We start from the raw sequence: 288,358 nt of genomic DNA on the forward strand, positions 1-288,358 counted from the left end.
GTGTATTATGTCTACAGGACTTTTGGTATTGAAAATGGGTCATGTAGGTCCACGTTTTGGTATAACCACGGTACCTCCCATTTTTCGGCATTTTGATGATTTTAGCGACATTATTCATTTGGTATTTAAAGTTCGTAATGGACACTACAGCCTATGATAGAAAATTGTCTGTGCAGTTCCACGTCTTCGTATAGCCTCCATATAACGCTACCTCCCGATATTCGGTACTTTAATGATTTTAGCGACATTATTCACCGGAATTGTTTCAAATTTGGTATTTGAAGTTCGAAATGAATACTACAACCTTAGACATAAAATTCTTTCTGTGCAGGTCCACGTCTTCGTGTAGCCCCAATATAACGGTACCTTCATATATTCGGTATTTTGATGGTTTTAGCTGATTTTTCGATCGATTTTTTTTAAGTTTCGCATTTGAATATTGTAATGGCTTATGACAAAAGTTGCCTATGCAGGTCCACGTCGTCGTATAGACCGTAACCGACTCCATTCGGTATTTTTAAGAGTTTAAAATAATTCTTAACGGATTTTATTTTTTTGAAAATTACCAAAATTTTTTCAAATTGTGGAGGGTATTCAAAGATCGGCCCGGCCGAAATTGCAGCTTTTTTACTTGTTGTACTTATAGTGTAGAGAATACATAGATTAGTTTACGTAGCAATTACAGATAAAAACATCAAGTTTTGTAGAATAATGTATAAGTACTGTTATATAATAATTTCTTGCCCTCGATTTGCCAACAAGATAGCATATCATGCCGCCGCTTATACCATTTATGTGTGTATAAGTGAGTGTTTTTCAATAAAATGATATTGGGGTGATGATGAAAAATCTGAAATTATGAGAACAGTAAATGATTGTAAACGTTTCCAGATGCTTTACAATATAAAACTGGGGAAAATTGGTTATTGACGAAAAATGAAGGACTTCTGACGTCCTAATGCTGTATTGACAGGTAAATGTTGTACGTGTTTTCGTTATTTAGAAATTTGGCGTCAAATGATAAACACACGTTGTGTGGCTGCTTGCCTTAGATTGCCTTGAACTTTTTGTTGGATTGATGTACTTGACTTGTTGTTGGCGCAGTCATAGCATCTCTGGCGGGGGTTTCTTCCAATGCTTGTATTAAGAAACATGTGGATTGTGCCGAGGTTAAGTTTATATCATCCATGTGATGAGGGAAGCTACAAAAGGATGTATTCAAGGATGCAACAACTTATTTAAAATTTAATCGAAGTAATCATGGCTTCCATAAAATATCGATTAACATAAATTTTATTTCGTAAAACTCATTATTTATTCTGTTTTTATATTTAAAGTAGTTTATAAATATTTATCAACGCATTAATAGAGACCAAAGTAATTCGATACAAAAGTTCAAACCTGACCCTACCACAAAAATTTCATTTTATTTCTCTAAAATTCATTGAACCTTAAATTTAATATTTCAAAAGCAACAGAGTTTGCTGGAGGCAAATGTTTTCTCTTTTATCCCTTGTTTATGCCATTGAAGGACCATCCTCAGTCTGAGTTGGGGTAAACTATACTTTTATGTTACCACAAAAAAAAAAAATGCTTTTGGTTGGATGAGGGTGGTTGGGTGTTGTAGGACATGTATGAATGAGCATTTAAAAAATATTCAAATATGTGTGTGTGTTTTTCTTTGCATGAACAACTTTTGCACATTTCGGCAACTTCAATAATTTGATTTTGTTGTTGTTGGTTTTTATTTTGTGTTTGTTTTAAAATTCTTGTGTCGTTGGCACATTTTGTTTTTTTTTTGTTTAATGTAAAAGTGAAATTGTTAAACTGGGAGAACTTTTGCCATTTGGAAAAAACATACCCAGCGAAAGCAACATTAACCTGTTGTTCATAAAAATTCTCTTTGAGAAAATTCAATTCGTTCGATTTGGCGGAGAATAGAAAAAGATTTGTGTAAAGATTTTATGACATTATTGAGTTTATAAGAAAAACATATGAATTCATTTCGATAATATCCGTCACTAATATGGATAGAAGAAGGGGAATGTCTAACCTATATATGTATATATATCTATGGTAATAAGTTACAAAGTATTGGTCGGTTTTGCCGACAGATGTATACTCTCAGCCAATGTTCGATTATTTAAATCTATTTCGACTTCTGTTATGATTATTCAAATTGCTGACTCTCTGCGGAGTAGGTTCCGAAGAAATGGTCCAATATTGTCCATTTTGTATCGCACCTAAATAAATATATAAATAAAACCAGTAAGGAAAGCTCAAAAGTCGGGCGGGGCCGACTATATGATACCCTACACCACTATGCATATTTAGTAGAGCTCTCGTAAAAAGGTTTATACAGGGCATTTCAGAGCTCTATGAGATATTTGGTACAAAATCAAAATCTATCTAATTCTATCGTGCATTTTACGAACTATAGCTATCTCTGAACCGGGTTTCTCCAAATTTTACGTATTAGCTTATAGACTGAATTCGGTCTTATGTACGAAAATTCAGGTGATTTGGGCTGATATTGACCATTTAGTGCACATTTAACCCGAAATCGGATGAAGATATATATGGGAGCTATATCCAAATCTGAACCGATTTCGATAAAATTTAAAACAGCTATTCCTGTGCTCCATCTAATACCTGGTACCAAATATCACGGTTGTGGAGTGAATATTACGAATGTATGGGACTAAAACACTAAATCGGATGAAACATATATATGGTTGCTATATCTATATCTGAACCGATTTTCACTAAATTTGATATACTTGCTTCTAGGCTGAATTTGGTCCGATATACTAAAATTCAGTCCATTTGGACTTATATTGGCCATTTGGTGCACAATTAACCCGAAATCGGATGAAGATATATATGGGAGCTATATCCAAATCTGAACCGATTTCGATAAAATTACAAACAGCTATTTCTGGGCTGTATCTTATATCTGGTACCAAATATAATTCTTGTGGAGTGCATATTACGAATGTGAAAGGCTTAAACACCAAATCGGATAAAACATATATATGGGAGCTATAGCTATATCTGAACCGATTTTCTCCAAATTTGTTGTGTTTGCTTTAAGGCTAATCTCGGTCACATGTGCCAAAATTCGGGCCATTTGGGCTGATATTGACCATTTGGTGGTCAATTAACCCGAAATCGAATGAAGATATATATGGGAGCTATATCCAAATCTGAACCGATTTCGATAAAATTAAAAACAGCTATTTCTGTGCTCCATCTAATACCTGGTACCAAATATCACGGTTGTGGAGTGCATAGTAGGAATGTGAGGGACTTAAAGATCAAATCGGATGAAAGATATATATGGGAGCTATAGCTATATCTGAACCGATTTTCTCCAAATTTGATATACTTGCTTCTAGGCCGAACTCGGTTGGGTGTGCCAAAATTCAGGTAATTTGGACTCATAGTGGATATTTGGTGCACATTTAACCCGAAATCGGATGAAGATATATGTGGGAGCTATATCTAAATTTGATCCAATTTTCACCAATTTCAATAGGGTTCGTCCTTGGGCCAAAAAAATATTGTTTGGAAAATTTCATCTCAATCGGATAATAAATGCGACCTGCATTTTGTTCACAAGAATACATGGACAGACGGACGGACGAACGGACGGACGGACAGACGGACTTACATGCATAAATCGACTCAGAAAGTGATTCTATGAAGGTTCTCAAAAGTAACTATGGGTCTATCTCGTTTCCTTCTCCATGTTACAAACAAATGCACAAAGACATAATACCCTTACCACTATGTGGTGTAGGGTATAAAAATATGGACAATTGTGACCCTTTGTGGGTGAGTTACCAGAAGGGGTTCGCAGATATATATATGTTTGTATGTGTGAAATTTTGAAGAGAGTTGGATGCTTATTTCGCTTTTTTTGAGCGTTTTGTTTTTCAAAACCTTGAAGCCTATGTAGCGGATGTACCACAAGAAACGGTCCGATCTCTACTTTTTTTTACAGGTCTAGGGTTGATGGCAAAATTGAGATGTACCAAGTCTGAATAGAATCGGATGTTAATTTTGCGGCTTATGGGTTTTATGGATATTCAAAATGTTGACCCTTTGAGGGAAAAGTACAGGATGGAGTGGACCGATTATCCCATCTTTACACCAGACTTTGGATTAATAAAAATATTGTGATGTGTGAAATATGAAGAGAAACGGGTGCTTTTTCGGATTTTAAAGTCGTTTTGGTTATTCAAAACTTTGACCCTTTGTGGGGGAAGTCCCAGAAGGAGTTCACCAATATATTCCATCTTCCCCCCACACCCTGGGTTAATAAAAATATTGTGATGTGTGTATTTTGAAGACAATCGGACTCTTACATCACATTTCATAAGAGTTATATTCATAATTTTGATCCTTGGTGGGGGAGGTACTTGATGGAGTGAATCGATATTGTCCATTTTCTCACCTGATCTAGCACTGATGCAAATATTAAGATTTGCATTTTCTGGCAGTAAAATATTTTTTTTCCATAATTTCGCCTTTCGTGTGGGAGGTATCAGTAGGATGTAATGTCCACGAATTACTTCGATATGCTATGTTTATTAAAAGTGCATCATAAAATTTACGAGAGTTAGGACTGCGGGAGCCTTCATTCGCTAGCACTAGTCGGGTGGGGGAGTTCGGGTCCTTCCCTCTATAAATCTCTTTTTACATTACTGGAATTAATATTGTTGCAGACTCCCTATTTTTTATATTGACAAAAAAAATTAATATATGAAAACAGGTGCTAGTGATTTGGGTATTTTCCTACATATGCTAAATAAAATTCTCCCTGCTGATGTTGGGAGAGGTGCTTCATAACCCACGCCTTCCTATGTTCTCTTAAGCACTATATATTTAGGAGAACCCCAAAATAAATTAAACTCCTCCCATTTTTAATATCTCATCTCTTTAAATGAAAACATCGCCAGGAATTTAACAATGCATTATAGATTTTATAACAAATTTATTGTAGACAGAGGGGAGATTCATTTTTGGCTTTAAAAACCATTTTAACTTATTTAAAAAAATAATAATAATCTTATTAGCTTTCTTATACCTATTGTTCCTTAAATTATTAATATATTTTTAATTCATGGGGTTATCAGAAGTTATTTTCAAAATTACATAAAGATGGTACTGTACCAACAAATCCAATTTGGAGAAAGAAGAGTTCGATGAACTCTGAGTAAATAAGGAAAGAAATGGTGAGTTGCTTTAGCAAAACAAAGAACACAAAAAAAAAAATCCAATGTCTATTCAAATTCTTTGTCTCTGCTTAACCCATAGGTAATGAAAGAGATCAACTAGACAAAAAGAACAAGGGGAAAATCATCATCATCATATTGTTTGTAATTATACTTCTCTTTACTCTGTAAATGATGATCATCTCGTTGCTCTTTTTCGCTCACTACAAACAAACTTACAATCTATGTAAAAGTCTATCAATGCAAATGATTGGACAAAAAAAACAGTTTTTTTTTTGGTTTACTTACATACTTATTTAATTTGTCTTTTATTCAGACTCACCAACAAATATCACGAACAATATGAAGGCCTCCACGTTGTGTAATGTTGTTGCTGCTGTCGTTTTGCTGTATAGGGGGTTATAATTGATGTGATGATTATTTGTTGTCCCTTTTTGCATTGATCAACTTTGAATTTTAAACATCGAAAAAATACAAAAATTTAGTTGGAAATAACACTTGATGAAATAAAAAAAATATCATGTTTTGTAGTTATATAACGGAAGATTAAGGAGATAAAATTGTTGACTTTCAATAAATTATTGCCGCCAAATGTGACATAGTTAAATTTCGGTGCGGTCTTTTAACAAAATGGTGGCGGCTTACGAAGTGTGTGTTCTTTTTAGATGCTTAATCCCTTAGTTTTTACTTCATCATCCTTGTAGGAAAGTTACGGGTTTAAAGCTAGTAAAATTTAGTTAACCAGCCGAATTCAGAACGATTTCCGCAAAATAATGGATTTTTAGGTATTGACTGATGGCAGATTTTTCGAAGACCGAATGCTTATTTCAGTGCATTGTGCCTATCATCATGGGACAGCTATTTAGACGCATCCAAATATCGATTGGTCTGGAAGTTATGGCAATATCATACGGAAATAGCCTGGTGTATGTTAGTTTTTAGGCATCATTACTGTTCATGCTGATGCGTTATGAAATCGAAGCAAGTCTTTTTTTTTGCTGTTATCTCTATTATGTAGTAAATGCCGAGTTTGAAGGTGGTATAGAAAGATATTCCTCCCAAGCCGCCACTGCCCTGTGGGTAGTCACGACCTGGGCTTAATAGATCCAACGCCACTTCCACGTGACTAAGGAAGATAGGATCTATGTGTGGGAGGTGTCTGTTTAAAAAAAAATAAATATGCTTATGTGGCAATTTTGAACAATTTTTACTTTAAAACTTTCTATTACCTTTCAAAAGAAATATTGCTCGTTTTGATTAGTAAGGCTATTGTTATCCCTTAATTGACTTTAAGGTTAGGAATTTCCTTTAGGATCACAATAATAAACGGAGGTGTTTTTTTTGGTTTAAGTAACTAATGTTAATTTTCACGTTAACTTTCTATTTTATGGGTGCAAGTTACCAAAACTGATGTGTTCGACTTAAAGGTCCAAGAAAGAAGGAAGTTGGTTTACCTGAATTTTAACAAGAAGACCAATGACACTGTACTTTTTGACCTTCGATAAATTCTCCACAAGAAACCAAGTTTAGTAATATCGACAGTGATGATCTCGGTACGTTCAACGAAATTCTGATGAAAGAAAAAATTTCCAGTGGTTTTCAAACTTTTCAAGATTTATACACTTCGAAAACATTATAATAATTAGATGTTGTTTCATTTCAATAACACTTTTGGGGCTTCACTTATTTTTTTGTACTTCAATTAATTTTCGAATGTTTTGTCTTTGCCGAAAGTTGATAATTCATCTGTTAATATATTTTGATATTTTTGACCGAAACGCGAGTTTTATGGAAGTCGTTGTTTAATTACGTGCATCATGACTTTATTGAACAAACTGATCTGCTAACCATGAGTTACGGTCAGGAAGGAAGGGAGTCGAAATTCAAGTCAAAAACAAGATATGTAACACAAATTAATAAACTAGAGAGAAAAAAAAAAGAAAACAACAATGAATGGAATGTAGGTTTGTCGCTGAACTATTGTTTTCATGAATACCTTGTAACGCTTGTTTTCGGTCTTCTCATTCTGTGCCAGTAAATTTGTCCCCCACACCTACAGTGAAGTGTAAAAGTCAGCATCAGTTACCACCTTGACAAATATAATTTAAACCTGGATGCTATTTTTTTTTGTGGGTTTGAAAAGACGACATTACAAAACCAGGTTATTTTCAAGGTTTCCGAAGAAATAACCAGGAGAAAGGCGTCTACTACTGCTTGAGGTCTTTGGCATGGAATGTGCCAATCACTTTGCCATCAACGTCTTCTAGTAGGTAATAGTGACTGCCAAGTTTTTCGCGTATTCTGGCCTTAACAAAAAGAGGTGCAAGTTTAGCATTGTAATTTTTTTCGAAATTACTTTGGGAGAAATTCCTCCTGTACACCTCTTGTCCTATATTGTATGTCTGGTGCCGAGTTCGTAAATTATATTGTTGTTGATTGATTTTAAAGGCCTCTTTTATTCTGTCTTGCAGACTATTTCGAATATGTTGTAATTGGTCGTCTCGACCTAGGGATGTGGTAGGTTCATTGAGCAAATTCAGTTTTCTAAGTAAATCATATGTCGAACCGTGAGTAACCATATCGAAACCAAAAATTGCATGGTATGGTGTACACTTTATGGACTGGTGTATAGAATTGCGTAAAGCACAGCTAATATAACTTAGGTGTTGATCCCATTCCTTATGGTCATTTTTAAGAAAGGTTCGAATTCCAGCGATTATCGACCTGTTCACTCTCTCCGAGGCGTTTGCCTGCGGAGAATAGAGTGCAGTATATATATGATTAATGCCGTAGCTCGTAAAAAACGCATTGAGATCATTTGCCTTAAACTGGCTACCATTGTCAGACACTATGGTCTCTGGGACGCCGAATATATGGAAGATATTGGTCAACAAAAATTCCTTTATAACGGATGATGTAAACTTTCGCAGGGGACAAAGCCACTGAAATTTACTAAGGTGGTCGAGTACGATTAGTATTCCTATATAACCCGACTTACTCCTTGGATAAGGGCCTAAAAGATCTATATAGAGGCGCTGGAATGGACGAACTGAAACTATTTGATTAACCATAGGCGGTTTCATGATCATATTTGGCGGTTTTGTGGTTTTACAAACCTCACAATTCTTCACATATTCTCTTATGTCCCGAACCATTCCAGGCCAATAAAAATTCCTTTTGACTAAGTCAAGAGTTTTGGCCATTCCACCATGTGCCGTGATAGCAGAATCGTGAGCTCTAGATATAACGTCTTTTCTTAACCGGATTGGAATCCAAAGTTTCCACGCCAGCTGCTCTTGTTTTTCGAGACCAGAGTAGTGCTCCGATCTATAGTACACGTAATTGTCGACAACTTTTACATCTGGAAATTGCGATGAATTTTGCTTAACCCTTTCTTGTAATTCTAGATATTCGGGATCTTTGAAATAAGGAGATTTCAAATCGATTTCAGGAAGTATCATATCAAGGCTTGAAACTTCATCGCAAGGAATCCTGGACAGAGCATCTGGAACCACATGATCCTTACCCTTCCTATGACTAATAGTAAATTGATAGGGCTGGAGCTTGAAAACCCAGCGAGCCAGTCGTCCACTTAGATCAGGTTGGCGCATTAGCCACAGCAGGCTTGAATGATCAGTTACTACCTCGAAATCTTGGAGTTCGAGATAGCATCTGAACTTCTTAATTGCTTCGACGGCGGCCAGACATTCGCGTTCAGTAACACTATAGTTACGCTGGGCCGTTGTGAGCTTCTTGCTCATGAAGGCTATTGGTTTTTCCTGACCGTTTTCGTCCAACTGCACAAGGACAGCACCAATGCCGAAGTCGCTTGCGTCGCAGTGGAGATAGAATTTTTTTGTAAAGTCCGGGTTCGATAGTATAGGAGCTGTTGTCAAAATATTCTTAAGTCTTTCGAAGGCAAGCTGGGCTTCCGGAGACCATTGAAACTTCTTTTTACACTTAAGAACTTCCGTAATTGGAAACGTTTCTGAGGAAAAATCCTTGACAAATCGACGGTACCACCCGGTAATTCCTAAGAATCCACGGACTTGCCGAAGGTTCTTTGGAACTGGCCAGTTGGTTATTGCAATGACTTTTTCCGGATCTGTGGCAATACCACCATTCCCAATTACGTAACCCAGATAATTAACTCTGGTTACACAAAACTTGGATTTCGATACATTAAGTGTGAGGTTAGCTTTTCGGAACTGAGAAGCTATCCTTACCAAAACATCTAAATGTGAGGGGAGATCTTCCGACACAATGACGAGATCATCCAAATAACCAAAAACGCAGTGACGCAAATCTGGTGGGATGATCTCGTCCATCAGCCTACACATCGTCTGCGGGGCATTACAGAGCCCGAAAGGCATAACCACAAATTGGTATAATGGCCTTCCGTTAGATGTTTTGATCTTTCATCTAGACTGATTTGCCAGAAAGCATCCTTCAAATCTAATTTGGAAATAAGATTCGCTTTCGGCAATCGTGCAAAGATTCCTTCAATGTTTGGTAAGGGATAGGCATCTTTTTTGGTAACCGAGTTTAGTCTTCTAGCATCCAAGCAGAGCCGGACCTTATTGGGTTTAATGACCAGTCGCATAGGAGAGCTCCAGGCTGAATTGGAAGGTTCGATAACTCCTAGCTTAAGCATCCTATCGACCTCACCAAACATTAATTTTTCGACCGCAGGGGATACAGGATAGAACCTCTGTTTAATTGGAGAAGCATCTCCAACGTCTATTGTATGTCGTATTAATGATGTTCTACCTAAACCCTGGGTTTCGAAATTAGGAAACAAGCCAATGACTGAGTTGAGTTGTTTCTTTTCCATAGAAGATAAGGGATATATATCCTGGTCTTCTGTGGATGTTTTGGTTGATAATTTGTCATTTTCCTGGCACGAACTCAGTTCTAACAAGGTTTTTGAAATATTTTCAGATGCCAGAAAATCGACCGAACCAACAATATCAGGAATTAAGTCAAATGCCTTGCAGAAATCAATTCCGAGAATAAGTCTCTGTGAGATTGATGGGATAATGAAGAGTTTAATTTGACTAAATTTTGTTTTAAACCCGATTTCCACATCTATCCACCCTAATACCGGTTGGAGTTTCCCGTCTGCTGTCTTTATATGCGACTTACAACGAGAAAATGATGAATATTTAGAAAAATCTAAAGTTGCTAAGTCTGACCCAACACAACTTATACTGGCTCCAGTATCCAAAAGTCCGTATTCGTCGAAATCGAGAAACGAAACTTTTGCATAATATCGCATATCCTTGGAGTTAGATATAATAGCTGAAACTAAGAACTTCTGACATAGTTTTTTCTTCCGATAGAACTCTTTTAAACGAAGTGTCGATCGTTTAGGTAATTTTACTTTCGTTTGGCAATTGTCCGATAATTGAAAAATTTCATTTCGTCGTTGCATATATTGGGCATAGCGTTGGTGGTATGGAAGTATTGGGTGTAATATTTTGTGGTCAGTCTCAAGAAAATATCGGTTTTCAATTGTTGGTCTCTTTAAAATTGTGATATTATCCGGCACAACATGAACGTCACATTTGGGTGTATTTGTATTTAAACTATTAGATTGTAACGAAACATTAGGATCCACTCTGTGGGTTAATCCATTTGTGGATCCATTTTGTTCGGGTTTTTTGAATGATTCGACTTTCTAGTTTTACATTCTATGCAATTCGGTTTGTAGACGTTTTTGGCCCCACAACCATAACAGAAAATAGATCTGTCATGTAGGCAATCTTGCCAGTGGTGGCCAACTACGTCGCAATTCCAGCATTTCGAAGAAGACATGGTTTTGTGAATAGCATCCACATTCTGCATTAAGTCTTCTGTGGATTCATTGGCGTCCTCGCCCTGTATGTCGGCAATATATTTCCTTGCAACGTTATTAGTGTTGATTGCACGGGAGGGTAAATTTTTTCTAACATACTCGTCACTGAGAAAATGCTCTCTTGTTTGCACTAACTGTCGCAAATGAGAAATAGAATTAATTTTAATATACAGTAAGTCCTGACGTACTTCCGGTCTAAGGTTTCTCGCCAAAATTTCAATTAGTTCGTTATCAGTCATAGGACATGGCAACCTATCCATTATAGCCGAAACAGCCTCAAAAAATGCATCGAATGATTCATTAGTACGTTGCTTGCGATTACGAAGCTCTTCCCTTATGTCATAGGAGGTTTTGAAGTCGCGGTACTGGGCTCCAATAGCTTGACAGAAATCTTCCCAATTCAGGCTAGGAGTCTGCTTGTGGTAGCGCCAGTACCAGTCTTTCGCTTTTCCAACTAATAATGTGTTTAAATGTCTCAAAATTATGGTAAAATCTCCATTAAAATGATCATGAGTTAAGGACCGAATACGATATAAAAATTCTTCGATATTAATTCCGTTAGGCGACCCATCAAATCGTAGTCCCCAACTCTGAATTATAGAGGTAGCTTTATCTATACTAACTTGGCTTGCTTGGGGATTATTCACCATGCTAGGCGATAAATGACTGAATCTAGGATTCCCTTGAGTAGTTTCTGCAGGAGCATTTTCTCTATTTGCATGATTATCAATGTGTGTGTTTGGCAATGTATTGGGGTTTTGAGATTGATTCTGAAGTGTGTTTGTACTGCCAGTGTTTGGCATCAAGTTAATATTTTGCAGAAGTCTAGACAAATTTAATTCAATCATGCGGTTAATCACATTATAATCAATAGCAACCTCTTGAGTTGATGTAAAAGGTGAATTCAAACGATTTGTTTGTAAAGGATCCGGATTATGAATAGGAGTGCCGGGGTTTGGAACGCTAGTATTAAGGCTAAATGAGCCCTCCTGTAATAAATTACGATTCGCATGACGGGTGTTATACCGTTTAGACATCGCCCCTCTTCCTTTTCCTCTAGGTGCGGGCTTGCCGTTATTCACAACTCTTTGTAAATTATCAGAAGACCTCAGCTCGCTAAGTTGGCAGGGTCTCTTACAAATAGGACAATTAGAAGTTGTGGATAAATACTCTTCGATACATGATCGGTGAAAATTATGTGAACATTCACTAATAATAAGACAATCTTGTCCTTCACCCATCAAAAGACTGCAAATTGTACAAATATTTTCCACTTCTTCGGAAAGTGCAGATGCCACAGGGGCAATCGATGGTGGAGGAGTACGTTCCAGAGACATATTAAATAATTAATAGTCGTTATATAGTCAGTAAGTCTATTCAATTGACCTAGGAAGATTATTTCCAAAGCAGAGTATAAAGTTTAAGTTGTAGACACACTAATGTCTTAGATAAAACAATGTAAAGATAGATCAGATCAATAAATGTGACGTTTTCATTGTAGAGATGAGATATAATGTAGGAGTATGAATACTAAAGAAAAATATGAGAAAATATAAAAAATACTGGTTGATTGAGCAGCTGTAAATCTAAAATCTTAACTATAATGAACACACCAACTAATATCATTTTAAATACTATCTCCATAGAAAAGCGGTCAAAAAAAATGCTCTATATCTGGCAAATAAAATGAATCCAGTCTTTTCTACAGATGTTGATTCCTCAGTTATTTATAGTTAAGAAAATAAATCTATAGAAATGCTACAACTTGATGAATTATCTTACCCATTGAGTTTGGAACAGTTAAAAGGGTTATTTCAACTAAACGGTTGGCTAATCCGAGCACTTCAGATTCCCAAAGATCCAGAATAACTTTAATAACTATTTACCGAAACAAAATCAACAGTTTATATAATTCCAACAACTATTTCGAATTGAATTTTATAAGTACAACAAATTTAAAATAGAGCCATGAAGATACTGTCATCTTATCGGCCCCACGTTGGGCGCCAAATTCTGTAATGTCCACGAATTACTTCGATATGCTATGTTTATTAAAAGTGCATCATAAAATTTACGAGAGTTAGGACTGCGGGAGCCTTCATTCGCTAGCACTAGTCGGGTGGGGGAGTTCGGGTCCTTCCCTCTATAAATCTCTTTTTACATTACTGGAATTAATATTGTTGCAGACTCCCTATTTTTTATATTGACAAAAAAAATTAATATATGAAAACAGGTGCTAGTGATTTGGGTATTTTCCTACATATGCTAAATAAAATTCTCCCTGCTGATGTTGGGAGAGGTGCTTCATAACCCACGCCTTCCTATGTTCTCTTAAGCACTATATATTTAGGAGAACCCCAAAATAAATTAAACTCCTCCCATTTTTAATATCTCATCTCTTTAAATGAAAACATCGCCAGGAATTTAACAATGCATTATAGATTTTATAACAAATTTATTGTAGACAGAGGGGAGATTCATTTTTGGCTTTAAAAACCATTTTAACTTATTTAAAAAAATAATAATAATCTTATTAGCTTTCTTATACCTATTGTTCCTTAAATTATTAATATATTTTTAATTCATGGGGTTATCAGAAGTTATTTTCAAAATTACATAAAGATGGTACTGTACCAACAAATCCAATTTGGAGAAAGAAGAGTTCGATGAACTCTGAGTAAATAAGGAAAGAAATGGTGAGTTGCTTTAGCAAAACAAAGAACACAAAAAAAAAAATCCAATGTCTATTCAAATTCTTTGTCTCTGCTTAACCCATAGGTAATGAAAGAGATCAACTAGACAAAAAGAACAAGGGGAAAATCATCATCATCATATTGTTTGTAATTATACTTCTCTTTACTCTGTAAATGATGATCATCTCGTTGCTCTTTTTCGCTCACTACAAACAAACTTACAATCTATGTAAAAGTCTATCAATGCAAATGATTGGACAAAAAAAACAGTTTTTTTTTTGGTTTACTTACATACTTATTTAATTTGTCTTTTATTCAGACTCACCAACAAATATCACGAACAATATGAAGGCCTCCACGTTGTGTAATGTTGTTGCTGCTGTCGTTTTGCTGTATAGGGGGTTATAATTGATGTGATGATTATTTGTTGTCCCTTTTTGCATTGATCAACTTTGAATTTTAAACATCGAAAAAATACAAAAATTTAGTTGGAAATAACACTTGATGAAATAAAAAAAATATCATGTTTTGTAGTTATATAACGGAAGATTAAGGAGATAAAATTGTTGACTTTCAATAAATTATTGCCGCCAAATGTGACATAGTTAAATTTCGGTGCGGTCTTTTAACAAAATGGTGGCGGCTTACGAAGTGTGTGTTCTTTTTAGATGCTTAATCCCTTAGTTTTTACTTCATCATCCTTGTAGGAAAGTTACGGGTTTAAAGCTAGTAAAATTTAGTTAACCAGCCGAATTCAGAACGATTTCCGCAAAATAATGGATTTTTAGGTATTGACTGATGGCAGATTTTTCGAAGACCGAATGCTTATTTCAGTGCATTGTGCCTATCATCATGGGACAGCTATTTAGACGCATCCAAATATCGATTGGTCTGGAAGTTATGGCAATATCATACGGAAATAGCCTGGTGTATGTTAGTTTTTAGGCATCATTACTGTTCATGCTGATGCGTTATGAAATCGAAGCAAGTCTTTTTTTTTGCTGTTATCTCTATTATGTAGTAAATGCCGAGTTTGAAGGTGGTATAGAAAGATATTCCTCCCAAGCCGCCACTGCCCTGTGGGTAGTCACGACCTGGGCTTAATAGATCCAACGCCACTTCCACGTGACTAAGGAAGATAGGATCTATGTGTGGGAGGTGTCTGTTTAAAAAAAAATAAATATGCTTATGTGGCAATTTTGAACAATTTTTACTTTAAAACTTTCTATTACCTTTCAAAAGAAATATTGCTCGTTTTGATTAGTAAGGCTATTGTTATCCCTTAATTGACTTTAAGGTTAGGAATTTCCTTTAGGATCACAATAATAAACGGAGGTGTTTTTTTTGGTTTAAGTAACTAATGTTAATTTTCACGTTAACTTTCTATTTTATGGGTGCAAGTTACCAAAACTGATGTGTTCGACTTAAAGGTCCAAGAAAGAAGGAAGTTGGTTTACCTGAATTTTAACAAGAAGACCAATGACACTGTACTTTTTGACCTTCGATAAATTCTCCACAAGAAACCAAGTTTAGTAATATCGACAGTGATGATCTCGGTACGTTCAACGAAATTCTGATGAAAGAAAAAATTTCCAGTGGTTTTCAAACTTTTCAAGATTTATACACTTCGAAAACATTATAATAATTAGATGTTGTTTCATTTCAATAACACTTTTGGGGCTTCACTTATTTTTTTGTACTTCAATTAATTTTCGAATGTTTTGTCTTTGCCGAAAGTTGATAATTCATCTGTTAATATATTTTGATATTTTTGACCGAAACGCGAGTTTTATGGAAGTCGTTGTTTAATTACGTGCATCATGACTTTATTGAACAAACTGATCTGCTAACCATGAGTTACGGTCAGGAAGGAAGGGAGTCGAAATTCAAGTCAAAAACAAGATATGTAACACAAATTAATAAACTAGAGAGAAAAAAAAAAGAAAACAACAATGAATGGAATGTAGGTTTGTCGCTGAACTATTGTTTTCATGAATACCTTGTAACGCTTGTTTTCGGTCTTCTCATTCTGTGCCAGTAAATTTGTCCCCCACACCTACAGTGAAGTGTAAAAGTCAGCATCAGTTACCACCTTGACAAATATAATTTAAACCTGGATGCTATTTTTTTTTGTGGGTTTGAAAAGACGACATTACAAGGAGTGGACCGATATTACCTATCTCCGAATTTGATCTAAGTTTTACAGTAATATTACGATGTACCCAGTTTGGACAAAATCGGATACTCCCTTCGAGTGTTATCGTGCGCAACAGCAAGACAGACGGGCGGATGGGCAAACGGACGGACGTCCCTAAATCGACTCCATAAGCCATACAACGGCTTAATAGCATTATCTAAACGGTCTTACTGGAATTTGTATTTTAAACTGTAACACGTTTGAATCCAGATACTTTTTTCTTTATCCAAAGGTGAAGGGTATTAAAAATTCGGCCCGACTGAACTTAATATGGTTTTACTTGTTTATAAACATATCAACTTTGTACTACTTTCGACATTTTATTAATAACGCTACATTCATGAAAATTCATAAAAATCAGTAATTGCAAAAATATCGGAAAACACACTTCTCATTACATTTTATAAAATCCTTTGGAAATAGTTTTTGGTAGATGTTGCTATTTTTGCATCTGTTGTCTGGATTTTATCATAATGATGCGAGGATAAAGGTGGGTTCAAAAACTAATTAGTTTGCTCTTCGTTTTTATTTATAACGCAAAATATGTCAAAAATAGTATCGCTTACAATGCTTAGTTGACGAACTTTAAGGCAGGGCGATACTACTCTCTTTATTTATTTATTTATTTATTTTTTTTTTTTGATAACAGCCATTCAAAAGTCTTGCATAAAATGTTTAAAAATGCGTTTTGTGCACATACTTTGGCATATTGTAAATATACATCTCTCCGAAGAAGCAAATTGCTGTGGTTAGTTGTGATAAAGTTAGTTGGGGGGTAAATTACACTTAACTGAAAATACTTGAGAAAACTTAGACAAGACAAACTTGTTGCCTTTTAGCGAAACTTTTTCTTTGGCACATTGAACTTTGATTGTGAACTTTGACCTAGTTTTGTGTTTTAATAAGAAATCCATAAATAGATTTAACACTTCTGAATTGCATGAAGGAAGGTGTGAATGTTCGCTTAGAAGATACGTTTAACATATAATCTCAAAAACGACCACATGTCAATTTTTCTTGATAAAATATGAGTATTAAATTTCATTGAAAATTCACATATCAAATGTGAAGGATAAAGAAATTCATATTACAAAACTATTTTGATCGTTTAAATGCGACTTTACTCCTAGAATGCTTTCGAGGAACATTTTTTACGCCTAGGACCTATTGCTTAATAATGCGAGTTTTAGAAATTTATCTTCCGATCTGTAATTGGACTGGTTACTTACAATTCAATAACAGCTTGTACCGATTTTGACATTTCGCTGCACTTCGGAATGCTTTCTTGGTAGAAAAGTATAACGGGGGTCGACCATGTGATACCCTAAACACAACAATATATTGGAAAAGCTTCTTGGATCCAAGTCCACTTTAGTCGATTTTTTTGAGATAATGCTATACAGTCCTTCACAAATGTTACCTCTGGGTTTTGACCGGGCTATCATACCGGTAGATCATACCACCTATCAACATTTGCCTTTAGAGCTGTTATAGTTTGGTTTCAGAGGTAACTAATATATGGGAGGTAACTAATATATGGGATTTTCGAATGAATATATATCGGAGCCGAGTTCAACAAAATGGAAACGTACGTCCCGAAATTCACTCCATTTGGGCTGATATTAGCCGTTTGGTGCACAATTAACCCGAAATCGGATGAAGATATATATGGAAGCTATATCCAAATCTGATCCGATCTCAATGAAACTTGACAGAAATATTTGTGGACTATATCTGATATCTGGTACCAAATATCATTGTTGTCGGATGCATATTAGGAATGTGAGGGACTTAAACACCAAATCGGACGAAACTTATATAGCTATATCAGAACCGACTTTCTGCAAATGATATGTACTTGCTTCTAGACTGAAATCGGTCGGATGTAAAAAAATTAGGACTTTTGGACAGATATTAGCCATTTGGCGCACAATTAACCCGAAATCGGTTGAAGAAATATTTGGGTGCTATATTCAAATCTGATCCGATCTCGATAAAACTTGACAGAGGTATTTCTGGGCTATATCTGATATGTGGTAGCAAATATCATTATTGTCGAATACATATTACAAATGTGAGGTATTTAGAAACCAAACATATATATGGGAGCTATAACTATATCTGAACAAAATTTGATGTACTTGCTTCTAGACTGAATTCCTTCGGAACTGGTCATTTGGACTTATATTGGTCATTTGGTGCACAATTAACCCGAAATCGGTTGAAGATATATTGGAGCTATATCTAAATCTGATCCGATTACCACATAATTCAATATGGTTCGTCCGGTTCAACTTCCAAAATGCTAGACTTCTGCCCTGTTCTTAACTCTATCCTTATGCAATATTCTATGTTGATGATTTTTCAATAGTGACCCGTAGGGCGACGGCAAAATCAATAGAATTTAAATTTTTTGGTCCATTTGAACCTCTAAATATGCGTTGTGAAAACAATAAGCTTTTTTCCGACCCTAACCCTACAATCATGCAAAATATCGTGAGAATCGGACTATAATTGCGACCTGAATATTTAGAATTGTAAGTCAAATTGAAAAAACCGCATGCGATAAAGAAAATTTGACAAAAAATATTAAATTTTTTATTGGCACTTTTTTGCGATTTTATCCTTTTCTGGCAAGAGGTCATTCCGAAAAATAATGTTGTAGTTTATTATTATTGTTGTTTATTGGTATATTTTTGCTATTCTATCCTTTTTAATTTCTTGTACATGTACATTGTACCAATTTTGTATCACTGTAACGGTCAGAAGTGACTTCTCCGTGTGTTTCTGGTTTCACCAGTTTCGCTTAATATTGTCCGATGACCAAACAAAATGTTAGGCTTCTGGCAAGCCCTAAAATCCAGCCCCATGCTAAATTCCGATTGCTCTATAATTACGACCTGTAGAGCAGCTGCAAAATAAGGACATTTTTCTGTTTTTGGTCCACTTCAACCCCTAAATATTTGCGGTCATCTCCAAAAACAATAGGGTTCCATTCTGACAACAGATTTAGATTTCGTGGAAAAAATAGTTGAATTTGAGATGACTGTCATTAATGTTGATTGCTTCTAAATGGAATTCCTTCGAATCCCACGCTAATCATGAGATTAATTTTTATAGCCTTCACCGTACTATGGAGGGTATATTAACTTTCTCATTTGTCCGTAACTCCTCGAAATACTCATATCAGACCCAAAAAAGTGTATATTTTATTGATCAGCGTACAATTCTAAAGCAATTTAGCGTCGTTCGCCTGTCTGTCTGTGTGCTGTCTGCGGTAATCACGCTCTCTTTGAAATGAATTGAGATAGAACACACATATGTATTTTGCCAGGAGGCAGGATAAGTTCGTAAATATGCCATTTCGATCCACGTTTTCGTCTAGCTCCCATATAACGTTACCTCCAAATATTCGGTATTTTGATGGTTTTAGTGACATTATAGACCGGAATTGTTTCAAATTTCGTACTGGAAGATCGTAGGTGGTACTACAATCTACGACGGAAAATTGTCTTTGCAAGTCCAAGTCTTCGTATACCTCACCTGAATCGTCTTAAATTGTTTTTTTTTTAGTTCGAAAAAGATACTATAACCTAAGACAGAAATTTGTCTATCTCCCCCACAAAAAGTCGAAATTTTCAAAACAAATATTTTACTGCACAGAGAGAGAGAGGATTATTTGATTTTGCTCCAACTTTGCAAATCTTAATATTTGCATCAGTTCTAAGTCAGGTTCGAAAAATGGAAAATGTCGGTCCACTCCATCAAGTACATTCCCCACAAAGGGTGAACATTTTGAATAATTATAACTCTTATAAAATGTGATATAAGTCCGATTGTCTTCAAATTACACATCACAATATATATTTATTAACCCAAGGTCTGGTGTGAAGATGGTACCTCACCACAAAGGGTCACAATATCGAATATCCATGAAGCCCAAAAGACGCGAAATTAACATTCGATTCTATTCAGACTTGACACACATCAATATTTCTATCAACACAAGATCTGGTATAAATATAGTATAGACCGGACCATTCCTTGTGGTAATTTCCCCACAAAGGTTCAATGTTTTGAATAACCAAAACGATTATAAAATCCGAAATAAGCATCCGGTTCTCTTCATATTTCACACATCCCATCAATTACACTTACACAAGATTTGCTGTAAAGATGGGATATATCGGTCCACTCTTTCTGGTACCTCTACCACAAAGCGAAATTAATATCCGATTCCATTCAGATTTGGTACATCACAATATTTCCATTAAAACAAGATCTATTATAAAGATGGTAAAGATCGGACCATTTCTTCTGATACCTCCACCACATAGGGTTTAAGATTTTGAAAAACAGAACGATCAAGGAGAGCGAAATATGCATCCAGCTCTCTTCAAACTTCACACATACAGACATGTTTGCTAACACAAGATCTGTTGTAAAGATGATATATGATGATGCGAACCCCTTTTGGTAACTCACCCAAAAAGGGTCACAATTTTCAATACCTTAATCTTTATTAAAACTTGCAAAACAAGTCAGCAATTCCTGACAAATAAATATTTCTATTGAGATGAATATGAAATTTATGATTTCGCTTAAAATTTCGCATAAATAAATGTTCAATTTTCTTGTAATTTTGCCCATATCAATATTTTTATCTGTATTAGATGAAGTATGAAAATTGAATACTTCGGTCAGTAACTCACGCACATTTTAATATTTTCCAAAAATTATCACATATCTCATATAAAGTGAAGGAAGTAGTCGATATAGTCCAAACCTGACACGCCGCAATATTTATATCGTATATATTTAGGTGCAATACGAAATGGACAATATTGGCCCATTCTTTCCGTACATACTCCATGGAGGGTCACCAATTTGAATAATCATAAGAAGAAGTCAAAATACATTAAAATAATATGGCTGAGGGCATACATCTGTCGGCATAATCGGCTGATACTTTTTAACTCGTTTCTAAAATTTTTAAAATTTTTTTTTTTCGAAATTGTGGAGGGTATTAATAGTTCGGCTCTACCGAACTTATGCGCTTTTTACTGGTTTTTACTTTAATACTTTCATGCATTTTCTCTAATTTTTTTCTGTATTCCACGTATTATATTATAATTCATAGAAACTTCGTGTTGTGGAAGAACTTTATAAAAATGTCCCCATTTCAGTGACACAGGTTGATGATGAAAGCCATTTATATGATGTACGCACTATGTATGTTTGTTTTATTGAACAAACTTTGATTGGATTCATAAAAAAGAGATTGTTACTAATTTTGCAAGTTTTTTTCTACGTCAATAAATGGCCTCTTACCCATGAGCTTTAACCTAGTTAATATTAGCATTGAATTAATATGATTTGCTTGAGTTTGAGTAGTTAAGTAAAGAGTATTCTGAGAGAATATCTAATTTGTTGACAAAAAGAGATAGAGAGTGCAGTTTATACGAAGAGGTGATGGGAATACAACAAATGCAAATTCTTCAAAACCTACAAATGAACTCATCGGTATATTAGGTGAAATCGTAAAAACCTATAGTTTTTCGTCTAAACTACGAAGGATAAATATGAAAAACAAATCTTTGCTAATTTTACATATTCCGTCCGTCTGGTTAATACACACGACAACTCTCGAAGGGAGTAGTCGATTTCGGCCAGACTTGGTACATTGTAATATTATTATCAAACTTATATCAAGTTCGGAGACTGGCAATTTCGGTCTACTCCTCCTGGTATATCCCAACCAAATGCTTAATTACCTTACCTCTCTTTTTATGAGGTAAGAAAAAATAGTGAATGGGATGGAAAAATACAGAGTGGACAATATAGGACGTCTTTTTCTGGTACCTACCCTACAAAGGGGTAACATTCTGAATAACCAAAATGCTTATAAAATGCACAACAAATACCCGATTTTTATACCCCCCACCTTGCAAAGGAGGGTATATTAACTTTTTAATTCCGTTTGTAACATCCCTAAATATTCGTCGTAGACCCCATAATGTATATATATTCATAATCAGCATAAAATTCTATGTCGATTTAACGATGCTCGTCTGCCTGTCTCTCCGTCTGTCTGTTGAAATCACTATACAGGCCACATTATTTGACGTAGAGCGTCAACATTTAGCAGTATAATTTGTATTGTGTCTAGAATGGTTGGTATTGAAAATGAGATATATCGGTCCACGTTTTGGTATAATCCCCATATAACGATGCCTCCCGATATTCGGTATTTTGATGATTTTTGCCATATTTTTTTCACGGATTTGTCTGAAAATTAATATTTGTAGGTCATAATGGGTCCTAGTTCGTGTGGCGAAACATTGTATGTATAGGTCCACGCTTTGTATATAACGGTACCTCCGAGATTCGGTAAAAATTGTTATTGTTGATCATAGTGGGTTCTAGCTCTGGTGACGAAACATTGCATGTATAGGTCCACCTAGTGGTATAGCCCCCATATAACGGTACCTCCCGATATTCGGTATTTTGATGATTTTTGCCACATTTTTTCACGGATTTGTCATATATTTGGTATTTGTAGGTCATAGTGGGTCCTAGTTCGTGTGGCGAAACATTGCAAGTATAGGTCCACGCTTTGGTATTTCCCCCATATAACGGTATCTCACGATATTCGGTATTTTGATGATTTTTGCCACATTTTTTCATGGATTTGTCCAAAAATTGGTATTTGTTGAGCATAATGGGTTCTAGCTCCGTTGGTGAAAGGTGGAAGGTATTAAAAGTTCGTCCCGGCCGAACTTAATGTTTTTTACTTGTTTATATTTTCTACCGTTCTATGGATAGTATACTAACTTTGTCATTCCGTTTGCAACTCCTCAAAACACACAGTTAGTCCCTAAAAAAGTATATATATTCTGGATCAGCGGAAAAGTCCAATATAACGATACCTGCCTTTATTCGGCATTTTTTGTATGATTTTAGCGACATTATCCACCGGAATCGCTTCAAATTTCGTATTTGAAGGTCATAATGAGCACTACAGCCTATGACAATGAATGCGAATGCAGGTCCACGTATTGTTATAGCTCCCATATAACGACACCTCCCGATATTCGGTATTTTGATGACTTTAGCAACATTATTAACCGGAATTGTGTCAAATATCATATTTGAGTTTTGAATCGGTACTACAGCCTGTGACAAAAAAGTACTTATGCAAGACAACGTCTTCGTATAGCCCCCATATAACGGTTTCGGCCGAACTTAGCTGCTTTTTTACTGGTTCTTCTTCATCATATCATACATCCAAACATCATACATCCAAATAATTCTACTAACACAAGATCTGGCGTGAAGATTATAGATATAGGCCCACCCCTTCTAGTACCTCCCCTAAAAAGGGTCAAAATTTTGAATTACGATGACGATCATAAATTTCGAAATTAACATTCGATTTGTTTTTGTACTTGACACATTCTCTATCGGTTAACACCTTCTGGTACCCCTTGCACAAAGGGTCAAAATTTTGAATAATTATAACTCTCATAACATAACGATAGTCAAGTCAACGATTTTCTTCAAACTTCGTACATCTCAATATTTTTTGCAATATAGACATAATGTGATAATGAGGTATATCGTTCTACTCCTGCTAGCTGGTGCCCACGATAACTCTCGGCACATCCCAATATTACTATCAACACAAGATCTGTTGTGAACTCCTTCTGGTACCTCCCCTACAAGGGTCAACATTTTGAATAACCAAAAGGAGTTGAGCATTAAAATCTCTTTAAATTGCACACATCCCAAAATTTCTACTTAAACAATATTTGGTCTGAAGATTGAATATATACAACCACTCCTTCTGGTACCCCCCCCCCCCCCCCCCCTCAACGGGTCAAAATTTGTAATAATCCAAACTCTCATATTATGCGAAATAAGCAACCAATTCATTCTAAGCTTCACACATTGCAATATTTCTACCAACACAAGAGCTGTTGTGAAGATGGAATAAATCGGGTGACTCCCTCTGCTACCTTCCTCACAAAGGGTCAAACTTTTCTAAATATTTCTCTCTGCCAAAGATCTGATGTAAATATGGAATTTATAGGCCAATTCATTTTGGAATCTCAATCACAAGGAGTCAACATTTGGAATTATTATAAGCCTTATAACATGCGACACAAGTCAGCGATTTTCATCAAATTTCATGTATCTCAAAATTTCTGTTAATCGTAAGTATAATAGACATTTCGCTCTACTCATTCTGCTTAAACTTTTGATTAATAATTATTCCCATAGAATTGTAAATTTTGCAAATCCCAATCTTTTCATAAAATTCCCATTGCCAAATATTGAGTTTCAGAATTTTTATTAAATTAACATTACCAAGTGACGAAGATCCCAATCAATTTTTGGCAGTTCATCTCTCCACATGGCTAGTGAAAAAAATGCCAAATTAGCCCAAATTTTACACAACTTAACATTTCTACAAAATTTAGTTCGACTGTGAAGATAATGCCTCCCAATTTTTTTTATTCATTTATTTTCATAAAGCAGCATTTTCAAAAAAAAAAAAAAAAAAACTAAACGAATGAACTACAAAACTGACACGGAACATTGTGCTCAAATTTATAGAAATGTCATCGAAAAGCATAAGAAAAATTAGTTGGAAAATTCGAGTAAAAAGGAAAAGATGGAAAAGCTGCATCAGAGAACTTAAAAACAGAAGAGTTAAAATCCAATGTAATTATCGTTATAGGGTTTTGTTTTATTTATTTATACTAAATGTTAATTGTTTTTTTTTTCAAGTCAAATCCCTGATGATGACTATCGAAGATAGTCGAAATATCGGACAAATAAATTAATACATAAAAAAACAAATTCGTCTGTTTTTTTTAAATTCTGACCTCGAGCCAAACGAAAAACCAGAAGAAAAAAAAAAACAAGTAAAAAAGCTGTAAGTTCGGCCGGCTGATCTTTGAATATCCTCCACCATATGGAACGATTTTGGCAATTTTCAAAAAAAAAAATATACGACGACGTGGACCTGCATAGTCAACATTTGTCACAAGCTATTACAATATTCAAATGCGAAACTTGAAAAAATCTGTTTATAATGTAGCTAAATTTATCAAAATACCGAATATAGGGAGGTACCATGGGGGTTATAAAACGTGGACCTGCACAGACAATTTTCTGGCATAGGCTGTAGTATCTATTACGAACTTCAAATGCGAAATTTGAAATAATTCCGATAAATAATATCGCTAAAATCATCAAAATACCGAATATCGGGAGGTACCGTTATATGGGGCTGTATGAAGACGTGAACCTACATGGTCCATTTTCTCTCTTAAGCTGTAGTATCCGTTACGAACTTAAAATAGCAAATTTGAAACAATTCCGGTAAATAATGTCGCTAAAATCATCTAAATACCGAATATCGGGGGTTCCGTTATATGGGGGCTATACGAAGACGTGGACCTGCACAAGCAGCTTTCTGTCATAAGCTGTAGTATCCGTTACGAACTTCAAATACCAAATTTGAAACAATTCCGGTAAATAATGTCGCTAAAATCATCAAAATACCGAATATCGGGAGGTACCGTTATATGGGGGCTGTATGAAGACGTGAACCTACATGGTCCATTTTCTCTCTTAAGCTGTAGTATCCGTTACGAACTTTAAATAGCAAATTTGAAACAATTCCGTTAAATAATGTCGCTAAAATCATCAAAATACCGAATATCGGGGGTATCGTTATATGGGGGCTATACGAAAACGTGTATATGGGCTATGTAGCCCATTTGAGTAAAATTTTATCAACCTACTTCATTTCATTCGGAAGCTAGAGTGATTTCCACAGACGGATAGACGGACGGACATTGATAAATCGACACAAAATTTTATGCTGATCAATAATTTGTGGGGTCTAAAATGTATATTTCGAGATGTTACAAACGGAATGACAAACTAATTTACCCTCCATACTATGGTGGCGGGTATAAAAAACTAACAGTCCAATTTGTAACATTTTAGAACGTTTAAAAACTTTTTTGTTCTATTACTGCTACAAATTCTTGAAAGAAAAAAATGCTTACAAACTCCTCACTTTGAGGGTATATAACAACGGTAGCTCCTGAATTTGTACAATTTTGTGTTTTTCTAATTTTTATACCCTACACCATACTATGGAGGGTATATTAATTTTGTCACTCCGTTTGTAACTCCTCGAAATATTCATGTCAGACCCAACAAAGTATATATATTCTTGATCAGCGTAAAATTCTAAGACGATTTAGCCATGTCCGTCTGTCTGTCTGTTGTAATCACGCTATCTTTCGAACAAATTGAGATAGAAGGCTAAAATTTTGCACATATGTATTTTTTCCCAGTAGGCAGGTTAAGTTCGTAAATGGGCCATGTAGGTCCAAGTTATCATATAGCCCCCATATAACGGTACCTCCCGATATTCGGTATTTTGATGATTTTAGCGACATTATTCACAGGAATTATTTCAAATTTGGCATTTGAAGTTTGCAATGGATGCTACAGCCTAAGACAGAAAATTATCTGTGCAGGTCCACGTCTTCCTGTAGCCCCCATATAACGGTACCCCCCGATATTCGGTATTTTAATGATTTTAGCGACATTATTTACAGGGATTGTTTCAAATTTCGTATGTGAAGTTCGTAATGGATACTTCAGCCCATGCCAGAACATTGTCTGTGCAGGTCCACGTCTTCGTATATATAACGGTACCCCCCATATTCGGTATTTTGACGATTTTAGCTACATTATAAACAGATTTTTCTTCAAGTTTCGCATTTAAATATTGTAATAATTTATGACAAAAGTTGCCTATGCAGGCCCACGTCATCGTATAAGCATTCGGTATTTTTAAGATTTTAACAGAATTTTTAACGGGTTTTATTTTTTGGAAATTGCCAAATTTGTACCAAATGGTGGAGGGTATTAAAAGTTCGGCCCGGCCGAACTTACAGCTTTTTTACTTGTTTCTCATTAAATGGGTGGGTAGATAAATTTATTTCCCTCTTACCCCCTTCAATTTCAAAAGCTTAGAAAAATGTTAAAAGGATTCTTGACCCATAATTACTTTATTACGTTCAACTCTTTTTTGTTGTCATTTCCTTTTGACTTCATTAAGGCTTGCCTAGATTTAAAAGAATGCAACAGGCTGATAGTCAAAAGAAAAAAATGTCTCGGTTTACTTCATTTGAAACAAACCCAATATTATTACAATATAAAAAAATTACTTTACATTGCCGGACAAACGAAGCCACATTCTTCTTTTGTCGATTGCTGTGAACCCATTTAACTTTTGTAATAGCATTTAAATGGAACCTTTTGTGTATTTTAATTCCACCAAAAAATATGTCCATGCTGGCTGCGTAATTTTTTGTGTCTTTTGATGATAATGTGACAATGAAAGAGTTGCGAAACATCATTTAAAGGGGAAATTTTAAAACAATAAACGAACGGCAGCGGATGCGGAATGTTGAACATTTAAATGTCGATGTAAGCGACATGAGTAAATCGCCTCGGCATATTTGTGGTGGATGTATAAAATTACAGTCGTCCAAATTCAAAGGTTAAATTTCGATTTTATAGTGGAAGTTATTTAAAGTTCGACCTTGCCAAATTTAACGTCATTAATACCTCACCTCTTTATACAAGATCTTGTGTAAGTATAAGTACTAGAATGTGCTATATTTAGAAGGAATCATATGCTTATTTATGCGATAGGTACCAGAGGAGTAGACCGATATATCCCATCTTCACACCAGGTCTTGTATTCAAAAAATATTGGGATGCGTGAAATTTGAAGACAATCGGACTCTTATTTATCAATTTGTTGGAGGTACTCGTATAATTATTCCAAATTTTGACCCTTTGTGGGGAAGGAATCAGAAGGAGTATACAGATACATCCCATCTTCGCACCAGATCTTGTAGATAAAAATATTGGGAAGTGTGGTTTTTCAATTGGATTATTATTTCGCATTTTATTAGAGTTATTATTTCAAATTTTGACCCTTTGTAGAGGATGTAGCTGGACCTATATATCCGAATTTTCCACCAGGTCTTGTGTTAATAAAAATATTAGGATTTGTGAAATTTGAAGACAATCGGACTCCAATTTCATTTTTCATTAGATGTACTAGACGTACGTACTAGAAGAAGGGGACCGATATATTCCATCTTCACAGTAGATAGTGTGTCAGTGGAAATATTGAAATGTGTGAAATTTGAAGATAATCGGATTCTTGTTTCATATTTTAGTAAAGTTATAATTATTGCAAATTTTGACCCCTTGTGGTGAAGTAACCAGAAGGAGTAGACCGATATATCCCATCTTAACAACAGATCTTTTGTTAATAAAATAATTGGGATGTGTGAAATTTAAAGAGACATACATTTATTCAAAATGTTGACCCTTTTTGGGGTAGTTATAGGAAGTAGTAGACCTATATATCAGAATTTCCCACCAGATCTAGTGTTAATAAAAATATTGGAATATGTGAAATTGTAAGACACTCAGTCCCTTATTTCACCTTTAAGTAGAGTTATATTTATTCCAAATGTTGACCCTTTATATGCGAGGTACTAAAGGAGAAGGCCGACCTAGTACTGACCTAGAACTGGTGGAAATATTGGGATTTGGAAAGTTTGCACAAAATTGAATGATACTTTCTTTTTCTATGAGGTTAATTATGTCCTTTGACAATTTTAAACTTTTGTGGGGGAGATACCAAAAAGAGTGGACCTATGATGCCCATCTCCGACCAATTCGTTTTAAGTTTGACAATAATATTACGACATAGCAAGTTCGGACCAAATCGGATACTCCCTTCAAGAGTTGTCGTGGGCACCAGCCAGACTGACAGACAGACGGATGGACGGAAACCTAAATATCGACTCCAAATATTCTAAAACGGATTTGTTCCAAAGAGTCCTAGAGTCCTTATATATACCCTCTGTAGCCAAAATAGAGGGGGAAAGTTCTCACTCTTCTACATTTTTTTTAATTCGTGATCAAAGATTTATTAGATCCATTGCATTTAAAGTATACAGTGTCTTCGGCAATTTATTGGTAAAAATTCCGGTGAATAATGCCAAAATCATCAAAATACCGAATACAGAAAGGTATTGTTATATGGGGGCTATACGAAAATCGGGACCTGCATATTCAATTTTCTGCATGGCCTGTAGTACCTATTAGGAACTTCAAATACGAAATTAAATACAATTTCTGTGAATAATGTTGCTAAAATCATTAAAATACCGAATACAGGGAGGTACTGTTATATGGGGGCTAGGCGACTTTCTGTCTATACCAAAACATGGACTTATATAGGACAATACCAAAAGTCCTACAGATAAAATGTTATCAACTTACTTTAACTCTTTCGGAAGGTAGAGTGATTTCCCCAGACGGACGTAGAATTAATGCTGATGAATAATATATACACTTTGTGGGGTCTTGAATGCATATATTTCGAGGTGTTACAAACGAAATGACTTAATACACCCTCCATACTAAGGTGGAGTGTATAATAAAATGTAAAGATCTTCGATCTTCGGTGCCATAGATTGAGCGTATAAATCTGTTTGATTCCCCTTTACTTGTTTCAATTAGGCACAAATAGTTAGTTGCGATAAAATCTTAACGAATCCCTTTCGAAATACGAGTACACATCAAAAATGTAAATTCAATTTCCAGTGCTCACTCACACATCTACGTAGATGGGCTTAAAATAATAAATTACATGTTATGCCATTGCAAACAAATGGATTTGTAAATCAATACCGCATTCGATAACCGGCTTTTGTATAGATAGTTCCGACAGCTTATCCGTTTTGTTGACTAAACCAGCAACGAAATATAAAAAGGAAATTATTTTTTTTTGTGCGTGTGTGTGTGGGCAACAAACAAAACTTTACGTTTTATTTTTAGAGACCACAGCATCCAAGCCAAACCGACAGCAGATACGATTTGCAAAACAATGGCAACAATGGAAGGCCAGTGCAACACTTTCATTTACAAAACACAGAGGGAGAGAGAGAATAAATCAATTTAATCCTCAAATCTCTCGCCGCTGGTTGTGCAAAGCAAACAAAATAATCAAAAGGCAAACAAAAAGTGTCACGTGTCAATAAAAACCCGTTTCCTAAACTAAAATCATTGAAACATGAGATGAGCGAGAAAGTTTGGAATTTCATTTCTTTGATAGCGTTTTTATGAAAATATTTTAAATTGAATATGCACGCGAACTGGGTTAATGGATGCTAGAGGTCCTTTGTCGAAATTGTAATTACGATCGGATTGCGAGTCATTTAAAAGAGGTTAGTGGGTGTTTAAATCATACCCTTACATAGGTGCCTGTCAAAACGACTTATCTGCCGTCGTCTATAAAAAAAAAAACAACTTATACCGACTCGGTTTTGCCGATGGATGTGTGCCCTTCACCTATATCAGTTTACTAAAATAAATTTTGACATGCATTATCATACCCTCCACCGTACATAGCATGTTACTAACTTTAGACCTAACAACGATATATTGGGTGACATAAAAAAACTGCATCAAAGTCAAACGCCATAATTTTTATTTTTTTTTTCTAAATTTCATTAAATGAAAGCAAAAAATGTTGGTAATGGCATCAAATTTTAGAATAAGTTTAGATTTGTTCGAATTGGTCACCTTTGGCACGAAATATGGCCTTCAAACGACAAATGAAACCGTCACACGCTGCCTGAATGCGGCATTTGCTGCTCTGTGGTATTTTGGCATATTCCCGGCGAAGCGCTTGCTTGAGGTGATCGACCCTTTGGTATTTTTTAGTGCCAACCTTGCTTTCCAAAATACTCCAGACACAATAGTCCAACGGATTGGTATCCGGAGATTTTGGTGGCCATTGAGCGCTGGAAATGAAGCGAGGAACCTCATTTTGTAACCATTCTTGGGTGACGCGTGCTGAGTGCGATGGTGCTGAGTCCTGTTGGAATGTCCAAGGCTTGCGGCCAAAATGTTTGCGTGCCCATGGCTTTAATACAACCTTGAGAATATTTTCGCGATTATATTCGGAAATTTATTCTGATGCCACGGTTGATTAATACAAGCGAGAAGAGCGACCATCGGATGTTATGGCGGCCCACACCATCACCATGACCGGTGCTAGAGTTCTGGTGGTCAACCGAAGGTGCACATTTTCAGTTGACTTCTTCGGCAAATAAACACGATCATTTTGTTTGTTTACAAACTGCTGGACAACGAATGTCAAAATCGGGAGTTCACCACTTTCGGCCAAGCGAAGCAACTCTTTAGCTCTTTTGAGTCTACACTCTCTGTTGCGATGTAAGTTCTTGCACTTTTTGGAATTTCAATGGCTCTATCCCGAACTCATTTTTCAATATTTACCGAATGGAATATTGTGATATGTTCAGCTCACGAGCCATTTTTCGGCCACTGCGACGCGGGTTTCGGTCATGTCTCTTATTTACTTTTGGAACCATTTCTGCTGATGTTGCTGTTTTCTTCCGTCCATTTTTTTAACGTCGGGCTACGCTACCAGTATTACGGTAACGAGCGATGGTAGGAGACACAAAAGATTTATTCACATTTAAAGGTATTTTGTCTCCAGGCAGGTTAAGCATAGCCCCCATACAACTGTATTACACCAAATTCGGTATTTTGATGATTGTAGCCATATTTTTCAAGAAATTGTCTGAAAATCAGCAAAAGCGGTTCCTTCTGAGTTCTTACCCTCGAAAGAGAATTGTCTACATACGTCCACGTTTTAGTATAGCATCCATATAATGGTACCCCCAGGTATTCGATATTTGTATGGTTTAGCGTCATTATTCATCGAAATTGTTCCAAATTTCGTATTTGAAGTTCGTAATGGGTACATCAACCTATGACGTAAAAGTGTCTATGCAGGTCCACGTCTTCGTATAGCCCCCATATAACTATACCTTACGATATCCAGTATTTTGAATATTTTAGGGACATTATTAACGGAAATTGTTTCGAATTTCGTATTTGATGTTCGTAATGGATACTATACCATATGACGGAAATTTGTCTATGCAAGTCCACTTCTTCGTATAGCTCACATATTAGCGACTTTATTCTCCGGAATTGTTTCAAATTTCGCATTTGAAGTTTTGCATCGTTTGGAATTTTCCCTTGATAAAAATATTGATATGTGCTATCTTCGAAGACAATCGGACCTTTATTTCACATTTTATAAGAATTATAATTATTCAACATTTTGACCCTTTGTGGAGGATATACTTGATGGAGAGCTCCGATATATTCCTCATTTATACTAGATCTTGTGTTGATATAACTATTGGGATATACCGCGTTTGAATGGAGTCGGATGCTCATTTCTTGCTTTATAAGCTTCATGGTTATTCAAAATTTTGACCCGTTGTGGGGGAGGTATCAGAAGGAGTAGCCCGATATCTGCCATTTTCACATCAGATCTTGTGTTAGTAGATATATTGAAATATGTGAAATTTAAAATAAATCGGTTGCTTATTTCTTATTTTATGAGAGATATAATTATTCACAATTTTGATACCACCTTTACACCAGATCTTGTGTTAACAGAAATGTTGGGATGTGTGTAATTTGAAGACAATCGAACTCTTATTTCACTATTTCATTTCATTATTTTTCATTATTTTATAAGAGTTAAAATGTTTCCAAATTCTGACCCTTTGTATAGGAGGTACCAGAGGGAATAATCCAATATCTACCATCTTCACGGTTTACAGTTTGAACCTTATCTGTAACTCCTTTCGAAAGTTATCGTGTATACATAATATCGTTATATACATAAAATCATCACAATAACGAATATTCGGAGGCACCGTTATATGGGGGCTGCACGAAGACGAAGATTTGTGTGGGAAAACCCAAAATACCGAATTTGAAATAATTTTGGTAGAAAAGTGTGGCAAATATTGCCAAATGCCGTTATATTACACCATACTAAGATGTGGACCAGTATAGGACCAAGTTTCTGTCAAAGGAGGTAGTAACCATTACAAACTGCTAATACAAAATTTAAAACAATTGCGGTGAAAAGTGTGACACAAATCATCAAAATATCGAATGTCTGGAGGTACAGTTATATGGGACCTACACACAAACTTGGACATGTATAGAAGGCAAACTTGGAATGCCAAGTTTGAGATAATTCCTTGAAAAATGTAGCTAAATCCATACAGTACCGAATATCTGGATGTACAATCATATGGGGAATATACCAAATCTTGGACCTATATAGACAGTTCTATGCAAGGAGGTTGCCTATAAACTACCTAGTTACAATTAATTCGGGTTAACATTTTGGCTAAAAAAATATGGGGACTACACCAAAACCTGGACCTACTTGGCCCATTTTCACTAACAAATGTCCTGCAGACGTAAAATATATCTGAGTAAAATTTGATCAACCTATTTAATTTTGTTCGAAAGCTAGAGTGATTTCCACATGCAGACAGACAAACAAACGGACATCGCTAAATCGGCATAAATATATATATATATGTTGATCTGTGGGGTCCACAATTTATATTTCGAGGTTTTACAAACTGAATGACAAACTTAATACTACTATACTATGGTGGAGACTACAAAAATTATATAGAATGTGTGAATTTCTTCTCTATGGAACATATTTCCTAATTTAGTGAGAGTTTTCTTCAACCCAAAAACTATGTGGCTGCCGTACTGGTTAGTATCCTTAAATCAACAACAAAATCCTTAAATATAGATATAAAGCGTGAAGAATTGCTAAAATTAATTTCCTGTCGATTGAGGAGACACTGTTTATTACCCTGAAGAAAATCCTAGTCACTAACCACAAATAGATAAATTTTACTCCCTTTTTGTTTCAATATTTACGTAAAAATTTAAATTAAACCTTTAAATATATTTTCAATACTTTTTATATTACTTGTGCCTCATTTACAAACCAACATCCGATTGAAGTACATAGTTTTTGGTTGCAAACGAGTTATTTAAAAATAATTCATTGTCAAGGCAATGACTACTTCTGATAAAAGATAATGACTTGAAACTTGCATCCACTTGAGTTGGTTGTTCAAGTATCAGCTGGTTGTTCGATCACTTTGTTGTTGTTGTTGTTGCGTACAATGCCTTTCGATTAATAGGTGTTCAATTTCATTAACTTCATTAGTTTTGTCCGAAAAATACACAAAGCACAAAGGTCGAATTGGTTTGTGTGTGTGTGGGTGGTTTTGTTTAAAGATTCATTACAAACATCACCACGCTGATTATAGAAGCTTTTCTTACCGAATCTAATTAGAACGGGTTTACCCGTTGTGTGTACCTTTGTGTGTTTGGTGCAAAGACTCCCCGAAGGGCATTTAGAAAAGTGTGAAAATTAAACTATGAAATATGAATGTCATGGCAAACACAACTCGACTCAAGTGGTGTTCTGCCGGATATATGGCCGCAACAATGAATGACCCCAAGCTGAATGAGCGACTCTCATACTCGAATCGTTCTGAGTTGGCAACAATCGAAAATTATTTACAACTTGTGGTGAAGAGATTATATCGAATGTTATGGTTTCATTGGTAATGCGATGGTTATGAGACGATACAACTCTTACCAGTCATTGACAATTTTCGGGGATGGAATCTGTACTTAGTTGGTTGGTAGAGTTCAAGGTTGTCGATTAAACATTTTAAACATGTTCTCGTAATTAACGTATTATGACTCATATTATTATAATGGGAACTCCGTTTCTATATCTTAGAAAGATAGGGAAATGATATTTTGATACCTTCAGCCATACAGAGGGTATACAGGGTGAGATAAAAAACTGCAACAAAGTCAAACGCCATAATTTTTACATTTTTTTTTTTTTTTTAATTTTATTGAATGAAAGCAAAATATGTCGGAAATAGCTCAAATAGTTCAAATTGGTTACCTTTGGCACGAATTATGGCCTTCAAACGGCCAATGAAACCGTCACACGCTTCCCGAATATTGCTCTGCGGTATTTTGGCCCATTTCCGGCGAAGGGCTTGCTTGAGGTTATCGACATTTTGGTATTTTTTAGTGCCGATGACCCTTTGTGGGGGAGGTTCTGTATTTCCGAAGTTGGGTTAGACCGATATGTTCCATTATCACACCAGACCTTGGTTTAATAAAAATATTGTGATGTATGTAGTTTGAAGAGAACTGGATGCTTATTTCCGATTTTATTATCGTTTTTGTTATACAAAACTTTGACCCTTTGTGGGGGAGGTACCAGAAGGAATGGATCTCTATCATATTTTTAACATATATTTTGTTGATGGAAATATTGAGATATGCCAAGTCTGAGTGGAATCGAATATTCAAAATGTTGACACTTTGTGGGGGGAGGTACCAGAAGAAGTGGACCGATACATTTCATCTTTACACCAGACCAGACCAGGTTAAAATAATTGTGATGTGTGTAGTTTGAAGAGATCCAGACTCTTATCTCACAATTTACAAGAGTTATAATTATTCGAAATTTTAACTTTTGTGGGGGAGGTACATGATGGCGTGGGCCGATAGTGTTTTATTTTCGCACATGACATAACACTGATACAAATACTGGAATCTGAAAAATTTGCACCAAATTGGATAATCCCATCTTGTTCTAAATGGTAAAATATTTTCTGTGAAAATTTTAACGTGTTGTGAGTGAGGTACCAGAAGGAGTTGACCGATATTGTCCATCTCCGAACTCGATCTAAGTTTGACATTAATATAACGTTGTACCAAGATTGGATCAAATCGGATACTCCCATTAAAATTATTAAGAATTATTGTGCACACCAGCCAGACACAAACAGCCAGATGGGCGGACCGACACTCCTAGATCGACTCCAAATGTCCTAAAACGGATTTGGTACAAAAATGAACATAGTGTCTAAACCCGCCATTGCACGATGAGGCACGTTTTGGCCGTAGCAAATGATATTAACTCTCTTTAGGCTGAAGGTATAAAAACATAATAAATGAGTCATGAACGTATTCCCCATAGCATTTCCAGTAATAAATACACGTTCTTTTTGTTTTGGATAACTTTAATGGACATGTAGGAAGTAAATTTTGAATAAAATCAACAACTTAAATTTACTTTCTATACAGAGTGAGCAAACAATTGTCCGAACTTCTAGAACTTTTGTTTATTGACTTCAAACACAAATATTTGGATCACAGTCAGTCTGGTAAGTAGTTTAAGTCCAGAAGAGATTGTATGCTGCTATTTTTGTTGCGCATGTGACGGCTGCGAAGTCAATGACGCAACGAGGTAGAATAATAAGAATAAGTGACTTAATTTGGAGCTTCATGATTTTCCCCGCAACGCACCAGTCATTCAGGAGATACTGACACGAGTTGAAGAGCTTGTTGGTACTGACCATGGTTAACATCGAACTGAAGTGATACTCAATGTGATCGTTTTTTGCCCCCATTTGTCTGCTAATGAAGTGTTACAGTATTAACTGAATGATCAATGGCGCGTCGTCGACGGCCGCGACGGTTGTGCTTAAGCCCCCTTGATGGTGCTTTTGCCATGTCATGCTCACCGAACATGTTCGATGAACGATGTTAGTTCAAACTGGCGCTTGTTGGACATGCCGTGGTCGCCCTAATGGGATTTTGATAATTACCCATAAGTGTTTTGCAGCATCTGTCGACCAGCTGGTCTGGCTCTTGGCGATTGACGGTTGACGGGTGGGGAGAATATTGCTTGAATTTTTCTTCGTGTCGTGAGTTTTGTAACGACTTCAAGGTGTGAATTTTTTGTATAAATACAAAATTGTGATTACAGAAAATTATTATTCATCCAGCAACTGTAACGCAGTATAGAAGATCTAATCAAAATGGTAAATGAAGAATTAAATTATTTGAAATGTTCGGTGAATTTTTAAAAATCATTATTTCCCTTTTCTAGAAACTCTTTCTTGTCACGTTAAGTTGTGTCCTTTTGGTGGTAAATGGCTTGACTTACATTCCGTCCTCGGCCCGTTTAAGGAGAGATGTTTCGGAGCTGTTAGCCGAACCCAAAAATGAATATTTGCCACCGACGGCAGAGGAAACAAACGAGGCTGAAGTTGCAACTGAATTGCCCGTCGAGGAGGCTGAAGTTCAAGATACTGCCGTTTTGGGTAATGACGGCTACGAATATAAGACCGTGAAACGAGTTGTTGTAAGAAGTCGTCGTGATGTTTCCCATTTGAGTTTGAATTATTTGCCTCCTTTGGAAATGGCAAAGCCGTCCAACGAATATTTGCCACCAGCCGCAAGCGAGGAGGAACACCAAGAAGAAGCCATGCCATCTGAAGAAAATTCCCAACCTGCCGAAACAAAACAAGCCGAAGAAGTTGAAATGGCCACTGAAGCTCCAGAGCCTTCAAAGGAATATTTGCCACCAGCACAAGAAACCAAGCCCGAAGCAGAAGAAATGACAATCAGCGAAACACCAAACAAAGAATATTTGCCACCAGCCAAAGAGGAAGAGAAAGAAAAAGAACCCGCTTCGGAAGAGGTCAATGAAGAAAAACCCAATGAAGAAATATCCAACGAGGAAGCTGTCACTGATGCTCCCCTTGAAGATGCCCCAGCCGAAGTTAAAGAAGCTGCACCCGAAGCACCCATTGACAACGAAGAAACCGCCGTTTTTGCCGAGGACGGTTATCATTATAAGCAGCCCAGTGAAGTTCCCATGGAACTGATGACCATTGAGCAAGAACCTGCCTCAAACCCAGAAACCTTGGCTCCCCTTGAAGAGGGTGTTGTCGAGGCTGAAGGTCCCGAAAATGGTGAATCTGCCGTCTTGGCTGAGGATGGCTATCACTATCGTGTCATTAAGCGCCGTTCCTAGTCTGGATGAACACTCCCACTTGTTTTCTATGTTTAAGTTTAGTAGCTCTCACCCAGGCGAGGCGAGGTGCTGCTGTTCCATGAATTTAATTAACTTAAGATATAAAACGTTTTGTTTTTGAAAATTTCATTCTCATTATAGTTGAAGTGTTAATTTTTGTTGGTAATATGTTTCTGCTTTACGCCATCGGTAAGTTCGCTTACAAATAAAATGTTAATTCAATTAAATGTGATGTAATTATGGATGGATGGATGGGTGTTAATTTAAGTGTAGCACACTGGCTTACATACACACACAAACTCAGACGAAGAGATTTTTGCACATGTTTTCGAAGGTATTGAAGTGGATATATATGTGGGTAATTCTAAATATTCATGTGGGTAATTTCAATATTTATTAAAAGGAGTTCTTAAAACTCTTAAAATATGGAGAGATGTTTTCCTAGAAATTCAATTAAGAGAATAATTCGAATATAAACTTCATTGTACTTGAAAGCTGATGTTTCCACTATAGGAAAGCAATCTCATGCAATACTACAATAATTTTCAAATTTCCAAAAAACGAAAAAAAAAACACACACACACACAAAATAAAGAAAGACAAAATTCGTGAAGTGCAGACTTTATGCTACCCAATTATTTACATCAAATTAGAGGGAAAAAATTGTATGAGAGATGTATCCAAAACTGAAACGATGTCTACAAAACGTGGAAAAGGTATTTTTAAGATGTACCCAATATCTTGTGCCGGAAATCCTTGTTATGGAGTGTATAATACGGATTTGAGTGACTTAGTTATAAAATCTGATGAAACGTATATGTGAGAGCTGTAGCTATATCTGAACCGTTTTTTTTTTTTATCAAATTTGATATTCTTTCTTCTTGGCTGAATTAGGACATATATACCAAAATTCACCCTGTTTGGGCTGATATTAGCCATCTGATACAAAATAAACGTAAAATCGGATAAAGATACAGAGTGAGATTAAAAAAAACGGCAACCAACTTCTAACTCTGTAATTTCTAAGCCACTCGTCTGACAGCTGTTTAAATTATCTCAGTGACAGCTTATATTATATTGTTTACAAGCGTACAAAAGCTGGAAATCAAGCATGATAGTATGATTTCTTTATATTTGGCTGGAAAACCACAAGTGGATATCGTTAGAGCTCTCCAGCATTTAAAGGAGAATAAATATTTTGTGTCTCATACCATCGCTCGTTTCCGTGATACTGGTAGCGTAGCCCGACGTCAAGGAAGTGGACGGAAGAAAACAGCAACATCAGCAAAAATGGTTCGAAAAGTAAAGCATCGACTTGAACGAAACCCGCGTCGCAGTGGCCGAAAAATGGCTCGTTAGCTGAACATATCGCAATATTCCATTCGGCAAATATTGAAAAATAAGCTCGGGATAAAGCCCGCTCTCCGCTCGTATTAATCGACCGTGGCATCAGAATAAATGCCGAATATTATCACGAAAATATTCTGGAGGGTGTATTAAAGCCTTGGGCAAGCAAACATTTTGACCGCAGACCTTGGACATACCATAAAACGCTCATGAAACGCTAAATTAACATCAGACTCCATTCAGACTTGGTACGTCTAAATATTTCTATCAACTCAAGATATGTTATAAAGATGGTAGAGATCCGACCATTTCTTCTGGTACCACCCTAACCAAGGGTCAAAGTTTTGAAATAAGCATCCGGTTCTCTTCATATTTTTCCCATCGCATCATTTCTAGTAGCAAAAGATCTGCTGTGAAGATGGAATGTATCGGTCCACTCCTTCTGGTACCTTCCCCACAAATGGTAAAAATTTTGAATATCCACGAAGTTCATAAAACGCGAAATTAACATCCGATTCCCTTCAGCCTTCGCAGATCTCAATATTTATATCAACACAAGATCTGATATGGTAGAGATGGTAGAGATCGGACCATTTCTTCGGTTACCTCCTCCACATAGGGTTCAGGAAAAACAAAACGCTCAAAGATATCTAAATAAGCATCCAATCTCTTCAAACTTCATACATACAAACCTTTTTGCTAACACAAGATCTTATGTGAGGATGATATATCACAATTTTTAATACTTCCTTCTGCCATTACTTGTGAAACAAGTCAGCGATTCTTTACAACTTGCTATATCTAAATATTTCTCTCAACCAGAAACCTGATATGAATATGGAATTTATCGGAATTTATGATTTCGCAAAAAATTTTATGTAAATGTTCGATGTTCGAAATGCAATTTTTCCCATACCAATATTTATACCCTACAATACTATGTGTTGGGGTATTATAAGTTTGATTGGGCCAAAAATTATGTAACACCTCGAAATATTGGTTTCCCACATAGGAAAGTATATATGGGTCTGAGTCGATCTAGCTATGTATGTCCGTCCGTCCGTCTGTCCGTCTGTCCGTCTGTCCGTTTGTCCATGTTAATTTGTAATCAAGCTACAGGTCGCAATTATGAACCGATCCGATTTTTCCGATTGGAAATGGAGGTGGGGTTAGGGTCAGAATAGAACCCTATTGTTTTTGGAGATGATCGCACGATATTTAGGGGTTGAAATGGACCAAAAACAGAAAATTTTCCTGATTTTGCAGTTGCGCTATAGGTCACAATTATGAACCAATCGACGGGAAAATTTACATGGAGTTAGAGTTTGGGACTGGACAGAAACTTACCAATAATAATTAGCGGGTAAAATAGACCCTAACTTTTATGTTAGAAAATAGGAAAATTTCCACTAAACCTCGAATATTTTTAATCTTAGCCAAATAACAAATACATTAAAAGATAACTTCTGACCATTACAGTGATGCTAAAAGCCAAGAAATCGGATATATAGCAAAATAGGTACAATATATATGTAAAAGAATTGATCTTATTTATTCTGCTTATAAATCAAGAACCGCTGAGCCGATTTTCACAATTCAATCGCGGGACAATATACCTATAAAAAAGTTATATCTTTTGTTTCATTTTTTTCCATTTTTGTCATATTTTTTTATCGCATGTGATTTTTATACCCTACAACACTTTGTGTTGGGGGTATTATAAGTTTGATTGGGCCAAAAATTATGTAACACCTCGAAATATTGGTTTCCCACATAGGAAAGTATATATGGATCATCCTATCTCGCAGAGCTGAGTCGATCTAGCTATGTATGTCCGTCCGTCCGTCTGTCCGTCTGTCCGTCTGTCCATGTTAATTTGTAATCACTCTACAGGTCGCAATTATGGTCCGATCTTCACGAAATTTAGAATGGAGGTGGGGATAAGGTCAGAATAGAACCTTATTTCTTTTGGAGATGATCGCCAAATGTTTAGGGGTCGAAATGGACCAAAAACTGAAAAATTTCTTGATTTTGCAGTTGCTCTACAGGTCGCAATTATAGACCAATCGACGCGGAAATTAGCATGGGGCTAAAGCTTCGGGCTGGGCAGAAGCCTTCCAATTTTGATGGTCATCGGTTAATATTTAGTGGGTGAAAAAGACTATAACATTTGTGTTAAATAAAAGTCAAATTTCCATTATACCGCGAATATTTTTAGTCCCGGCGAAATCATAAATAGACTAACAGGTCAATTCTGACCGTTACGTAGATGCCGATAGTAAATATATCGAATATATATAGCGAAATATATACAATGTGTATATACAACGGAATGGAATGTTAGGTGGAATGCTTATATCTCAAGAATGGCTGGACCTATTTTGACAAATTTTGTCAATTCAGAATGCCCTCTTGACATAGAAGTATAAAATCTAAAAAAATCGCCTAAAAATAAGTCAAAAATGATGCTAATATAGATTTTGTAGTATTTTGTGACATTTTTTTATTTTTTCATATTTTTTATCGCATGTGATTTTTTCAATTTGACTTATAATATTAAGGTGTACATTTTGTAATATTTTTCCACCTTACAACATAGGTTTGGGATATTATATACAGATTGCAATTATCGTCCGATCCTAACGAAAAGGGTAGGGTTAGGCTCAGAAGGGCTAGGCCTATTGTTTTCAAAGATGTCCGCAATATATTTAGGGGTTGAAATGGACCAACAACTAAAAATGTTCCTGATTTTGCAGCCGTTATAAAGGTCATAAATAGAAACCAAAGGACACGAAATCTCACATGAAGTTAGAGTTTAGGACAGCGGGTAGAATGGACCACTACTTTTGTCTGAAAAATACCAACATTACTTACAGAGGATAGCCGAAATACACAAAATGCGAACTTCTGCCTTTTTGCTGATTTCGTTGACGAATATAGCCAAATATCGTAGACAAGAAGATAGTATAGAAGAGTCTAAATTTGGAGATACAGAGGGGCCTCTTGCTTTTGGAGATGATCGCAAAATACGACGGAGTGCGTAAATATTGGGCAAATGTCCCTGGTCAAAATGCTAAAGGTAATATCTGGACAGTGCTCCGTCGCATCATTTCAAAAGCGAAATCTTCCAAAATGGATTTGGACATAACGGGGCTTGTAACATGTTGTAGTGTTGTAGGGTACACATGGTCGGCCCCGCACGACAATAGCCTTTGCTTACTTGTTTCAATTTGACTTACAATTTTGAATTTTAAATTTTCTAAATTTTTACACCCTCCATCACTACGTTTTGATGGTATTATATGTATGTCGCAATTATCGTCCGATCCTCACGAAATTTTGCGTGGGGGGTGGGTCGAATTTAAGCCTATTTTTCTTAGGATGTGCATTTAAAGGTTTAAATGGCTAAAAAATTTACATTTTTCTAATTTTGTAGTGGTTCTATAGGCCACAATTGAAAACTAATCGACACGGAATTTCGCATCGGAAGAGAGTTGAGGACAGAGAAGAAGTCTAGCATTTTGGATGAACATTGGACTATATTTAGCTGTAAAATGGACCACAACTTTCGTGTGCAATTGTTTTGATTACTTCACAATACTACGGAGTGCGTAAATATTGGCCAAATTCTCCGGGTCAAAAACCTAAGGGTAACCTCTGGGCAGGGCTCTTTATCATTATTTCAAAAACGAAATCTTCCAAAATGGATTTGCATATAAAGGGACTTCGAACATATTGTAGTGTTGTAGGGTATCACATGGTCGGCCCCGCACGACTATACCCTTTGCTTACTTGTTTTATCTGTATTAGGTGAGGTATGAAAATGGAATACTTCGGTCGATCATTTCTGGTACCTCACGCAAATTTCAACATTTTCTAAGAATTATCATATATCTCATATAAATTGAAGGACGTAGTCGGTATAGTCCAAATCTGGTAATATTCGCAATATTTATGTCATTTTTATACCCTACAACACTATGTGTTGGGGGTATTATAAGTTTGATTGGGCCAAAAATTATGTAACACCTCGAAATATGGATTTCCCACATAGGAAAGTATATATGGATCTTCCTATCTCACCGAGCTGAGTCGATCTAGCTATATATGTCCGTCCGTCCGTCTGTCCATGTTAATTTGTAATCACTCTACAGTTATCAGTTATGATCAGAATAGAACCCTATTGCTTTTGTAGATGATCGCATAATTTTTAGGGGTTGAAATGGACCAAAAACTGAAAAATTTCCTGATTTTGCAGTTGCTCTACAGGTCGCAATTATGGACCAATCGACGCGGAAATTAGCATGGGGCTAAAGCTTCGGGCTGGGCAGAAGCCTTCCAAATTTGGTGGTCATCGGGTAATATTTAGTGGGTGAAATAGACCATAACATTTGTGTTAAATAAAAGTCATATTTTCCATTAAACCGCGAAAATTTTTAATCCCGACGAAATCGCATAAAAATATGTCAATAATGATGTTAATATAGGTTTTGTAGTATTTTGTGACATTTTTATATTTTTTCATATTTTTTATCGCATGCGATTTTTTCAATTTGACTTATAATATTGAAGTGTATATTTTGTAATACTTTTTGAACTTACAACACAGGTTGGGGTTATTATATACAGATTGTAATTATCGTCCAATCCTCACGAAAATTTTCATAAGTGCAGGGTTAGGCTCAAAAGGGTTAGGCCTATTGGTTTTAAAGATGTCCGCAATATATTTGGGGGTTGAAATGGACCAACAACTAAAAATGTTCCTGATTTTGCAGCCGTTATAAAGGTCACAAATAGAAACCAAAGGACTCGCATAAAGTTAGAGTTTAGGACAGCGGGTACAATGGACCACTAATTTTGTGTGAGAAAATACCAGAATTACTTACAGGCGATATCCGAAATACACAAAAGGCGAACTTCTGGCTTTTTTATGCTGATTTCGTTGACGAATATTGCCAAATATCGTAGACAAGCAAATCATATAGATGAGTCTAAATCTGGAGAGGGGGCCTCTTGCTTTTGGAGATGATCGCAAAATATTTGGGGGCTCAAATTAACCAAAAACAGAAATGTTTTTCCGATCACACAATTGAAGCCAATCGACACGCCTGTGAAGAGAGTTAAGGACAGGGAAGAATACTAGCATTTTGGATGACTACTGAATTATATTTAGCTGTAAAATGGACTAACAGCCCGACGGAGTGCAGAAATATTGGGCAAATGTCCCTGGTCAAAATCCTAGTTTCGAAAGCGAAATCTTCCAATATGGATTTGGACATAAGGGGGCTTCTAACATATTGTAGTGTTGTAGGGTATAACATAATCGGCCCCGCACGACTATAGTCTTTGCTTACTTGTTTTATCTGTATTAGGTGAATTATGAAAATGGAATACTTCGGTCGACTATTTCCGGTACATCACGCACATTTCAACCTTTTCTCAAAATTATCATATATCTCATATAAATTGAAGAACGTAGTCGGTATAGTCGAAACCTGGTAATATTCGCAATATTTGTGTCGTGTATTTAGGTCCGCTAACAGATATACAATATTGGCCATTCCTTCGGAACCTACGCCATAGAGGTTCAAACATTTAAATAATCATAACAGAAGTCAAAATATATTTAAATAATCGAACATTGGCTGAGAGTATACATCTGTCGGCAAACCCGAATGATACTTTTGAACTAGTCAGTACAAATTTTTAAAAATTCCAGCTTATCTGATGTCTCGTATCAATTGTGACCCACATGGCCAAATAAAACGAGTTTTTAGTTTTTTTGTACCCATTATTACGAATTATTAACTTATGGACCTATACCATTCTTCTTAGGAAATCTTTTGGGCAAGGTTAGAACTTCTCTACAATGTTTATACTATTCTCTGTATCTTAATATAATGAGCAATCTTAAAACACATATATGTAATGTATGTAGATAACGATTATTCAATTACGATTTTTTGCTTGTTTACCTTTTCAAACAATCACAGAACACCCAAAAAAAAAAACTTCTAAAAACAAACTTTTACATTTTGCCGCCAATAATTTCGGCACCGACACCTGTTTGCACGCAACATAACGAAAAACTCTCACACGAAAATGTAAACATTCGTTCAGTTGAGCAGATGTGAGAACAAGGAATAAATGCCGCAAAGCTTTTGCCTCCTCAAAAGCTTTAAAGCATTTTCCTCTCCCACGAATCGTTGGGCATTTATATAAAAGCCGCTTAAAGGAAAGATTTTCCTCAGTTGCGGGTTTCATTTCAAAGAAAATATTTGGAAAATTCGGAAAAACAAACCATAAAACGGGACTTTGGAAAATCAAATGTACACAAAGAACAAAATAAAAAGAAATAAAAAACAAGTAAGCAAAGGCTACAGTCGAGCGGGGCCGACCGTTGAATACCCTACAACACTATAATAAACGATACAGTTCATATAGGCGAGATACTCGAAAGAATTGCACAAGATATTGTGACAAATAATAAAAGAAAACCATCAGGTTTCGTTCTCTAATTTTCGAATAATAGCAACTTAAACTAACTTGCTCATTTCAAATTTATTGGTAGATGTTGCACGTAAATGGTCTTCCTAGATCTGGAACCAATATTTCCCAAAGACCCATAATCTCTCAGAAGTGGCAAAAGATTAACATTTATTATTTGATTTTTTTGAGATGCAGACATTTGACTATATTCTTCAACGAAATCGGCGTTAACGAAATAGTCAGAAGTGCGTCTTTCCTGTATTTGTGAATTCTCCATGGAGTCACTGGAATTGAGATTTTCGTATTTTGTCTACAAAAGTTGGCAAACTCCTTTACACATTGAATATTTTTGGATGGCCATCCGAAATTGCTTGGCTTTTGCAATGTGCGGTAACCCCCATTCAAATGTGCGTGAGGATCGGGCGATAATTACGACCTGCCGACAATTTTGCAGTTTTTTGGTCCATTTCAACCCCTAAATATATGGCGATCATCTCCAAAAAGAGTAGGCTTCTATTCTGACCCTCATCTTATCTCCATGCAAAATTTCGTAAGGATCGGGCCATAAATGCGATCTGTATATGATATCCTGATATCCTAACTACTTAGTTTTGTTAGCTGTAGAAATATTACCAAATGTTTAATTCAAAATGAAAATATGCCAAAAATATGACAAAATTGAAAAATTATGAGAAAATTTTACAAAATCAATATTTTCATCTTTATACAGATATTTTTATGCGATTTTTTAAGACGTTTTTTCTTTCCTGCTAAGAGGCCATTCTGAATTAATGAGAACTGTCGAAATCAGTACAGCCGTTCTCGACTTATAAGAGATCTTTCAAGCATATCTTCTTTGATCGACATATATATCGCACCTATTTTGTTATATATCCGGTTTGTTGGATGTTAACATCAAAGTAAAGGTCAGAAGGTCAGAAGTGATGGCTTTGTGATTTCGCCGGGATTTAAAATATTCGCGGTTTAATGAAAAATTTCGAATTTTTTCAATAAAAAGATATGGTCTATTTTACCCGCTAAATATAATCCGATGACCACCCAAATTGGTAGGCTTCTTCCCCGCCCTAAACTCTAGCTACATGCGAAATTCCGCGTCGATTGGTCTATAAATGCGACCTGTATAGCTACTGCAAAATCCGACATTTTTTCAGTATTTGGTCCATTTCAACCCCTAAACATTTGGCGATCATCTCCAAAAGAAATAGGGTTCTATTCTGACCCTAGCCCCACCTCCATACTAAATTTCGTGAAGATCGGGCCATAATTGCGACCTGTAGAGTGATTACAAATTAACATGGACAGACGGACAGACGGACAGACGGACAGACGGACGGACGGACATACATAGCTAGATCGACTCAGCTCGGCGAGCTAGGAAGATCCATATATACTTTCCTATGTGGGAAACCAATATTTCGTGGTGTTACATAATTTTTGGCCCAATCAAACTTATAATACCCCCAACACATAGTGTTGTAGGGTATAAAGATTGTGAGAGTGTTGTTTTGTGTGACCAAACAAAATGCCAACATTAGTATCAGGCATTTGTTGAGTGTGGATTTTTTCGTTAGTGTCTGAGTGAAAATTTGTTTTGTCAACAACAGGATATATATTTAAAGGAAAAGTAAGAAAACAAATAATACATACAGGCAACCACTCATACATACAAAAACATACATGAAGAAATATTTATACCAATGAAAAAAAAAAAAAAATAATAAAATAAAAATTAAAATATTGATGGTGATGTGAAGATAAATGTGCTTATCCTTTATGCCTGTCTCTGTTAAATCTGTGTGGGTTAAAAAAATGCAAGTATAGCCAAGCAGTAAATGTGAATGTGAGAGAAAGTAAAAGTAAATAAAAAAAAATTAACCTAACACGCACACCCTGGCAATTTACTGCAGTACCAACAAGTACAAACACTTGTGGATTTCTCAAGTGCTGGTCCATCCAGCACCACCACTACTACCACAAGAAATACAATGGTGTCAGTGTTTGTTTTAATGTAAATAGCAATTAAAAGTCCAGTTAATCATAATAACGACACCAACGATTATTAAAAAGAAAACAAAAAGAACCACCACAATACAAAACTAATTACAAGCAACGTTTGACAACATTTTTGTATGCCCAAGTTGGCTCAACGGTGGACACAACACCATCGGAAGTAGCAGTCATCCGTTACAACAGTTCCTGTTTCCGGTTAGTGTTTTTGTAATTGTTTGTGTATGAGTGTTTATAATTACCAGATTTTTTATCTGTGTGTGTGTGTGTTTGGTTCAAATATTGTTCAATAAAATAAGTTTAAACGGATTTTGAATGATGAGAAGCAAGCCGTCAATTGCCGTCGGCTTGAGCATAACAAAATTATACAATCAAAATATACTGTATTAAAATTGAATAAAGTTTCAAACCCAACAAAAGTTTATTCTCGTAAATACTACCTATGATATTGGTATACCCATGGTTGGGGAACGGTGGAGCGGATGTTCGAAAGCAATGATGGTTTTGTATAGTGAATTGAATCATAATAACATATGAAAAACAAAAATGCCTGAGTATCTCAATATTTCTATAAATATTTTATCTAGCACAAGGATGGGATTTATCGAGCAACTAATATTTGTACTACTCACGAAAAGTGACAAAATTTTCAAAAAATCAATTTAAAACCAGTAAAGAAAGTCCTAAAGTCGGGCGGGGCCGAATTTATGATACCCTACACCACTTTGCTCCATATTACAATTAAAAATTTCTATGGGAGAATTCAATCATAAACCCCATAATTATAATTATAATTATAATTTAAAATTCAAAGGACTAAATATGCCGAAGCATTTGTATCTTTTAAATTCGGACTTATATTGCCCATTTGGTGCGAAATTAATTTGAAATCAGATCAAGATATATATAAGAGCTATATCCAAATCTGAACCGATTTCGATAAAATTTGGCAAAGATATTTCTGAGCTGTATTTAATATATTTCCCTGAATATCGTTATTACGGAGTTCATATTACGGCTGTAGGTAACAAATATAACAAATCGGATGAACAATATATATGGGAGCTATAGCTATATCTGAACCGATCTTCACCAATTTTGGCATACTACCTTCTAGACTCAATTCGGTCGTATGTGCCAAATTCCACCCAAATTGGACAAATATTAGACGTTTGGTGCACAATAAAAAGTAAATCGGACGAAGTTATATATGGGAGCTATATCCAAATCTGAACCGATCTCGATAAAATTTAGCAAAGGTATTTCTGAGCTGCATTTGATATATTTTCCTAAATATTGTTGTTACAGAGTGCATATTACGGAGGACAAAAATAACAAATCGGATGAACAATATATATGTGAGCTATAGCTATATCTGAACCGTTTTCGATAAAATTTGGCATACTTATTTGCAGGCCTAATAGGGTTGTATGTGCCAAATTCCATCCCATTTGGGCAAATATTACACGTTTGATGCACAATAAAAGGCAAATCGGACGAAGATATATATGGGAGCTATATCTAAATTTAAATATTGCGACATGCTAGATTTAGACTAAATTGGTTAGTTCATTTACTTTATATGAATCAAAGAAATAGCTCGGTCTACCAACTCGTGAACATGCCAGGAACAACTGACCATGAGAAAAGCAGGAACATGCCAAATTTAGTCCGCATACACGAAACCCTTCCTTCTTCGGATTTATTAATTTCATAGCAAGCGTGCAGGAAACTGGAATATTTGGAAGTTGAGTGGCATTTCTGTTGCTATTAGAGAATTCAAGGTAGCAACATACTTTCCCGTAATAATCGTATCCTCAATTAAATTGTTGTGCAGTTTTTTTATGTTAGCCTAATACCATTGCATAGGCGTTGTGGATCAATGTTTCTTGATAAAATCATATCCCAATCAGAACCGTTTTTTATATAATTTGACAAAATTTACTTTTATACCAAATTCCGTCACACCTTCCGTATTTCATTGAAATTAGTTTTTATACCCTACACCACAAGGTGGTCAGGGTATTATGTCTTTGTGCATTTGTTTGTAACAGGCAGAAGGAAACGAGATAGACCCATAGTTCCTTTTGATGATCTGCATAGAATCACATTCTGAGTCGATTTATGCATGTCCGTCCGTCCGTCTGTCCGTCCGTCCGTCCGTCTGTCCGTCCGTCCGTCCGTCCGTCCGTCTGTCCATGTATTTTTGTAAACAAAGTACAGGTCGCATTTATTGCCCGATCCAGATGAAATTTTGCAAAGGTCTTTTGTTTGGCCTAAGGACGAACCCTATTGAAATTGGAGATAATCGGTCAAAATTTGGATATAGCTCCATATATATCTTCGTCCGATTTGACTTTTATTGTGCACCAAACGTGTAATATCAGCCCGAATTGTATGGAATTTTGCACATACACCCATATTAGGCCTGAAAATATGTATGCCAAATTTGATCGAAATCGGTTCAGATATAGCTATAGCTCCCATATATATTGTTCATCCGATTTGTTATTTTTGTCCACCGCCACCGTAATATGCACTATGCAACAACAATATTCGGGGAAATATATCAAATACAGCTCAGAAATACATTTGCTAAATTTTATCGAGATCGGTTCAGATTTGGATATAGCTCCCATATATAACATCGTCCGATTTACCTTTTATTGTGCACCAAACGTCTAATATTTGTCCAAATGGGATGGAATTTGGCACTTACGACCGAATTGAGTCTAGTAGCTAGTATGTCAAATTTGGTTCAGATCGGTTCAGATATAGTTATAGCTTCCATATATATTATTCATCCGATTTGTTATATTTGGTACCCACAACCGTAATATGCACTCTGTAACAACGATATTCAGGGAAATATATCAAATACAGCTCAGAAATATCGTTGCCAAAGTTTATCGAGATCGGTTCAGATTTGGATATAACTCCCATATATATCTTTATCCGATTTCAAGTTAATTGTGCACCAAATGGGCAATACAATTCCGAATTTAGTCCTTTGAACTTTAAATTATAATTATAATCATAGCGTGTATGATTGAATTCTCCCATAGAAACTTTTAATTGTTATGTGGAGCTCTACTTAATTAGCAAAGTGGTGTAGGGTATCATAAAGTCGGCGCCGCCCGACTTTAAGACTTTCTTTACTGGTTTTAAAATTAGTGTTTGGTACATCAAATATGTGATATCGGCCAATATATGGGGGCTACATTCAAATCTTAGCTGATTTCTAATTAAATTTGTCAAATTTATTAGTGTAACTGAATTTCATTGGAATCGGACATATATATCGTGTTTGGTGCATAATATACATGAAATTGGCCGAAATATATATAGGAGCTATACCCAAACCTCAATCGATTTCAATATAATTTAGCAATTTTTTTTTTTTTGGTACCAAATTTCGTCTCTCTCTACGAACTTCATTGAAACGAAACGTTGAATACATCAAATATGTAAAATCGGCTGAAAATAAATATGGGAGCTACATTTAAATCTGAAACGAATACAAAGGGTGAGATGAATAAACTGCAACCAACTTCAGACTGCTGTCATTTCTAAGCCACTCGTCCGACAGCTGTTAAAATTATTTCAGTGACAGCTCATTATATTGTTTACAAGCGTACAAGAGCATTTTGGTGAGAATTTTCCAGAAAAAAAGAAAAAAAGGAAAACCACAAGTGGCTATCGTTGGAGCACTCCAGCATTTAAATGTGAATAAATATTTGAACAATATATACCTTTTTAACAATATATATACAAATAATACAATATATACAATACTTTATGCCTAGAAAAGTGATCACAAATAATAGCTAAAAACGCCGAAAACTCAATATTTAAGGAGTTATGGCCATTTTAAAATATTCAATAATTCATGCCTAGAAAAGTGATCACAAAAACGCCGAAAACTCAATATTTAAGAAGTTATGGCCATTTTAAAATATTCAATAATTCATGCATTAAAAAGTGATCACAAATAATAGCCAAAAACGCCGAAAACTCAATATTTAAGGAGTTATGGCCATTTTAAAATATTCAATAATTCATGCATTAAAAAGTGATCACAAATAATAGCCAAAAACGCCGAAAACGCAATATTTAAGGAGTTATGGCTATTTTAAAATATTCAATAATTCACGCCTAGAAAATTGATCACAAATAATAGCTAAAAACGCCGAAAACTCAATATTTAAGGAGTTATGGCTATATTACAGGCTATTTTGATTATCGATTATCTTCAATTTCAATAGGGTTCGTCCTTGATTTGAGCAAAATTTCAACTGGATCGGGAAAAAAATGCGACCTGTACTTTATTTACAAAAATACATGGGCAGACGGACGGACGGACTTTCATTAATCGAATGTGATTATATCATCAAAAGGAACTATGGGTCTATCTCTTTTCCTTTTGCCTGTTACAAACAAATGTACAAAGGCATAATACCCTGACCACCTTGTAGGGTATAAAAACTACACAACAATTTAATTGAGGATATGGTTATTTCGGGAAAGTATGCTGCTACCTCGAATTCACAAAAGATTGCAATTTCCTTGCCATGAAATTTATAAATCCGATAATAAATGTTCCTGCTGTTCTCATGGTCAGCTGTTCCTGGCATGTTCACGCGTTGGTAGACAGAGCTATTTGTTTGTTTACGCATTAAAGTATTACAATAATTAAGTTTTTATACCCTACAACACTATGTGTTGGGGGTATTATAAGTTTGATTGGGCCAAAAATTATGTAACACCACGAAATATTGATTTCCCACATAGGAAAGTATATATGGATCTTCCTATCTCGCCGAGCTGAGTCGATCTAGCTATGTATGTCCGTCCGTCCGTCTGTCCATGTTAATTTGTAATCACTCTACAGGTCGCAATTATGGCCCGATCTTCACGAAATTTAAAATGGAGGTGGGGTTAAGGTCAGAATAGAACCCTATTTCTTTTGAAGAGCATTACATAACAGGGGTTGAAATGGATCAAAAACTGAAAAATTTGCTGATTTTGCAGTTGCTCTACAGGTCACAATTATAGACCAATCGACGCAGAATTTCGCATGTAGCTAGAGTTTAGGGCGGGGAAGAAACCTACCAATTTGGGTGGTCATCGGATAATATTTAGCGGGTAAAATAGACCATATATTTTTTGTCGATTAAACCGCGAATATTTTAAATCCCGGCGAAATCACAAAGCCATGACAAGGTTACTTCTGATCTTTACATTGATGTTAACATCCACCAAATCGGATATATAGCAAAATATGTGCGATATATATGTCTATCAAAGAAGATATGCTTGAAAGATCTCTTATATGTCGAGAACGGCTGAACTGGCCTCTTGGCAGGGAAGAAAAAACGTCTAAAAAAATTGCATAAAAATATCTCTCTAAAGATGAAAATATTGATTTTGTAATATTTTCTCATATTTTCATATTTTTGGCATATTTTAATTTTGAATTAAACATTTGGTAATATTTCTACAGCTAACAAAACTAAGTAGTTAGGATATCAGGATATCATATACCGATCGCATTTATGGCCCGATCCTTATGAAATTTTGCATGGGGATAAGATGAAGGTCAGAATAGAAGCCTACTCGTTTTGGAGATGATCGACATATATTTAGGGGTTGAAATGGACCGAAACTGCAAAATTGTCAGCAGGTCGTGATTATCGCCCGGTCCTCACGCACATTTGAATGGGGGTTATCGGACATTGCAAAACCAAGCAGTTTTGGATGGCCATCCAAAAATATTAAATGTGTGAAGGAGTTTGCCAACTTTTGTAGACAAAATACGAAAAGGTCGATTCCAGTGGGTTTTTGGAGAATTCACAAATACAGGAAAGACGCACTTCTGACTATTTCGTTAACGCTGATTTCGTGGAAGAATATAGTCAAATGTTTGTATCTCATATAGATGCGTTTCAGTCAAAAACCAATAATAAATGTTAAACTTTTGCCACTTCTGAGAGATCATAGGTCTTTGGGAGATATTGGTTCCAGATCTAGGAAGACCATTTTCGTGCAACATCCACCAATAAATTGGAAATGAGCAAATTAGCTTAAGTTGCTATTATTCGAAAATTAGAGAACGAAACCTGATGGTTTTCTTTTATTATTTGTCACAAAATCTTGTGGAATTCTTTCGAGTATCTCGCCTATATAAACTGTATCACTTATTATAGTGTTGTAGGGTATTCAACGGTCGGCCCCGCTCGACTGTAGCCTTTGCTTACTTGTTTAAATTTTTGAATTTGTTTTATTTTTATACCCTCCAAAATTTTTTCACGGATTTCTCTAAACTCGGTATTTGTGGGTCATAATGGGTTCAAGTTCCGGTGGCGAAACACGCATGTATGGGTTCAAATTTTGGTATAGCCCCATATAACGATACCTCTCGATATTCGATATTTGGACGATTTTTGTCACATTTTCTCACTAATTTGTCTACAAATTAGAATTTGTTGGCCATGATGGGTTCTAGCTCCGGTGGCGAAATATTGCATGTATAGGTTCACGTTTTGGTATAGCCTCCATATAACGGTACCTCCCGATATTCGTTATTTTGATAACGGGCTCTAGCTACGGTGCCGCAACATTGAATATTTAGGTCCATGTTTTCCAATGGCGCACATAAACCGATACCCACCGATATTCGATATTTTGATAATCCTAGTCACCTTTACCCATGAAATTGTTTCAATTTTGGTATTTTAGAAGATTTGATAGATGACAATCCTTGAAGTATAAAATTGTCTGTAGAGGTTCCCGTTTTGGTATGGCCCCATATAACGGCCTTACCCACTTTTTTTGATAATTTTAACTGCATTATGCAAAAGGTCTTACTGGTATTTGTAGTTTAAAGTGGAGCACGCTTTAATTCAGATACTTTTATATAAAAATGATTCATTTACCCTAAGGTGATGGGTAATTAAAGTTTGGCCCGGTCGAACTTAATTTTTTTACTTGTTTTTTTTTTTTTTAAACCAACAAATATTCGTAGATAAAATTTTGAATGCATATAAAATCAAAAAAGGTAGCGAAGCGCACCAGGTTCAGCTAGTATGATAAATATATTGCGACGTGCCAGGTTTGGACTATATTGGTTATTTCCTTCACTTTATATGATATATGTGATAGTTTTTAGAAAATATATCTAAGTGTTTCATTTTCACAGCAGATATATACTCCCAGCCAGTTCACCCTTTATGGGAGAGGTTCCGACGTATTTAGCCAATATTGCCCATTTCGTATCTGACCTAAGTCTGACATAAATATTACAACTTGCCAGATTTGGACTATATCGTCTACTTCCTATACTTTATATGAGATATGTGTAAATTTTTGGAAAATGTGGGGCAAGTACCAGTAAAGTAAAATTGGACACTGATTTTACATTTTATAAGAGTTATAAATATTAAAAATGGAGTGGGCCAATTTTGCCATTTTCCCACCTGATGTAGCATTGATAAAAATATTGGTATATGCCAAGTTTGAGCAGTGCACAACCGATCCATATCATTATTATTTTCTGTTAAATTTACAAAATTACCAAGTTTGGACAAAATAGGATACTTCCTTCGAGAACTATGGTACGTATCAGCCATACGACATGTGGACGCACGGACGGCCACCCCTAGATCGACTCTAAATTTCCTGAAATGGATTTGTCCAAAGAGACCTAGGGTTTAAACACGTTATTTCGATAATGATACATACCCTCTGTAGCCATATGGCTGAGGGTATAAAAATGGAAAACTCACGTTTAAACCTATCCCGGTGGTACATATCTGTCGCATACCGACTTATACATTTCAACTTGTTTACCTGCACACTTTTCTTTTTATACCCTCCACCATACTATGGAGCCCCCATATAACGGTACCCTCCATATTCGGAATTTTGATGATTTTAGCTACATTATAAACAGATTTTTCTTCAAGTTTCGCAAAAGTTGCCTATACAGGTCCACGTCGTCGTATAAGCATTCGGTATTTTTAAGATTTTAACAGAATTTTTAACGGATTTTTTTTTCGAAATTGCCAAATTTGTACCAAATGGTGGAGGGTATTAAAAGTTCGGCCCGGCTGAACTTACAGCTTTTTTATACCCTACACCACAAGGTGGTCAGGGTATTATGTCTTTGTGCATTTGTTTGTAACAGGCAGAAGGAAACGAGATAGACCCATAGTTCCTTTTGATGATCTGCATAGAATCACATTCTGAGTCGATTTATGCATGTCCGTCCGTCCGTCTGTCCGTCCGTCCGTCCGTCTGTCCGTCCGTCCGTCCGTCCGTCCGTCTGTCCATGTATTTTTGTAAACAAAGTACAGGTCGCATTTATTGCCCGATCCAGATGAAATTTTGCAAAGGTCTTTTGTTTGGCCTAAGGACGAACCCTATTGAAATTGGAGATAATCGGTCAAAATTTGGATATAGCTCCATATATATCTTCGTCCGATTTGACTTTTATTGTGCACCAAACGTGTAATATCAGCCCGAATTGTATGGAATTTTGCACATACACCCATATTAGGCCTGAAAATATGTATGCCAAATTTGATCGAAATCGGTTCAGATATAGCTATAGCTCCCATATATATTGTTCATCCGATTTGTTATTTTTGTCCACCGCCACCGTAATATGCACTATGCAACAACAATATTCGGGGAAATATATCAAATACAGCTCAGAAATACATTTGCTAAATTTTATCGAGATCGGTTCAGATTTGGATATAGCTCCCATATATAACATCGTCCGATTTACCTTTTATTGTGCACCAAACGTCTAATATTTGTCCAAATGGGATGGAATTTGGCACTTACGACCGAATTGAGTCTAGTAGCTAGTATGTCAAATTTGGTTCAGATCGGTTCAGATATAGTTATAGCTTCCATATATATTATTCATCCGATTTGTTATATTTGGTACCCACAACCGTAATATGCACTCTGTAACAACGATATTCAGGGAAATATATCAAATACAGCTCAGAAATATCGTTGCCAAAGTTTATCGAGATCGGTTCAGATTTGGATATAACTCCCATATATATCTTTATCCGATTTCAAGTTAATTGTGCACCAAATGGGCAATACAATTCCGAATTTAGTCCTTTGAACTTTAAATTATAATTATAATCATAGCGTGTATGATTGAATTCTCCCATAGAAACTTTTAATTGTTATGTGGAGCTCTACTTAATTAGCAAAGTGGTGTAGGGTATCATAAAGTCGGCGCCGCCCGACTTTAAGACTTTCTTTACTGGTTACTTGTTATTTTTGGGGTTTTTATACCTTTGCAGAATGGGATATAAGGTGGAATTTAACTTTCAGTTAAAGTTTTCACAGAGAATAATTTTAGTGAAAATTGATTATCATTCGAATAGAAAGCGGTTCTAAAACCAAAAAAAAGTATTAAGATTGCCTTAGACAAATAGGCCAAAAGTATAATTTTCTAGCCCCTTTTCCGTTTTGCATCTGGGTATGAATGAATATTCAACTTTTACCATTTGTTTTTGCAATTTTTAATGATGTAAAAACTTGATATCCAATGCTCCCTGCTATCCCCAATGGAAGCAGAAAAAACGCCTAAATTGACTTCAACACTTTATTGATTTAACAAAGCAAGCATGGCAAGTTTAATAAAATTCAATATGCATCATTATTATCGCTAGCTAGCATAATGACCTCTTAATGTTCACCCGCCCCGCCCCTCCCCTCTTCTTTTTCATTCTGTTGATATGTCTTTAGTTTCGCTTTTTCCTATGGATTGGTTTTATTAACAAAACATAAAATTTTATGGTGATCCAATTACTCGACTAAACGGCTATCTTTTTTGCTAATCGCTCGTAAAAATCCTTTTTTCACAACAAAGGGAATAACGTTTGGGCGCCAACAATAACAATAACACCATCAACATCACATCGTTAACGTCAATGTCCTCATCCGTGCAGCTCGTTCGTTCGGTGGTTTCCTTTTCCAATACCGTCAGCTGCTGGTGTAGTTGTAGTTGTTTTTATCAACATTATCCTCGTCATCGTTGGCAAGTCAATGACGACGCTTAATTTGTTTATTGTATGTTGGTCCGATATTAAATTATTCATTACAACAATTGTGTCAATTTCAGTCATTGACATACAAAAAATAAATCACGTTGCACGGCATTCGTCACATTCGCATCCACGCCACGGTGCATGTGACAGAGATTCGGTGATGATGGGTGGTGGCAAGCGGCATTGGTGTTTCAAATGCAAGTGGTACTTGTGTGTTACGGAAATGGAAGGATACATCAATTGCAATGCCAAAACGGGCTAGGCGAGGGGAAAGGGCAAAATATACCCAAGATTAAATTACGGCGATGATAGCGTTGATATTGTTATAAATCAATATGTAGAATGTCCTTTCATGTATGTGCCTCTTCCTTGCTTCATGACATTCGTTTAATTTTGTAGTAACGTAAAATAATAATTAACACCCTTAAAATTGAAAGTTCAGAATTATGGAAATTATACTTTTCTTTTTAAAAAAAAATGAGAAATTGAAGTGGGTCAGAGTATGGATATTAAAGTTTTTCAGTAATATTTATTGAAAAGTGTTCTTAGTTTCTTCTGTCTGATTAGAGTTCAAATTCACTCGATCTTACAAGATGTGTGCACCTACTTTTTATACCCTACACCACATAGTGGTAAGGGTATTATGTCTTTGTGCATTTGTTTGTAACATGGAGAAGGAAGCGAGATAGACCCATAGTTACTTTTGAGAAACTCTATAGAATCACTTTCTGCGTTAATTTATGCATGTCAGTCCGTCTGTCCGTCCGTCCATTTATTCTTGTGAACAAAATGCAGGCCACATTTATTATCCGATTGAGATGAAATTTTTCAAACAACATTTCTTTGGCTCAAGGACGAACCCTATTGAAATTGGAGATAATCGGTAAAAAATTAGACATAGCTCCCATATATATCTTCGTCCGATTTGCCTTTTATTGTGCACCAAACGTGTAATATCAGCTCGAATAGTATGGAATTTTGCACATACAACCAAATTAGTCCTGAAAATAAGTATGCCAAATTTAATCGAAATCGAATAGCTCCCATATATATTGTTCATCCGATTTGTTATTTTTGTCCTCCGCTGCCGTAATATGCACTCTGTAACAACAATATTTGGGGAAATATATTAAATGCAACTCGGAACTTCATCCGATTGTGCACCAAACGTCTAATATTTGTCCAAATGGGATGGCATTTATCACATACGACCGAATTGATTCTGAAAGGTAGTATGCCAAATTTGGTCAAGATAGGTTCAGATATAGCTATAGCTCCCATATATATTGTTCATCCGATTTGTTGTATTTGTTACCCACAGCCGTAATATGCACTCCGTAACAACAATATTTGGGGAAATATATCAAATACAGCTCAGAAATATCTTTGCCAAATTTTATCGAGATCGGTTCAGATTTGGATATAGCTCCCATATATAACTTCGTCCGATTTACCCTTTATTGTGCTCCAAACGTCTAATATTTTTCCAAATGGGATGGAATTTATCACATGCGACCGAATTGAGTCTAAAAGGTAGTATGCCAAATTTGGTGAAGATCAGTTCAGATATAGCTATAGCTCCCATATATATTGTTCATCCGATTTGTCATATTTGTTACTCACAGCCGTAATATGAACTCCGTAACAACGATATTCAGGGAAATATATCAAATACAGCTCAGAAATATCTTTGCCAAATTTTATCGAGGTCGGTTCAGATTTGGATATATGTCCCATATATATATCTTTATCTGATTTCAAATTAATTTTGAACCAAACGGGCAATGCAAGTCCGAATTTAAAAGATACAAATGCTTCGGCATATTTAGTCCTATGAAATTTAAATTATATTTGTAATCATATAATTGAACTCTCCCATAAAAACTTTTAATTGTTATGTGGAGCTCTACTAAATTTGCAAAGTGGTGTGGGGTATCATAAAGTCGGCCCCGCCCCACTTTAGGACTTTCTTTACTGGTTTATTTCATATGGGAGCTGTCGCGAATAACTCTGTTGGAAAAATAAGTGGGTAAAACTTTACTCTAACAGTGTAATCGAGTAGAAAAAAATTATATTGATTGCTGATTTGTGCGTTCGTTTCGTGTTTAGTACCAAACGGGGTTTGGTATTGCTGTGAAATTTTAATGGTTTGGTAACAAACAGAGGCCAAGAAGAGAAGCTATTGCATATATATGCCTTGTTGGTACTGATCAGGAATTGAAAACCAAAAATTTTAAAAGGTACTAAAATATTAACTTCTTCCTTGCATTTTTTAAACCCTCAGCCATATGACCAGAGAGGGTATACAGGGTGAGATAAAAAAACTGCAACAAAGTCAAACGCCATAATTTTACATTTGAATGAAACAAAAATGTCGGAAATAGCATTCAATTTTAGAATAAGTTTAGATTTGTTCGAATTGGTCACCTTTGACACGAATTATGCCCTTCAAACGGCCAATGAAACCGTCACACGCTGTCCGAATGTTGCTCTGCGGTATTTTGGTCCATTTCCGGCGAAACGCTTGCTTGAGGTGATCGGCACTTTGGTAGTTTTTAGTGCCAACCTTGCTTCCGAAAATACTCCAGACACAATAGTCCAACGGATTGGTATCCGGAGATTTTGGTGGGCATTGTGCGCTGGAAATGAAGCGAGAAACCTCATTTTGTAACCATTCTTGGATGGTGCGTGCTGAGTGCGATGGTGCTGAGTCCTGTTGGAATGTCCAAGGTCTGCGGCCAAAATGTTTGCGTCCCCAAAGCTTTAATACACCCTACAGAATATTTTCACGATAATATTTGTCATTTATTCTGATGTCACGGTCGATTAATAAGAGCGGAGAGCTATCATCGACTGTTATGGCGGCCCACACTATCACCATGGCCGGCGCTCGAGTTCTTATGGTGCACAATTTCAGCTGACCTCTTTGGCAAGTAAACACGATCATTTTGTTTGTTTACAAACTGCTGGAAAACGAATGTTTTCTCACCGAAGGGAACCAAATTCGGCAGTTCACCGCTTTCGACTAAGCGAAGCAACTCTTTAGCTCTTTCGGGTCTATTTTCTTTCTGTTGCGGTGTAAGTTCTTGCACGAGGTAACGAGCGATGGTATGAGACAAAAAAGATTTGTTCACATTTAAATGCTGGAGTGCTCTAACGATAGCCATTTGAGGTTTTCCAGCCAAATATAAAGAAAGCACACTATCACGCTTAAATTCCATCACGAATATCTTTTTTTCTCGAAAATTCTCACCAAAATGCTTTTTTACGCTTGTAAACAATATAATGAGCTGTCTCTGGAATAATTTTAACAGCTATCGGAAGAGTGGCTTAGAAATTATAGCAGTCTGAAGTTTGTTGAAGTTTTTTCATCTCATCCTTTATATTCTTGTATTTTTTGATTAAGCCACATTATTTACCAGAAGTGTTTTAAATTTGGTATTTGTAATTCGTAATAGATAGGACAGCCTACAACAGAAAGTTGTCTGTCCAGCTCCACGCCCTCGTAAAGCCCCAATATTACGGCACCTCCCGATTTTCGGGATTTTGACGATTTTAGGCGAATATAGGTGAATAATGTGCACCGGAATCGTTTCAAATTTGGTATTTGAAGTTCGTAATGGATACTACAGCCTATGACAGAAATCTGTCTGTGCAGGTCCACGTCTTCGTATATTTTGATGATTTTGGCTACATTATTCACCGATTTTTTTCAAGTTTCGCATTTAAATATTGAAATGGCTTTTGACAAAAGAATAATGTCCATCGGAATTGTTTCAAATTTGGTTTTTGAAGTTCGTAATGGATACTGCAGCCTATGGCAGAAAACATTTGAATATTGAAATGGCTTATGACAAAAGATGCCTATGCAGGTCCACGTCGTCGTATGGAACCTAATACAACGGCAACATTCGCTATTTTTAAGATTTTAGAACAATTTTTAATCGATTTTATTTTTTTGAAAATTGCAAATTGTGGAGGGTATTCAATGTTCGGCCCGGCCGAACTTACAGCATTTTTTAATTGTTTACAATAAGAACAATACACTTTCCTTAAAAAATATTTATACCCTACAACACTATGTGTTGGGGGTATTATAAGTTTGATTGGGCCAGAATTTATGTAACACCTCGAAATATTGGTTTCCCATATAGGAAAGTATATATGGATCTTCCTAGCTCGCCGAGCTGAGTCGATCTAGCTATGTATGTCCGTCTGTCCATGTTAATTTTTAATCACGCTACAGGTCGCAATAATGGCCCGATCCTTACGAAATTTTGCACGAAGGTGGGCTTAGGGTCAGAATAGAACCCTATTTCTTTTGGAGATGATCGCCAAATGTTCAGGGGTTGAAATGGACCAAATACTGAAAAAATGTCGGATTTTGCAGTAGCTATATAGGTCGCAATTATAGACCAATCGACGCGGAGTTTCGTGTGTAGCAAGAGTTTAGGGCGGGGAAGAATCCTACCAATTAGTGTGGTCATCGGATAATATTTAGCGGGTAAAATATACCATATCTTTTGTGTTGAAAAAATTCAACATATTTCATTAAACCGCGAATATTTTAAATCCCGGCGAAATCACGAAGCCATGACAAGGTTACTTCTGACCTTTACATTGATGTTAACATCGAACAAATCGGATATATAGCAAAATATGTGCGATATATATGTCTATCAAAGAAGATATGCTTGAAAGATCTCTTATATGTCGAGAACGGCTGAACTGATCTCGACAGTTCTCATTAATTCAGAATGGCCTCTTGGCAGGAAAGAAAAAACGTCTAAAAAAATCGCATAAAAATGTCTCTCTAAAGATGAAAATATTGATTTTGTAACATTTTCTCATATTTTTTCAATTTTGTCATATTTTTGGCATATTTTCATTTTGAATTAAACATTTGGTAATATTTCTACAGCTAACAAAACTAAATAGTTAGGTTATCAGGATATCATATACAGATCGCATTTATGGCCCGATCCTTACGAAATTTTCATGGGTATAAGATGAGGGTCAGAATAGAAGCCTACTCTTTTTGGAGATGATCGCAATCTATTTAGGGGTTGAAATTGACCAAAAAACTGCAAAATTGTCACAGGTCGTAATTATCGCCCGATCCTCACGCACATTTGAATGGGGGTTACCGAACATTGCAAAAGCCAAATAGTTTTGGATGGCCATCCAAAAATATTAAATGTGTGAAATAGTTTGCCAACTTTTGTAGACAAAATACGAAAATATCCATTCCAGTGTCTTTTTGGAGAATTCACAAATACAGGAAAGACGCACTTCTGACTATTTCGTTAAGGCTGATTTCGTTGAAGAATATAGTCAAATGTCTGTATATCATATAGATGCGTTTCAGTCAAAAACCAATAATCTTTTTGCTACTTCTGAGAGATTGTAGGTCTTTGAGCAAATTAGTTAAAGTTGCTATTTTTCGAAAATGTATTATTTGTCACAATATTTTGTGGAATTCTTTCGAGTATCTCGCCTATATAAACTGTATCGTTTATTATAGTGTTGTAGGGTATTCAACGGTCGGTCCCGTTCGACTGTAGCCTTTGCTTACTTGTTTTATTATGAGTTTTTGATTAAAATACTTTGTTCAAATAAACTATGCTCATGTTAATAGAAACATTCTAAAAAGTTCGCCAATAATGGAATTGTGAGACTAAGTTGCGATAATAGTAAAATATTTTTGAATATTCCCATATCGCTTCCATCTAAGGGAATACAAAATTCTAAATTTCTCATGAAGTTTGCGACAAGAAATGACCTTTGGGATTTGTGAAAACATTATGTGTAAAATTAAACAATAAATTTTTAATGACACGTATTTATTGTTGATACATACATATATGAAATTAAAATGTTTTATGTCCATCTTATTGAATAATTAAAATAAATCCAACCGGGGTTTCATTTCACTCATCGACCTATATCCATTAGAAATGCAATCAATACATACGTCTTCATTTGTGTATGATGAGGTGTATTATTTCATTTTTTTCCACCTTGGCACAATACATACATATATACATACGCATGCACATGTGGGCGAAATATATACACCCATCTATCCATCCATCCATCCAACCATCCATCATATCTTTGGAAAAATTATTGTTCGAGCAAAGAGCAAACGTAAAAGGCTAAATAAACAAACATACCTGTGAACAATGTTTTATATTATTTTTAGCAATAGCAAATAATTGATTTATTCAACATAAAATACCATACAAATAAATAAATGGAAGTGTGTGAGTGTGTGTGAGTGTGTGTGTGTGCGTATATTTTTTTGGTACTCTAAGTGAGCAATTGTGTGTTGGGCCACAACATAAGTGGTAGCTGAATAGCGCGTTGAAAAACTTTCCAACCTGTTTGTACATTGCGTTCTCCTCCATTTCGCCCTCGCCTCGCACCCCGTGAAAAAAGGAAACAAATGTTCACATTTTCTATGTCAAAAGCCAAATAACTTAAGTAATATTAAATTAGAATGCCATGACAAATGAACTTTGGTATTTGTTAGCACTTTTTTAAAGTATCTAATGATTGTTTCTTTGAAACCCTTTACAAAATGTTGTCAATAATGACATTATTGACTTAGATCTATTTGTAGATTGCTGTAGGTAACCACAATAGAAGCCGACGCATCTTGGTATTGCGTACTTTGTGTTGTGAAAGCTAAAACTAGAATTATAGATGAGGGTGGGCTATTAAAATGCTTTTAAAAAATTATGTGGTTATAGTTGTTTTCCGTCTATTTCATAGGCCAATACTTCTTACTCAACACACAACAACAAAGGCCGTGTGTGGTTGGCATTTTTGTTTTTCAATACACAGACTCCCTTTGCGATGGTATAGTGAAAATTATTTGGTTATATTAATTAATTAAATATTTAAAAGTTTTAATTAGAAATTCCCTACTCATTTACTTGCTAGTTATATTCTGCAAAAAACAGAAAAAAAAAATGGGAGAAACCAAACGTATGTGTTTAGATTGGCGAGGATAGCAAAGGAATTTGTCATGATTTTTAAATTATTCTAATATTTTTAAAACCCCAAAAAAATAAAAAGAAATTCGAAAGGAATGTAATAACCAAAACCAACGGGTTTTGTCTGAGATCAGTTTGACGTCTTATATACAGGTTGAGATAAAAAATTGCAACAAAGTAAATGCCATATTTTTACATTTTTTTTCAAATTACGAGACACAAAAGATTTATTCACATTTGAAAACAATATAATGAGTAATTTTAACAGCTGTAGGACGAGTGGCTTAGAAATGACAGCAGTCTGAAGTTGGTTCAAGTTTTTTCATCTCACCCGTATACACCGCAAAACAAAGCAGTTATTCAATCCCAGATTCAAATTTTATACCCTTCACCATAAGAAAGGAGGGTATACAAAATTTGTGACCTTGTTTGTAATACCTCCAAATATTCGTCGGAGTCGATTTAAAAATGTCCGTCTGTCTGGACGTCTGTTGACATGAAGATATAACTCATATTACTTGAATTTGGAATTTGTGATAATAGTTTGCATTAATTATACCCTCATGGTGCATTTGTATGTAACATATATACCTTTATCCGATTTCAGGATTTTTTTATGTTACTGGATGCTGGAAATTTTCAGGAAAATCTGTTTAGCGGTGTTTAAGTCTATAAACTACAAACAAAAAATCAAACGTACAAACTTTATAGATAAGAAAATATATATTCTCGATCAGCATACAATTTTATGCCGAAGTAGCCATATCTGCGAAAATCACTCTGGCTTCCGAACGAAAAGAATAAGGTTGATGCAATTTACTCCAGTCCGCAGAATTTACCACAGGTCCGCAGAATTTTTGGTGTTGCCATATAGTACACAAAATTGAATTGATGTTAGAAGCTAGTCTATATTTCAGAATTACGTATAACTTACATATATATGTTTCTTAGAAATACTGCCTATTTGCGATTTCCAAGAGTTGTTGTGTGCACGGAAATGGTTCGAAGTATTCAAATGTTGCTTTCGTAGCAAGTAATAGGAAAACTCATTTACTAGATGTAACACCACATGGATCACTCCACATGTGGATGAATGGATGTCAGATGGTACTGAAGATTAAGAGAAAATATTAGCTACATTTACCTTAGTTAACATTTACAGAATTTAATTAATTTATATACATATGTACATTAGGGTTATAACAAAATTATATCAAGGCAGTATAATATGGGAAATACTATTCTTACTATAAAACAAGTTAAAAAGTATCAGTCGATTTTGCCAACCGATATATACCCTTAGCTTATATCCGTTTATATAAATATATTTTGACATCCGTTTTTATAATACAAAATGTTGAATCAAGAAGGGTTAGGCCGATATCTATCATCTTCAACCATATCTTGTTTTAGTAGAAATATTAATATTTGTGAAATTTGAAGAGAATATGATGCTTATTTCGAATTTTATGAGTAATATAATTATTAATAATGTTGGCCCCTTTGTGGTGAAGGTACCAGGAGGAGTGGACCGATATATTCCACCATCACACCAAATCTTGCGTTCATAAAAATATTAAAATATGTGAACTTTAAAAACAATCAATTACTAATTTCTCATTTTATAAGAGTTATAATTATTGCAAATTTTGACCCTTTGTGGTGCAGGTACTTGATGGAGTCGGCCGATATTGTCCATTTTCGCACCTGACATAGCATTAACGCAAATATTAAGGTTTGCAAAGTTGGAGCAAAATCGGATTATCCTTTCTCTTTCTGTGCAGAAAATATATTTTTTGAACATTTCGACCATTTGTGGGAGAGGTACTAGAAGGAGTAGACCGATATTGTCAGTCTCCGAAGTCGATCTAAGTTTTACAAAAAAAAAAAAAAAAAAAAAATCGCATTTGTCCTATCACAAACAAATAAAAAAGCAGTAAGTTCGGCCGGGCCGAACTTTGAATACCACAGTTGGAACGAATTAGAAAATTTTCAAAAAAAATAAAATCCATTGAAAATTCGGTAAAAATCTTTTGATTACCTGATATCGGAAGGTGCCGATATGTGGGGGGATATACGATATTGTGGACCTATATAGACAAAACTATGTCTGGGGTAAAAATACTTACAAGGAACTCCTTGTGTGGATTTTCAGATAATTCCATTGGAAAAAGTGGCTAAAATCATCAAACTACTGAATATCGGGGGTACCGTTATATGGGAGATATACGATATTGTGGACCTATATAGACAAATCCCTTTCATGGTTTAAAGTGCTCACAAAGAACTCCTTGTGTGGATTTTCAGACAATACCATTGGAAAATATAGCTAAAATCATCAAAATACCGAATTATGGGGGGTACCGTTATATGGAGGCTATACGATATCGTTAACCTATATAGAGAACTCTGTGTCAGGGAGTGAACTCTGTGTCAGGGAGTGAAGTGTGTGGAATTTCAGACAATTCCATTGAAAAATGTGTCTGAAATCATCAAAATACCGAATATCGGAGGGTACCGTTATATGTGGGATATACGATATCGTAGACTTATATAGACAACTCTCTATCAAGGAGTAAAGTACTCACAAAGAACTCCTTGTGTAGAATTTCAGACAATTCCGTTGAAAAATGTGGCTAAAATCATCAAAATACCGAATATCGGGGATACCGTTATATGGGGACTATACGATATCGTGGACCGATATAGCCCATATTCGAATTTGACCTGCCTGCAGACAAAAAAGAGATCTGTGCGAAATTTTGGCTATCTTAATTCGTTTAGACTGTAGCGTGATTACAACAGACGCACATAGGGACGGACAGGGCTAAATGGTCTTAGAATTTTACGCTGATCAAGACTATATATACTTTGTTGGGTCTAAAATGATTATTTCGATGAGTTACAAACGGAATGACGAACTTAATATCCCCTCCATACTATGTATGGTGGAGGGTATAAAAAGTTGCGAAATTTTTGACCTTAACCAAAATTGAGTGATTCTTTCTTCGAAAATATTGACTTTTTTCGGCAATTTGAAATCTAGGGTCTAAAACCGTTATTTCGATGAGGCTCATTTTGTGATATGTTGTGATAATGATATAAACCCTCTGCAGCCATTTGACTGAGGGTATAATGAGTAGAAAACCATTTGGAAGGAACTTGAAAAATTAAAAACAAAACAAATCATCGAATAATACCGGCTAAGTGAAAACCTTTATATGGGGGACATACGAATACGGACCTGCATAAGTAATTTTTTGTCATTGGCTGTAATACCGGTTCTGAACTTCAAATACAAAATTTGAAACCATTCCGTTGCATAATGTCGCTTAAGTCATACAAATATCGAATATTGGGGGGTACCCTTATATAGGGGCTATACAAAGATGTGGCCCTGCTTACAAAATTTTTGCCATAGGTTGTTGTACCCATTTTCTTCACATATTAAATTTGAAACAATTCCGGTAATAAATGTCGCTAAAAACATTAAAATTCCGAATATTGGGAGGTACCTTCATATGGGGGGCTATGCAAAGGGGTGGACCGACATGGCCCGTTTACGAACTTCGCATGCCTACCAGCAAAGTACACAAGTGTTCAAAATTTTAGCCTTCTTTCTCAATTCGTTCGAAAGGTAGCGTGATTACACTATTTGTTTTGTGCTCAGCTGGCATTGAACTCACAACCTTATGATATATGGTTAATGTACCACTGTTGCAAACATACATGTTTGGTTGATGTCTTACATTTACCTTAAAACAACTTTTTCGGATTTTTGGACCCGCCTAACTTTTGTTCTTACATGGTGGAGAATAAAATGGCACCACATTTCTTAACATGTCGTTGCTATTCATCACCTACCCCGCTATATATTTGGATTTTTGATATTTGAAAAGAAAATGTGGAAAGAAAGTTATAACCCTAATGTTCGCATGCTCTGTTTGCATACACTTTGTACTAATAACACATCAACAAAAACATATCATAATAAATATTTATCTACTTTTCCCCATCATTTGCCTCTGGGAATGTTTTTTTTGTGTTAAACGACAGTCAAGTTTCATTCAAGCCTTCGTCAGTGTAAACAAATTGTTAGCCTTAATTCATGTACCTTGTTTGTGTTCGTGTGTTTGTGTGTATGTGAATTCACGGCTGCTCTTCCACTCTTATTTATTATGCGAAAAGTCTAAAATTTTTCACAAAACTTTCCTTTTATAGGAGTAGAAGAATAATTTGCTCTTTTCAAATCACAACTTTTCATATTTTCCTCTGCGGCAGTCGACATCATTTCATCTGGAACGGGAGTAGAAAAAAGGTAGAAATTAACTTTAATGAAACCCAACATCGGTGGGGACAAAAAGGAAAACAATAACAGTTCTTTATTCGACTTTTAAATATTTAAAATGGAAAATAATAAATAATAATTTGAAAGTTTCAGATGGGCTTCGGAGGTTTTGTAGGATACATAATTTCTAATTTTGTGCTCGTAATGTGTGGGCTTTTAATCAAAAGCTGGAGAAGGTAAAGAGAGAAAATTAAAAAGAAAAAAAAATAAATTATAGTTAAATCATTAAATTATGTCAGATTTATAAGATTCAAAGAATACAGGATGTTTTTAGCAACGGAAAACTAACTGGATAACGAAAGTGTTTTTAACCTGACTAATTGATTTTCGAAGTGGTCTGTCTGAACGTTTTCATTTGGAAAATGTTAGATTTTGAAGATGCTTGAAGATATGAACATATTTGGATAATAAAGCCATAGAGAACATTTAACCATTAAAGAGAAGAGACCGTTTTTTTGCGTACGGCACATTGAAAATTTGGGTTGTAAGCATTTTGTCATTTTGAAATTTTACTCAGACATTGATATTAGTCCTAGTATATTTGATATTGAAAATGAGACATATCGGTTTACATTTAAAGTAGTTCTTTTTTATACCCTCCACCATACTATGGAGAGTATATTAATTCTGTCATTCCGTTTGTAACTCCTCGAAATACTCATGTCAGACCCATCAAAGTATTTATATTCTTGATCCGCGTAAAATTCTAAGACGATTTAGCCATGGCCGTCTGTCTGTCTGTTGTAATCACGCTATCTTTCGAATGAATAGATTTAGAAGGCTAAAATTTTGCACACATGTTTATTTTTCCAGTAGTCAGGTTAAGTACCTTAACGGTACCTCCCGATATTCGGTATTTGGATGATTTTAGCTACATTATTCACCGGAATTATTTCAAATTTGGTATTTGAAGTTCGTAATGGATACTACAGCCTAAGACAGAAAATTGTCTGTGCAGGTGCAGGTTCACGTCTTCGTATAGCCCCCATATAATGGTACCTCCCTATATTCGGTATTTTGATTATTTTAGCGACATTATTTAACGGAATGGTTTCAAATTACGCATATAGAGTTCGTAATGGAAACTACAGTCTGTGACAGAAAATTGTGTAGGCAGGCCCAGGTCTTCGTATAGGCCCCATATACCAGTACCTCCCTATATTCGGTATTTTGACGAGTTAAGGTTCAATAATCACCGAAATTGTTTGAAATGTCGTATTTGAAGTTCGTAATGGATGCTACAGCCTATGACAGAAAATTGTCTATGCTGGTCCAGGTCTTCGCACGGCTCCGATATAACGGTACCTCCCTATATACGATATTTTGATGATTTTAGCTAAATTATTCACCGTTTATTTCAAGTTCCGAATATGAATTTGGTAATGACTTATGACAAACAATACCTGTGTGGATCCACGTCGTATAGACACCAATATAACGGCTATATTCGGTATTTTTAAAAGTTTAACAGAATTTTTTTATGGATTTTATTTTCAAATTCGTTCCAAATGGTGGAAGGTATTCATAGTTCGGCCGGCCGAACTTACTGTTTTTTAACTTAAACCTGTATAGGCAATAAGACTCCAATAAAGTATATTTATAGAATAAAGACGTCAAAAAAAAAAAAAAAAAAAAAAAAAAAAAAAAACAGTAAAGAAAGTCTTCAAGTCGGGCGGGGCCGACTTTATGATACCCTACACCACTTTGCTAATTTAGTAGAGCTCCACATAACAATTAAAAGTTTTTATGGGAGAATTCAATCATACACGCTATGATTATAATTATAATTTAAAGTTCAAAGGACTAAATATGCCGAAGCATTTGTATCTTTTATATTCGGAATTGTATTGCCCATTTGGTGCACAATTAATTTGAAATCGGATAAAGATATATATGGGAGCTATATCCAAATCTGAACCGATCTCGATAAAATTTGGCAAAGATATTTCTGAGCTGTATTTGATATATTTCCCTGAATATCATTGTTACGGAGTGCATATTACGGTTGTGGGTAACAAATAGGATGGATAATATATATGGAAGCTATAGCTATATCTGAACCGATCTTCACCAAATTTGACATACTAGCTTCTGGACTCAATTCGGTCGTAAGTGCCAAATTCCATCCCATTTGGACAAATATTAAACGTTTGGTGCACAATAAAAAGTAAATCGGACGAAGTTATGTATGGGAGCTATATCCAAATCTGAACCGATCTCGATAAAATTTAGCAAAGGTATTTCTGAGCTGCATTTGATATATTTCCCCAAATATTGTTGTTACAGAGTGCATATTACGGCGGCGGTGGACAAAAATAACAAATCGGATAAAAAATATATATGGGAGCTATATCTATATCTGAACCGATTTCGATCAAATTTGGCACACATATTTTCAGGCCTAATTTGGGTGTATATGCAAAATTCCATACAATTCGGGCTGATATTACACGTTTGGTGCACAATAAAAGGAAAATCGGACGAAGATATATATGGGAGCTATATCTAAATTTTGACCGATTATCTCCAATTTCAATAGGGTTCGTCCTTGGGCCAAACAAAAGATCTTTGCAAAATTTCATCTGGATCGGGCAATAAATGCGACCTGTACTTTGTTTACAAAAATACATGGACAGACGGACAGACGGACAGACGGACGGACGGACATGCATAAATCGACTCAGAATGTGATTCTATGCAGATCATCAAAAGGAACTATGGGTCTATCTCGTTTCCTTCTGCCTGTTACAAACAAATGCACAAAGACATAATACCCTGACCACCTTGTGGTGTAGGGTATAAAAACGGTCCTAGACACACTACGAACTGTTGTGTCGAATTTTGAAACTCTACCTCAAAAAATGTGGGATGTATCGTGATTTCAACAGACAGGCGAACAGACATACAGATGGACAAACAGACAGGCAGACCGACATCGTTAAGTCGACTTAAAAATTTATGCTTATCATAAATATATATACTTTATGGGGTTTGCGACGAATATTTGGGAGTGTTACAGACGGAATGACATAGTTCAAGATGGAGGGGATAAAACATTTTTTTATATTCTCAGTCAAACAAGGGGTAAATACATTTGCTTCGGCCAAAACGTGTCTCATCGAAATAACGTTTAGACCCTTGGTCTCTTTGGACTAAATCCTTTAAGGACATTTCGAGTCGATCTACCGGTGTCCGTCTAAGTGTCTGTTTGATTGGCTAGTGTGCACGATAACTCTCGAAGGGAGTATCCGATGTGTTACATACTTAGTACATTTTAATGTTATTACCTAACTTGCCTAACGTGCCTCCCCCACAAAGGGTCAAAGTTTTGAATTACAAAATAGATTATAAAATCCGAAATAAGCATCCGGTCCTCTTCGTATTTCACACATCCCATTATTTCTACTAATTCATGATCTCCTATAAAGATGGAATGTATCGGTTTACTCTTTCTAGTACCTCCCCAACAAAGGGTCAACATTTTGAATATCAGTGAAGCTCATAATAAAGATACGATTCCATTCAGACTTGATACATCTTAATACTTCCATCAACACAAGATCTGTTATAAAGATCGTAGAGATCGGACCATTTCTCCCGGTACATCCCCCACATAGGGTTCAAGATTTTGAAAAACAAAACGCTCGAAAAAGCGAAATAAGCATCGAACATTCTTCAAATTTCATAGAGGGTTAAATAATCGAACATTTTCTAAGAGTATACATCTGTAGACAAAATCGACTGATACTTTTAACTTTTTTTTTAATTTCAATGTTTCGAACACAATTTAGAAGAAAACAAGTAAGCAAAGGCTACAGTCGAGCGGGGCCGACCGTTGAATACCCTACAACACTATAATAAATGATACAGTTTATATAGGCGAGATTCTCGAAAGAATTCCACAAGAAATTGTGCCAAATAATAAAGAAAACCATCAGGTTTCGTTCTCTAATTTTCGAATAATAGCAACTTAAACTAATTTGCTCATTTCCAATTTGGCTTTTGCAATGTCCGGTAACCCCCATTCAAATGTGCGTGAGGATCGGTTGATAATTACGACCTGCTGACAATTTTGCAGTTTTTTGGTCCATTTCAACCCCTAAATATATGGCGATCATCTCCAAAAAGAGTAGGCTTCTATTCTGACCCTCATCTTATCCCCATGCAAAATTTCGTAAGGATCGGGCCATAAATGCGATCTGTATATGATATCCTGATATCCTAACTACTTAGTTTTGTTAGCTGTAGAAATATTACCAAATGTTTAATTCAAAATGAAAATATGACAAAATTGAAAAAATATGAGAAAATGTTACAAAATCAATATTTTCATCTTCATAGAGATATTTTTATGCGATTTTTTAGACGTTTTTTCTTTCCTGCCAAGAGGCCATTCTGAATTAATGAGAACTGTCGAAATCAGTTCAGCCGTTCTCGACATATAAGAGATCTTTCAAGCATATCTTCTTTGATAGACATATATATCGCACATATTTCGCTATATATCCGATTTGTTGGATGTTAACATCAATGTAAAGGTCAGAAGTAACCTTGTCATGGCTTTGTGATTTCGCCGGTATTTAAAATATTCGCGGTTTAATGAAAAATTTTGAATTTTTTCAACACAAAAGATATGGTATATTTTATCCGCTAAATATTATCCGATGACCACCCAAATTGGTAGGCTTCTTCCCCGCCCTAAACTCTAGCTACATGCGAAATTCCGCGTCGATTGGTTTATAATTGCGACCTGTATAGCTACTGCAAAATCCGAAATTTTTTCAGTATTTGGTCCATTTCAACCCCTAAATATTATGCGATCATCTCCAAAAGAAATAGGGTTCTACTCTGACCTAAGACCCACCTCCATTCTAAATTTCGTGAAGATCGGGCCATAATTGTGACCTGTAGAGTGATTACAAATTAACATGGACAGACGGACAGACATACATACGGACGGACATACATAGCTAGATCGACTCAGCGAGGCGAGCTAGGAAGATCAATATATACTTTCCTATATGGGAAACCAATATTTCGAGGTGTTACATAAATTCTGGCCCAATCAAACTTATAATACCCCCAACACATAGTGTTGTAGGGTATAATCATGTGTAATTTGACATTTCTGACATTTGAGTTCTGAGCAGAAATAACTTCGGCCAGAATTTCAAATCAAATTATGTATAAGTTTAAATTTCAAGTTCAGGGTAGACAGAATCCCTACCTACAAAAAAGTGAAATTGAACATGGAGGTTGGGTTAGGGTCATAATAGAAGCCTTTTGTTTTTTGAGATGATCGCAAAATATTTAGGGGTTGAAATGAGGAATGTTGCAGCTGCTCCGCAGGTCGCAATTGTCGCAATCGACGCGGAGTTTAACATGGGGCTACAGTTTAGTGCTGGAAAGAAGCCTACAATTTGGTCATCGGACAGTATTAAGTGGATAGAATAAACCATACCTTTTATGTGGAAAAAATTCCACTAAACCGCGTATATTTTTAATCTCGGCGATGTCATAAATACATTAAAATTTCACATTCTGACCGCTGGACTGATTTTGACAATTCTCACTAATTTAAAATGGCCTCTTGCCCAAAATAAAATAAAATCTAAGAAAATCACAAAAACATATGTCAAAAAAAAAAAATATATATATATATATTTTTTTTTTTGTTTTTTTTTTTGACATGTGTTTTTGTGATTTTCTTAGATTTTATTTTATTTTGGGCAAGAGGCCATTTTAAATTAGTGAGAATTGTCAAAATCAGTCCAGCGGTCAGAATGTGAAATTTTGTCAAATTTTTTATTGCATGCGATTTTTAATATTTGACTTATAATTTTATTTGTACATTTTGTAATAGGGTATGATATTCAGTTCGCAATTATCGTCAAATTCTCTCGAAATTTTGCATATAGGTAGAGTTAGGGTCAGAAAAAAGCCTATTGTTTTAAAGACGTATATTTAGGCGTTCAAATAGATCAAAAAATAAAATTTTCCTGAATTCCCGGTTCACAATTAAAAACAAATCGACACAGATTTCTGCATTAGAAGAGAGTTAAGACAGGGCAAAAGTCTAGCATTTTGGAAATGGATTTTTTATATGAAATTGTTTTGAATACCAATCAGCACAACAGAGAGGGGTAAATATAGGGCAAATGCCCCCCGTCGAAAACCAAAGGAAACATTTTGCAGGTCTGTATAGCATTATCTAAAAAAATCAACTAAAAAGGGTTTAGATCTAAGGAAATTTTCCAATATATTGTAGTGTTGTAGGGTATCAAATGGTCGGTCCCGCACTACTGCAGCCTTTGCCTACTTGTTTTTTTAAATTATATAAAAATTCGACAAAAAAAATCTTCAATATCGTTTTGTTTGACCTGAGCCCCACATTGCTGAAATTACCAATTTTGGATATGCCAGTATACAATTCGTTTTATTGTTTTTACAACCTTTAGAAAACTAATTAAACATAGCTCCAATGCGAAGATATCAGACCATCTATATAAAAGAAATGCCATGCCAGAAATGCCAATAAAAATGCCAATATGGGTTCATGTTTTACCCATAGTGCCCATTTAGCGATTGTTGCAGATTTTTGGCCCTTGCTACAGTTTACGTATTGTAGCTCAATTTGCATATTCGAAAATTTCCAGTAGAAAATGTTCTCATGTATTTTTCTATATTTTCGGTTCATCTCATTCTTTCCGATTAGCAATTGACGTGTGCTGTTTCTTGTAGCCGCTTCAATCAGCATTCATTTCGTATCTTCTGGATTTCTTCACTTGTTTATCGATTTTGTCTTGATTGAGAGAGGAAACAATAAATTGCTCCACACAATGGAGCAGCCAGCACCTTTAGTGGATAAATTAATTAAAATTCCGCTGTATCGACGACGACGACGTCGTCGAAGGCCAGTCAAGAAGAAAAATGTATTTCCCACTTGAGTTGGGGTCCAGTAATTTAATTAGATTGGTTGTTGTGTTGATTATACATTATTACAACATCATTCACAATGAAAGTAATTTCCCGGGAAATGACAATATCATGGCTGGTCTCCGAGGATTATTGGGCGATTATTGCATTTTAATTAGAATGAAAAGAGAATAATTTACATTGTTGATATTAGAGAAGGATTTTAGCAGTCAAGTGGAATTGAAAATTCCATTGTAAAAATATTCCAGTAAAATAATTCATGAACAAATAATGAGTTTATGAAGTATATTTTTGTGCCAGAAACAAGGTCAAGGCAAGGTCATAGAGAGTAAGTACTTACTAAACTGCCACTAAAAGGAAATTAAAACGCTAAAGAAACCGATTCAAATAAAAGTGTCTGAAATCATTCGAACAAGTTCCATTTTAAACTGAAAATTCCAGTTAAATCCGTTATAGAATTACAACTGCATTCTATAACGGATTTAACTGGCATTTTCAGTTTAAAATGGAAAAGTCTTCAAAATATTAACAATTAAACCTTTGTCGGCTACTTTCAAACACAACATTGGCAAAAATTTCGTTGAAAAATCTAAAAATCTGGAAAAATCGCAATATCGAATATAGGGAGGTACCGATATATTGGCGGCCATAGGAAAACGTGAGCCTTGGTAGGCAATTTTCTACTACAGTGATGGGCATCTAGGGTGAACATCATTTATGGTTTTTAAAAGATTTCCATTAAAAAAGTCTTCTGCCTAAAATTAAATTTTATGTTACTTGAAATTGGTCGAAAAAATCAGGATATATTTTCGGTCTTTTTTAGGAACATTGATACACATATTTTTTGATATGTTATGAAAATAGAGATTTCTTTTCTTTGGTGACATATATAGTGAAATGTAATGATGAATATTTTTGTCTTTGACGTCATGCTTTTAAAATGATGCTTTGTAGGAGGAATTTCCATAAACTCACATAAAGCACGACTTTAATACTAATATATATTAATACCTGGCGTTTAGGAGTTGATAGAATTTTATGACAAATAATTTTGTAGAATATTTTGACCTGCTACGATCCTGTTTTAAACGAGTTTTTAACCATATTGTGAAAATTTTACAATTTTTAACCAAAAAAATTTTCGTGCATTTATCTGCAATATTGCTGAAGGCTCTATATATTGAAAATCCACATATTCCAAGGAATCTTATTCCGAAAATTTGCCAAATTGTTGAAGAGGGGGGAACTTGTACCATCTATTTAGGTTAATTGGCAACTCAAATTTTCAAAATTCCGATACACGAGTCTTCTGGTTTTATTACTACAGAGGGATTTTCTCTGTAATTTTTGAAATTATACAATTTGACGCACAGTGTCATTAAAATATTGAATACCTGGAAATACCGTGGTATGGGGCTTTACGTGAATCTATAAGGAACATTTTCTAAAGTTATTGCAAATCTGAATACCGAATATAAAAAATTCCGTTAAAAATGTGGCTAAAATCATCAAAATACCACATTCAAAGTGGTATCGTTTTATGGGGGCCATGCAAAGATGTGGACCGTCATGGCCTACAGAGTATAGTAGGAGGTATAAAAAAGTAATATATTTCATTATTGTATGGGAAGTATAAAATTTAGCTCAAAATTTTAAAATTTTCTACAACTGTTAAACAATACCAATTAAAGGAATAACTAAGTTCGGCTGAGCCGAACTTTTTATAGCCTCCTCCTCCATTGCTAAAATTCAACCAACCAGTATGATACCCTATATCCTAATCTGAACCGATCTCGATAAAATTTGACAGAGGTATTTTCGAGCAGTATCTGATGTCCGGTACCAAATATCACTCTTCTGGAGCCCATATTACGCATGTGAGGGACTTAAACCCCCCAAATCGGATGAAACATATATGTGGGGGCTATAGCTATATCTGAACCGATTTTTTCCAAATTTGATTTAATTGCTTCTAGATTGAATTCGATGGGATGTACCAAAATACAGGTCATTTGGGATTATATTAGCCATTCGGTGCACAATTAACCCGAAATCGGTTGAAGATATATGGGAGCGATATCTAAATCTGATCCGATTATCACCAATTTCAATAGGATTCGTTCTTGGGCCAAACAAATATTGTTTGCAAAATTTCATATCAATCGGATAATAACTGCGACCAGCATTTTGTTCACAAAAATACATGGACGGACGGACGGACTGACATCTATAAATCGACTCAGGAAGTTATTCTATGAAGATCCTCAAATGTAACTAGGAGTCTATCTCGCTTCCTTCTCCATGTTACAAAAAAACAAGTAAAAAAGCAGTAAGTTCGGCCGGGCCGAACTTTGAATACCCTCCACCATTTGGAACAAATTAGAAATTTTTCAAAAAAAAAAAAAAATAAATAAATAAATAAAAATAAATAAAATCCATTAAAAATTCTTTTAAAATCTATAAAATATCTAATATAGGAAGGTGCCGATATGGGGGGATATACGATATTGTGGACCTATAAAGACAAATCTATGTCTGCGTGTAAAGTACTCACAAGGAACTCCTTTTATGGATTTTCAGATAATTCCATTGGAAAAAGTGGCTGAAATCATCAAAATACCGAATATAGGGGAGTACCGTTATATGGGGGATATACGATATTGTGGACCTATATAGACAATTCCGTTTCAGGGGTAAAGTGCTCACAAAGAACTCCGTGTGCGGATTTTCAGACAATACGATTGGTAAATGTGGCTAAAATCATCAAAATACCGAATATCGCGGGGAATCGTTATATGGGGGCTATACGATATCGTGGACCGATATAGACCATCTTCGAACGTGACCTGCCTGCAGACAAAAGAGAGATCTGTGCAAAATTTTAGCTTCCTATCTCTATTCGTTAAGACTGTAGCGTGATTACAACAGACGGACGGAGAGGGCTAAATCGTCTTAGAATTTTACGCTGATCAAGAATATATATACTTTGTTGGGTCTAAAATGATTATTTCGATGAGTTACAAACGGAATGACGAACTTAATATACCCTCCATACATTTTTTGGTGGAGGGTATAATGAACAAATACATAATACCCTTATCACTATGTGATGTAGGGTATAAAAATTCTGATATGACATCTGAAATTATTAAAATATCGAATATCGGATGGTACAGTCATACGGGGGCTATACGAACACGTAGACCTGTACGGCCACTTTTCTGGCAGAGGAGGCAGTACCTGTAAATTTCAAGTACCAGTTTTGTAATAATTACGTCGAAAAATGTTTCCAAGATCGGAAAAATACCGAATATCGGTAGGTACCAGTATATGGGGATATAAGAAGATGTGGACCTCGATAGGTAATTTTCGGCTGTGAGATGAGGTACCCATTATGAGCTCGAAATACCAAATTTGAAACAAGTTCGCTGAAAAGTGTGACATGAATCATGAAAATACTGAATACTGTGAGGTACAGTTGTATGGGGAACACAAATGCTGTATATGGGGGCTATACCAAAACGTGAACATATACAGGGTAAGATAAAAAAACTGCAACAAAGTCAAACGCCATAAATTTTACATTTTTCTTTTAATGTTATTGAATGATAGCAAAAAATGTTGGAAATAGTATCAAATTTTAGAATAAGTTTAGATTTGTTCGAATTGATCGCCTTTGGCACGATTTATGGCCTGCAAACGTCCAATGAAACCGTCACACGTATTTTTTATTTTGCCAACCTTGCTTTCCAGAATACTCCAGACACAATAATCCAACGGATTAGTAACCGGAGATTTTGGTGGTCATTGTGCGCTGGAAATGAAGCGAGGAACCTCAGTTTGTAACCATTCTTGGGTGGCGTGCTGAGTGGGATGGTGCTGAGTCCTGTTGGAATGTCCAAGGTCTGTGGCCAAAATGTTTGCGTGCCCAAAGCTTTAATACACCCTTCAGAATATTTTCGCGATAATATTCGGCATTTATTCTGATGACACGGTCGATTAATACGAGCGGAAAGCGATCATCGGCTATTATGGCGTGCCACACCATCACCATGGCCGGCGCTTGAGTTCTGGTGGCCAACCGAAGGTGTAAACACGATCATTTTGTTAGTTTACAAACTGCTGGACAACGAATATTTTCTCATCGGAGAAAACCGAATTCGGCACTTCACCACTTTCGGCCAAGCGAAGCAACTCTTTAGCTCTTTTGAGTCTATTTTCTTTCTGTTGCGGTGTAAGTTCTTGCACTTTTGGAATTTCAATGGCATTATCCCGAGCTCATTTTTCAATATTTGCCATTTTCGGCCACTGCAACGCGGATTTCGATCGTTTCTTCTGATGTTGCTGTTTTCTTCCCTCCACTTCCTTGACGTCGGGCTACGTTACCAGTATCACGGTAACGAGAGATGATACGAGATGATGATGATACGAGACACATTTAAATGCTGGAATGCTCTAACGAGCATTTAAATCACACTATCGCGCTTGCTTTCCATCACGAATAACTTTTTTCTGGAAAATTTTCACCAAAATCCTTTTGTACGTTTGTAAACAATATAATGAGCTGACACTGGAATAATTTAAACAGCTGTCGGACGAGTGGCTTAGAAATGACAGCAGTCTGAAGTTGATTGCTGTTCTTTCATCTCTCATCCTGTATAGCGCATTTCCAATAACAACAAGTAAGCAAAGGCTACAGTCGAGCGGGGCCGACCGTTGAATACCCTACAACACTACAATAAACGATACAGTTTATATAGGCGAGATACTCGAAAGAATTCCACAAGATATTGTGACAAATAATAAAAGAAAACCATCAGGTTTCGTTCTCTAATTTTCGAATAATAGCAACTTAAACTAATTTGCTCATTTCCAATTTATTGGTAGATGTTCCTAGATCTGGAACCAATATTTCCCAAAGACCTATAATCTCTCAGAAGTGGCAAAAGATTAACATTTATTATTGGTTTTTGACTGAATTGCATCTATATGAGATACAGACATTTGACTATATTCCTCCACGAAATCAGCGTTAACGAAATAGTCAGAAGTGCGTCTTTCCTGTATTTGTGAATTCTCCAAAAAGTCACTGGAATGGACATTTTCGTATTTTGTCTACAAAAGTTGACAAACTATTTCACACATTGAATATTTTTGGATGGCCATCCAAAACTGCTTGGCTTTTGCAATGTCCGGTAACCCCCATTCAAATGTGCGTGAGGATCGGGCGATAATTACGACCTGCTGACAATTTTGCAGTTTTTTTTGTCAATTTCAACCCTTAAATATATGGCGATTATCTCCAAAAAGAATAGGCTTCTATTCTGACCCTCATCTTATACCCATGCAAAACTTCGTAAGGATCGGGCCATAAATGCGATCTGTATATGATATCCTGATATCCTAACTACTTAGTTTTGTTAGCTGTAGAAATATTACCAAATGTTTAATTCAAAATGAAAATATGCCAAAAATATGAGAAAATTGAAAAAATATGGGAAAATTTTACAAAATCAATATTTTAATCTTTAGAGAGATATTTTTATGCGCTTTTTTTAAACGTTTTTTGTTTCCAGTCAAGAGGCCATTCTGAATTAATGAGAACTGTCGAAATCAGTTCAGCCGTTCTCGACATATAAGAGATCTTTCAAGCATATCTCCTTTGATAGACATATATATCTCACATATTTTGCTATATATCCGATTTTTTGGATGCTAACATCAATGTAAAGGTCAGAAGTAACCTTGTCATGGCTTCGTGATTTCGCCGGGATTTAAAATATTCGCGGTTTAATGAAAAATTTTGAATTTTTTCAACACAAAAGATATGGTCTATTTTACCCGCTAAATATTATCCGATGACCACCCTAATTGGTAGGCTTTTTCCCCGCCCTAAACTCTAGCTACATACGAAATTCCGCGTCGATTGGTCTATAATTGCGACCTGTATAGCTACTGCAAAATACGATATTTTTTCAGTATTTGGTCCATTTCGACCCCTAAATATTATGGGATCATCTCCAAAAGAAATAGGGTTCTATTCCGACCCTAGCCCCACCTCCATTCTAAATTTCGTGAAGATCGGACAATAATTGCGACCTGTAGAGTGATTACAAATTAACATGGACAGACGGACAGACGGACGGACGGACATACATAGCTAGATCGACTCAGCTCGGCGAGCTAGGAAGATCCATATATACTTTCCTATATGGGAAACCATTATTTCGAGGTGTTACATAAATTCTGGCCCAATCAAACTTATAATACCCCCAACACATAGTGTTGTAGGGTATAAACCAGGGCAAGGCAGAGAGCCTCAAAATTTTTTTGTGATTGTATGTGTTTTGAAATAATAAAATATTGCAAGTGTTTTTTCCCTCTCTTTACAGAGTGAGAAATAATTTATCTTTAAATTTTCAATTTAAAATTTTCAGTTTTCCAAACAACTTCGCTGGTAAAAATTAATATTTTGACAGACAATTCGAAGATATATTAGCAGAATTATTTTAATTATGATTCATTTTAAAATTAAAAAATATATAAGTTGACATTTTCAGAAATTTTGTATAATTTTGATGTTATTTGTGTTTAATAATTTTGTACATAACATGCTAACCATCTAAGTAATACCGATTTCCACAGGCTATATATGCAAATAGTGGTAGAATTTTACTCAAAAACTCATATCCTGTGTTGGCTCCTACAATATTATTTCTGTGAATTAATAACAGAACGATAAACATCGCATCTTGCTATTTTTCCTAAAATTGACTAAGACTGTACATGACATTTCATAGAAATCAGGGAATATGAAAATATCTACTACTTTAGAAGGACAATTAATTTGTCGGTCAATATGAAATGAATTCCCTCTTTATACTAATTGTGTCAAAAATAAATCAATCAAGTATATAAATCTTAATAGTTGTAATTTTTATAATTTCGGAAATATTTGTTTCAAATATGTAGTAAGATATATTTATATGATCCAATATTTCTTACGGTGTATTCATAAAAATATCCGACAGCACCTTCCTCATCGACTGCTCGAATAAAACTAAATATTCTCCCAAAACCAATTTGACAGAAAATTCAAAACAATTTATTTTTTACAATTGTGTTGGTGAACACACAGATATCCCAAGGGATACTCTTTGCCTAGCCCTGGTATAAACATATTTTGCTTTCGTTGGAATGAGACACAAACAATTTGATATTGAAATAAAAAAAATACGAAAATATTTCCGAAGTAAATTAATATACATTTTAAATCGCCTTAAAATAAATATTATGATTTGTAAAAACCCAAAGAAGTTGTTTAGCATATTTTGTGCTACACACCATTTCATATCTAAAGGAACATCCTTAAACAAAATAATCTGTCGATAGCAAAGCTTCTCCACAACAGCAGTTCGACATTTTTCTTTTTTCTTTCACCACAACAAATTTCGTGATTCCAATTATCAATACCAACAATTTGTTTATTACAATCATAGTCACATTAATTAAATTATAATAAATATTTATAATACCAGTTTTATGTCTTCCATTAACATTTCACATCCTATTATAAATGGATTATTCCTCGCCTCAAATAGCTGAAGAATGAAAATGAAATTTTCGTGTGAAACATCTGTCCAATTTCACACCAGGTCTTCTCCCCTATGAGAAACGAAGAAGACCTGAAAAAAAAAAACAACACTTCGAAGCAACATTTGAGATTTGCCGCACACATTACTAATCAAGTCGTTTTTTTCTCATTTATTTTTAAATTGGAGAAAAAGAAAATAATATAATTAAATTATTTTTACCTTGCGGTATCGGCATAGATTCGTTAAAATTTTGTTTTTGTTTTTTTACTTTTTGCTGCCAAATGTTTAATTAAATTTTGTTTACTTTGCTTCTGCTTCCAACACCCGCCATGTTTACCGTTTTTAAGTGTGATTCTTATTGATAACCCCAAATGCCAATGCCAATCTAATGGCAGATGATAATAGGCCCAGCATGATGTATCAATAAAATAATGTGAATAATTTCACAATTTGTTAAATTCGGAATGTGAATGTGCGTTATGTATTCGAATTTTATGTGATTCGAGTATTTTTATTTGATTATTTTTTATTGAAAGTCTTTCATACAGACCATTTATATGTATTTCGAAAAAAATTTGTTCGCATGAATTGTATAAAATTCTATGACAAATTATTTGAAATTGTGGAAAATTAGAATGGAAAAATCTATTGCAATTTGCATGTAAAGGGACGGTGTTATAAAAATTTGCTGATAATTAAAAATAAAAAAAATTGAATGAACATAGCTTACAATTTCTATATGCTCTACCACCGTGGCACAAGGGGGTGAAATTTCAGAAGACGGAAAATTATTAAAAAATTGTAATTTGTTTTTTTGGATGAACTGGTTGTTGGTAAATTGTACGCTTTTAAAAAAACCCAGTCCACTGGATTTGTCAGAGCAACCAACTTCAGACTGCTGACATTTCTAAGCCACTCGTCCGACAGCTGTTAAAATTATTCCAGTGACAGCTCATTATATTGTTTACAAGCGTACAAAAGCATTTTGCCGAGAATTTTCCAGAAAAAAAAGTTATTCGTGATGGAATTCAAGCGTGATAGTGTGATTTCATTATATTTGGCTGGAAAACCACACTTGGCTATCATTAGAGCACTCCAGCATATAAATGTGAAAAGTAAAGAAGCGACTTGAATGAAACCGGCGCCGCAGTGGCCGAAAAATGGCTCGTTAGCTGAAGACATCGCAATATTCCATTCGGCAAATATTGAAAAATGAGCTCGGGGTAGAGCCAGTGAAATTCTAACAAGTAAAAAAGCAGTAAGTTCGGCCGGGCCGAACTTTGAATACCCTCCACTATTTGGAACGAATTAGAAAATTTTCAAAAAAATTAAATCCATTAATTTTTTTTTTAAATCTTTACAATATCTAATATAGGAAGGTGCCGATATATGGGGGTATATATGATATTGTGGACCTATTAAGACAAATCTATGTCTGGGTATAAAGTACTCACAAGGAACTCCTTGTGTGGATTTTCAGATAATTCCATTGGAAAAAGTGGCTAAAATAATCAAAATACCGAATATCGGGGGTACCGTTATATGGGGGCTATACGATATCGTGAACCTATATAGATAATTCTCTGCTGAGGTATAAAGTACCCACATGGGACTCATTGTGTTGATTTTCAGACAATTCCGTTATAAAATGTGGGTAAAATCATCAAAATACCGAATATCGAGGGGTACCGTTATATGGGGGATATACGATATCGTGGACCGATATAAATAATTCTCTTCCGAGGTATAAAGTACCCATAAGGAACTCCTTGTATGGATTTTAAGACAATTCCGTTAAAAAATGTGGACCTATATAGACAAATCTTTTTCAGAGGGTAGAATACTCACAAGGGACTCCTTTCGTGGAATTTCAGACACTTCCATTGAAAAATGTGGCTAAAATCGTCAAAATACCGAATACCGGGGGTTACCGTTATATGGGGACTATCGTAGACCTATATAGATAATTCTCTGCCGAGGTATAAAGTACCCACAAGGAACTCCTTGTGTGGATTTTCAGACAATTCCGTTGAACAATGTGGGTAAAGTTATCAAAATAATGAATATCGGGGGTACCCTTTTATGTGGGATAAACGATATCGTGGACCTATATAGACAATTCTCTCTCAGGGGGTAAAGTATTCACAAGGAACTACTTGTGTGAACTTTCAGACAATTCCATTGAAAAATGTGGCTAACATCTTCAAAATACCGAATATCGGAGGGTACCGTTATATGGCGGCTATACGATATCGTGGACCGATATAGCCCATCTTCGAACTGCCTGCAGACAAAAGAGAGATCTGTGCAAAATTTTAGCTTCCTATCTTAATTCGTTTAGACTGTAGCGTGATTACAACAGACGGACGGACTGACAGACGGTCGGATAGGGCTAAATTTCTTAGAATTTTACGCTGATCAAGAATATATATACTTCGTTGGGTCTAAAATGATTATTTCGATGAGTTGCAAACGGAATGACGAACTTAATATACCCTCCATACTATGTATGGTGGAGGGTATAAAAAGGGGCAGTGAAAGAAAATAGACTCAAAAGAGCTAAAGAGTTGCTTCGCTTGGCCGAAAGTGGTGAACTGCCGAATTTGGTTTTCTCCGATGAGAAAACATTCGTTGTCCAGCAGTTTGTAAACAAACAAAATCACCTCAAGCAAGAGCTTCGCCGGAAATGGGCCAAAATATCGCTTTTTCTGAATGAATAATTGATGATGCTATTTTCGACATTTTTTGCTATCATTCAATAAAATTTAAAAAAAAGTAAAAATTATGGCGTTTGACTTTGTGGTACTTTTTTTTTATCTCACCCTGTATTACAGCGTGTGTAATGTTTTCACCCTACACCATACATAATATGGAGGGTATATTAAGTTTGTCATTGCGTCAAGTTCGAAGATGAGCCATGTCGGTTAACGTTTCGTATAGCCCCCATCTACCTGTACCTCCCGATAGTCGGTATTTTGAGATGATTTTAGCAACATTATTCACCGGAATTGTTTCAAACTTCGTATTGGAAGATCTTAATAGATACTACAATATATGACAGAAAATTTCGTATGCAGGTACACGTCTTCGTATAGCCCCCATCTACCTGTACCTCCCGATAGTCGGTATTTTGAGATGATTTTAGCAACATTATTCACCGGAATTGTTTCAAACTTCGTATTGGAAGATCTTAATAGATACTACAATATATGACAGAAAATTTCGTATGCAGGTCCACGTTTTCGTATAGTCCCTATGTAACGTTTTTCATATTTTTGAAGTTTTTTTTTTTTTTGAAAAATGTCAAGTTCTTTCCAGTTGATTGAAGGTATTAACTCAGCTACTTTTTGACTTGTTTTGAAATACGATTTCATTGGAAAAGTTTCTATATTTTTTCCACGATTTTAGAATTTTTCTCTCTTTTTTTTCGTGATTTTTTTATCGATTTTCAAAAAGTAATTATCGTTTAACTTTGGTGTGACCGTGATAAGTTATTTCGACATCATCTACTCAATTTTGCCACCACATTATTCACTTCAATGTAACCTGCCTGCAATTTCAGTTCTCAAGAAATCGTGTCAATTAAATTAAGGTTATCAAATTGAAAACACGGTTCGAACATGGTAAAATATTGACATTTTTTGTTCATAGCTTATCATCTTCTGAAATAATATTATTCATATAGTTCCACTTACCCAAAAAGACTACGCATTATATTAGAATTCAAAAAAAAAAAAAAATGTTCATTATTTGAAAGTAGTAAGTCATAACGAAAAAAAAAACCATACAATATAAAACATTACAATTGTACATTTCAAAAGTCAAAATAAAAATGTTCAAATTTCCGAATGGAAACATTTTTGAAAACTTTTTTTGAGGATATTTTGAGGATATTTTTTTTGAAGAAAGAGATATTTAAAGGCGGGCACTTCTCGTTTTTCAGAGCATTACCCATTAGATGTGGAGTCTGGACATGGCGAGCAATCGAAAAAATTTATATTTTTTATTCTTTCAAAAATTATTGTCAATCTAAATTTTAATGTTTTTTCGTTTAAATTTCAGATTTTTGTCGGAAATGCATTATTGTCAACACGATGGACATCATTTGCAACTTATCCAGCCAAAGACTTTATAATTTTGTGTAAACGATCAAAAGATTCCACAGGTATGTAATAATCGTCCATATTTCCAATTTTTAAAATATCACTTGAATAAGTTTAGTGTTCATGCAACATATGCCACCCAACGTTTTGACGTTTTAACTATTTTCTCTAAATGACCTATACCACACTGAGAAAATATATTTGAAAGAGTTTAGTCTAAAAATTCTTGTTTCGACTTAGCATATTGATTTTTATTCTTGACCTAGCCAAAGGGTAAAAATGAGCCTCATCCAGGAAGATGATTTTTCTAGACTATACCAGATAATTTTTATGTCTTTCAAGGACTTAAATCCGTAAAGGCATTGTTGATGATCGGCCGGCATGGATTCTTATGCAAACTGAACTTCATAAACCTTAAGACCTGAATCTAGGTTCAAAATACAGTGTAAGAAAGATAAGGAATTGACATGCTGGGGGCTACCGAACGGAATTTTCAGATGTTATTGAGTGAGTTACAAGGTTTTTATTCCTCACATCACTAAATTGAATTTTTCAAACATTTTTAAAGAATTGTACTCGATATGATACAGAAAAGTTTAAAATCTTTACGGGAAATAATTTACCTTATTGAACAAGAAATATATGTGTACTAGGTACTAGGTCGGATACGAAAATGAACAATATCGGCCCACTTCATCGAGGGTCAACATTGTGAATAATTATAATAAAATGTGACATAATTATTCTATTATCTTCAAACATATCCCAATACTTTCATTACAACAAGGTATGGTGTGAAGATGGGATTATCGGTCCATTACTTCTAGTATCTCCTCCACAAAACCTAAAATTGTTATCAAAAATTATTCGCATAGAAGTGAAATGAAATTTTGGCATTTCCCAAAATTTTTATTAGTATTATATTAAATGGAATGCTACGGTCCACTAGATCTGATACCTCACCCATGTTTCAAAATTTTCTAAAAATTGTCACATATCTCATATAAAGTGCAGAAAATAGTCGATATAGTCCAAATCTGGCACGTTGTACCATTTATATAAGTCTTAGGACAGATACGAAATGGACAATATTAGCCCACTCCTCCTAAACCTTCCCATAAAGGGTGAACAGTTTGAGTAATCATAATAATAAATAAATTAAAATCTATTTAAACTAGCAAGTGCCCGTAAGTCCACCTTAAAATTTTAGATTCGCTTCAACAATTCGTGTTAGGTCTTTTTAGTACAAAACTTCATATTTTAACAAAACTTCATATATTGTCTAAATTTTCAGACAATATTTTATATATTATTCAAGTTTTTCCTTTTCTGAATAAATAATAGGAAAATGTTTACATCTTACACCAAAAATTCTTCAAAATCTTTCCTTTAGAAGTTTGTGGCATTTTCCACTTTTCGTACGTTTATAGCACGCATTTCCAAAAGATAAATAAAATTTCGGAAATTCGGCTATATCCCTTCACCCAATACCAAATTTAGTATATCTCTCCATTCTAGATAGCAACAGTGATCCAAAATTTGTACCATTTAGTACATTTCGAACAATTATTGTACGCATTTGCAAAACTATCTCCATATCTTAATTCCAGAGAATTCAATATCAAATTTATGTATTCCAGTCCTATCCCTTCGTTCAATACTAAAATTTAGTACCATTTAGTGGTTTTCGTACAAATATATTACGCGCTTCCTCACCTCAGTAATTTAAATACCAAATTTCATAATTTTACATCTATACCTTCACCTAGTACCAAATTTGGTACCATTTGGTACTTTTCGTACAATTACAGTATACAATAGAGCGACTCTAGTACCAAATTTTAAGTATTATCTATTCACCCAATACCAAATTGTACCAAATATAGTACTATTTAGTACTTTTCGTACATTTGTAGTTCACCATCTTAAAAACCATCTTCAATTCTCAATCCTATGCACTAACAATGACCTCAATGCCAGATTTCAGATTTCAAGCAATATCAGTACCATTTAGTACCTTTCATACGCTTGCTGAACGACTTTCTAACAAATGGTAACATATTTAGTGCACTTTTTTAATTTGGTACATGTATTGTTTGAATTTCGAAAAAGCTTTTAGTTTGTCTATCCTAGACAACATTAAAACCAAATATCAGATTTCCAGCTCTATTCCTTGCCCAAATACTAAAATAATACTAGTACTTTTCGTACTATTTAGTGCTTATTTCCAAATCCCACGTCATGTATCAACCAAACCATGCAATATGTGATGCAAATACCAAAAGTAATACTATTTAGTACTTTTTTGAAGGTATTTTCAAAATCACCTCCAAATCTCAACATTAAGAGTGATTCAAATCGCAGATTTCAGGCAATATCCGTTCACGCAATACCAAATTTAACACCACTTCCAAACTGAACTCTTTATCTTAACCCTATCCACCAAGAGAGACCCCAATACCAACATTTAAAATTTCCAGACCAATCCGTTCAACCAAACCCAATTTTTTTCCAAATTTATTAACATTTACTACAGTTTCCCTTTTTATACCCTACACCACATAGCGGTAAGGGTATTATATCTTTGTGCATTTGTTTGTAACATTTAAAATTTCCAGACCAATCTGGAGAAGGAAGCAAGATAGACCCATAGTCCGTCCGTCCGTCACTCTGTCTATGTATTTTTGTGAAAAAATGCAGGTCACATTTATTATCCGATTGAAATTCAATTTTCTAAACAATATTTGTTTGGCCCAAGAATGAACCCTATTGAAATTGGTGAGAATCGGTTCAAAATTAGAATCCCAACGGATTTCGGATTAATTGTGCACCAAATTGCCATTATCAGTGCCAAAAATTTTGGCACATCCAACCGAATTCAGTCTAGAAGCAAAAAAATAACATTTGGAAATCGGTTCAAATATAGCTGTAGCTCCCATGTATATGTTTCATCCGATTTGGAGTTTAAGTCCCTCATATGCGTAATTTGCACTCCACAACAAGGATATTTAATACTGGACATAAGGTGCAGCTCGAAAATAGCTCTGCCAAATTTTATCGAGATTAGTTCAGATTTTTGTATATCTTCGATATACATCTTCATCAGATTTTACGGTTTTTGTCCACCATATATGTAATATCTGCTTAAATTTGATAGATTTTTATACCCTCCACCATACTATGGAGGGTATATTAATTTTGTCATTCCGTTTGTAACTCCTCGAAATACTCATGTCGGACCCAACAAAGCGTAAAATTCTATTCTGTCTGTCTGTGTGTCTGTCTGTCCGTCTGTCTGTCTGTTGTAGTCACGAACAAATTGAGATAGAAGGCTAAAATTTTGCACACATGTATATTTTGCCAGTAGGCAGGTAAAGTTCGTAAATGGGCCATGTAGGTCTAAGTTATCATATAGCCCCCATATAACGGTACCTCCCGATATTCGGTATTCTGATGATTTTAGCGACATTATTCACCGAAATTGTTTCAAATTTGGCATTTGAAGTTCGTAATGGATACTACAGCCTAAGACAGAAAATAATCTGTGTAGGTCCACGTCTTCGTATAGCCCCTATATAACGGTACCCCTCGATATTAGGTATTTTGATGATTTTAGCGACATTATTTACCGGAATCGTTTCAAAGTTGGCATTTGAAGTTCGTAATAGATGCTGCGGCATAAAACAGAAAATGGGCCATGTAGGTCAACGTCTTCGTATAGCCCACATATACCGTACCCCCCCGATATTCGGTATTTTGATGATTTTAGCGACATTATTTACCGGGATTGTTTCAAATTTCGCATGTGAAGTTCGTAATGGATACTTCAGCCCATGCCAGAAAATTGTCTGTGCAGGTCAACGTCGTCGTATAGGCATTCGGTATTTTTAAGATTTTAACAGAATTTTTAACGGATTTTTTTTTTTGGATGTTGTCAAATTTGTACCAAATGGTGGAGGGTATTAAAAGTTCGGCCCGGCCGAACTTACAGCATTTTTACTTGTTTTATATACAACCGAATTTTTCCATTTGGTGAAACTCGTTCCGGTATATCTACTGCTCCAATAAATATTATTTAATATAATTCTTATCGAAGTCACAATATTCACATAAATTCCCAACATAAACTTTTTTTGTTACGGGAGCACTACTAAATACGCATAGTGGTGTAGGATATCACATAGTCGGCCCCGCCCGACTTTTGACCTTTCCTTATTGGTCTTTTTTGAAAATTTTTGAAATATTGTCCAGCTCTGTGACTTGTTTCCAAAGTGGTAACATACGAAATCCCATTAATTAACCTGTAAAAAATCATTAACCTAAAATGTGATAAATCTCTTTTGTTATGCTGATTAACCAAAGAAAATAAATCCGATGTATTAATTAGGATTTTACTTGCAAGAATGCCCCATTATATTGAACAAGAATGAATGCTGATAAAAGTTGTTGAAGGTAAAAATAAATTCAATACGGAATAAATAAAGAATTAAATTAAATGGAAATATGCACCAGCACTTCCCGAAGCGCAGGCCACCTGAGTCGATAAGGTGCATGGCTTGTGTTTGCCTTCATCATCTCAATTTCAATGCCAATATCCCATGACCAATAGACGACATTCATTGTGCCCAGTGACTGACTCATTGTTTCTCATCTAGAGTAGGTTCATATATATATAGTGTATGCCAATAAGTGTATGTATGTATTTGTATCATTCCGACACATACATACATATATAGCCAGACCATTTGGTTGTGTTGGTTGGGAATGGTATGACACGTCAGTTGGTTACATTATTGAAATTGGCAATTTGCCAAAGTCCATCATAAGCCACAACAACAACAACGACAACTACTGGTTACACACTGTGCGCTTAGATATATTTGTGCTTGTTGGTATCTGGCCTCCTCGAACGGCGGTCAGCAAGGAACCCTATCGCACAAGTAACTTACTGAGATGCATCTATGTTATTTGCTACTTGAAAAATGATTGTGGCAGACAAATTGCTTGTGTATGTCTCTGCAATGAGTCGATGTATTTTCGGAGACGTGTGGCAGTGGTAAAGTTTTCTGTGTTTTTTTTTACATCTGAACTTGTGGCCATATCGATTTTGTTTCCTCTCATTTTCAATGTCCTTTTCAAAATACACGTGTTCTTCTGTGTGGGAAAGTGTATTATTGATGCTGAAGCAGAAGACAGCTTGTATGTAGGTACACATTGAAAATTATATTTGAGCGTTATACTGAGGAAAAATTGGATAAGACTGGTTATTTGAAAAAAAATGGGTGTACGTTCTATTCATTGAATAGATTTTTATTATACCCTCCACCATATTATGGAGGGTATATTAACTTTGTCATTCCGTTTGTAACTCCTCGAAATACTCATATCAGACCCAACAAAGTATATATATTCTTGATCAGCGTAAAATTCTAAGTCGATTTAGCGATGTCCGTCTGTCTGTCTGTCTGTCTGTCTGTCCGTCTGTCTGTCTGTCTGTCTGTCTGTCTGTCCGTCTGTCTGTCTGTTGTAATCACGCTATCTTTCGAATGAATTGAGATAGGTGGCTAAAATTTTGCACACATGTTTATTTTTCCAGTAGGCAGGTTGAGTTCGTAAATGGGCCATGTAGGTCCACGTTTTCATATAACCCCCATATAACGGTACCTCCCTATATTCGGTATTTTGATGATTTTAGCGACATTATTCACGGGAATTGTTTTAAATTTGGTATTTGAAGTTCAAAATGGATACTACACCCTAAGACGGAAAATTATCCGTGCAGGTCCACGTCTTCGTATAGCCCCCATATAACGGTACCTCCCTATATTCGGTATTTTGATGATTTTAGCGACATTATTCACCGGAATTGTTTTAAAATTGGTATTTGAAGTTCGTTATGGGAACTAAAGTCTGTGACAGAAAATTGTCTGTGCGGGTCCAGGTCTTCGTATAGCCCCCATATAACGGTACCTCCCTATATTCGGTATTTTGATGATTTTAGCTACATTGTTCACCGTTTATTTCAAGTTTCGAATTTGAATATGGTAATGGCTTATGACCAACAATGCCTATGCATGTCCACGTCGTATAGACCCCAAAATAACGGCTATATTCGGTATTTTTAAAATTTTAACAGAATTTTTTAAGGATTTTATTTTTTGAAAATTTCCAAATTCGTTGCAAATGGTGGAGGGTATTAAAAGTTCGGCCCGGCCGAACTTACTGCTTTTTAACTTGTTTAATATTAAATTGTGCAAAAAACAAGTTAGAAAATAACAGTCGGTTTTGTCGATAGACATATACCCTCAGCCAATATTTGATTATTTAAATATATTTTGACTTCATCAGATTATTGACCCTCTATGGAGTAGGTTCCGAAAGAATGGTCCAATATTATCCATTTCATATCGTACCTAAATAAATATGATATAAATATTGCAATAAATATTGAAAATCGACTACTTCCTTTACTTTTTATGAGATATGTAATAATTTTTAGAAAATGTTCCCATATACAATCGACCGAAATATACCTCATCTAATACAGATAAAAATATTGGCAAGGGCAAAATTACAAGAAATTCGATCGAACATTCATATCCAATTTTGTGCGAAATCATAAATATTATATATTTAAATATAGCAAGTTTTAAAGAATGAAAAATACAAGTATTGATAGTAGTATTGATAGGGAGTGAACAGATATTTCCATCTTCACACCAGACTCTAGGTTCATAAAAGTATTGGGATGTGTGTAATTTGAAGGCAGTAGGAGTCTGACTTTGACTTTTTGTTAGGATGTACCAGATGAAATGATCCGATCTCTACCATCTTTATAAAAAATCTTTTGTTGATAGAAATATTGCGAATTACCAAGTCTGAACGGAATCGGATGTTAATTTCGCGTTTTATGGTCTTCATGGGTATTTAAAATTGTAAACCTTTGTGGGATAGGTAGCAGAAGAAGTGAACCGCTATATCGCATCTTTACAGAAGATCCTGTGTTAGTAAAATTAATGGGATGTGTGAAATATGAAGAGACCCGGTTACTCATTTCGAATTTAATAATCGTTTTGGTTATTCGAAAATTTGATCCTTTGTGTAGGAGGCACAAGAAGGAGTGGACCGATATATTCCATCTTCTACCAGACCTTGGGGTAATAAAAATATTGTAATATGTGTGTAATTTGAAGACAATCGGACTCTTCCATCACATTTTATAAGAGTTATAATTATTCAAAATTTTGACCCTTTGTGGGAGAGTTACTTGATTGAGTGGACATTTATTGTCTATTTTCGCACCTGACCTAGAACTGATGCTAATATTAGGATTTGAAAAGTTGGAGCAAAATCGGAATATTCTTGCTCTCTCTGTGCAGTAAAGAATTTTCTTTGAAAATTTCGACATTTTGTGGGTAAATACCAGAAGGATTGGACTGATATTGCCCATCTTCGAACTCTATCTAAGTTTGACAAAATTATATCAATGCAATAAGTTTTAATCAAATCGGAGACTCCCTTCGAGTTATCGTGCGCACCAGCCAGACAGATAGACCGACAGTCGGACGGACATCGCTAGATCGACTCCAAATGTAACGAAACGGATTTGGTCCAAAGATACCTAAAGAGACAAAACCTTACTACTGAAGATATTTAATATACACCGGTTTTAAATGGCGTGCGATAAATTCTAAGCAAAGTTTTTTGTAGTAGTTCGAAATATGGGATTTTTGTTGTAAAATTTGATGACGACTTCTTATTTCCTGAAGATGGGACAATTAAGATATGATTGTAAAACAGAAAATTCTGTTTTAATGTTTACATCCGATTAATAAAATACTCTCCAGCTGACCATTAACTAATATTTACAACATCTTTGGTGGCAATGAGAATTTCAAACAATATTGAACCTCTTGTGCCAAAGGTGAACTTATCTCTCAAAATGTACCATCACGACAGCTTTTCTAAGTCGTTTATTTTTTTGGCTATCCTTTTTTTTCTTTGCAGTATTTGAATTTCTTTGAGTGTATTCTTATTTTTTGTGCAATATATATTCTTTTTCCTTGTCTATTTTGGAAGGTTGACAGAAATTCAATGTCCGCATTAGATTGGTGTTTCATTGAATGCGGTGCCCAAGATCAGGGTCTTTTGACACTTATGGCCAATATTGGACAGAAATGAAATAGACACACATGTACATATATGAATTATGTATGTATTCTGTTAGCAAGTAAAATAACAATTTCGTATGGACAGATTGTAGAGATTGGAAAATATTATGTTAGAATTTATATTACTCTTTAAAAAATCATTGCAAAATAATGAGTATTGAGAAAAATCTGAGATAATATTAAGTTTTCAAAATCACATTCAACGAAAACGTTTAATTATCCCGGAAAATACGGCTGAAGCTAGAGTCTTGAAATTTGGCATTAGGTATTTGTTGCTGAGAAGGTCCACGTCTTCGTATAGCCCCCATATAAAGGTACCTTCCGATACTCGGTATTATGATGATTTTAGCGACATTATTCACCGGAATTGTTTCAAATTTGGCATTTGAAATTCGTAATGGATACTAAAACCTAAGACAGAAAATTGTCTGTGCAGGTCCACGTCTTCGTATAGCCCCCATATAATGGTACCTTCCTATTTTCGGTATTTTGATTATTTTAGTGACATTATTCACCGGAATTGTTTCAAATTTGGCATTTGAAGTTCGTAATGGATACTACAACCTAAGACAGAAAATTGTCTGTGCAGGTTCACGTCTTCGTATAGCCCCCATATAACGATTCCTTCCGATATTCGGTATTTTGATGATATTAGCGACATTATTCAATGGAATTGTTTCAAATTTGGCGTTTGAAGTTCGTAATGGATACTACAACCTAAGACAGAAAATTGTCTGTGCAGGTCCACGCCTTCGTATAGCCCCCATATAACGGCACCTCCCAATATTCGGTATTTTGATGATTTTAGCGGAATTGTTTCAAATTTGGCGTTTGAATATTGTAATGGCTTATGACAAACCTTGCCTATGTAGGTCCACGTCGTCGTATAGACACTTTTATAGCGGCTACTTTCGGTATTTTTAAGGTTTTAACAGAATTTTTAAATGATATTATTTTTTTATGAAAATTGCCAAATTCGTTTGATATTGTGGAGAGTATTCAAAGTTCGGTCCGTCCTTACATTCTTTTAACTTTTTAGTACTCAAAATGCACAATTTGCTAAGTCAGATAATTTTTAATCAATACTGCATACATCGTACTAATTTTTCAGACTTTTAAGGTTTTATATATTATTCAAATTTTCTTTTTTTTTTTTGGAAAAAATAATAATAGAAAAATGTTTACCTTTTACATTAAAAAGTCTTCAATTCTTTCATTTTCATGGAACCTGAACCACATCCAAAACCATTTCAACGTCTCCAGTCTCCATATGTAAAACATAGAAACCAACAGTGATCTCCCTCTCTATTTATTACTTTTCGCACAATTATAGCACACATTTTTTAAAAATTTCGGGATTACAGATCTGTCCCTTTAACCAATACCAAATTTAGTACCATTTAGTGCTTTTTGTACAAATATAGGACGCATGTCCAAACCATCGCCAAAACTCAAATACAGCTACCATCAGTAATCTAAAGATCAAATTTCAGAATTTTATCTGTACTAAATACAGTACTATTTAGTACTTTTCGTGCACTTGGAGTAAAAATTTCCAACACCGCCACTTTATCACAAATCTACCGCCAACAGTGACTCCAGTACCAAATTTTAAAATTTCAGCTTCATACGTTCACCCTAACCCAAACACATTTCCAAAATCACCTTCATATATCAAACTTACCTTTGATTCTATATCAAATTTCGGAATTTCGGCTCTATACACTCACCCAATACGTAATCTATTACCACTCAGTACTTTTCGTACAATATAGTACACATTTCCAAAACCACCTTTCTATCGTAACCGCAGATACCAATAATGACATCTATATCAATTTTCAGCTCCATTTCTTCACTCAATACACTTTTTTGTATACTTTTACTACGGACTTCCTAAAACCCTTCCCTACGCACCAAAATCTTAATATTCTAGGTTCAGCCTTTTCATCTGGGCGTTGATTATAGGTCAGCCAGTCAATAATCTCATTAATCTTTAATCCCTTAATACTGAATTTTAAACAATTCCGTTACAAAATGTGGCTAATATCACATAATTACCGAATATCAGGAGATTTTACAACATTTACAACATTATTCTAGAGTTATCTGTCAGATATATGACTATACCTTTAAAATTGTAAATGCAGACTGAGAATTGTTGATCATAAAAACCAAAATGTTCAAATTTCGCATGTAATATTTCTGGAACTTCGGAACTTCACGCTTTGAGGGTATGAAATGATTTAACGTTGTTATTGATTGAAAAGCAAATGCTCGATATCGAGCTGTCTGGATTATAAAATGTTCCAACTCAATGCATAAATATTTAATATCCTTTGGAATATAAACGTCTGCTAAGTCTTCCTGAGCGAATGTTCCTCCATTCATGGAAATAGTATTCAAATACATTCCTCATGTTGTTTTTTGTTCTTGTTTACAAACTTGTTTTGTATTCTCATTCACAAAATTTGTTTACCATATCCATTAACGGCATTAGCATAATAGATGGTTTCTTTGTCTTGTCTCGCGATGTTCGATTACCCACACTGCCACCACTGAACAAACAGGACAATACAAGCTATTGGAGGTAAAACTTTTTTGGTCTAAACAAACATGCTGCGAACGTCAAAACAAAGCATACATATTGACGCTTCTTTTTCCTGACAGTTCTAATTTTAATTAGTGTTGCTAATGAATATTCCATTAGTGGTATTTCTCCGCTAAGTTGGCAGGAATGTGGAGTGAAAAAATTTCGTTATTATCGAAAGTTTCATATCCCTTATCGAGCTGGTGGGCAAGTGTCGCGTATTCAAAAAAATCACTTTTATCATTTTCATAATATTAGCACATTGATATAAATATATGGAGACAGATGTTCTATCAATCTGTATACACATGTTGTAGGGGGTGGAAGTACTCGACCGACTGGCAGACCGATAAAGTCCAGACGAAAACTATTATTGCCTCTAAAGTGTAAGAGTAGATATTGTGTTTATACCCAACACCATACTGTGGTCAGGGTATTATGTCTTTGTGACTTTGTTTGTAACATGGAGAAGGAAACGAAATAGATAGAATAGATTTCCTTTTGAGGATCTTCATAGAATAACTTTCTAAGTCGATTTATGGATTCCGTCCGTTGCTCTTGTGAAAAAATGCAGGTTGCATTTATTGTCCGATTGAGATAAAATTTTCCACATATTATTTGTTTGGCCCAAGGGCGAACCCCATTGACAATAAGCCAAAATTTAGATATGGCTTCTATATATATATATTCGTGTGATTTATGTTTTATTGTGCGCCGAATGGGCAATATTCTTCCAAATAGGATATATTTCGGCACATCTGACCGTATTCAGCCTAGAAACAAGTACTTCACAGAAAATCGGTTCAGATACAGCTGTAGCTCCCATGTATATATGTTTCATCCGATTTGGTGTTTAAGTCCCTCATAGCCTTACTATGCACACCTCAAGAATGATATTTGGTACCAGATATCGGACACAGCTCAGAAATACCTCTTTCCAATTTTATCGAGGTCGGTTCAGATTCGGATATAGCTCCCACATATATTTTTATCCAATTTGATTTATCCGAGTTCAGCCTAGAAGTATCACAAATTTGGTTGATCACTTCCGTTTCATGACTTTTGAGTTGATCTTGCGATGTCCGTCCGTCCGTCTGTCTGGCGGAGTATCCGATTTTGTCCAAACTTGGTACATCGTAATATTATTATCAAACTTAGATCGTTCCACTCCATCAAGTACCTCTCTCACAAAGGGTCAACATTTTGAATAATTTTAGCTCTTTTAAAATATGATGTAAGTCCGATTGTCTTCAAATTGCACACTTCACAATCAACAACAGTTTGATTTCGATTTAACGATGTCCGTCTGTTAGTTTGTCGAGCTGCAGATAAACTCCATATTATTTGACACATTGCATATTGGATGTTTGGTATTGAAAATGAGCCATATCGGTCCAGGATTTTGTGTATCTCACATAAAATGGTACATCCCGAAATTTAGATTTTTAAGGATTTGGGATACATTTTCTAACGGAATTGTTAAAAATTGTGCATTTATTGATCGGAATGGATGCGAAAGAACCGAACATCGTATATATTGGTTAACGTATTCTTAAAGCCCCTTATATTCCGCATTTTGAAGATATTAGGCACAACTTTCCACGGAATTGTTTCAAATTTAGTATTTAGGGTTTGAAAAGAATTGTATATTCGAAAATTTCAAGTCGATTTAACGATGACTTTTTATTTGTCTGCCTGTCTTTTGAAATCTCGATATAGCCCTCATTATTTGACGTAGAGGTTTGTAATTTGGCACAATAGTTTTTATTGTATCTAGGACGGTTCACATTGAGAATGGGGCATATCGGTGCATGTTTTCGTAGGGCCCTCATTATAACCTTACCTCCAAATATTCGATATTTTGATGATTTTAGTCACATTTATTCACTTTTTATACCCTACACCTCAAGGTGGTCAGGGTATTATGTCTTTGTGCATTTGTCTGTAACAGGCAAAAGGAAACGAGATAGACTCATAGTTCCTTTTGATGATATGCATAGAATCATATTCGATTTAAGAATGTCCGTCCGTCCGTCTGCCCAAGTATTTTTGTCAACAAAGTACAGTTCGCATTTATTGCTCTATCCCAAGGACGAACCCTATTGAAATTGGAGATAATCGGTCAAAATTTAGATATAGCTCCCATAATATCTTCGTCCGATTTGCCTTTTATTGTGCACCAAAGTGTAATATCAGTCCGAATAGAATGGAATTTTGCACATACAACCAAATTAGGCCTGAAAATAAATATGCCGAATTTGATCGAAATCGGTTCAGATATAGCTATCCGATATGTTATTTTTGCCCTCCGCAGCCGTAATATGCACTCTGTAACAACAATATTTGGGGAAATGTATCAATTACAGCTCAGAAATACATTTGCTAAATTTTATCGAGATCGGTTCAGATTTGGATATAGCTCCCATATATAACTTCGTCCGATTTACCTCTGATTGTGCACCAAACGTCTATTATTTGTCCAAATGGGATGAAATTTGACACTTACGACCAAATTGAGTCTAGGAGCTAGTATATCAAATTTGATCGGCTCAGATAGAGCTATAGCTCAAATATATGTTGTTCATCCGATTAGTTGTATTTGTTACCCACAGCCATAATATGCACTCCGTAACAAAGATATTCAGGGAAATATATCAAATACAGCTCAGAAATATCTTTGCCAAATTTTATCGAGATCGGTTCCGATTTGGATACAGCTTCCATATATATTTTTATCCGATTTCAAATTAATTGTGCACCAAATGGGCAATACAAGTCCGAATTTAAAAGATACAAATGCTGTTGCACACAGGGACAAAAAATCACCAAATAAAAAAACTTCTTATCATTTCTGCTCTTGGAGCAAACTCCTGATCTATTTTGAGTGATTCTAATTTTTCAAACAGGAGTGACACATGGATGCTACCACACACAACAAAAGAGTGAAGAATAGATTCCGTAAAAAACACTTAATCTTTGAGCGATCCTGTTCGCGAGCTAGTTTCGCTACCGAGTGAAAATGAGCAAATCTGAGCTCTGCATAATACCTTGTACCAGAGTGTACGATGTCCTTCTCTCTGTCCACCTATTCGTTCGTCTGTCTGTTGAAATCAAGAAAGAGCTCATGTTATTGACGTAAACCTTAGAATTTTGGCATAATATTTTAAATTGTGTCTAGGATGATTGGTATGTTGCTATGAGTTTTCGTATGGGCCACATATAACGCTAATTACCGATATTTGGTATTTTGATGAATTTAGCCGGTGACAGAACACTGTCCATGTTTTACTATAACGCCCATATAATGGTCCGTGTTTCCACGATATTTCAACCGCAGTTATTCACGTTTTTTTTTTTAATTTTTGTTAACCATTTCGGAACCCCCATTTAGGTATAAACCACATTTTCCTCAAATGCTGTAAGTACTTGTATCAATGGATTTACTCTAGCATATCACCCATTTATCTTTGTATATATGTAGTGAGATATGATTGTACATTAAAATTTTCAAATTAATGAATCCTCTTAAATTCGGATTACACATTTAATCTTCAATTCGAAATTGCTCATAGGCATGCTACGAAACATTTTTAATTCTGAAGAACCCTTGAGTTGGGGGAATACAAAGTACTTGCTGCATGGGTTAGGTTAGGTGAGTTGTGTTGGCACCAAACATAATTGGAAATTTTACATTGTTACCTCGACATTTGAAATTGCCGAGATAATGGAATGAAACTTAAAGTATTTATTTTCACGAATTATGGCATTCAAAGGGCCAATGAAACCGTCACACGCTGCCCGAATGTTACTCTGCGGTATTTTGGCCCATTCCCGGTGAAGTGCTTGCTTAAGGTGATCGACACTTTGGTATTTTTTTAGTGCCAACCTTGCTTTCCAAACACTCCAGTCTCGATAGTCCAACGGATTGGTATACGGAGATTTTGGTGGCCATTGTGCGCTGGGTGGCGCGTGCTGATTGCGATGGTGCTGAGTCCTGTTGGAATGTACAAGGTCAGGGGCCAAAAGTTTGCGTGCCCAAAGCGAATATTTTCGCGATAATATTCGACATTTATTCTGATGCCACGGTCAATTAATACGAGCGGAGAGCGACAATCGGCTGTTATGGTGTCCCACACCATCACCATGGCCTGCGCTTGAATTCTGGTTTCCGGCGCAAATTTTCAGTTGACCTCTTTGGCAAGTAAACACGATAATTTTGTTTGTTTACAAACTGTTGGACAACGAATGTTTTCTCATCGGAGAAAACCATATTCGGCAGTTCACAACTTTCGGCCAAGTGAAGAAACTCTTTAGCTTTTTTGAGTCTATTTTCGTTCTGTTGCGGTGTAAGTTCTTGCACTTTTTGGAATTTCAATGGCTTTACCCCGATATGTTCTTTTTTCTCGTCCACTTCCTTGACGTCGGGCTACGCTACCAGTATCACGGTAATGAGCGATGGTACGAGTCATAAAAGATTTATTCACATGTAAATGCTGGAGTGCTCTAACGATAGCCACTTGTGGTTTTCCAGCTAAATATAAAGAAATCACCCTATCACGCTTGAATTCCATCACGACAAACTTTTTTTCTGGAAATGCTTTTTTTCGTCCATTACTACAGTCCATGACGAAAAATTGGCTATGTAAGTCCACGTTTTTGTATAGCCCTCCCTATATTCGGTATTTTGATTTTAGTGACATTATTCACCGGAATCTTTTCGAATTTCGTATTTGAAGTTCCTCATAGGAACTTCGGTCTATTAGAGAAATTTGTCTATGCTAGGTCCAAGAATATATTTGGTATTTTGATGATTTTAGATACATTAATCACCGGAATTGTTTGAAATTTCGTGTTTGAAGTTTCTAATAGGAATTTCAGTCTATTACAGAACAGCGCTTGTGTAGGTCCAGGTTTTCGTATTGCCCCCACATAACGGTACCCCCGTATTGTCGGTATTTTGACAATTTTAGGGACATTATTCCACGGAATTGTTTCGAATTTCGTATTCGAAGTTCTTGGTATAGCCTCCATATAACGGTACATCTGTACATTCGGTATTTGGATGATATTAGGGACACTGCTTACCGCAATTGTTATACCCTACACCACAAGGTGGTCAGGGTATTATGTCTTTGTGCATTTGTTTGTAACAGGCAAAAGGAAACGAGATAGACCCATAGTTCCTTTTGATGATCTGCATAGAATCACATTCTGAGTCGATTTATGCATGTCCGTCCGTCCGTCTGTCCGTCCGTCCGTCCGTCCGTCCGTCCGTCTGTCCGTCTGTCCATGTATTTTTGTAAACAAAGTACAGTTCGCATTTATTGTCCTATCCAGATGAAATTTTGCACAAATCATTTGTTTGGCCCAAGGACGAACCCTATTGAAATTGGAGATAATCGGTCAAAATTTAGATATAGCTCCCATATATATCTTCGTCCGATTTGCCTTTTGTTGAGCACCAAACGTGTAATATCAGGCCGAATGGTATGGAATTTTGCACATACACCCAGATTAGGCCTGAAAATAAGTATGCCAAATTTTGTTAAGATCGGTTCTGATATAGCTATAGCTCCCATATATATTGTTCATCCGATTTGTTATTTTTGTCCTCCGCAGCCGTAATGTGCACTCTGTAACAACAGTATTTTGATAAATATATCAAATACAACTCAGAAATACACTTGCTTAATTTTATCGAGATCGGTTCAGATTTGGATATAGCTCCCATATATAACTTTGTCCGATTTACCTTTTATTGTGCACCAAACGTCTAATATTTGTCCAAATGGGATGGAATTAGGCACTTACGACCGAATTGAGTCTAGAAGCTAGTATGTCAAATTTGGTGAAGATCGGTACAGATATAGCTATAGCTCCCATATATAGTCTTCATCCGATTTGTTATATTTGTTACCCACAGCTGTAATATACACTCCGTAACGACGATTTTCAGGGAAATATATGAAGTACAGCTCAGAAATATCTTTGCCAAATTTTATCGAGATCGGTTCCGATTTGGATATAGCTCCCATATATATCTTTATCCGATTTCAATTTAATTGTGCACCAAATGGGTAATACAAGTCCGAATTTAAAAGATACAAATGCTTCGGCATATTCAGTCCTTTGAACTTTAAATTATAATCATAGCGTGTATGAACTTTTAATTGTTATGCGGAGCTCTACTAAATTAGCAAAGTGGTGTAGGGTATCATAAAGTCGGCCTTACCCGACTTTAAGACTTTCTTTACTGGTTTAAAATTTTGTATTTGAAGTTCGCAATGGATACTACAGCCTAAGACAGAGCATTGTCTGTGCAGGTCCATGTCTTCGCATAGCCCCCATATATGTGTTCCTCCCCATATACCGTTTTTTTCTGATTTTAACAGCATTTTCAACGTGTTTTTTAACTCCATATTCCTTCCAAATGGTGAAGGGTATTCAAACTTCGACCCGGTGGTGTGTATTATGCGCCTGTTTCTGTATGATAAGTTCGAAAGAAAATCACAATTCCAAAATTGTTCTTAAAATTTTGGATTTAAATATATATACAAATTCTCTGCAATTGTTTTCTATATTCGCATACACTTTCGAACCGTCATACAGATATAGACCCTTAATATCAATAAATAAACAATATTCAGCTACATAATTATATGTATAGTTTGTTTGTGTTGCTGTTCTTTTGTGTTGTTTTGGCCATTACTTCTGTCTGGAGAGCCAAGCAAAATTGATAACAAGGTCATTTCAAAACAAAAGTTATTACCAACTTTGGCGACAAAGAATTTTTTAGGCAAAACAAAGATGAATGGCAAACCGTGTGGCCGTGACCTTGTTTGTTGTTTTTATCGTAAAATGGGCAAAGAATTCAACGACTTAATGAAATTAAACTTATTGATTTGTTTCATGAGTAGTTTCAATTTAAAAGACAGAACTCAACACATACACGCCAGCAACAAATATTTTGCTATTTAATTTTTATATTTTTTGATTTTTGTTGCCATTCCGTTTGTAACTTATCCAAATATTGCTGATACGCATAACATTCAAAGTCGATTTAACGATGTCCATCTGTTGGTTTGTCGAGCTGCAGATAAAGTCCATATTATCTGACACATTGTATTTTATATTGGATGTTTAGTATTGAAAATGAGCGATATCGGTCCAGGATTTTGTATATCTCATATAAAATGGTACATCCCGAAATTTAGACTTTTAAGGATTTGAGATACATTTTCTAACGGAATTGTTAAAAATTGTGAACTTATTGTTTGTAATGGATGCGAAGGAACCGAACATTGCCTGTATAGATCAACGTATTCCTAAAGCCCCTTATATTCCGCATTTTGAAGATATTAGCCACAATTTTCCGCGGAATTGTTTCAAATTTAGTATTTAGGGTTTGAAAAGAATTGTATATTCGAAAATTTCAAGTCGATTTAATGATGACCTCTTATTTGTCTGCCTGTCTTTTGATATCTCGATATAGCCCTCATTATTTGACGTATTGTTTTGTAATTTGGCACAATAGTTTTTATTGTATCTAGGACGGTTCACATTGAGAATGAGGCATACCGGTGCATGTTTTCGTGGAGCCCTCATATAACGTTACCTCCCGGTATTCGGTATTTTGTATGATTTTAGTCAGATTTAATCACTTTTCTAATTTGGTATTTAGAGATTGTAAGGGTTTAATATGCTGTGACATAGCCAGTGACATAATCCATGTTTTCCTATATAGAGGTACCTCCAGATTTTCGGATTTTAACGACGTAAGCCACATTTTCCATCGGATTTATTTAAACAGGTGGCCATATTGGTTTCCATATAACGGCGCCTGATATTCGGTATTTTGATGATTCTAGCCACATTATTTCACGGAATTATTTTAAATTTAGTTTTTTAGTTTTTTTTTAGTTTTTAGCGGTTTAAAGTAAAAACCAGTAAAGAAAGTCCTAAAGTCGGGCGGGCCGACTTTATAATACCCTACACCACTTTGCTAATTTAGTAGAGCTCCACATAACAACTAAAAGTTTTTATGGGAGAATTCAATCATACACGCCATGATTATAATTATAATTTAAAGTTCAAAGGACAAAATGTGCCGAAGCATTTGTATCTTTTAAATTCGGACTTGTATTGCCCATATGGTGCAAAATTAATTTGAAATCATATAAAGATATATATGGGAGCTATATCCAAATCTGAACCGATCTCGATAAAATTTGGCAAAAATATTTCTGAGCTGTATTTGATATATTTCCCTGATTATCGTTGTTACGGAGTGCATATTATGGCTGCGAGTAACAAATAAACAAATCGGGTGAACAATATATATGGGAGCTATAGCTATATCTAAACCGATCTTCACCAACTTTGGCATACTAGCTTCTAGACTCAATTCGGTCGTAACTGCCAAATTCCATCCTATTTGGGCAAATATTAGACATTTGGTGAACAATAAAAAAAGTAAATTGGACGAAGTTATATATGAGAGCTATATCCAAATCTGAACCGACCTCGATAAAATTTAGCAAAGGTATTTCTGAGCTGCATTTGATATATTTCCCCAAAAATTTTTGTTACAGAGTGCATATTACGGTTGCGGAGAACAAAAATAACAAATCGGATTAACAATATATATGGGAGCTATAGCTATATTTGAACCGATTTCGATTAAATTTGGCATACTTATTTTCAGGCCTAATTTGGTTGTATGTGCACAAATGCACAAAGACATAATATATAAGAGCCAAGATTTGAATATAACAGTTCGATACATAGTGGTAAGGGTTTTATGTCGTTGTACATTTGCTTGTAACACGGAGAAAGAAGCGAGATAGACCCATAGTTACTCTTGAGAATCTTCATAGAATCACTTTCTGAGACGATTTATGGACGTCAGTCCATGCCCATGTTATTTTTATACCCTCCACCTTGGAAAGGAGGGTATATTAACTTTGTCATTCCGTTTGTAACATCCTTAAATATTCGTCTTATACCCCATAAAGTATATATATTCATAATCAGCATAAAATTCTAAGTCGATTTAACGATGTCCGTCTGTCTGTCTGTCCGTCTGTCTGTCTGTTGAAATCACGATACAGCCCACATTATCTGACGTAGAGCGCCAAAATGTACCAGAGCTATTTGCATTGTGTCTAGGATATTCGGTATTTTGATGGTTTTTGCCACATTTTTTCACGGATTTGTCTGAAAATTGGTATTTGTTGGTCATAATGGGTTCCAGCTCCGGTGGCGAAACATTTCATGTATGGGTCCATGATTTGGTATAGCCCCCATATAACGGTACCTCCCGATATTCGGTATTTTGATGTTTTTTGCCACATTTTTTCACTGATTTGTCTAAAAATTGGTATTTGTGGGTCATAATGGGTCCTAGTTCGTGTGGCGGAAAATTGTAATTATAGGTCCACGTTTTGGTGTAGCCCCCATATAACGGTACCTCCCGATATTCGGCATTTTAATGGTTTTTGCCACATTTCTTCTAATGTTTCTTTTACCCTAAGGTGGAGGGTATTAAAAGTTTGGCCCGGCCGAACTTAATGTTTTTTTACTTGTTTGAACAAAATTCAGGTCACATTTATTATCCGATTGAGATGAAATTACCGAAACAATACAGGGTGAGATGAAAAAACTGTAACCAACTTCAGACTGCTGTCATTTCTAAGCCACTCGTCCGGCAGCAGTTAAATTTATTCCAGTGACAGCTCATTATATTGTTTACAAGCGTACTAAAGCATTTTGGTGAGAATTTTCCAGAAAAAAAATATTCGTGATGGAATTCAAGCGTGATAGTGCGATTTCTTTATGTTTGGTTGGTAAACCACAAGTGGCTATCGTTAGAGCAGTGCAGCATTTAAATCGTTTGTGTATCGTACCATCGCTCGTTACCGTGATACTGGTAGCGTAGCCCGACGTCAAGGAAGTGGACGGAAGAAAACAGCAACATCAGCAGAAATGGTTCGAAAAGTAAAGATGCGACTTGATCGAAATCCGTGTCGCAGTGGCCGAAAAATGGCGCAATATTCCATTCCGTAAATATTTTAAAATTAGCTCGGGGTAAAGTCATTGAAATTCCAAACAGTACAAGAACTTACACAACAACAGAGAAAAAATAGACTCAAAAGAGCTAAAGAGTTGCTTCGCTTGGCCGAAAGTGTGAACTACGAATTTGGTTTCCTCCAATGAGAAAACATTCGTTGTCCAGCAGTTTTGTAAACGAACAAATCAATCGTGTTTACTTGCCAAAGAGGTCAGCTGGCATCAGACTAAATGCCGAATATTATCGCGAAAATATTCTGGAGGTGTATTAAAGCAAACATTTTGGCGGCAGACCTTGGACATTCCAACAGGACTCAGCACCATCGCATTCAGCACGCGCCACCCAAGAATGGTTACAAAATGAGGTTCCTCGCTTCATTTCCAGCGCACAATGGCCACCAAAATCTCCGGATACCAATCCTTTGGACTATTGTGTCTGGAGTATTTTGGAAAGCAAGGTTAGCACCAAATACCAAAGTGCAGATCACCTCAAGCAAGCGCTTCACCGGGAATGGGTCAAAATACCGCAGAGCAACATTCGGACAGCGTGTGACGGTTACATTGGCCGTTTGCAGGCAATAATTCGTGCCAAAGGTGACGTAATTCGAACAAATCTAAACTTATTCTAAAATGTGATGCCATTATCGACATATTTTGCTTTCATTTGATAAAATGTAAAAATTAATGCGTTTGACTTTGTTGCAGTTTTTTTATCCTACCCTATAGCTCCCATCTTCATTCGATTTCGGGTTAATTGTGCACCAAAATGGACAGTATCAGCCCAAATGTCCTGATATTTGGCACAACCGAAAGAATTCAGTCTAGAAGCAAGTACATCAAATTTGGTGAAAATCGTTTGAGATATAGCCAAAGCTATATATGTTTTATTGGTTTTATTAGATTTGGTGCTTAATATATACTCCACACCAATGATCTTTGGTACTAGATATTAGATACAGCTCAGAAATGCCTCTGCCAAATTGTATCAAGATCGTTTCAAATTGGAGTATATCTCCCATTCAACCGATTTCGGGTTAATTTGGCACATCCGACCGAATTCAGTTTAGAAGGGAATAAATTAAATTTGGTGAAAATCGGTTCAGATATAGTTATCAAATATTCTTCAATAGTATCAAATATTCTTCAATAGCTGAATATTTGATACCGGGCATCATATACAGCTCGAAAATATCTCCGCCTAATTTTATTTTTACGGGGGCTCTACTAAATACGTATAGTGCTGTAGGGTAAAGCGTATTCTCGAAAAATAAATGAGCACATTACTTTTATTTTGGAAAATGTTGGCTATTTGTGAGGGAGGTAGATCAGTGTTGGTAGAAATATTGGAATGTGAAAAGAAACCTAATTGAAAAGAAGTAAAAAAACTATAAGTTCGGCCGGGCCGAAAATTGAATACCCCCACCATTTGGTACAAATTTGGCAATTCTCAAAAAATTAAAATCCGTTAAAAATTCTATTACAATCTTAAAAATACCGAATGTAGCCGTATATTAGTGTCTATACGACGACGTGTGCCTGCATAGGCAACTTTTGTCACAAGCTATTACAATATTCAAAAGCGAAACTTGAAAAAAATATGTTTATAATGTAGCTAAAACTACCATGGGGGCTATAAAACGTGGCCCTGCACAGACAATTTTCTGGCATAGGCTGAAAATTCCGGTAAATAATGTCGCTAAAATCATCAAAATACCGAATATCGGGAGGTACCGTTATAAGGGGGCTATTCGAAGACGTGGACTTACATGGCTCATTTTTTCTCTTAGGATGTAGTATACATTAAGAATTTCAAATACCAAATTTGAAATAATTCCCGTAACTAATGTCGCTAAAATCATCAAAATACCGAATATTGGGTGCTACCGTTATATGGGGGCTGTACGAAGACGTGGACTTGCACAGACAATTTTCAGGCATATGCTGAATGGTAGCGGGAGGTACCGGTATAGGGGGCTATACGAAGACGTGGACCTACATGGCCCATTTTCAATACCAAAAGTCCTGCAGACATAATACACATTTGAGTAACATTTTATCTACCTACTTTATTTCGTTCGAAAGCTAGGGTGATTTCCACAGACGGACAGACGGAGAGACGGACGGACATAGCTAAATCGACATAGAATTTTACGCTGAACAAGAATATATATACTTTGTGGGGTCTAAAATGTATATTTCGAGGTGTTACAAACGGAATGACAAACTTAATGAACCCTCCATACTATGGTGGAGGGTATAAAAATATTGACCTAATTAATGGTTATAACTGTAGGATTTAGAAAATATAATTTTATATAAATTTTTTACTTAACTAAATATGGTTGGATTTTTTTTGTCAATGAAATGTATTTGATTAACGAATGGGAAGCTGCAAATTATACCAACAAAGCAATACTTTCATTTAAAAGTAAAAGGTTTCAGAAAAATTACATTAACAAACCGCATTTGGACTATTGCTAGATGGCTCTCTTGATACAAATATATCTCAAATCTCAATGTAATACGTAAAAAAAACAGTTGAGAACAAACCTTTTTTTACAATAACATTTAATCGCAAAAAATCACCCTCATACATACATCCGATTTATTACTCACATCCATTTCATTCGCCCTAATGACTTCAAGTCAATATTCTCGTTGAATTTTTAATAATGCAAACCAATTAAAATAAACACTTGCTGTTGAAATTTATTTTTATTTGGTCAATGCAAATATTGTCTGTTTCAGCTCGTTTCGCAAATGATAATATTTACTCAATATTTGGAGATTTTAGTTTGAATTCTTAAGAGTTGCTTTCTAAATATGTGCCCGAGTGTTTATCGAAGGTAAATAAACAGTCCCCGTTTGAGTCAGAACCCCGACAATGTGAGAATACAAATGTGATGTCAAGAATTGTATGCGACCTGTTTGAAGAGAATAATGTGGACAAACATGTGTATGTATGTGTGTGAGTGGTGCATCATTAGCTTAGTGAAGGCAAATTACTTTAGTGGCCATTCTATTTCTTTACTTTTTATCGTTAAGATCAACCAAATGCCAATAAATTGGCGGAATCAAAATTGACCCACTCCCGAAATCGTATTTTTAACTTCTAAATTACAAATTACAGTAGGTATGGTTATATGATGCGCCTAGTCTCTGGAACAGAATATCGGCACTCTTAATATTTTCTACATTCTCCGATTTCTCTCCATATCAGAATTCCAATGAGTTTTTCACTCCAATTTGTTCAAAAGATATTGATATAATTATATGAATAAATAATTTTCTTTAAAGGAGGGGACCAGAACATCAATATTGCATTTTTCAAAGTGATTAAGAGCTTCATTAATCATCCTTAACATCGAGTAGACAGAATAGCTCAAATATGTGCCAATCAATTATTTTTTCATTTGATAGTCAGCTTTGAACCTTTGCTAATTGATGACGATTCGTGACATTGCCAAAGGACAATAATAAAATATACTAATTCGCATTCACATTTTGAAAAACAGTGAACATTTATTAAATGACGACATCGTTAAGCTTTGCTAACCTTGGAATAAATTTTAGGAAGCAATGTCAATGTCAATTTTGTATTATTATTTTTATTTTTATACCATACAACACTATATGTTGGGGTATTATGTTGGGGGTATTATAAGTTTGATTGGGGCAACAATTATGTAACACCTCGAAATATTGGTTTCCCACATATGAAAGTATATATGGATCTTCTTATCTCGCCGAGTTGAGTCGATCTAGCTATGTATGTCCGTCCGTTCGTCTGTCCATGTTAATTCGTAATCACTTTACCGGTCGTAATTATGGCCCGATCTTCACGAAATTTAGAATGTAGATGGGCTAGGGCCAAATAGAAGCCTATTGCTTTTGGCGATGATCGCATAATATTTAGGGGTTGAAATGGACCAACATTTTTCTGATTTTGCAGTTCCTCTACAGGTCGCAATTGCAGACCAATTGACGGAAAATTGCACGGGGATAGATCATCGGGTAATATTTAGTTGGTGAAATAGACCATAACATTTGTGTAAAATAAAAGTCAAATTTTCCATTAAACTGCGAATATTTATAACCCCGTCGAAATCAGAAATAGACGAACAGGTCAACTCTGACTGTTACGTAGATGCCGATAGTAAATATATCATATATATATAGCGAAATATATAAAATGTGTATATACAAAGGAAGGGGATGTTAGCTAGAATGCATATATCTCATGAATGGCTGAACCGATTTTGACAAATTTTTTCAATTGAAAATGCCCTCTTCGCATTAAAGTATAAAATCGAAAAAAAGATACGAATAGATATAGATTTTGTTGTATTTTGTGACATTTTTTTATTTTTTCATAGTTTTTATCGCATGCTTTTTTATACCCTACACCACAAGGGTATTATGTCTTTGTGCATTTGTTTGTAACAGGAAAAAGGAAACGAGATAGACCCATAGTTCCTTTTGATGATCTGCATAGAATCACTTTCTGAGTTGATTTATGCATGTCAGTCCGTCTGTCCGTCCGTCCGTCTGTCCATGTATTCCTGTGAACAAAATGCAGGTCGCATTTATTATCCGATTGAGATGAAATTTTGCAAACAACATTTGTTTGGCCCAAGGACGAACCCTATTGAAATTGGAGATAATCGCTAAAAATTTAGATATAGCTCCCATATATATCTTCGTCCGATTTGCCTGCACCAAACGTGTAATATTAGCCCGAATAGTATGGAATTTTGTACCTACAACCAAATTAGGCTTGAAAATAAGTATGCCAAATTTTATCGAAATCGGTTCAGATATAGCTATAGCTCCCATATATATTGTTCATCCGATTTGTTATTTTTGTCCTCCGCAGCCGTAATATGCACTCTGTAACAACAATATTTGGGGAAATATATCAAATGCAGCTCAGAAATACCTTTGCTAAATTTTATCGAGATCGGTTCAGATTTAGATATAGCTCCCATATATAACTTCGTCCGATTTACCATTTATTGTGTACCAAACGTCTAATATTTGTCCAAATGGGATGGAATTTGGCACATACGACCGAATTTAAGGTAGAAGGTAGTATGCCAAATTTGGTGAAGATCGGTTCAGATGTAGTTATAGCTCCCATATATATTGTTCATCCGATTTTTTGTATTTATTACCCACAGCCGTAATATGCACTCCGTAACAACGATATTCAGGGAAATATATCAAATACAGCTCAGAAACATCTTTGCCAAATTTTATCGAGATCGGTTCAGATGATTGAATTCTCCCATAAAAACTTTTAATTATTAAGTGGAGCTCAACTAAATTAGCAAAGTGGTGTAGGGTATCATAAAATCGGCCCCGCTCGACTTTACGACTTTCTTTACTGGTTTTCAATTTGACTTAATATTGAGGTGTATATTGTGTAATACTTTTTCACCTTACAAAACAGATTGGGTTATTATATACAGATTGCAATTATCGTCCGATATTCACGAAGATTTTCACAAGGGTAGGGTTAGAATCAGAAGGGACCAAAAACAGAAAAAATGTCCAAAATTTACCAAAAACATAAAAAAAATGATCACACAATTGAAGCCAATCGACACGCCTGAGAAGAAAGTTAAGGACAGTGAAGAATTCTAGCATTTTGGATGACCATTGGAATATATTTAGCCGTAAAATGGACCACAACAACTAACAGCACTACGGAGTGCGTAAATATTGGTTAAAATTCGGAGGGTAATATCTGGGCAGTGCTCCGTGACATAATTTCAAAAGCTAAATCTTCCAAAATGGAGTTCTAGGGCATCATATATTCGGCCTCGCACGACTATAGCCTTTGCTTACTTGTTTTATATATATTTAACATCACTTTAAAATTTGGTTCTAATTTTATTAACGACTTGCAAGTTCACGCTACTTTTTCAGCGAAAAGTCGACTATAAAATTTTAGATTCTTCCCAACAGATAGTGTTAGGCCTTTTTAGTACTCAAAATGCACAAATGCACAACAATTTTCGATTTTTTCGACATTTTTTTCCAGAGGTAGGTATTTTTACCCTTTTTTCCTAGATTTTTGACTAGAAAGTCCGGGTTCAAGACACGGATCCACTTACCCGATGTAGGCAATATAGATGCAACAAGTGATCACAAGATGGGACCGAAGACCGGCTACTTACAACAACCGCTAAATTTAGGAAACTTTAGTTCGTGAAGCCGGTTGAACATACCCAGAAGAGAAGAGAATATATCTGGACCCAGAAAAGGTATTAGCACAAATTCTAGCCATTCCGAAAAGTAAGAGTGTCAGCTATAATTTCGATTTTTTTGAGGTTTTATAAAAAATCCGGGTATAAAAAATCGGTAATTTGACTATAACTTCCGAAACGCTTTAAATAACCCGATCAAGTGACCACTTGTTGGGTAGGTATATTCATAAGCGATGCCTATATTGGGTAAGTGGATTCAGGTTCAGCCTGGGTCTTGAACCTGGGCTTTCGGGTCAAAAACCAGGGTTCCCGGTCTGTCCCAAAAAAAAAATAGTTTTTCGGAATCAGGGTAAAAATTCCTACCACTGGGAAAAATTTCAAAAAAATGTATGAGTTTTTACTAAACTAGAGTTAAGTCAGCCAATTTAATTTCAGGCCTAAGGACCAATGACCTGCGCCCACTTTGCAATTTTGGGGAAATTTCTTTTAGAACACGCTGAGAGCAGCCCTTGTTAATTCTGAAGTAATTAATTTAATTAATTAAATCTTAAAAATAACGTAGCCGTTATATTTAGGGTCTATACGAAGACATGGACCTGCATAGGCAATTTTTGTCATAAGCCATTACAATATCCAAATACGAAACTTAAAAAAAATCCGGTTAATAATGAAGCTAAAATCGCCAACATACCAAATATAGGGAGGTACTGATATATGGGGTCTATACGAAGACCTGGACGTGGACCTGCATAGGCAATTTTTGTCATAAGCCATTACAAAATTCAAATACGAAACTTAAAAAAAATCCAGTTCATAATGTAGCCAATATCGTCAAAATACCGAATATAGGGAGGTACTGATATATGGAGCCTATAGGAAGACCTGGACCTGCATAGACAGTTTTCTGTTATAGGCTGTTGTTCCCATTACGAACTCCAAATACAAAATTTATAACAACTCAGGTGAATAATGTCCCTAAAATCGTCAAAATAACGAATATCGGGGGGAACCGTTTTAAGTGGTCATCGTATATCGCAGACCTTTATAGACAATACTCTTCCAGGGGGTAAAGTACTCCGAAGGAACTCCTTTAGTGGACTTTAGTCAGACAATTTCATTAACAAATTTGGCTACAATAATCAATATACCGAATATCGGGGAGTACCGTTACATCGGGGCTATACGATATCGTGGACCGATATAGCCCATCTTTGAACTTGACATGCTTGAAGACAAAAGACTGATCTATGCAAAATTTTAGCTTCCTATCTAAATTCGTTTAGACTGTAGCGTGATTACAACAGACGGGCAGGGCTAAATCGCCTTAGGATTTTACGCTGATCAAGAATATATGTACTTTGTTAGGTCTAAAATTATAATTTCGATGAGTTACAAACGGAATTGCGAACTTAATATACCCTCTAGACTATGTATGGTGGAGGGTATACAAATTTTTGTGAATATCTGTTCTTCTTTCGAATTATCCTCACAGATCTGGAACCCACATATTTTTTTAAAGAAATTCAAAAGTAAATCATCGGTATTTCACGCTATATCCCTGTATTTATTACTATATCGATGCAGTGGTCAGAGGTGCCTCTTCCATGTATATATGTTTTCACCTGGATGTGAATATTCATAGTTGAATGGAAATTTTGGTATTTTTCACACAAAAGTTATGGTCCATTTCTCCTGTTTAATATTATACGATGACCATCCTAAATGGTAGGCTCCAGCCTTGTCCTTAACTTTAACCCTATGCATAGTTCAATGTGGATTGGTGGACTGTGATTTGTAGAGCTACTGAAAAATCAGGAAAAAATCATTTTTTGGCCTATCTCCAAGCGAATATTGAGTGTTTCCAATAAGCTTCAATTCTGACCATAGTTCCATTCAAAATTTCGTGAGGATCAGTTCTCAATTGCAAGCTATAGAGTGATTACAAATTAACATCGACAGACGGATGCAAGGACCTACATAGCTAAATAAGCTCTAGGAAGATCGATATGCTACATGGTGGCCCTAGGACTAATATTTCGAGATGTTACAAACTTTTTCTTAGTTTTTAGTTTTTTGGAAATATAATTTAAGCTCCCATTTATCTTTTTCCATCTATACAAGAAAAAAAAAACTTTAAACCGTCTTACAAACCTTGACTTTCACCCAAAAAGCACAAACACAATTTTCCCTCAATGAATGTAGAACGTACACAAACACATAACCATGACATCAGAAATAACTTTAGCTCACCATTTGTTTAGTCTGTTAACATCGTTGTTTCAATGCCATTACAGACAAAAACACACATACAATTCAATTGACCCGTATTGCTGTTATAGAAAAAAAAAAAAAAAAAACAATAATTGGTTATAAACATCCAGCTAACAAGCCAGAATCATGTGTTTGTCTGTGGCAATATCATTCATTCGTCATCGCCGACGTCGAACCTTTTCACTTTCATTTGGAGTAATTAAATTTTCTATCTTGATTGCGGTATGGCCAGCATTGACAATAAATAGTAAATTATGAGAATAGTTTTTTATGGCCAGAGATAACAAGATATTAGTTGCGGTAAACGACAGGTTGTGTGGAACGAGAAAAAAAAAACAAATAAAACAAGTAAAAAAGCAGTAACTTCGGCCGGGCCGAACTTTGAATACCCTCCACCATTTGGAACGAATTAGAAAATATTCAAAAAAAAAAAAAAAAAATAAAATCCATTGAAAATTCTGTTAAAATCTTTAAAATATCTAATATCGGAAGGTGCCGATATATGGGGGGATATACGCTATTGTGGACCTATATAGACAAATCTATGTCTGGGGGTAAAGTACTCACAAGGAACTCCTTGTGTGGATTTTCAGATAATTCCATTGGGAAATGTGGCTAAAATCATCAAAATCCCGAATATCGGGGGTACCGTTATATGGGGGCTATACGATATCGTTAACCTATATAGAGAACTCTATGTCAGGGGGTAAAGTGCTCACAAAGAACCCCTTGTGTGGCATTTCAGACAATTCCGTTGAAAAATGTGGCTGAAATCATCAAAATACCGAATGTCAGAGGGTACCGTTATATGGGGGATATACGATATCGTGGACCTATATAGATAATTCTCTGCCGAGGTATAAAGTGCCCACAAGGAACTACTTGTTTGGATTTTAAGACAATTCCATTGGAAAATGTGGCTAACATCATCAAAATACCGAATATCGGGGTGTACAGTTATATGGGGGATATACGATATCGTGGAGCTATATAGACAATTCTTTTTGAGGGGGTAAAATGCGCACAAGGGACTCCTTTTGTGGAATTTCAGACAATTCCATTGAAAAATGTGGATAAAATCATCAAAATACCAAATATCGGGGGTACCGTTATATGGGGGCTATACGATATCGTGGACCGATATACCCCATCTTCGAACTTGACCTGCCTGCAGACAAAAGAGAGATCTGTGCAAAATTTTAGCTTCCTATCTTAATTCGTTTAGACTGTAGCGTGATTACAACAGACGGACATACGGACGGACAGGGCTAAATCGTCTTAGAATTTTACGCTGATCAAGAATATATATACTTTGTTGGGTCTAAAATGATTATTTCGATTAGTTACAAACGGAATGACGAACTTAATATACCCTCCATACCTTTTTTGGTGGAGGGTATTAAAACTATGTTCGGCCAGGCCGAACTTTTAACACCCTCCGCTATTTTAAAGGAACTTGAAAAATATATCTAAATGAAAACTGTTATATGGGAGCTATGGGAAGACGAACGTGGACCTTAATGAGTAATTTTTTGTCAAAGGCTGTAGCACTCATTAGAAATTTCAAATATGAAATTTCATAAAATTCCAGTTAATAATGTCGCTAAAATCATTAAAATATCGAGAGGTATTATCATATAGAAGAACGAAGACGTGGGCCTGCATACGAAACTTTTTGTCTGTAGTACCAATTCGGAACTTCAAATACGAAATTTCAAACAAATTTCGGTGAATATTGTACCTAAAATCGTCAAAAAACCGAATATAGGGTGGTACTGATATATGGGGCCTATGAAATTAAGCTGAGTAGAAAATGTTCTGTCATTGTATGTGGGCTATATGATATCGTGGACCTATATAGACATTTCTCTTCCAGGGTGTAAAGTGCATAGAAAGAACTTCTAGTATGGATTTTTACACAATTTCATTATAAAATGTAGATAAAACCATCAAAACACCGAATATGGGGAGGTACTGTTATATGGGGGCTATACGATATTGTGGACCTATATAGACAATACTTTTATAGGTTTCAAAATACTTTGAAGGAACTCCTAAGCAATGGCTATAGTCGTGCGGGGCCGACCATGTGATACCCTACAACACTACAATATGTTAGAAGCACCCTTATGTCCAAATCCATTTTGGAAGATTTCGCTTTTGAAATTGTGTCATAGACCTTTTTGACTAGACACATATGCCCAATACTTATGCAAACCGTCGTCCTGTTAGTTACAGTTAAATATATCCAAAATGCTACACTTCTTCCCTGTCCTTTACTCTCTTCTCATGCAAAATTGCGTGTCGATTAGTTTCAATTGTGTGATGAGGAAAATTGTTCTGTTTTTGGTACATTTGAAGCCCTAAATATATTGCGGGTATCTTTGAAAACAATAGGCCTAGCCATTCTAAAACTACCCTTATGACAATTTTCGTGAGGATCGGACGATAATTGCAATCTGTATATAATAACTACAACCTGTGTTGTAAGGTGAAAAAATATTACAAAATGTACACTTGAATATTATAAGTCAAATTGAAAAAAACGCATGCGATAAAAAATATGAAAAAATGGAAAAAAATGTCACAAAATACTACAAAATCTATATTAACATCATTATTGTTATTTTTTTATGCGATTTTTTAGATTTTATACTTTTATGCCAAGAGGGCATTCTGAACTGACAAAATTTGTCAAAATCGCTCCAGCCATTCTGGAGATATAAGCATTCTAGCTAACATCCCCTTCCTTTGTATATACACATTGCATATATTTCGCTATATATATCCGATATTTTTACTATCGGCATCTACGTAACGGTCAGAATTGACGTGTTCGTCTATTTGTGATTTCGCCGGCATTAAAAATATTCGCGGTTTAATGGAAAATTTGACTTTTATTTATCACAAATGCTTTGGTCTATTTCAACCACTAAATGTTACCCGATGACCATCAAAATTGGAAAGCTTCTGCCCAGCCCATAGCTCTAGCTCCATGCTAATTTCCACGTCGATTGGTCCATAATTGCGACCTGTAGAGCAACTGCAAAATCAGGAAATTTTTCAGTTTTTGGTCCATTTCAACCCCTAAATATTATGCGATCATCTCCAAAAGCAATAGGGTTCTATTCTGACATTAACCCCACCTACATTTTAAATTCCGTGAGGATCGGGCCATATTTGCGACCTGTAGAGTGATTACAAATTAACATGGACATACGGACTGACGGACGGACGGACATACATAGCTAGATCGACTCAGCTCGGCGAGATAGGAAGATCCATATATACTTCTTTATGTGGGAAACCAATATTTCGTAGTGTTACATCATTTTTGGCCCAATCAAACTTATAATATAGGGTATAATGAATGAAAAACTTTCGAGGGTATTGAACCATTAGCTAAAGAGTATTCTATAAATAATAAAGTGGGTTGAACCGTTATATGGGGGCAACCAAAACGAAAACCCATATAGGTTTGTTATGATTTGTAAATGTTAAATACCACATGTGTAACAATTATGTGGAAAATGCCGAATATTGGTCAGTAACGTTATATAGAAACCGTGTACAAACATGGCCAATATTCTAATACCGAACGTTCAAATACCGAATTTTAAATAAATTCCATAGAAAATGTGGCCTAAATCGTAAAAAATGAGGAATATCAGTAGGTACCGTTATATGGGCGCTATATATAAACGTGAACCTATACAGACATTGTTCTGCTATAATAGGTAGAACCACTTGCAAACTCTTAATACCATATTTGGATATATAGGGAGCTACCGTTATATGAGGGCTAAACAAAAAGGTGGACCGATACCGACACAATACAAATTATTGTGCCAAATTTCTGCACTTCAAATAATGTGGGCTGTATCGTGGTATCACCAAATAGGCAGATATATTTGAATCGACTTACTATTTTATGGGTTCTACGACAAATACTAAGAGGTGTTACAAACAGAATGAAAAATTTTATATATCCTGCTTTCCATGATGACTTTGCTGATGATACAAAGCAAAGCCAATTTCAGCCACAGTTGGTTAAAGGCAGCAAACGAATCCATTTTTTTAATTATTTCTAATTTTTGAGTTTTGCCTTGTTTTCGTTTTTTTATATTTTCCATATTTTACGAAGTAAATGCTGCCAATTCTGAATAATACACTCGAAAGTAAATTGGGATCGAATACAACTTTCGACTTGTTCGAACTTTCGAATCGAGTTACATAGTAATAATAATACAGAATATCAGGGGGGGGGGGGGTTACTTTCTATGGGGGCTGTACGATATCGTGGACCGACAAAGCCCACCTTCGAACTCAACCTGTCTGCAGACAAAAGTTAAATTATCTTAGAATTTTATGCTGATCAGGAATATATATACTTTGTTATGTCTAAAATTATAATTTCGATGAGTTGCAAACGGAATGACGAACATAATATACCCTCCATTTATGTATGGTGGAGGTATAAAAAAGCATGTGATTAAATCATGTTTCCTTTAATGGAGAATATTCCTTATTATTTCTTGTCCCCTCCACTCCTGCACCAATATGAAGCGATGGTAGTACAACTTGATTTTGGCCTAAGGGTTAATAGGTCAGGCTAAATGGTATTGTCCTTTTAAATGTGCTTAATTAAAGCTTCCAAACGGTGAGTTGATTTTTCGATGTGTGCATCTAAAATTTATGAAATTGTGATAGCACAACGTGTTCACACCGGGTGAAATTAAAAAAAAAAAAAAAACTGCAACAAAGTCAAACGCCATAATGTTTACATTTTTTTTAATTCTATTGAATTAAAACAAAAAAATGTCGGAAATAGCATCAAATTTTAGAATAAGTTTAGATTTGTTCGAATTGGACATCTTTGGCACGAATTATGGCCTTCAAGCGGCCAATGAAACCGTCACACGCTGCCCGAATGTTTCTCTGCGGTATTTTTGCCCATTCCCGGCGAAGCGCTTGCTTGAAATAATCGACACTTTGTTATTTTTTAGTGCCAACCTTGCTTTCCAAAATACAGACACAATAGTCCAACGGATTGGTATCCGGAGATTTTGGTGGCCATTATGTGCTGGAAATGAAGCGAGGAACCTCATTTTGTAACCGTTCTTGGGTGGCGTGTGCTGAGTCCTGTTGGAATGTCCAAGGTTTGCGGCCAAAATGTTTGTGTGCCCAAGGCTTTAATACACCCTCCAGAATATTTTCGCGATAATATTCGGCATTTATTCCGATGCGACGTTCGATTAATACGAGCGGAGAACGACAATCGGCTGTTATGGTGGCCCACACCATCAGCATGGCCGACGTTTGAGTTCTGGTGGCTAACCGAAGGTGCACATTTTCAGCTGACCTCTTTGGCAAGTAAACACAATCATTTTCTTTGTTTACAAACTGTTGCATAACGAATGTTTTCTCACCGGAGAACACCAAATTCGGCAGTTCACAACTTTTGGCCAAGCGAAGCAACTCTTTAGCCCTTTTGAGTCTATATTCTTTCTGTTGCAGATTAAGTTCTTACACATTGTGAAATTTCAATGGCTTTACTTCGGGCTCATTTTTCAATATTTGCGAATGGAATATTACGATATGTTCAGCTTACGAGCCATTTTTCGGCTACTGCGACGCGGGTTCCGATCAAGTGGCTTCTTTAGTTTTCGAACCATTTCTGCTGATGTTGCTGTTTTCTTCCGTTCACTTCCTTGACGTCAGGCTACCCTACCACGCCAACGATAGCTATGGTACGAGACACAAAAGCTTTATTCACATTTAAATGCTGGAGTGCTCTAACGATGTGGGTTTCCAGCCAAATAAAAATAAATCAAACTATCACGCTTGAATTCCATCACGAATAACTTTTTTCTGGAAAATTCTCACCAAAATGCTTCTGCACGCTTGTAAACAATAAAATGAGCTGTCACGATAATAATTTCAACAGCTGTCGAACGAGTGGCTTAGAAATGACAGCAGTATTAAGTTGGTCACAGTTTTTTTCATTTCACCCTATGGATGCTATATTTATATATTTTTTGATCATGGTGCCATATATACAACTATCAAATATATATAAAAATATGTGTCGTATTGGTTTTCTTTAATATAATTCATCGCGATTTTTCTATGGATCAAAGATAACAGAGGCTCAAATCATTGTGAATAAATATATATATATATTTGCTTCAGGCTGAAAATAATATAACTGTTAACATTTACATTTAAAATACGATTTAAATAACTCTTTGATTTTTTGTTTCTTCTTTAGTTTTTAAATTTATTTTATCTCTGACATAATTTAATAATTATTTTTTGCAACTTTTTTTTTGGTCTTATCTTGCAGCCACCTGCCAAATTGTAATACTCACCTGCCCAGCTACAAAATGTCAAATCTATCATCCAGTACCAATAGCCACATATTTCGTTCACTTTCGTCCGACAGCCAGAAGAAGGACTGGTCGAAACGTTTGTCGCTACGTGGCATGCGTTATGCAAATTCCAGTGGCAGTACAACGTCGGCCAGAGAAGTAAGTTGTTTTTGGTACTGGCCATGGCTTTTGTTGTAATCTTGTTTTCTTTTTTTTGTTTTGGTTTTCAATTGCCTTCGTTTTAAGGACTCCAAAAAGAGTAAATTCTTCAATCGTTCTTCATCGCTGAAACAATCAATACACTCCACAACACAGCCATCTGTAGACTTGAATGTAACCGGACAGTCTGCAATGGCAATGCAGCCAGGCCAACAGCAGCAGCACCATTCCCAGCAACCGTCGACGCCAAAGAAATCCAATTGGGAAGTAATTGAACACTTTAATACCAGCGCCAAAAGTGGCAAAGCTGTTGTCAGCAGCAGCCTGATTGCGGTAAGAATTAAATTACTTTTTCATTTGGTGGAAAATACATCAGTCACTGAGTTGCATGCTGCCTACATAGAAAGTATTAAGATATTTAAAATTTTTAATTATTGAAAAAGCTATCAAAAAAAAAAAAAAAAAAAAAAAAAAAATCACACAAACCATACAAAATTGTATCCTTCTCTCATTACAGGCAGGCATTACACGTTGCAATATTGACGAATCTATTGACTCAACGAATTCCAGTTCCACATGCCATAGCCCAATGACATATCAACGAGACGAGGCCCAGCTATTGCAAGCAAGTAAGTTATGTTTTTAGTATTTTCGATATTGTGTGTAAAGCACATTCTGCTGCAATCAAGAAACTGTACAATTTTGTAGCAAAAATGCTGTATGTTCGGCCGGGCCGAACTTTGAATACCCTCCACCATCTCGAACGAAATTGGCAATTTTTGAAAAAAAAAAAAAATAAAATCCTCTTATCATATTATATCATAAAAAATACAGAATATAGTCGTTGTGTTATGGTCTGAACGACGACATGGTCCTGCATAGTCATAATCCTTTACAATATTCAAATACGAAACTTGAAAAAAATCGGTGAATAATGTAGGTAAAATCATCAAAATACCGAATATTGGGGGGTACCGTTAGATTGGGGCTATACAAAGACGTGGATCTGCATTGACAATTTTCTGTCTCAGGCTGTAGTATCCTATCCATTACGAACTTCAAACACCAAATTTGAAACAATTCCGGTGAATAATGTCGCTAAAATCAACGAAATACCGAATATCGGGAATAACGGGGGTTTATGGTGGCATGATACATAGGCATGTATACAGTTGGTATCTATCCCTCTCTCTCTCTCATTTACACTTAATGATAATTTAAGTCATATTTTCATAAGTAGTTCTCAAGAAATATTTTAATTAATACTTTTAGTGTTTTACAAACGCACAAAAAGAAAAGACTTTGCGTCTTTTGATTATTGATCCCGGTTTACAGGGGTCTATACGAAGATGTGGACCTGCACAGACAATTTTCTGTCTTAGACTGTAATATTCATTACGAACTTCAAACACCAAATTTGAAACAATTCCGGTGAATAGTGTCGCTTAAATCATCAAAATACCGAATATCGGGAGGTACCGTTATATGGGGGTTATACGAAGATGTGGACCTGCACAGACAATTTTCTGTCTTAGGCTGTAATATTCATTACGAACTTCAAATATCAAATTCGAAACAATTCCGGTGAATAATGTCGCTAAACATCAACATACCGAAAAAGGGAGGTACCATTATATGGAGGCAATACCAAAACGTAGACCTACATAACCCGTTTTCAATACCAAAAGTCCTGCAGACATAATACACATTTGAGTAAAGTTTTATCAACCTACTTCATTTTGTTCGGAAGCTAAAAGATATATATATATATATATAGAATTTTATGCTGATCAAGAATATATATACTTTGTGGGGTCTAAAATGTATATTTCGAGGTGTTACAAACCATACTATGGTGGAGGGTATAACAAGTAAAATAATATCAGTCAGTTTTGCCGACAGATGTATACGCCAAGCCTTGAGTAATGATTATTCAAACTGTTGACCCTTTATGTGGGAGGTTTCGAAGCAGTTGGACAATATTAACCAATTCGTACCTGACCTAAGATTAAAACTCGCAGGTTTAGACTATATCAACTACTTGCTATTATTTATATGAGATATGTGCATTTTTTTTGGAAAATGTGGAAATATGTGTGAGATAACAGATATAGTGGACCGAAGTGTTCCGTTTTCATACTTTATCTAATACAGATAAAAAATTTTTGTAAAATTTGTAGGAAATCGAACATTTATATCAAATTTTAATTTTAGCGTCTGACGAGCTTAATGCATATTCAAAATGTTGCATATTCCCATTTTCACAACACACCTTGGTTTATTAAAAATATTATGATTTGTGTAATTTGAAGGGAACCAGATGATTATTTCGGATTTTATGTGTTGGTTATTCAAAGCTTTTACCCTTTGTGGGGGAGGTACCAGAAAGAATGATGCGATCTCTACCATCTTTATTACAGATCTTGTGTTGATAGAAATATTGAGATGTCCCGAATTTGAATGGAATCTGGTGTGAGTTGTATGAGCTTTATGGATATACAAAATGTTCATCAGATGGAGTGGACCGATATATTCCATCTACACACCAGATTTATAATTATTCTCAATTTTGACCATTTTTGGGAAGGTATTTGATAGAGTGGAGCGACTTGACTTAGCACTGATGGAAATATATCTCCGAACTCGATCTATGTTTGACAACAATATTACGATGTACCAAGTTTGGATCAAATCGGATACTCCCTTCGAGAGTTATTGTGCGTACCAGCCAGCTAGCCAGACAGACATAGAGACGGACGGACATCGCTAGATCGAGACCTAGGGTCTAAAAACCTTATTTCGATGAGGCACGTTTTGATCGTATCAAAGCCATGTGGCTGAGGGTATAACAAGCAAAACTCACATTCGATGTGCTTTAAAAACATTTTACAAGACAAATATTTGCCATTTATAAGATCTCCCATCAATGGCAGCTAATTAACAAATCCAACGTCATATTGTAACAAGTAAAAAAGCAGCATACCATCCACCATTAGGAAGAAACCCATTAAAATTCCCATGAATAATGTTGCCGAAATCATCAAAATACCGAATATCGGGAGGTACGTTATATGAGGGCTATATGAAGACGTGGACCTGCATACACATATTTTTGTCATAGGCTGTAGTACCCATTACGAACTTTAAATATGAAATTTGAAATAATTCCGGTAAATGATGTCGCTAAAATCATGAAAATACCGAATATCGGGAGGTACGTTATGTGGGGGCTATAAGAATAATATATATAACTAGCTGAACCCGGTGCGCTTCGCTACCCCTTTTGATTTTATATGCATTCAAAATTTTATTTACGAATATATGTTGGATAAAGAAAAACAAATTTAAAAATTAAAAAAAAAAAAATATTGCACTAATTTAATGCGTTAATAAACTAAATCATTACAAAAGCAGTAACATGACATGCATACACGAAGGGTTTGTCCTTTGGATTTATTTATTTCATTTATTTCAAATAAATTGTTGTGTTGTTTTTTAGTGTTAGCCTAAGGCGTTGTGGGTCAATGGTTCTTATTAAAATCATATCCCAATCTGATCCGATTTAAATATAATTTTAAAAAAATTACTTTTACACCAAACTCCGCCACACCTTTCATATTTAATTGAAATTGGTGCGTCAAATATGTGAAATCGGCCGAGAATATATATATGGGAGCTATATCCAAATCTTAACAAATTTCCAATTAATTTATCACAATTATTATTATAACCAAATTCCGCCACACATTCTGAATTTCATTGGAATCGGTCATATATATCGTGTTTGGTGCATAATATGTATGAAATCGGCCGAAATATATATGTTAGCTATATCCAAACCTCAACTGATTTCAATATAATTTGGCAATTTTTGTTGGTGCCAGATTTTGTCTCTCTCGCTTTGGGTGCATCAAATATGTGAAATCGGCTGAGTATATATATGGGAGCTATAATCACATCTGAGCGTATTTGAATATAATTTGTCAAATTCATTTTTGTACCAAATTTAGCCACTCATGCCGAATTTCGTTGGAATCGGAAATGCGTATCGTGTTTTGTCATCAAATATGTGAAATCGGCGGAAAATATATATGGGAGCTATATCCAAATCTGAACCGATTTTAATATAATTTGACTAATTTATTTTCTAATCAAAATTCCGTTACATATTCCAAATTCTTTGGAATCGAACATACATATCGTGTATGGTGCATAAAATACATGAAATCGGTCGAAAATATACATGAGAGCTATATCCAAATCTGAACCGATTTTAATTTAATTTGACAAATTCATTTTGGCTCCCAATTCCGTTAGTTATTTTAAATTTCATTACAATTGGAAATACATGTCGTGTTTGGTCCACCAAATACATGAAATCGGCCGAAAATGTATAGCATTTTCAGATTAAATGAAACTTTTTGCAATTCAAATGAAACTTTTTGCAGCGGGAATGAAACCTTTTGCAGTGGAATTGAAACCTTTTGCAGTGGAAATGAAACCTTTTGCAGTGGAAATGAAACCTTTTGCAGCGGGAATGAAACCTTTTGCAACCGAAATGAAACCTTTTGCAACCGAAATGAAACTTTTTGCAAATCAAATGAAACTTTTAGAATTTTAGAAGAAAAAATAACAAAACATTTTTATTTTTAGTAGGTTTAAAATTAAATCAACTAATTATAACTAATATATAGTTAAAGAGGAATTTTTATTGATTATTAATATCTATGTTTTTATAATTTTTTTAAAGCTTCCATAAAACACAAGTGTAGATGCAGAAAGATTGAAAAAAGTTTTTTCAAGGTATTTTTTTCAAAGGACCCGAATTAGGTACCTTTTTATAATCTCCTCCATGGAAAGGGGGATATAATAAATTTGTCATTCGGTTTGTAACACCTCTAAATATTCGTCGTAGACCCCATAAAGTATATAAAATCATGATCATAGTTGATTTAATGATCAATAAAGCTGCGAAGCGGGAATCCTTTATTAGGTAAGATTAATAGTATACTATAACTATAAACATTGTGGTAAAGCTTAATTTCACATTTCAGTCCTGGCCATACCTATAAAGGCCAAAATTTGTTTAAATTTCTCTTTTTATCGTTAAGCATTTGGGATTTAATAATATGGAAGCATTGTATATCAAATCAATAAAGAACCATTTGTTATTACAATAATTGAAAATTTCAGAAATAATATAAATAAATGTAGATATTTATAATCAATAAAAAATCCTCTTTGTCAATGTATTAGTTATAATTAATTGATTTAATTTAAAAACTACTAAAAATAAAAATGTTTCGTTGTTTTTCCTTCTATAAATTTAAAAGTTTCATTTGATTTGCAAAAAGTTTCATTTCGGTTGCAAATGGTTTCATTTCGGTTGCAAAAGGTTTCATTTCCGCTGCAAAAGGTTTCATTTCCACTGCAAAAGGTTTCATTTCCACTGCAAAAGGTTTCAATTCCACTGCAAAAGGTTTCAATTCCGCTGCAAAAAGTTTCATTTGAATTGCAAAAGGTTTCATTTAATCTGAAAATGCTATTTATGGGAGCTATATCCAAATCTGAACCGATTTCAATATAATTTGGGAAATCAATTTTTTAGATAAAATCTATCACACGTTTCAAATTTCACTCCGTAATATGCACTCCGTAACAAAGATATTCAGGGAAATATATCAAATACAGCTCAGAAATATCTTTGCTAAATTTTATCGAGATCTGTTCAGATTTGGATATAGCTCCCATATATATTTTTATCCGATTTTAAATTATTTGTGCACCAAATGGGCAACACAAGTCGGAATTTAAAAGATTCAAATGCTTCGGCATATTTAGTCCTTTGAACTTTTAATTATAATTATAATCATATCGTGTTTGATTGAATTTTCCCATAAAAACTTTTAATTGTTATGCGGAGCTCTACTAAATTAGTAAAGTGGTGTAGGGTATCATAAAGTCGGCCCCGTCCGACTTTAAGACTTTCTTTACTGGTTTCTACCTTAACAAATCTTATATCCTATGTTGCCATAAGGTTGGGGATATTTTTTATTAGAATTTTTCTCGTCTAGCCGGAACTTGAATATGATCAAAAAATCATTTTAATTGGACAAGCGTTATATGCTTGAGATATGAGAGAATTATATATAGTAGTTTAACGAATCTGTAAGATTTCGCCTACATATCTTGTACCGTGTTATCATACTGTGGTACCGGGTATTATGTCATTGTGCATCAAAAGGCAGCCACCTATAGTTAATTTTGAATATCTCCCTAGAATCATATATTGAGCCGATTAATGCATGTCCTTCCGTCTGTCCACGTATTTTCGTACACAAAGTACAGGTTGAATTTATTGTCCGATTGAGTTGAAATTTTCCAAAAAGTATTTGTTTGGCCCAAGCACTAAACAAATTTAAATTGCTGATAGTAGGTCACTATTTAGATATAGCTTCCATATATATTTTTTATATGTGTTCTATCAGACCAAATAAGATGGATTTTCGTACATATATTTTAAAATAAAGTTGACTATTTTTGTTTGTGTAAAGGAAATAGTTTCTAGTAAAAAAGTTACAAAAATGATTAAAACCGAATGTGCAAAGCCATTGTCATTTAATTTTTGTACTCCTTCTTACCATAGCGTAATTCTACTAGCTTTGTTATAACTGAAAATTTAAAAAACTGACACAATAATATTTCATAGGTATTTACATATTCAATTGTACAAAGATGGACGGAGAATAAAAAAATCATTAAGACTTATATAAATATAAAAATATTACATTTAATATGATTTCTAATAGCTTCAATGAATTTGCTGGCTAATAACATTTAAGGAATTTGTTCTCCCCATAAATCCCTCTTTGTGGAGAATTGTAATATTGTTCATGCTATCTGGGGAACAAAATATCCCATAAAAATAAAAAAATCATCAAAATGAAATATTGTTTTTTCTTCTTCTTCTTCCCTGCATTTATTCACATAGTTCTGATTTTTTCTTGTTGCCTTTTGCAGATGACGAGTCGTCGGAGGCACAACAACGTAACACGGAGGCCAATGCAAACATGAATGCCAATCTGAGTCCAACGATATCATTCTGGTTTCGCTTGAACCGCACCATTTTGAGACTCTGTAGTACACATCAATTTAAAAATTTACAGGTGAGTGAATTGCCGTAAAGATAAATGTCATTGTTTTTCTCCATTCTCCTCTTTTTTTTTCTCATTGAAATAAATTGAAAAAATTGCTTTCAAAAAATATGTAAAAACAAAGAGTGAGAGTGCTGATATAAGTGAAATGAAAAGCAAGATGTAGTTTAATACATTTTGAAGTTATTAAATAAGTTTAAGAATAAATAGGACTATTAGCTAAGTTCGGCAGGAACTTTTTATACACCCCACCAATCGGAAAGAACTTGAAAATTTGCAAAAAAAAATTGTTGAAAAATACGACTCAAATGAAAACTTTCATATGTGGGCTATACGAAGAGCTAATTTTTTGTGATAGGCTGTAGTAACGGTTCCGAACTTCCAATACGAAATTTGACGCAATTCCGGTGAATAATGTTGCATATCATCAAAATACCCCATACCGTTGTATGGGGGAGACCTGCAAAGACAATTTCCCGTTGTGGATTTTTAGACTATTTCCACCATACCAAATATCTGGAGGTGCAGTTATATGGGGGCTATACGATATCGTGGGCCGAAATACCACATCTTCGAACCTGCCTGCTGGCAAAATACAGATCGGTGCTAAATTTTACCTTCCTATCTTTATTCGTTTTGACACTAGCCTGATTACAATAGACGGACCGACGGACCAAGCTAAATCATTTTAGAATTTTACGCTGATCAAGAATATATATAGTTTATTGGGTCTAAAATTATTATGTCGATTAAAAAAAAAAAAAAAAAAAAAATAATAATAATAATAATAATAATAATAATAATAATAATAATAATAATAATAATAATAATAATAATAATAATAATAATAATAATAATAATAATAATAATAATAATAATAATAATAATAATAATAATATAATAATAATAATATAATAATAATAATAATAATAATAATAATAATAATAATAATAATAATAATAATAATAATAATAATAATAATAATAATAATAATAATAATAATAATAATAATAATAATAATAATAATAATAATAATAATAATAATAATAATAATAATAATAATAATAATAATAATATAATAATAATAATAATAATAATAATAATAATAATAATAATAATAATAATAATAATAATAATAATAATAATAATAATAATAATAATAATAATAATAATAATAATAATAATAATAATATAATAATAATAATAATAATAATAATATAATAATAATAATAATAATAATAATATAATAATAATAATAATAATAATAATAATAATAATAATAATAATAATATAATAATAATAATAATAATAATAATAATAATAATAATAATAATAATAATAATAATAATAATAATAATAATAATAATAATAATAATAATAATAATAATAATAATAATAATAATAATAATAATAATAATAATAATAACAATAACAATAATAATAATAATAATAATAATAATAATAATAATAATAATAATAATAATAATAATAATAATAATAATAATAATAATAATAAATTAAATAAAGTCAGGCAGAACCAACCAGCCGTAATATGTGCCTAACGGACACCACACTGTGGTACAGGGTATTGTGTCCTTGAGCATTTGTTTGTAACATTCTGAAGGAAACGAAATATATAGAATAGACTTCCTTTTGAGGATCTTCATAGAATGATTTTCAGAGTCGATTTATGCATGTTAGTCCGTTCTGAAGGAAACGAAATATATAGAATAGACTTCCTTTTGAGGATCTTCATAGAATCATTTTCAGAGTCGATTTATGCATGTTAGTCCGTCCGTCTAGATGCTCTTTCCGACATTTTTTGCCTTCATTCAATAAAATTAAAAAAAATTTGAAAATAATGCGTTTGACATTGTTGCACTTTTTTTATCTCACTCCCTATAGCTCCCATATATATGTTTCATCCGATTTTGTTTTAAAAACCGACACACCCGTAAAATGCTCTGTACAACAACGATGTTCGGTCCGATCTATCCGATACAGCATAGAACTTCCTCTGCTAAATTTTATAGAGATCGGTTCAGATTTGGATATATTTATTATTTGGATACATTTATTATATTGTACCTAAAAAGCGTAATATCAGCTCATATAAGAAGGATTTTGATAAATATCGTTTCAATCCGTCAAATTTAGTGGAAATCGATGAAGAGAAGGAAATATATGCCTATGTTAGTTCATTTCGACGTTAAATTATATGTGCCTTAAAGCCATAATACGCATTCGAAAAACGTTTATTTGTTATGGGTAGCTCAACTAAATATACAAATTGGTGGAGGGTATCATAAAGACGGTCCGCCCGACTTTGTGCCTTTCTTTATTGGTTAGAAATTTATTTGACAGAAAAGTACGATTTTATTCAACTGTATGCATTTATCTTATGTGAGCTAACTATTTTCGATGTGTATTGAAATTTGTCGTTCAATTTATAAGAATTTTTAAAAATGGTGGTCTTTTATTAAATAATACAGCTTTTGGGTTAAAAAATCACTCATAAATTCACTTAATATAATTTGTCTTAATATAAAATGTCTAATCGAATGGTTTGACAGCCAGCGTATACGGTGTCCTCATTTAAAAATTTGCTACCATTTTTTTACACTTTTCAGCATTTAAAACAATCCAAGAATTTCCAGAACAGTTTAAAATATATTTTCTTTCTCTCTCTCCCCATATTGACCCAAATTTAACAGTGTTGAAATTTCCAGCTGCACTTCCATGTGTTGAGTCGTTAAATACGCGGTGAAAATACACAATACGGAAGTTGTATTGCCAACCTACTCATTTGGCATTATCTTGATATGCCATCTTGAAATACAAACGTTTGGCCAAAATGTGAAGTGAATTTTACAATTGCCACCAATGACCCACTTGTTTGCAGGAGAAGTGTAGACGTGAATGTATTTGCATATGTATGTATCTGCACTTGTTCTCACTTTAACTGCGAATGTATTGCATTTATTCAATATGCACTATGGAATTTATAAAAAAAATCAAGAATCTCTTTGCCGTAAACCCAGTTTGAAAACGAGTTGATTAACTGTGAAACAGAATCGTTAAAGAAAGCAATGTTTTTGAAGTCGTTAAATGAATTAAGTGGCAATTTTTCAGGGGTGTACGAAATAATATTTAAAACTTCCTTTCAATGGGATTTATTCAAACATATATTGGAAATATATATATACAAAGCGCCTTAAACATTTTGTTTCGCACAATTTAAGATTTTTCATTTTATCCATATTTTTTGTACTAATTTCGGAAAAATTTGGTAATTTGAATTCCTAATAAGAAAAAACTATCCTTGCAAATAATTATCAATATAGGCCCACGTTTTCAATTGATTTGGCCCATATATGGTATTTTGGTTTCTAAGGGGATAGAAAACTTCTTCGCAGAAAATTGTCAATGTAAGTCGATGTTTGGGAGTAGCTCCCATATAAAGGTACCTCCTGATTTTACCTATTTTGAGGGTCTTGGCCTCTTTTTCCAAACGATTTGACTAACAATAGAGGTATATATACCAATAGGTACTATACTAATACCTCCAAATCCTTTTTGCCAACCAATATTCGGCCGAACTTTCACTACCCTCCAAATTAAACTGCAAATACCACTGAGATCAGTTGGAGAATGCAGCTAAAACAAAATAAAGTGGGTGGACCCGTTATGTGGGGGTGATTTTAAAACGGGAACCTATAAAATTCATATTTTGCCTATAGGGTAAGTGTGCCTAAGTTCGGCATGTCCCAGTAGTCGGCACTTTTTTTTTTAAGCCCAAATAAATGAAACTATTGTAACTAAATGTATTTTGTTTACTTCAAATATATTGTCAGCTATCTTTGTGCACAATTTCGCTAAGAAAAGATGAATTATTCTAATAAAAATTAAATTTTTGTCTGTGAAGGTCCTCGACAATTCATATTCTTAAGAAAAGTACAATAAAGACGTCGAATCAGTTTAACTAAACAAAAATATTATATTTTAATGAATTAATTTATTATTATTATTAATTATTCTTACAAAAAAAATGGTATGCCGACTGCTGGAACATGCGATACCGACAATTGGCAAGTGGTGCCGACTACTGGCAAAAAAGCATTGTTTTAATAAAACTACAAATTTATGAAATTTAATAAAAAGTTATTAAAACTTTATTTATTATTGCAAAAACTATACAAAATTTCGAATCTGAATAAATTAACTTTGTAATAATTGAAATGTTCCACTCAAAATGGTGAGCGATTAAAAACGCGAAAATCCTAAAAGTGCCGACTACTGGTACACTTACCCTATAGACAATATTCTACTACAAAGATTTTTACCTATTGTGAGTCTTAAATACTGCATTTGAATCAATTCCGTGGAAAAATCAAAATACTGAACATCGGTGGATATCGCTGTAAAATCCATAATGAACTACAAATACCAAAAGAAATTCAATGGAAATATAGTCTAAATCGCAAAATATTTATATTTAGACAGTTCTCCGCAAGGATGTTTCTTACTTACTGAGAACACAAACTGCCAAATAACAGAAAATTCGAGTTAAAATTATTACTCAAAAACCCAAAATACCTTAAATCGGCCAGTACAATTGTATGGGGACTACACCAAAACGTGGACATATATGTGGCCCATTTTCACGTATTGCTCAATATAAGGTTTCCCACATATTTCACATTTTGATGACTTTAGCCACACTTTTCCGAACTTGGCCTTTCACAATGTGGTGTCCGTTGGAATTGCAATTTTCGAATTTCGAAAAAAGGAAAGTTATGATGAATTGTGCTAGGTTTGTGCTCGATTGTGCCGAAATTTTTTTTTCGAAAGTCGAAAAAATTTCTGAGATATTCGAAAAAAGAATTTTTTTCGAAAAAATCTGAGAGAATTGCAATTTTCGAATTTCGAAAAAATTAAAGTTGTGCTGAGTCGTACTCGGTTTGTGCCCATTTGTGCCGTTAAAATTTTTTCGATATCTCTTACCAATTTCGAAAAAAACGATAATTTCGAAAGTATGTTAGAATTGCAATTTTCGAAAAAATTAAAGTTGTGCTGGGTCGCGCTTGATTTGTGCTAACTTGTGCCATTTATTTTTTCTAAATATTTTCAACCGTTTTCAAGATATGGCAATTTCGAAAAAAAAACAGTATTTTTCAGAAAAAATGCTGTAATTTTTGTAAAAATTCAAATATCGAGATGCGGTAAATTGTGCTGAGTTGTGCTCACTTAGCACAATTTTTCATCCATACGTAACAAATTTTCACCTTTACTCGTTACTCGCTAAAAATTAAAAAAATGAATAACTTTTGTAATATGTGATATCAGGAAAAACTAAAAGTTGGGCTGATATGTGCTAACCTAACACAATTTTTCGTCCATACATTGAAAATTTGTATTTCCACTCGTTACTAGTTAAAATTGGAAAAAATACATATATATCGAAAAATTGCTGTGCTAAGTGAGCAAAACTCAGCACAATTTACCGCATCTCGATATTTGAATTTTTACAAAAATTACAGCAATTTTTCTGAAAAATACTGTTTTTTTTTTCGAAATTGCCACAACTTTAATTTTTTCGAAATTCAAAAATTGCAATTCTGACATATTTTCGAAATTATCGTTTTTTTTTCGAAATTGGTAAGATATATCGAAAAAATTTAACGGCACAAATGGACACAAACCGAGTACGACTCGGCACAACTTTAATTTTTTCGAAATTCGAAAATTGCAATTCTCTCAGATTTTTTCGAAAAAAAATCTTTTTTTGAATATCTCAGAAATTTTTTCGAATTTCGAAAAAAAAAAATCGGCACAATTGAGCACAACTTTCCTTTTTTCGAAATTCGAAAATTGCAATTCCAACGGACACCACATCCTTTCACACTCTTATCATGGCGAACTTGAATATAAGGTTCCATATTTTTCATATATTCAATACATATTGGTTCCTTTGGTATTTTGATGATTTGATTGAGCCACATTTTCTATGGCATAGTATAACATTTGTCAATTAAAGTTCGTATTGAGTAATGATCACTTCAGGGGACGATTACGCATTTTAATGATTTTTATCACCATTTTTAATTGAATTGGCCGAAATTCGGTATTAAAAGTTCGAAATAGTTTCATAATGGAGTTTAATTGATATCTAATATTCCAGAATTGCCCACATATCTCGGTATTTTTTCACATTTGTTTTTTTTTTTTTTTTTTGTAGTTCTCACTACATTTGTTACGGAATTTTCGACAAACAAGGATATTTTGACAATGATGAGGGATATAATCTATTCCTAAATTTGCGAATCTAAATGGGTTGCTGTTGGCTCCTTAGAGACCATATTTAACGTTTAAATACCAAATCTCGACTTATATATTTTCCTAGTTGCGTGCTGGCTTGACGAACTTAATTGTTGTGTTCACTTGTTTTGATTCTAGTCTCATAAAAATACAGTTGCTATAAATAACATTTGTTATGGTCCTTTTTCCTTCTTTCAACTAATATGGGAGATGATACAGTTATTTCAGTTATTATTTCTTGGATATCTGATTTTTTTTTTCTAAAAATTCATAGAAATTTTCATGTCTTTTTAAGTACAACGCCCCTGGATGGAAGTACAAAAAGCGTAAACACCCTCAAATACTCATGCATTTTTAGGCACAATTATTTTTTCGAAGAATAATAACGTTTTCACATGAACTTTTACCATCAATTTAACATTGTGCAGCCTTTGATGTGCTTTCATTAAAAAATACTTTCAATCTCTTTTCATTTCATTGCGGATTTCGCTGTAGGTGGAAATGTTGTATCAACGCTATTTTCTTCGCATGAATCAAAGTAGCACCACTCACATTTTGGTACTTCTGCTGGCATTGGTTTTGGCCCTTTCCAGTGCCCACATTGTGTTTAAGACAATGCAAGTTCGGCGCAACATGGTGGCACTGAAGTTTCCTCACGTCGAGTCGAATAATAACATCACCGATTTCAGTCTGATGGCGCCCAACGCCAGTTACCCCTATTTAATGCAGGCCGCAACTCAAGAGGACTATCCACATTACGGGCGGCCGGAACGTGATAAACAAGCGTTGGCACAGGAAATAGAGGAATTCGATGCAACATCCGCTCTACAACAAATGGAAATGCCATATCATTTACCATTCAATGCTAAAACGGATATTGTGGCGAAGGCGTTGGTGGCGTCTGATGTAACAGCAAATTTTGATTCAGTGGAAAATAATTTTAACAATCCCGTGGTCTATGCCAAACAACAAATGTTAATTAGTGATGATGGTGATGATGATGATGATTATGCGTCTGATATTAATAATGAATTTGATACTGTTGAACATTTGCCAAGATACACGAATAGTCATAGAAGCCAAACATCCCTGCAGCCATCCAGTATAAGCCGGTATCGCTTAAGCAACGAAATAAACTCTTCAATGACAACGCAATTGTTCAAGCGACGTAAAAGGAAATCTGTCAAGAGACATCAACGAAAACATCGTTCCAGGTAAGTTAATGTAGCCACTGTTAAAGTTATCGATTGAATTATTTATAGCAGATCCGAACATTTGAAAATTCCTTAAGACAGATCACAGTCAACATAGGTTAGGTTAGGTTGAAAAGAGGGACGAAACAATCGCCAGCGAAATTCAGTTGCCTCAACAAAATGTCTTAACAGTTTTATTTAATTTTCCATTATCCGATTAAGGTCTGGCATGGAGTCCTAAATATTGGGATTTAATATCGATGGACATTGGCAGAGAAAAAACATTTTTGTTTCTATTTTAAACCACTCCACACATGGCTAGATCTATTGACTAAATGTTCGTAAATTAAAATAATAGATTTCACATTAATTATGTATGTGCTGTACAATGTTGTTACTCACATTTAATTATTTCAGGTAAACGGAAAATTGCGACAATGTTGTGTTGCGGTTGTTAGCACATTCGATGAAAATTTAATATTCGCTTGACAACTTATGTAAAATGCATTAAACTTGGATGAATGAAAACGTGTAATTATTTTTTTTTTTTTGTTCAGAGATGACAACCTATTTTTAAGCGGCTAAATGTGAAAAGTCAAATTACAAAACAAAAGTAAAAAAAACAGTAAAGAAAGTGCTAAAGTCGGGCGGGGCCGACTTTTTGATACCCTACACCACTTTGCTAATTTAATAGAGCTCCACGTAAAAATTAAAAGTTTTTATGGGAGAATTCAATCATACACGCTATGATTATAATTATAATTTAAAATTCAAAGGACTAAATGTGCCGAAGCATTTGTATATTTTAAATTCGGACTTGTATGGGCCATTTGGTGCAAAATTAATTTGAAATCAGATAAAGATATATATGGGAGCTATATCCAAATGTGAACCGATCTCGATAAAATTTGGCAAAGATATTTCTGAGCTGTATTTGATATATTTCCATGAATATCGTTGTCACGGAGTGCATATTACGGCTGTGGGTAACAAATATAACAAATCGGATAAACAATATATATGGGAGCTATAGCTTTATCTGAACCGATCTTCACCAAATTTGGCACACTACCTTCTAGACTCAATTCGGTCGTATGTGCCAAATTCCATCCCATTTGGACAAATATTAGACGTTTGGTGGACAATAAAAAGTAAATCGGACGAAGTTATATATGGGAGCTATATCCAAATCAGAACCGATCTCGATAAAATTTAGCAAAGGAATTTCTGACCTGCATTTAATATGTTTGCCCAAATATTGTTGTTACAGAGTGCATATTACGGCTGCGGAGGATAAAAATAACAAATCGGATGAAACATATATATGGCAGCTATAGCTATATCTGAACCGATTTCGATCAAATTTGGCACTCTTATTTTCAGGCCTAATTTGGTTGTATGTGCCAAATTCCATCCCATTTGGGCAAAGATTAGACGTTTGGTGCACAATAAAAGGCAAATCGGACGAAGATATATATGGGTGCTATCTCTGAATTTTTACCGATTATCTCCAATTTCAATAGGGTTCGTCCTTGGGCCATACAAATGATTTGTGCAAAATTTCATCTCAATCGGATAATAAATGCGACCTGCATTTTGTTCACAAGGATACATGGACAGACGGACCGACGGATTCTATGGATATCCTCAAAAGTAACTATGGGTTTATCTCGCTTCCTTCTCCATGTTACAAACAAATGCCCAAAGACATAATACCCTAACCACTATGTGGTGTAGGGTATAAAAACAAGTAAGCAAAGGTTATAGTCGTGCGGGGCCGACCATGTGATACCTACAACTCTACAAAATGTTAGAAGCGCCCTTATGTCCAAATCTATATTGCGGACATTTTTGAAAACAATAGCCCTAGCCCTTCTGAGCCGAGCCCTACCCTTGTGAAAATTTTCGTGAGGATCAGACGATAATTGCAATCTGTAAATATTAACCCCAACTTGTGTTGTAAGGTGAAAAAATATTACAAAATACACACTTCAATATTATAAGTCAAATTGAAAAATAATGTGAAAAATGCGATAAAAAATGTGAAAAAATAAAAAAATATCAGAAAATACTACAAAATCTATATTAACATCATTATTGCCATCTTTTTATGCGATTTTTTCATATTTTATTCTTTTATGCAAAGAGGGCATTCTAAATTTACAAAATATGTCAAAATCTGACCAGCCATTCTTCCTTTGTTTATACACATTGTATATATTTCGCTATATATATCCGATATATTTACTATCGGTATCTACGTAACGGTCGCTGGGATTAAAAATATTCGCGATTTAATGAAAAATCTGACTTTTCTTTAACACAAATGTTATTATCTATTTCACCCACTAAATATTACCCGATGATGGTCAAAATTGGAAGGCTTCTGTACAGCCCTAAGAGCTAGCCCCATGCTAACTTCCGCCGCGCCGATTGGTCTATAATTGCGACCTGTAGAGCAACTGCAAAATCAGGATTTTTTCATTTTTTGGTCCATTTCAACCCCTAAATATTATGCGATTATCTCCAAAAGAAATAGGGGTCTATTCTGGCTCTATCCCCACCTCCATTCTAAATTTCGTGAAGATCGGGCCATAATTGCGACCTGTAAAGTGATTACAAATTAACATGGACAGACGGACAGACGGACGGATTGGTCGATTGGTCTATAATTGCGACCTGTAGAGCAACTGCAAAATCAGGATTTTTTCATTTTTTGGTCCATTTCAACCCCTAAATATTATGCGATTATCTCCAAAAGAAATAGGGGTCTATTCTGGCTCTATCCCCACCTCCATTCTAAATTTCGTGAAGATCGGGCCATAATTGCGACCTGTAAAGTGATTACAAATTAACATGGACAGACGGACAGACGGACGGACGGAAATACATAGCTAGATCGTGTCAGCTCGGCGAGATAGGAAGATCCATATATACTTTCCTATGTGGGAAACCAATATTTCGTGGTGTTACATAATTTTTGGCCCAATAAAAATTATAATACCCCCAACAGGAGGAACTTGAAAAAAGTAATCTGAAAAATACCGCTAAAATGAAAACTGTTATAGGAGCAATACGACGACGTAAAAATATGGCTAACATATAAAAAAACATGAAATTGGGGTATATGCTTATGTGGGGGCTATACTAAAACGTTGACCGACATGACCCATATTTTGTACAAATGATTCTACATATAACCCATAGATACATATGAAATTGAAGAGCTCTTTCTTAAATTTGGTGAAATTTACGAAAAAGAACTATTTGCCTCCAAAATATTTTTTATTCACATTTTTACTGACTTATTTTTAAGCGATTTTTTGGATTTTATACTTTTCTGTCAATAGACCATTCCGCCAGCCTTTTTTGAGTTTCAAGCGCAGTAATCTTTATAACTTTCTTTTATACATTGATAATACAGGGTGAGATAAAAAACTGCAACAAAGTTAAACGCCATAATTTTTACATTTTTTTTAAATGTTATTGAATGAAAGCAAAAAAAGTTTGTTGGAGTTGGTTATTTTTAGATTTGTTCGAATATGGCCTTCAAACGGACAGTGAAACCGTCAGACGCTGCCCAAATGTTGCTCTGCTGTATTTTGGGACATTCCCGGCGAAGCGCTTGCTTGAGGTGATCGACACTATGGTATTTTTTATTGCCAACCTTGCTTTCCCAAATACTCCAGACACAATTGTCTAACGGATTGGTAACCGGAGATTTTGGTGGCCATTGTGCGCTGGAAATGAAGCGAGGAACCTCATTTTGTAACCATTCTTTCATTCGGCATTTATTCTGATGCCTCGGTCGATTATTACGAGCGGAGAGCGACCATCGGCTGTTATGGCGGCCCACACCATCAACATGGCCGGCGCTTGAGTTCTGGTGGTCAACCAAAGGTGCACATTTTCAGCTGACTTCTCTGGCAAGTTCACACGATCGTTTGTTTGCAAACTGTTGGACAACGAATGTTTTCTCATCGGAATAAACCAAATTCGGCAGTTCACCACTTTTGAAGCGAAGCAACTCTTTACCTCTTTTAAGTCTATTTTCTTTCTGTTTCGGTGTAAGTTCTTGTACTTTTTGGAATTCCAATAGCTTTACCCCGAACTCATTTTTTAATATTTGACGAATGGAATATTTCCATATGTTCACATCACTAGAAATTTTTCGGCCACTGCGACGCGGGTTTCGATCAAGTCACTTCTTTACTTTTCGAACCATTTTTGCTGATGTTGCTGTTTTCTTCCGTCCACTTTCTTGACGTCGGTCTACGCGATGGTACGGTAACGAGCGATGGTACGAGATGCAAAAAATGTATTCTTGTGGAAAATTCTCACGAAAATGTTTTTGTACATTTGTAAACAATATACTGATGTGTCACTGGAATAATGTTAACAGCTGTCAGACGAGTGACTCAGAAATGACAACAGTATAGAAAATAAAGATTGATATTTGTCTTTAAAATGTTGAGGAGAGGTACCAAAAAGATATCATGACGTAGCATATTTGCGCACAAATACTTCCTTCGAGAGTTATTGTGCGCATCTGTCGGCTAGAGATTGATTGTTTTCTAGGGTTTGAGCTGATGAGTTGAAGGTTTTAGACCCCTGAAGCTTACGTCAGTTAAAAATATGTATTGAATATCATTTTTTTAACATCCTCATTTTTTAGCATTTGCCCAGAAATAAAAAATATAGAAAAAGGCTTTTTTTATACCCTCCACCAAAAAAGGTATGGAGGGTATATTAAGTTCGTCATTCCGTTTGTAACTCATCGAAATAATCATTTTAAACCCAACAAAGTATATATATTCTTGATCAGCGTAAAATTCTAAGAAGATTTAGCCCTGTCCGTCCATCTGTCCGTCTGTTGTAATCACGCTACAGCCTAAGCGAATTAAGATAGGAAGCTAAAATTTTGCACAGATCTCTTTGTTGTCTGCAGGCAGGTCAAGTTCGAAGATGGGCTATATCGGTCCACGATATCGTATAGCCCCCCTATATAACGGTACCCCCCGATATTCGGTATTTTGATGATTTTACCCACATTTTTCAACGGAATTGTCTGAAAAACCACACAAGGAGTTTCTTGTGGGTACTTTATACCTCGGCATAAAATTGTCCATACAGGTCCACGATATCGTATAGCCCCCATGTAACGGTACCCACCGATATTCGGTATTTTGATGATTTTACCCACATTTTTCAACGGAATTGTCTGAAAATCCACACAAGGAGTTCCTTGTGGGTACTTTGTACCTCGGCAGAGAATTATCTATATAGGTCCACAAAATCATATAGCCCCCATATAACGGTAGCTCCGATATTTGGTATTTTGATGATTTTACACAAAAAGTTAGTTAAGTTAAGTTAAAGTGGGTATTTTATAGCTCGGCAGAGAATTATCTATATAGGTCCACAATATCGTATAGCGCCCATGTAACGGTACCTCCGATATTCGGTATTTTGATGATTTAAGACACATTTTTCAATTGAATTGTCTGAAATTCCACAAAAGGAGTCCCTTGTGGGCATTTTGCCTCCTCAAAAAGAATTGTCTATATAGGTCCACTATATCGTATATCCCCCATATAACTGTAACCCCCGATATTCGGTATTTTGATGATGTTAGCCACGCGTTTCAATGGAATTGTCTTAAAATCAACACAAGTAGTTCCTTGTGAGTACTTCACTCCCTGAGAGAGAATTGTCTATACAGGTCCACGATATCGTATATCCCCCATATAACGGTACCTCCCGATATTCGGTATTTTATGATATGACCCACATTTTTCAACGGAATTGTCTGAAAATCCACACAAAGAGTTCCTTGTGGGTACTTTATACCTCGGCAGAGAATTATCTATATAGATCCACGATATTGTATAGCCCTCATATAACGGCCATATTTTTAGCCATATTTTTCAACGGAATGGTTACAAGGGGTTCTTTGTGAGCACTTTACTCCCCGATAGAGAATTCTCTATATAGGTTAACGATAACGTATAGCTCCCATATAACGGTATCCAGCGATATTCGGTATTTTGATGATTTTAGCCACATTTTCCAATCGTATTGTATGAAAATCCACACACGGAGTTCCTTGTGAGTACTTTACACGCAGACATAGATTTGTCTTTATAGGTCCACAATATCGTATATCCCCCCATATATCAGCACCTTCCTATATTAGATGTTTTAAAGATTTTAAAAGAATTTTTATTGGATTTAATTTTTTTGAAAATTTTCTAATTCGTTCCAAATGGTGGAGGTTATTCAAAGTTCGGCCCGGCCGAACTTACTGCTTTTTTACTTGTTTTATTTGTTGTGGAGGACTTAAAATTCTGCCCGGTCGAACTTTTTGCATTTCTTACTGGTTTCAGTTAAAAATGACACAATAATGACCATATTTTATACATTTGTTACGTTGGAACATAATTATGATTTTAAAATTGACAACAAACCAGTGTGCTATTATTTTCAAATAGAAACACACAATTCTTAAAAAAAGAATGAAATTGGAGAGCCGTCATCCAATTGTAAGATTTGGATGACTTCAAGTGTCTTTGTCATTGCATTTACTTTTTCATTCGTTCGAATATCCTTGGTCTGAACACCATCAATTCGAACAAGCGCACATACATATGTACATTTGTTCACAAGACATTTCAGTCGTCTATTATTTTCAGTGATAAAATATCAGTTCTATCTTAGTTTGCTTTTACGTTCTATGATTACGGCAAGAAACTCGAGAGACATTAAGAAAATGAAATTGCATTCGAACGAACTCATAGAGTGAGCATTGATTCATTATCACGTGTCACTTATTTTTGCTACACATTAAAGTGCATTGGCAGAATATATTTTAGTTTGCATTTTTATTCCAATTAAAGTCTATGAGAAGTTCGAGAGAAAGGCCTTCACTTCCCTTAGCCAATCTCAGGTTGTGCGAGAGTTTCCAAAAATTAACCAAGATCTTTGATAATTTTCTGTCTATGCCTTCATATAACAGATGTTGCTAAACTAAAAACCGGTATCTGATAATATCACCTGTTTGTCTATCAAGCTGATGGGCACAATGACTTTTGAAGGGAGCTTCTTCTGGCACCAACCAAAAAACGTTTAAAATCAAAAAAACCAGTAAAGAAAGTCTTAAAGTCGGACGGGGCCGACTTTATGATACCCTACACCACTTTGCTAATTTAGTAGAGCTGCGTGTAACAATTAAAAGTTTTTGTGGAGAATTCAATCATACACCCTATGATTATAATTATAATTTAAAGTTCAAAGGACTAAATAGGCCGAAGCCTTTGTATCTTTTAAATTCGGACTTGCATTGGCCATTTGGTGCACAATTAATTTGAAATCGGATAAATATATATATGGGAGCTATATCCAAATCGGAACCGATCTCGATAAAATTTGGCAAAGATATTTCAGAGCTGTATTTGATATATTTCCCTGATTATCTTTGTTACGGAGTGCATATTACGGCTGTGGGTAACAAATATAACAAATCGGATTAACAACGTATATGTGGGAGCTGTAGCTTTATCTGAACCGATCTTCACCAAATTTGGCACACTACCTTCTAGACTCAATTCGATCGTAAGTGCCAAATTTCATCCCATTTGGGCAAATATTAGACGTTTGGTGCACAATCAAAGGTAAATCGGACGAAGTTATATATGGGAGCTATATCCAAATCCGATCTCGATAAAATTTAGCAAATGTATTTCTGAGCTGTATTTGATATATTTCCCCAAACATTGTTGTTACAGAGTGCATATTACGGTTGCGGAACACAAAAATAACAAATCGGATGAAAAATATATATGGGAGCTATAGCTATATCTGAACCGATTTCGATCAAATTTGGCATACTTATTTTTAGGTCCAATCTATTCGGACTGATATTACACGTTTGGTGCACAATAAAAGGCAAATCGGACGAAGATATATATGGGAGCTATATCTAATTTTTACTGATTACCTCCAATTTCAATAGGGTTCGTCCTTGGGCCAAACAAATGATTTGTGCAAAATTTTATCTGGATGGGGCAATAAATGCGAACTGTACTTTGTTTACAAAAATACATGGACAGACGGAGGAACGGACATGCATAAATCGACTCAGAATGTGATTCTATGCATATCATCAAAGGGAACCATGGTTCTATCTCGTTTCCTTTTGCCTGTTACAAACAAAGACATAATACCAAAGACATAATACCCTGACCACCTTGTGGTGTAGGGTATAATCAGTGTTTTGACAGATATATACACCCAACATTATAACGCTTGTTATGCTCTACAACACTACGATGTGAGGGTTTTGTAAGTTTGATTGGGCCAAAACGTTTGTAAGATCTCGAGTGGCTGACACAGCTGTATGGGGCTCATATTAAAACGTGGACCTACTTTTTTTTCATATGGCAATAATCCGTCACACGAGAACTCAAAATGCAAAATTTATTTAGACTTCAATCAGTGAAATATCGAATATAAAGAGACACTGCAATATACCGACTATACAAAATGGTAGAGCGAATTGAAAATTTAGTAAGAAAAGGATTCATAGCCTCCGAAAATTCTTCTGAAACCTTCAAGATATTTAAATCGCTTGTACCGTTATATTGGGGGACTATGCCCAATAAGGAGTAATGACATTGTGCAATAGCCAATCTGGACGTTTCCAACCGCATTCGATTAACTATTCTCTTGGTATAATTGTTAGTCAATCATTTTCTAGAAGGTGTGTATCGAAATTTCTTTTAGATCGGAAATATTCGGATCATTGACTTGTTTCGCATGTTTCAAGGGTTATAATTATTCAAAATGTTAATCCCTTGTGAAGGATGTACTAGAAGGAGTGTGCCGACAAATTCACAAAAGATTTTTAAGATAATTGGACGCTTTTTTTGCATTTTACTAGATATTTTATTCGAAATGTGAGGGAGGTACAAGAAGAAGTGGGCTGATATCTACAATCTTCGCAATAGATCTTGTGTTGATAGAAATATTGAGATGTGCCAAACTTGAAAGGAATCAAATGCTCATTTCGCGGTTTTTCGAGCTTCATGGCTTTTAACAATTTAGACCCTTTGTGGGGGAGACACAAGAAGCAGTGGGCCGATATATCGGATCTTTTCATCAGATCTTATGTTAGCAAAAATTTTAGGATATGTGAAATTTTAAGAAAATCTGATTCTACTACATATTTTATTCCAAATTTTGACCCATTGTGGGGGAGGTAATTGATAGAGTGGGTCGATATTGTTCATTATCGCAGCTGACTTAGCACTGACAACAATATTGGGATTTGAAAAGTTTGCAAAAAACCGGAAAGTTTGCAGAAAAAAATCGGATACTCCCTTCGACAGTTATGCGCACCAACGGATGGACCCCTAGATCGACTCCAAATTTCCTGAAACGGATTTGGTCCAAAGAGACCAAACCAAATGATATATGCTCTCTGAGGCCATATGGTTGAGGGTATAAAAACATGATCTATTATTCGTCATAGAAAAGTAACCAATCTATATCTATAAAAGTGGATAATGTTTGTATGTGTGTTTGTTTGTAATTTATGGACTTGAAAAACGCTGAACAGATTTTCTTGAAAATTTCCAAGTATACTACAACATCGCCTGGCAGTAACATAGGCTATATAAATTTTTGAAATTCCACTTGGAACTAAAGATATGGCATCAGAATTGGAGGTACCTCCCAACAATTTAGATTTTATATGCACATATCTATTAATTGATCGCAGATACAGTCTCCAAATTTGGAATGCATAACGGAATTTGGAACAAAAATAAATTTGCCAATTTATATGTATATCGGTTCAGATTTGGATATAGCTCCCATAAATATATTTTCGGCCGATTTGACATATTTGATGCCCCAATTTCAATGAAATATGGAAGGTGTGACGGAATTTGGTGTAAAAGTAAATTTTCTCAAATTATATTGATATCGGTTCAGATTAGGACATGATTTTTTTAAGAGCATTGACCCACAACGCCTTTGCAATAGTACTAGGCCAACAGTAAAAACCCACAAAACAATTTAATTGAGGATACGATTATTATTAGGAAGTATGTTGCTACCTTGAATTCTCTAATTGCAGTTTCCTGCACGCTTAGCATTTACTATGAAATTAATAAATCCGAAGGACAAACCCTTCGTGTATGCGGACTATATAAAATAATGTTCCTGCTTTTCTTGTGGTAGGCTGTTCCTGGCATGTTCACGCTTTGGTAGACCGAGCTATTTGTTTGTTTACGCATTAAAATAATTACGTTTCTTAATTTTTTGAATTTGTCTTATTTTTTTTTTACAAACAAATATTTGTATGCAAAGATTTTGATGCATATAAAATTAAAAGGGGTAGCGAAGCGCACCGGGTTCAGTACTTAATAAATGCTTACGATCTCTAGTACTAGTACTTAATAAATGACTACGATCTCTAACAAATTAGAAAAGTAAATCATCGCTATTTGACGGAATTGGCTCAAGCGGAAAGATCGCGAATTTCATACTCGGAACTCTTTTTTCCAAACATAAGGAATATATAATGTATTTCAAATTTATTGTTGTAGCTGAGGGTATGAAATTTGAGCCACTTATATGAGCCAGATCTGGGAATCATTATGCTTCAAAAAATATGTATTAAAGACTAAAACTCCGGACCATCTAGTAAATTATGTTTAGGATTTTACAAATTCTTTTTGTGTTTTATATGATGCAATTTTCATTTTACAACATTGATGCATAGGGATCACAAGGCTACATATATTTCCATTAGATATTTCAAGGAAGGTGGCTGCTATAATGCCCCTATTTTTTAATAATGAATGAATGGTAATGAAATGATAATGACACTAAAAATAAATCAAATATAGTAAACATAAAAAACAACTACAATTTTATTATGAAAATAGAAGAAAGGAATAAATCGAGCTTCGAGTACGAACGAAAGATAAATTAACGCAAACGTACTGTTCGATGCATTAATATTTTACAACCAGAACCACTTACACGCACCTTGCTTATGCCCTATAAGAATAATAATTATTCCTTAATTTCCATTGAAAACTATGGGCGAAGGGTTCATACGCTATTCCCTGTTCATTTCCTGTGTTACTCGGCGTATGAGCATTGTTTATGTAAACTACAATGAAACATCATAATGTATACGCACAGGAGTACCGCAGAATGCCATTAGAATGGATGTTAAATCAATTTCTTCATTTTATTACTTGGTCCATGATTGATTTCAAGAAATCAAATAATCACAAATGCAGCCAGCAGCTATACAAACATACAATGCTTACATATCGCATGACTGCAAATAAAAAAATAAACATGAATGATAGTAACAAAGAAAATAGATTTAATCATCAATGCTCTCTTCGCATGCGACAGTGCAGAAAAAGAAATAAATCAATTTCGGTACCATTATTGCCATACTTTTGTCGGGTTGCTTTTATTTACTCAGCAATAATACAAACATCTGTGAAATTCAAGGCATTACTAACTTGTGATGAAATGCTTCATTTTTGCCTTGTTTTGCTTCGATTTATTTTGATTATGGCTGGAATTATTCATGGAAAAATATCAAAGGAATCAAACAGAAAAAAAAAAACAACTTGCCCCCTTAGCAGCAACAAAATGTTGTGACAAATATTTATCCGAATAACATCACTTCTGGGAAATCTATAGAATATGTATACTTCAGTCCAGATAAGCTATGTTTGTTTATAATAATTCGTAAAACATATATACAACATAAAAACAAAACTAGTGTGGAAAGAAGAAACACGAGGATATCTCCCATAAATTTTTGAGTTATGTATGGCTTAAATAAGCATCGGATTGTTACGTTTACTATCGGCGTCATTCTTAAGTGTACCATCCGAGATTTTGTTTTATTGAGATTAAAGTTATTTTTATGCGTTTTCGGTAAGCTTTCGAAAAATTATAAGAATATTTTTGTTTTACACCAAATATACACCTTTTCTTTGAAGAATATAAACTTTTTTGAGGGAGGTACGATAAGGAGTGGACCTATTTTGCCCATCTCCATACTCGATCTAAGTTTTACCATAATATTATGATGTACCAAATTTGGACCAAATTGGGTACAAATGGAATTGGTATACCCTCAGCTCTACATATCAGTACGGCCAAAATGTGGCAAATCCGTTTCAGGACAATTGGAGACCATATAGCGATGTCCGTACGTTAGTCTGCTATCTGCAGGTTGGTGCGCACGATAAATCTCTCGAAAGGAGCATCCGATTTGATCCAAACTTGGTACATCGTAATATTATTGTCAAGCTTAGATCGAGTTCGGAGATGGGCAACATCGGTCTACTCCTTCTAGTACCTCCCCTACCAAAGGTCAACATTTTCAACGAAAATAATTTACCTCATAGAGAAAGAAAGGGATTTGCTTCAACTTTGCAATTCCTAATATTTACATCAGTGCTAGGTCAGGTGCGAAAATTGAAAATATCGGTCCACTCCATCAAGTACCTCCCCCACAATGCGTGAACAATTTTAAATATCCATGAAGCTTGTCGCGAAGTTAATATCCGATTCTAGATTTGGTACATACCAATACATCCATCAACTCAAGATACGTGAAAAATACGGTAGATATCGGACCATTCCATCTGGTACCTCCCCCACAAAGGGTCAGAGTTTTGAATATCCATGAAGCAAACAAAACTCGAAGTTAACATCCGGTTCCATTCAAACTTTACACATCTCGATATATCTATCAACACAAGATCTGTTATAAAGAAATAGGAATAGGAAATAGGACCATTCCTTCTGATACCTGGTCAAAGTTTTGAATAACTGAAACGATTATAAAATAAGCATACGGTTCTCTACGAATTTCACACATCCCATTATTTCTACTAACACAAGATCTGCTGTGAAGATGGAATATATAGATCCGATTCCATTCAGACTTAGTATATCTCAATATTTCCATCAACAAAAGATTTGCTATAAATATGGTAGAGATCGGACCATTTCTTCTGTTACATCCACCGCTCGAAGAAAGGGAAATAAGCATCCAACTCCCTTTAAATTTCACACACAAAATTTGTTTTGAAGATGATATATATCTGCGGACCCCTTCTGGTACCTCATCCTCAAAGGGTAACAATTTTCAGACAAATTTCTCAATGGTGTTGTCCTAAAATCTACGAAAGGAGTTCCTTGTGAGTACATTACCGTCTGGAAGAGAATTACCTATATAGGTCCATGATATCATACATCCCCTATATAACGGTTCCTCTTGAAATTCGGTATTTTGATGATTTTTGCAACGTTATTCACCGGAATTGTTTCAAATTTTCATATATAAAATTCGGACACAAATTACTTATACACGCCTTCATGTAGCCCGCATATAACGTTTTTCAATTGAACGGTATTTTCCGACGGAATTTTTTTGTTTCTTCCAAATGGTGGAGGGTATTAAAAGTTCGGCCCGACCGAACTTAATGTTTTTTACTTGTTTTTTTTTTTATTTTTTTTTTTTAATTCAGTCATTAAAAATTCAAATTTTTGAAAAACATAGAATCACGTTCATTTTATTTCGACATACATAAATAGGCAGTCAATTCTTTTCAAAATCAAATAATTGTGACAATTGAAAGCGGTTGTTTGGTAAAGGTGATAATAATCTAATAAACGTATATAAATTATATGAACTACATCATAGTAGAGAAAAGTGGGGCTACTGCTATGCCATTTTTCATTGTTTATAAATTACTATTTCGCATTTCCGCATTTCTATTCGGTTTATGAAACTGGCAAGAAAAAGTAGTTTAAGTGTTCGCAATGGGCCCTCAATACAGCAACTTTTGTTTATCTACAAATACCACAAAGAATATCCCCCGCTGACCGTAATATATTGTGTAATATGAATTTATTTCTTACACAATTTTTCTCTCTCTTTATTTTGTAGATTAAAAAGATATGCTGTAGTGGATGATAACGTCCAATCTAAAAACATGCTTTCGAGGAAGGGCGACTACGCAGGGAGCAGTAAATTTACTTCCAGTCCCTTTGATTTAATAACTCATCAGAAAAATGTCCAGCATCGCAAAGCAAATGTCGCTGGTGACAACAAACGAATAGAATATCATCGTATCATAAATAATATAGATTATGAAGGATACACAGGCCTGCACCAAAAGCATTCCCCGGGAAGGCGGAAACAAATGCTGGGAATGTCGCTTCAAATGACAGGTAAACAACAAAAACTGGGAAATATGTTTCCATCAGACGATGACATTGCTGTTAACAAAGTTGTTGATTCATTGAAATCTAGTAAAAGTATGAAACTCCAGCATGGACGTAATGACATTTCAAACAACAACAACAACAACTATAAGATAAAGCGAAGACGACGACATCACCACAAAAAACAACAAAGATCCAAAAGACATGATCTGAATGAAAATGAAAATATATTGAATGCCAACATTGAAAATATGAACATGAAGAGGGACACAAAATTGAATACTCAACTACATAACCAGAGCCAAGAGCAACAGCATCATCACCATCATCCACAACAACAACATCATCACTTACACCGACAGCATAGCCAACATCGTCATGGCCAACACGAGCACTATCCTCCATCCTCCATTCGGACCTCAGAGAGTGAGAATGGCTATGCTGCGACTGAAGCCTCTGAAGTCCCATCACCAGTCTGGCAAGACGCAAACAACACCATCAATGGCAACCATTTTGACACTGTCACACATGAGGCTATCGATATCCCTGCTGCCTACCCAATTTCCGACACAAACGAGCCATTGCCCCTGCCAGAGAATAGGAACAGCGACAATAGCGATTTTGTTTCGCACTCTCTGGCCAAGTTGCCCACATTTTTAAATGAAAGCGCCCTTGAAGCGGACAACAGTGTAACTTTCACGCACAGCGGTAGTCTCTTGGATGTGATCCCCAAATCTGCTGCCGATGGCAATGACAATGAAATTGATTTCATTTTCGCGGTGATTGGGGAAATTGACGAGAAAATGTGGGTGTTGTTGATTGTCATGACCATTTGTGCGCTCGTCTATTCCGGTAAGTTTTGTTCAAATTTTTGAGTGACATACTTAGTAGAGATTGTTGGAGTGTCACAATAGTTTTGTGATTGGTTATGCGACACAATGTTTGGACTTTACACAAATGGAATAACATAATATGTCGTCAGGTAGAAATATTAATAGTTCGTTGGGTTTGGGCCGGACTGAAATTTTTAAACCCTACATCGTATGACAAATTGACCTATGGCCAAATAGACTACTCGAAATAACTAAAATTTGGAAGTTAGTTTATTTACCTGAGGACCTAATATACTTATAAAGGACCCAAACTATCAAATTACATCTGATTAGGCTGGAAATTTGGACCAGAAAATCAAAATCCCGAATGTAATGGGATACAGTATCGTGGGAGCTATAGCAAAAAGTGGATGCACACTGAGAATCCTACATCTTCAATTATAGCTTCATATACCCTCAGACATATGGCTATAGATATATCATATGATACGGCCAAAACATGCCAAATCGAAATAACGCTTTTAGACTCTAGGTCCCTTTGGGCCAATTCCGTTTAAGGACATTTTTCATAATTCTAACTCTTATAAAGTGCAAAATAAGCTTCCGATTATCTTCAGATTTCACACATCACTTTATATTAACACAAGATCTGATGGGAATCACTATGAAATACTATATTGAAATATAGTATTGATGATAGATGGTACTCTCTTGGTACCATTTCAATAAAGGGTCAAACATTATGCCGACATATTGCAATAATATTAGTAATATATAATAATATTGCATAATGCAATTTTATGCAAATTGCGAAATTATGTGCGGAAAGGACCATCAGGAATGGGTCGCTATATCCCATCTTTACGCAAAATCTAATTTTTGTATTTTTTTATAGAGAGAAAACATTTTTTAAAATTTTAACTCATTATGGGGGACTTCCCTATATTAACGACATATCTATGATTTTGTAAAATAATTTGTTGAAGAAAGTCGTTGAATTTATTTACATGTAGTGAGATTACACTTATTAAAAATTTTGACCATCCTCTATACAATTAAGTACATCCTATATACGCCCCAAATTTCGCTTTCATTTTTTTATCGAATGAAAATTGTACTATACCCAGGACCTTTTTGTACTTTTCATGTATTTTTAAAACCTACTCCTGCATAACGATTTGATAGTCCTGTCGAAAGAAAAAGACCCTCCACCATGGATAGGAGGAAATAATAATTTTGTCATTCCATATTTGCCGGAACGCCAAAATTCTAAGTCTGTTTAACGAAGTCTGGCTGTGTTTGTGTGTTTGTTGACTTCAAGATTCAGGCCACATTATTTAACGTACATGGTGAGATAAAAAAACGACAAACGCCATAATTTTAATTTTTTGTTTAATTTTATTGAATGAAAGCAAAAAATGTCGGAAATAGCATCAAATTTTAGAATAAGTTTAGATTTGTTTGAATTGGTCACCTTTGGCCATGAAACCTTCACAGGTTGCCCGAATATTGCTTTGCGGTATTTTGGTCCATTCCCGGCGAAGCGCTTGCTTGAGGTATTTGGTATTTTTTAGTGCCAACCTTGGCACTAAACATTGGTATCTGGAGATTTTGGTGGCCATTGTTTGCTGGAAATTAAGCGAGGAACCTCATTTTGTAACCATTCTTGGGTGGGGCGTTCTGAGTGCGATGGTGCTGAGTTCTGTTGGAATGTCCAAGGTCTGCGGCCAACATGTTTGCGTGCCCAAGGCTCAATACAAACTCCAAAATATTTTCGCTATAATATTCGGTATTTATTCTGATGACATGGTCGATTAATTCGAGCGAAGAGCTACCATCGGCTGTTACGGCGGCCCACACCATCAAGCTTAAATTCCATTGCGAATATTTTTTTTTTCTGGAAAATTCTCACCAAAATGCTTTTGTACTCTTGTAAACAATATAATGAGCTGGCAGTGGAATAATTTAAAAAAGCAGCCGGACAAGTGGCTTACAAATGACAACAGTATGAAGTTGGTTACAGTTTTTCATCCCCCCCCTATATAGGTTTAAATTTTGGCTCATTGCATAGCATGTATAGTATTGAAAATAAGGTATGCTCAAAAGGCACAATTTTTACCGTTTGACAAAAAATTTTAATCTAAATTTCCTATATTGTCCTAAATTTTCAGACTTCAGTCTTCGAAATATTTCTTTAACGAAGTTTAACGAAGAGGAAAACCTTTGTATGTACAATGGGTCCACATCCGATTTTTCTGTCCAAAACTATTTCCATATTGGAACCCTAGAAACTGACAGTGACCTCAATGTCATATTTCAGAATTTCAGCTCTATCCCTTCACCCAATACCAAAATTTAGTAACATTTAGTACGCATATACAAAACAATCTACATCTTTCCATCCTAGACACCAACAGTTAACCAAAATTAGTAACACCAAGGTACTACTCAACCAGAGACATCCACATAAAATTTCAGGATTTCAGCTCTACCCAATACCAAATTGATTACCATTTAGTAATTATTGTACAATTATAGTACAAATTTCGAAAACCGCCTCCACATCTCAATCACATATACCAGCATAGACCTTAATATCAAAATTCGGGACTCCTGCTCTATCCCTTCGCCCAATACCATTTCCAACTCACCTCCAAATATCAGACACAGATAACAAAATTTATCTAAATAACAAATTTCAGTATTCCAGTTCTATCCTTTCACCCAAGACCAAATATAGTACCATTTGCCACTTTTCGTACAATTACTCAAGGCTAGTACCAAATTTCAAGTACTTCAAGTACTATCTGCTCGCCCAATACAAAATATTGTCAAAAATAGTACTATTTAGCACTTTTCGTGCACTTGTAGTACACATTTCCAAAACCACCTTTCAATCACAAACCCACCGCCAACTGGGACATCAATACAAAATTTCAAATTTACAGCTGCATCAGTTCCCCCTTAACCAAATTGTTCTAAATCTTGTACCATTTGGTACAGTTCGAAAATGGGGTTTCAGATTTAATTGATTTGCGCTCCTTCTGGTAACCTACCTACAAAGGGTTAACATTTTAAATATATAACTACTACACCATGATAAAATACTTCCCGATTTTTATCTAATTCTGCACATTATAAAATTTTTACCGGTACTGGGTCAGGCGTAAATGTAGGATGGATATATCCGCCCACTATTCTTGATTACTTCCCTGCAAACTGTGAAAATTCATATATACTATCAATTGACTGATTCTTTTCAACTAGGTTTTGTAATGAAAGGTAAATACAGCTTACTTACTTTTACGAATTTCAATTTAAATGGCAATAAACCCATTTTTATACCCTACACCACAAGGTGGTCAGGGTATTATGTCTTTGTGCATTTGTTTGTAACAGGCAAAAGGAAACGAGATAGACTCATAGTTCCTTTTGATGATCTGCATAGAATCACATTCTGAGTCGATTTATGCATGTCCGTCCGTCTGTCTGTCCGTCTGGCCATGTATTTTTGTAAACAAAGTACAGTTCGCATTTATTGTCCTATCCAGATGAATTTTTGCACAAACCATTTGTTTGGCCCAAGGACGAACCCTATTGAAATTGGAGATAATCGGTCAAAATTTAGATATAGCTCCCATATATATCTTCGTCCGATTTGGCTTTTATTGTGCACCAAACGTGTAATATCAGTCCGAATTGTATGGAATTTTGCACGTAAGATCAGATTGGACCTGAAAATAAGTATGCCAAATTTGATCGAAATCGGTTCAGATTTGGATATAGCTCCCATATATAACTTCGTCCGATTTACCTTTGATTGTGCACCAAACGTCTAATATTTCGCCAAATTGGATGAAATTTGGCACTTAAACCGAGTCTAGAAGCTAGTATGTCAAATTTGGTGAAGATCGGTTCAGATATAGCTATAGCTTCCATATATACTGTTTATCCGATTTGTCATATTTGTTACCCACAGCCGTAATATGCACTCCAACGAGTGCATACCCACGATATTCAGGGAAATATATCAAATACAGCTCAGAAATATCTTTGCCAAATTTTATCGAGATCGGTTTCGATTTGGATATAGATCCCATATATATTTTTATCCGATTTCAAATTAATTGTAAAATAAAACAAAATACAAGTCCGAATGTAAAAGATACAAATGCTTCGGCATATTTAGTTCGTTGAACTTTAAATTATAATTATAATCATAGCGTGTATGATTGAATTCTCCCATAAAAACTTTTAATTGTTATGCGCAGCTCTACTAAATTAGCAAAGTGGTGTAGGGTATCATAAAGTCGGCCCCGGTCGACTTTTAGACTTTCTTTACTGGTTTTTCTCTAAACACTGTGCCTATTTAATAATATTTTGAAGTCTAAACATAAAATATACAAAGCAGAAGTTCATTTTTATATTCATGTCTCAGAACAATTTCCTTTTCATCGATTGAAGGTTTCCCATTGTTGTAATCTTATTTACATATTTCTATAATTTGCAGTCCTGCTGTGTATCCTGTCAAAACCGGCAATGAATGAAATATTTTTGGTACTCGTGTCTTATGTAATCGTTGGTACTTTTGTGGCCATACAAATCGCCGTGGGCTACTCAACGCTGCCAAGGTAAGTCAAATGGAAAACATGACCAAAAACATGTGGTTTGAGGGGGTTTCCTTCCTTGCGGTGTGTAATTGTTTTAATCGAATAATGCAACCACTGGATAGGGTTTAACACAAAAAACGTGAAAAGAAATTCAATTTGTAGGATGGGAATTTTATTTGAGTTTTCCCCAAATGTTAAATGCCTGAAAGATTTTACCTTTTAAAACCAAATATCTAAACGGCGGATAAATTAACCAGGCAAATTTGTTAGAGAAAATCATTTATTTTCAAAAAAAGAGTAACTCTACATCAGAGAATAGGAAATAGATATGCCACAAATTCTTACTACCATTAATGCCTTATATCCTTCTTTAATTAAAGCAAATCATTTAATGGCTGTGCCTGCTGTGTCATCTTTGTCTACATGACGTACACCATGCTGCCACTGCGCCAGCGAGAGTCTCTGGTTGGCGGTATAATTTTATCAGCAACTCAGATTTATACCACTATCAGCCGTGCAGAGGATACATACCAGTGGCAAGAGGTAAGTAACTTGAAATATAAAACCTCATTAATAACGACAGGAATTAAGCGAAAGTAGTTGTTGCCATAAAAGGTTTAAAATCGTACACTTTAATTGTAACAAAACTTGGGCAGAGTATTGCCTTAAGTCGCTCATATAAAAACTGGTTTGTAGACATTATATAACTATCTACAAGTTCAGGGAGAACACATGCAAAGCACTCAGTTGTTTATTTTTAAGAATGAAAAAATTAAATAAATCTTCTGGCATCATAAAGGATATTGTACAAAAGTTTTGCAAATTTCGATGATACTCTGAGTGAAAGTATGGCAATATGTTTTCATGATTTAAACTATTTAACGACTTTACGTTGTTTTATTCTTTGAAAAACTTTTTATTGCTACAAGATGTAAAACCGTGCCCAGTATGTTTCCATACTGACCAGTAAAGAAAGTCTTAAAGTCGGGCGGAGCCGACTTTATGATACCCTACACCACTTTGCTTACTTAGTAGAGCTTCGCATAACAATTAAAAGTTTTTATGGGAGAATTCAGTCATACGCGCTATGATTATAATTATAATTTAAAGTTATGCCGAAGTATTTGTATCTTTTAAATTCGGACTTGTGTTGCCCATTTGGTGCACAAATAATTTAAAATCGGATAAAAATATATATGGGAGCTATATCCAAATCTGAACCGATCTCGATAAAATTTGGCAAAGATATTTCTGAGCTGTATTTGATATAATTCCCTGAATATCGTTGTTACGGAGTGCATATTACGGCTGTGGGTAACAAATATAACAAATCGGATGAACAATATGTATGGGAGCTATAGCTATATCTGAACCGATCTTCACCAAATTTGGCATACTACCTTCTAGACTCAATTCGGTCGTATGTGCCAAATTCCATCCCATTTGGGTAAATATTATACGTTTGGTGGACAATAAAAAGTAAATCGGACGAAGTTATGTATAGGAGCTATATCCAAACCTGAACCAGTCTCGATAAAATTTAGCAAAGGTATTTCTGAGCTGATTATAATTAAAATTTAAGTTTTGCACAAATCATTTGTTTTACCCAAGGATGAACTCTATTCAAATTGGAGATAATTGGTTAAAGTTTAGATATAGCTCCCATAATATCTTCGTCCGATTTGCATTTTTGTGCACCAAACGTGTAATATAAGCCCAAATAGTATGGAATTTTGCACATACGATCAAATTAGGAAAATAAGTATGCCAAATTTCATCGAAATCGGTTCAGATATAGCTATAGTGTTCATCCGATTTGTTATTTCTGTCCTCCGCAGCTGTAATATGCACTCTGTAACAACAATATTTCGGAGAATATACCAAATACAGCTCAGAAAATCCTTTGCTAAATTTTATCGAGATCGGGTCAGATTTGGATGGAGCTCCCATATATAACTTCGTCCCATTTGCCTTTGTATGCATCAAACGTTTAATATTAGACCAAATGGGATGGAATTCGGCACTTACGACCAAAGCACTTGCAACTAGAAGCTAGTATGCCAATTTTGGTGAAGATCGGTTCAGATATAGCTATAGCTCCAATATATATTGTTCATCCGATTTGTTATATTTGTTCGCCACAACCGTAATATGCTCTCCGTAAGGACGATATTCAGGGAAATATATCAAATACAGCTCAGAAATATATTTGGATTATAGCTCCCATACATATATCTTTATCCGATTTCCAGTCAATTGTGCACCAAATGGACAATACAAATCCCAAATAAAATTATACAAATTCCTCAGCATATTTTGTCCTTTGAACTTTTAATTATAATTATAATCATAGCTTCTATGATTTATTTATTCCATGAAAACTTTTAATTCTCATGTGAAGTTTTACTAAATATGCAAGGTGGTGTAGGGTATCAGAATACCCCATGCCCGACTTAAAGACTTTCTTTACTGGTTGATTATCCGGTTATTTATTTGTGTGCGAGCTATTAAAAAAAAACTTTTATTTTGAAAACGCAAACCTAAATTTAATGTTTTTATAGAAAAATTTTTGGGAATGGAATATTCTTCTATTTACCACATTTTCCTTTTAATATTTCTGTTTTTATGGCGGACAAGTTGAGAAACCCATCTTTTTCACAGCTTTCACATAAAAGAGAATAAAACTACCTTACTGTCTGAGCAAGAAGTTGCTAGACAATTCTTGCAGTAAAAGTAAACAGACACACCTAAAGTATTTATTGGTTAAGAAAAAAGTCGTTGTTTTCTGTATTTGTTCACATATTCGACTGCCTAAATTCTTGACTTCGGGCAGGCCACTACCTTGTCGGCCAAGGTAACAAATATGTTGTAAAAAAAACACTGTGGATGCATGTTTTTGTAAAATCTTCCAAAGTGAGCATAGCCTTTGTTTTTCCAACAAAAACCTCATTGATAATCAAACCCTCCTGCATATGCTTGATTAAAAAAGGGCTCTCATTTGCTACATCCAAACTGCCATGGTCTCCAACCACTTGTAATTGTATGCCGATCCTGTGCCTGTTAGCTTTTTTGTGCATAGAATAAACATAAAAACAAATATGTATTTGTGTCGATGGGGTTTTATTCTTCGATTTGATTAAGCTTATACAATAGTTCAACAACGTGTAGACAATGCCAAATGAACCAAATAATAAAAATAAAAATTTATTGTCCATTTACTTTTTATTTAATTTTATTGTTCTTGTGAGCCAGATACCCCTAACTAACTTGTTTGTTTTTTGCTGTTTTTGTTTTTGTTTACTTCTGCCATCTTCCGGTCGACATCATGTTTTGCTGGTCTTCATTTGTTGCTGTTGTTGCTGCTGGCAGTTATTCAGTACTTTAATGGCTTTATTTTTATCAAATCTGACCGGCATTTATACCCACTGGCCGAAGGAGAAGGCGCAACGGAAGGCATTCATCGAGACGCGTCAGTGTATCGAGGCTCGTCTGCGAACACAACGAGAGAATCAACAGCAGGTATGTATCAAAAAAGGAAAATATCTGTCCATCTATGAATGTATGTGTGTATGTATACGCCTGCACTACAACACCCACACATTTTCACACAAAATTGCCAAACAAAAACAAAGTTGTTGTTGGAGGGGGCGAATGAATAAGCCACTGTATTGTTATTCTCTGACACAAAGGACATTGTTGAAGAGTTTACACCAGTGGATAATTGAATTTGTCCGTTAACCGAAAAGCGTTGTGTTATCACTTTGGTTTCATTTTCATATTTCCATGTGGGTTTTTCAACATCAATGAGAGCCACTTAACAATTATTTTTATTAAATTGATCAAGGCTTTAGAGAAGTATGTCGTTAAGACAAGGGGAATTGTGTAAATAAATGGAGTTACATTTGATCAATTTGAAGATTTTATTCGAATACATTCCATCGCAACTGGGGTAGTTTAATGAAATATTGTGTAATTTTTTTTCATATTGGTGAAATCTCTCAAATAAAGGGCTTGGTTCAATACTTATATATAACCTCAATCTTATAGCTTGTGTTTAGAAAAATATTTTACCCATTTGTCGAATAAGAACATATATTTTTGTTTTAGAGAAAGTATTTTTCATGTCAGCAATATGCGGAATCTTTTACTTTCCCTGTATTTCCTTTGTGTTTTTTATAAAAAATAAGCTAAAATGTATCAGTCGATTTTGCTGAATGATGTATACCCTCAGGCAATGTTCGATTAATTAAATATATTTCGACTTCTATTATGATTATTCAAACCATTGACCCTATATGGAATAGGTTCCGAAATAATGGACCAGAATTGTTCATTTCATATCGGACCTAAGAAAATATGATATAAATATTGCAACGTGCCAGGTTTAGACAATATCAAGTACTTCCTTTCTCGCGTGATTGAGTAGATATAGTAGATCGAAGTATTCCATTTTCACACTTCATTTATTACAGATACAGATACAAATAGTAGTATTGGCAAAATTACAAGAAAATCGAACATTTATATCCAATTTTATGCGAAATCACAAATAAATTATTCATATTAGGTTGAGAAAAATATTTAGATATAAAATTTGAAGATTATGACCCCCCGTGGGTGAGGTAGGAGGCGTTGGCAGAAATATATCATTTTCGCAACAGATCTTGCGTTAGCAAAAATGTTTTGATGAGTGAAATTTGAAAACAGCTGGATGCTTATTTCGTGTTCTGTTTCTCAAAATTTTGAATATATCCTATCTTTACATCAGATCTTGTGTTAGTAGAAATAATGGGATGTATGAAATTTGAAGAGAAACCGGATATCCAAAATTTTCAACCTTCGCGGGGGTGGTACCAGAAGGAATGGTCTGATCTCTACCTTCTTTAAAACAGATCTTGTGTTTATAGAAATATTGATATGTTCCGAGTATGAATGGAATCGGATGTTAATTTCGCATTTTCTCAGCTTCGTTGCATTTCAAAATTTTGACCCTTTTGTGCGGGAGGTACCAGAAGGAGTGCATCGATATACTCTATCCTCCCACAAGAACTTAGGCTAATAAAAATATTGTGATGTGTGTAATTTGAAGACAATCGTACTCTTCCGGTTACATTTTATTGGAGTTATGATTATTAAAAATGTTAACCCTTACTTGATGGAGTGGAATATTAGGATTTGCAAAGATGGAGCAAAATCGGATCATCCTTTCTCCTTCAGCGCAGTAGAATATTTTCTTCGAAATCATCGACCTTTTGTGGGGGAGGTACCACAAAGAGTGGACCAATATTGCCTATCTTTGAATTCGATCTAAGTTTGATAATATTACGATGTACCAAGTTTGCACCAAATCGGATACTTCCTTCGAGAATTGTCGTGCGTTCCAGTCAACCAGATAGACGGTACCGCTAGATCAACTCCAAATGCCCTGAAACGGATTTGATCAAAAAACCGACCTAACTTCTAATACCTTCCACCATTTTGAAGGAACTTACAAAAAATTCCGTCGAAAATACCGCTCAGAGAAAACGCGTTGTATAGGGCTATACAAAGACTTGGTTCTACATTAGTAATTGTATGGAGGTATACGATATAGTCGACCCATATAAATATTTGTCTTCCAGGGGGTAAAATACTCAGAAAGGCAAAGTACTCAGAAATAACTTCTTGTGGTCATTTGCAAAATGTGGCTAATATCAACAAAATACCGAATATCGGTGGATAACGTTATATAGGGGGGCTATACGATATCTTGGACCTATATAGACAATTCTCCTCAGATGGAACTCCTTGTGTAAAATTCCGACAATTCCATTGAAAAGGTGACAAAATTCATCAAAATACCGAATATCGGGGGGTACCGTTGCTTGGGGGCTATACAATATAGTGGACCAATACAGGGGATCATGTACTCAGAAGTAACTCCCTGGGTGGACTTTCTGACAATTACCCTAAAAATGTGGCTAAAATCATTAAATACCGAATATCGGGAGGTAGCCTTATATGGAGATATACGATATCGTAGACCTATATAGATATTATCTACTAGGGGGTAAAGTAGTCAGATGGAACTCCTTGTGTAAAATTTCCGACAATTCCATTGAAAATTTGACTAAAATTTTCAAAATAGAAAATAGGGAAGGGGGGTACCGTTGTATGGGGCCTAAACGATATAGACAATATTCTTTCAATGGGTACAGCAGGATATCGATGTCCGATTTTGATAAATTTTAGCTTCCTAATATATATGGTGTGAAATGAAATATATCAGTTTAATCTTTTTTGTATCTCTTATAAAACGAATCTAATATGGCCAATGGTAATATTTATATTTAACTTAGCTTAGGAGCGATAATGGAAATTATTGCAATTTTTTGCCCTAACACGAAGTTTGTATTTTTATTTTATTTTACCTGACGACTTTTCAAATATATGGGTTCTTAAAAACAATATTTTGCCCTAACACGAAGTTTGTATTTTTGATAATTTATTTTTCCTGACGACTTTTCAAATATATGGGTTCTTAAAAACAAACACTTTTGTTGTTATTATTTTTTCCACGAGTACCGAATACCTATTGTACTTTTCTTTATTGAGCATTAACTTTGTGCCATCGTCGTCAAGCCCTTCTTTCATCGTTTTTCCAATTGTTAACGCTATGTATGAATTTCTGCATAAATAAACACGAAGTCATAGTTAATTTTTAAGGACCCCCATTCCGTGTGCATTAAAATATAAACAAAACACTTACATGCGTTGATTTGGCAATCATCGGAAAACCTGTTAAGCTCCTTTTCAATTCGAACAAAAAATGTTCCATAAATATTATTTTATGGTTGTTCGTTTAAGCGATTTATGTGCTACGCATTTTGGGAATTTTAAAAATGTTTGCATTGGAACAATTCATCGCATAGGTACGTAGGTAGGTGGTGCAGGAGTATGTGTGTGCGTGGCAATGTCTGTGTATTGTTTGTCGATTTATCACATGTATCTGCCATTATACGACATCGGTTTTGGGGTTAAATTGAAAATAAATAGAAATTGAAGAGACCCTCGTCAATGTTAACAAGTTTAAAGGGCGTGCATGCGAAGGGTGGGGGACATGTGTTGCTCATACGTGTCCTGTGCCCCCTATGTGAAGAATCAAAATAGCAAAGGGACGAATCGGAAATCGCTTCGTATACACAATAAAACTAGTTATCATATTGGCAGATTTTGTTTCACAAATGTGCCTGGGAATGGGCCAACGCTTGTTGATATCGTTGCTAAATTAAATAAAACACTTTAAATCTGAAATGGAATCCTATAAAGTGTTTTCACAAGTGCGTCTGATACTCCTCCTACATCTTAATGTGAATTTTGTTAAAAATAATTTCTCACATAATGGGAATCCAAATACATATGTCATGTCTGTGCGTATTTTGCATTGATTGCGCTGTATGAAGAAGTAAATAAATTGATTTGAAATTTTTGGCTTTCGTAATAAAGGAAAGTTGTATTGAATTGTGTTAGGTTTGTGACCATTGTAACGATTTTTTTTAATTTGAAAAAATATGGAAGAGATATTCAAGAAAAATGTGTTTTTGTAAAAATCTATGGGAATTACAATGTCGGTAAAGCTTTATCGACATCTCCTACAATGTTCGAAAAAACGATAATTTCGAATGTATGACGAAATCGCAATTTTTGAATTTTGCAAAAAAGTTCAAATCAGAAGAACTAAATTTTTGCGGTTTAAATTTTGTCGATATCTCCAAGATATTTTCGAAAATATGTCAGAATAGCAATATTCTACCTTCGTAAAGTTAAAAAAAGGATAAGTCATACTGAGTCGTACTCGATTTTCTTTTTTTATTAACTCCATCCGTATTCGAAGCATCACAACTTCGAAAAACCAGTGGGAAAGTAACTGGAGGTATGAGTTAAAGAGGCGATATACCAAGTTCGGATCAAATCGGATACTCCTTTTGAGAGTTATCGTGCGCACCAGCCAGTCGGACGGACGGAAATCGCTAGATGGATACCAAATGTCCTGAAACGGATTTGGCCCAAAGAGAACTTGGATCTAAAACCGTGATTTAGATGAGGCACGTTTTTTACGTATAACATGATAAATACCCTTCCTAGCCATATGACTGAGTGTATAAAAAGCAAATAGAGTATTCGGTTTTTATACCCTTAGCCATATTGGTAGAGATACGGCCAAAACGTGCCTCATCGTAATAACTGTTTTAGACCCAATGTTTCTTTGGGCCAAAACCGTTCAGGAAATTTAGAGTCAATCTAGTGATGTTCGTCCGTTCACCTGCCAGCTGGCTGGTGCCCGCTATTGCTCTGGAAGGGAGTATCCGATTTGATCCAAACTTGGTACATCGTAACGTTATTGTCAAACATAGATCGAGTTCGGAAATGGGCAATATTGGTCCACTACTTTTGATACCTTCGCCACAAGAAGTCGAATTTTTCAAAAAATATTTTACTGCACAGAAAGAGAAAGGATACTCCGATTTCACTAGAATCAATTCAATATCGGTTCACTTCATCAAGTACCTCACCCACAAAGGGTCAACATTTTGAATAATTCTCTTATAACATATGATGTAAGATTCGGATTGTCTTCAAATTGCACACATCACAATATTTTTGTTAAGGCATGGTCTGGTGTGAAGATGGGATATATCGGTCCACTACTTCTGGTACCTCCCCCACATAGGGTCAAAATTTTGAATATCCATTAAGCTTATAAAACGCTAAATTTACATCCAATTTCATTCAGACTTGGTACATCTCAATATTTCCATCAACACAAGATCTGTTATAAAAATGGTAGAGATCACACCATATCATTTGGTAACTCCCACATATGGGGTTCAAGATTTTGAAAAAGAAAACGCTCAACGGAAGCGAAATAAGCATCCAACTCTTTTAAAATTTCTCACATATAAACATTTTTGCTAACGCATGATGTGTTCTGAAGATTATATACATCTGCGAACCTCTTCTGGTAACTCGTCCACAAAGCGTCACAATTTTCAATATTTTTATCAACTTGCTATATGCAAATATTTCTCACAACCAGGAACCTGAAATGAATATGAAATTTATGATTTTGTATAAAATTGTATATAAATGTTCGATTTTCTTGTATTTTGCCGATACCAATATCTTTATCTGTATTAGATGTAGTATGAAAACGGAATACTTCGGTCGACTGCATCTGGTACCTCACCTAAAATGTTAAAATTTCTAAAAATTATCACATATCTCATATAAAGTGAAGAAAGAAACCAATATAGTCCAAAGCTGGCACGTCGCAATATTTATATCATATTTATTTAGGTCCGATACGAAATAGACAATATTGACCCATTCCTTCAGTACCTACTCCATAGAGGGTCAACAATTTAAATAATCATAACAGAAGTCAAAATATATTTAAATAATCAATCATTGGCTGAGGGTGTATTATCTGACTTGTTGATTTACAGTTGGATATTTTACAGGCAAAATGTTCCATAATTGAAAATTACGAAAAAAAAAATTGAAAATGTCTCACTCTAGTTATATCCCTGACATATTTAAAAACTATTATTTCTTATTTCCATTTTGTTTTTTACTTCCATCCGCTCCTCTTCTTTGTTGCTGGCGCGGCATGTACTTTCAACACTTGTATGCTGTATTCGAAATTTCCGGCTGCCACAAAAGGAACGTCTTTTACTGTCGGTGTTGCCAAGACATGTGGCCATGGAAATGAAAGATGATATCGCAGGACAACCGCGTGACACGCAATTTCACAAGATCTATATACAACGACACGAAAATGTCAGGTGAGTTAAATCCCATAATAAAACATTTAGTAATTTTCCTCCCACCCATTCACAATTTTAAATAAATTTTTAACGACATATGTGAATGTATGTGTGTGTGTGAGTATCTTTTTGAAGATGAAATCTTTTGATAAATTTACAAAAAAACACACTTAAATAACAACAAATTGAAACATATGAGTTAACGGCAATTATGGTGACTTTAGCTTTCATCCTCTCAACTTGCCCCTCGTATAAGTGAACGTGATGTGTTGGAAGATGTTTTCAAAGCGTAACAATAAGTCAAGTGAGTAATTTGAGAATATACAACAACAACAACAACAACAAAGCAATGTGAATTGTTGTTTATCTGTCTTTTCAAAAGAACAAATACATATGTCACATAATTCTAAGCGCGTGTCTACCCAGCATACCGAATTATTAGAATTTGGTATGAAATTTGTCAACAACATACGATTTTCAAACGTTTCGTTTTGTATTCGAAGCGAGATGCAGGTACAAATGTTGGAGAAAAAACTGATGTAGTAATCAATATAGTGCATCGCCTATTGAAAGCGTAAATATAAATGTGAGCTCGGCCTGGCTGAACTTTAAACAAGGAAAAACCCAGGTAAGGTCGGCTGCGCCGAACTTTTATACCCTGCACCATTTGGAAGAAACTTAAAAAATGTGAAAAAAAATCCGTCGGAAAATACCGCTCAAATGAAAGCCTTTATATGGAGGCTCTGCTGCATAAGACATTTTTTGTCATAGGCCGTAATAACAATTCCGAACTTCAAAAACGAAATTTAAAACAATACCTGTGGATAATGTCGCTATTATCATTAAAATACCAAGTAAAGGGAGGTACCGTTGTATGGTGGCTATACAAAGACGTGGACAGGTATAGATAATTTTCCCTCATAGGTTGAAGTACCCATTACGAATTTCAAATACGAAATTTGAAACAATTTCGGTGAATAATGTCACTCAATTCATGGGAATACCGAATATCTGAGGATACCGTTATATGGGTGCTATACGGGTAAAGTAAGCAGAAGGAGCTCCTTGTGTGGATTTTCAGCTATTGAAACATTTGGCTACAATTATCAAAATACCGAATATCGGGAGGAACCGTTATATAATGGATGTACGATATCGTGGACCTATATAGACAATACTCTTCCAGGCGGAAATGTACTAAAAAGAAACTCCTTTGGTGGTTTTATAGACAATTCCATGGAAAAATGTGGGGGGGTCCGTTATATGGGGGATATACGACATCGTGGACCTATATATATAATTCTCTTTCAGGGGGTAAAGTAGTAGCGAATAACTCCTTGTGTACAATTGCAGACAATTCCATTGAAAAATGTTGCTAAAATCATCAAAATACCGAATATCGGGGGTACCGTTATATGGGGGCTATATGACATCGTAGACCAATATAGACAATTTTCTTTCCGGTGGTAAAGCACTCAGAAAGAACTTCTTGTGTAGACTTTCATCTAAAATCATCAAAATATTGAATATTGGGAGGTACAGTTATATTGGGGCTATACGATATAGTGGACCTATATAAACAATTCTCTACCAGGGGAGAAAATGCTCAGATAGAACTACTTGTGTGGATTTTCAGACAATTCCGTTGGAAAGTGTTGTTACAATAATCAAAATACCGAATATCGGGGGGTACCATTGTATGGGGACTTTAAGATATCGTGGACCGATATGGTCCATCTTCGAACTTGACCTGCCTGCAGACAAAAGACAGAACGGTGCAAAATGTTAGCTTCTGTATTCGTTTTGACCCTAGCGTTATTACAACACACGGACAGACGGATGGGCAGTTCTAAATCGTTTATTATTTCGATGAATTACAAATGGAATGAAGACCTTAACATACCCTCTACTATGTATGTTGGAGGTTATAAAGAAGTTTTACCAAAAATTGTTTGAGATGTTACTACTTATAAAATAAAAATATCTAAAATCGGATGACGCTGCTAGAAAGATCGACGCTAAATATAGATCGTTATATATAAATATGAATCCGAATTACCAATTACAACAAGATTCGTAGGAAAATTTGTCGTGCCTTGCAACCTTCCCCTGAAAGGGAGCTAGACCTGAACCGTTTTGAATAACACAGTTCAACACAAACAGATAATTACATGAAAAGTCCAGCAGATTATGAAAGTAGAGTGAAACATAGAAGACACGTGTATCGCCGTTTTGAAAGTTTACAAAGTAACCGAAATAGAGGCGGCAAGTTCCTTTCTCTTTCACATTTTTTGATTTTTTCAGAATCGGATTCCTTGGAATCTGTTGATTTTAAAACTTGAGAATTGTATCTAACCCTAAAATCTTGAAATTTTGCACGAGGGTCAGTCTTAGTTGGTAAGCATGTGATAAGACTGAGTTTATGGAACTTAGAAATAAAAGAACTAAAATGTACTAAAAATTGAATAGTTTGTTTTAGATATACGGAATGAGCTAGAAGTCTGAATGAGACTCTCCGATGCAATACAGGATAGATGTACAAAAGGATTTTCGGAAATTCTATATAAAATTTCATTGTCTCTCTGAGCATGAAAAATTTGAATATTCAATATGTACCAGGAAAAAATATTTTTATTAATAAATTTTTATTAAAAAAAAACTTGTTTATTTCCGTAAAATTTAGCAGTCCAAATTCGTTGCAAATTTTCTTTTCGGGGTATAGTTTTCAAAAGGACGTCTCTAGTTTAAGATACGTTTTGCAACTCTTAAGAAAGAGCTTTGTAATATACAGTATAGTACAGTGAAATATATAGTATCTCAACTTCTTCAGAAGTTAAAACAGACGGGACGTTATGGTTGAATTAAATACACTGTATTTTTAAATATTTTTAAAAAAAAATTGAGGGAAATATCCCATTGAATATAGAGCTTCTAACAGCCATTTTATTTGCTGGACATATGCATATATACATGTTTTAAGTTTACATACCAAAGTTTCATAAATTTAATGTCTTTTCAAACAAAATGAAGATATATGCAAATGACAACTGTAATGATGATGTTTGTAGGGATGAGAGAATAAAAAAATCGAGAACTGTCTTTGTTTGCCACCAGACACATAAACATCAACACGTAAGTTATTAAGATTTCATGAAGATTGAAAGCTTTAGTCCTCCTCTCCATTAGCAACAAAAATTGCTGCAGAAAAAATGACACATCCTCTTATTAAATCACTTGTATTTTATTTATAACAATTCCAAGAGCTTTTACAATAACAGAACATGGCGTGTGTGGTAGTAGACTGGGCGAAGGTGTCTTGGGACTATCGTTCTATAAAAAAAAATCGTCTTTAGAAATAAAAAAATATAACAATTTAAACAAATAATAAATTCCACTTATATAATAACTTTACTGTTTGATTGCCATGATTATAGCTTGAGATAAAATAGCTTTTTATATCAGCATTACATTAGGGCGATATAAATCCTTATGTTAGAGTCATATATGTAAGGTGTTAATCCGGGTCCATCCGTCTGTGTGTCTGGATGGCTAGTGCGAACGATAATGCTCTGATTTGGTCCAAACTTGGCACAAAGTAATATTATTATCAAACTTAAATCGAGTTCGGAAACGGACAATATCGGTCTACTTTTTCTGGTACCGCCCCTGCAAAAGGTCAAAAATTGAAAAAAAATTTTATTTGCCTAATAGAAACAGAAAGGATCATCCAATTTCGAACTTTACAAAAGCCAATATTCTTATCACTGCTATGTCAGGTGCGAAAATGGACTTTGTCAGCCCACTCCATCAAGTACCTCCTCCTCAAAGTTTCAAAATTTGGAATTATTATAACTCTTATAAAAATAAGGGACAGATTTGTGTTCGAATTTCAAGATCTGGTATGAAGATATAAGGATAATTATAATAATATAATTCATTCTGTTACCTCTCGCACATCTGTTGAAAATTTTAAACTTTCGAATATACATTTGTGGTGTTTTTTATACCCTCCACCATTCTATGGAGGGTATATTAACTTTGTCATTCCGTTTGTAACTCCTCCAAATACTCATGTCAGACCCAACAAAGCGTAAAATTCTAAGTCGATTTAGCGATGTCCGTCTGTCTGTCTGTTGTAATCACGCACGAATCGAACGAATTGAGATATAAGGTTAAAATTTCGCACACATGCTTATTTTGCCAGTAGTCAGGTTGAGTCATCTAGGTTCAGGTTTTCATATAGCCCCCGTAAACGCTACCTCCCGATATTCGGTATTTTGATGATTTTAGCGACATTATTCACCGGAATTCATTTAAATTTTGTATTTAAAGTTCGAAATGAATACTACAGCCTAAGACAGAAAATTGTCTGTGCAGGTCCACGTCTTCGTATAGCCCCCATATAACGGTACCTCCCGATATTCGGTATTTGAATGATTTTAGCGACATTATTCACCGGAATTCTTTTAAATTTTGTATTTGAAGTTCGAAATGGATACTAGAGCCTAAGACAGAAAATTGTCTGTGCAGGTCCACGTCTTCGTATAGTCCCCATATAACGGCACCTCCCGATATTCGGTATTTTGATGATTTTAGCGACATTATTCACCGGAATTCTTTCAAATTTGGCGTTTAAAGTTCGTAATAGATACTACAGCCTAAGACAGAAAATTGTCTGTGCAGGTCCACGTCTTCGTATAGCCCCCTACATCGGTACCTCACAATATTCGGTATTTTGACGATTTTATAGCGAAATTGTTTGAGATGTCGTATTTGAAGTTCGCAATAGCAAGTACAAATGACATTGTGCAACACCCAATCTAGGGGGTTAGGCAATTCAAAGTGATTCATAGCCCGAGGGTTTTGGGTTCCCAGGCTAAAATTTTTTAGGACCCATATTATTTTTATCAAAACTTCGCAAAATTTGCGTTAGAGTTTTAAATTTGATACAGTCATAGGGGTTACATGTCGAATCATTTGTGCAAAAAATTTGTCATGTCGGTATACGATTTGAAAGTCTTAAAGTCGGGCGGTGCCGACTTTATGATACCCTACACCACTTTATATGTTTAGTAGAGCTTCACATAACAAGTAAAAGTTCTCATGGAGAATTTGCGATAATTAAGTCATACCAACCATGATTATAGTTATAATTTAAAGTCCAAATATATGAGAGGAATATCCTCCTCAGAATCGATTTCAACTGAATTTTCCGAGTCATTTGTGCCTTTTCAATTCGGGCTTGTATTACCAATTTGGTGCACAACTAAATTAAAATTGGATAGAGATCTATATGGGAGCTATATCCAAATCTGAACCGATCTCGATAAAATTTGGCAAAGGTATTTCTGAGCTGTATTTGTTATATTTCCCTGAATATAGTTACTACGGAGTGCATACTGCGGCTGTGCAGGACAAATTCAACAAACCGGATGCCCAATATATATGAGAGCAATAGCTATATCTGAACCGATTTCCAGCAAATTTGACATACTTGTTTCTAGACTCAATTTGGTCGTAAGTGCCAAATTTCATTCTATTGGGGCTAATATTACACGTTTGGTGCACAAAAAAGCAAATCGGACGAAAATATATGTGGAACCGATCTCGATTAAATTTAGCAAAGGTATTTCTGAGTTGAAAAGTGTGCATATTACGACTGCGCATTACGGCTGAGTGCATATTACGGCTGTGGAGGATAAAAATAAAAAATCGGATAAACAATATATATGAGAGCTATAGCTATATCTGAACCAATATCGATAAAATTTGGCATACTTATTTTCAGTCCTAATCTGGTCGTTCAGTCCTAATCTATTTGGGCTGATATTACGCGTTTGGTGTACAATAAAAGGCAAATCGGACGAATATATATATTGGAGCTATACCTAAATTTTGAGCGATTATCCTCAATTTCAATAGGGTTCGTCCTTGGGTTAAACAAATTATTTGTACAAAATTTCTAGATCGGGTAATAAATGCGACGTGTACTTTATTAACAAAAATATATGGAAAGTCGGACGGACAGAATGCAGATCATCAAAAATAACTATTTGTCTATCTCGTTTCCTTTTGTCTGTTACAAACAAATGCACAAAGGCATATTACCCTATAGGGACGGACAGGCGGACGGACTGACATGCATAAATCTATTCAAAAAGCAATTCTATGAAGATCCCAATATATATCTTCAACAGATTTCGGGTTAATTGTGCACCGAATGGACAATATACGAATGAATTACCTGAATTTTGGCACATCCGACCGAATTCAAACTATTTTTTTGTGTGTTTCAATTGATTTGGTCTTTAAGCCCCTCACATTCGTAATATGCATTCGACAGCAAAGATATTTGGTACCAGATATCTTATAGAGCTCGTAAAAACCTTGCCAAATTTTATGGAGATCGGCTCAGATTTGGATATAGCTCCTATATATATCCTTAATCCGATTTCAGGTTTATTGTGCAATTAACGGCTAATATCAGCCCAAATGGAGTGAATTTCGGGACGTACGTTTTCACGTTTTGGAACTCGGCTCCGGTACATATTTTGTTAATATAATCCTTCTCGAAGTGATTAGTTTTCAAACTTGGTATGTCTTAATAATTTTATACCCTCCACCATAGTATGGAGGGTATATTAAGTTTGTAATTAACCCTACAAAGTAATGTATTCTTGATTAGCATGAAATTCTATGCTGATTGTGCGATGTCCGTCCATCTATCTGTCCGCCTATTAATCTGTGTAAATCACACTAGCTTCCGACCGAAATTAAGTAGATTGATAAAATTTTACTCAGGTGTGTGTTAGGTCTTCAGGACTTTTCGTATTGAAAATGGGATATATGGGCCCAGGTTTTGGTATAGCCCCCATATAACTGTACCGAGAGATTTAACAGTCCTTTGGGTATTTTAGTCACAATTTTAATACGAATTTGCTGTAATTTGGCAGCAAGCATCCCTGCGTAGAACGGTCAACAAAGGAATACATTTTGGTATAAACCAGTTATAACTGTACCTGCAGATGTTCGGTATTGAGCTGGTTTGTGTTAAACAGTTGAAGTGGAATACTTCCGTCCGCTATATGCGGCAACTCACATATATTTCAACATTTTACAAAGATTATGACATATCTCGTAATTAAAGCTTCTCAAAGCCGTAATATTTACTTCTTCACAATATTGCTTAGGACCAGAGATAACATGCAGCTAAGAAAATACCCTAGGAATTGCAGACTTTCATTTTACCAAACAAATTGGTTAATTGAAATGAACACTGGTCTTTCCATACCTAGATTGAATTTCATTGCAAATTGATACATCAATGACGCAATGCCGTTCTCGTCAAGGTAATGACAAATGAATTAGCCCTGCAACAAAGTCATCAAAGGCTGGTTAAGAAAGGAACAAATAAATGTATAACTTTATCGATTTCAGGTTTATGCCATACAAAATCCTTTTCTTTTTAATTTAAAAGGTACATTTACAATCCCTTTGAGATAAGTATGCCACGTGATTACTCCCATATGGGTAAAATTTTCCTGAAAATTTATAAAAAAAATCCCTGGCAGTAGCATTAAGTTTCATTTTCAGGACATGTCATTTATTCCACACGGCCATAAAGTATTTCATCATACATAAATGTGTTTCATTGGAAGTATATATGACGCATGTGTGTACGCGCTATCATTTATGTCCACATGTTTTGCGTGTCTCGTACATGTGAATATTTTCGAAGCTGTTGAGCAGAGCAGAGCATAAATTACTTTTGTCTCAACGAAAACTTTACAGACTCAAGATTTTTTAAGCAGCGAAATAGGGATCTTTTTATGGCCGAACTTTGTGTACGCGAGAGAGATGAAATTTGTGTTTGATGATTTACCCTGAGGTTTCGTTTTGTTTTTATTTTTATTTTCCTTTTTTGGAAATGCGTAATTTTATGGAGTGTAAAGTTTATCCTTTATTACTTCTTGCCTTAATGGAGGGTTGAATTTTGACAACTTGTTGGCTGCAACTTTTTTTTTGTATTTTTTGTGGGTAGTATAATAATAATTTAGATAAAGCTCTTTTTATTACGAAGATGTTCTCAAATTGACATTTCGTATCAGGCTGGGTGAAGTAATGTGTAAGTGAACATAAAAACTGTATCGTAAATATACAATTTATATTTATGTATGTTTTACAGATGCCGGCCTAAGTAATGCCAAAGCAGCTGTTGTGGGTTATGTGCTCGTCATTTGGCAGAATTTAAAATTTAAATTAGAAAGCACACTTATCATCATCTCCATATATTTTTTCTTCAACTTTTCTTGTATACCTTTCACCAAGAGCCATTGTAGACCCAAAAAGTATATACTTGATCTGCATAACATTTTATGTCGATTTAGCCTATCCCTCTTCAGAACTAAATTAGTTGATAAAATTTTACTCAGATGTATATATGAGCTTCATGGATATTCAAAATTTTGACCTTTGTGGGGGAGGTACTTAATGGAGTGAACCGATATTGTTCATTTTCTCATGATGAAAATATTACTCTTTGCAAAGTTAGAACAAAATGAGATTATCCGTTCTCTTCGTATACGGTAAATTATTTTCTATGAACATTTTGAACTTTTGTGGGGGAGGTACCAGGGTAGGAGTGAACCGATGTTGCCCATCTCCGAACTCGATCTAAGTTTGACAAAAATATTACTCACTTTGTACGCATTGTGCGCACCAGCCAGTCAGACTGATGGGCGGGCGGTCGGACGAACATCGCTAAATCGACTTCAAATGTCCTGAAACGGATTTGGTCCAATGAGACCTATGGTCTAATACCGTTATTTCGACTAGGCACGTTTTGGCCGTATTAAATGAAGATTACACTCTCTAGCCATATGTCTGACGGTATAAAAAACGTGCCTCAGCGAAATAATGGTTTTAGACCCTAGATCTCTTTGGACCAAATCCGCTTTAGGACGTTTGGAGTCGATTTATCCGATTTTTCTCAAAGGGTGTATCCCATTTAGTCCAAACTTGATTCATCGTAGTAAAATTGTCAAACTTAGATCGGGTTCAGAGGTGGACAAAATCGGTTCACTCTCCCTGGTACCTCCTCCAGAAAAGGCGAAAATTTTGATTAATAATTATTCGCAAAAAATTAAACATAAATGCGTTTATATTTATATTTCTATCAGTATTAGATGAAATGGAATATTTGGTTCTACTATATATGGTACCTGATGCACTTTTCAGAATATCGCAAAAATTAATCACACATCTCATCTAAAGCGAAGAAAGCTCTCGATATAATCATATTTGTGTACGTTGTAATATTTATATTAGACTTAGGTCAGATAAGAAATAGAAAACATTGGGCATTGCTTTCGAACCTCCCTCAGAAAGTGACAAAAGGTAAAAAACAATAACGCACCTCAAAATACATTTAAACAAGTAAAGTAGCAGTCAAGTTCGTCCCCGCCGAACATTTTATATCCTCCACAATTCGGTAAATTAACTGATATAGAAATATGTTTGTAAATGCCGAAATTCCTGTATTCGAGGGGTATGCATCACTGATGTTATTAGGAACAACAAATCCACCTCTGTAAAAAGGTTGGCTTCTGTCATCAAACTACCGAATATCGGGAAAATGGCGCTATAGGAAAACGTTGACTTATATAGAAATTGTTCAGTATAAGCAGAAGGACCAATGACGGAATCCATAAACTGAATTTTTAAGTAATTCTGTTAGAAAATGTGGCTTAAATAGTCAAAATACCGAATATCTGGAAGTACCTTTGCAGGGTGAGATGAAAAAACTGTAACCAACTTCAGACTGCTGTCATTTCTAAGCCACTCGTCCGACCGCTATGACAGCTCATTATATTGTTTACAAGCATACAAAAGCATTCTGGTGAGAATTTTCAAGAAAAAAAAGTTATTCGTAATGGAATTCAAGCGTGGGAGTGTGATTTTTTTATATCGTTAGAGCAATCCAGCACTTAAATGTGAATAAATCTTTTGTGTCTCATATTCTGGAGATTGTATTAAAGCCTTGGACACGCAAACATTTTGGCCGCAGACCTTGGACATTCCAACAGGACTCAGCACCATCGCACTCAGAACGCCCCACCCAAGAATGGTTACAAAATGAGGTTCCTCGCTTCATTTCCAGCGCATAATGGCCACCAAAATCTCCGGATACCAATCCGTTGGACTATTGTGTCTGGACTATTTTGGAAAGCAAGGTTGGCACTAAAAAATACCAAAGTGTCGATCACCTTAAGCAAACGCTTCGCCGGGCAGTGTGTGACGATTTCATTGGCCGTTTGAAGACCATAATTCGTGCCAAAGTTGGCCACATCGAACAAATCTAAACTTATTCTAAAATTTGATGCTATGTCCTACATTGTTTGCTTTCATTCAATAAAATTAAAAAAACCAGTGAAGAAAGTCATAAGGTCGGGCGGGGCCCGCTTTTTTATACCCTACACCACTTTGCTAATTTAATAGAGCTCCACGTAACAATTAAAAGTTTTTATGTGAGAATTCAATCATATACGCTATGATTATAATTATTATTTAAAGTTCAAAGGACTAAATATGCCGAAGCATTTGTATTGTTTAAATTCGGAATTGTATGGGCAATTTGGTGCAAGATTAATTTGAAATCAGATAAAGATATATATGGGAGCTATATCCAAATGTGAACAGATCTCGATAAAATTTGGCAAAGATATTTCTGAGCTGTATTTGATATATTTCCCTGAATATCGTTGTTACGCAGTGCATATTACGGCTGTGGGTAACAAATACTAGAAATCGGATGAACAATATATATGGGTGCTATAGCTATATCTGAACCGATCTTCACCAAATTGGGCACACTAGCTTCTGGACTCAATTCGGTCGTAAGTGCCAAATTTTATACCATTTGGGCAAATATTAGACGTTTGGTGCACAATAAAAAGTAAATCGGACGGTTATATATGGGGGCTATATCCAAATCTGAACCGATCTCGATAAAATTTAGCAAAGGAATTTCTGAGCTGCATTTAATATATATGCCCAAATATTGTTGTCACAGAGTGCATATTACGGCTGCGGAGGACAAAAATAACAAATCGGATGAAACATATATATGGCAGCTATAGCTATATCTGAACCGATTTCGATCAAATTTGTCACTCTTATTTTCAGGCCTAATTTGGTTGTATGTGCAAAATTCCATACTATTCGGGCTGATATTAAACGTTTGGTGCACAATAAAATGCAAATCGGACGAAGATATGTATGGGAGCCACATCTAAATTTTTACCGATTATCTCCAATTTCAATAGGGTTCATCATTGGGCCAAACAAATGATTTGTGCAAAATTTCATCTCAATCGGATAATAAATGCGACCTGCATTTTGTTCACAAAAATACATGGACAGACGGACGGACGGACAGACGGACTGACATGCATAAATCACCTCAGAAAGTGATTCTATGGAGATCCTCAAAAGTAACTATGGGTCTATCTCGCTTCCTTCAACATGTTACAAACAAATGCACAAAGACATAATACCCTTACCACTATGTGGTGTAGGGTATAAAAAATGTGAAAATTTTGGCGTTTGACTTTGTTGCAGTTTTTTTTTATCTCACCCTGTATATGGGAGAAATCGTGAACAGTGTTCTGCTACAAGATATAGAATCCAATATGAATTTAAAAACCTAAATTTTTAGTTATTCCTCTAGAAACTGAGCCTAAATTTGTCAAAATACCAAATATGGGACGGTACAATTATATGGGCGCTATAGAAAAACTTGGACTTATATACACAATGTTCTGCCCTAGTAGGTAGAAAATATTATGTACTCAAAATATAGAAATTTATAGTATTCTCTTAGAAGGTATGGCTAATCGAATATCGAGAGATACCTTTAAAAAATTGGGCTATGGGAAAACGTGGACCTATGTGTACAACATTATGCCACAGGAGGTTCATTCTAAATAATTACGTAATTTTAAACTATTACGTTAGAAGGTGTGGCAAAAATTGTCAAAATACCGAATATGGGGATGTACAATTATATGAGATAAATATAGCATAAGAAATATTAACACTTACATGTTTGAATTCAGGATTTTTTACAACTATGTACCAAAAACCACTTATGTGGCATCAAACGAAAATGTATTACAAAGTTTTAAACATTCAAAACGTAATCAGTTTTCTCCTTCAGTACATAAGAAACCAATTTGTATAAACTAACTGAGAAAACTCACAAAACATCACATCATGTTTAAAAATCGATATTTCACCAACAGTCTCAAAAAAAAAAAAAACAAACAAACATACATACACACATTATTACCCACCATGCCAAAAATAACTTAAGTAAGTTTATAAAAATGCTCATTGCTGTGGAGAACGAGAAAATCATGTACAAACCTGAGTGTCCTTTGTTCTTACAAAGTCATTTCCATTCACCTGGAAAACTCACCTGCTGTGATGTGCGACGAAGAATGGCTAATAAAAAGAAAAACCCACAACAACCAGGTCGTCAATCCCAGATCAGCGGGGGACAACCCCCGCAAAACATTTTAACCCCATAAATGGGTTCCACTCAATTTGCTCACCGTAATCAAATATTAAAAGATTATGTGCCGATGAACCTGTTGCATAGAGTGCCGCCATCGTCGTCGTCGTCGCCGCGGTTATTTCATTTATTTAAAAATATTTTTGTTGTTCATCCACCTCCTTAAATTAATGAAAGTGACATTAATGTTTTTCTGCTTCTTGTTCTTCTTCTCCTCTTTTTCTAATTTCATTAAAATTTCAGTATCCTGTTTGCTGACATCTGCGGTTTTACAAGTCTCTCGGATCAATGTACGGCTGAGGAGTTGGTGCGTTTATTGAATGAGCTTTTTGCCAGGTAAGAGCAAAGTCTTAACAGAGGCAAAGGTTGATTAGCTGTCAATGAATAATTAAGTTTACGATATGACAAAAAAAAAGAAAGAAAGAACAATGACAATAACGATTTTTAAACTTTCTTGGTGTAAATAACATTTTTTTAATGGCACATACTTGTTCTGGTGCATTATTAGTTAATAAAAACAAAAAAAAAAAAAAAAAAAAAGATAATGACAAGTTAACATTTTGATGGAAACGACTTGTGGTGTCGTAAGTGATAACAATTTAGTATTTTTATAGCCTATGCCACACCAAGTTTAGATTTGAAGCAAGTAAAAAGGGGAAGTTTCTATCTATTTTGGTTAAAAGTAAAAATATTCCATTTGAATCCCATAAAAATTTCAGACTTAATGTGCTTATGGGCATAGCTTAAATCATCTAGGTCGACACGACATAAAATTGTAGTTAATAGAGTGGTTAAACTTCTCTGCTAGGTATTTCGAGTGGTGTAGGATATAATAAAGTCGGTCCCATCAACTGAAAATAGAGTTTAAGGGAACTTGTTCCGACATGTTTAAAATATTAGACTTCTATCCCTTTTTCATTCGAAGATTGACAAATGAAGGGAAATACCGCAATCTACTTAAAATTTTACGCTGATCAAGAATACAGGGTGAGATGATAAAACTGCAACCAACTTCAGACTGCTATAATATCTGAGCCACTAATCCGATAGCTTCCAGTTTTATTCTAGTGACATCTCTTTATATTATTTACAAGCGTACAAAAGCATTTCGGTGAGAATTTTCCAGAAAAAAACCCACAAGTGGCTATAGTTAGAACACTCCAGCATTTAAATTTGAATAAATCTTTTGTGTCTCGTACCATCGCTCATTACCGTGATACTGGTAGCGTATCCCGACGTCCCGACGGAAGTTGATGGAAGAAAACAGCAACATCAGCAGAAATGGTTCGAAAAGTAAAGAAGTGACTTGATCAAAACCCATGTCGCAGTGGCCGAACAATGGCACGTGAGCTGAACATATCGCAATATTCCATTCGGCAAATAGTAAAAAATTAGATCGGGTTAAAGCCATTGAAATTGCAAAAAGTGCAAGAACTTACAGCGCAAGAGAAAGAAAATAGACTCAAAAGAGCTAAGGAGTTGCTTCACTTGGTCGAAAGTGGTGAACTGCCGAATTCGGTTTAAAACAAACAAAATAAACGTTGTTTACTTGCCAAAGAGGTCAGCTGAAAATGTGCACCTTCGGTTGGCCATCAGAACTCAAGCGCCGGCCATGGTGATGGTGTGGGCCGCCATAAAAGCCGATGGTCGCTCTCCGCTCGTAATAATCGACCGCGGCATCAGAATCAATGCCCAATATTATCGCGAAAATATTCTGGAGGGTGTAAAAAAGCCTTGAACACGCAAACATTTTGGCCGCAGACCTTGAACATTCCAACAGGACTCACACGCGCCACCCAAGAATGGTTATAAAATGAGGTTCCTCACTTCATTTCCAGCGCAAAATGGCCACCAAAATCTCCAATCCGTTGGACTATTGTGTCTGGAGTATTTTGGAAAGCAAGGTTGGCACTAAAAAATATCAAAGTGTCGATCACCTCAAGCAAGCGCTTCGCCGGGTATGGGCCAAAATACCGCAGAGTAACATTCGGGCATCGTGTGACGGTTTCATTGGCCGTTTGAAGGTCATAATTCGTGCCAAAGGTGACCATTTCGAACAAATCTAAACTTTTTCTAAAATTTTATGATATTTCCGACATTTTTTGCTTTCATTCAATAAAATTTAAAAAAAATATGTAAAAATTATGATCTTTGACTTTGTTGCAGTTTTTTTTTTATCTCGCCCTGTATTTAGATGGGGTGATCCAAATTGTATACATCATTATATTTCTATGCAATATCGGATGTATATATAATGGACCAATCGGCAAAATTTTCAAATTCCATAGACATTTTTTCGAAATTTCGAATGCTATATAGATTGTTGACATATTTACCTATACGGTCATAAAACGGGATATTAAGTTTATCATCCCGTTTGAAACACCTCGAAGTATACATTTTAGACCCCACATAGCATATATATTCTTGATCAACATAAAAAACTATGGCCATTTAGCAATGCCCATCCGTTTGTCTTTCCGCCGGTCTGTCTGTAGAAATCGCTTTAGCTTCCGAATGAACTGGAGAAGGTTGATAAAATTTTACTCAAATGTGTGTTACGTCTTCAGGACTTTTGGTATTGAAAATGGGCTATAGACGTCCACGCTATGGTTTAGGTCCCATATAACGGTACCGGCAGATTCAAGGTTTTTAGGTATTTTTGTCACAGTTTTAACTCGAATTTGCTGTAATTTTACAGTTTGTTTTCCATTACGTAAGAAACAGCCTTGCGTAGAAAGATCAATGTAGGAAATTAGGTATTTTGATGATTTGTGTCGCAGTTTGCACAATAATATGATAGGTCCACATCTTCGTATAGCTCCCATATAATTGTTCCTCCTAATATTGGATATTTGACTACCTGAAAGATTTCACTTAAAAATCACAAACATTGCAGTATAAAAAAATCTTGATTTTATGGCGTAAACTTTTCCATTTAAATACATTTAAAACTCCCACAACTATAGTTCGAAAGTCCTTATATCAAACATACTATAATTATAATATTCGAGTTTTCAAAGTATTCGGTGCTCTATATTACCGATTTTATCCATTTGCAAATGTCTGAGTGGAAAATATTTTTCTTACCTTACATACCAACAAAAAAAGGATAATTGTTTTGAAATCCCCCCACAGGCGTCATTGAAAAACTGTTGTTTATTTTATCCATTGTCTACATTTTCTTTTTCCTTTACAGATTTGATCGATTGGCAGCCGAACATCATTGTTTGCGTATTAAATTATTGGGTGATTGCTATTACTGTGTCTCAGGGTTGCCCGAACCCCGACCGGATCATGCCCATTGTGCCGTTGAGATGGGTTTGGATATGATTGATGCTATAGCGTGAGTACACACAACACATACACACACATACCAATTGTCTTTTTCACACAAACACGCACACACCCATTTGAGTATTTGTTACTCGTCGAGAAAATGAAACAGGCTCTGTTAGGTTTTTGGGTTGAAGATGAAACATTCAGGCATATTCTTAGGGCGCTTAACTGGATATGAATAGCAAAGAAAATTGAATTATTTTGTGGGAAGCAAATCGTAGCAAATGGTATGTAAACGAAAAGACACATACGAATGTTGCTCCAAGTGAAAAAGGAAGGGAGGAAAAAAAGGATGAGTGCTAAAGAGTTTTAAAGAAAATTTATGGTCTAAGAAGCTTAAAGAGTAATTGATTATTTACAGTATTATTTTATCAGTGTACATTTCATTTAATAATTAAAGAGACTTTTAAATCGAAAAACGAATGCCAGGGAACAGAAATAACTTTTCCAATTTTGTTTAAGTACATGAAAATCGCAAAAGGTCTTGAAAATTAATTTATAACAATCATTTGATGATTTGGAGTGCAAAGGTCATGTAATTATTTTAGATTTTATAAAATAGGATTGGAAACATTTTGTTATGCTAGTTGTGAAAATGATAGGTAGAAGACAATTGAATTTCTTACATAACTTTTGTAATTCAATAACGAAGAATTACTAAAATTAGAACCCCTTGTGTTGTGAAAAGACCAATAAAACTGTCCGTTAAAATTATGATAGGTACAGCCCTCCATATGATGGTGCCTGCTTAAATTCGGTATTTTAATAATTTTAAAAAACAGTTTCCGCGTGACTTTTTCATATTTAGTATTTGAAACTAGCAATGGATAACAACCTCTGTAGCAAAAATGGTCTTCATAGGTTCACGTTTTGGTACAGTACACACAAAACGTTTTTGTCCCCAAAGATTGCTTAACCACGAAAAAAATTAAAAGTAATTGTGAAAAATCAAGGAATAACAAGTAAAGGAAGCTAAACTCGATTTGAAAAGTTCTAATGTAATCAAAACAAGTAAAAAAGGCTAAACCGGACCAAACTTTTAATACCCTCCACTTTTGTAGGGAATTTGCAAATTTTCAAAAAAAAAAAAAAAAAAAAAAAAAAAAAAAAAAAACATTGAAAAGGTCTACTATAACCAGAACAATTAAAAAAAACTAATTTCGGTCAGACCGAACTTTTAATATCCCCACCATTTGGAGGGAACTTGAAAATTTTTCAAAAAATTCCGAAAAATACCGCTTAAATGAAAGCCCAATTTTCTGTCGCATACCCAATTTTCTGTTGCAGGTAGTAGCACTCATTATATACTTCAATTACGAAAAATATATGGTAGCTATGAGAAAGGCATTTCTTCCTCTCGCACCTCAACATTGCTATAGAGTACATTCGAAAAGAATAATATTAACAAGTTAAAAAGCAGCAAGTTCGGGCGGGCCGAACTTTGAATACCCTGCACCAATTGGAACGAATTTCGAAATTTTCAAAAAATAAAATCCTTAAAAAATTCTTTTAAAATTTTAAGAATACCAAATATAGCCGTTATATTGGGGTCTATACGACGTGGACCTACATAGGCATTGTTTTTCATAAGCCATTACCATATTCAAATTCGAAACTTGAAATAAAACGGTAAATGCGGTTGTAAGATTTAGAAGACTTTCCAAAAGAATTTTAGTTTTATTTAATTCTTTGGTTCCTCTTCTATTGAGCTTACGATCTTGTCACTTGGGTAAAAAAATGTTTTTGTCATAGAAGTTATTTTAAAAATAACTTCTGGGGAGAATATCCCAGACAAAAAAACAAGGGAACTGATGAGGATTGGTGGCTCTTTCCGAAACCCAGGTATTTCCTGCCTTACCCCCTGGTAAACATTACCATCGTTCTCCACTAATAAACTAACGTTGTTTTATAAAAACAACAATAAAGGGATAAAGCCTAACCATTTTGCAACAACAAAATACTACGGTATCCCGAACAAACAAGCCAACACTCTTCTCGGTAAATAATGTAGCTAAAATCAAAAAAATATCGTAAATAGGGAGGAGGCTGTGAGAAGACCTGGACCTGCATAGACAATTTTCTGTCACAGGCTGTAGCATCCATTACGAACTTCAAATACGACATCTCAAACAATTTCGGTGGGTAAAGTTTTAGCCTTCTATCTCAATTCGTTCGAAAGATAACGTGATTACAAACGAATTACCGACGAACTGCAACAAAGTCAAAGCTAATGAAACCGTCACACGCTGCCCGAATGTTGCTCGTGCGGTATTTTGGTGATCGACACCTTGGTATTTTTTAGTGCCAACCTTGCTTTCCAAAATACTCCAGACACAATAGTCCAACGGATTGGTATCCGGAGATTTTGGTGGCCATTGTGCGTGCTGAGTGCAATGGTTCTGAGTACTGTTGGACTATTCAAGTTTTGCTGGCAAAATTTTTGCGTGCCCAAGTCTTTAATACACCCTCCAGAATATATTCGCGATAATATTCGTCATTTATTCTGATGCCACGGTCGATTAATACAAGCGCATAGCGACCACTTTTCGAACCATATCTGCTGATGTTGCTGTTTTCTTCCGTCCATTTGCTTGACGTCGGCCTAAGCTACTAGTATCTCGGTAACGAGCCATGGTACGAGACACAAAAGATTTATTCACATTTAAATGCTGGAGTACTCTAACGATATCCACTTGTGATTTCCGGCCAAATGTAAAGAAATCACACTTAAATTCCATCGCGACTAACTTTTTTTCTGGAAAATTCTCATCAAAATGCTTTTGAACGCTTGTAAACAATATAATGATCTGTCACTGGAATAATTTCAACAGTTGTCGGACGAGTGGCTTAGAAATGACAGCAGTCTGAAGTTGGTTGCAGTTTTTTTCATCTCACCCTGTATACCCTCAATAGTATCGTGGAGGTTATACAAATATAAAAAGCAAAATAAATTATGCAGAGGATTGGATTTTTTACTCAAAACTCTGTTCCAGAAAAAGGTTATGCGTAGAAATCGGTAATGGGTAATTTACTCATGTTGCTCCCAATTTTTTTGTAGTCTGCCGTCACTCATTACTTGGTAATAAGAAATTACTTGCTTTGAAAATATTTTCAACCTACTGGCATTGCATAATATAGTTATCTTTTATTCAATTCTTTTGTTCAATTATATAGCTTCCAAATGTTTGCTGGGATGCATTAGAAGTGGCTAACTCTCTTGCAAAACTGATAGGTGGCTCTGATATGGAAATTTTCTTTTCGAATTTATAGAGCAAACAAAGTATTCGAAACTTTTCAAATTATTCCAATGTGATAAAATGCCAACACATAGATGTGCATACGTACATACCTATTGATTCTCAGTAAAGTAGCGTATAATTAGTTTATTTTGCGTGTACAGGTTTCTAAACACTAACATACTTACACATACATATATTTGTTTACCATTTGCTTGTACTTTCAGATTGGTGCGTGAGGTAATGGCGGTCAATGTTAACATGCGTGTGGGCATACACACGGGACGTGTCCATTGTGGTGTTCTGGGTTTAGTGAAATGGCAATTTGATGTGTGGTCAAATGATGTGACACTGGCCAATCACATGGAGAGTGGTGGCATACCTGGGTGAGTTAACCAAACGATTCAGAGCTGTATATGGATGTTTTTTTTTTTCTCGGATTTGACAGCAAAAACAAATATAAACTGTAGGTGTCCTTTGTAAAACAGCTTCGAGAAGAAAAGGATTTGTGTATCAACATACCACACCACGCAGAGATGTGTATTATCATAAATCATGACTAAATTTAGCCACCAATGTAAAACGATACTTTCTAATTGGTCCAGCAATGGAGGATGTTGATTTTTAGACATTTAGACATTTAACGAAATATTAATTATGTTTGTTATGGCCCGCAATGTGATAGCATCATTATCGGATTCTCTGTCAAGTATTGTTTAAATCATCTTAAAATATAAATAACTAGCTGGCCCAGTCCGCGTTGCCGGCCCGTACTTTTAGTCTTTAAAACATAATAAATCACAGATCTGACTTATGTAGGCGGCACAATTTTGATTATAAGTAATGACTCCATTGTAATTACTCCAATTTTGATTATAAGTAATGACTTGATTATGAGTAATGACTCCATGACTAAATATAAATTAATATGCATGGCAAAAATTATAATTACCGTCGGTTTTAGATATTTTGAATAGCCTGATCTTATTTTTCAGCTATAGGCTTTAATTTGAGTGTTAAATACCTATATGATAAAGAACATCTATAATAGCCCCAATTTTTGATATTGTAAAAAGCATTCAAATGAGCTATAATTTGAAATTTGTATTTCCAACGTTTAAAGTCCCGTACTGCGTGGTATTCAGTTTTATCCACCTCATACTTGAAGGCAGAATGTTGTCAAAATAGCTAAAAATTACTCTTTTGCTCCGATTACCGTAAGATGGGCATTAATTGTTTGTCATTTAAATTGTGCGGTGGAGATCCAATAAAATTACTTTATAATTTCGTATTTTTTTCATGTTTCTGTCACAATTTCCGACTGAATGAGTCCCAGATTGACATTTCGGAGTTTATTTCATATAGACGTACATCCCAAATCTACGTTCCCAACCAATATTCTCTTGGGGGTTACAAATTCAATAAAATAACAAATTTTCTTTTCTGACCACACATTGGTTGGGAAAGTGAACTTGGGGGTATACTAATGTGGGGACTATACTTAAATAAATTCCTATGAGGATAATTATCTGTAAGATGATTTTCTACCCCAGGTAGCCTTAAGACTAAGATGCGCACTTTTCAGATAAATAAAAATTTATGAGAAGAGGTTTTATTCCCCCTTAGAAACAAAGATGTCAAATAAGGGCCAAAAAATTAAAAAAGTGGCCAAGACCCCGAAAATACCTTAAATCATATGATGGTGATGCCAAAACGTGATAATTTTTTGCAAAGATAGTTCCTTCTTAAATTATCAACATAAGCTAAAATTAGTACGAAAAATGTGGTTAAAATGTAGAATATACTTGAAAGCGGGTTGTTCCGTTATTAGGGGTAATGATCCATATCATGACCTGCCGAAGCGATTAAAGGTATCTTGAATGTTTAGGTAGAATTTCTATTTTGCGTCCTTTATAGTCGGTATTTGACTGATTGCAGTCCCAATGTATTTTGCATTTTGTGTTCTCATTTGACAATTTATTGTCATATGAAAGAAGCAGGTCCAATTTTTGAAATTAACCCCATAACGCTTCTTCGGTAATTTTTGTTTGTTTAAATGTGTTCTCATCTTCCAGCTGAAGCACGATGTAGGTCCTGGAGTAGAAAGCATTTAACATCGTATTGCGCCCTCATTTCATTTTTAATATTATTCATTCAGAATTCAAACCAATAAAAAAAATGTACACTTCAATATAGAAAAAAAAGAATCTTCAAATGGCTCACTGATTTTTTTGCAGCAAATTTTTAAAGGTCCTTACAAAGTTTTTCGGTAGAATGTACTATTATTTTGAAATTCGCTTCCATTGAAAAAATTGTCGATTTTTCCCGATTTTAGAATTTTCATATAAAGCGACAACGGATAAAATTGTTATTTATAGATTATAGGTAGTTATTGGTATTACGAATAAATACATAAAATCTATAAATAACAGTTTTATTCGTTGTGGCTTTATACTACCCAAAAAAACCTACAAATCATATAAGAATTCAAAAAAAAAAAAAAAAAAAAAAAAAAAAAAACACTACAAATGTACATTCGAAAATAATAAGTCAAAATGGGATAAAATATGCAATATAAAACATTACTATTGTACATTTTAAAAGTCAAAATGAAAATGTTCAGATTTCACATTTTTACGCGATTTTTTTGGATTTTATTTTTTTTCTGGCAAGAGGCAATTCCGAATTTGTCTAAATCGTTAAAATCAGACCGGCGGTCTTTATGTTATAAGAGTAGCAAATAACACAACGCGCGTTCCTCAGCGCCTAAATAAGTACTTAGGGTTGGATGGAAAGCCAACAGCATCTCGTGTAATAATTCTCAAACCGATATCTTGACTAATATAAAGATTTTAGATAAATCGTAATAGTGGGCGTAAATTAAGGCGTGGTCAATATTTTTTTTTTCTTTAAAAACCTAACTCGGGGTATGACGAACGTTTGTACAAAAAATTTTGCAAATCGGTCCAGCTGCTATCAACTGATTCCGTTACCAACAAACAACAATTGATTTATATATATATAGATAAGAATAATGAATTTAAGAAATTTGGCAGAACATTACAATGTCGTCAAATTTATGTGGCAACTAGCAAATGGCCACTACTTCATATGCGGAAATAAGAATTGATATTAAGTGGATTTGGAATGTGGATAGTATTAAATAAACCACCACCACCACCACTACCATTTCAAATTAGAAATTGAATCACTAATTTCAATACACATCGAAAACAGTTGCTTTGAATATAATAAATTCATACGTATATACAAAATAAATTTCTAAAAATTGGTTTTTAGATAGATTTTTTACCTTCGTATTTTTCTTATTTGGAAAATATATCTGAATGGCATATATTTCGCAGTGATCTTTTTACCGAAGTTCATAACTGCTTTCCTGGTGTATATATTTTCCTCTATACAAAATTTAAAAAAAAATATTCCTAATCTATACAAAATTTAGCAACATTTAGTAATGTTTTCAAACTTTCCCAAACCACCTACTCATGCCAAGTCTCGCATTTCGAAAGAAAACTTCCACCATGTCCAAGTCCTATACTCCAGTAATTTCATTTTCAAAATTTAGAATTGCAGCTCCATTCGTTCCTCCAAATTTGAATTGTACTGCGTTCAAAATAAGTTGGTGATATTTTTGCATAGAACTGTCCATAAATGTCTAAAATTTGCTGTAGTTCCCATATTTTGCTTTACCTCTAGATTTTGGGTATTTTGATGATTTGTGTCACACTTCTCCCGGAATGGTTTTAAATTTGGTATTTGGAGTTCGTGATTGGTATAATCTCCTAGGGCAGAAAATTGCTTGAAAAAGTCCAAAAGTCCGTATTTTTTTTATCATTTTAAAAGCATTTTTAAGTTGTTTCCAATTTTTCCAGCAACCATTAGAAATTTTGCCTTTCTTGTACGCATTTTCAAATCCATATTCCATATTTTGATAATTTAAGAAGCATTTTTCAAAGGAATTTTTAACATTTTCGATGATTATTCCAAATGGCATACTTTTTTGCATGTTTGTATATCGATTGATTAAGAGTTGAAATTCAACTCTGCTAACATATACAGGGTGAGATAAAAAAACTGCAACAAAGTCAAACGCCATAATTTTTACATTTTTTTATACCCTACAACACTATGTGTTGGGGGTATTATAAGTTTGATTGGGCCAAAAATTATGTAACACCTCGAAATATTGGTTTCCCACATAGGAAAGTATATATGAATCTTCCTATCTCGCCGAGCTGAGCCGATCTAGCTATGTATGTCCGTCCGTCCGTCTGTCCGTCTCTCCATGTTAATTTGTAATCACTCTACAGGTCGCAATTATGATCCGATCTTCGCGAAACTTAGAATGAAGGTGGAGATAGGGTCAGAATAGAACCCTATTTCTTTTGGAGATGATCGCATAATATTTAGGGACCAAAAACTGAAAAAAATCCTGATTTTGCAGTTGCTCTACAGGTCAAATTTTATTATAATATATATTGCAATTATCGTCCGATCTTCACGAAAAGGGTAGGGTAAGGCTCAGAATGGCTAGGCCTATTGTTTTCAAAGATGTCCGTAATATATTTAAGGGTTGAAATTTAACAAAAAAAAAAAAATGTTCCTGATTTTGCAGCCGTTATAATACAAAGAGAAACCAAAGGATACAAAATCTCGCATGAAGTTAGAGTTTAGGACTCTGGGTAGAATGGACCACTACTTTGTGTAAAAAATACCAGCATTACTTACAGACGATATCCGACGATAGCCAAATATCGTAGACAAGAAAATCATATAGATGAGTCTAAATTTAGAGATTCAGATGGGCCTCTTGCTTTTGGAGATAGCTCAAATTAACCAAAAACAGAAAAAAATTTCTGATACACAATTGGAGCCATTCGACATGCCTTGGAAGAGCGATAAGGACAGGGAAGAATTCTAGCATATTTGCACAACAACTAACAACACGACATAGTTTGTAAATATTGGGCAAATGTCCCTGTTCAAAATGCTAAGGGTAATATAATATCGCAGTGCTCCGTAACATAGTTTCAAACGCGAAATCTTCCAAAATGGATTAGGACATAAGAGGGCTTCTAACGTGTTGTAGTATTGTAGGGTATCACATGGTCGGCCCCGCACGACTATAGCCTTTGCTTACTTGTTTTAAATTTTATTGAATGAAAGCATAAAGAGAAATAGCATCAAATTTTAGAATAAGTTTAGATTTGAGTGATTTGGTCACCTTTGGCACGAATTATGACCTTCAAATGGCAAATGAAACCGTCACACGCTGCCCGAATGTTGCTCTGCGGTATTTTGGCCCATTCCCGGCGAAGCGCTTGCTTCAGGTGATCGACACTTTGATATTTTTTAGTGCCAACCTTGTTTTCCAAAATACTCCAGACACAATAGTTTATGGGATTGGTGTCCGGAGATTTTGGAGACCATTGTGCGCTGGAAGTGAAGCGAGGAACCTTATTTTGTAACCATTCATGGGTGGCGCGTACTGAGTGCGATGGTGCTGAGTCCTGTTGGAATGTCCAAGGTCTGCGGCCAAAATGTTTGCGTGCCCAAGGCTTTAATACACCCTCCAGAATATTTTCGCGATAATATTGGGCACTTATTTTGATGCCACGGTCGATTAATACCAGGGGAGAGCGACCATCGGCTGTTTTGGCGGCCCACACCATCACCATGGCCGGCGCTTGAGTTCTGGTGGCCCATCGAAGGTGCACATTTTCAGCTGACCTCCTTGGCAAGAAAACACAATCTTTTTATTTGTTTACAAACTGATGAACAACGAATGTTTTCTCATCTGAGAAAACCAAATTCCAAAAATTAAATTTACCAGAAATTGTTAACATATTTTTAACAACATTTCGTTAAGTGACATATTTAGCTAAGTCACATAGTATCATTGGCAGTCGGATAGCTTGGAGGACACCAAGGACAAATTATCATTTTTTCGTCAACCTGACCATCATGTTTGCGCCCAAACTGTGCATATCTTTCAGTTCATTTAAAGTGTGATAACATTAAAATTCTCCTGCTTAATGGAAACATTTACATAATAACATGAGTTTTTTTTCTTTTGGCTGTCATGTTGACAAAAGTTGTAAAAAACAAGCTTGTAATCGTCGGACAACGTTTGTCTGTTGCTTCCTCGGCAGCACAACATCAACGTTATAATAAGCAAACTGTGAATCTAAACAAATGTCGACCCAATTTTGTTATAGCACATTTTAATATTTGTTTTTAATCGTTTTCATAACGGTTGCTAACGACGAACAACGACGAGGCTCCCCTGTCATTAAGGATAGCAATTATTTGAAGCTTAGCCGATGCTGTGGCACAGAATGTGAAACAGAAAAAATTGAAAAAATAAAAAAAAGGTTGAAATGGTTAACAGATGCCTAGAAGTTACATTAAAACTGAGTTTTAATAAAAATGTCTAAAATTTGGATAAGTTTGTCATTCACATTTCACTTATGAATATTCATATGACGGCGGCTGCTATGTACATTTTGCTTTTTCGAAAATGTATTCAAAATTTTGTTCATCCCAACTTTAAAACGTATTTATATTTATTTTTAAAGATTTAAAGTACGGAAAAAAATAAATTATGGCATTTCAAAGCTATTTCAAAGTTAAAAAGCTATTCAAATTTTGAAAAAGTTTGAAAAAGACGAAAAATGTATAGATAAACTATCGAGAGAATCCGAATAAAGAACAGCATGTATACAGGGTGAGATGTAAAAGCTTCAATCAACTTCAGACTGCTGTCAAAATTATTCCAGTGTCAGCTCATTATATCGTTTCCAAGCGTACAAAAGCATTTTGCTGAGATTTTTCCAGAAAAAAAGTTATTCGTGATGGAATTCAAGCGTGATAGTGTGATTTCTTTATATTTGGCAGAAAAACCACAAGTGGCAATCGTTAGAGCACTCCAGCATTTAAATGTGAATAAATATTTTGTGTCTCGTACCATCGCTCGTTACAGTGATACTGGTAGCGTAGCCCGACCTCATGGAAGTGGACGGAAGAAAACAGCAACATTAGCAGAAATGGTTCGAAAAGTAAAGAAGTGTCCTGATCGAAACCTGGCCATCAACATCACAATATTCCATTCGGCAAATATTGAAAAATGAGCTTGGGGTAAAACCTTTGAAATTCCAAAAAGTGCAAGAACTTACACCGTAATAGAAAGAATATAATAAATAATAAAGAGCTAAATAGTTGCTTCGCTTGGCCGAAAATGGTGAACTGCCGAATTTGGTTTTCTCCGATGAGAAAAAATTCGTCGTCCAGCAGTTCGTAAACAGACAAAATCACCGTGTTTACTTGAAAAAGAGGTCAACTGAAAAATGTGCATCTTCGGTTGGCGATGCTCTGGGCCGCCATAACAGCCTCCGCTCGTCTTAATCGACCTTGGCATCAGAATAAATGCCGAATGTTATTGCGAAAATATTCTGAAGGATGTATTAAAGCCTTGGGCACGCAAACATTTTGGCCGCAGACCTTGGACATTCCAACAAGATTCAGCACCATCGCACTCAGCACGCACTACCCAAGAATGGTTGCAAAATGAGCTACCAATCCGGAGTATTTTGGAAAGCAAGGTTGGCACTAAAAAATACCAAAGTGTCGATCACCTAAAGCAAGCGCTTCGCCGGGAATGGGCCGAAATAACACAGAGCAACATTCGGGCAGCGTGTGATGGTTTCATTGGCCGTTTGAAGGTCATAATTCGTGCCAAAGGTGACCATTTCGAACAAATCTAAACTTTTTCTAAAATTTTATGATATTTCCGACATTTTTTGCTTTCATTCAATAAAATGAAAAAAAATATATGTAAAAATTATTACATATGATTTTTTGCAGTTTTTTATCTCAACCTGTATACCCTCTGTAGCCATGTGCCTGAGGGTATAAAAAGAAGAAAAGTTTAGAAAGCTAATAAACCCTTTTAACTATCTTGAAGACATTTAAAATGTTTCGAATTTAGATTCCTCGGAGTCCGTGCATTTACACTCAAGTATATAACTCAAAATATAATTAAAAACTTTCACTAAATGGAATCGTAGCAAGTCCAATATTCTATAAAATTATTAGCCATAAAATTCTATGGTAGATCTTGGAAAACGCCAAGAGCTTTAATCCCTCCTAAATGCCAGTAACTCATATATTTGGTGTGAGTTTGTGTCATTTTAAAAGGATGATTGTAAAGGCAAAACTATTTTACTGTAAGTCAGCAAAGAAATGAAATCTCTATTTCCACTGTATATTGAAATTTGTAAGAAAGATCTAAAATCGGGTGGGCCGACTATGTGATAACATACACCAGTATGCGTATTTAAAAGAGCTCTCGTAACAAAAAAAAAAAAAAAATAAAGAAATAAATAAAAGAAAAAATCGACTGAGTGGGAAAAAATCTATCCAATTTGGATTGAAATTACATGTATGGTGGACAACAACAGAGGTTTTTTCGAGCATTATCTGATACCCGATATCAAATATCATTGTTGAGGAGTGCATATTAAGCATGTGAGGGATTTTAACACCAAATCGGATGAAACACCAATATGGATGGGAGCTAAGATATTTCTGAACCGATTTTTACCAAATTTGAAGTACTTGTTTTTAGGATAAATGCAGACGAAATTGCCAAGATTCAGGTCATTTGGACTGATACTGATCATTTGGTGCACAATAAAACTGATATCGGATAAATATATATTAGGATAGATATGGGAGTTTATCTAAATAGCTGTTTCCAACTAGACTTTCTGTAGCAATGATTCTGAATTTAATCCAAGGATCTGTATCAAATTTCAAAGCTCTATTCTAAATGTTGCGAAAAATATCGCAAACTTTAGATGTATTTTTGTATATGGTTAAAGCTATATAAAGTCCTTAACAATTACGATTACAAAACTCATTTGACATAGAAAAATTGAATTTTGTCGCACAGCGTAATTTGTATTATAAAAGCCAAGAAGACATCCGATTTTGTTCAAATTTTAGATCAAATGTGAAAATGGTACCTCCTCTGCAAAAATAAGAAGAAAAAAATTTTTATAAAATGTCTTTAATGTCTGTGGAACTATTTCGATTTTTTTTTTTCAAATAATTATATTGGTCGATATGACTCATTTTTAACACGATAATTCTTAAGGTAATTTTTCAAAGGTCTGTGTTAAATGAAATAATTGTATTTAGCGGAATTTATCTCAAATTTGATGCATTTTTGTGGATCCCGGTTTCGAGGCCACGTATAATGTGTAGATTTCGTTTAAAATGTTTGAAAAGGCAACGAAATGTTTGCAGGTCTTCTGCAGGATTCCACTACACCCCATAGTCAAAGCCAAAAAATGCTTTGAACAAAATTTTCATCAAAAAAAAAAACACATATGCCACAATACATCCATTTTCATGGACAATGCAACTTATGTAACACAACATTAAACACTTTATTTTAAAAGAGAATATTACCGACAAATCACAATATTTACAACCTTAATCTTCATTAAATTCCAGCCATTACTTTAAATCGTTGACGTCATTAACAATTTGCTAAATGCAGACGACCATCTCAATTATGCTATAAAACTTACTCTGCCATGCCACTCAATAAAAGTTCCTCAGCTAAAGTTAATGCTGATACTTTATGAACCACGAAACCATTACTCGAACAACTTATGTCATTACTCCATTCCAATGGAGCAACAAACTCCTTCCTTGTAGCCTCCATATCCTTAAGGCTGCACCATCTGGGTAAATGTATGATTCGGAAGGACGTGTCTGGCTCAAATGTTCAGACAGTTGTTGAACAATCACTACTGAATGAAATGGATAATAAAACTAATAAACATTATAATGGGAATTTTTGTAATACATTTACACTTAACATCAACATTCCTTTAGGTCATGGAGAAAAATCTAAAAAAAATTGTACTAGTAACAATAAACACTTTGCAATGATGGAATTTCAAATATTTATGTACTTTTCTTGGAATAAAGAAGGCAAAGAAGGATAGAAACGACTTAACAAGGTTAGCTACGTTCAGTGCACTCCATATCGTTTGGAAAGAATTGCCTTACTTAATGCGGCGTCCGACGAATATTTCGAGGAATGTCATTGGCATTTCTGCCATTTCAGATGGAAAATGTGTCCAAAGCCTTCAAACTAAATATAGTGGGGAGTACAGGTACATAACAATTGTATAAACATATATATCCGATATATGAGCCATTACTACAAAAAAATTAGAAAAATATTAAAAAATCGAAATAATACGAAATAGATAACGAAATATTTTGATTGAATATATTTAAAAACAATTTAGAAAGTATCAGGCGGTTTTGCAACAGATATACTGGATACCAATTTTTAGACAAATGCGTGAAAATATGTTGTAAACATCATGAAAACACCGAATATCGGGAGGTACTATTTTATGGGGGCTATTCGAAAAGGGAACCTAGACATTCAATGTTGTACTACCGGACCTAGAACCCATTACGAAGCTAGAACCCATTACGAACAAATACCAATTTTTATGTGTTAAGAATCATCAAAACAACGAATATCGGGAGGTACCGGGAGGTATGGGGGATATATCTTCCAATTTTGCCCATACCAATATTTTTATCGGTATAAGATGAATTATAACCAGTAAAGAAAGTCTTAAAGTCGGGCGGGGCCGACTTTATGATACCCTACACCACTTTACTAATGTAGTAGTGCTCCACATAACAACTAAAAGTTTTTATGGGAGAATTCAATCATACAAGCAACGATTATAATTATAATTTAAAGTTCAAAGGACTAAATATGCCAAAGCATTTGTATCTTTTAAATTCGGACTTGTGTTGCCCATTTGGTGCTAATTTAAAATCGGATGAGAATATGTATGGTGCTATATCCAAATCTGAACCGATCTCGATAAAATTTGGCAAAGGTATTTCTGAGCTGTATTTGATATATTTCCCTGAATATCGTTGTTACGGAGGGCATATTACGGTTGTGGGTAACAAATATAACAAATCGGATGAACAATATATATGGAAGCTATAGCTATATAAACCGATCTTCACCAAATTTGACATACTAGCTTCAAGACTCAATTCGGTCGTAAGTGCCAAATTCCATCCCATTTAGACAAATATTAGACGTTTTGTGCACAATAAAAGGTGAATCGGACGAACTTATATATGGGAGCTATATCCAAACCTGAACCGATCTCGATAAAATTTAGCAAAGGTATTTCTGAGCTGCATTTGATATATTTCCCCAAATATTGTTGTGCAGAGTTCATATTACGGCTCCGGAGGACAAAAATAACAAATCGGACAAACAATATATATGGGAGCTATAGCTATATCTGAACCGATTTCGATCAAATTTGACATACTTATTTTCAGGCCTAATTTGGGTGTATATGCAAAATTCTATACAATTCGGGCTGATATTTCACGTTTGGTGCACAATAAAAGGTAAATCGGGCGAAGATATATAAGAGAGCTATGTCTAAATTTTGACCGATTATCTCCAATTTCAATAGGGTTCGTCCTTGGGCCAAACAAATGATTTGTGCAAAATTTCATCTGGATTGGGCAATAAATGCGAACTGTACTTTGTTTACAAAAATACATGGACAGACGGACGGACGGACATGCATAAATCGAATGTGATTCTATGCAGATCATCAAAAGGAACTATGGGTCTATCTCGTTTCCTTTTGCCTGTTACAAACAAATGCACAAAGACATAATACCCTGACCACCTTGTGACGCAAATCTTAAAAATTATCATATATCTCATGAAAAGTGATGGCAGTAACCTGGTACGTCATTATATTTATATCACATTTGTTTAGATCCGATATGAAATGGACAGAACACGGTGAGAAAAAAAAAACTGCAACAAAGTCAAACGCCATAATTTTTACATTTTGTTTTAATTTTTTTAAATGAAAGCAACAAATGTCGGAATTAGCATCAAATTTTCGAGTGAGTTTAGATTTGTTTGAATTGGTCACCTTTGGCACAAATTATGCTCTGCGAAGCGCTTGCTTGAAGTGATCGACGCTTTGGTATTTTTAGTGCCAACCTTGCTTTCCAAAATACACCAGACACAATAGTCCAACGGATTGGTATCCGGAGTTTTGGTTTTTGTACGCTGGAAATGAAGCGAGGAATCTCATTTTGTAACCTGTTCCTATCCTGTTGGAATGTCCAAGGTCTGCGGCCAAAATGTTTGCGTGCCCAAGGCTTTAATACATCCTCCAGAATATTTTCGCGATAATATTCGGCATTTTTTCTGATGACACATTCGATTAATACAAGCGGAGAGCGACCATCGGCTGTTATGGCGGCCCACACCATCACCATGGCCGGCGCTTGAGTTCTGGTGGCCCACCGATAGTGCACATTTTCAACTGAGCTCTTTGGCAAGTAAACACGATCATTTTGGTTGTTTACAAACTGCTGGTCAACGAATGTTTTCGCATCGGAGAAAACCAAATTCGGCAGTTCACTACTTTCGGCCAAGCGAAGCAACCCTTTAGCTCTTTTGAATCTATTTTCTTCCTGTTGTGGTGTAAGTTCTGGCACTTTTTGGAATTTCAATGGCTTCACCCCGAGCTCATTTTTCAATATTTGCCGTATGGAATATTGCGATATATTCAGCTCACGAGCCATTTTCGGCCACTGCGACGCTAGTTTCGATCAAGTCGCTTCTTTACTTTTCGAACCATTTCTGCTGATGTTGCTGTTTTCTTCCGTCCACTTTTTTGACGTCGGGCTACGCTATCAGTATCACTGTAACGAGCGATGGTACGAGACACAAAAGATTTATTCACATTTAAATGCTGGAGTGTTCTAACGATAGCCACTTGTGGTTTTACAGCCAAATATAAAGAAATCACACCATCACGCTTGAATTCCATCACGAATAACTTTTTTCTGGAAAATTCTCATAAAAATGCTTTTTTACGCTTGTAAACAATATAATGAGCTGTCCCTGGAATAATTTTAACAGCTTTCGGACTAGTGGCTTAGAAATGACAGCAGTCTGAAGTTGGTTGCAGTTTTTTCATCTCACTCTGTATTGGCCCATTCGTCGGAACCTACTCCATAAAGGGTTATCAATTTGAACAATCGTAACAGATATCAATATATATATAAATAATAGAACATTGGCTGAGGGTATACATCTGTCGGCAAAACCGACTGATACTTTTTATACCCTCCACCATACTATGGAGGGTATATTAATTTTGTCATTCCGTTTGTAACTCCTCGAAATACTCATGTCAGACCCAACAAAGTATATATATTCTTGAGCAGCGTAAAATTCTAAGACGATTTAGCCATATCCGTCTGTCTGCTGTGTGTCTGTCTGTCTGTTGTAATCACGCTATCTTTCGAACAAATTGAGATAGAAGGCTAAAATTTTGCACACATGTTTATTTTCCAGTAGGCAGGTTAAGTTCGTAAATGGGCCATGAAGGTCCACGTTTTCATATAGCCCCCATATAAGGGTACCTCCCGATATTCGGTATTTATAAAGGTACCTTCCGATATTCGGTATTGTGATGATTTTAGCGACATTATTTAACGGAATCGTTCCAAATTTGGTATTTGAAGTTCGTAATAGATACTTCCGCATAAAATGGGCCATGTAGGTCCACGTATTCGTATAGCCCCTATATACCGTACCCCCCGATATTCGGAATTTTGATGATTTTAGCGACATTGTTTACCGGGATTGTTTCAAATTTCGCATGTGAATTCGTAATGGATACTTCAGCCCATGCCAGAAAATTGTCTGTGCAGGTCCACGCCTTCGTATAGCCCCCATATAACGGTACCCACTATATTCGGTATTTTGATGATTTTAGCTACATTATAAACAGATTTTTCTTCAAGTTTCGCATTTAAATATTGTAATAACTTATGACAAAAGTTGCCTATTCAGGTCTACGTCGTCATATAGGCATTCGGTATTTTTAAGATTTTAACAGAATTTTAAACGGATTTATTTATTTATTTTTTTGGAAATTGCCAAATTTGTAACAAATGGTGGAGGGTATTTAAAGTTCGGCCCGGCCGAACTTACAGCTTTTTTACTTGTTAAGTTTTTTTTATATTCAATGCCACCCTCGTAGCTTTGTATGAGAGAAAATAATTCTATCAACATCCAGTTTGAGAGAATATTCCATTCCTTTAGAAATTTGCATCTACATGCTGCTTCTGTTTTTATACGGGTAATTACTTTTTGCCAAAGGAAAACAATGGCATCAAACAATTAAGCAATTAATTGGCATCAAGAGGAATATTTTGCAGTGGGAAGTTGATGCCTGCAGTGTAAAATTTTACATTGCAGGAAAAAAAAAAACATCAGATATGTGAGGTGCCTTCGGTGTAATAAAGTTATTGCAACACGTTATTTGGCGTTCACTGTATACCTGAATTTTTCAAGAATAAACAATGTGCACCTTTAACAAGTACCATCAGAATGAATTAAATCTTAATATCATACAAACATCGCAACATCTGTACTCATATTTCTGTATTTGGTTTGTTTTTGTTTTTGCAGACGAGTCCATATTACAAAAGAAACATTGAAATGTCTCGATGGCGACTATGAAGTGGAGGTGGGAAATGGTGCGGAACGTAATTCATATCTGAAGGATCATCAAATTGAAACGTATCTCATTGTTCCGGGGGATATTTATAGACCGGTATGTAATTCACAGGAAGTAAGTTTGCATTGAGTGTGCTTCACTATATTGGTTTGGGCGTCTATATTACAATTATTCCATGGAATTGAGAATTAAAATAGTTACTGGCACATTTATCCATTATACTCAACATATTTTTTATTCAACTTTGTTTTCAGAATAAGAAATCTCGCAATCGTTTACAAGTAAACGGTAACATATCCAAGGAATTGCGAATGATGGGTCATGGAAGCATGCAGAAAAATTGCTCGAAGTGAGTTCCTGTTTTGTCCATTCATTAATTTAACATTTGTTGTTCCAGAAATTTAAGCAAAATTTTTGTAAAATCTAATTTAATTTTTCTACTCATTTTCTGCTCAGATTCGGTTTCGGCGATAGTAACGAATCGTCTAAAGATCCAGAAGATGAAGTCAACGAATATCTTATGAGAGCCATAGATGCCCGTAGTATAGATCATTTAAGAGCGGAACATTGCAAGTCAATTTTACTCTCATTTAAGGAACAAAATCTTGAGAGAAAGGTAAAAAAAAATTGAAGAGTTTAATTAATAAAATTCAAATATTACAATCGGCAATGGCGATCATATGATACCCTACACTAATTTTTGAAAACTCGTACTTGAAAGGAACAAAAGTTAGGAAATGATGCAACAGTTTAAGATTAAAGGAAGTTTTATACTTCAAGTGTACGGAATGAAGTAAAAGTCATAACATTGATATTTGAATGATTATAAATTCGTACTGAAAGGATACTAAAAGTAGCAAAAGGTATTGAAAATTGAATTGAGATTCGCTGATGGAGTGCAGGATAGATAAACCAAAGGGTTTTTAGAAATATGAACTTTAATGTTACAAAAAGTTCTAATATGGTACTAAACATACAAAATGGTACCATTTGATATTATGTGAACGAATATACCTAATAATTTGAAATTAGGAATAAGGGCTGGAAAATTCGTTTGATATATGGAGATGGTTTTGGAAATGTGTTTAGATCACATTGTGCAAAAATTTGGAACAGTTTGGTATAGGGTGAGTGGATGAAGCAGAATTTTGGTATTAGGGTCCCTACTTGCGGTAGGTTTGTTATAATGAGGTGGTTTTGAAAATGTGTACTATAACTGTTCAAAAAGTATTAATAGCACTAAATTAGGTACACTTTGGAGTTGGGTGAACATATAGCTTTTAAAAACTGAAATTTTGTGTAAGAGTCGCTGTTTATGTTAAGCCTTGACATATGAAGGTGGTTTGGAAGTGTGTACCATAATTGTACGAAAAGTACTAAAAGGGAACTAAATTTGGTATTGATAGAAGGTATAGGCTAAAATGCTGTAATTTCATATTTAGATTGCTGATGGTATCTGTGCTTGAGGTTTGGAAGTGGTTTGAAAATGCGTCCTATATTTGTACGACAAGTATTAAATAGTACTAAATGTGAAATTGGGTGAAGGGATAGGGCTGGAATCTTCAAATTTGATATTGAGGTCTCCGTTGACATCTGAAATTAAATAGTTTTGGTCAGTAGAATTGGAAGTGGTTCCATTGTGTAATGGTTTAACTAATATTTTCTTCGGTAAACTTCAAAATGAGAGATTTTGAAGACTTTTTGGTGTAAAAGGTATAGATTTTCATATTTTTAAATGAAAAAACTTAAATGGTATATAAAACCTTGAAAGTCTGAAAATTTAGTACGATGTATCGAGTTTTGATTAAACAATGTTCTCAATCGGAACAAATGGTGCATTTTGAGTACTAAGGTGGACTTTTCACTGCCCGCTACACCTGATTGATGAATAGAGTGATGAGTGACTGAAGCTAGAATATAGAAATTTTGTATGTGCATCAATGTGTAAGATTAGGTGGTGGATTTGGAAAAGCGTAACATATTATGTACGAAAAGTACTAAACAGTACTAAATTTGATATCTAATGTTGGAATAGAGTTAGAATTGGTATTGGCATAACTGTGAATGTGTGGCATTTGAATATGTAGATGTTTTTTTTTTTAATTTACGCTACCTAGTCTATGAAAAGTACTAAATGGTACCAATTTGGTATATAGTGTAGAAAACAGCTGGAATTACACATTATAGTACGTATTATCAAATTGGCCTCCTCATCTAAACACTTCACATTCTCAGTGATTCTAATACCAAAATTAATAATATCAGTTCAATTCCTACAATTTATTCCAAAAGTAGTACTTTTCTTTCACTTATTGTACGCATTTCCAGACCGACATCTTTCTATACTAAATTTCAACATTTCACCTTTATTCATTCACCTTAGTCCACATTACCAAATTCACATCTTTTTATTCCCAAATTTGATTCTCATTCTAAATTTCTAAATATTACCCGTATCCGCATTTTACAACTTTTGATACACTTATTGTTCAAATTTCCAAAAACTCTTTGGTGCATCAAACCTACATAACATCAAAGACCAAATTACAGACTTTAAGCTCAATCCCTTACCCAACCACGAAATTTAGTACTTTTTGAGTACGTATTTTAAATCCAACTTCGTATATCAACTCCACCGTATAGAAATTTATTCTACAACCAAATTTTAGATTTCCATATCTTCCCGCCCCTTACACCAAATATTTTTATTTCCTAATTAATGTTCATATATCCATATACCCTACACACTCACAGCAACCCTATTGGCAAATTTTAGACTTCAACCACTCCTTGTTCACCCAAGCAAAATGTAATACGAAATTTAGTACTTTTCGTTATTTTTTTCTAAAGCCACCGCCATATCTTAAACCTACATCACAAAAGTTATACCAATACCAAATTTCAGATTTCCAACTCTATCTCTACCTGATATACCATATTTAGTACTTTTTTTGGTACATATTTCCAAAACCACCTTCAGTTTTAACACTTCGAAATTCCTGTTCAACCAAACCCAAGCTATACCAAATTTAGTACCATTTAGTACAGTGCTCACACACAGAACAAATTTCCAGAACAACCTCCTTATATCAACCATGCCTCCCAACTTACTTCTTATACCAAATGTGACGAAAAATCTATTGTACATATATCCTACACCTACATCAGCATCATACACCAATACATACAATTGACTACAATTTGAGTAAGTTTTAGTGGACTCATCACTCTACTCTTTAATATAAACATATGAATTATTATTAGTGTAAAGCGATTTCAAATCCACACTCGAATTCTGCCGTTGTTGTCTTAAGGGTATGATAAGTACCTCAATGTTCGAAATGGTACAACATTGTTTTTGTAATATCTTAAGCTATTAAATTTTTAGTTAAATTTCGATTTTTGAAAGTTCCCACTTTAAGAGTATGAAAAGTAATTCATACATTAATGTTTCCAGAATTATAATTTCGGTAAGAGTGTTAACTTTGAAATTTTGAATACGGTCCGAAATTTAAAGGGCACTAAACGTACAAAGAGTTAATAAATATCATAACATTGGTATTGATGATCGTTAAGTTTTAAAACTTGGAAATCTTTAATGAGTTCCAGGTTCCATTAGAAAGTCCCTCTTAGATTAACCAGAAAGGAGCCATATTTAGTAGAGTTCCCGTAACAAAAGAATTGATTTGAAGTAGATCATACCATCTATCAATTTAGGCTTTAGAGCAGTTATAATTTAGTTTCAGAGGGAACTAATACATTTCAGAGGGAACTAATTCACTAAATTTGACGGAGACATTGCTATAGAGTGCATGGTATCACTTCGAGAAGGATTATATTAAAAAAATGCATATCGGAAGCAAGATCCACAAAATGGAAACGTACGTCCATAAAATCGAATTGAGGATATATATATGGGAGCTATATCCAATACTCAGCCGATCTCTATAAAATTCGACAACGGTATTTTCGAGCTCTGTAAGATACCTGATACAAAATATCATTGTTGTCGAATGCATATTACGAATGTGAGGGACTTAAAGACCAAATCGGATAAAACATATATATGGGAACTAAAGCTATACCTGAACAGATTTTCACCAAATTTTATGTACTTGCTTCTATACAGGTCATTTGAACTGATATTGGCCAATTAGTGCACAATTAACCCGAAATATTTGAAGAAATATATAAGAGCTATGTTCAAATCTAAGTCGATCTTGATAAAATTTTGCAGAAATATTTCTGGGTTGTATCTGATATCTTCATTCCGGTGGAATGCGTATTACGAATATGAGACACTTAAACTCCAAATTGGATGAAACATATATCTGGGAGCTATAGCTCCCACGTTATGACTATGGGTTTGAGTCTGACCGACATGACGAAACATCGAGCATTTGGTTTGGATGTCTCGTACTTTTATGCGTGTGATCAAACAGGGCATAACATGAAGAGCGTTTTCTGTCCATGGCATAAATAGAGAAATATGCCGCATTTGCAGCCCTTTAATAGCTATATCTTAACAGATTTTCACCAAATTGTACTTCCTTCTAGACTAAATTCGGTCGGATGTGCCAAAATTCAGGTCATTTCGACTTATATTGGCCCTTTAGTGCACAATTTGGACGAAACCGGTTGAAGATATATATGGGAGCTATATTTAAATTTGAACCGATCTTGATATAATTTGGCAGAGGTATTTCTGGGCTATATCTGATATCTGGTACCAAATATAATTCTTGTGGAGTGCATATTACGAATGTGATGGAGCTATAGCTATACCGAATTTCACCAAATTTGATGTACTTGATTCTAGACTGAATTCGGTCCGATATGCCAAAATGCAGGTCATTAGAACTGATATTGGTCATTTGGTGCACAATAAACCCGAAATCGGTTGAAGATATATATGTGAGCTGTATATATATTTTAAGCGATTCCCACCAATTTCAATAGGGCCAAACAAATATTGTTTGGAAAATTTCATCTCAATCGGATAATAAATGCTACCTGCATTTTTTACAAGCATAAATCGACTCAGAAAGGGACTCTATGAAGATCCTCAAAAGTAACTATGGGTCTATCTCACTTTCTTCTCCATGTTACAAACAAATACACAAAGACATAATAATCTTATCTCTATGAGGTGTAGGGTATGGCGCGTAATGGTGTAGGGTATCGAAACGCCGCCTAATGTTCTCGCTCTTGCTTAAAATCTCCATTTTTTTCCTTCTTGTTTAACAGTACGCAACAGAGCCTGATCGAATGTTAAGTGTATATTTTTACTGCAGTTTTATTGTTTTAGTCGGGGCAACTATTATGCGCCTGTGTATATTTACCTGGTATGTATAATTTTTAATGGAAGCACAGACTGACAATCGAATAAAATTTCACAACCTACGTGAACATTTATATTCTGGTTTCTTTTAGTAATGCATTTACAATTGCCATCTCGTGTCTGAGTGTAGCCGTAGTCATGATAATATCGGCACTGGTGACCTGTCACAATCTCAATGTTAATGTAAGTCTGAATGGAATCGTAGATATTTAACATTTTAATTTTTATCTCTCGCTTGCCTCACGGGTTAAAATTAAATTTTGGCTAAATTCCAATTTTTAATTTTCTAATAATATGTGTTTATTTTTTAAGGGAGATTTAGTTTTTTTTAAATATTCGTTTTTTTTTTTTCAACTAGTTTTTCTCTCTTTGTCCTTGCAGATTCCCCATGGTATCAAACAGTTTTCACTGCAAATTCACAGTAATCGCGTTCTGTCGCAATGTTTTGCATTTCTGACGGTTGCCCTGATTGCCCTCACTACGGGACTACTGATGGTAAGTGCTAAAATGCCATTCAAATGTATTCATCCGATGGGTCTCTTTGTGGGTTGACTTTGTATGCAGCGTGTGAATTGACGTGGGAGAAATTCAATCTCCATTTCAATCGAAATGGTCAACAAATGGTGAACAAAATGGATCAATATCGCGCTGCAAACAAAAGTAGATACAAACTGACAGGAATTGGAAACATATACTGCAATATATGTTTGCATTTAATCCAACAGCTTTAAGTGTCAATAGAGTTTATTCAGGCGATACTAAATTTAATGGAATTAAACAAAGCTTATGGCGAAAAATTCGATAATTTAGGTGAAAAGGAAACATAATTACACTTACACCACCATGAATGCAGATTATATTCGCTTTTAATCATCATGAATTCGAGTCAAACTACAACTCTTCAAGGAAAAGACTTTTTACTTAGTGGTAACGGAATTTTACATCTCGTCAAGTTTTCAAAAAAAAAAAAAAAAAAAAAAAAAACAGCAAAGAAAGTCTTAAAGTCGGGCGGGGCCGACTTTATGATACCCTACACCACTTTGCTAATTTAATAGAGCTCCGCATGACAATTAAAAGTTTTTATGAGAGAATTCAATCATACACGCTATGATTGTAATTATAATTTAAAGTTCAAAGGACTAAATATGCCGAAGCATTTGTATCTTTTAAATTCGGACTTGTATTGCCCATTTGGTGCACAATTAATTTGAAATCGTATAAAAATATATGAGAGTTATATCCAAATCGGAACCGATCTCGATAAAATTTGGCGAAGATATTTCTGAGCTGTATTTGATATATTTCCCTGAATATCGTTGTTACGGAGTGCATATTACGGCTGTGGGTAACAAATATAACAAATCGGATGAACAGTATATATGGGAGCTATAGCTATATCCAAATTTGACATACTAGCTTCTAGACTTAATTCGGTCGTAAGTGCCAAATTGCATCCCATTTTGGCAAATATTGGACGTTTGGTGCACAATCAAAGTAAATCGGACGAAGTTATATATGGGAGCTATATCCATATCTGAACCGATCTCGATAAAATTTAGCAAATGTATTTCTGAGCTGTATTTGATATATTTCCCCAAATATTGTTGTGCATATTACGGCTGCATATTACGGCTGCGGAGGACATAAATAACAAATCGGACGAACAATATATATGGGAGCTATAGCTATATCTAAACCGATTTCGATCAAATTTGGCATACTTATTTTCAGGCCTAATTTGGGTGTATATGCAAAATTCCATACAATTCGGAGTGATATATAACGTTTGGTGCACAATAAAAGGCAAATCGGACGAAGGTATATATAGGAGTTATATCTAAATTTTTACCGATTATCTCCAATTTCAATAGGGTTCGGCCTTGGGCCAAACAAATGATTTGTACAAAATTTCATCTGGATAGGGCAATAAATGCGAACTGTACATTGTTTACAAAAATAGATGGACAGGCGGACGGGCGGACATGCATCGCGAATGAAATTCTATGCAGATCATCAAAAGGAACTATGGGTCTATCTCGTTTCCTTTTGCCTGTTACAAACAAATGCACAAAGACATAATACCCTGACCACCTTGTGGTGTAGGGTATAAAAGTGCGTGGCCGACCATGTGATATCCTACAACATTCTAATATACATTTTGAAAGATTTCGCTTTTGAAATTATGTCATAGAGCATTGCCCAGATACTACCCTTAGCTTTTTGACCAGGGGCATTTGCGCAATATTTACGCACTCCGTCGTGCCGTTAGTTGTTATGGTCCATTGCAAAGTCAGAATATTATGTGATCATCTCCAAAAGCAGTAGGCTTATATTCTGGCCCTAGCCCCACCTCCATTCTAAATTTCGTGAAGATCGGGCCATAATTGCGACCTGCAGAGTGATTACAAATTAACATGGACAGACGGACGAACATACATAGCTAGATCGACTCAGCTCGGCGAAATAGGAAGGTCCATATATACTTTCCTATGTGGGAAACTAATATTTCGAGGTGTTACATAATTTTTTTGCCCAATCAAACTTATATTACCCCCAACACATAGTGTTGTAGGGTATAATAATTTGGCACACAGAAAAATTATGTCACCGAAACACAAAATTAACAACTATTCATATCATAAAGATTATTATCTTATGCTTGATGTTAGTATCGAATCTGTAAAATGTACTTTGTTTAGACCTCAATAACGATGAGTTTATAATATATAAAAAAAACTCAGTAATGACCGATTATTTGGCCGTATTAATAAGGGTATATTAAGTTTGTCATCTCGTTTGTAAGTATTGAAATGGGCGAATTTGTTTACATTTGACGGTATGAGTTGGGATATGAGAGGTTTTTATGCCTCATCGAAATAACGTTTTTGATTCTAGTTCTCTTTGGACCAAATCCGTGTCAGCACATTTGGAGTCGATCTGACGATGTCCGTCATTCTGTCTGATTTGGTCCAAACTTGGTGCATCGTAATCCATCATCAAACAAAGATGAAAAATTAAAAAAAAATCAAAAGGAAAACACATTCTAATATTTGCATCAGTACTAGGTAAGATGCGACACTAATGGTTCACTCCATCAAGTACCTCTACCATAATATCTCGAAACTATAGTAATTATAACTATCAACTACTATAACTATTAAAAGCTATTAAAAACCTAGCATTTTCTCAGCCCTACACACCAACCTTATATAATTTAAAAAGTAAAAAACATTAATCCCGGCCGAACATTGGGCAAAAAAAAAAAAAATTATATAAAAGTATCTGAATTCAAGCGTGTTCCACTTTAAACTACAAATACCAGTAAGACCGTTTGGATAACGCTGTTAAACTTTTCAAAAAAAAAAAAACCATAAAATGTGTGAGGCCGTTATATTGGGGCCATACCGACACGAAAACCTATATAGACAATTTTAAGCTTCAAGGATTGTCATCTACCAAATCAACGCCACAACAGCTAGAAACCATTACGAACTACAAATAGCAATTTTTGGACAAATACGTTGAGAAATGTGGCAAAAGTCATCAAAATATGGAATATCGGGAGGTACCGTTATATGGGGGCTATACAAAAACATACAATGTTTCGCCAACGGAGCTAGAACCCATTATGACTTGCAAATACCAATTTTAGGACAAATCCTTGAAAAAATGTGGCAAAAATCATAAAAATACCGAATATTGAAAGGTACTTTTATATATTTTCAATACCAACCATCCTAGACACAATACAAATTCTTCTGCCAAATTTTTAAGCTCTACGTCGAAAAATGTGGGCTGTATAGTTATTTCAATAGACAGACACACGGACAGCGTTTAATCCACTTATAATTTTATGCTGATCATGAATATATATACTTTATATGGTCTATGACGAATATTTAGGGATGTTACAAACGGAATGACAAAGTTAATGTACCCTCCATTTCAAGGTGGAGGGTATAATAATCAAATGATAGTAAAACATCTCTTATACCCCCCATTAGCGATCTTCTTTCCAAATTTCAGAATTCTAGCTCTTGTTGTTGGACCAATACAATGAATTGCATTTTAGGTATATTTTATTACACTTTTAGTTCTAATTTCACACCAACATAGCCCCATATGAAAAATTTCACGATTCCACTTTCCGCCGTTTCGCCTGGGTGTTGATAATTCAACCAGCCAGTCACTCAAAGAAATATTTTCAAAATTCATGTTTCGAATTGAATGCAGTGTACACTAAAGTACTTGTAACCAGCATGAGTCCATGTGTATTAGCTTAGAGACCGTTTATACATAAAACCCTTGGTATTGACGTCACCTTTCATATGAAAAATGGTTCAAGCAATCCAGAGAATCTCAATTGTTTAAACAATGCTTCAACGGAGAGTGGTCCCCTAAAAAAAAACAGAGGATATAAGTCTAGTATTGAATTTCAAATCAGCCACATCTCATCTTCATTTAACTCCATACATTAGCCTTCTGTACTAGGTATGGCGCTCAAAAGAGTATGTCCCCCATAAGGGTATGGCCTCCATAAGAGTATGGCCCCCAGGAGGATATGACGGCCATATTAGCCTTCTGTATTAGAAATGGCGCTCATAAGTGTATGGCCTCCATAAGGGTATGATCCCCCATATCAGCCTTCTGTATTAGGTATGGCCCTCATCCTACTGATTTTCGGTATTTTGAAGTGTTAGATTGCAAGTACCAATCGCACCAGGTGTAATTTGTCATTCACGATTTCTCAATTAGTAGACTAACATCTTACAAAAGTTACGCCAGTCAAGATGTGATTTTTATAGCTTCTCGAAAGTAGAATACGAAAATCGGCTAAATGACATGAAAATTTTTCTGAAAAAAAATCGGATTAAAATGTACATCCGATTTAAAATGTACATACCGAGCCATCCAATTCCCCAATTCGGACCCGCCTAAATTTTGTACTTCCCACATGAGTTTTATTTCGCCCCTGGTACCTGTAACCTAATAAATTTGTAAAATTTGTAAAAACATAATACTGATTGGTATAAAATCTTTTTAATTGTACTAAAACCTCGTCATACCCAGTTCTTCATTCAGACTTAGTTATCCGAGTAAATCAAAGGAACGCAATCTCTTTTTTTATAATTGTATTCCATAATATTTAAATTTATACAATATATTCTCCCTTGAAACTTCAAGGGGGATCGGTCGGAAATGTAGATCTGAATCCGAATGCAAAATCTTTTCGTTATTGTCTTTTACTCACTGATTTTGCAAGCAGAAAATTAACTTCCTTCCTTTTTAAAGAGTAGTACTACAAATGTCCCATTAAATTTTTTAATCATTTCATTTAATTGTTTTCCTTTCCTCTCACTTTCCGTTTGTGATGTCTTTGTTCGTTAGTATTTTCCATTTTTGTGTAACTTAGATTCAACAAGAAGATTTTATTACACCGTAACACTCATGCTATTATACGGCTAACCGCATTAAAAGAAGGAAAATTACTAGAGAGACATTTTTATGGAAATACCTAACATTTATTGGCAAGCTCAAGTTCTACCCAAGATTTTTACGGAGAAATAACACAGCCAATAAATGTTGAAAGCATTGTCTTTCCTCTTTTGTGGCATACTTCTTGTCTTAATCTTGCATGGAGTACAATAAATTTGAACGGCTTTTGATTTAAATTTGTGAAAGTGTTCTTAGCATTTTAAAATTGCAAAAGTTTTTAACTGACAAAATCTCAAATTGTATTAAATTTATTTTAAAAAAATGATAAAAAAAGTCAACAGCATTTATTTCGTTCATGATTTTTAAAGATAATAAGAAACAGACAACCTCCAGCCGTTTAATCTTATCCAAGAAGTAAACACTTCTTAAATTTTTCAAAACCCCAACATAGAAGATAATTTGGTTTGGCTTGTTTGAAGTTTTTATCTTTAAATTATTTAAAATCATTTCAAATAAGCTGGTGCCTCAATTTGGGGGTGGTAGTGATTCTATATCAAACAAGATAAATTGTTCCTTCTTAGAATCCGAAATGTCGAATTACACTATGTAACACAAAAAAAATAGTAAGGAAAGGTCAAAAGTCGGGCGGGGCCGACTATATGATACCCTACAACACCATGCGTATTTAGTTGAGCTCCCCTCCAAAAAATATTATAAAGGGAATTTATATGAAGTAAATCATACCAACTATGAACCTTATTTGAATGCGAATCAAGGCTTTAAAGTAGTCACAATTTTGGAACTATTTCCAATTCTGAATCGATTTTCAACAAATTTCACTGAGGCCTTTGTATCTCTAGTAGCAAGTAATATGGGTGTATAGTCCATGATATGACTTCAATAAGATTTATATTAAAAAATATTTATTGGAGCAACAGATATGCCGGACCGAGTTTCAACAAAATGGGAAAATTCGATTGAATATAAAAAAATCCATCAAATTTGGGTTGATATTACATATGTGGTGGACAATAACCGTAAAATCGGATGAAGATGTATATAGAAGTTACATATAAATATCTGAACCGATCTCGATAAAAACTTCCTCTGTCGAATAATCTCCATGTTACAAACAAATGCACAAAGACGTAGTACATAAACCCTACACCACATAGTGGTAAGGGTATTATGCCTTTTTGCATTGTTATGGAGAAGGAAGCGAGATAGACCCATAGTTACTTTTGAGGATCTTTATTGAAACCGTCTGTCTGAAATTTATTATCCGATTGAAATGAAATTTTGCAAACAATATTTGTTTGGCCCAAAGACGAACCCTATCGAAATTGCAATCTACGACAATGGTATTTGGTAAAGATAACTTATGGAGCTCAAAAATGCCTCTCTCAAATTCTATAGAGATCGGATCAGATTTGGATATAGCTCCCATATATATATTTATCCCATTTCAGGTTTATTTTGTACCAAATGGTTAATATCAACTCAAATGGACTGAATTATGGCACTTCCGACGGAATTCAGCCCAGAAGCAAGTGAATCAAATTTTGGTGAAAATCGCTTCAGATATAGCTATAGCTCCCATATATATGCTTCATCCGATTTGGTGTTAATGTCTCTCACATGCGTAATATGCACTCCACAACAATGATATTTGATACCGGGCATCAGATAACGCTCAGAAATACATCTATCAAGTCTTATTGGGATCGGTTCAGATTTTTATATAGCTTCGATTTACGTCTTATTCAGCCGAATTTTTCCATTTGGTGAAACTAGGACCGCTACATCTATTGCTCCAATAAATAGTTTTAAATATAATCCTTATCGAAGTCATATCATACACTATACAACAATGTTATTTGGTACTCATCCGTCAAATTTGTTTAAAATCGATTCAGATTCATAGAATGGAGGGTATATTAAGTTCGTCATTCCGTTTGCAACTCATTTTGTATCTATCTTATATACTTTATATTTATATGCTTTCTTTATATCCTTGATCAGCGTAAAATTCTAAGACGATTTAGCCCTGTCCGTCCCTACGTCTATTGTAATCACGCCAGAATTAAAAACGAAATAGGAAGTCCCGTCTTTTATCTGCAGGCAGGTCAAGTTCGAAGGTGGGCTATATCGGGCCCATATAACGGTAATAGCCCCCATATACCTGTACCCCCGATATTCGATATTTTGATGATTTTAGCCACATTTTAAATGGAATTGTCTGAAATTCCACAAAAGCAAGTCTTTGTAAGTACTTTGTCTCCTGAAAGAGAACGATATTGTATATTCTCCATATAACGGTACTTCCCAATATTCGGTATTATCATGATTTTAGCCACATTTTTAATGGGATTGTCTCCAAATCCACACCAGGAGTTCCTTCTGAGTACTTTACCCCCTGGAAGAGAATTTTTTTTTACAGGTGCACTACTTCGTATATCCCCCATATAACGGTTTTCATTTAAATGGTATTTTTGTACGTTTTTTTAAATTTTAATTAAAAATCCGGCTCGGGCGAATTTTTTGCTTTTTTTGTAAAACTTTCCTACATCATTTTAAAATCACAGCATACAATCGAATCCTGAGGCTATAAATATCTATTGGAATACCGACTAAAACTTTCCAACTAGTGTATTTCCTAGTTTCCGCAGAAATTCGAACTCGTGGAAAAGAACAAATGAAAGAGAAGACAATATGTATTTAATTTCAACAGAGAGAAATCGTTCAATAACACATTTAGAATTTCAGAATTTTGATCTACTTTGCATTTTGAAAGGTCATAATATTATTCGATAGATTTCCTCATTTAGAGCCGGCAAATATGGCATGGTAGTTCTGAGAGTGATTTGAATTGAATGGAGTACGAACAAATATATTGGGAAATGCTGTTGAAATTATCAAAACACAGAATATCGGGAGGTTACATTATATGGGGGCTATTCTCAATAGTAAACCTAGTAACATATCTTTTGCTCGAGTAGATTTCCATAGAAAAATATGATCGAAATATCGAATATCGGGTGGTACCACTATATGGGGGCTCTACGATATCGTGGACCTTTATACACAGTTTTCTTCCAGGGGGTAAAGTACCCACAAAGAATATTATCTGTAGACTTTCAGACAATTCAATTGAAAATGTGGCTGCAATCATCAAAATACCGTATATCAGGAGGTACCTGTTTATGGGGACTATACGATATTGTGAACCGATATAGCCCATCTTCGAATGTTAGCTTCCTATCCTTATTCGGTTTGTAGGGTCTAAAATCGTTATTTCGATAAGTTACAAACGGAATAACAAACTTAATAAATAAAAACATGTAAACAAGCTGTAAGTTCGGCCGAGCCGAACTTTGAATACCCTCCACCATTTGGAACAAATTGGGTATTCTCAAAAACAATAAAATCCGTTAAAAATTCTGTTAAAATTTTAAAAATACCGAATGTAGCTATTATATTAGGGTCTATACAACGACATGGTCCTGCGTAGGTAACATTCGTCATAAGCCGTTACAATATTCAAATACGAAACTGAAAAAAAAATCGACTATATTGTCGATAAAATCAAAATACCAAATATCGGGAGGTCCCGTTATATGGGGGCTTTACGAAGAGGTGGGCCTGCACAGACAATTTTCTGTCTTAGGCTGTAGTATTCCAATTCCGGTGAATAAATTCGCTAAAATCATTAAAAGAATTTTATGCTGATTAAGAATATATATACTTTGTGGGGTCTAAAATGTGTATTTCGAGGTGTTACAAACGGGATGACAAACTTAATATACCCTCCATACTATGGTGGAGTGTATGTAAAATGTCGTTCACTCAGAAAATTGTGCGTGGGGAATTAAGTATATTCTTCTTAATAAGGGGTCGAACAAAGTACAGACTTTTTGCGGACTAGTGTGCTAGCATCCGTTATAGAGCAGGACCGGTTTATTGCATATGCATTGAAGCAAAATAAGCTACAATATGACGAAATAAATATTATTAAGTAATAAAAATATTTTCCTTTATAAATTGAATATCTTTGCCCAACATTTGTTCTAACTTGTAATTTGATGTTTTAAATTTTTCATTTTTTTTCACAAATGCTATGCGATTAAATGTAAACAAATATATTTTGTTTTATTATTAGTTTCAAGAGGTAAACGTCATTGTGCCATTTTCCGTCGAAAGACTACAAACCATGGACAATACAAGCAGTTTGTTTAACAAAGATGTGAACGAAGAAATTCTGTTTAATTTAACAGCAGCTCAGATACAAAACCAAACTCTACCCACCGATGAAGAGAAATGGAGCAGAACAAAGCCAGCTGGCTCTAAATTCAATAAATTTTACTGTGATTATTACTTAGCAATTAATGTAAGTATTTAGATGGCGAAAAACAGAAGAAAAAGAGTTTTTTTTTTTTTTAATAAATTTGAATTGTCTTTCGACCAGAATGTGGTTGGCAATACATATATATATGTATGTGAAAGGTTTAATATAATTTTATAGATAATGTTATTGCAATTAATTGAATGTAAGTTCCAGCCTGCGATCAAATTCTCTATTGAAATTGATGAAAAACTATACGACCAATATGTGCCTCATAGAAATAATGGTGTCTTTGGACCAAATGTAGGACATCCCCAGTCTGTCTGTCTGTCCATATAACTGGCTGGTGCCGATAACTTTCTTGAAGGAAGTATCCGAATTGCTTTAAACTTGCTATATCGTAATATTATTGTCAAATTTAGATTGACTTCGGAAATGGGCAAAATCGGTCCACTCCTTCTGGTACCTCCACCACAAAAGGTCAAATAATTTTCCTATTAAAAAGAGAAAAAAACAATCTCTTTGGACCAAATGTAGGACATCTCCAGTCTGTCTGTCTGTCCATATAACTGGCTGGTTTGATTGATTGATTGACTTCGGAAATGGGCAAAATCAGTCCACTAGTTCGGTACCTCCACCACAAAATGTCAAATAATTTTGTTACTAAAAAGAGAAAAAACCATTCGATTTTGTGCAAACTTTGCAAATCCTAATATTTATATTAGTGCCAGGTAAGGTGCGAAAATGGACTATAGCAGTCCAGTCCATCAAGTACCTCCCCACAATAGGTCAACGTTTGGAATGATTATAACTCTCATAAAATAAAAAATAAGAGTCCGATTGTCTTCAAATGTCATACATTTCAATATTTTCATTAACACAAGATCTGGTGTGAAAGTGGGATATATCGACTCACTCCTTCTGGTACCTCCCCCTCAGCGGGTCAAAATTTTGAATAACCATAAAGTTCGTAAAACGCTATATGAACTGGGCACATATCAATATTTCTATCAACACAAGATCTGTTGTGCAAATGGTAGATATCCACCTACTCCTTCTAGCAAAGGGTCAAAATATTGAATAAACAAAACGATGTGCACTCCATGACAATAATTTTCGCCACAAAATATCACATTCAGCCTAGAAAAATCTCTATCATATTTGGTTGAAATCGATTCAGATTTAGGTATACAGCATTTAAATTTCGTGTTATATTTTAATCTGATTTAACTCATTTTTCTTTAAATGCATATTTTCTCATTAGACTTTCCTGTTGCTGACGCTGCTTTCCATGATGACGTGCGCCACCTATCAAGTGCTACGAATTCTATTTAAATTAATATTGCTGCTGATTGCCTCGATATTCTACATTGGATTTTCTGTATATTTTCTAATGCAAGAGGAATTGTACAACAAACTGGAGTAAGTCGATTACAATATTCTTTCCTATACAGATTTTAAAATAGGTCACTTTATTGAGCTATCCACTATGAGGAATATAATTTGTACTAAAATTTACGATTTATAATTGTATACTTTGCTTGATTGGATATCAAACTTTAGAAAATGTTCTATGGAAGGCCTAAATAATATCAAAAATTTAGAACCATTTGCGATTAATGCAGAAATACCCTCATATGGGATTATAAATCGTTTCATTCGTTAGAAGGGCTTCTCACAAACTAATAGATGTGACTGACGGCACAAAAGACATCAAATATAAGTACTCGCTACTTACAGAGATGGATGGAAAGTGCAGTGTTTTCAAGTGGCAGAATTGATTAAAACTATGGAGAATGAAATAACAGGACTGGCGATTATTTATGCAGATTGTAAAACGGCTTTAAAAGCTATTGTATCTTCCAAAATTAATTTTGATTCAGTCCTGAGGTGTAGAATAGCCCTGGGAGATTTGCACACTACTATCCGGCATTGCCGGGTATCAGGTCATTGTAATATTGAAGGAACTGAGAAAGCCATTGATTTGGGAAGGAGGGGCTCGCAGTCAACAGATCTTTAAGTCGCCTCTTTATCATTTCCACAATGTATTAAAGCGAATATTCTCTATCCTTCTTAATTTTCCTTTTTCTTAACGCAGGATGATCACAATGGACCGAATGGTCTCCGAGTGAGGTAGTTACAATTTCAACTGCACATCTTCAAATCTTACCTAAACTCCTTACCGAGTTGATTGGCCATGTGAACTTTAAATCCTGTTCGTACTTTGCACTTTTTTGTAAAAAGTACTGGAACATTTTAGATGGAAAATATGCACAAAACTTTAAGATCACCTTCTGGTCTTCTGTGAGGCGACCTTCTTCACTTTAATAATTCAGTCTTTTTAATATAATATGCTAAATTTTTGGCCCTACTCACGAAGTGTTTCCTAACTTCTTTTCGAAGAGTACATCTCCTCTAGGAAACTAAAGTCTTCCTGCATGAATGAAGACTCCCAAGTTTCTGCCCTGTTCATGGAAGACGTAAGGAGAGAGCTATCCTATTTTTGGATGACTTTATTTTTCTAAACGTCAAATTTGTTTATGTCTTTCGTTTTTCCACATTATAAAGGTTCACGTTTGCCTACTAATAATATAACTGAGAGCCTACACGTTTGACTACGGCAAAGAATTTCCATAGTTAGTTTGCAAAAAATTCGGAAGCGTATTAAAATTGGTGGTAATCGGAGCAGATTTAGATATAGTTCCCACATGTCGATTTAGCTAGGTCCGTCCGTCTTCATACCTAGAACTGTAGCCTTCGCTCCATAGAATTTTGGTATTGAAAATGGTATAGCTTTCATATAATGTTACTGCCGGATTTAAGATGTTTTTGTAAGAAGCATACTTACAAAGAACTGCCCATATAACGATACAGCCGATATTTGGTACCTTGTTGACTTATGTTACATTTTTCACCGAAATGGTTTCAAATTTGTTATTTGAAGTTCGTGATGAGTACCACCTTTTTGAAATTCGGCATTGTTTTGACTCTGACCCTATTTCCACAGGTTTTTCTTTTACATTCAGAAATAATATGTGAGCATTAATGGAGGGTACTAAAAGTTGTCACAACCGAACTTAACTGTTTTTTTTAACATAGCCATTTATTTTATATATTTATTCATTTTTTTTTTCTCAAATATAGGAATCATAACTTTCTGGAATATAGGAAGAGAGTTAAAAGAAAAAAAAATTACTACACTTCACTCCAAGATTTTACAGCATTACCTAAAATTCGATCTACTCGGTTGAGTACATACAAGTATCTGCATAGCCAGTTTTCTGTTACAGGTTGTAGTACCATTACGAATTATCTATTTTAAAATACCAAAATTTCTGCAGACCAAACACACATTTGAGTAAAATGTTATCACTAACTTGAAATCGATCGGAAGTTAGGAGAATTCCACAGACGGACGGTCAGTGTTAACTCGACATGGAATTTTATTCTGATCAAGTATATCGATCGGAAGTTAGGAGAATTCCACAGACGGACGGTCAGTGTTAACTCGACATGGAATTTTATTCTGATCAAGTATATCGATCGGAAGTTAGGAGAATTCCACAGACGGACGGTCAGTGTTAACTCGACATGGAATTTTATTCTGATCAAGTATATACAGGGTGAGATAAAAAAACTGCAACAAAGTCAAACGCCATAATTTCTATTTTTTTAAATTTTATTGAATGAATGCAAATAATGTCGGAAATAGCATCAAATTTTAGAATAAGTTTAGATTTGTTCGAATTGGTTACCTTGGGCACGAATTATGGTTTTAAACGGCCAATGAAACCGTCACACGCTGTCCGAATGTTGCTCTGCGGTATGTTGGCCCATTCCCGGCGAAGCCCTTGCTTGAGGTGATCGACACTTTGATATTTTTTAATGCCAACCTTGCTTTCCCAAATACTCTAGACACAATAGTTTATGAGATTGGTGTCCGGATATTTTGTGAACATTGTGCGCTGGAAATGAAGCGAGGAACCTCATTTTGTAACCATTCTTGGGTAGCGCGTGCTGAGTGCGATGGTGCTGAATCCTGTTGGAATGCCCAAGTTCTGCGACCAAAATGTTTGCGTGCCCAAGGCTTTAATACACCCTCAAGTATATTTACGCGATAATATTCAACATTTATTCTGATGCCACAGTCGATTAATACGATCGGAGAGCGACCATCGTCTGTTATGGCGGCCCACTCCATCACCATGGTCGGCGCTTGAGTTCTGGTGGCCAACCGAAGGTGCACATTTTCAGCTGACCTTTTGGCAACGAATACGATTATTTTGTTTGTTTACAAACTGCAGGACAACGAATGTTTTCTCATCGGAGAAAACCAAATTCGGCAGTTCACCACTTTCGACCAAGCGGAGCAACTCTTTAGCTTTTTGAGTCTATTTTCTTTCTGTTGCGGTGTAAGTTCTGACACTTTTTGAAATTTCAATGGCTTTACCTTTCATTTTTCTATATTTGCCGAATGGAATATTGCGATATGTTCAGTCATTTTTCGGCCACTGCGACGCGGGTTTCGATCAAGTAGCTTCTTTACTTTTCGAACTATTTCTGCTGATGTTGCTGTTTTCTTATGTCCACTTCCTTGACATCGGGCAACGCTACCAGTATCACGGTAACGAGCGATGGTACAATGCTCTAACAATAGCCAATTGTAGTTTACCAGCCAAATATAAAGAAATCACACTACCACACTTGAATTCCATCACGAATGCCTTTTTTCTTTTTTGAAAATTCTCACCAAAATGCTTTTGTACTCTTGTAAACAATATAATGAGCTCTCACTGGAATAATTTTAACAGCTGTTGGACGAGTGGCTTAAAAATGACAGCAGTCTGAAGTTTGTTGCAGTTTTTTCATCTTTGTGGGGTCTAAAATTTTTTTTCGAGGTGTTACAAACGGAATGAAAAGCTTAATATACGCACCATACTACTATTGTAGAGGGTATAAAAAGTATAAATTGTTAAAAGGTTTTTATTTGTAGATTATTATATATGGACCTGGCTTACTAAGGTAATACGGACAGACAAAACACTTTACCATAGTGGGGAAATTGAATATTTGCATTCGCTATGTCCAATTTTAGGTAGTGCTGTAATTTTACATTTTGTAGGGAGTATTCCAAATAAGCTAGAATTAATTATTTGCTACAATGTTCTTTGCTTGATTTTATTTATAGAACGTATTGTAATTGGAAATTGAAGCACAATCTATGGTTCTTTACTTATCATCCCCATCAATTATGGTACACAATTAATATTTGTTCTCCTTACATCTCTTTTTAATGTCCATCTATTTACTCCTTGCCCACGTGGAAATGCAATCACAATGGTTCTATATTTATTACCATCTCAATAACACAACCACCCACTGCCCAATGTACATCAACACCAACACCTGGGAATACATCGGTTCTGTGGTCATAATACATAACCAATGATGATGCCGTTCTTCGACTGGTGTACATTAGCAATGAGGAAGCACTACTGCGTTACATAATTGATTTAATTTTCCTGCTTGCATTTATGCTGGCATTGATTTTTCATAGTCACCAGACGGAGGCCACCTATCGTTTGGACTTCATTTGGAAACTACAGGCAACAGGTAAGTCAGTAACTCATCGATGCAGCAAAGCAAAATTAAAACTCATTAAATGAGAACTAACCTAGAACTATGTAATTAATGTCCAAAGGATGGGATCTAAAATCCTTCTGCTTGAATTCTCTTCTATGAATGCAACGACATATTAGATTATACTACAAATGTACCAACTAATATCTGATTGAAATCCTTCCTTTTATTAATTACTTGTAGTGATAAAGTCCACACCACAGACAAAAAATAACATTTGATGTGTATTGAAGGAATACAGGTGGAAATGTGTACTCGGTATTTTGTGTATATTTTATTAGGATCACAATGAGTATGTGACTTTTAGATACGGAGATGAATTTTAGACATTTGGTATAAGGTAGGAATGGGACTGGAATTATGAATTATGGTATAAGAGATTCCCTCGATATATAGATCACTGTAAGTGTATGGATCTAGATAAGGAGGTGATAACAAATTCCATATGATACTACCTTTAATAGTGGACATATAGGTAGAGCCAGACTTGCAAAGAAATGTTATATGCTACTTCATGTCGAGATGACAAGAATGTTTGGAAACATGTACCAAATTTTGGATATTGGTTTTCAATAAAAGTGAGCGACGGATCTAAATACTGTCCTGAAGTATTTATATCAAAGACTCGAAAAACGATTTTCTCTTTCGACATTTTCAGTTTATTCATATGGAAACTTGGACATAGAGCTGTGTCAATCTAGCACGCCGGTACCTAAACGTTTGAGTAGTTTCATAAATTTAACATATTTCGTCACTCATACTCATGCAAACAATCAGAGTTTACGGAATTAGATAAGGAACTACACTTTTATACCCTCAGTCACATGGCTAGAGAGGGAATATATCATTAGATACGGCCAAAAAGCCTCATCAAAATTACGGTTGTAGGTTCTATGTCTATTTGGACCATATCCGTTTCAGGACAATTGGAGTCGATCTAGCGAATTTCGTCCGTCCGTCCGTCCGTCTGTCTGGCTGGTGCACAAGAGAGTAGGGAGTATCTGATGGGGTCCAATCTTGGTATATCGTAATATTATTATCAAACTTCGATAGAGTTGAGAGATGGGCAATATCGGGCCACTCCTTCTGGTACCTCATCCACAAAGGGTCAAAATTTTGATTATTCATGAAGCTCATAAAACACAAATTAAGTGTCTGATTCTCTTCAGATTTGGGACATCTCAATATTTCTATCAACACAAGATCTGTTATAAAGATGGTAGAGATCGGACAATTTCTTCTGGTATATCCCCCACATAGGGTTCACGATTTAAAAAAAAAAAGAACAAAACTCTCAAAGAAAGCGAAATAGGAATCCATCTCTCTTCAAATTTTACAAATATTTTTGCTAACGCAAGCTCTGTCGCTTGGATGAAAGATATCTGAAAGCCCCTTCTGGTACCTCACCCACAAGGGATCACAATTTTCAATCCTTTTATCTGTCATAACTTGCTAAACAAGTTCTTTACAAATTGCTATATCTAAATATTTCTCTCAAGCAGAAACCTGAGATGAATATGGAAACTATGATTTCGAATAAAATAAAATTGGATATAAATGTTCGATTTCCTACAAATTTTGCACATACCAATATTTTTATCTGTTTTAGATGAATTATGAAAATGGAATTCTTCGGTCCGCTATATCTATTACCTCACGCATATTTCTACATCTTTCCAAAAATTTTGCACATATCTCATATAAAGTATAAGAAGTTGTCGATATAGTCCAAATTTGGCATGTTGTACAATTTTTATCAGTCGTAGGTCAGATACGAATTAGCCAACTGCTTCGGAACATGGGGGACGTTCAACAGTTTAAATAATCATAACTCAAGGCTGGGTGTATAAATCTTACGGCAAAATGGACTGATAATTATTTACTTGTTTCTATAGAAATTTACAAAAAGGGTTTTAACTAAACCGACGAAAATATTGGCTTTGACCAAGAAATTCGAATTCTGAATCGCTGTGCTCTCATAGCTTTCAGTCGTGAAAATCAAAAGATATGATACACAAATTTACAACAGGTTAAAGCAATTGTAGCTGATGTTTGTCCGTACTCCACATTCTCTATAAAATTTTTATATATTATTATTATACCCTACACCACATAGTGGTAAGGGTATTATGTCTTTGTGCATTGGAAAGGAAGCGAGATAGACCCATAGTTACTATTGAGGATCTCCATAGAAACACTTTCTGAGTTGATTTATGCATGTCAGTCCATCTGCCCGTCCGTTTGTCCATGCATTCTTGTGACCAAAATGCAGGTCGCATTTATTATCCTATTGAGATGAAATTTTCCAAACAACATTGGTTAGGCCCAAGGACGAACCCTATTGAAATTGGTGAGAATCGGTTCACAGTTAGATATAGCTCCCATATATATATTCAACCGATTTCGGATTTATTGTGCACTAATCAGTCCAAATGACCTGAATTTTGGTACATCCGACCAAATTCTGTCTGGAAGCAAGCACATCAAATTTAAAGGAGATCGGTTCAGATATAGGTATAGTTCCCATATATATGTTTTATCCGATTTGGTCTTTAAGTCCCTCTCATTCGTAATATGCACTCCACAGGAATGATATTTGATACCAGATAACAGATACAGTCCAAAAATAGTTGATTTTAATTTTATCAAAATCTGTTCAGATTTGGATATAGCTCCCATATATATCTTCATCCGATTTCGTGTTAATTGTGCACCAAATGGCCAATATCAGCCTAAATGGCATGAATTTTGGCACATCCAGCCGAATTCAGCCTAGAAGCAAGTACACCAATTTTAGTAAAAATCGTTTCAGATATAGCTATAGCTTCCATATATATCTTTATCTGATTTAAATGTGCACCAAATGGCTAATATCAGCTCAAATGGCATGCATTTTGGCACATCCGACCGAATTCAGCCTAGCTCCACTTAATAAGCATAGTGGTGTAGGGTATCATAAAGTCGGCCCCGCCCGACTTTGACCTTTCTTTACATGTTTTTTATATGTCTCTATGTGAAATATACATAATATAAGAAATTTAACAATCTCTTTCTTAACCACATATAAATACCATATATAAATTTCATTATGAAATTCCATTTTGAGACAAAAATTTCAAATTCCAAATTTCTTTCTATAACCGAATTTTAGTACGCAATTACGCGATTGCCGAATTTAATTTTACCTGCGAATTTTTATACTTCATCTTCATTTTTAGCATAACGTTTGTTTCAAAAATATCGCATATATACCCGGTGATGTCATTATTTCCCCTGCGACATTTTGCATTCAACAGAGAGAACCAACTAGATAACATACCTTGGAACGAAAGAAACAAAAGGAACGGAAGATTGCCGGAAGCCGAATCAGACAATTCTTAACGTCGTTGTTTCCCTTTTTGCTTTACCATAACTTGGTTTCCTTGAAACATCTTTGGTTAAATTGAATCAACTTGAACACCACTAAATGACATTGAATTCAATTGTGTCTTTTCCGTTACAATACCACTAGCTAGCTACGCATCGGGATACAATGGCATTGAATGAATAGAGCGTTGCGACTGCTTGCAAAAAAATTGAAGAAATTTACGCTGAAGTGCCTTTCATGTATCGTTAACGATATGCATAGGTGGAACTTGAAATGCAGTTTCAATTTAATTTGTGTGAAAGCTAGTACTGGCATTTCTAGTTTAACATATTTCGATATATGAAGACATACATATATTTGGTAACACATTGTGGTGTAACTTTTAGTTATCCTGACTAGCATACAGAATCTCAAGGATATTTAGACTCTGCTATGGAAACAAACTTGAATATATACTAAATTATATTTCGTTGCGCCAGGAGGAGGCGTAATCCTCGTTAACTAATCTTACCCATTTTCCCAAAGAAAGCAACGAAAGCTGCTTTGCAAAAACTCTCGATATTACGTGGTTGCCACGAAAAAGTGGTCCATCCTATCAAAATTGTGGAAATCACGTGTGTCACTGTCGGCGGAAGAAGCAAGAATCTTGAAATTTAGTTTGAGTGACCCTTAGTCTGAAGTTTTCAGAGTTTACGAAAAGCATTAAAAGGTACCCTTTGTATTTGAGGAAGCAGTAGAGCTAGAATTATTAAATTTGGAATAAAGGTCACTGATGGAGTGCATGACAGATGTACGAAACGGTTTTTGGAAATTCGTACTTTAAGTGTACGAAAGGAAGGACTACATTTGGTACAATTTCGTATCATGTGAAGGGTAAGAGCTTAACATTTAAAATTTAGAATGGAATCAAGGTTAAGGATGTATGGAAGTAGTTGTAGTAGTAGTTTTGGAAGTGTGTACGCATGTATACGAAAAGTACTTAACAATAGTAAATTTAGTACAATTTTGATTTTGTAATTAACATTACTGGCTGAGTGTAGGATTGAGATATGGAGGGAGATTTCGAAATTTTTACTTATGTGCACGAAAAGTACTCAATGATACTAATGATACGATTTCGGTGAACCGAGAGAGAGAGAGAGAGGGAATTTTGAAATTTGAAAATAAGATTACTATTGCATTGTAGGACTGAGGTATGTAGGTAGTTTTGGAAATTCGTACTTATTAATAATTAAATGGCGCTAAATTTTGGTACAATTTACAAGCCGGTATAGTAGGAATCCTAAAATTTAAAAATAAGATTTCTATTGAACTGTATGATATAGGCAGGCAGGAAAGATTGAAATATATATGTTAATATTTCGAAAGGTTGAGTGTCAGCTATGAGATGGAATATATTTTTGGACCTCTACAATGGACCGTTTGTCTACGTTTTGATAATTTAGTAAAAGAATGAGGGTCTCAAAAACCTATATTTTTTTTTCGTTTTATTGGTACCTTCATTATCTTTTAAATTACAGGATGAGATAAAAAAACTACAACAAAGTCAAACGCCATAATTTTTTCATTTTTTTTAAATTTTATTCAATGAGAGCAAAAAATGTCGGAAATATCATCAAATTTTAAAAAAAGTTTAGAGTTATTCGAATTGGTCACCCTTGGCACGAATTATGGCCAATGAAACTGCCACACGCTGCCTGAATGTTGCTCTGTGGTAATTTTGCCCATTCGCGGCCAAGCGCTTGCTTGAGGTGATCGAAACTTTGGTATGTTTTAGTGCCAACCTTGCTTTCCAAAATACTCCAGACACAGTAGTCCAACGGATTGGTATCCTGAGATTTTGTTCACTGTGCGCTGGAAATGAAGCGAGGAACCTCATTTTTTAACCATTCTTGGGTGGCGCGTGCTGAGTCCTGTTGGAATGTCCAATGTCTGCGGCCAAATTGTTTGAGTGCCCAAGACTTTAATACGCCCTCCAGAATATTTTCTGATAATATTCTGATGATTAATACGAGCGGAGAGCGACCATCGGCTGTTACGGAGGCACACACCATCACCATGGCCGGAGCTTGAGTTCTGGTGGCCAACCGAAGGTGCACATTTTCAACTGACCTCTTTGGCAAGTAAACACGATCATTTTGTTTGTTTACAAACTTCTGGACAACGAATGTTTTCTCATCGGAGAAAACCAAATTCGGCAGTTTACCACTTTCTTTAGCACTTTGAGTCTATTTTTTTTTCTGTTGCGATGTAAGTTCTTGCTCGTTTTGGAATTTCAGTGGCTTTACCCCGAGCTCATTCTTCAATATGTGCCTAATGGAATATTGCGATACGTTCAGCTCATGAGCCATTTTTCGGCCACTGTGACGCTTGTTTCGATCAAGTCGCTTCTTTACTTTCCGAACCATTTCTGCTGATGTCGCTGTTTTCTTGCGTCCACTTCCTTGACGTCGGGCTACGCCACCAGTGTCACGGTAAGATTAATTGACATTTAAATGCTGGAGTGCTCTAACGATAACTACTTGTGGTTTTCCAGCCAAATATAAAGAAATCACACTATCACGCTTGAATTACATCTCAAATAACTTTTTTTTTGGAAAATTCTCACAAAAATGCTATTGTACGCTTGTAAACAATATAATCAGCTGTCTTTGGAATAATTTTAACAGCTGTCGGACAAGTGGCTTATAAATGACAGCAGTCTGAAGTTGGTTGCAGTTTTTTCAGCTCACCCTGTATATCCATATTGCTCATATCGATCCAGTTCTAACTCACAACTGAAATATAAGGTCAAATATCTGGGTTCTCCGGCCCGTTCTCCAATAAAATATACTTTTTCATAAGAAGGCTTAAAATATATGGTTCTACTTAGCCCCATTTTCTGCACCTCTAGTCTTTCCTACCGTACTCAGTTGATATACAGTCCAGTTATTCCCTCACCAACTAAACTTAACGCTGTTTTAGCCATATTAAAAATTGAACTATGCAAAAACAATTTAAATTACGCCTGTCTACTCTAAAATATGATAATCTTTTATTTAATTTTCACACAAAGAATGATTTAAACAATGCCGACATTGATTGTTGAATATACTAAAATATGTACAAAATATATATACATAACAGAGAATTGTTTGAAAAAGAAAAATCATTTTGTAAATCAATATCTTTGCATTTTATACTGTGACGTTATTGTCATATTCACAAGGAATGTCATCCAACAAGACATGTAAGAGAAAAACGGATGTAATAGAAAATAAAAAACAGCAAGGATCTATGTATTGAAAATGATTGTATAATATGTAATCTTAGAAGTAAAAATCAAAAACGAATACTCAACGTATTAATTTTCTCCAAGCAATATATTTAAAATGCCATTTTTCTATACGTTTTAAATTTTGAAAATATTTTTAAAATTACACAGAAAAAATCTCTTGAGGCATTGCATATCCAAAGATTAAAAGGAATCATGAACAGTGAATGAATACACAATGGGTAAATACCAGGTAGAATGGGTTAAAATGGATAAATACGTATATGCTTGGTTTAAACAATATTTTTAAGGTATTTGGTGAAAAGTCATTGTTCTTATTACTTGCTTCCTTTTAAATTAAATTTGGGGAGAACCAATAAAGAAAGGACAAAATCGGGCGGACCGACTTTAATATTCCCTAGACCACTACATATATACTTGGTAGAACTACCTTTAGCAAATAAATGTTTACTTTTTTGATTTTCACCAAATATGACGAACTTGCTTTTGGTCAAATGTGCCAAAATGTATCCAAGTTAGGCTAATATAACACATTTGGTTCACAATGAATATATATAAATCGAATGAATATATATAAGGGAGCTATATTCAATTCTGAACTGATCTTAACAAAATTTGGATGGGGGGAAGTAGCAAAAGGGAGGCAAATAATGAAGATTCCATTTTATTATATGTCTCTGAACTAATGAAATATCTTAACTCTAAATCTATATATATAAATGAAAGTTGTGTTAGTTACTACGCTTATAACTTAAGAACCGCTGAACTGATTTTAATGATTCATACAAATTCGGAATTGTCTCTTATCCGAAAAGGATAATATCCAAAAAAATCGCGTAAAAATGTAATATGTTAACATTTTCATTTTGACTTTTGAAATGTACAATAGTAATGTTTTATTTTGCATGATTTTTTCCATTTTGACTTACTTTTTTCTAATGTACATTTGTAGTGTTTTTTATATTTTATTTTTGAATTCGATTATTAATACCAATTTATTTAATTAACTTGATTTCTTGAGAACTGAAATTGATGCCGGGTTACATGGAAGTGTAGTACCGAATTATGTGGTGGCGAAACGAAATAGATGATACCGAAATAATTTAATGCGGTCACACCAAAGTTAAAAGAAAATTACTTTTTCAAAATCGTTAAAAAAAATACGAAAAAAGAGATCTCATTGCAACAATTCTCAAAACGGGAAAATGTCGAAAAAAAATTCCAATGGAATTGAATTTTAAAATAAAAGTACATTCTATTGACAAACTTTGTAAGGATCTTTAAACATTTGCTGCAAAAAATCAGCGAACAAGTGGAAGATTTTTTCAATTTGTTATTCTTCTTTTGCATTTTTTTTTTCAATTTGTACTATCATATTGAATTCAGTGGATTTTTTGTGAACAAAATAAAGAATAATTTTTCACTATATACAATTTTTCACCAAAAAAATGAAATAAGTGCGAAATAGGATGTTAACTGACATCTACCTTTCAACTTCAGGGCCTACATCGTAGTTCAGCTGGAAGATGCGAACACATTTAAACAAACAAAAATGACCGAAAAAGACTAATGGGGCTTATTTCAAAGCGTGGCCCTACTTCGTTCATGTGACAATAATCCGTTCAATGAGAGCTCAAAATGCAAGAAATGTAAGAAAAGGATTTCTATCCTTCCAAAAATTCTGCCTGAACATTTAAGATACCTTAAATCGCTTTTGCAGGTCGTGATATCGATCATAAATAATCATCGTATGATTTAAGCCATTTTTGGAGTCTTCGCCATTTTCTTCTATTTTTGGCCCTTATTTGGCATCTTTGTTTCTAAGGGGGTAGAGAACCTCTTCGCATAAAATGTTCGGAGTAGGGCCCATATTGGTCTTGACCACTAAAAAATTGTATTTATGCTACCCTGGGGTAAGGAACCATCGTACAGATAATTGCCACATAGAAATTTATTCATGTAAAGTCCCCACAATCTAATGTGTGGTCAGAAAAGAAAAATTTGTATTCTATTGAATTTGTAACCCCCAAGAGAATATTGGTTGGGAACGTAGATTTGGGATATACATCTATATGAAATAAATTGTGAAAACATGAACAAATTACAAATATAAGAAAGTAGCACGGGACCGAATATTTGTTGAATCGTCATAGAATTATACTATGATGAAAAATATGGACTCCAACTTACAATTTAAATGGCAAATAAAATTAATTCCCATCTTACGGTAATGGATGTAAAATAGCTATATTTTTGATTTGGCCTCTATTTGTCATCTTGGATTATAAGGGGTGAAGAAAGTTTTCAATGTAGGTCGATGTTTCGCATTTTACCATATTTCAAAGGATTTGGCTAAAAATGTGTATTTGGTGGAGGAAAATCTTACACAAAAATTTCAACATATCTACAAATTTTAGGATTTTCTCCATGTAATAGTATCCCCTCAAGTCCACCTTTTGGCGGACAAACAGACCGACATGATTAGGGGGACTTATGAGGACTCTAATGCACAATCTGAGGTGCTAATGGGTTTAAAAAAGTAATTAACTTTGCCTATTCTTAAATCAATTAGCCCTCAATTATGAGTTGTACAAAGTACAGTAAATTCCAAATTACTGCTCATTTGACTAAAAATTAAAAACTAATCGACCAGTACGTGAACATTTATAACATTCATATCTTTGAATAATTATGCTTTGACAAAACTATGGGCCGGCAACGCGGACCGGGCCAGCTAGTGAATTATAAACAAGCAAACCAGTAAAGCAAGTCCTAAAGTCGGGCGGGCCGATTTTATGATACCCTACACCACTTTACTAATTTAGTAGAGCTGAGCATAACAATTAAAAGATTTTTATGGGAGATTTCAATCATACACGCTATGGTTATAATTATAATTTAAAACTCAAAGTAATAAATATGCCGAAGCATTTGTATCCATAAAGATATATATGGGAGATATATCCAAATCTGAACCGATCTCGATAAAATTTAGTAAAGTTATTTCTGAGTTGTATTTGATTTACTTCCCTGAATATCGTTGTTACGGAGTGCATATTACGGCTGTGGGTAACAAATACAACAAATCGGATGAACAATATATATGGGAGCTATAACTATATCTGAACCGATCTTCACCAAATTTGGCATACTACCTTCTAGACTCAATTCGGTCGTATGTGCCAAATTCCATCGCATTTGGGCAAATATTAGACGTTTGGTGCACAATAAAAGGTAAATCGGACGAAGTTATATATGGGAGCTACATCCAAATCTGAACCGATCTCGATAAAATTTAGCAAAGGTATTTCTGAGCTGCATTTAAAATATTTCCCCAAATATTGTTGTTACAGAGGGCATCATACGGCTGCGGAGGACAAAAATAACAAATCGGATGAACAATATATATGGGAGCTATAGCTATATCTGAACCGATTTCGATCAAATTTGGCACACTTATTTTTATGCCTAATTTGGTTGTATGTGCAAAATTCCATACTATTCGGGCTGATATTACACGTTTGGTGCACAATAAAAGGCAAATCGGACGAAGATATATATGGGAGCTATATCTAAATTTTTACCGATTATCTCCAATTTCAATAGGGTTCGTCCTTGGGCCAAACAAATGTTGTTTGGAAAATTTCATCTCAATCGGATAATAAATTCGACCTGCATTTTGTTCACAAGAATACATGGACAGACGGACTGACATGCATAAATCAACTCAGAAAGTGATTCTATGCAGATCATCAAAAGGAACTATGGGTCTTTCTCGTTTCCTTTTGCCTGTTACAAACAAATGCACAAAGACATAATACCCTGACCACCTTGTGGTGTAGGGTATAAAAAGCAGTAAGTTCGGCCGCCGAACTTTAAATACCCTCCACCATCTGGGACCAAATAGCAAATTAAAAAAAAAAAAACATCCATTAAAAATTCTATTAAAACCTTTAAAAATACCGAATATCGGAAGGTGCCTATATATGGGGGATATACGATATTGTGGACCTATATAGACAATTCTCTTCTAGGGGATAAATTACTTACAAAGAACTCGTTGTGTAGAATTTCAATATCATCAAAATACCGAATATCGGGGAGTACCGTTATATGGGAGTTATACGAAGACGTGGACCTATATAGATAGTTCTCTTCCAGGGGATAAAGAACAAGGAACTCCTTGTGCGGAATTTCAAACAATTCCATTAAAAAATGTGGCTACGATCATCAAAAAATGTGGCTACGAAAATCTGGAGGTACCGTTATATGGGGGATTTACGATACCGTGGACCTATATAGAAAATTATCTTCCAGTGAGTATAGTACTCAGAAGGAATTCCTTGTGTGGAATTTCAGACAATTCCATTGAAAAATGTGGCTAAAATCATTTAAATACCGAATATCGGGAGGTACTGTTATACGATATCGTGGAGCAATATATACAATTCTCTTACATAATTTCAGACAATGCCATGGAAAAATGTGACTGAAATCATCAAATTATCGAATATCGGGGATATCAATAATTTGAACTACATTTCACCAGATATAACCTTTAACTTTCGAGGGAAACTTTTGGGACCTAGTTTATAATGTGGTGGTAAAGTGTTTTGATAGTTATCCATTTATAAAGATTATTCATTTAAGAAAAAAAAATTGTAAAGCCAACCATATGAGGATAAATCCCGATTCAATTTGTTTCGTCAACATTTCTATCTAATTTGTAGTGTCCTTACATATAAGTACCACAACCGAACTATGTATCTTTTAATTTACTGATTTTTTATAAACTTGTAAAATCTTCCATAGGTGGCCCCGAACTATCTTTTCTCCTAACTCTTTTCAAACACATGTTTTATTTTTCTTACAGAGGAAAAAGAAGACATGGAACATTTACAGGCCTACAATCGGAAGCTTTTGGAAAATATTTTACCCGTACATGTTGCTGAACATTTCCTAAGTCGAGATAAAAATATCGATGTAAGTAGCGATTTAATAATTTAAACATTTTATGAAATAATTTGCACCGAACAAAATTGTAACAGCTAAAACTGAAATTCATTGCTATTGAAATTATTGTTACCCCATCGAAATGAATTCAAGCGAAACTCGAATGTCTAAAAGCACCTGAGCACTCTTGTCAAATACATTACGAGGGCGGTTCGGAAACTTCTTAGCTTATCAATGAAAGAGAATGGTTAGTTTTTTTATCCATTGATTAAAATAGTTTTCCTCAACGTCTTCAAAATAATGGTTTTGCAACTGTAATTGCATCTTCATTTGAGGTAAAACGCTTGCCAGCAAGGATTTTTTTAGATTTGGAAACAATTAAAAGTCACTGGGAGCTAAATCAGGAGAATAAGGTGGGTGTTCAAGCTACTCGTACTTTAATTTGTTGATTTTAGCCATTGTTCAAACACTCTTGGGCGCTGGTGCATTGTCTTAATGAAAAATGATTTTTTTGTGTTCTAAGCCAGGACGTTTTTCTCGAATTTGTACATTTAACTGATTCAAAAGGATGCAATAGTACTCTGAATTTATTGTTTTATCCTTTTGCAGATAGTCAATCAATAAAATACCTTTGAAGTCCCAAAAACCCGTTGCCATAACCTTGCCAGCCGATCGAATTATGGTTGCCTTCATTGGGGCACTTCCTCCAGCTTCAGTCCATTGTTTGAACTGTTCTTTGGCTCTGGAGTATAGTGGTGGATCCATATTACATAAACAGACATGAAACGACGCTTAAAATCTATTTTATTCCGCTTACAAAAATCCAAACTAGCTTGAGAAATGTTCATTCTTACGCGTTTTTGATCAACTCTTAACAAATGCGGTACCCATCTTCCAGAAAGCTTTTTTATCTGTAGTTCTCCATGCTAAATTAAATGGACTCAACCATTTGAGGTGCCCATGATATTAGCAATTTCACGCACTTTTATTCGCCGATCACTTAAAACCATATTATGCACCTTGGCTACAATTTCTCTTATTGTTGCTGTTTTTGGACGTCCACTACGTGGTTGATATTCAATGCTTTTACGACCAGGTTTAAATGCAACAACCCAATTTTTTACAGTTGCATATGAAGGAGCACTTCCACCTTACTCATTCACCATATCATTATGAATTTCTTGTCCCGATAATTTTTATACCCTCCACCATACTATGGAGGGTATATTAATTTTGTCATTCCGTTTGTAACTCCTCGAAATACTCACGTCAGACCCAACAAAGTATATATATTCTTGATCAGCGTAAAATTCTAAGACGATTTAGCCATGTCCGTCTGTCTGTCTGTGTGTCTGTCTGTCTGTCTGTTGTAATCACGCTATCTTTCGAACAAATTGAGATAGAAGGCTAAAATTTTGCACACATGTATATTTTGCCAGTAGGCAGGTTAAGTTCGTAAATGGGTCATGTAGGTCCAAGTTTTCATATAGCCCCCATATAACGGTACCCCCCGATATTCGGTATTTTGATGATTTTAGCGACATTATTTAACGGAACCGTTCCAAATTTGGTATTTGAAGTTCGTAATATATACTGCAGCAGAAAACAGAAAATGGGCCATGTAGGTCCACGTCTTCGTATAGCCCCCATATACCGTACCCCCCGATATTCGGTATTTTGATGATTTTAGCGACATTATTTAACGGAACCGTTCCAAATTTGGTATTTGAAGTTCGTAATAGATACTGCAGCAGAAAACAGAAAATGGACCATGTAGGTCCACGTCTTCGTATAGGCCCCTTATACCGTACCCCCCGATATTCGGTATTTTGATGATTTTAGCGACATTATTTACCGGGATTGTTTTAAATTTCGCATTTGAAGTTCGTAATGGATACTTCAGCCCATGCCAGAAAATTGTCTGTGCAGGTCCACGTCTTGGTATAGCCCCCATATAACGGTACCCCCTATATTCGGTATTTTGATGATTTTAGCTACATTATAAACAAATTTTTCTTCATGTTTCGCATTTAAATGTTGTAATAACTTATGACAAAAGTTGCCTATGCATGTATACGTCGTCGTATAGACATTCGGTATTTTTAAGATTTTAACAGAATTTTTAAAGGATTTTTTTATTTTATTTATTTATTTATTTATTTTATTTTTTTTGGAAATTGCCAAATTTGTACCAAATGGTGGAGGGTATTAAAAGTTCGGCCCGGCCGAACTTACAGCTTTTTTACTTGTTTTTTATGTAAATATTTAATGACACCTCGCAATACTAATTTTTCCATTGTAAAAAAAATCGGATGCATCTTTTTTTGAACACCTGCTTCTATATGAAATAGTTACCAGACCGAAACAAAATTTAACATGTGTTCATAACAGAGATGGAAATTTCCACACTTAACTTTTTTATGTTTATACCACGCTTTTTGTGTTAGGCGATGAAGTTTCCGATCTGCCCCCGTAATAATTTTTTGAGGTCATTGTCAGTCAATTAATACGTCGACGATATAACTCAATATTATGAATTTCTTTAGGTGTACGAATTTCTTCTGGATCCACTGCATGATCGGCATAACATTCTAAGTCGATATCCGTCTGTCTCTGGTATTGTTGTAATATTCCCCATATAATGCCTCATTTGTCAACCCAAAGGTTCATAATTTGCTATCGCAACAAGTAGAAAAAATATTAAATATTCTTAAAGGTTTTTAGGTGTTGCCAATGCCACCATTTCAATGCATTTAGACATAAGCCGGTTATTACATCTTTCTGATAGATAAAAAAGTAATGTTATCGGACATATAAATCATTTTTCGTTGTTACAAGTTTCATTTAAGTATGAACTGTCCGATAAGCAAAATATCAGACCATCTTTCCTTTATCTTTTCACGTAAAGTTTACTGAATTCATGTTGCCATATTTTATATTGAAAACATGGCAATAGCAGCAAATATTGATAACGCAAATCGTTTATTTTATATTGAAGAACTGAATTAAAAATTTATTTCACGAAACTAATTACAAATTGGTTTTGTTCATTATTTTTTAACTAAAATTGAGATGGCATTGTGAAAAAAGTGCAGCGACTACCAGTTACTTTTACAAAAAACTTGCCATATCTTTGTAAAAAAATACATATATTTTAAAGGAAAGATGTAATAATGAGAACCCGATAATGTGAACTTTATCCTTCACTTTTGCCAAAGTAAGGGATAACAAAAGTGGTCTATAAAGGAAAGATATAAGAACGGACCATAATGTAAGTATTCCCCAAGATTTACTTATTTAAATTCGAAGGCATACCTCTGTTTCTGCTCAGCAGTCTTTACCCAAAAATCATTTTTTAATTGAACTGAGTACTTTGTGCTGTCTGCACTGAATTGAAAGGGATTGAAAAGATATGCAAGTAATTGGAATTCCAACGAAATCATATCTACTTAATATTACAAACATGGCAAGAACACACATGATTGGTGGAAAATGTACTCAGAGGACTAAAATTACATATTTGTTTTTTTTTAATATTTTTGGATGAAGAAATGCGAGAAAAAGGAAAATGTTCATGTAAGTAAAAGGTCGAAATACACATATTCTCCGAAGTCTTTGACCTGAAAATTTGCAGTCATGAAGAATAGTATACAGTTAAATATTTAATTTTAATAATTCAATGTTGAAACAAAAATATATATAGAGTGGGTTATTAAATATTGTTTCCAATAGATTGTAAATGTTGTAGTTTTTTGTTAGAACACATAAGGACCTTATCCTCCGATACTACGTCTACATTCATCAAAAAGTTAATTAGGGCATTTTACACAATTTCGTATTGAGCTAACGTTCGATTAAAGACAAAGGAAGGCTCAGACAAATCACTTTCTCTTAAAAATATCAAACGATAGGTTTAGAAAGATACATAAATAACTTAAAAGACTGATTCATGTCAGACAAGAGAGTGATTCAGATAAAAAACTTCATAGAAAGGCACCCTTCATATAAAAGAGTTGTGAAATAACTGACTGCCTGATATAGAATCAACGCACAGTGGGGAGAGATATAATCTCTTCATGCTAAAGCTATTCAAGATTGCTCCAGTATTTGATATACGCTCCAAAATTCAGGTCATTTGGACTGTTATTGGCCATTTGGTGCACAATTAACACGAAATCGGTTGAAGACATATATGGGAGCTATATCAAAATCTGAACCGATCTTGATAAAATTTTAAACCGATCATGATAAAATCATTGTTGTCGAATGCATATTACGAATGTGAGGGACGTAAACACCAAATCGGATGAATCATATATATAAGAGCTATAGCTATATCTGAACCGATTTTCTAAAATATAATGTACTTGCTTCTAGACTGAATTCGGTCGGAAGTACCAAATTTGAGGTCAATTGAACAGATATTGGCCTCTTGTACACAATCAAACCGAAATCGGATGAGGATATATATGAGAGCTATTTGTATTTGGCTGGAAAACCACAAGAGCACTCCAGAATTTAAATGTGAACAAATCTTTTGTGTCTCGTACCATCGCTCGTTACCGTGATACTGGTGGCGTAGCCAGACGTCAAGGAAGTGGACAGAAGAAAACAGCAACATCAGCAGAAATAGTTGGAAAGAAACGACTTGATCGAAACGAAAAATGGCTCGTGAGCTAACATATCGAAATATTCCATTCAGAAAATATTGAAAAATGACCTCGGGGTAATGCCATTGAAATTCCAAAAAGTGCAAGAACAAAAAAAGAAAATATACTCAAAAAAGATAAAGAGTTGCTTCGCTTGGCCGAAAGTGGTGAACTGCCGAATTTGGTTTTATCCAATGAGAAAACATTCGTTGTCCAGCAGTTTGTAAACAAACAAAATGATCGTGTTAACTTACCAAAGAGGTCAGCTGAAAATGTGCACCTTCGGTGGCCACCAGAACTCAAGCGCCGGTCATGGTGATGGTGTGGGCCGCCATAACAGGCGATGATCGCTCTCCGCTCATTTTAATCAGCATTAGAATAAATGCCAAATATTATCGCGAAAATATTGTGGAGGTTTATAAAATCCCTGGGCACACAAACATTTACTTTTGAAACCAAGATTGGCTCTAAAAAATACCAAAGTGTCGATCACCTCAAGCAAGCGCTTCGCCGGGAATGGGCCAAAATACCGCAGAGCAACAATCGGAGGGTCATAATTCGTTCCAAGGGTGACCAATTTGAACAAATCTAAACTTATTCTAAAATTTGATGATATTTCCGAAATTTTTTGATATATCCGAAATATATTGTTTTGGGTAATTATAAACTCATAAATTGTAGATTCAATAGCCATTGCATATTTTTTAAATAATTATGTACACCTCTTTTGTCAGAATGCTTAATGGGTATTTAATAAAAATTGTCTGTTGTTAATAACAAAATACTTGCTGTATTACACATTACGATATTGTTAAATTAAATTAGCCCACATATACGATGACATGACCGAAAAGCCAACATGGAAAAAATTAAAGTTTTTTTCCACATAACGATATGTCATAAATGCTTAATTACTTTAAAAATAATAATAAAATAATGTAAGAACGTGTGTTAAATGCATAAATTACATAATGTTATTATTGCAGTAGAATAATTAATACGGAAACCTTGATTAAGTTTTTTTTTTTTTCAATAAAATTATGTATATTTAATGTGTTCATTGAGCTTGCAAACTGTTTATTAACTTGTAAATATGACTTTTAGATAATAATTTTATGAATTGCGGTTATTAAAATGTAAGTTTTTCAAGAACTTTGGAAATAAATTATTGAAAATATTAAAAGTTATTTACAATTCCGAAACAGAGGTAATCATTAGTGATTGCTTGGGTATGAATGCAGAAGGAGAGAGTTACAACACTATGTATTGGGTGTATTACAAGCTTGATTTGGCCAAAAATTTAACACCTCGAAATATTGGTCCCGCCTATAGGATATTTTATATGAATCTCCCTACCTCTATACAGGTCACATTCTTGGCCCTATCGCATGCAGATAGAGGTATATTGTTTTTGAAGATGATCGCAATGTTGTTGGGGGTTGAAATGCACTAAATACTCCAAAAATTTCTGTATTTTCCAATCGACGCATGGGATTAGAGATTGGGGCGGGACAGAAGCCTATCAATATGGATGGTCATCGGATAATATTTAGAGGGTGAAATGGACCATAACTTTTGTGTATATGTATGTATTGATCATATCTTTTGGCCATTAAATTGATGGTGATAGCCAAAATATCGGATATATAGCAAAATATGTACAATATATATGTATAAAAAAAGGGATGATAATTACAAGGCTTATAACTACAGAACAGTTGGACCGATTACCATCAATTCGGAATGGACTCTCGACAAAAATGCGACACATATATAAAATCTTGTATAATGAGCTGTCATTGGAATAATTTTAACAGCTATCGGACGAGTGGCTTTGAAATGACAGCAGTCTGAAGTTGGTTACAGTTTTTTCATCTCACCCTGTATTGTTTCGATAATTTCATCTCAATCGGATAATAAATGTGACCTTCATTTTGTTCAAGAATTAACATGGACATGTCAGTCCATAAATCGTCTCAGAAGTGATTCTATTCTCAATTTCTCAAAAGTAACTATGGGTCTATCTCATTTCCTTCTTTCTGTTACAAACAAATGTACAAAGACATAATACCCTTACCACTATGTATCGAATCGAATTCGTCTTTACTTTAAACTGCAAATACGAGTGAGATCGGCGCCCGTTATATGCGGAGCATATCAAAACGGGAACCCGACAAAATTCTGCTACAAGTTTTTTTTTTGTCTATGACAAAATTTAAACACTATATTTAAAACAATTTCGTGAAATAATGCGGCTAGAATCTACAAAATACCGAATATCAGGTGATATCGTTATATGGAAACCAATATGGCCACCATTTTAACTATAAATACCTTATTTTTAACAAATCCGATGGAAAATGTGGCTTAAATCGTTAAAAACCCGAATATCTGGAGGTACCTCTATATAGGAAAACATGCACCATGTCACAGCATAGGTCACAGCATATTAAACCCGTTTCAATCTCTAAATACAAAATTAAAAAAAAAAAATGAATAAATGTGACTAAAATCATCAAAATACCGAATATTGGGAGGTAAAGTTATATGAGGGCTCTACGAAAACATGCACCGATATGCCTCATTCTCAATGTGAACCGTCATAGATACAATAAAAACTACTGTGCCAAATTACAAAAATCTACGTCAAATAATCAGGGCTGTATCGAGATTTCAAAAGACAGGCAGATAAACAAAAGGACAGCCTTAAATCGACTTGAAATGTTGAATATACAATTCTTTTCAAACCCTAAATTCTAAATTTGAAACAATTACGCGGAAAGTTGTGGCTAATATCTTCAAAACGCGGAATATAAGGGGCTTTAGGAATACGTTGGCCTATATGGATAATGTTCGGTTCTTTCGCATCCATTACAATCAATAAATTTTATGTGAGATATAAAAAATCCTGAACCGATATAGCTCATTTTCAATACCAAACATCCAATATAAAATACAATGTGTCAAATAATATAAACTTTATCTGCAGCTCGACAAACCAACATGTTATGCGCATTAGCAATATTTGGAGAAGTTACAAATGGAATGGCAACAAAAATCAAAAAACATAAAAATTAAATAGCAAAATATTTGTTGCTTGGGTGTGTTGAGGTATTTCTTTTAAATTGAAACTACTCATGAATCAAATCAATAAGTTTAATTTTATTAAGCCGTTGAATTCTTTGCCCATTTTACGATTAGAACAACAAACAAGGTCACGGCCACACGGTTTGCCAATCATCTTCGTTTTGCCTAAAAGATTCTTTGTCGCCAAAGTTGGTAATAACTTTTGTTTTGAATTGACCTTGTTATCAATTTTGCTTGGTTCTCCAGACAGAAACAATGGCCCAAACATCACAAAAGAACAGCAACACAAACAAACTATAAAGATAATTATGTAGCTGAATATTGTTTATTTATTTATATTAAGGGTCTATATCTGTATGACGATTCGTAAGTCAATGCGAATACAGAACACAATTGCAGAGAATTTGTCTATATATTTAAATCCAAAATTTGAAGAACAATTTTGGAATTGTGATTTTCTTTCGAACTTATCATACAGAAACAGCCGCACAATACACACCGCCGGGTCGAAGTTTGAATACCCTTCACCATTTGGAAGGAATATGGAACCGTTATGAACTGCAAATACAAACTTTGAAACAATACCCGTAAATAATGTCCCTAATATCATCAAAATACTGAATATCGTGGCCGACATAGCCCATTTTCGAACTTGATCTGCCTGCAGATTTGGTCAGAATTCCAGCTTCCTATTTAAATTCGGACAGTCTTAGATCTTGCGTCTTAGAATTTTACGCTGATCAAGAATATATATACCTTGTTATATGTAAAATTATTACTTCGATGAGTTACAAACGGAATGATGAACTTAATATACCCTCCAACTACAGGGTTGCCCATATTCGACGGACCCATGTTTTTTTTTTAAATCAAAGAAAAAAATAAAAATTTGGCGGTTGGCAATGTTAATCATTTAATTTGTTCCAAGTAGATTTGTTTACATCAATTTTTGAATATGATATCTCTCAAATGGCCGCCTCTGGCGTTGATGACGTATTGTGCCCTCTTTGCTGCATTTTCTATCGTTTTTCCAACATTTCGGCCGGAATAGCGGCTATTCACGAATGTTGTCCTTGAGCTCTTCTACGGTCCTTGGCTTATTAACGTAAACCTTTGATTTCAAATATCCCCACAAGAAGAAGTCAGGCGACGTCAAATCGGGCGAACGCGGTGGCCAGTCCAAATCACCACTTTTCGACATCAAACGGCCCGGAAACCCTGTATGTATGGTGTACGGTATAAAAAATAGAATGGTTATTTCAAATTTTATTAGAAATATAGTTAGTCAAAATTTTGCGGGGTGGTACCAGAAGAAGTAGTTCTACAAAGTGAGTTAAAAAACCTGCAACGAAGTTAAAAGCCATAATTTTTAGATTTTTTATATTTTATTGAATGAAAGCAAAAATGTAGGAAATAACATTAAATTTTAGAATAAGTTTAGATTTTTTCGAATTGGTCACCTTTGGCACGAATTATGGCCTTCAAATGGCCAATGAAACCGTCACACGCTGCCCGAATGTTTCTCTGTGGTATTTTGGCCCATTTCCGGCGAAGCGCTTGCTTGAGGTGATCGACACATTGGTATTTTTTAGTGACAACCTTGCTTTCCAAAATACTCCAGACAATGTCCAAGGTCTGCGGCCAAAATGTTTGCGTGCCGATGGCTTTAATACACTCTTCAGAATATATTCGGCATTTATTCTGATGTTCGATTAATAAGAGCGGAGAGCGACCAATCAAACATTTATATTAAATTTTATGCGAAATCATAAATTTCGATAAATCACATATTCATCTCAGATTTTTGGTTAAGAGAAACATTTATAAATTCCGATAAATCACATATTCATATCAGATTTTTGGTTAAGAGAAACCTTTAGATATAGCAAGTTGTGAAGAATCGTCAACTGGTTTCGCAAATTATGACAGATATAAGAATTGATAATTGTGACCCTTTGTGGGTGAGGTACTAGATGAGATTCACAGATATATATCATCTTTACAACAGATCTTACGTTAGCACGAACATTTCGATGTGTGAAATTTGAGGGAGTTGGATGCTTATTTCGCTTTATTTGAGAAGGATTGGACCGATATATTCCATCTTCACACCAGACCGTGGATTAATAAAAATATTGTGATGTGTGTAATTAGAAAAGACAATCTGTCTCTTATATCACAATTTATAACAGTTCAAAATTTTTACCCTTTGTGGGGGAGGTACTTGATGGAGTGGACCGCTATTGCCCATTTTCGCACCTAGACGTAGCACTGATGCAAATATTAGGACTTGCAAAGTTGGAGCAAATTCGGATTATCCTCATTATTTTCTATGAAAATGTTGATACAGTATCACGGTAACGAGCGATAGTACGAGATACACGTTAAAAAGTATCAGTCGGTTTCGCCGACAAATGTAGACCTCCAGCTAATCGTCGAACATTGAATATTTAGTTTCACTTTTTCCTACAGCGCACATATAACTATACCCACCGATATTCGGTATTTTGATAATTATAGTCACATTTATACACATAATTGTTTAAAATTTGGTATTTTAGAAGATTTGAAAGATCCTAAAAGTATAAAATTGTATATAGAGGTTCCAGTTTTGGGAATGCCCCATATAAGGGCCTGACTCACTTTATGGTTTCTTGATAAGTTTAACTGTTCATAACTCCTTAAATACTGACATTTCGGGGTTTTTAGCATCGTTTTGATTGCAGATATTTAAAGAGGAAAAATAGCCTTTTTTAAAATGCTCATAACTCCTTAAATATTGAAATTTCGGGGTTTTTAGCATCGTTTTGATTGCAGATATTTAAAGAGGAAAAATAGCCTTTTTTAAAATGCTCATAACTCCTTAAATATTGACATTTCTGTGTTTTTAGCATTGTTTTGATTGCAGATATTTGAAGAGGAAAAATAGCCTTTTTTAAAGTGGTCATAACTCCTTAAATATTGACATTTCGGGGGTTTTGGCATCGTTTTGATTTTAGAAAAAAACTGTTTTTTTAACTGCTCATAACTCTTTAAATATTGACATTTCGGGGTTTTTAGCATCGTTTTGATTGCAGATATTTAAGGAGGAAAAATAGCCTTTTTTTTTAAAATGCTCACAACTCCTTAAATATTGACATTTCGGGGTTTTTACCATTGTTTTGATTGTAGTTTTGTTATAGCCCATTTAAAATGCTTATAACTCCTTAAATATTGATATTTCAGTTTTTTTAGCATCGTTTTGATTGGAGATATTTAAAGAGCAAAAATAGCCTTTTTTTAAATGCTCATAACTCCTTAAATATTTACACTTCGGGGTTTTTAGCATCGTTTTGATTGCAGATATTTAAACAGGAAAAATAGCCTTTTTTAAAATGTTCATAACTCCTTAAATATTGACATTTCAAGGTTTTTAGCATCGTTTTGATTGCAGATATTTAAAGAGGAAAAATATCCTTTTTTAAAATGCTCATAACTCCTTAAATATTTACATTTCGGGGTTTTTAGCATCGTTTTGACTGCAGGTACTTAAAGAGGAAAAATAGCCTTTTTAAAATGCTCATAACTCCTTAAATATTGAAATTTCGGGGTTTTTAGCATCGTTTTGATTGCAGATATTTAAAGAGGAAAAATAGCCTTTTTTAAAATGCTCATAACTCCTTAAATATTGACATTTCGGGGTTTTTAGCATGGTTTTGATTGCAGATATTTAAAGAGGAAAAATAGCCTTTTTTAAAATGCTCATAACTCTTTAAATATTGATATTTCGGGGTTTTTAGCATCGTTTTGATTGCAGATATTTAAAGAGGAAAAATAGCTTTTTTTAAAATGCTCATAACTCCATAAATATTGACATTGCGGGGTTTTTAGCATCGTTTTGATAGCAGATATTTAAATAGGAAAAATAGCCTTTTTTAAGATGCTCATAACTCTTTAAATATTGACATTTCGGGGTTTTTAGCATCGTTTTGTTTGCAGATATTTAAGGAGGAAAAATAGCCTTTTTTAAAATGCTCATAACTCCTTAAATATTGACATTTCGGGGTTTTTATCATCGTTTAGATTGCAGATATTTATAGAGGAAAAATAGCTTTTTTTAAAATGCTCATAACTCCTTAAATATTGACATTTCGGGGTTTTTAGCATCGTTTAGATTGCAGATATTTAAAGAGGAAAAATAGCCTCTTTTAAAATGCTCATAACTCTTTAAATATTGACATTTCGGGGTTTTTAGCATCGTTTTGATTGCAGATATTTAAAGAGAAAAATAGCCTTCTTTAAAATGCTCATAACTCTTTAAATATTGACATTTTGGGGTTTTTAGCATCGATTTGATTGCAGATATTTAAGGAGGAAAATAGCCTTTTTTAAAATGCTCATAACTCTTTAAATATTGACATTTCGGAGTTTTTTAGCATCGTTTAGATTGCAGATATTTAAAGAGGAAAAATATCCTTTTTTAAAATGCTCATAACTCTTTAAATATTGACATTTCGGGGTTTTTAGCATCATTTTGATAGCAGATATTTAAAGAGGAAAAATAGCCTTTTTTAAAATGCTCATAACTCTTTAAATATTGACATTTCGGGTTTTTTAGCATCGTTTAGATTGCAGATATTTAAAGAGGAAAAATAGCCTTTTTTAAAATGCTCATAACTCTTTAAATATTGACATTTCGGGGTTTTTAGCATCGTTTTGATTGCAGATATTTAAGGAGGAAAATAGCCTTCTTTAAAATGCTCATAACTCTTTAAATATTGACATTTCGGGGTTTTTAGCATCGTTTAGATTGCAGATATTTAAAGAGGAAAAATATCTTTTTCTTTAAATGCTTATAACTCCTTAAATATTGACATTGCGGGGTTTTTAGCATCGTTTTGATAGCAGATATTTAAATAGGAAAAATAGCCTTTTTTAAGATGCTCATAACTCTTTAAATATTGACATTTCGGGGTTTTTAGCATCGTTTAGATTGCAGATGTTTAAAGAGGAAAAATATCCTTTTTTAAAATGCTCATAACTCTTTAAATATTGACATTTCGGGGTTTTTAGCATCGTTTAGATTGCAGATATTTAAAGAGGAAAAATATCTTTTTTTTTAAATGCTTATAACTCCTTAAATATTGACATTGCGGGGTTTTTAGCATCGTTTTGATAGCAGATATTTAAATAGGAAAAATAGCCTTTTTTAAGATGCTCATAACTCTTTAAATATTGACATTTCGGGGTTTTTAGCATCGTTTAGATTGCAGATATTTAAAGAGGAAAAATATCTTTTTTTTTTAAATGCTCATAACTCTTTAAATATTGACATTTCGGGGTTTTTAGCATCGTTTAGATTGCAGATATTTAATGAGGAAAAATATCCTTTTTTAAAATGCTCATAACTCTTTAAATATTGACATTTCGGGGTTTTTAGCATCATTTTGATAGCAGATATTTAAATAGGAAAAATAGCCTCTTTTAAGATGCTCATAACTCTTTAAATATTGACATTTCGGGGTTTTTAGCATCGTTTAGATTGCAGATATTTAAAGAGGAAAAATAGCTTTTTTTAAAATGCTCATAACTCCTTAAATATTGACATTGCGGGGTTTTTAGCATCGTTTTGATAGCAGATATTTAAATAGGAAAAATAGCCTTTTTTAAGATGCTCATAACTCTTTAAATATTGACATTTCGGGGTTTTTAGCATCGTTTAGATTGCAGATGTTTAAATAGGAAAAATAGCTTTTTTTAAAATGCTCATAACTCCTTAAATATTGACATTTCGGGGTTTTTAGCATCGTTTTGATTGCAGATATTTAAAGAGGAAAAATATCCTTTTTTAAAATGCTCATAACTCCTTAAATATTGACATTTCGGGCTTTTTAGCATCGTTTTGATTGCAGATATTTAAAGAGGAAAATAGGTTTTTTTTAAATGCTCATAACTCTTTAAATATTGACATTTCGGGGTTTTTAGCATCGTTTAGATTGCAGATATTTAAAGAGGAAAAATAGCTTTTTTTAAAATGCTCATAACTCCTTAAATATTGACATTACGGGGTTTTTAGCATCGTTTTGATTGCAGATATTTAAAGAGGAAAAATAGCCTTTTTTAAAATGCTCATAACTCCTTAAATATTGACATTTCGGGGTTTTTAGCATCGTTTTGATAGCAGATATTTAAATAGGAAAAATAGCCTTTTTTAAGATGCTCATAACTCTTTAAATATTGACATTTCGGGTTTTTTAGCATCGTTTAGATTGCAGATATTTAAAGAGGAAAAATAGCTTTTTTTAAAATGCTCATAACTCCTTAAATATTGACATTTCGGGGTTTTTAGCATCGTTTTGATTGCAGATATTTAAAGAGGAAAAATAACCTTTTTTAAAATGCTCATAACTCCTTAAATATTGACATTTCGGGGTTTTTAGCATCGTTTTGATTGCAGATATTTAAAGAGGAAAAATAGCCTTTTTTAAAATGCTCATAACTCTTTAAATATTGACATTTCGGGCTTTTTAGCATCGATTTGATTGCAGATATTTAAAGAGGAAAAATAGCCTTTTTTAAAATGCTCATAACTCCTTAAATATTGACATTTCGGGGTTTTTAGCATCGTTTTGATTGCAGATATTTAAAGAGGAAAAATAGCTTTTTTTAAAATGTTCATAACTCCTTAAATATTGACATTTCGGGGTTTTTAGCATCGTTTTGATAGCAGATATTTAAATAGGAAAAATAGCCTTTTTTAAAATGCTCATAACTCCTTAAATATTGACATTTCGGGGTTTTAAGCATCGTTTTGATTGCAGATATTTAAAGAGGAAAAATAGCCTTTTTTAAAATGCTCATAACTCTTTAAATATTGACATTTCGGGGTTTTTAGCATCATTTTGATAGCAGATATTTAAAGAGGAAAAATAGCCTTTTTTTAAATGCTCATAACCCCTTAAATATTGACATTGCGGGGTTTTTAGCATCATTTTGAATTGCAGATATTTAAATAGGAAAAATAGCCTTTTTTAAGATGCTCATAACTCTTTAAATATTGACATTTCGGGGTTTTTAGCATCGTTTAGATTGCAGATATTTAAAGAGGAAAAATAGCTTTTTTTAAAATGCTCATAACTCTTTAAATATTGACATTTCGGGGTTTTTAGCATCGTTTTGATAGCAGATATTTAAATAGGAAAAATAGCCTTTTTTAAAATGCTCATAACTCTTTAAATATTGACATTTCGGGGTTTTTAGCATCGTTTTGATTGCAGATATTTAAAGAGGAAAATAGCCTTTTTTAAAATGCTCATAACTCCTTAAATATTGACATTTCGGGCTTTTTAGCATCGTTTTGATTGCAGATATTTAAGGAGGAAAATAGCCTTTTTTAAAATGCTCATAACTCTTTAAATATTGACATTTCGGGGTTTTTAGCATCGTTTAGATTGCAGATATTTAAAGAGGAAAAATATCTTTTTTTTAAATGCTTATAACTCCTTAAATATTGACATTGCGGGGTTTTTAGCATCGTTTTGATAGCAGATATTTAAATAGGAAAAATAGCCTTTTTTAAGATGCTCATAACTCTTTAAATATTGACATTTCGGGGTTTTTAGCATCGTTTAGATTGCAGATGTTTAAAGAGGAAAAATATCCTTTTTTAAAATGCTCATAACTCTTTAAATATTGACATTTCGGGGTTTTTAGCATCGTTTAGATTGCAGATATTTAAAGAGGAAAAATATCTTTTTTTTTTAAATGCTTATAACTCCTTAAATATTGACATTGCGGGGTTTTTAGCATCGTTTTGATAGCAGATATTTAAATAGGAAAAATAGCCTTTTTTAAGATGCTCATAACTCTTTAAATATTGACATTTCGGGGTTTTTAGCATCGTTTAGATTGCAGATATTTAAAGAGGAAAAATATCTTTTTTTTTAAATGCTTATAACTCCTTAAATATTGACATTGCGGGGTTTTTAGCATCGTTTTGATAGCAGATATTTAAATAGGAAAAATAGCCTTTTTTAAGATGCTCATAACTCCTTAAATATTGACATTTCGGGCTTTTTAGCATCGTTTTGATTGCAGATATTTAAGGAGGAAAATAGCCTTTTTTAAAATGCTCATAACTCTTTAAATATTGACATTTCGGGGTTTTTAGCATCGTTTAGATTGCAGATATTTAAAGAGGAAAAATATCTTTTTTTTTTAAATGCTTATAACTCCTTAAATATTGACATTGCGGGGTTTTTAGCATCGTTTTGATAGCAGATATTTAAATAGGAAAAATAGCCTTTTTTAAGATGCTCATAACTCTTTAAATATTGACATTACGGGGTTTTTAGCATCGTTTAGATTGCAGATGTTTAAAGAGGAAAAATATCCTTTTTTAAAATGCTCATAACTCTTTAAATATTGACATTTCGGGGTTTTTAGCATCGTTTAGATTGCAGATATTTAAAGAGGAAAAATATCTTTTTTTTTAAATGCTTATAACTCCTTAAATATTGACATTGCGGGGTTTTTAGCATCGTTTTGATAGCAGATATTTAAATAGGAAAAATAGCCTTTTTTAAGATGCTCATAACTCTTTAAATATTGACATTTCGGGGTTTTTAGCATCGTTTAGATTGCAGATATTTAAAGAGGAAAAATATCTTTTTTTTTAAAATGCTCATAACTCTTTAAATATTGACATTTCGGGGTTTTTAGCATCGTTTAGATTGCAGATATTTTAAGAGGAAAAATATCCTTTTTTAAAATGCTCATAACTCTTTAAATATTGACATTTCGGGGTTTTTAGCATCATTTTGATAGCAGATATTTAAATAGGAAAAATAGCCTCTTTTAAGATGCTCATAACTCTTTAAATATTGACATTTCGGGGTTTTTAGCATCGTTTAGATTGCAGATATTTAAAGAGGAAAAATAGCTTTTTTTAAAATGCTCATAACTCCTTAAATATTGACATTGCGGGGTTTTTAGCATCGTTTTGATAGCAGATATTTAAATAGGAAAAATAGCCTTTTTTAAGATGCTCATAACTCTTTAAATATTGACATTTCGGGGTTTTTAGCATCGTTTAGATTGCAGATGTTTAAATAGGAAAAATAGCTTTTTTTAAAATGCTCATAACTCCTTAAATATTGACATTTCGGGGTTTTTAGCATCGTTTTGATTGCAGATATTTAAAGAGGAAAAATATCCTTTTTTAAAATGCTCATAACTCCTTAAATATTGACATTTCGGGCTTTTTAGCATCGTTTTGATTGCAGATATTTAAAGAGGAAAATAGGTTTTTTTTAAATGCTCATAACTCTTTAAATATTGACATTTCGGGGTTTTTAGCATCGTTTAGATTGCAGATATTTAAAGAGGAAAAATAGCTTTTTTTAAAATGCTCATAACTCCTTAAATATTGACATTGCGGGGTTTTTAGCATCGTTTTGATAGCAGATATTTAAATAGGAAAAATAGCCTTTTTTAAGATGCTCATAACTCTTTAAATATTGACATTTCGGGGTTTTTAGCATCGTTTAGATTGCAGATATTTAAAGAGGAAAAATAGCTTTTTTTAAAATGCTCATAACTCCTTAAATATTGACATTTCGGGGTTTTTAGCATCGTTTTGATTGCAGATATTTAAAGAGGAAAAATAGCCTTTTTTAAAATGCTCATAACTCTTTAAATATTGACATTTCGGGCTTTTTAGCATCGATTTGATTGCAGATATTTAAAGAGGAAAAATAGCCTTTTTTAAAATGCTCATAACTCCTTAAATATTGACATTTCGGGGTTTTTAGCATCGTTTTGATTGCAGATATTTAAAGAGGAAAAATAGCTTTTTTTAAAATGTTCATAACTCCTTAAATATTGACATTTCGGGGTTTTTAGCATCGTTTTGATAGCAGATATTTAAATAGGAAAAATAGCCTTTTTTAAAATGCTCATAACTCCTTAAATATTGACATTTCGGGGTTTTAAGCATCGTTTTGATTGCAGATATTTAAAGAGGAAAAATAGCCTTTTTTAAAATGCTCATAACTCTTTAAATATTGACATTTCGGGGTTTTTAGCATCATTTTGATAGCAGATATTTAAAGAGGAAAAATAGCCTTTTTTTAAATGCTCATAACCCCTTAAATATTGACATTGCGGGGTTTTTAGCATCATTTTGAATTGCAGATATTTAAATAGGAAAAATAGCCTTTTTTAAGATGCTCATAACTCTTTAAATATTGACATTTCGGGGTTTTTAGCATCGTTTAGATTGCAGATATTTAAAGAGGAAAAATAGCTTTTTTTAAAATGCTCATAACTCTTTAAATATTGACATTTCGGGGTTTTTAGCATCGTTTTGATAGCAGATATTTAAATAGGAAAAATAGCCTTTTTTAAAATGCTCATAACTCTTTAAATATTGACATTTCGGGGTTTTTAGCATCGTTTTGATTGCAGATATTTAAAGAGGAAAATAGCCTTTTTTAAAATGCTCATAACTCCTTAAATATTGACATTTCGGGCTTTTTAGCATCATTTTGATAGCAGATATTTAAATAGGAAAAATAGCCTCTTTTAAGATGCTCATAACTCTTTAAATATTGACATTTCGGGGTTTTTAGCATCGTTTAGATTGCAGATATTAAAAATAGCCTCTTTTAAGATGCTCATAACTCTTTAAATATTGACATTTCGGGGTTTTTAGCATCGTTTAGATTGCAGATATTTAAAGAGGAAAAATAGCTTTTTTTAAAATGCTCATAACTCCTTAAATATTGACATTTCGGGGTTTTTAGCATGGTTTTGATTGCAGATATTTAAAGAGGAAAAATAGCTTTTTTTTAAAATGCTCATAACTCCTTAAATATTGACATTTCGGGTTTTTAGCATCGTTTTGATTGCAGATATTTAAAGAGGAAAAATAGCCTTTTTTAAAATGCTCATAACTCTTTAAATATTGACATTTTGGGGTTTTTAGCATTGTTTTGATTGCAGATATTTAAAGAGGAAAAATAGCTTTTTTTAAAATGCTCATAACTCCTTAAATATTGACATTTCTGGATTTTAGAATCATTTTGATTGCAGATATTTAAAGAGGAAAAATAGCCTTTTTAAAATGCTCATAACTCCTTAAATATTGACATTTCGGGCTTTTTAGCATCGTTTTGATTGCAGATATTTAAAGAGGAAAATAGGTTTTTTTTAAATGCTCATAACTCTTTAAATATTGACATTTCGGGGTTTTTAGCATCGTTTAGATTGCAGATATTTAAAGAGGAAAAATAGCTTATTTTAAAATGCTCATAACTCCTTAAATATTGACATTGCGGGGTTTTTAGCATCGTTTTGATAGCAGATATTTAAATAGGAAAAATAGCCTTTTTTAAGATGCTCATAACTCTTTAAATATTGACATTTCGGGGTTTTTAGCATCGTTTAGATTGCAGATATTTAAAGAGGAAAAATAGCTTTTTTTAAAATGCTCATAACTCCTTAAATATTGACATTTCGGGGTTTTTAGCATCGTTTTGATTGCAGATATTTAAAGAGGAAAAATAGCCTTTTTTAAAATGCTCATAACTCCTTAAATATTGACATTTCGGGGTTTTTAGCATCGTTTTGATTGCAGATATTTAAAGAGGAAAAATAGCCTTTTTTAAAATGCTCATAACTCTTTAAATATTGACATTTCGGGCTTTTTAGCATCGATTTGATTGCAGATATTTAAAGAGGAAAAATAGCCTTTTTTAAAATGCTCATAACTCCTTAAATATTGACATTTCGGGGTTTTTAGCATCGTTTTGATTGCAGATATTTAAAGAGGAAAAATAGCTTTTTTTAAAATGTTCATAACTCCTTAAATATTGACATTTCGGGGTTTTTAGCATCGTTTTGATAGCAGATATTTAAATAGGAAAAATAGCCTTTTTTAAAATGCTCATAACTCCTTAAATATTGACATTTCGGGGTTTTAAGCATCGTTTTGATTGCAGATATTTAAAGAGGAAAAATAGCCTTTTTTAAAATGCTCATAACTCTTTAAATATTGACATTTCGGGGTTTTTAGCATCATTTTGATAGCAGATATTTAAAGAGGAAAAATAGCCTTTTTTTAAATGCTCATAACCCCTTAAATATTGACATTGCGGGGTTTTTAGCATCATTTTGAATTGCAGATATTTAAATAGGAAAAATAGCCTTTTTTAAGATGCTCATAACTCTTTAAATATTGACATTTCGGGGTTTTTAGCATCGTTTAGATTGCAGATATTTAAAGAGGAAAAATAGCTTTTTTAAAATGCTCATAACTCCTTAAATATTGACATTTCGGGGTTTTTAGCATGGTTTTGATTGCAGATATTTAAAGAGGAAAAATAGCTTTCTTTTTAATGCTCATAACTCCTTAAATATTGACATTGCGGGGTTTTTAGCATAATTTTGATAGCAGATGTTTAAAGAGGAAAAATAGCTTTTTTTAAATGCTCATAACTCCTTAAATATTGACATTGCGGGGTTTTTAGCATCATTTTGATAGCAGATATTTAAAGAGGAAAAATAGCTTTTTTTAAAATGCTCATAACTCCTTAAATATTGACATTTCGGGGTTTTTAGCATCGTTTTGATTGCAGATATTTAAAGAGGAAAAATAGCCTTTTTTTAAATGCTCATAACTCCTTAAAAATTGACATATCGGGGTTTTTTGCATTGTTTTGATTGCAGATATTTAAAGAGGAAAAATAGCCTTTTTTAAAATGCTCATAACTCTTTAAATATTGACATTTCGGGGTTTTTAGCATCGTTTTGATAGCAGATATTTAAATAGGAAAAATAGCCTTTTTTAAAATGCTCATAACTCTTTAAATATTGACATTTCGGGGTTTTTAGCATCGTTTTGATTGCAGATATTTAAAGAGGAAAATAGCCTTTTTTAAAATGCTCATAACTCCTTAAATATTGACATTTCGGGCTTTTTAGCATCATTTTGATAGCAGATATTTAAATAGGAAAAATAGCCTCTTCTAAGATGCTCATAACTCTTTAAATATTGACATTTCGGGGTTTTTAGCATCGTTTAGATTGCAGATATTTAAAGAGGAAAAATAGCTTTTTTTAAAATGCTCATAACTCCTTAAATATTGACATTTCGGGGTTTTTAGCATGGTTTTGATTGCAGATATTTAAAGAGGAAAAATAGCTTTTTTTTTAAATGCTCATAACTCCTTAAATATTGACATTTCGGGTTTTTAGCATCATTTTGATTGCAGATATTTAAAGAGGAAAAATAGCCTTTTTTAAAATGCTCATAACTCTTTAAATATTGACATTTTGGGGTTTTTAGCATTGTTTTGATTGCAGATATTTAAAGAGGAAAAATAGCTTTTTTTAAAATGCTCATAACTCCTTAAATATTGACATTTCTGGATTTTAGAATCATTTTGATTGCAGATATTTAAAGAGGAAAAATAGCCTTTTTTAAAATGCTCATAACTCTTTAAATATTGACATTTCGGGGTTTTTAGCATCGTTTTGATTGCAGATATTTAAAGATGAAAAATAGCATTGTTTTAAAATGCTCATAACTCCTTAAATATTGACATTTCGGGATTTTTAGCATCGTTTTGATTGCAGATATTTAAAGAAGAAAAATAGCCTTTTTTAAAATGCTCATAACTCTTTAAATATTGACATTTCGGGGTTTTTAGCATCGTTTTGATTGCAGATATTTAAAGAGGAAAAATAGCCTTTCATAACTCCTTAAATATTGACATTTCGGGGTCTTTTGCATCGTTTTGATTGTAGACATTTAAAGAGGAAAAATAGCCTTTTTTAAAATGCTCATAACTCTTTAAATATTGACATTTCGGGCTTTTTAGCATCGTTTTGATAGCAGATATTTAAAGAGGAAAAATAGTTTTTTTTTAAATGCTCATAACTCTTTAAATATTGACATTTCGGGGTTTTTAGCATCGTTTTGATTGCAGATATTTAAAGAGGAAAAATAGTTTTTTTTTAAATGCTCATAACTCTTTAAATATTGACATTTCGGGGTTTTTAGCATCGTTTAGATTGCAGATATTTGAAGAGGAAAAATAGCTTTTTTTAAAATGCTCATAACTCCTTAAATATTGACATTGCGGGGTTTTTAGCATCGTTTTGATAGCAGATATTTAAAGAGGAAAAATAGCTTTTTTTAAAATGCTCATAACTCCTTAAATATTGACATTTCGGGGTTTTTAGCATCGTTTTGATTGCAGATATTTAAAGAGGAAAAATAGCATTGTTTTAATATGCTCATAACTCCTTAAATATTGACATTTCGGGATTATTAGCATCGTTTTGATTGCAGATATTTAAAGAGGAAAAATAGCCTTTTTTAAAATGCTCATAACTCCTTAAATATTGACATTTCTGGGTTTTTAGCACCGTTTTGATTGCAGATATTTAAAGAGGAAAAATATCCTTTTTTAAAATGCTCATAACTCGTTATATATTGACATTTCGGGGTTTTTAGCATCGTTTTGATTGCAGATATTTAAAGAGGAAAAATTGCATTTTTTTAAAATGCTCATAACTCCTTAAATATTGACATTTCGGGATTTTTAGCATCGTTTTGATTGCAGATATTTAAAGAAGAAAAATAGCCTTTTTTAAAATGCTCATAACTCTTTAAATATTGACATTTCGGGGTTTTTAGCATCGATTTGATTGCAGATATTTAAAGAGGAAAAATTGCATTTTTTTAAAATGCTCATAACTCCTCAAATATTGACATTTCGGGATTTTTAGCATCGTTTTGATTGCAGATATTTAAAGAGGAAAAATAGCTTTTTTTAAAATGCTCATAACTCCTTAAATATTGACATTTCGGGGTTTTTAGCATCGTTTTGATTGCAGATATTTAAAGAGGAAAAATAGCCTTTTTTAAAATGCTCATAACTCCTTAAATATTGACATTTCGGGGTTTTTAGCATCGTTTTGATTACAGATATTAAAAAGGAAAAATAGCCTTTTTTAAAATGCTCATAACTCCTTAAATATTGACATTTCTGGGTTTTTAGCACCGTTTTGATTGCAGATATTTAAAGAGGAAAAATATCCTTTTTTAAAATGCTCATAACTCGTTATATATTGACATTTCGGGGTTTTTAGCATCGTTTTGATTGCAGATATTTAAAGAGGAAAAATAGCTTTTTTTAAATTCTCATAACTCCTTAAATATTGACATTTCGGGGTTTTTAGCATCGTTTTGATTGCAGATATTTAAAGAGGAAAAAAAGCTTTTTTTAAAATGCTCATAACTCCTTAAATATTGACATTTCGGGGTTTTTAGCATCGTTTTGATTGCAGATATTTAAAGAGGAAAAACAGCTTTTTTTAAAATGCTTATAACTCCTTAAATATTGACATTTCGGGGTTTTTAGCATAGTTTTGATTGCAGATATTTAAAGAGGAAAAATAGCCTTTTTTAAAATGCTCATAACTCCTTAAATATTGACATTTCGGGGTTTTTAGCATCGTTTTGATTGCAGATATTTAAAGAGGAAAAATAGCCTTTTTTAAAATGCTCATAACTCTTTAAATATTGACATTTCGGGGTTTTTAGCATCGTTTTGATTGCAGATATTTAAAGAGGAAAAATAGCCTTTTTTAAAATGCTCATAACTCCTTAAATATTGACATTTCGGGGTTTTTAGCATCGTTTTGATTGCAGATATTTAAATACGAAAAATAGCCTTTTTTAAAATGCTCATAACTCTTTAAATATTGACATTTCGGGGTTTTTATCATCGTTTTGATTGCAGATATTTAAAGAGGAAAATAGGGTTTTTTAAAATGCTCATAACTCCTTAAATATTGACATTTCGGGGTTTTTAGCATCGTTTTGATTGCAGATATTTAAATAGGAAAAATAGCCTTTTTTAAAATGCTCATAACTCTTTAAATATTGACATTTCGGGGTTTTTATCATCGTTTTGATTGCAGATATTTAAAGAGGAAAATAGGGTTTTTTAAAATGCTCATAACTCCTTAAATATTGACATTTCGGGGTTTTTAGCATCATTTTGATAGCAGATATTTAAAGAGGAAAAATAGCCTGTTTTAAAATGATCATAACTCCTTAAATATTGACATTTCGGGGTTTTTAGCATCGTTTTGATTGCAGATATTTAAAGAAGAAAAATAGCTTTTTTTTAAAATGCTCATAACTCCTTAAATATTGACATTTCGGGGTTTTTAGCATCGTTTTGATTGCAGATATTTAAAGAGGAAAATAGCCTTTTTTAAAATGCTCATAACTCCTTAAATATTGACATTTCGGGGTTTTTAGCATCGTTTTGATTGCAGATATTTAAAGAGGAAAAATAGCCTTTTTTAAAATGCTCATAACTCTTTAAATATTGACATTTCGGGGTTTTTAGCATCGTTTTGATTGCAGATATTTAAAGAGGAAAAACAGCTTTTTTTAAAATGCTTATAACTCCTTAAATATTGACATTTCGGGGTTTTTAGCATCGTTTTGATTGCAGATATTTAAAGAGGAAAAATAGCCTTTTTTAAAATGCTCATAACTCCTTAAATATTGACATTTCGGGGTTTTTAGCATCGTTTTGATTGCAGATATTTAAAGAGGAAAAATAGCCTTTTTTTAAAATGCTCATAACTCTTTAAATATTGACATTTCGGGGTTTTTAGCATCGTTTTGATTGCAGATATTTAAAGAGGAAAAATAGCCTTTTTTAAAATGCTCATAACTCCTTAAATATTGACATTTCGGGGTTTTTAGCATCGTTTTCATTGCAGATATTTAAAGAGGAAAAATATCCTTTTTTAAAATGCTCATAACTCTTTAAATATTGACATTTCGGGGTTTTTAGCATCGTTTTGATTGCAGATATTTAAAGAGGAAAAATAGCCTTTTTTAAAATGCTCATAACTCCTTAAATATTGACATTTCGGGGTTTTTAGCATCGTTTTGATTGCAGATATTTAAATAGGAAAAATAGCCTTTTTTAAAATGCTCATAACTCTTTAAATATTGACATTTCGGGGTTTTTATCATCGTTTTGATTGCAGATATTTAAAGAGGAAAATAGGGTTTTTTAAAATGCTCATAACTCCTTAAATATTGACATTTCGGGGTTTTTAGCATCATTTTGATAGCAGATATTTAAAGAGGAAAAATAGCCTTTTTTAAAATGCTCATAACTCCTTAAATATTGACATTTCGGGATTTTTAGCATCGTTTTGATTGCAGATATTTAAAGAAGAAAAATAGCTTTTTTTTAAAATGCTCATAACTCCTTAAATATTGACATTTCGGGGTTTTTAGCATCGTTTTGATTGCAGATATTTAAAGAGGAAAATAGCCTTTTTTAAAATGCTCATAACTCTTTAAATATTGACATTTCGGGGTCTTTTGCATCGTTTTGATTGCAGATATTTAAAGAGGAAAAATAGCTTTTTTTAAAATGCTCATAACTCCTTAAATATTGACATTTCTGGGTTTTTAGAATCGTTTTGATTGCAGATATTTAAAGAGGAAAAATAGCCTTTTTTAATATGCTCATAACTCCTTAAATATTGACATTTCGGGGTTTTTAGCATCGTTTTGACTGCAGATATTTAAAGAGGAAAAATAGCCTTTTTTAAAATGCTCATAACTCCTTAAATATTGACATTTCGGGGTTTTTAGCATCGTTTTGATTGCAGATATTTAAAGAGGAAAAATAGCATTTTTTTAAAATGCTCATAACTCCTTAAATATTGACATTTCGGGGTTTTTAGCATCGTTTTGATTGCAGATATTTAAAGAAGAAAAATAGCCTTTTTTAAAATGCTCATAACTCTTTAAATATTGACATTTCGGGGTTTTTAGCATCGTTTTGATTGCAGATATTTAAAGAGGAAAAATAGCCTTTCATAACTCCTTAAATATTGACATTTCGGGGTCTTTTGCATCGTTTTGATTGCAGATATTTAAAGAGGAAAAATAGCCTTTTTTAAAATGCTCATAACTCCTTAAATATTGACATTTCGGGGTCTTTTGCATCGTTTTGATTGCAGATATTTAAAGAGGAAAAATAGCTTTTTTTTAAATGCTCATAACTCTTTAAATATTGACATTTCGGGGTTTTTAGCATCGTTTTGATAGCAGATATTTAAATAGGAAAAATAGCCTTTTTTAAGATGCTCATAACTCTTTAAATATTGACATTTCGGGGTTTTTAGCATCGTTTAGATTGCAGATATTTAAAGAGGAAAAATAGCTTTTTTTAAAATGCTCATAACTCCTTAAATATTAACATTTCGGGGCTTTTAGCATCGTTTTGATTGCAGATATTTAAAGAGGAAAAATAGCTTTTTTTTAAATGCTCATAACTCCTTAAATATTGACATTTCGGGGTTTTTAGTATCGTTTTGATTGCAGATATTTAAAGAGGAAAAATAGCTTTTTTTTAAATGCTCATAACTCTTTAAATATTGACATTTCGGGGTTTTTAGCATCGTTTTGATAGCAGATATTTAAATAGGAAAAATAGCCTTTTTTAAGATGCTCATAACTCTTTAAATATTGACATTTCGGGGTTTTTAGCATCGTTTAGATTGCAGATATTTAAAGAGGAAAAATAGCTTTTTTTAAAATGCTCATAACTCCTTAAATATTAACATTTCGGGGCTTTTAGCATCGTTTTGATTGCAGATATTTAAAGAGGAAAAATAGCTTTTTTTTAAATGCTCATAACTCCTTAAATATTGACATTTCGGGGTTTTTAGCATCGTTTTGATTGCAGATATTTAAAGAGGAAAAATAGCCTTTTTTAAAATGCTCATAACTCCTTAAATAGTGACATTTCTGGGTTTTTAGCACCGTTTTGATAGCAGATATTTAAATAGGAAAAATAGCCTTTTTTAAGATGCTCATAACTCTTTAAATATTGACATTTCGGGGTTTTTAGCATCGTTTAGATTGCAGATATTTAAAGAGGAAAAATAGTTTTTTTTAAAATGCTCATAACTCCTTAAATATTGACATTTCGGGGTTTTTAGCATCGTTTTGATTGCAGATATTTAAAGAGGAAAAATAGCATTTTTTAAAATTCTCATAACTCCTTAAATATTGACATTTCGGGGTTTTTAGCATCGTTTTGATTGCAGATATTTCAAGAGGAAAAATAGCCTTTTTTAAAATGCTCATAACTCCTTAAATATTGACATTTCGGGGTTTTTAGCATCGTTTTGATTGCAGATATTTAAAGAGGAAAAATAGCCTTTTTTAAAATGCTCATAACTCTTTAAATATTGACATTTCGGGGTTTTTAGCATCGTTTTGATTGCAGATATTTAAAGAGGAAAAATAGCCTTTTTTAAAATGCTCATAACTCCTTAAATATTGACATTTCGGGGTTTTTAGCATCGTTTTGATTGCAGATATTTAAATAGGAAAAATAGCCTTTTTTAAAATGCTCATAACTCTTTAAATATTGACATTTCGTGGTTTTTAGCATCGTTTTGATTGCAGATATTTAAAGAGGAAAATAGCGTTTTTTAAAATGCTCATAACTCCTTAAATATTGACATTTCGGGGTTTTTAGCATCATTTTGATAGCAGATATTTAAAGAGGAAAAATAGCCTTTTTTTAAAATGCTCATAACTCCTTAAATATTGACATTTCGGGGTTTTTAGCATCCTTTTGATTGCAGATATTTAAAGAGGAAAAATTCCATTTTTTTAAAATGCTCATAACTCCTTAAATATTGACATTTCGGGATTTTTAGCATCGTTTTGATTGCAGATATTTAAAGAAGAAAAATAGCCTTTTTTAAAATGCTCATAACTCTTTAAATATTGACATTTCGGGGTTTTTAGCATCGATTTGATTGCAGATATTTAAAGAGGAAAAATAGCCTTTTTTAAAATGGTTTTTAGCATCGTTTTGATTGCAGATATTTAGAGAGGAAAAATATCCTTTTTTTAAATGCTCATAACTCCTTAAATATTGACATTTCGGGGTCTTTTGCATCGTTTTGATTGCAGATATTTAAAGAGGAAAAATAGCTTTTTTTAAATGCTCATAACTCTTTAAATATTGACATTTTGGTGTTTTTAGCATCGTTTAGATTGCAGATATTTAAAGAGGAAAAATAGCTTTTTTTAAAATGCTCATAACTCCTTAAATATTGACATTTCGGGGTTTTTAGCATCGTTTTGATTGCAGATATTTAAAGAGGAAAAATAGCCTTTTTTAAAATGCTCATAACTCCTCAAATATTGACATTTCGGGGTTTTTAGCATCGTTTTGATTGCAGATATTTAAAGAGGAAAAATAGCCTTTTTTAAAATGCTCATAACTGTTTAAATATTGACATTTCGGGGTTTTTAGCATCATTTTGATAGCAGATATTTAAATAGGAAAAATAGCCTCTATTAAGATGCTCATAACTCTTTAAATATTGACATTTCGGGGTTTTTAGCATCGTTTTGATAGCAGATATTTAAATAGGAAAAATAGCCTTTTTTAAGATGCTCATAACTCTTTAAATATTGACATTTTGGTGTTTTTAGCATCGTTTAGATTGCAGATATTTAAAGAGGAAAAATAGCCTTTTTTAAAATGCTCATAACTCCTTAAATATTGACATTTCGGGGTCTTTTGCATCGTTTTGATTGCAGATATTTAAAGAGGAAAAATAGCTTTTTTTAAATGCTCATAACTCTTTAAATATTGACATTTTGGTGTTTTTAGCATCGTTTAGATTGCAGATATTTAAAGAGGAAAAATAGCCTTTTTTAAAATGCTCATAACTCTTTAAATATTGACATTTCGTGGTTTTTAGCATCGTTTTGATTGCAGATATTTAAAGAGGAAAATAGCGTTTTTTAATATGCTCATAACTCCTTAAATATTGACATTTCGGGGTTTTTAGCATCATTTTGATAGCAGATATTTAAAGAGGAAAAATAGCCTTTTTTTAAAATGCTCATAACTCCTTAAATATTGACATTTCGGGGTTTTTAGCATCCTTTTGATTGCAGATATTTAAAGAGGAAAAATTCCATTTTTTTAAAATGCTCATAACTCCTTAAATATTGACATTTCGGGATTTTTAGCATCGTTTTGATTGCAGATATTTAAAGAGGAAAAATAGCTTTTTTTAAAATGCTGATAACTCCTTAAATATTGACATTTCGGGGTTTTTAGCATCGTTTTGATTGCAGATATTTAAAGAGGAAAAATATCCTTTTTTAAAATGCTCATAACTCCTTAAATATTGACATTTCGGGGTCATTTGCATCGTTTTGTTTGCAGATATTTAAAGATGAAAAATAGCCTTTTTTTAAATGCTCATAACTCTTTAAATATTGACATTTCGGGGTTTTTAGCATCGTTTTGATTGCAGATATTTAAAGAGGAAAATAGCTTTTTTTTAAATGCTCATAACTCTTTAAATATTGACATTTCGGGGTTTTTAGCATCGTTTAGATTGCAGATATTTAAAGAGGAAAAATAGATTTTTTTTAAAATGCTCATAACTCCTTAAATATTGACATTGCGGGGTTTTTAGCATCGTTTTGATTGCAGATATTTCAAGAGGAAAAATAGCCTTTTTTAAAATGCTCATAACTCCTTAAATATTGACATTTCGGGGTTTTTAGCATCGTTTTGATTGCAGATATTTAAAGAGGAAAAATAGCCTTTTTTAAAATGCTCATAACTCCTTAAATAGTGACATTTCTGGGTTTTTAGCACCGTTTTGATAGCAGATATTTAAATAGGAAAAATAGCCTTTTTTAAGATGCTCATAACTCTTTAAATATTGACATTTCGGGGTTTTTAGCATCGTTTAGATTGCAGATATTTAAAGAGGAAAAATAGTTTTTTTTAAAATGCTCATAACTCCTTAAATATTGACATTTCGGGGTTTTTAGCATCGTTTTGATTGCAGATATTTAAAGAGGAAAAATAGCCTTTTTTAAAATGCTCATAACTCCTTAAATATTGACATTTCGGGGTTTTTAGCATCGTTTTGATTACAGATATTAAAAAGGAAAAATAGCCTTTTTTAAAATGCTCATAACTCCTTAAATATTGACATTTCTGGGTTTTTAGCACCGTTTTGATTGCAGATATTTAAAGAGGAAAAATATCCTTTTTTAAAATGCTCATAACTCGTTATATATTGACATTTCGGGGTTTTTAGCATCGTTTTGATTGCAGATATTTAAAGAGGAAAAATAGCATTTTTTAAAATTCTCATAACTCCTTAAATATTGACATTTCGGGGTTTTTAGCATCGTTTTGATTGCAGATATTTCAAGAGGAAAAATAGCCTTTTTTAAAATGCTCATAACTCCTTAAATATTGACATTTCGGGGTTTTTAGCATCGTTTTGATTGCAGATATTTAAAGAGGAAAAATAGCCTTTTTTAAAATGCTCATAACTCTTTAAATATTGACATTTCGGGGTTTTTAGCATCGTTTTGATTGCAGATATTTAAAGAGGAAAAATAGCCTTTTTTAAAATGCTCATAACTCCTTAAATATTGACATTTCGGGGTTTTTAGCATCGTTTTGATTGCAGATATTTAAATAGGAAAAATAGCCTTTTTTAAAATGCTCATAACTCTTTAAATATTGACATTTCGTGGTTTTTAGCATCGTTTTGATTGCAGATATTTAAAGAGGAAAATAGCGTTTTTTAAAATGCTCATAACTCCTTAAATATTGACATTTCGGGGTTTTTAGCATCATTTTGATAGCAGATATTTAAAGAGGAAAAATAGCCTTTTTTTAAAATGCTCATAACTCCTTAAATATTGACATTTCGGGGTTTTTAGCATCCTTTTGATTGCAGATATTTAAAGAGGAAAAATTCCATTTTTTTAAAATGCTCATAACTCCTTAAATATTGACATTTCGGGATTTTTAGCATCGTTTTGATTGCAGATATTTAAAGAAGAAAAATAGCCTTTTTTAAAATGCTCATAACTCTTTAAATATTGACATTTCGGGGTTTTTAGCATCGATTTGATTGCAGATATTTAAAGAGGAAAAATAGCCTTTTTTAAAATGCTCATAACTCCTTAAATATTGACATTTCGGGGTTTTTAGCATCGTTTTGATTGCAGATATTTAAAGAGGAAAAATATCCTTTTTTTAAATGCTCATAACTCCTTAAATATTGACATTTCGGGGTCTTTTGCATCGTTTTGATTGCAGATATTTAAAGAGGAAAAATAGCTTTTTTTAAATGCTCATAACTCTTTAAATATTGACATTTTGGTGTTTTTAGCATCGTTTAGATTGCAGATATTTAAAGAGGAAAAATAGCCTTTTTTAAAATGCTCATAACTCCTTAAATATTGACATTTCGGGGTTTTTAGCATCGTTTTGATTGCAGATATTTAAAGAGGAAAAATAGCCTTTTTTAAAATGCTCATAACTCCTCAAATATTGACATTTCGGGGTTTTTAGCATCGTTTTGATTGCAGATATTTAAAGAGGAAAAATAGCCTTTTTTAAAATGCTCATAACTGTTTAAATATTGACATTTCGGGGTTTTTAGCATCATTTTGATAGCAGATATTTAAATAGGAAAAATAGCCTCTATTAAGATGCTCATAACTCTTTAAATATTGACATTTCGGGGTTTTTAGCATCGTTTAGATTGCAGATATTTAAAGAGGAAAAATAGCTTTTTTTAAAATGCTGATAACTCCTTAAATATTGACATTTCGGGGTTTTTAGCATCGTTTTGATTGCAGATATTTAAAGAGGAAAAATATCCTTTTTTAAAATGCTCATAACTCCTTAAATATTGACATTTCGGGGTCTTTTGCATCGTTTTGTTTGCAGATATTTAAAGATGAAAAATAGCCTTTTTTTAAATGCTCATAACTCTTTAAATATTGACATTTCGGGGTTTTTAGCATCGTTTTGATTGCAGATATTTAAAGAGGAAAATAGCTTTTTTTTAAATGCTCATAACTCTTTAAATATTGACATTTCGGGGTTTTTAGCATCGTTTAGATTGCAGATATTTAAAGAGGAAAAATAGATTTTTTTAAAAATGCTCATAACTCCTTAAATATTGACATTGCGGGGTTTTTAGCATCGTTTTGATAGCAGATATTTAAATAGGAAAAATAGCCTTTTTTAAGATGCTCATAACTCTTTAAATATTGACATTTCGGGGTTTTTAGCATTGTTTAGATTGCAAATATTTAAAGAGGAAAAATAGCCTTTTTAAAATGCTCATAACTCCTTAAATATTGACATTTCGGGGTTTTTAGCATCGTTTTGATTGCAGATATTTAAAGAGGAAAAATAGCATTTTTTAAAATGCTCATAACTCCTTAAATATTGACATTTCGGGGTTTTTAGCATCGTTTTGATTGCAGATATTTAAAGAGGAAAATAGCGTTTTTTAAAATGCTCATAACTCCTTAAATATTGACATTTCGGGGTTTTTAGCATCATTTTGATAGGAGATATTTAAAGAGGAAAATAGCCTTTTTTAAAATTCTCATAACTCCTTAAATATTGACATTTCGGGGTTTTTAGCAACATTTTGATAGCAGATATTTAAAGAGGAAAAATAGCCTTTTTTAAAATGCTCATAACTCCTTAAATATTGACATTCCGGGGTTTTTAGCATCGTTTTGATTGCAGATATTTAAAGAGGAAAAATTGCATTTTTTTAAAATGCTCATAACTCCTTAAATATTGACATTTCGGGATTTTTAGCATCGTTTTGATTGCAGATATTTAAAGAAGAAAAATAGCCTTTTTTAAAATGCTCATAACTCTTTAAATATTGACATTTCGGGGTTTTTAGCATCGTTTTGATTGCAGATATTTAAAGAAGAAAAATATCCTTTTTTAAAATGCTCATAACTCCTTAAATATTGACATTTCGGGATTTTTAGCATCGTTTTGATTGCAGATATTTAAAGAAGAAAAATATCCTTTTTTTAAAATGCTCATAACTCCTTAAATATTGACATTTCGGGGTCTTTTGCATCGTTTTGATTGCAGATATTTAAAGAGGAAAAATAGCTTTTTTTAAAAGCTCATAACTCTTTAAATATTGACATTTCGGGGTTTTTAGCATCGTTTAGATTGCAGATATTTAAAGAGGAAAAATAGCTTTTTTTAAAATGCTCATAACTCCTTAAATATTGACATTGCGGGGTTTTTAGCATCATTTTGATAGCAGATATTTAAAGAGGAAAAATAGCCTTTTTTAAAATGCTCATAACTCCTTAAATATTGACATTTCGGGGTTTTTAGCATCGTTTTGATTGCAGATATTTAAAGAGGAAAAATAGCCTTTTTTAAAATGCTCATAACTGTTTAAATATTGACATTTCGGGGTTTTTAGCATCGATTTGATTGCAGATATTTAAAGAGGAAGAATAGCCGCTTTTAAGATGCTCACAACTCTTTAAATATTGACATTTCGGGGTTTTTAGCATCGTTTAGATTGCAGATATTTAAAGAGGAAAAATATCATTTTTTTAAAATGCTCATAACTCCTTAAATATTGACATTTCGGGGTCTTTTGCATCGTTTTGATTGCAGATATTTTATATTTTTTTAAAAGCTCATAACTCTTTAAATATTGACATTTCGGGGTTTTAGCATCGTTTAGATTGCAGATATTTAAAGAGGAAAAATAGCTTTTTTTTAAAATGCTCATAACTCCTTAAATATTGACATTGCGGGGTTTTTAGCATCATTTTGATAGCAGATATTTAAAGAGGAAAAATAGCCTTTTTTAAAATGCTCATAACTCCTTAAATATTGACATTTCGGGGTTTTTTGCATCGTTTTGATTGCAGATATTTAAAGAGGAAAAATAGCCTTTTTTTAAATGCTCATAACTCCTCAAATATTGACATTTCGGGGTTTTTAGCATCGTTTTGATTGCAGATATTTAAAGAGGAAAAATAGCCTTTTTTAAAATGCTCATAACTCCTTAAATATTGACATTTCGGGGTTTTTAGCATCATTTTGATAGCAGATATTTAAATAGGAAAAATAGCCTCTTTTAAGATGCTCATAACACTTTAAATATTGACATTTCGGGGTTTTTAGCATCGTTTAGATTGCAGATATTTAAAGAGGAAAAATAGCTTTTTTTAAAATGCTCATAACTCCTTAAATATTGACATTTCGGGGTTTTTAGCATCGTTTTGATTGCAGATATTTAAAGAGGAAAAATATCCTTTTTTAAAATGCTCATAACTCCTTAAATATTGACATTTCGGGGTCTTTTGCATCGTTTTGATTGCAGATATTTAAAGATGAAAAATAGCCTTTTTTTAAATGCTCATAACTCTTTAAATATTGACATTTCGGGGTTTTTAGCATCGTTTTGATTGCAGATATTTAAAGAGGAAAATAGCTTTTTTTAAATGCTCATAACTTTTTAAATATTGACATTTCGGGGTTTTTAGCATCGTTTAGATTGCAGATATTTAAAGAGGAAAAATAGATTTTTTTTAAAATGCTCATAACTCCTTAAATATTGACATTGCGGGGTTTTTAGCATGGTTTTGATAGCAGATATTTAAATAGGAAAAATAGCCTTTTTTTAAGATGCTCATAACTCTTTAAATATTGACATTTCGGGGTTTTTAGCATCGTTTAGATTGCAGATATTTAAAGAGGAAAAATAGCTTTTTTTAAAATGCTCATAACTCCTTAAATATTGACATTTCGGGGTTTTTAGCATCGTTTTGATTGCAGATATTTAAAGAGGAAAAATAGCCTTTTTAAAATGCTCATAACTCCTTAAATATTGACATTTCGGGGTTTTTAGCATCGTTTTGATTGCAGATATTTAAAGAGGAAAAATAGCATTTTTTTAAATGCTCATAACTCCTTAAATATTGACATTTCGGGGTTTTTAGCATCGTTTTGATTGCAGATATTTAAAGAGGAAAATAGCGTTTTTTAAAATGCTCATAACTCCTTAAATATTGACATTTCGGGGTTTTTAGCATCATTTTGATAGCAGATATTTAAAGAGGAAAAATAGCCTTTTTTAAAATGCTCATAACTCCTTAAATATTGACATTTCGGGGTTTTTAGCATCGTTTTGATTGCAGATATTTAAAGAGGAAAAATAGCCTTTTTTAAAATGCTCATAACTCCTTAAATATTGACATTCCGGGGTTTTTAGCATCGTTTTGATTGCAGATATTTAAAGAGGAAAAATTGCATTTTTTTAAAATGCTCATAACTCCTTAAATATTGACATTTCGGGATTTTTAGCATCGTTTTGATTGCAGATATTTAAAGAAGAAAAATAGCCTTTTTTAAAATGCTCATAACTCTTTAAATATTGACATTTCGGGGTTTTTAGCATCGATTTGATTGCAGATATTTAAAGAGGAAAAATAGCCTTTTTAAAATGCTCATAACTCCTTAAATATTGACATTTCGGGGTTTTTAGCATCGTTTTGATTGCAGATATTTAAAGAGGAAAAATATCCTTTTTTAAAATGCTCATAACTCCTTAAATATTGACATTTCGGGGTTTTTAGCATCATTTTGATAGCAGATATTTAAAGAGGAAAAATAGCCTCTTTTAAATATCTGCAATCAAAACGATGCTAAAAACCCCGAAATGTCAATATTTAAGGAGTTATGAGCATTTTAAAAAAAGCTATTTTTCCTCTTTAAATATCTGCAATCTAAACGATGCTAAAAACCCCGAAATGTCAATATTTAAAGAGTTATGAGCATCTTAAAAAAGGCTATTTTTCCTATTTAAATATCTGCAATCAAAACGATGCTAAAAACCCCGCAATGTCAATATTTAAGGAGTTATGAGCATTTTAAAAAAGGCTATTTTCCTCTTTAAATATCTGCAATCTAAACGATGCTAAAAACCCCGAAATGTCAATATTTAAAGAGTTATGAGCATTTAAAAAAAAGCTATTTTCCTCTTTAAATATCTGCAATCAAAACGATGCTAAAAACCCCGAAATGTCAATATTTAAGGAGTTATGAGCATTTTAAAAAAGGATATTTTTCCTCTTTAAATATCTGCAATCAAATCGATGCTAAAAACCCCGAAATGTCAATATTTAAGGAGTTATGAGCATTTTAAAAAAAGCTATTTTTCCTCTTTAAATATCTGCAATCTAAACGATGCTAAAAACCCCGAAATGTCATATTTAAAGAGTTATGAGCATCTTAAAAGAGGCTATTTTTCCTATTTAAATATCTGCTATCAAAATGATGCTAAAAACCCCGAAATGTCAATATTAAAGAGTTATGAGCATTTTAAAAAAGGCTATTTTTCCTCTTTAAATATCTGCAATCAAAACGATGCTAAAAACCCCGAAATGTCAATATTTAAGGAGTTATGAGCTTTTTAAAAAAGGCTATTTTTCCTCTTTAAATATATGCAATCAAAACGATGCTAAAAACCCCGAAATGTCAATATTTAAAGAGTTATGAGCATCTTCAAAAAGGCTATTTTTCCTATTTAAATATCTGCTATCAAAGCGATGCTAAAAACCCACAATGTCAATATTTAAGGAGTTATGAGCATTTAAAAAAAAGCTATTTTTCCTCTTTAAATATCTGCAATCAAAACTATGCTAAAAACCCCGAAATGTCAATATTTAAGGAGTTATGAGCATTTTAAAAAAGGCTATTTTTCCTCTTTAAATATCTGCAATCAAAACGATGCTAAAAACCCCGAAATGTCAATATTTAAAGAGTTATGAGCATCTTAAAAGAGGCTATTTTTCCTCTTTAAATATCTGCTATCAAAATGATGCTAAAAACCCCGAAATGTCAATATTTAAGGAGTTATGAGCATTTTAAAAAAAGGATATTTTTCCTCTTTAAATATCTGCAATCAAAACGATGCTTAAAAACCCCGAAATGTCAATATTAAGGAGTTATGAGCATTTTAAAAAAGGCTATTTTTCTCTTTAATATCTGCAATCAAATCGATGCTAAAAACCCCGAAATGTCAATATTTAAAGAGTTATGAGCATTTTAAAAAAGGCTTTTTTATTCTTTTATCTGCTCAAAACGACTAACCCCGAATGCAATATTTAAATTATGAAATTTAAAAATAAAAATCCCAAAAGATCAATGTAAAGTATATTAAGGTGTATGAGCATTTTAAAAAATGCAATTTTTCCTCTTTAAATATCTGCAATCAAAACGATGCTAAAAACCCCGGAATGTCAATATTTAAGGAGTTATGAGCATTTTAAAAAGGCTATTTTTCCTCTTTAAATATCTGCAATCAAAACGATGCTAAAAACCCCGAAATGTCAATATTAAGGAGTTATGAGCATTTAAAAAAGGCTATTTTCCTCTTTAAATATCTAAAGATCAAAATTTTTAAATGCTCATAACTCTTAAATATTGACATTTCGGGGTTTTTAGCATCGTTTTGATTGCAGATATTTAAGAGCTAAAAAATAGCAATTTTTAAATGCTCATAACTCCTTTAAATTGACATTTCGGGTTTTTTTAGCATCGTTTTGATTGCAGATATTTAAAGAGGAAAAATAGCCTTTTTAAAATGCTCATAACTCCTTAAATATTGACATTTCGGGGTTTTTAGCATCGTTTTGATTGCAGATATTTAAAGAGGAAAATAGCCTTTTTTAAAAGGCTCATAACTCCTTAAATATTGACATTCGGGGTTTTTAGCATCGTTTTGATTGCAGATATTTAAAGAGGAAAAATATCTTTTTTAAAATGCTCATAACTCCTTAAATATTGACATTTAAACGTTTTTAGCATCGTTTTGATTGCAGATATTTAAAGAGGAAAAATAGCCTTTTAAAATGCTCATAACTCCTTAAATATTGACATTTCGGGGTTTTTAGCATCGTTTTGATTGCAGATATTTAAAGAGGAAAATAGCCTTTTTTAAAATGCTCATAACTCCTTAAATATTGACATTTCGGGGTTTTTAGCATCGTTTTGATTGCAGATATTTAAAGAGGAAAAATCCTTTTTTAAAATGCTCATAACTCCTTAAATATTGACATTTCGGGGTTTTAGCATCGTTTTGATTGCAGATATTTAAGAGGAAAAATAGCCTTTTTTAAAATGCTCATAACTCCTTAAAAATTGACATTTCGGGGTTTTTAGCATCGTTTTGATTGGCAGATATTTAAAGAGGAAAAATTAGCCTTTTTTAAAATGCTCATAACTCCTTAAATATTGACATTTCGGGGTTTTTAGCATCGTTTTGATTGCAGATATTTAAAGGAAAATAGCCTTTTTTAAAATGCTCATAACTCCTTAAATATTGACATTTCGGGGTTTTTAGCATCGTTTTGATTGCAGATATTAAAGAGGAAAAATAGCCTTTTTTAAAATGCTCATAAATCTTAAATATTGACATTTCGGGGTTTTTAGCATCGTTTAGATTGGCATATTTAAAGAGGAAAATAGCTTTTTTTAAAATGCTCATAACTCCTTAAATATTGACATTTCGGGGTTTTTAGCATCGTTTTGATTGCAGATATTTAAAGAGGAAAAATAGCCTTTTTAAATGCTCATAACCCTTAAATATTGACATTTCGGGGTTTTTAGCAGCGTTTTGATTGCAGATATTTAAAGAGGAAAATAGCTTTTTTAAAATGCTCAATACTCCTTAAATATTGACATTTCGGGGTTTTTAGCATCGTTTTGATTGCAGATATTTAAAGAGGAAAAATAGCCTTTTTTAAAATGCTCATAACGCTTCAATATTGACATTTCGGGGTTTTTAGCATCGTTTGATTGCAGATATTAAAGAGGAAAAATAGCCTTTTTTAAAATGCTCATAACTCCTTAAATATGACATTTCGGGGTTTTTAGCAGCGTTTTGATTGCAGATATTTAAAGAGGAAAAATAGCCTTTTTAAAATGCTCATACTCTTAAATATTGACATTCGGGGTTTTAGCATCGTTTTGATTGCAGATATTAAAGAGGAAAAATAGCTTTTTTAAAATGCTCATAACTCCTTAAAATTGACATTTCGGGGTTTTAGCATCGTTTTGGATGCAGATATTTAAGAGGAAGAATTACCTTTTTTAAATTCGGGGGGTTTTTTTTTTTTTTTTTTTTTTTAAAGGTCTTTCATAACTCCTTAAAATATTGACATTTCGGGGTTTTTAGCATCGTTTTGATTGCAGATATTTAAAGAGGAAAAATCTCCTTTTTTAAAATGCTCATAACTCCTTAAATATTGACATTTCGGGGTTTTGCATCGTTTTTTGATTGCAGATATTTAAAGAGGAAAAATAGCCTTTTTTAAAATGCTCATAACTCCTTAAAATTGACATTTCGGGGTATTTTAGCATCGTTTTGATTGCAGATATTTAAAGAGGAAAATAGCCTTTTTTAAAATGCTCATAACTCCTTAAATATTGACATTTCGGGGTTTTTAGCATCGTTTTGATTGCAGATATTAAAGAGGAAAAATAGCTTTTTTAAAATGCTCATAACTCCTTAAATATTGACATTTCGGGGTTTTAGCATCGTTTTGATTGCAGATATTTAAAGAGGAAAAATAGCTTTTTTAAATGCTCATAACTCTTTAAATATTGACATTTCGGGGTTTTAGCATCGTTTTTGATTGCAGATATTTAAAGAGGAAAAATAGCTTTTTTAAAATGCTCATAACTCCTTAAATATTGACATTTCGGGGTTTTTAGCATCGTTTGATTGCAGATATTTAAAGAGGAAAAATAGCTTTTTTTAAAATGCTCATAACTCCTTAAATATTGACATTTCGGGGTTTTTAGCATCGTTTTGATTGCAGATATTTAAAGAGGAAAAATAGCCTTTTTTAAATGTCATAACTCCTTAAATATTGACATTTCGGGGTTTTAGCATCGTTTGATGGCAGAGTATTTAAAGAGGAAAAATAGCCTTTTTTAAAATGCTCATAACTCTTAAATATGACATTTCGGGGTTTTAGCATCGTTTTGATTGCAGATATTTAAAGAGGAAAAATAGCATTTTTTAAACTGCTCATAACTCCTTAAATATTGACATTTCGGGGTTTTTAGCATCGTTTGATTGCAGATATTAAAGAGGAAAAATAGCCTTTTTTAAAATGCTCATAACTCCTTAAATATTGACATTTCGGGGTTTTTAGCATCGTTTTGATTGCAGATATTTAAAGAGGAAAAATAGCCTTTTTTAAAATGCTCATAACTCCTTAAATATTGACATTTCGGGGTTTTTAGGCATCGTTTTGATTGCAGATATTTAAAGAGGAAAAATAGCCTTTTTTAAAATGCTCATAACTCCTTAAATATTGACATTTCGGGGTCTTTAGCATCGTTTTGATTGCAGATATTTAAAGAGGAAGAATTAGCCTTTTTTAAAATGCTCATAACTCCTAAATATTGACATTTCGGGGTTTTTAGCATCGTTTTGATTGCAGATATTAAAGAGGAAAAATAGCCTTTTTTAAATGCTCATAACTCCTTAAATATTGACATTTTTCGGGTTTTTAGCATCGTTTTGATTGCAGATATTTAAAGAGGAAAAATAGCCTTTTTAAAATGCTCATAACTCCTTAAATATTGACATTTCGGGGTTTTTAGCATCGTTTTGATTGCAGATATTTAAAGAGGAAAATAGCTTTTTTAAAATGCTCATAACTCCTTAAATATTGACATTTCGGGGTTTTTAGCATCGTTTTGATTGCAGATATTAAAGAGGAAAATAGCCTTTTTTAAAATGCTCATAACTCCTAAATATTGACATTTCGGGGTTTTTAGCATCGTTTTGATTGCAGATATTTAAAGAGGAAAATAGCCTTTTTTAAAATGCTCATAACTCCTTAAATATTGACATTTCGGGGTTTTTAGCATCGTTTTGATTGCAGATATTTAAGAGGAAAAATAGCCTTTTTTAAATGCTCATAAACTCTTAAATATGACATTCGGGGTTTTTAGCATCGTTTTGATTGCAGTATATTAAAGAGGAAATAGCCTTTTTTTAAAATGCTCATAACTCCTTAAATATTGACATTTCGGGTTTTTAGCATCGTTTTGATTGCAGATATTTAAAGAGGAAAAATATCCTTTTTTTTAAATGCTCATAACTCCTTAAATATTGACATTTCGGGTTTTTAGCATCGTTTTGATTGCAGATATTTAAAGAGGAAAAATAGCCTTTTTTAAAATGCTCATAACTCCTTAAATATTGACATTTCGGGGTTTTTAGCATCGTTTGATTGCAGATATTTAAAGAGGAAAAATAGCCTTTTTAAAATGCTCATAACTCCTTAAATATTGACATTTCGGGGTTTTTAGCATCGTTTTGATTGCAGATATTTAAAGAGGAAAAATAGCCTTTTTTAAAATGCTCATAACTCCTTAAATATTGACATTTCGGGGTTTTTAGCATCGTTTTGATTGCAGATATTTAAAGAGGAAAAATAGCCTTTTTAAAATGCTCATAACTCCTTAAATATTGACATTTCGGGGTTTTAGCATCGTTTTGATTGCAGATATTTAAAGAGGAAAAATAGCCTTTTTTAAAATGCTCATAACTCCTTAAATATTGACATTTCGGGGTTTTTAGCATCGTTTTGATTGCAGATATTTAAAGAGGAAAAATAGCCTTTTTAAATGCTCATAACTCCTTAAATATTGACATTTCGGGGTTTTTAGCATCGTTTTGATTGCAGATATTTAAAGAGGAAAAATAGCCTTTTTTAAAATGCTCATAACTCCTTAAATATTGACATTTCGGGGTTTTAGCATCGTTTTGATTGCAGATATTTAAAGAGGAAAAATAGCCTTTTTTAAAATGCTCATAACTCCTTAAATATTGACATTTCGGGGTTTTTAGCATCGTTTTGATTGCAGATATTTAAAGAGGAAAATAGCCTTTTTTAAAATGCTCATAACTCCTTAAATATTGACATTTCGGGGTTTTTAGCATCGTTTTGATTGCAGATATTTAAAGAGGAAAAATAGCCTTTTTTAAAATGCTCATAACTCCTTAAATATTGACATTTCGGGGTTTTTAGCATCGTTTTGATTGCAGATATTTAAAGAGGAAAAATAGCCTTTTTAAAATGCTCATAACTCCTTAAATATTGACATTTCGGGTTTTTAGCATCGTTTTGATTGCAGATATTTAAAGAGGAAAAATAGCCTTTTTAAAATGCTCATAACTCCTTAAATATTGACATTTCGGGGTTTTTAGCATCGTTTTGATTGCAGATATTTAAAGAGGAAAAATAGCTTTTTTAAAATGCTCATAACTCCTTAAATATTGACATTTCGGGGTTTTTAGCATCGTTTTGATTGCAGATATTTAAAGAGGAAAAATAGCCTTTTTTAAAATGCTCATAACTCCTTAAATATTGACATTTCGGGGTTTTTAGCATCGTTTTGATTGCAGATATTTAAAGAGGAAAAATAGCCTTTTTTAAAATGCTCATAACTCCTTAAATATTGACATTTCGGGGTTTTTAGCATCGTTTTGATTGCAGATATTTAAAGAGGAAAAATAGCCTTTTTTAAAATGCTCATAACTCCTTAAATATTGACATTTCGGGTTTTTAGCATCGTTTTGATTGCAGATATTTAAAGAGGAAAAATAGCCTTTTTTAAAATGCTCATAACTCCTTAAATATTGACATTTCGGGGTTTTTAGCATCGTTTTGATTGCAGATATTTAAAGAGGAAAAATAGCCTTTTTTAAATGCTCATAACTCCTTAAATATTGACATTTCGGGGTTTTTAGCATCGTTTGATTGCAGATATTTAAAGAGGAAAAATAGCCTTTTTAAAATGCTCATAACTCCTTAAATATTGACATTTCGGGGTTTTTAGCATCGTTTTGATTGCAGATATTTAAAGAGGAAAAATAGCCTTTTTAAAATGCTCATAACTCCTTAAATATTGACATTTCGGGGTTTTTAGCATCGTTTTGATTGCAGATATTTAAAGAGGAAAAATAGCCTTTTTTAAAATGCTCATAACTCCTTAAATATTGACATTTCGGGGTTTTTAGCATCGTTTTGATTGCAGATATTTAAAGAGGAAAAATAGCCTTTTTAAAATGCTCATAACTCCTTAAATATTGACATTTCGGGTTTTTAGCATCGTTTTGATTGCAGATATTTAAAGAGGAAAAATAGCCTTTTTTAAAATGCTCATAACTCCTTAAATATTGACATTTCGGGTTTTTAGCATCGTTTTGATTGCAGATATTTAAAGAGGAAAAATAGCCTTTTTAAAATGCTCATAACTCCTTAAATATTGACATTTCGGGGTTTTTAGCATCGTTTTGATTGCAGATATTTAAAGAGGAAAAATAGCCTTTTTAAAATGCTCATAACTCCTTAAATATTGACATTTCGGGGTTTTTAGCATCGTTTTGATTGCAGATATTTAAAGAGGAAAAATAGCCTTTTTTAAATGCTCATAACTCCTTAAATATTGACATTTCGGGTTTTTAGCATCGTTTTGATTGCAGATATTTAAAGAGGAAAAATAGCCTTTTTTAAAATGCTCATAACTCCTTAAATATTGACATTTCGGGGTTTTTAGCATCGTTTTGATTGCAGATATTTAAAGAGGAAAAATAGCCTTTTTTAAAATGCTCATAACTCCTTAAATATTGACATTTCGGGGTTTTTAGCATCGTTTTGATTGCAGATATTTAAAGAGGAAAAATAGCTTTTTTAAAATGCTCATAACTCCTTAAATATTGACATTTCGGGGTTTTTAGCATCGTTTTGATTGCAGATATTTAAAGAGGAAAAATAGCCTTTTTTAAAATGCTCATAACTCCTTAAATATTGACATTTCGGGGTTTTTAGCATCGTTTTGATTGCAGATATTTAAAGAGGAAAAATAGCCTTTTTTAAAATGCTCATAACTCCTTAAATATTGACATTTCGGGGTTTTTAGCATCGTTTTGATTGCAGATATTTAAAGAGGAAAAATAGCCTTTTTTAAAATGCTCATAACTCCTTAAATATTGACATTTCGGGGTTTTTAGCATCGTTTTGATTGCAGATATTTAAAGAGGAAAAATAGCCTTTTTTAAAATGCTCATAACTCCTTAAATATTGACATTTCGGGGTTTTTAGCATCGTTTTGATTGCAGATATTTAAAGAGGAAAAATAGCTTTTTTTAAATGCTCATAACTCCTTAAATATTGACATTTCGGGGTTTTTAGCATCGTTTTGATTGCAGATATTTAAAGAGGAAAAATAGCCTTTTTAAAATGCTCATAACTCCTTAAATATTGACATTTCGGGTTTTTAGCATCGTTTTGATTGCAGATATTTAAAGAGGAAAAATAGCCTTTTTTAAAATGCTCATAACTCCTTAAATATTGACATTTCGGGGTTTTTAGCATCGTTTTGATTGCAGATATTTAAAGAGAAAAATAGCCTTTTTTAAAATGCTCATAACTCCTTAAATATTGACATTTCGGGGTTTTAGCATCGTTTTGATTGCAGATATTTAAAGAGGAAAAATAGCCTTTTTTAAAATGCTCATAACTCCTTAAATATTGACATTTCGGGTTTTTAGCATCGTTTTGATTGCAGATATTTAAAGAGGAAAAATAGCCTTTTTTAAAATGCTCATAACTCCTTAAATATTGACATTTCGGGGTTTTTAGCATCGTTTTGATTGCAGATATTAAAGAGGAAAAATAGCCTTTTTAAAATGCTCATAAAAATATTGACATTTCGGGTTTTTAGCATCGTTTTGATTGCAGATATTTAAAGAGGAAAAATAGCCTTTTTAAAATGCTCATAACTCCTTAAATATTGACATTTCGGGGTTTTTAGCATCGTTTTGATTGCAGATATTTAAAGAGGAAAAATAGCCTTTTTTAAAATGCTCATAACTCCTTAAATATTGACATTTCGGGGTTTTTAGCATCGTTTTGATTGCAGATTGCAGATATTAAAGAGGAAAAATAGCCTTTTTTAAAATGCTCATAACTCCTTAAATATTGACATTTCGGGGTTTTTAGCATCGTTTTGATTGCAGATATTTAAAGAGGAAAAATAGCTTTTTTTAAATGCTCATAACTCCTTAAATATTGACATTCGGGGTTTTTAGCATCGTTTTGATTGCAGATATTTAAAGAGGAAAAATAGCCTTTTTAAAATGCTCATAACTCCTTAAATATTGACATTTCGGGGTTTTTAGCATCGTTTTGATTGCAGATATTTAAAGAGGAAAATAGCCTTTTTTAAAATGCTCATAACTCCTTAAATATTGACATTTCGGGGTTTTTAGCATCGTTTTGATTGCAGATATTTAAGAGGAAAATAGCCTTTTTTAAAATGCTCAAATAAATATTGACATTTCGGGGTTTTTAGCATCGTTTTGATTGCAGATATTTAAAGAGGAAAAATAGCCTTTTTTAAAATGCTCATAACTCCTTAAATATTGACATTTCGGGGTTTTTAGCATCGTTTTGATTGCAGATATTTAAAGAGGAAAAATAGCCTTTTTTAAAATGCTCATAACTCCTTAAATATTGACATTTCGGGGTTTTTAGCATCGTTTTGATTGCAGATATTTAAAGAGGAAAAATAGCCTTTTTTAAAATGCTCATAACTCCTTAAATATTGACATTTCGGGGTTTTTAGCATCGTTTTGATTGCAGATATTTAAAGAGGAAAAATAGCCTTTTTTAAAATGCTCATAACTCCTTAAATATTGACATTTCGGGGTTTTTAGCATCGTTTTGATTGCAGATATTTAAAGAGGAAAAATAGCCTTTTTTAAAATGCTCATAACTCCTTAAATATTGACATTTCGGGGTTTTTAGCATCGTTTTGATTGCAGATATTTAAAGAGGAAAAATAGCCTTTTTTAAAATGCTCATAACTCCTTAAATATTGACATTTCGGGGTTTTTAGCATCGTTTTGATTGCAGATATTTAAAGAGGAAAAATAGCCTTTTTTAAAATGCTCATAACTCCTTAAATATTGACATTTCGGGGTTTTTAGCATCGTTTTGATTGCAGATATTTAAAGAGGAAAAATAGCCTTTTTTAAAATGCTCATAACTCCTTAAATATTGACATTTCGGGGTTTTTAGCATCGTTTGATTGCAGATATTTAAAGAGGAAAAATAGCTTTTTTAAAATGCTCATAACTCCTTAAATATTGACATTTCGGGGTTTTTAGCATCGTTTTGATTGCAGATATTTAAAGAGGAAAAATAGCCTTTTTTAAAATGCTCATAACTCCTTAAATATTGACATTTCGGGGTTTTAGCATCGTTTTGATTGCAGATATTTAAAGAGGAAAAATAGCCTTTTTAAAATGCTCATAACTCCTTAAATATTGACATTTCGGGGTTTTTAGCATCGTTTGATTGCAGATATTTAAAGAGGAAAAATAGCCTTTTTTAAAATGCTCATAACTCCTTAAATATTGACATTTCGGGGTTTTTAGCATCGTTTTGATTGCAGATATTTAAAGAGGAAAAATAGCCTTTTTAAAATGCTCATAACTCCTTAAATATTGACATTTCGGGGTTTTTAGCATCGTTTTGATTGCAGATATTTAAAGAGGAAAAATAGCCTTTTTTAAAATGCTCATAACTCCTTAAATATTGACATTTCGGGGTTTTTAGCATCGTTTTGATTGCAGATATTTAAAGAGAAAAATAGCCTTTTTTAAATGCTCATAACTCCTTAAATATTGACATTTCGGGGTTTTTAGCATCGTTTTGATTGCAGATATTTAAAGAGGAAAAATAGCCTTTTTTAAAATGCTCATAACTCCTTAAATATTGACATTTCGGGGTTTTTAGCATCGTTTTGATTGCAGATATTTAAAGAGGAAAAATAGCTTTTTTAAAATGCTCATAACTCCTTAAATATTGACATTTCGGGGTTTTTAGCATCGTTTTGATTGCAGATATTTAAAGAGGAAAATAGCCTTTTTTAAAATGCTCATAACTCCTTAAATATTGACATTTCGGGGTTTTTAGCATCGTTTTGATTGCAGATATTTAAAGAGGAAAAATAGCTTTTTTAAAATGCTCATAACTCCTTAAATATTGACATTTCGGGGTTTTTAGCATCGTTTTGATTGCAGATATTTAAAGAGGAAAAATAGCCTTTTTTAAAATGCTCATAACTCCTTAAATATTGACATTTCGGGGTTTTTAGCATCGTTTTGATTGCAGATATTTAAAGAGGAAAAATAGCCTTTTTAAAATGCTCATAACTCCTTAAATATTGACATTTCGGGGTTTTTAGCATCGTTTTGATTGCAGATATTTAAAGAGGAAAAATAGCCTTTTTTAAAATGCTCATAACTCCTTAAATATTGACATTTCGGGGTTTTTAGCATCGTTTTGATTGCAGATATTTAAAGAGGAAAAATAGCCTTTTTAAAATGCTCATAACTCCTTAAATATTGACATTTCGGGGTTTTTAGCATCGTTTTGATTGCAGATATTTAAAGAGGAAAAATAGCCTTTTTTAAAATGCTCATAACTCCTTAAATATTGACATTTCGGGGTTTTTAGCATCGTTTTGATTGCAGATATTTAAAGAGGAAAAATAGCCTTTTTTAAAATGCTCATAACTCCTTAAATATTGACATTTCGGGGTTTTTAGCATCGTTTTGATTGCAGATATTTAAAGAGGAAAAATAGCCTTTTTTAAAATGCTCATAACTCCTTAAATATTGACATTTCGGGGTTTTTAGCATCGTTTTGATTGCAGATATTTAAAGAGGAAAAATAGCCTTTTTTAAATGCTCATAACTCCTTAAATATTGACATTTCGGGGTTTAGCATCGTTTTGATTGCAGATATTTAAAAAAATAGCCTTTTTAAAATGCTCATAACTCCTTAAATATTGACATTTCGGGGTTTTTAGCATCGTTTTGATTGCAGATATTAAAGAGGAAAAATAGCCTTTTTTAAATGCTCATAACTCCTTAAATATTGACATTTCGGGGTTTTTAGCATCGTTTTGATTGCAGATATTTAAAGAGGAAAAATAGCTTTTTTAAAATGCTCATAACTCCTTAAATATTGACATTTCGGGGTTTTTAGCATCGTTTTGATTGCAGATATTTAAAGAGGAAAAATAGCCTTTTTTAAAATGCTCATAACTCCTTAAATATTGACATTTCGGGGTTTTTAGCATCGTTTTGATTGCAGATATTTAAAGAGGAAAAATAGCCTTTTTTTAAATGCTCATAACTCCTTAAATATTGACATTTCGGGGTTTTTAGCATCGTTTTGATTGCAGATATTTAAAGAGGAAAAATAGCCTTTTTTAAAATGCTCATAACTCCTTAAATATTGACATTTCGGGGTTTTTAGCATCGTTTTGATTGCAGATATTTAAAGAGGAAAAATAGCCTTTTTTAAAATGCTCATAACTCCTTAAATATTGACATTTCGGGGTTTTTAGCATCGTTTTGATTGCAGATATTTAAAGAGGAAAAATAGCCTTTTTTAAAATGCTCATAACTCCTTAAATATTGACATTTCGGGGTTTTTAGCATCGTTTTGATTGCAGATATTTAAAGAGGAAAAATAGCCTTTTTTAAATGCTCATAACTCCTTAAATATTGACATTTCGGGGTTTTTAGCATCGTTTTGATTGCAGATATTTAAAGAGGAAAAATAGCCTTTTTAAAATGCTCATAACTCCTTAAATATTGACATTTCGGGGTTTTTAGCATCGTTTTGATTGCAGATATTTAAAGAGGAAAAATAGCCTTTTTTAAAATGCTCATAACTCCTTAAATATTGACATTTCGGGGTTTTTAGCATCGTTTTGATTGCAGATATTTAAAGAGAAAAATAGCCTTTTTTAAAATGCTCATAACTCCTTAAATATTGACATTTCGGGGTTTTTAGCATCGTTTTGATTGCAGATATTTAAAGAGGAAAAATAGCCTTTTTTAAAATGCTCATAACTCCTTAAATATTGACATTTCGGGGTTTTTAGCATCGTTTTGATTGCAGATATTTAAAGAGGAAAAATAGCCTTTTTAAAATGCTCATAACTCCTTAAATATTGACATTTCGGGGTTTTTAGCATCGTTTTGATTGCAGATATTTAAAGAGAAAAATAGCCTTTTTTAAAATGCTCATAACTCCTTAAATATTGACATTTCGGGGTTTTTAGCATCGTTTTGATTGCAGATATTTAAAGAGGAAAAATAGCCTTTTTTAAAATGCTCATAACTCCTTAAATATTGACATTTCGGGGTTTTTAGCATCGTTTTGATTGCAGATATTTAAAGAGGAAAAATAGCCTTTTTAAAATGCTCATAACTCCTTAAATATTTTTTAAAATGCTCATAACTCCTTAAATATTGACATTTCGGGGTTTTTAGCATCGTTTTGATTGCAGATATTAAAGAGGAAAAATAGCCTTTTTTAAAATGCTCATAACTCCTTAAATATTGACATTTCGGGGTTTTTAGCATCGTTTTGATTGCAGATATTTAAAGAGGAAAAATAGCCTTTTTTAAAATGCTCATAACTCCTTAAATATTGACATTTCGGGGTTTTTAGCATCGTTTTGATTGCAGATATTTAAAGAGGAAAAATAGCCTTTTTTAAAATGCTCATAACTCCTTAAATATTGACATTTCGGGGTTTTTAGCATCGTTTTGATTGCAGATATTTAAAGAGGAAAAATAGCTTTTTTTAAAATGCTCATAACTCCTTAAATATTGACATTTCGGGGTTTTTAGCATCGTTTTGATTGCAGATATTTAAAGAGGAAAAATAGCCTTTTTTAAATGCTCATAACTCCTTAAATATTGACATTTCGGGGTTTTTAGCATCGTTTTGATTGCAGATATTTAAAGAGGAAAAATAGCCTTTTTTAAAATGCTCATAACTCCTTAAATATTGACATTTCGGGGTTTTTAGCATCGTTTTGATTGCAGATATTTAAAGAGGAAAAATAGCCTTTTTTAAAATGCTCATAACTCCTTAAATATTGACATTTCGGGGTTTTAGCATCGTTTTGATTGCAGATATTTAAAGAGGAAAAATAGCCTTTTTTAAAATGGTTTTTAGCATCGTTTTGATTGCAGATATTTAAAGAGGAAAAATAGCCTTTTTTAAAATGCTCATAACTCCTTAAATATTGACATTTCGGGGTTTTTAGCATCGTTTTGATTGCAGATATTTAAAGAGGAAAAATAGCCTTTTTTAAAATGCTCATAACTCCTTAAATATTGACATTTCGGGGTTTTTAGCATCGTTTTGATTGCAGATATTTAAAGAGGAAAAATAGCCTTTTTTAAAATGCTCATAACTCCTTAAATATTGACATTTCGGGGTTTTTAGCATCGTTTTGATTGCAGATATTTAAAGAGAAAAATAGCCTTTTTTAAAATGCTCATAACTCCTTAAATATTGACATTTCGGGGTTTTTAGCATCGTTTTGATTGCAGATATTTAAAGAGGAAAAATAGCCTTTTTAAAATGCTCATAACTCCTTAAATATTGACATTTCGGGGTTTTTAGCATCGTTTTGATTGCAGATATTTAAAGAGAAAAATAGCCTTTTTTAAAATGCTCATAACTCCTTAAATATTGACATTTCGGGGTTTTAGCATCGTTTTGATTGCAGATATTTAAAGAGGAAAAATAGCCTTTTTTTAAATGCTCATAACTCCTTAAATATTGACATTTCGGGGTTTTTAGCATCGTTTTGATTGCAGATATTTAAAGAGGAAAAATAGCCTTTTTTAAAATGCTCATAACTCCTTAAATATTGACATTTCGGGGTTTTTAGCATCGTTTTGATTGCAGATATTTAAAGAGGAAAAATAGCCTTTTTAAAATGCTCATAACTCCTTAAATATTGACATTTCGGGGTTTTTAGCATCGTTTTGATTGCAGATATTTAAAGAGGAAAAATAGCCTTTTTTAAAATGCTCATAACTCCTTAAATATTGACATTTCGGGGTTTTTAGCATCGTTTTGATTGCAGATATTTAAAGAGGAAAAATAGCCTTTTTTAAAATGCTCATAACTCCTTAAATATTGACATTTCGGGGTTTTTAGCATCGTTTTGATTGCAGATATTTAAAGAGGAAAAATAGCCTTTTTTAAAATGCTCATAACTCCTTAAATATTGACATTTCGGGGTTTTTAGCATCGTTTTGATTGCAGATATTTAAAGAGGAAAAATAGCCTTTTTTAAAATGCTCATAACTCCTTAAATATTGACATTTCGGGGTTTTTAGCATCGTTTTGATTGCAGATATTTAAAGAGGAAAATAGCCTTTTTAAAATGCTCATGCTAACTCCTTAAATATTGACATTTCGGGGTTTTTAGCATCGTTTTGATTGCAGATATTTAAAGAGGAAAAATAGCCTTTTTTAAAATGCTCATAACTCCTTAAATATTGACATTTCGGGGTTTTTAGCATCGTTTTGATTGCAGATATTTAAAGAGGAAAAATAGCCTTTTTTAAAATGCTCATAACTCCTTAAATATTGACATTTCGGGGTTTTTAGCATCGTTTTGATTGCAGATATTAAAGAGGAAAAATAGCCTTTTTTAAAATGCTCATAACTCCTTAAATATTGACATTTCGGGTTTTTAGCATCGTTTTGATTGCAGATATTTAAAGAGGAAAAATAGCCTTTTTTAAAATGCTCATAACTCCTTAAATATTGACATTTCGGGGTTTTTAGCATCGTTTTGATTGCAGATATTTAAAGAGGAAAAATAGCCTTTTTTAAAATGCTCATAACTCCTTAAATATTGACATTTCGGGGTTTTTAGCATCGTTTTGATTGCAGATATTTAAAGAGGAAAAATAGCCTTTTTTAAAATGCTCATAACTCCTTAAATATTGACATTTCGGGGTTTTTAGCATCGTTTTGATTGCAGATATTTAAAGAGGAAAAATAGCCTTTTTTAAAATGCTCATAACTCCTTAAATATTGACATTTCGGGGTTTTTAGCATCGTTTTGATTGCAGATATTTAAAGAGGGAAAATAGCCTTTTTTAAAATGCTCATAACTCCTTAAATATTGACATTTCGGGGTTTTTAGCATCGTTTTGATTGCAGATATTTAAAGAGGAAAATAGCCTTTTTTAAAATGCTCATAACTCCTTAAATATTGACATTTCGGGGTTTTTAACTCCTTAAATATTGACATTTCGGGGTTTTTAGCATCGTTTTGATTGCAGATATTTAAAGAGGAAAAATAGCCTTTTTTAAAATGCTCATAACTCCTTAAATATTGACATTTCGGGGTTTTTAGCATCGTTTTGATTGCAGATATTTAAAGAGGAAAAATAGCCTTTTTTAAAATGCTCATAACTCCTTAAATATTGACATTTCGGGGTTTTTAGCATCGTTTTGATTGCAGATATTTAAAGGAAAAATAGCCTTTTTAAAATGCTCATAACTCCTTAAATATTGACATTTCGGGGTTTTTAGCATCGTTTTGATTGCAGATATTTAAAGAGGAAAAATAGCTTTTTTAAAATGCTCATAACTCCTTAAATATTGACATTTCGGGGTTTTTAGCATCGTTTTGATTGCAGATATTTAAAGAGGAAAAATAGCCTTTTTTTAAATGCTCATAACTCCTTAAATATTGACATTTCGGGGTTTTTAGCATCGTTTTGATTGCAGATATTTAAAGAGGAAAAATAGCCTTTTTTAAAATGCTCATAACTCCTTAAATATTGACATTTCGGGGTTTTTAGCATCGTTTTGATTGCAGATATTTAAAGAGGAAAAATAGCCTTTTTAAAATGCTCATAACTCCTTAAATATTGACATTTCGGGGTTTTTAGCATCGTTTTGATTGCAGATATTTAAAGAGGAAAAATAGCCTTTTTAAAATGCTCATAACTCCTTAAATATTGACATTTCGGGTTTTTAGCATCGTTTTGATTGCAGATATTAAAAAGGAAAAATAGCCTTTTTTAAAATGCTCATAACTCCTTAAATATTGACATTTCGGGGTTTTTAGCATCGTTTTGATTGCAGATATTTAAAGAGGAAAAATAGCCTTTTTTAAAATGCTCATAACTCCTTAAACATTGACATTTCGGGGTTTCGGTTTTAAAATGCTCATAACTCTTTAAATATTGACATTTCGGGGTTTTTAGCATCGTTTTGATTGCAGATATTTAAAGAGGAAAAATAGCCTTTTTTAAAATGCTCATAACTCCTTAAATATTGACATTTCGGGGTTTTTAGCATCGTTTTGATTGCAGATATTTAAAGAGGAAAAATAGCCTTTTTTAAAATGCTCATAACTCCTTAAATATTGACATTTCGGGGTTTTTAGCATCGTTTTGATTGCAGATATTTAAAGAGGAAAAATAGCCTTTTTTAAAATGCTCATAACTCCTTAAATATTGACATTTCGGGGTTTTTAGCATCGTTTTGATTGCAGATATTTAAAGAGGAAAATAGCCTTTTTTAAAATGCTCATAACTCCTTAAATATTGACATTTCGGGGTTTTTAGCATCGTTTTGATTGCAGATATTTAAAGAGGAAAAATAGCCTTTTTTAAAATGCTCATAACTCCTTAAATATTGACATTTCGGGGTTTTTAGCATCGTTTTGATTGCAGATATTTAAAGAGGAAAAATAGCCTTTTTTAAAATGCTCATAACTCCTTAAATATTGACATTTCGGGGTTTTAGCATCGTTTTGATTGCAGATATTTAAAGAGGAAAAATAGCCTTTTTTAAAATGCTCATAACTCCTTAAATATTGACATTTCGGGGTTTTTAGCATCGTTTTGATTGCAGATATTTAAAGAGGAAAAATAGCCTTTTTTAAAATGCTCATAACTCCTTAAATATTGACATTTCGGGTTTTTAGCATCGTTTTGATTGCAGATATTTAAAGAGGAAAATAGCCTTTTTTAAAATGCTCATAACTCCTTAAATATTGACATTTCGGGGTTTTTAGCATCGTTTTGATTGCAGATATTTAAAGAGGAAAAATAGCCTTTTTTAAAATGCTCATAACTCCTTAAATATTGACATTTCGGGGTTTTTAGCATCGTTTTGATTGCAGATATTTAAAGAGGAAAAATAGCCTTTTTTAAATGCTCATAACTCCTTAAATATTGACATTTCGGGGTTTTTAGCATCGTTTTGATTGCAGATATTTAAAGAGGAAAAATAGCCTTTTTTAAAATGCTCATAACTCCTTAAATATTGACATTTCGGGGTTTTTAGCATCGTTTTGATTGCAGATATTTAAAGAGGAAAAATAGCCTTTTTTAAAATGCTCATAACTCCTTAAATATTGACATTTCGGGGTTTTTAGCATCGTTTTGATTGCAGATATTTAAAGAGGAAAAATAGCCTTTTTAAAATGCTCATAACTCCTTAAATATTGACATTTCGGGGTTTTTAGCATCGTTTTGATTGCAGATATTTAAAGAGGAAAAATAGCCTTTTTTAAAATGCTCATAACTCCTTAAATATTGACATTTCGGGTTTTTAGCATCGTTTTGATTGCAGATATTTAAAGAGGAAAAATAGCTTTTTTAAAATGCTCATAACTCCTTAAATATTGACATTTCGGGGTTTTTAGCATCGTTTTGATTGCAGATATTTAAAGAGGAAAAATAGCCTT

At 34.0% G+C, this 288,358-nt stretch overlaps 2 protein-coding genes across 3 annotated transcripts; both read left to right on the forward strand.

The window, feature by feature from the left end:
* Positions 1–36,708: 36,708 nt before the first annotated feature.
* On the forward strand, positions 36,709–38,130 carry LOC101892393 (cytochrome c1). 2 transcript variants are annotated; one of them, XM_005185091.4, is made up of 3 exons: positions 36,709–36,788; positions 36,851–36,905; positions 36,974–38,130. In XM_005185091.4, the coding sequence occupies exons 2-3, from the start codon at positions 36,903–36,905 to the stop codon at positions 37,901–37,903; spliced, it is 933 nt and encodes a 310-aa protein (XP_005185148.1). In that variant the 5' UTR covers positions 36,709–36,788; positions 36,851–36,902; the 3' UTR covers positions 37,904–38,130. The 2 variants fall into 2 exon arrangements, with proteins under 2 accessions (XP_005185148.1, XP_019892873.1); XM_020037314.2 differs by having other exon boundaries at positions 36,717–36,905.
* Positions 38,131–47,250: 9,120 nt separating this feature from the next.
* Positions 47,251–234,164, forward strand: LOC101892223 (uncharacterized). Its single transcript, XM_059124509.1, has 26 exons — positions 47,251–47,965; positions 87,789–87,891; positions 123,488–123,671; positions 123,759–124,004; positions 124,189–124,300; positions 130,692–130,837; positions 137,639–138,357; positions 152,336–153,465; positions 157,957–158,077; positions 158,437–158,599; positions 161,426–161,575; positions 167,759–167,880; positions 180,680–180,772; positions 183,636–183,782; positions 187,239–187,397; positions 201,617–201,761; positions 201,920–202,014; positions 202,122–202,281; positions 206,913–207,010; positions 207,099–207,189; positions 207,388–207,501; positions 216,602–216,829; positions 218,049–218,206; positions 222,264–222,397; positions 233,939–234,048; positions 234,114–234,164. The coding sequence occupies exons 3-26, from the start codon at positions 123,528–123,530 to the stop codon at positions 234,162–234,164; spliced, it is 4,836 nt and encodes a 1,611-aa protein (XP_058980492.1). The 5' UTR covers positions 47,251–47,965; positions 87,789–87,891; positions 123,488–123,527.
* The last annotated feature ends 54,194 nt before the right edge of the window (positions 234,165–288,358 follow it).

The sequence above is a fragment of the Musca domestica genome, unplaced genomic scaffold (assembly GCF_030504385.1).
Source record: "Musca domestica strain aabys unplaced genomic scaffold, Musca_domestica.polishedcontigs.V.1.1 29, whole genome shotgun sequence".
Taxonomy (NCBI): Eukaryota; Metazoa; Arthropoda; class Insecta; order Diptera; family Muscidae; genus Musca; species Musca domestica.

Coding starts and splice junctions, on each gene's coding strand:
- LOC101892223 (XM_059124509.1), top strand. CDS start 123,528: ATGTCAAATCTATCATCCAGTACCAATAGCCACATATTTCGTTCACTT. Junction 183,783..187,238: donor GATATGATTGATGCTATAGC/GTGAGTACACAC, acceptor TTGTACTTTCAG/ATTGGTGCGTGAGGTAATGG. Junction 234,049..234,113: donor GTCGAGATAAAAATATCGAT/GTAAGTAGCGAT, acceptor AAATTGTAACAG/CTAAAACTGAAATTCATTGC.